Here is a 288,358-nt window from a genome sequence, read left to right on the forward strand (position 1 = left end):
TAAGAGCCTGTAAGGGGGGGACTCTTCAAAGAAACACCACTGCAAAACATTAAAAACAGAAAAGGAACGCACCTAAACATATCACAATCATTATTTCAAACACTGTGGTGAACGTCAGTGGAAATAAATTTTGACACACAGGGGCACATTCATCAATGAGTCCGAATAAAAAAAAAATGTATTTTTTCTAAGTTTTAGAACTGTGCGTATTTTCTACGATATTTTCGTTAATTTGCGCAACTTTTTCGTACTTTGCGAGACAATTTGTGCGACAAAATCGCATTTGTCTCAACGAGTAATAAAGTTTTGGAATTCGTTCAAGCTTCAGTATCATGACTTTCTTTTGGCCAGGTTGGAGCTGCAGAGTGCTATTGAGTCCTTTGAAAAGCTTCCCACATCATGCATTGAAGTGTCAAATTCAGAAAGGGTTTTGCGCCGTTTCTGATCGTTGGGATACAAAAATTTTGTGTCTATCGGATCGCCATTCACAAAAGATCATTTCAATACGAAAAATTCAGAACTTTTGGATTGTAAGTACAAAATTTTCGTATTCGACATATGCGATCATAATAAATGATCGGATTTCGTGATTCGGATTCGTACATTAGTGAATTGGCCCCTAAATATAATACACAAGGGCCACAAGTATCCTGTAAATTCTATATGTGTTCTATGATTCGTATAAAAGCACTCATTCATCCTTGTGCCTTCATATGGTCATGGAACACCTTGCTAACTTATAATAGCCTTATATTTTACAATAGGGGTACATTGTCCTCTAGATAAGATACAAAAGAGCCATCAATATCCTGTTTATTATATCCTTATAAATGGTGCTAAGTGATGTGTCATATGACTCATTTTAACTTGTGTATTTTAAAAGGTAAGTCGCAAACGACTTGTGATCCTTATATTTTACAAAACAGGGAACATTATTCAATAAATAAAAAAAAATGATTATATAGCAGGCAGATTATTGAGGTAACCATATATTACTTGAATGGAATACGGCAGGAGGGGCAAATGTTTGTATAATGCTTAGATTGTTATAGTTTGTACATATTTGGATGGAACATACAGTACAGTACATGCACCTAGCAGGGCTACACTGGCTATGATTTAGCCTTACTGTACATGGTTTCCAGGTATTTTGTAAACTAAATCGCTTGGTACATGCTGAAATCTTCCAGATACTGTCAGCCAGGGACACAACACAGGACTCTACAACACGCACCAACCCCCCTCTGAGCAGCAGATGGATGCACAAAAAGGGCGCATACAATAGGGTCCATGAAGCTCCCAATACTACAGAACTAGCAAAGCCCGAAACTCCCAACCGGACGCCCTCCACCTGTTCAACTACAATTTACTGCCCCCCCCCAGAAGAAAGCTGAGAACTGTAGTCCGGAAACTGTTGAAGGTTACACAACATCGCTCTTTTCCCATTATATCCAATGGTGACCAATTGGGCGCGACCGGGAAAGACAGTTTTTTATTTCCCACGTTCAAAACATTGAATAGCGAGTATGGAACAGTGTGGAATCGTTGCGCTTCGGGTGTGAGGGGCTACTTAGCCGTGTGGGAAACAGTGTCTGTATTTGCAGCAGGTCCCTATTATAGACACGTACTGTACTAAGGGTACCGTCCAGCAATAAGCCTGTCCCACCTGCGCCTCTCATTGTGTCAGCTCTGAACTAGCGCAACATTTTTACTTCATCCTTAGACATTTCCGTGCTGCTCGGTCCCTTACTCTGTATTAGTGCCCGGGCTCAGGGTGCTACCTGCGTGCCCTGCCCTCACCCCAGGGCACAAGAATTAGCTCTGCCCTCACCCCAGGGCACAAGAATTAGCTCTGCCCTCACCCCAGGGCACAAGAATTAGCTCTGCCCTCACCCCAGGGCGTTAGACTTAGGGTAACAATTGGGGAAGGGAGAATATCCAATATATGACTACGGGTCAGGCACAGAAGTAGCGTCAAGTCGCACGCAAAGCAGCTTAAGTTAGAACATGTAATTGTCGGACTTTTGGGGAGGTTATTGTAGGTGACGGACAGCGAAGGGTTGAGCTGATATCTGAGGGAGCAGGTGGAGGTAGGGGAGAGAATAGCGAACGCTAAGAGAGTGCAGAGGAGAAATGGAATAAGTGACAGTAGGAACGGCGCAGGGAGTAAAAGCGAGTGAGGGAGTGGAAGAGCTGAGCGGGAACGGGCACAAGGAACAGACAGTAATAAAGGGGAGACGGAGCTGGAAGATGCAGAGAGCCTCGCTACGCGTTTGATCGGCCGTTTGGGGGTGGGAACAAGAGAACGTGTCGGCCCCACGAAGGTCTGACTGGGGGATGGCGCTAGGCGCTATGTTCTATGGCCCTTCCCCTACCTCCTCCCTCTCTCCCAGGCCTGGCACTCAGGCACCGTAAGGGCCTCTGTCACTGGAAGCCCCTTGGCCCCGCCTCTTCCTCCTCTCAGGTTAGGTTGCCTCCCCTCTTTTGTGAGTTATAGCAACTGTTGCCTTGTGAATCCAGCGCCATAGCCACCGTAGTCCTGGCGACTGTTACCCATCAACAACAACTACTCCTCTCCTCCTCATCCTCCTCCTCCACCGCCACCACCACCACCATCACCTTCTCTCCACCCTCATCATCATCATCATCCCCATCACCCCAACAACAACAACCAACAACAACATCACCACCACAATAAGCCACAGCCAAGGTGAATATTATTATTATTATTATTGCTACTACTATGGTGTGGATGTGTGCGTCTGTGTGTGTGCAGTGTCTCTCCCCCCTCACCACCGGTGCCCCTACCCCTTGCTGCTTCCTCTTCTGCTGCTGGGATCCTTTCTCCTCTGTGTCATTTCATTTTTCTTTTGTATCTCAGATCGATCATGTGCTCTGTGCTGCCTGTGTGTGTCCATGCTAGCTGGCAGCTAGAACGGCGTACACCTGTCTATTAATACTGCCTTACTTTGCTCTGTGTCTTTAATTCCCCCCCTTTATGTCTGTCAGCCTCCCTGGTCTGTGTGTGTCATCCTGTCTGGGATCTCCAACCTGCAGCACTGCTATAGTCTTATTGAACTACCAGCTCCCAGCATCCTTCCTTGTGGTGGGATCCTGTGAGCTAAAGCTAGAGGGCTGCCGGTCAGACTGCCTGTGTGTGTGTCTCTGATGGGAAGGAGTTGACAGAAGCTGTGGATGCAGTCAGCACTGGGGCACTTCTAGGGTTAAACCCCCTGTGTGCATTTGCACATCTTGTGTATGGCATGGATCTGGCTGGGAGGGGGGATGATGGCTTTGCATGAATGATGTTTTTTTTCCTATTGCCATGAATTTTGGAAATGCATTTCCTTTTACAGTGCTCTGGATGGAAATCCTAGCAAATGGGATGCGGGTGTTAGAACTGTGTGCAACATTACCTTCTTTTATCTTCTATTTCTTTGCTAATTACTGACTTGCTGCAGAAGTGTTGTTTAATTTTTGGGTTTTGTGTGTGTTTTTTTTTTATACAAGGGAAGAGGGGGTATTTTCTCCTTTGTGGCACCTGCAGTGCTGGGAGAGCCTGGAAGTCTTTATTAGGCTTCTTAGCAATGAATGAGTGAACTACATCTTTCTTTTGTGCTGCACAACTCCATTCAGCATTTGCACTCCTAGGACATTATTAGCAGACTGGGATTCAGTGGTGGGTGGGGGGAGGGCTAGAGGTTTCTTGCAAGTTGTACAGGTGCACATTCATTTTTCTGGATCTCTCTCAAACCCTTTGTACTTAGTGATGGGGGTAAGGCATTGGTTTTTGTTTGTGATGCTCTCTGCTTCTTCATGCAATATTGGTTTACCGAAGTGGTGATTTAGCATGTTTTATGCACAAAAAAGAAACTAGTATACATGCAGGAAATTAGCATGCTTGCCAGGATATTGATTGAGGGGTAAAACACTTGGCAGTTTTTAGGAGTCTACAAAGATCAGCCTTATGTGCCAGTTGGGCATCAGTTTTTTGCATGCTGCTGGAATAATGTCATCCCTAAGCTGTTTAATCCCTGTGACTCTGAATGGTGTTTATTTCCCTTGACTGAAATTGAAGACCGACTGATCATAAAGAATGTATGAACCATGTGAACTGGTTGTATTTTTATTATCTCCAAGTGTCTTTCAATCTAACAGATGCTGTTTTAGCTCATATTATTTGTATATTTTTTGAGGTTTGTGGCATCGGTGTTGTCTTTCCAAACTTTACACTGTTATTTCAGAAATGTTTTTTTCCTTTTTCTTCCATCGTTTTCAAGCATCAAATAATTTTGTTCCCCCTTTTTTTAATTTGGAAAATTAAAATGTCATCAGTGTATTTAGTTGCACCAGTGTAATTTATATAATGGTAAAAGTGCTTAGAATAATTATTCTTCAGTCATTTTCACACAGTGTATATGTAATTTATACAAAAATGTGGTATTGTTTGGAAAAAATGTTGTTTTTTATTTTTGAAGCACAGTAATCAAATTTTGCAATCACACACTCATGCTAAATATCACCTACTTTTTTTCTTAACTGTGCCAACAGTGGAGTGTATTGATTTATTGGACAGTGTATCCTCTGAAGAAAGTATGTGTAATAATTGGTAATAGCTGTCAAGTGCAGTAACCTCTATATTTCTGCTAGCCCTGGGCTCATATTATTTTAGTGTATTATATTTTCTTTAAACTAAATAAGAATTTTTAGTTTTACTCTACATTAAAATTCACCTTGTTTGCTACATATAGCTGTTTGCTCAAAAATGTACAAACACACATCATATATTATTAAGTATCTGTATTCTGACACTGTCAGACGTCACTGTGTGATGTGCCTCTATACAAGGTAGGTTGGGAATTGCCTTCGGCTAGTTATTTCTGAAATAGATTTCCTAGAAACCTTAAGTGGACAGTGGCTGTTGGTTGTGGGAGGTGTCATTCAGCAAAAAGCTGGCGGACTCTAGTTGGGCCCTTTATGTTTAGAAATAAAGGGAAGGAGCCTAAAGGAGAACTAAAGCTTAAAAATGAACATGACTAGAAATGCTGAACTTTACATACTAAACTTGATGTGCCAAACGAGAGGTTTAACAGCCCTATAAAGGTATTCATCTTGGATGTTATTAAGCCATCTTTTGAGTGTCAGTGAACACTGAGCAGTTGAGAAGCTAAGCTTATAGGTAGTTGGCAATTATCAAGTAGAAAATGATCAAGTTTGTTTGTCCTGATGCAGAATGGTTTATGAGCTGCCATGTAATGTGAATTAGAATTAATTACTAATAAGCCTAGTGGATGGGGATATCAACAGAAGAAAAGATCTTAACTGATAAAAGGCTGTGTCTGCCTAGTAAAAGATGTCGAAGAACAGGAACAGCACCTCTTATCTTTTTAGATTAAAATGCCTTTATTGCAACATCTTCTTGGGCAAATATATGGATATACCGATGGAAAGTGGCCATTGGGGAACCTGCACTGCCGTTAATTAACCACAAAGTTTGGTGCTGACTACTACTCTCCAAAATGCCTAGTAAAGATGCCCACAACATAAAAGGGCACTTGTACAATGCCCCCAAAGTGGCAAAAAAAGACCACAATTGGTCTCAGTCTACAGAAACTGTAGACTGTGCTTTAAAATGAGTGCTGTCTGTGTTAGGCGGTGCTTGATTCAAGAGGGTCAGGGGAGGCACGTAGGTGTCCCACCTCCTATCTGCCTCAAGGTAGGGGGCACCACATTTTTTATCCAGTGCTGGGTGCAGTGGGGGGTGTAAATGCTTGCCGAATGAGCACTAAGTTCTCTTAAACTTGCACTCTCCAGGGTCAAGAATGACCCCTAATGTGTAGAATTTCCAACCAATTTCTTTGGGGCGGCCAACTTGGCGGGAGAGGGACAACACAGGTGGGCTTCAGAGGGGCTCTCTTTTTGGCCACAAAAAGTGGGCGAGTCTAAAAATTTTGCACCCAGCAAATCCACCCCCTCCTGGCCCCCTTAACCAAAAACAACGTCTGCTGACCCTTAGAATTAGTGAAAAGTTATCAACTTGGTGAATACATTACATTTCATTTGCCAGGTTTTTCTGATGGAGAAGCATATGCTTGTAAGGAATGTTTCAAAGACAAGCTTGTTTCTTGTTTATTTTTCTTGCACTTCTTGATTGTTGCTTGGCTAGTTTCTGTTTTCAGAAGTTATGTTGCTTTTATAAAATTACATTTCAGAAGTGAAACTGGAGTTGTTTAATTTGTCTTGCTAAGCTCTACTAATTAACTCACCAAGAGGTCATAAAATCCTACACAATCTGGTACCACAAAAGTGACTATAAGGGCTCTGCCACACAGGGCGGATTTTCAGCTTATTGATAAATGTAGGCCAAAAAAAACGCCCTGTGCTCTAAAAAAGTCTTGATTTTGGTGCAAAACTGTTTAGAGTATTTATACAGGTATAGGACCCGTTATCCAGAATGCTCGGGACCAAGGGTATTCCGGATAAGGGGTCTTTCCGTAATTTGGATCTCCATACCTTAAGTCTACTAAAGAATCAATAAAACAGCAATTAAATCCAATAGGATTGTTTTGCATCCAATAAGGATTATTTGTATCTTAGTTGGGATCAATTACAGGTACTGTTTTATTATTACAGAGAAAAGGGAAAACAGTTTTAAAATTCTGAATTATTTGATTAAAATGGAGTCTATGGGAGACAGGCATTCCGTAATTCGGAGCTTTCTGGATAACGGGTTACCGGATAAGGGATCCCATACCTGTAATAGTAAGATTGTTAGAGCATAGGGGTGGCTACTCGGCCTACATCTATCCGCAGTTTGAGAATCTACCCCATGTGGTGGTAATAGCCCACAGGGAGATTTGTTACCCATGGGTAGGAAAGCATTTTGGGGAGATTTGTAGCCAGAGGTAGTGCAGATTTAACCACAAGCAAAAAATTCCCTGTGTGCCAGTAGCTTAACTGATAGTATGATATATATATCACAAGGTCCTACAAAGGAGTCAAGGAAAAACTTGAGCAGGCTGAGTGCCATGAAAATGCTTTGCAGGGCCTAGCCCAGGTTACAGGCCTCAAATTAAACAGCACTTATGCATTTTTATTAGGTTGTAGGGCAGATGTATCACTTCCAAAGCCAGTAGTTCTGTGCCCCTTGTGTAATTTTTTTCACCAGTCCTCCTTCAGTGTAGTCCTCTTTCCTTTACCTCAGAGTGCAAGTACCATGCACACCAGTGAGGCACATAGTACATACAATATATCCAGAGGTTGAAGGAGGAGGGGCACATCAGAGGAACCCAAAAGATTATTTTGCTAGAGTGTATTTCAGCAACCATAATGCTACCCTGCCTGTGGGACAGCCCGATGTCCTGACTTGTAAGTGCCCTTTAACACATGGATGTTCATTCTGGACCCTTGCAGTACTTGTTAGGTACTGAGAGGTGCAGCTAAATACGAGGGCTGCAGTTATGGATACTCCTTACTGAAGCTGAGGTACTGTCACTAACTTATGATTTCAGTAACAGTTGAGGACGTTTTGTGGCACAGACAAAGACCCCTTTATTTCTTGTACTCTCTGCGTTATTTTTGCTATGTATGTTGTTTATATATTTGTTGGGTCATTTCACAGAATAATATCCTTGCAGGTTATTTAGTAAAATATATCTGCTGCAGGATAGTTGAAAATGATCTCTGATCTGAATGCATTCTTTATTAATTAAACAGAAGCATATTACTGTTACACTTCATTGGGCCCATGAAAAAGCTGATCACCAAAGCATCACTTTATTGCAAAGTTAAGCAGCATGGTATGACATTCTATTCAGCTTAATCTTTTGTAATCATCTGTAGTTTCACACAGTAAGATTCTGAATGATTGAATGTAAATAACGTTATATTCTCCCTGATGCATATTCCTTCTTTTAGTACATCATTAATTAGGATTATTACAAAACATATGAATATGAAAGAATATCAAATTAAAAAATACACACTGCCATTTATTCCTACAGCCAATCAGGGAACTGTGTATCATATGCAGTAACACCAATTTACCTGTGTTTTCCTTGATTTTGTGACCCTGTTTTTGACCTCTGTTTTACAATAGTACCCAAACTTTTCTGTAGGATTTGTTATTCACAAAATTACAGAATTGGTCAAAAGACTTAACACTTTTTCAGGCACTGTATATATTAATGAAATGTATGTTAAATATAAAATATTGTGGCTTCTGCTGTGGGTTTTCAACAGTCATCAAGGTTAAAGCCATAGTATGCAAAAAGACCAGGATCTAAATTAATTCTCTAATGTCTCTATATCATAATCTCTACACTGCTGGTATAAAACTTTGTGTGCCAGTGCTGTACATTGTACTGGTGTTCACTTTGATCTGTGTAATGGGGCATGTTTGCATGCAACATAGGGAGTGACATTGCTCCAGTACATAAAGGGTTAAATGGCAGGTTATGGCATTTTCCTGATGTATAATTTTTTAATGTATTAGAAAATATACTTAATAAATAATAATAATAATAATAATACAAATTGTTTCTCATTTGAACAGTTTTAGAGCTATTTAACAGCAGTGGTGTAGCTATAGAAGAATTGGTTACTCTAAATATTTTGTATTTAGTGCATGCTGAGAGTGCATGGATGAGGCATCAGTAGATCTGAAAGTGAAAGGGAACTGAATTGGGTTTTGGTTTATTTTGGTCCACATTTTTTTTGAGAATTATCCCAAGTGTTAAAAATTTACATAAGGATGAATATTTTATGATCTTAAAGTAAAAGTATAGACCTGTGTACAATTTTATTTCATATAGGCACAGTAAATATGTAAACATTTAAAACAAATTTCATTATAAAACTCAAACAGATTATTGTATAGGTTTATCCTTACTATCTTTTCTCCACTCGTCTATAATCATGAGAGTTTCAACAGAGATAATAAGCTCTACATAAAAACTACTTCCCCCTGCTGCAGACTGCATCTAAAGGTTACAACGGCGGGCATATGCGCCGTTGGGCCATGGACCGCATCAATGAGCCGACGTGGTCACTGATCTGATGGAAATTCAAACCTGCCAGTTGAGATCTGGCCAATTTTAGGCCAGATCTCAGTCGGGTAGGCCCGTCAGGGGTACCCATACACAGGCAGATAAGCTGCCAAATTGGTGTAAAGAATCTGAATCGGCAACGGAAATCTTCCCATGTATGCCACGAGAGCCTGCTAGCTGATGCAGTGCAGTATTAGTTTGACAATCTCACTAGCAAGGGGAATGAGCAAACAAATCCAAATAGGGTAGCCATTTTTGTTTTTACATTAAAACATTTGCCAAAGGACAGGTACTTTGTAACAAAGAAAGCAGTATTGATTTTAAAGAAAAAGTAAAGCTGGCCATTCACAAGCCGATTTTTTTACTTTAAACAACCGATTCCAGAACGATCCGATAATATCGTTAACTTATTGTATAGTTAATGGTGTACAATCGTGTAACCACTAATCTGGCCGACATTATCGGCCAAAAAATTGATCGGCTGGGTTTAAATATTTTTGTTGTTCAGCGATAAAATCTGCCAGACATTTGTTGTTGAACGATTGTTTCCTGTGCATGTCATGATTGCCAGCAGAAGTCAACGAACATATACTGAAGTACACGACCATTCTTTGTGGAACCTTAATTTGGTTATTGCAGGGTTTGCTCGTATATCATAACCTTTAATAAAACATGTTTTTTGGATAGTGCAGCAAGTTGCAACCATTTTCAAAATGCTGGCAAAACTACCCAGAACTACTGGGTATGGCACACAGGGGCATGGGGCAGGCAGGTGTATAATTGGAAAATTTTTTTTTACACCAGCACACCCTTACCTCCTCCAGAGAATTACTACTTGGTGCACAGCCTAGAGAGTCGGCACTCTCCACACAGTCCAGTCAAAATATTTCAGCCAGCACAACAAGTAAAGTGCAAGCAGGGCTTAGCCCCTGCGTGTTTATTCAAAAAGCAAGGCAGGAGTATGGCACACACAGAGCTTAGGGTAGACGGGTAAATACTGCTTTTCGCCACGACATTGGATCGTAAGTAGATGTATGATTTTTATGTATTTGAAGTCAACAATACAATGACATCTTTTCAAATAATCGTTGTCCGTGGATGGCATATCGGATGGCAAACCGATCGTCAAACACTTGCGTACCGATTAGATTAGAACGAGTGAAATTGGCTCATGTATGGCCAGCTTTAGATGCTGCAAGAGAGATCAAATTTACCAGCATTCAAACAAGTCGCTAATTGAGATTAGGAGTCCTTCCTTTAGGGCTCTGGTACACGGGGAGATTAGTCGCCCGCGGCAAAACTCCCTGCTCGGGGGCAGGATGGGCAGGATGGCAGACGCGGCGGCGCGATTTCGTGCAAATTGCCGAAAAAGACTCGCGAGGCTTTTTCGGCGATTTCCCAAAATCGCCCTGTGTACCAGAGCCCTTACCTGAGTGGCCCAAGCTTAGAGAAACAAAGATACTGGGTCTGGGATACATATACTCAGAAATTAAACTGCACTTTGGCTTTTTATATAGTATTAAAGTGAATCTAAGAGCAATTTATCAGTTGTTTCATTTTCAGAATTGCTTTTGTGAGTTTACTGTTCTGCACTGTTCTTAAGGTGGCCATACAAGTTCAGTGACAAGTTCAATGACAAGTTCAGTGACAATGCAGTTCCTTCAGTCTGCTCTTATCTGCCTGTGTATGGGGCACTGTAAAAGTCCTACCCAAACAATATCTGCCTGATGATCACCCAGCTATTGGTGAGAAAGGTTTGAAAATCTTGTCAAAGTGATGCAGTGCTGGCTAAACGTGTGAATCTTTCAGTGTATGGCCACCTGTACTCTAGTGCAGTTTATTACTTTTTTTTTTTATCAGGGGAGGCACTATTTCAATACCCCAAAAAACTGGTTTAGAACCAGTTAAGCACCTTATTTGAATTACTGTTTTATATTGTAGAAGGAAATTTCACTGTACTCAGGGAAATCATGGGGTGTCCCTCCCTAAATAGCAAGGGACCCATTTTTTAAAATTTTAAAAATTCTTGCTTTATTGGATAACCCTGTTTTTAAAAATGTTGATAAACTATTTGCAATTAAATCCATCTTCCATTTTTGCCCTAAAAATAAGCTCATACTTTGTGTTGTATACTTCAGAGAATTACCTTGTGGCTGAGAAGTACTGTATATACTCGAGTATAAGCCGAGTTTTTCAGCACAAAAAATGTGCTCAAAAAGTAACCCTCGGCTTATACTCGAGTATGTGATCAGAAGAGAGTACATATTCCTCTAGCAACGCTGCCGACGTTCGATGCGCGCGCACCCTCCCCGCTCCCCCGGCTCCTTTGTCTGCCAGGGCCCCCGCTTCGCAGCCTAGCCTCCTACAGGGATCACCCGGACTGGCCTGCCCTCCTTCCCCAGCCGTCCAGCTGCGTCCTACTCCGGCCGGTGAGCCCCGGGCTTTCTTGAGGCTCTCCCAGTGAGGGCTTGTCGGGCCGCGGGTGACACGCGCTGGATCTCATGCGCATAACGTCGCATCTGCCTGGCATCCTCCTCAAGCTTCGACTGAGGAGAGGGGGCCGAGGCCGCCGTAGATAAGAGAACCGAGGAGGAGGAGGAGGTACCGCTACAAGATGGTGGCGGGGGAGTGGGGCAGCCTGGAAATAATATTCTATAGTGAGGGGTGGGGGAGTGTGTGCTCTCTGGCCTGTTATATACATAGGGGAAGCGCTGCAGCATTAATCCTGCCCTAAAGCCTGGCTTACATAGGGCTACTGTATCAGGCGCTATTGTACACACATAGGGAACGGCTTGCCTACCTCACAGTAATGCTGGGCTGTAGTAATGCTGGGCTATAGTAATGCTGGGCTATAGTAATGCTGGGCTATAGTAATGCTGGGCTATAGTAATGCTGGGCTATAGTAAAGATGGGCTATAGTAAAGATGGGCTATAGTAAAGATGGGCTATAGTAATACAGGGCATAGTAAAGCTGGGCTATGGTAATGCTGGGTTATGGTAAAGCTGGGCTATGGTAATGCTGGGCTATGGTAAAGCTGGGCTATGGTAAAGCTGGGCTGTAGTAATGCTGGGCTGGAGTAATGCTGGGCTGGAGTAATGCTGGGCTATGGTAAAGCTGGGCTATGGTAAAGCTGGGCTATGGTAAAGCTGGGCTATTGTAAAGCTGGGCTATTGTAAAGCTGGGCTATTGTAAAGCTGGGCTGTAGTAATGCAGGGCTGTAGTAAAGCTGGGCTGTAGTAATTTGGCCTCCCCTCTATGAGGCAGTGCAGTGTAGTAAGACATTTATTTGCAAATGACATAATGAAAAAAGACATACCTTTCCCACCCTAGGCTTATACTCGAGTCAATAAGATTTTCCAGTTTTCTTAGGTAAAATTAGGTACCTCGGCTTATATTCGGATCGGCTTATACTCGAGTATATACGGTACTTGGCAACCTGCTGTTGCAACCCCAACCCTTGTGATAATAGAAATTAGTATTAATGGTAAATGCCTCAGCATAGGCATTGACTTTCACCTATCATATGCTATTGGAAAATAAAGAAAGGGAAAATGAATATTTTACCTACACATTTTGAGATGAATATACTTCACACCTACAGCACAGATACCTTTAAGCCAAACGTGACAGACGACAGCATACTGTCTTGCAGTTAGTAGTTGATTTACTTGAAAGAAACCTGCAGATAAATATATGCTGTGTATTGTCTTCACAGCATGCATATAAAATGTATAAATACTCTCACTATTTTTAATGCTAAATAGTGCCTTCTGCTTTACTTCTCAAATTTAGGCTAGGTACTGTGTGTACAAGAGTCCGTATTGCACTGACAAATTAACAACATTTCAAGCTGGAATAGAATGAGACAATGAATAATATATGGCTGCTCCAGATGGGCAGATGAATAATAAAAGTATGTGCAAGGTGAATGAATGGAATTCTGCGCTGCCTGACTGACAAACAAATATCCTTTAGACTGGATGAGAGGTCAAGAAATGTGACCTTATTTTAAGTAATGTAGCCTGCTTTATCATCTTATTAAAGAAGCTGTCTTGGCAGCTAATTATTACAATGCTTATTAAAGACACCAGCTCCATGGGGATATAGATGAAGCTCAAAAAATCTCTTAATGATTTTTTATTTCTGTGGACCCTTTCCCCCCTAAATATCTGAAACCTTTTGAGATTAAAAACATGAACTAGGAATGTTAGATCCTTCTCTGAATGGAGAAACTCTTCAGAGCACATTATGCCTAGCACTGTGCTGTACTGTATTCATCATTAATCCACTGACAACCCCCCATCAGGCTTATTCAGCAGCGAGGGTGAGCAGGAGGGGACTTCCCAGCTGTGTTTGAACTACACATTGCAGCATTGCCATCCAGCAAATGCCTATTCTGTTTTTTGTAACTATGCGCTTTCTTATACAGGTATGGGACCCGTTATCCAGAATGCTCGGGATCAAGGGTATTCCGGATAAGTCTACTAAAGAATCAATAAAATATTAATTAAACCCTATGGGATTGTTTTGCATCCAATAAGGATTATTTACCGTATATCTTAGTTGGGATCAATTACAAGGTACTGTTTTATTATTACAGACAAAAAGGAAATCAGTCTATGGGAGCTTGGAGCTTTCTGGATAACGGGTTTCCGGATAAGGGATCCCATACCTCTATTTAAAAACATTGTACAGAGCATGAAGATTTTAGAAAAATAAAAATGTATTTGTCATAGCTGAAGCAAAGGTGCTCCAATGTCAAGAAATTGGCACTGTTATTGCTTTGGTGGCACTAAGCAAGCAGTACAACCCTTTATATGAAAATAAACAGAGGCCCCATTTTGCAAACCAATAATGTTGTGTGGCAGTTGGGCATTCCATTTTGCTGATTCATGCTGATATTACTTTGTTAGCAGGATAACTTACAATATTCCCTCTACAAAATAAAAAAAATGTTTTGGAAAGCATATTTATTAAGCAAAAAGGGCTAGGCTTAAAAAAAAAAAAAAAAATATATATATATATATATATATATGCATATATAGTGGCTTATAATCTAGTTGGGTGTTTGGGATACTCTGGGAGGAACCGAAAGCATCAGTTTTGAACAGTCAGTGATTGTTTTGTTTAAATATAGGGTCTCTGGGCCAACCCATATCCAGCAGCCCTAAATACTGAATTTGGGGCCTCCGGTTCTCCAGCTCCACAAACTTACTTCTGGGTTCCTCTGGCAAGACCCTTCTTACCCTAGTAAGCTATACAGCCATGTTTCAGGGAGCCAGTATGCATGCATATCATGTACAAGCAAATACAAGCTGGAATACACAGTGGTACATTGCAAAATATGCGCATTATGCACTAGCACGTTGAGGGTTTTAGGTTTGATTTGCAGTTCTGAAGTATAAATCTACCAAAAGGAATTTAACAAAGTGGTATAAAGAGCAAACTAATTTGTTGCTATGAAACGTTTCTTGTTCAGCTGTCATGAGATTTTGATAAGCATTCTTTTGTGACGAGAATCACAAATTTCTACTCTTTTTAACAATAACTCCTTATTTTTAAAGTAATTCTGTTTACCTTTAAACATAATCCCTAAATGTTGCAGCATAGTGGTTAATTTGCTAGATCATCCCAGTGCTGTGATTTTGTCTATTTCTCTTTTCTATTTCATTAATGCTAGTTTTTCCTTTAACAGATTAAGGGCTCAATTACATAATTAAATAGTTAAAGGAGAAGGAAAGGTAAAAACAAGTAAGCTTTATCAGAAAGGTCTATGTAAGTACAGCGATAAGCACTCACAGAAATGCTGCACTGAGTCCTCTATCAAAAGAAACGGGATTTCTTGTTTTTCTTGAACCCCAGTTCACATTATACACCTACTTATACTGACCTATCTGTACTCTTACACATGTAAACTATATATACCAATATCTATACTAATTGTAGATTTTAGTGTCACAATAGCCTTGGATATTATGCTTGTCCAAGTTTGTGTAAGCAGAAAGCAGAGCACTCGATTTTACATAAATTTTTTGGGCTCTGGGCTATGTATTTTTTCCCAGTATGGCAAAAACTTTACCCAGTATGCCTGCATGCAGTGGTGTACTGCCCTACATGGCTCAAACTGGATGAGTAAGGCTATACCTAAAGTAGTGACAGGGTAGTAAAAAAGGTGAAAATGCCTGAAGGTGATATGGTCACCAATGCAATTTTCTTCTGTATCTTTTTGCTTTTCTATGGATTTAGATTGGAGACCACTCTTGGTAATTTGTTGCTGTGACATATAGTGGCAACAAATCACTGTGTGGCTTAAAGTGGTTGTTCGCCTTCAAATTAAGTTTTAGTATAATGTAACAAGTGCTATTCTGAGACAGTTTGCAATTGGATTTCATTTTTTATTATTTCTGATTTTTGAAATATTTAGCTTTATTTTCAGCAGCTCTCAGCCGTTATCAGGTTTCTAGGGTCAATTGGACCTAGCAACCAGGCAGTGGTTTAAAATAGAGACAAGAACAAACGTGGAGCGCCTAAAAAGAAAACTAAGTACAGGTATGGGATCCCTTATCCAGAAACCCGTTATCCAGAAAGGTCCGAATTACGGAAAGGCCATCTGCTATAGATGCAAATAATTAAAATTTTTAAAAATGATTTCCTTTTTCTCTGTAATAATATAACAGAACCTTGTACTTGATCCCAACTAAGATATAATTAATCCTTATTGGAGGCAAAACAAGCCCATTTGGCTTATTTAATATTTAAATGATTTTTAGCAGACTTAAGTTATGAGATCCAAATTACGGAAAGATCCCTTATCCGGAAAACCCCAGGTCCCGAGCATTCTGGAAAACAGGTCCCATACCTGTATTAAAAGTAACAATAACTATAAAACTTTAGTCTGAGAAAGCAGTAATTTTTTGGCTGCTGGGCTCAGGCCATTCTAACATTCTAAAAGTTAACCTGAAGGTGAACCACCCCTTTAATATATGGGAGAATCTTTCACATAGTTAATTGGATTTTTTTACATTATTGCTCTCCTAAGGGAAATGTAATATAGAACATTTCAGATAACTAGACTAACTTTTGGTACCTAACAATTCATGAGGTTTTTACTGTGTGCATACTGTATCCTGCTACCAGGATATTGTTTAGCCTTGCATTTGTTAAAGTGGCACCCCTTAGCTAATTTCATACTAATGAGGCTCACAGTCTTGTCATTGTAACCTAATTATATATAAACAGCCCTTAAAATAGCCGCATCTGCTCTAAGTGAGAGCAAAATTAGAAACTTGTCAGTGCAAAATATCTGCAAGTGGAATATACTAGGTTATGTTAATAAAACCTGATTACAATAGCTTTATTTAATTAAGTTCCATCTATTTTATGATTTAATTACAGGCCATTTATCACTTTCATATTTTGCTAAGCTGCAACTTTGCTTTATAAAAGTTGTTTTTGATTCGCTCTAAGTAATGTATTGTAGTTAGCCTTAAACTAGAATTAATCTTCTATTTGCTTCCCTTTAATTATAATTTAAGCCAATAGAGGTGACCTGTGTACACAAAATATTCCCTACATAGTTAAAAGAAGAATGGGACTTTTCCCTTGCAACCCCAGACCCCCTTTATTGGCCCTGTTCCCTTCTCATGCCACCCGTTACACCCAAAAGTGTCCCTACTGTATCTTTTTACCTACAACAGAAGTTAGAACAGAATTACAGTGGTAATGGTTGCATGTGTTGTTATCAGAACGTATATTTGCTTCCAGCATATAATCCAGCGTGAGCATGGTTATGACTAGAATAGTCAACATGCTGAGGTTGAGGTTAATGAACTTGCTGAGTAATTAACGGTAAGAGAGATAACAGGCGTTGAGATGACAAGGAAAGCTAGGGAAGATAATGAGTTTGGCTTTAGACATACTGAGCATCTGGTAGCACTAAGACATCCTGGATGGCCAGTTGCCAGAAAAGGTGTAAGAGGCATGGAGACTAATTGGAACTAGTAAGGTGCTACTTGCATTATTCACAGCTACCAGTCTCTGCCCCCTCGTGAGAGTTGCACCTAGCCCTGGACATTTCTGCAAAGAGACCAAGTGGTCCAGGGTGTTCGTATTTTGTTTTCTGTGTGTAGCTATTATTTAATTTTTGGGTTGTTACATTTACCTTTTTTATATAGGCAAGGGTGGGGCTATATAGCTACTGCCTCCCTACACTGTTAAGCAACCATTAATATGTGCTATGCTTTTCTCCATAGATTTTAGTCACTCCTGTACAACTTTATCTCTTACATTACCCATTCCTCCCTAACACTAGTTTTAGAATAAATAACTGTTTTAATTTGATAACATAACTGTAATTTTTTAAATCACTTGCTGAATAGCATTGTCACAATGGCACTATTTAGGTCTTTCTTCTTTAAAGCCTGTGTCTGATTTTATAGTCAATAGTTTATTCAGGTTTCTCTCTTTTTCTGTTTTATTATATTATACAGGGAATTACAACATATGCTCTTATTTCTTATGCTTTTAGTGTGTGTGTTTATCGTCTTATATAAAATGCATTCATTATGTGTAGGGTAAGAAGTCTTCTGTGAACTGCCATCTGCCATCAAGATTTTGTAACTGTGATTTGCTTCTTCCAACGACTGCTTGAAAAACATATTTTGAATGTATAGAATAGATCAATTTGAGGAAAAGAAATACATTAAGTTAAATACTTAAAATGTGATTGAACCAAACCTTTTGTTCCCATTGAGCAAAAATCCTCAGGTGGCTGTAAGAAGCTCATTGAATACTTGTAAGTTGAATTTCATGCAACTGAACTTATGTGTGGGATGTAGTGTAGTAAACAAGTTATTGCATTGGTTGTTACTATTGCTTATTTAGCATTAAATAGGGATGTGACTAGTAGTACCCCTTTTGTCAACAGATGATTGAATCTTGCACTCTTGGGGCAATGACACAAACACAGGTGACAAACAGCACCGTGTGTCATTGTCCATTACAGTTTGAAAAACAAATCTGTAATCGCCCAATACACTATATTGGCATAGAAACCACTGTAGCTAGAATGATCATATAGAACACAATGATGCATATATGAATTGTATTGTATTTTTGTATACTACCCCTGTGGTATATATTGCTAAATATTTGTACAAATGACAAGTACTTTTAACAAGTACATGAATAGTAAGTATTTTTAAAAGGCAAATGGCAAGCAATTTCCCTTTCTTATACTAGTTTGTCCAAAAGGTAAGTATGCTGTGATATATGTCTGCTTTGCGCTTCTATAGAGATTGTATAAGGTTTACTCAAAAGGTAACTATGATGGCTTTGCCTGTAATTACAAATTGTGGGTTATTTATTGCCACTGGGCATATTTGCATCTGGGCAATGCTTGGCAACCCTTTGGTTTCATTGCTGTACTGTACATTCATTTGGCTAAAAAAAAGTTGCTATGGGCTATTGCCCAGTGTTGCTAAATGAGCCCTATGTTATTTAAAGTGCAACGTACCACTGTTATGCCTGTTTATTTTTCTTTGCAGGATGTATGCCATTTCCATGGGAGGTTTTTTTTGTTCTTTATTTTATCAATTTTAGCTCTCCATTCTTGTAATATTTAAAGTGACCCTTCCACTTTAGCCTTTGACCTTTATTCACTACACTCTTCCAGCATTCTGTGATGCTACTGGCAGGTTTGAGTGATAAAAATATCATCATACTGTGTACTAGTTGTAAATTGTCCACCAGGATCAGATTCAGGTTCTGGTTTTTGACCTGCTCCATAATAAATCCAGTTATCATGCCTAATCTAATAAGATACCTATTGGTTCTCCAAGAGGATGATCAAAATAGAAGCAGTTGCTGAAAGTTACTGAAAATGATTCTCATAATTTTCTCTTTTTTTCATTTATTTTAACATTAACTAAATTATAATGAAAATTGCACACAATCCCCGGATTAGGCCACATACCAAGATTTTAACCAAGCTGGCCAATCCTAAACATTGTTTTCCTGGTGTTGCACAGAGGGGAAACATGTTTTTTTTTCACAGAAGGTCAGATAATAGAGCACATATGTAGCCAAGTCCCTTTTTATGTTTCTAAAGACTGTATATACCTGGTTGGAACAGGAGGGTAGATACCCAAAAAAGTAACAAAAGATTGTTCTGTGTGATAATTATTTATGTACATAAAATTATTATAAGTTATGACAATCAGATCTTTTGTGGTTTATATACACCTTAATCTTAAACTTTTGTATTTTGTACATCCCTAAAACAGAAGACATATATTTTCAATGATCCCCTTTTTCATCATGAGTTCAATAGGCCTTATGCTGATCATACTTTTCCAGGGCAAACAAGAATATTGAAGCAGCTCAGTGTTTGGCCCTTGTGAGGCAGATAATTAGGTTACCTGTTCTCAGATAATTCCCCCTGCACAATGGATTACTTCTAACAAATCAGTCACAACAGAGCAGGAAGGTAGGCAGTTGTATACTGCTAATCAAAGCAACTACCTCGTAAGAACTCAACATGGAGTAGCATTGTGGAGAAAGTGCACTGGGGAAGAGCGGGTCTCTGTATTTTGAAATTACCTCCTATATGTGTGCTTTAAATAATTTATACACTAACTTTGTGGTGTAACTGTTACAGTGGCCATACACATACCAATTACGATCTTTGCAGGAAAGATCTTCATTCCCTCTATTGACGTCTAGGGCTGAATTGTTAGATATGGAGGTAGAAACAATAGGGATTCTACCTCTACCTGCCAATTCAGCCCATAATGCAGATTTTGCTAGGCTGCCTTCAACGGCGCCTGATCAAAATCTTTTGTCACGCCCGATCGACAAGATGACCAGTGCGTGTATGGCTAACTTAAATATCAGTCATCTCAGTGGCAGATTCAACATTATGGATTGCATTACATTGATTATAATAGGAAGTTCTGTATGTAAAAGTGACTTACAACCATTTTCTTGGCAATATGTATCCAGGGATTTTTACCATGCTTCCTGCTGTTTGGCTGTGTGTTTTAATTGCCACCCAAAGTCCTTATGCACCATAGCTTGAAGACTTTCTTAAGTTTCTTACTAAAGACATTTTGAAATTTGGATATTTATAAAATTTTATATAAAGACTGTGGATAAGGCAGCTGAAAGTACATACTTAGAGGGTTGGGAAAAGCATACTTTACAGAGAACTAAAACACTAGGCAGCATTTCAGTTAGTGTACTTAGACATATGATTCCTGAAACTGCATGTACATTAAATTAGAGGTAAGATAAGAGAGGCGGATATGACAGAAATTTCCCAATTCATTAAGAGCTCCTTGCTGTGAAACAGATTGATGACTGGCTGGGGAGAAATGTATAGAATGATTGCAGCTCTGAATTATACTGTAGTACTGTAGATTTATGGAATGATCTTCAAACAGACTTTAAGCAAAATAAAGCTAACTGCACACAGAAAGATCCACTTGTTTGGGAATGTCATCTAAGGGCATATTGGAATGAGTTCACAGATCCTTCCTTGTCATTGTATTCAACTGCATACCAGTAACTGTAATATAGCTGCCACGGCCTACAGTTAAGTAATACCACATATATGCTGAAATGAACATGCTATTTATATAATGGCAACTATGTGTATTTACCGAGCACCTTAGAAAGTTGTTCATTCACATCAATTCCTATCCTACCATCTAAGACCCCTATCACCCTAACATGCACTATGGTCAATATCATTGGAAGCTAAATAACCTGCTTGCATGTTTTTGGTGTTCGGAATGAAACCAGAGCCCTGGCTGAAGTCAGAAGCCCAGTGCTACGCACTGAGCCAAAATCATCATACTTTACTGTTACTTTAAAATTTAGAAACAGACAATATTTCCTAAATAACTCTAATGCTGCTAAGGAACATGACATCAGCATGATTGGGGAGATACAGTTAATTGCAGTGGTTGCCAGTTAAATACCAGGCAGCTCCTGTTGACTTGTGGGTGACTGGCCATAGTTTTGAAAGCACAATTCAATTTCAGAAGGTTGCATTTTGAAATAATTTTCGTACTGTTAAGGTCCCCATACACGGGCCGATTCTAGCTGCCAATATCGGTCCCTTGGACCAATTCGGAATCTAATCGGCCCGTGTATGGGGACTAACGATGGGCCTGCCCGACCGATATCTGGCCTGAATTTGGCCAGATCTCAATCGGACAGGTTAGAAAATCTAGTCAGATTGGGGACCGCATCGGCTCATTGATGTGGTCCCCGGACCGACTTTGCCTCGTTTGCCCAGGGCCAAACGATCGAATTAGCCTGGATTCTCCCGATATCGCCCACCCGTAGGTGGGGATATTGGGAGAAGATCTGCTCGCTTGACGACAATGCCAAGCGAGCGGATCTTAAGGTGTATGGACACCTTAAGTCTCTGAAATTATGATGCCCTTATTATTTAAGTGGATGTGCTTTGTTATTTCTATTATTATATTAGTATATAAATATGCAGTTTAAAGATTCCTTTAAAACATATAAATCAGGAATGTCCACGTTGCAGCTCTTAAGATTCACTGATATTACTCCAAGGGGCAGATTTATCAAAACACGAGTTCGAATCCCGAATGGGAAAAATTCGGATTGGAAAAGAAAATTTCTGAAGATCGCAAATATCATGAAAAAGCTTACGAAAAAATCGTATTAGTCACGATAATATCGTATTGGTGATCCGAAAGTCACGAAATGTTCATACCGAACGATTGTAAACAGCGGCAGAGCCTTTCCGAATTTTTCACGCAAGCGTCCGAAAAAGTCGCGCGGGCTGTCAAAGTTGTGTGGGCGCAAAAAAATCGACGTAAACGCGCTCGGAGCGTTCGGATGAACACTCCCAGCGTTCGTGTCTTCATAAATCTCCCCCTAAGCATCCATGACACCCAGAAGAAAAGTTTGGGAGCATGTATGCATCACTATTGTATAACATTTTGTGTAACATTACATACAACATTACATAAACAGTAAGGGCTCGTACTGACGAATGTGTTCCACAGCAGGGGGGCACAGATAAAAATGCATTCCTGCATTCTGCACTTACATGCGCCTGTGTACAGCCACATATGGAAGTGTGGAAGTCATTTTCATCTGTGCTCCTCTGCGGCAGAATGCAGGAGAGCACCACTGCAGGGAAGTGCAGGAAGAAATGAGCCCTAAGGTTTGTAAAGTCAGGGGGTGTAGTACACACAGCATGTTTTTACACTCTGCAGAGAAGGTTTTGTGCTGTGTTCCCAGGTACACCGCAGCCCTTGATGGGAGCCGTCCAATCGAGTGGCTAGGCAAGGATTTTACGAAATCATTCTTGTTAGGGACAGATGGCTGCGTTGAACAGGTGTCAGTTTCATTTCTAATGCATTGTGCTGGGACTTGTAGAGGCTCACAAAGGGGTTGTGCAAAGCAGGTGGCTTACTCTTCTATTGTCATTATCCAAGTCTCCGCGCACAGCTAATTATTTTCCCAGGGACCACATTCACAAAAAAAAACTTGCATGTTCTTATCTTCACCCTGCTATTCAAATTGAGATTGCCTTTCAATTGTTATCGCCTGCCTTTCACCACAAAAAACATGTGAGCCTCAATGGTTGTATGCCTGTGTAATGAGCTTCTAAAAAGACACAAATCAAGAAATACTCCCATTTTTTGTATTTGTTGTCTTCTATGTTTATGTTTTTATGCACTTGGGTGCAAGCTCTTGTGACAGCCTGGACTATAAAAGCAGGTTAGTAAAACTCCTATTAACATGCATTGGATAACCTCTTAGGAAAAACAACAGGAAAAACTTTAGAGAATTGCACTGTGGTCATAATTATGTTCTGTCAACCTCAAAGCGAGGGACAGTGCCACCCAACCTTTATAAAGCAAGGGTGGACTATTTCATTCAGAGCCTAAGTGTTTTTTTTTTTGGAATCACCATCATGTAAATAATGCAAACACATTTTAACTAACTGTCCCTTAAAAAAACGCCTTTATCACTAATTATCAGACACAGGAGGAAACGAAGTCTGGAGTGAGAAATATTACTGGGCTTGGTGGTTCACCTTTCAGTTAACTTTTATTATGTTATAAATTATTCTAGCTACTTTGCAATTTGTCTTTGTAATTTTTGAATTATTCGTCTTCCTCTGCTTTATCCTTCCAGCTCTCAAATGGGGGTCGCTGACTCCAACAGCAAAAAAAAAAACCTATTGCTCTGTGTGGTAACAATTTTATTGTTACTTTTATGTTTATTGCTTATGTTTCTATTCAGTCTCTCTCCTAGTCATCATCCAGTCTCTCATTCAAATTACTGCCTGGTTGCTAAAGTAAAAAAGACCTAGGGATAGCTCCTGAATGCTAAATAACGCTAAATAACACGAAACCACAAACATTAAAGACCAAATCCAAGTTGTCTCAGGATATCAGTGTCTGTCATACTAAAAGTTAATTTAAAGGTGAACAACCTCTTTAAATGTAAAGATACATTTACAAAAGCCTTTGTAATTACAGCAGATTTGTACACTTAAACAGAGTTAAAATGTTGTTCCAGAATGCACTTTAATAAATGGAATACCAAATGAATACTGTGGGTGATTTAACTACAGCTAGAATGTTGTTGATTATTTACCTTGACACCCAAGGTCAAAACATGATTTAGTAGAAATAATACAGTATAGCTGGGACAGGGCCTGAAACAGGGATTCTGGGATTTGTAGTTTGAGAACTTCTACACGGTGAAAGAGGGGCACATTTTTTTTTTATAAGGGTATTGGGCACAGAAAAAGATCCTTTTAACTAAGAAGTAAACCTCTTCAGTTTTATTAACAGGTGTATTTGAGATTTTTACAAAACAATATAAAAAAATTATAAACTGTTTGCTACCTGCCAATTAATTGCAATTTTATTATGGTTTCATAATCAACATGATATTGTTTTTGTCAGTTTGAGCCTCATCCATTTTCCATGCTGAGCGAGCTTTACAAACAACTGAGATTTCAGCATAAATTAATGATTAACTATTAGCAGCAGGTGTAGCACTTTCTCTCTGCAGAGTAAACAACACATTTACTTCTGATTATTTCCTCTGCACATACATTTCATACAGCACTAAAAGGAATTTTTTTTTATCATGTGCTATGTGGTTTGTATCTCAGATATGGCAGTGTCCTGTTTGCTAGTTAAGTGCTGTTATAAAGGGGATTTATTTTTAAAGGTTTTAGTGGTAGGGAAGTAGTGAACAAGCTATATAGTTTTTTCCTTTATTGAAAATACCCCTCAATTGACAATTATGGAAGCCATTTCAAAGCATTGCAGCAGATAAATCTTCAAAACTTTGACCTGCATTGTTCATCACAAATGATAAGGTAGTAGGATCAAGTTGCCAGACCAAATCTTTGCATGTGTGGTTGGCTACCTTTTGACATCTTCTATAACTGGATCTGTGATCTTGCATTTGATAGTATTTATAACCGCTAAGCTGGCCATACACGTACCAAAAATGTTGTTTTATACAGGGTTTGGTACCTGTATGGTGGGCCACTGGTGCCAACCGATATGTATGCTCTCTGCCTGTTGGACTCATCGGCTGATGATCAAAGATTGTACTTGATTAGCCTGCAATGACGTAACAACTCTACACGGGCCCCCCAGCAAATAAATCTTTGGAAGGGCCCAGATAAGAGTAGCACACCAACCAAGCCCCCTTTCCACCACCCCCTCTACATTCACGCTGACGTGTCCCCCAGAATGATTTGAATATAAATCTCCGCTCCTGCAGGGTCTGCTTCCGCTATTGTTATGCCACTGTTAGCCTGTGTATTGCTGCCTTGAAGATGGTCAAATATTATTAGCTCTGGTTATCTACCTTGATCAATTCTGTGGATATTTTGGCCTCATACTTGCATTTAAAAACTAACTGATGAAAGGAAAAGTCTGCATGTTCAATATAACAACACAATAACTACAGCTAGCTGAATGTGAGTGAAACTGCCAGCCAATTCACACCTTTACTGCCAGAGTAAGGAAAAGGCATTTTAAATTAATGAAATGGAGAATACGGTACTATTTACTGCTTTACTCTAGTTTTGTCTTAAGGTTTGAGCTCATTAATTGTTTTCTCAAAGGACTTTATCTTTGTAAATGCAGCTACCTGGTTGAATGCGTGCTATAGTCCAACAACCATTATGGCTGTGTGCTGTAAATGGTAGGAAAATCAGCGGCGACATATAGAGCTGCAGAACATTTTCGTGAGGAAAAGGGTCAGGAAACTGAAAGTTAAGGAGTTTATGGAGGTATTGGAAGAACAGACACAAAGCAAAAAATTAAAAGTGGCAATACTTTCCAACTTCCTGATTCTTCTAAATAAACCTAGGTAAAGTAAAGGTGGTCAATCAAATTTCCAGCTCTATATTTTTGTTACCAGCACAACTTTTGTGGTGGGTAGCACACCAGCGACTTCGTCTTTCCCTCTCTGGTTGTATGCTGGCTTTTATTTATTTACTTGTGCCTGCCCTACTTCACCCTGTCTGCTAATGTCGGGAATGGGCAGGTTGGGCGTGGGTATATTCGTAATGATGGCAGTCCATTCTGCTTGCAGCCCAGAGTTCATATGACCACGCACTAGTACATATCCCTTTTGCCATTGCAACTATAACATCAAACCAGGAGTTGGGGGCTAACTGAGCTCACTTTTTAATTGGATAGTATTTCAATAATCCCCCTCATGAGCACAATTCCCCTTGCACCTGGAGAAAGCAACCAGTGAGGGTAACCATGTTGGGGCATACGTTTTTACATAATGATCTAGTGCCCCAGTTTGTTTGTTTGAATGCTTGTGATGTAGGATAAGTACTCTGGTAGCATGAACTGTCAATGCTTCCGTTGGGAGAAACTGTTTTGATGTGATAGATGCCCTTTAAGGCATATGCTGTTGTCTCTTCCTTACAGCAGCAGTGACATGGAGTTGTTTTTTTGACTATCCTCACTTGCTTCTCTTGGCAATAATACAGTTGGCATGGTCAGACAGGAAGCATAGTTCCATAATTTACCAGACATGACATATGTTTTTTTTGGTAAATTCGAATTCTCAGGAGGCAGCAGTAGTAGGGCCTGTATCTAAGAATAACCTGCTTTGGGCACTCCGTCCAGATGCAGAGATGAGGACTGCAAAGGTCATATTCCTTAGAATAAAAAAAAAGCAGCTATCTAATATATGTACTCTTTTGTTCTCTGTTTTGATTTCTAACTGACTAAAACATTTGTTCACCTCTTTTCATACATATTATTAAATTGCATTCCTATTTTTAGAGAGAAAATCATTTATATTAGGCATTGGTTTTTGCTTCTTTGTAATCTGTATGGTTTTCATTAATTTGCATAGGTGCAATTAAAACAGTAGCTCACCTTAAGATTAATATTTAGTATGATGTAGACAGCAATGATCAACAACAATATGCAACTGGTCTTTATATGTTATTGTTTTTTTAAATATTTAATTTTTTTGTTATGCAACTCTAAAAAAGATTTATCAAAATGTGAGATTAGAGCTCATCACAGAAAATTCAAAGCATATTTTTAATGTGTGAAAGTGAGTGTTCACCATTTCATACATACGCTTCTAAAAATCTCATAGGAGTGCCCCTTAAACCTAAAATTATAGCTGCTATCTGGTTTTTAGGGCTTAATTACCCTAGCAACCAGTTAGTATTTTAGAAATCAGAATGGATGATTAGTAGTAGCAGGCCTGAAAAGAAATAGAAGAATACAAATAAAATTAATTATTTAATTAAAGCTAATTTAATTTTAAGATAATATGAAGGTGAACTTCTACTTAACTGCAGATAAAGTTTCCATATTCTAACTGTGGTTTCACAAAGATACTGTGATTGGTTGATTAAGGTTACATCATCATGATGGCTAGTGGGGCTCATAATAACACTGCGGAAGTAAAGCGATGGCAGCCAGTAAAATTCTGCTTTTGTTTTTCCTGCAGCTGTTTGAACAAATCAATCCACTTTAATGGTTGCTCTGGGTTAGTGCCCCTGACACAGATTTGTCAAGTGTTAATAAATAAGCCCAAGTGTATTTCTCTATATTTTTGCAATGCAGATCACAATGTCTTAATGAACCCATGATACTAACAAAATCTGTTTTGAAGGACATCCAAAGACTTTTCCAAAGAAAGCACCAGACAGTGACACCTGTAAAGTAGTGATTTGCAGGCCAGCCCCAGATCTGTGGGCCCCAGGCATTGCCAGTGAGTCAGATGGGTTCTGGCTGGCAAAGCCACTCTTTAGTTGTCTGTGTGTGGAAGGCAGGCCTGGACTTTGCCCATGGCTCACCTTGCTCATGATGTAAGCATACCCCTAATTACTCTGGCAGCAACTGCACTCCGCTTATTAACATACTTGTACTTGCCTGTACCCCCTCTCTGGTGACATCAGAGATGGACAGGTCAGATGTGAGTATATAAATAATGATGGCATGCTAGGTCAGGTTGGAAAAGGGCGGGGTTGGGTGTGGGACAGCTATCTGCAGATCTGACTGACACGTTAGGGAATGGGTAGCAGGTGGCAAAAGGTACTCTTACTTTCCCCCCCTCTGCCTTGCCCCTTATGAATTCAGAGCTTTTGAAAGCAGTCAACTAATGTGCTGACCCTAACCAGCCCTCAGGCTACTGAAGACCAACTTGGTCCGATTCTGAGATTTATATACCTGCCCCTCTCTGACACTAAAGGGGGTGAGGTTGGTGACATATATAAATCAAAGGGGTGCACAGTTTCTGTCGTCCCACAAGCTGGGTTGAAAAGGTCTAAGCTGCTGGGTTTTGTACCAACCTATGATTCACTGCAGGCAACATTGTATTTATAAAGGCAATAAGTGCATATATGTAGCATATTGATCTTCTAAAAGACAAGATCATTTGTACCAGCCTATATCTAACCAAACATTGCTTCCTCATCAGATCTCAGATGGTCAAGAAAATGAGACTAATACCATAACAATGTACAAATTACCTTTTATTTTCTCAATTATGTGCAGACATTATTGGGTTGTTAAAAGGGTATGCTTAAAATTTATCTCCTTGCAACAAGGAAATAAGCATGAGGATTTGCTGTTTTTATAAAAGCACAGTTGGTGATGTTGCTCAGGAAGTTGATTAAGCTAATTAGCCCTTTTTAACAAACCTGCAAAAGATAGTGTTGCTATTAACTGCTAGTACCCATTCCAGTCTGAAAGGAATGTATTGAAAGAATTTAATAATATTTCTAATTGAAGAGTAAACCACCTTTGCTGGCGACAACTCCTTTAATACTCTCATAATGAGAAGTGCCTGAATTTGCTGCCTTCTTACGGTCTAGGGGACTTGCATGAGATTTGATCCTTTTCCCTTTTGGTAAAAATTTTTTACCAGCAGTTCCTGAAGATTTTCCATATTTGTCAACTGCAACTATAAAAAAAAAAAGTTCAGTAGTTTCATATTATATTATATTATATATATAATATTTCATATTATTATCAGAATCTAATGTTTACTTTGTTCATGTTAATATTGAAATGAAACCACTCACCTGCTTTTTCCTTCTCATCATCCAGTACTGCACCTTGATTTACGCTCTCAACTAATTGCACATGTTATGAGTTTATTTGACAGTAACTCAAAATATTATGTATTTAAATGCATCTCTGACAGCTAGTCCAGTTGTGACATCATTCATGTATTACATTAAATACTTTCAGCTTCAGTTTGGAAAGGATTTCTATCTAATAGTGCTATAGCTTTTGCTGAAGTACAAATACACAGTAGTGTCCCCTAACTGCTTAAGGTGCTTATTAGCTTATCCTTCCAGAAATCACATATATTTATAAGGAATGTTGTACCCACTACTGAAAATAATATCAGTTGTAAGTCAAAGCAGAGTTCTGTGACCTGTTGAAAGACATTTAGCCAATAACAAATCTCTTTATAAATGTCTAATTATAAAAGCATGGATCAGGTTGGAAGTGGCATGGAGATTTCACTTTTTGTTTTTCCAGGCAGTATAAGTGAAACTGATCAAACTGGCATCCCAATGGATATCGAGGATCACTGTTAAGTGGTAAATTATCATTATTCATGAACAGATATGGGTGGGCAATTTGACTTATGGCTTATATGTTTGGGCATAACACTAAGCTCAGATTCTGCCATCTACCTTTTGTGGAATAGGCCAGTTGTAGGTTATCTACAGATCTTTTTGAAATAATGATATATATAAAAATCTTTACAATGTTCTTAGATAAGCTTTAGCTATACATATCCTTTGGAAAGCTATGACTTGTAGGAAGGTATAGCCAAAACCTGGAATTGTGAACTCTAGGGCATAGAATCTCCAGTCAGGTTTTGTTATGTTTTACCATTCCTCTTCAAACACATTAGGAGATGTATGTATTCTGCCATTTTGATCTGTATTATTCTAAGGAAATGGCTTTAGCTTCCTTGACTTATTTTGCCTGGATTGTGTTTTTAGGGTCATTACAGTCCAGTATACCTAGCACATCTTTCTTTCCGATTTTAATAGGCTAAATTATTTTGTAATTTTGTAATTAACCTTTCTATTTGGCATAGAAAATAATAAATACCGTATACAGATACTGTATATACTCGAGTATAAGCCTAGTTTTTCAGCACCCAAAATGTGCTGAAAAAGTCACCCTCGGCTTATACTCGAGTCAGGTGCCAAGGGTCCCTCCAGACTAGCACTTTCTGTCCTTTGTGTGCAAATTAGGCCACCCACAACCAGACCCTCCAGTGCCTGTTGTTTTTGTTGACCTTCTTCTCCACTTACAGAGCTAGTTTACTGTTTTTCTTTGAAATAAATATTTAAAAACATATACCCCACTGATGCCTCAATTAATGTAATTTTATTGGTATTTATTTTGATTATTGAAACTTAGCAGTAGCGGCTGCATTTCCCACCCTAGGCTTATACTCGAGTCAATACGTTTTTCCAGTTTTCTTAGGTAAAATTAGGTACCTCGGCTTATATTCGGATCGGCTTAGTTGAGATGCTGAAAGTTTTCTAGCCTTTTAATATTGGTTTTGTTTTGACATAGGACTTAGGATGGTAATTAGATACAACGTCACAGTTTCTGTACCACTGTAGCTCCTCATGAGGAATATATTTGAAGGTTTATGACATCTGCTGTCTACTGGTGCAAATGGTCTGCACCCTCGCATAAATTTGATTGTCAAATAATATGAGGATTCAGGATATATGTTATGAGAAGAGGCTTTGCATAAACTTATTTTCATTTCTGCATGGCATGAAGCCAATATTTTTTTTTTGTTTTTCCTATATGTGTTTCCTGATAATATTGTAGTCCTAGGTCAATGAATAACATGGCTGTCCTCAGATGGGTGAGGATTGATTATACATTTTATGTACAAATATTTGTTTTTAGACAGCATAGGGATAGGGATTAACCCCTTTCATGCAAGCAGTATCCTCCGCAACTAGATCTGAATTGCCATCCAGCTGTGGCACATTTTAAAAGAGTACTTTTTGTGTCCTAGCCCTTTATGTTCATATTGAGGGAAAAAAAACAGATACCGCTATCTGTTCAGCCACCTACCAGCAGAAAAATTTTATGTCAAATAAGTCTAAGTAGGAATTATACTTTTTTGAAAATACTTACTCTTATAAAAAGCCAGATAGATTAATTTTATCTAGTTAATTTAGTTTTTAGATCCTACTGAAATAGACCAATAAAAATGTTTTGTATAAATGAGGCGTAATAGAACCAACAGCTACACTCACTTACCAGTAACTTTTATTTTATTAGCATAGTTGAATTCTCAGGGTCGGTCACAAACAAAAAATGATTAAAGTTATGTTTAAGGCCATCCATAGATCTGGTGATTGAGCACTACCTGCTGTTCATGTCACTGTGCATCAGATAGTATTGGGAACAAGGAAGGACACATCTCATTCTTACTTTTTAGATGCACAGATTCTGTTGCTTTGTGTAAATTTTAGGGTGGAATTTATCATGTCCTGATTTTTGTTTGAGTATAGTTGCTGAGTAGTAAGGGTAATACCTGCTCAGAAAAAAGCAGGCATTTAGTATTTGAGAGTTTACGTTTCCACACATGAACAATTCCTTCCTGAATTCCTGAATCCTTTCTCTCAATCCATTGTAAGGATTTGGATGTGTAGTTTTGCTTAGTCCTGTTGCTACCCATTAAACAGAATGATGTCCAACTGTTTGAACTGACACAGGTATTTTCTTTGATAAATATGTCAATTTATTAAAAACGTTTTTGGCTGTTAAGAAATATGTTACTTATAGTCAGGAAGGTTTGATAAACAGGCAAAGTATCAAACTGCTGGGAATCCTTCATGATTTCCAAGTTTGATTTTTAATAAATCTGCCTCTTAATTTAATTTTAACAACAACAACAAAAAAAAAAACATTTTAATGATGTTTCACCTTGCCACCTTTTCCTTGCAACATCTTTTTAAATAGACAGGGTGTTTTTTGGTACAAGGAAGAGGCTCAGAAGTCTTCGTTTTAAATGAAAGTATCTTGTGTGTCGTGAGGCAGTAATGGTTGAACTAAAAATAGCTGGGACACAAGGACAGTAAAGATGCATTTCTTTCTTTCTGTTCACTTTGAGATAAACACTATTGTTGAGCTCCTTACTTTCAAGATTAATACCAAAAGGAGCATTTTACCAGTGCCAGCTGGTTCCCCAGAACTCTCAGACAGTGCTTTGGGAGGGCCTTTAAAAAAATAAATAAATAAATAAAAAGGGTTTTAAATGCTATTTCAGATGTTGGATTTAACTCTGTTTACATCCTCTCTTGGCTTTGCATTCCATTTTCCACCAATTAAAAAGTCAGCTGGGGGAATAAATAGCTCATACATAATTATTGTTGAACTACAATGCTCATTATCCCAAACCAGGTGCTAAAGAATCATCTAGTTTAGTTTAATCAATCTAATTTTTTCTCAGTGATTTACACATTACAGATCTCTGTGATTTTTACATTTCTCTTACCCACAATTCATGATATTTTACTCAGGGACTTCATTATGTATCAAATGTGTCAGATAAGTAGGATGGGTGCTTAGGACTCTTTTTTTTTTTTTAAGTTTCATGAACCTTTAGGGCTCTGGTACACTGGAAGATTAGTCGCCCGCGACAATACTCCCTTGTTGCGGGTGACTAAACTCCCCGATATGACATCCCACCGGCGAAAGTGTAAATCTTGTGTAAGCCCTTATTGGTTTTTGTGGGTGAGTTAGTGAACTAAGTATGGAGTGGCTGCTGGTACAGGTGTAGGATCTGTTATCCAAAAACCTATTATCCAGAAAGCTTTGAATTACGGGAAGGCCATCTCCCAAAATTACCAATACCAATATCTCCAAATTACAGAAAGATCCCTTATCCAAAAAACAACCTGTAAGGATGTCTTGAGATTGTGCCACCGGCTACTCTGTCTGTCAAACCCTGTGTAATGGGGTATGGGGGATGCAGTTTTGAAGCATTAGGCATATACTACGCCCATGTAAAAAATGGCACAGTATAGGGAATAATGGTTAATATATTGTAAATAGCAAATATACTAAATATAGTAAATATATTGCAGATAGTGACTATAGTAAATATACTGTAAATTGTAAAAATAGTAAATATATATCACTTTGTTTTGTATCTATGTCTGTAATTACAAATACTTTATCCATAAATAGTGACTATATCATTATGGAGTATCATTATATCTTTATTATTATTATTATTAACATTTATAAAGCGCCAACATATTCTGCAGCGCTGTACAATAAGTGGGTTTCATACATTGGACATACAGAGTAACATATAAAGCAATCAATAACCGATACAAGAGGTGAAGAGAGCCCTGCCCAAAAGAGCTTACAATCTACAAGATTGTAATAAATGCAACCATAAAACCCATTACAAAAGATTGATCAGGTCTTGTACCATGGATAATGGATGCTGTGGACCCAGTAAGTAGGGGAGCTTTCACTAACTTGAGCTGAGCATGGCTGAACACTTAGAGGGAGATTTACAAAGACCCAAACGCTCGGAGCGGTCATGCATTACTAGAACAAAGTATATATTTTTTTTATATATGTTAAAAAATAGTTAAAAAGACAGTAGTTCTAGTTTTATGTTTGACCAGATGGTAGCTGTTATATGTCAATTATATGTTTTGTATATATATATATATATAAATATATAAACACTCCCTGTTTATGAATGTTACTTTTTCTGCATTTGCTGTTTTTATTTAAAGTTTACACCATATTTACAGAAAATCATACATTTTCTGTACCCTTATTTTACAGTTTCCCATATTTCATGTTTTTTTTTCCTCTTTCCCCTGGACTGTAAGTGTCCCCTTGACTGTAAATGGTATATTTGTTGTCTTTGTTATAAAAACTAATGGGTTTTTATAGCAGAAGTTTAGAGTGTTGTTTGGTGCAGAGGTTATGCTTTTTCTTTACATAGCATATCTGAGAGAAATAATGGTCTTTGTATAGTTACAAAACAATTATTTCTGTAGGTATCTAAATGGCAGCGTTAATGAAGAGGCTTCCATTTTTCTTTGCTGAAGGCTGCAATAAACAAAAACAGATTCTCTGGAAAAAGGATGAGAATAAATTGATTCAACTTTTATTTCTCCTGACCCCAACTCAGAATAACAAATCTTTTGAGTGTCAGTTTGACTCCTAAGTGTCTTAATTATTTGCTGCAGTCCTTTAATGAGAGAATGTGACAAACCCAGTGACCTGTAGTTCACAAGTCACTTTGCAGTCAGGGACAGAGAGTATATACCTTTCCCACATATTAATAAGAACACTTTCAGAAATGTTTACTCTTATAATTCAGCCTTAACTCCTGTGACACTGAGGCGTTTCTAGCGCGCTGGAGGATTGCTGCGCTGAGTGCTACTTCATTACTAAAGGGTGTTGCCAGTGCTATTCCCTGGTTGTCCGTTCTTTTTTTGTATCTTGTGCCTCTGTGGATTTTTCTCTGCCATAGCTAAGAAAATGTTCAGAAGTAAACACCAGCATGATGAAACATTAGACATCTGTTACCAGCTTTCTTTTTATAATGTTCTTTCCTGATATATTTTTGAATTAATATGTTAAACTATTATGCTATGAGCACTGCCATGTTTATTTAAGTAGGCTAATTGATGGAAGTCTGGGTGTGCTATTCATTGAAATAGATGTTTATTGGGCAAGTCCAGCCTACAAATCTTCAGCTCTTTTCAGGGTTTGCTGACAATTGTTGACCTAGCAAATAGATACATTTTGGGATTCCAAGCCAGAAAAACATAGACAGGAAGGAAATAATTGCATATTGTCTGTAAAGCCTACATTTGCCTACAATGTATATCAGTTGGGCAGGTCTCCCCACGAAAATGGCATAATTTGTACTGCATATATCCACTTCACTTGCCAGCACCATCACATTTTGCATTGTGGTGCCATTATAAAAGTTCACACTTACAGCAATTTTTGGTCAGCAACTTTTAGATAATAAAATTGATGTTGGGTGCAAGTCACACAATGGCCACATCTATCCAATCATCCAGTATCCTTGAAATTTCAACCTTCATTTTTAGTATTCACCTTTTAATTTGCACATGAAAATGGGTACTTTTTGGTTGCTTATTCTGGCTTGGTAGCATCTGGTCAGCAAACCAGAATGGCACATTATACAGTAGATGGGAAGTTTTATTTGCTTGCTTGCGTCCTTGCTGGCTTCTATATAGTTTTCAGCTGAATCCTGTCCCATTTAGTAGGGATGAAGGAACGGCTGTGAGAATGAACACCTCTCTGACCTTGAAACACCACTCACGGTGATTTCTGTCTTTCAGAACACTGCCCCTTTATGCTTTTCTATATAATAAAAGCAGCCAGTAATACAGATTCAGGGGTCAATTTCTAGCCTTGACAGCAACTCTTGTATGGTCAGGGGTATTACAGAGTTGTAAATACACCCCAGCCAAAGTACTGGGTACCATTTGGTTTCAAATAAGTATGCCAACAAAGTAAACAGTATCCTTTACATTTGTTTATTTGTTATCCAGACTGTATGCTACACAGAAAGTAAAGCACTTTTTCAATTAACTTTTTTTGTCAATTAACAGAAATTCATATTTTGCAATGTAGTAGTTTTATTGTGAAGAATTACATTGGGAATTTTAATCCACATTTTTGGAGCACAGAAGTTTTTCTTTTTACATACACTACACTCTATAGTATCCAGAATTTAGGGTCTCTGTACTTGCATTTTCTTACTATTCTGTCAATTGATCTTGTTGATTCTATTTTACTTTTGGCATCATATCAATTATATAAACGTGTTGACAGCACTGGCATAGTTTCCAGTCTTCCTTATTAAGATGATGCGTCTAAAAGTGTTAAATAAGTTATAGAAAGAATACGGAAAAGACATGTTAAATTGTAACATCAACTTTATACATTGCTTTGATTTAATTGATATAAATATCTGACTTTAACAACACAGCTGGTACTGCTTCACTTGGCATATTCTGCATACTTATTTTAGAAGTGTTTGTAACTTGCTCTGTTTGAGAGGTTAAATATGACTGCCTGTTTGTGTTCTGTAATGAAAGACATAAAACCCTTCACTGTTCAGATTATATTCGTTTTTTTTTCCCAGACGGAAGCCCCTCTGCACGAGATAGCACAATTTCTAGGTGTGAAACTAGGATGTTACAACACAGTATTAGAATCACTTGAATCCAGTGATTGTTTGCGTGGGCAGCTAAGTAATTCCATGCAGACAATGCATCTGGCAATAAGTGGTCCCTTGGCGTCATAGTGTGTTGCATATGTACCTGGAAAACAGAATACCTGTAACCAGTCCTCTGCTCCCCTGGGTTCTTTTAGCACGCAGCCATCTGTCCCTCTTATAAGACTAATCAGAGCAACTATTCCCAGAGGCATGCAAAAATCACATTTATGTACTATATGATTGTAAGACACCCTTTTTTAGATTCACACATTCATTTGTGAGGGCACAGTCAAAGTTCTAATTAAACAAAATTTTTTCATGATTGTATTCTAAGTGGAATTAATAAATTAGTAAGTTAAAATAGTTAAAATAACAAATTAGGCTTGCTTTTAGTTGTATTTTGTCTCATGGCTAACAGGTTACATTTTGTTTGATTGATTTATAAATATTAAAAACACAATATAAAATAACATAATATACTTGGGAGAGGCTATATAGCGACAGGTTGGTCTAGACCAAGGTTGTTTTAAAAGGAGATGTCTACCACCAGATTTTTGGGGGGTTTTTTGTGCATAATAGAAAAAAATGCAATCCTGAGCTATTAATGAATACTTTTGGTTTTGTAAAGTTTTTTTTTTTGTAATTGCTAATAAAAGCAATATTTGTCTGTCGTTATCCAAGACTTCAGTTGCCATTATACTTAGCATGCTTCTGTTATTTTCATTCTTGGGTCTGGGTAAACACATACAAAGAATTATGGGTGTGAAACTATGGGAATCAGAATCTTGGCTGGAGGAGATGAATGCCAATACAATGTTTTAGTGATAAGAGAATTCATGGAAAGGAGAGGAAAGAATTGGAGACACAGAAACTGCTTTGATCTATGATTTACAAATAACTTTAAAATCATTGAAACGTTTTAATCAACATATAGTGGAAGTTGCTTAGAAATACCGTTTCTTTCCTTATAATGGGATTGCATTACAGTAGAAACTAACAATCTAAACAATGGTAAGCTGAGTAAATTGTTATCCTTAGAGTAACACTAATATATATATACTGTATATATGTGTATATACATTTATATATCCAAAAAAGACCAGCAACACCGAGTTTTATTTTGAGAAAGGTACCGATGGGGACCGAAACGTAACGTTGGCTGTTCATGCGTTTTGAATACACGGTTGATCTTTTTTTAAATAAAACTCGGTTGCTGGTCTTTTTTGGATATTTAAATCATTTAACATGCACATGAGGTAAGAGCTGAAGCAGAGTTTCACCCTGGGTTCGATATATATATATATATATATATATATTAGCTTTATTCTGAGGATAAATATTTACTCTGCTTACCATTGTAAGCCATTTATATGAAGCTTGTGGTTGTGGAATTCCCTCCCCGAATCAGTTGTACTGGCTGATACATTATATAGCTTTAAGAGGGGGCTGGATGGATTCTTAGCAAGTGAGGGAATACAGGGTTATGGGAGATAGCTCTCAGTACAAGTGAGGGAATACAGGGTTATGGGAGATAGCTCTTAGTACAAGTTGATCCAGGGACTGGTCCGATTGCCATCTTGGAGTCAGGAAGGAATTTTTTCCCCTCTGCGGCAAATTAGAGAGGCTTCAGATGGTTTTTTTTGCCTTCCTCTGGATCAACTAGTAGTTAGGCAGGTTATATATAGGCATTATGGTTGAACGTGATGGACGTATGTCTTTTTTCAACCCAACTTACTATGTTCCTATGTAAGCTATTTGGCTGGCCTAAATTGCTCTGTGTGCTATTAAACTTTTTTGAAGGCAGCAGAGCACAATTTGAGTTTTTGATGCATTAATTCTGCAAGTCATTTGAACACATTGTCATCCCTATTTATATGTTTAGTTTCCCTTTCCTAGAAGTCATATTAGCGTGTACTCTCTCACATAGTAATACAATTAACCTTGCACTATAGTTTTATCCCTGGGTGCACTTGTATGCATATACTTAATATAATTTACGCAAGACACAGACACACATACTGTATGATCAAGGTTTACTCTCTCACATAGTCTGCACATTGCTCTTGTATTCTTATTGTACTTTATTATTGTGCAGCATAAATGTTTCTAAATGAATAGGAGTTGTAAAGTAATTGTTATATAACAATTAACAAACATTAAACTGACATTTGTGCTGTAAAGTATGTTCCTGTAATTGGAACTATAAAAATTCTCTAAAACTGCAAATTTTAGTCCTTTCCTTAGTGACCTTTCCTTTTTTACTTTATGTTACATACTTGTTCAAAATGTTCTTAATGAGTAGGCATTTATTCATTCACTGGATCCAGAAGGCTGTGACGGTGCATACTGCAGCAATGTAATGCCACCTTTGATACATACAGACATTTGTGTTTGTGTGTTTGTATATGTGGTCCCAATCTAATTAATTCTGTAAGGGTCATGGCATTTGGGATATTTTAGGGTGCATTTTTGGGCTCGAATGTACCATGAAAAAACTTAAATGCATCAAATTTGTACATGAAATCACAGACTTTTAGACACCAAAGTTTTACATTTAAGTTTTTCATTTTTGTTTTAATGCTTAATAAATATACAACGTTTTGATGTTAGAACCAAGTATCAAGTCCCTGTGTGTGCGGCACTCTTTCTATTATATATATATATATATACAAAACAATTGGTAGTAAGCAGGCACTCACGTCTTTTAAATCAAGGAATGCCTGGGTGCAGTATTAACAAGTAAACGTAGTCTAATTGAAACAAATGCCGCACTCACAGGACTTAGAAAAAAATAAAAAGGTTTTATAATATAATAAAACCTTTTTATTTTTTTCTAAGTCCTGTGAGTGCGGCATTTGTTTCAATTAGATTATATATATATATATATATATAAATGGCCAGTCAAAAAAAAAAAGTTAACAGGACCACAGAACTAAAGGGCATTTCAAACAATAACACAAAAAGATCCATTAACTAAAAATCTTCCATAACCGTTTATATGTTTATATGTATATTCACTTTTTAATATGGAGCTTTAAATAAAATTGTATTTTTATGGAAGATTTTAAGTTATGGGATACTCCTTTTTTTGTTGTTGTTTAAAGAAGAAGTAAACCTTTTTTTCTATCTTGAAAATTACTCTAAATACCCCCAGAAGAACATACCTTAGTCCTTGCATTCAGTCTGATCTGGTTAGAGATTTATAAGTTGAAATCTCCAGCTCCTTTCCTCCTCTTCCTGGTACAGCGTGAAGCCCCGCCCCCTCTTCCTGTTTAGCTCTCCTTATCTCTCTGACTATAGGGTAGTGGAAGAGGAGAGCCTTCTGTGCATGCCTCACAGGGAAGAAGCTTTCTGGGAATGCAAAGAGAAGCAGGGGGTCAGTGTTCAGCAGCAGCAGATTTTTTTCTGTGCCCATACATAACTGCCTGACTCACTCTTTACTTCTTTAAGGGTGCAGTATCAGGTTCGAAAAGAACAAAGATAACTTGGAAGAAACCTAGAAGAAGACAATTAGACAGTTGTTAATCTACTAGTAAATGCTCGAGTTGAGGTTTATGTCCTTAAATTGGCTTTAGTGTGTTTGAGTACTCAATTACCCCTGCCACATTGGCTGAGAGACTGCTCAGCTTATCACAATTTCCATAAATTAAGTTTTTTTCCTATTTCTAGCTATCTATTGCTTTCACATAACAATTCACTCCTAAAAGCTAGTACATCTGAAGGCATATGATTTCTTGGAGACCTGAAATTCAAACTGAAGAGCTGAGGGGTTGTTGTAGACTCAGCCCTTTTATTCATTATACTGAATCCCTCTCCAGGCCTTACTGTCTCTAAGTAAGAAATATTGCTGGAATGTACCCATTAGCTCTGAAGAAACCTATCTTAACTCATTGAATTTATCTTTTTAAACTGCTCCAGCCAGATTTATTTGCCTCTCTCACAGATCCTCATCTGCTGCTTAACTACAAGAATCTTAACTAGAGAAAGCATGTGTAAAGCTTTGGCTCTAACTCCCCTTTGTATTTGTGCCGTTTCTTACATTCCAGATGATGTATTTTATAATCCAGTTTATAATCTGAAAGGGACGCTATAATCAGAATGGAATAATTTCATCTGAATACAATTTGTAATGTTTAGCTAAAGTAAAGAAGTGCTGGAAAACTGATTTAATTACATTTTAAACACACAATTGTCAAAACATATATTGATTTTTGCTATCTCTATAACAGAGCATTAAGAGTCTGATAAATTCAATGGCAGTCTTAAGGAAAATGGAAACTGAACTACAAATACAAAAATGCAAAATACTGTATATATTAAGCATAGACTTGGAACAATCCCACATATTTATATATAGGACTGTACCTATAGACAGCAAAAATACCTCCATTTTTTTTACATAAATCCATTTAGTTGGGCCTAAACAGTGCACAAATTGTGTATAGTCACACAGTGACCACTTGTATCCCCCGAGGAGTCATTCAGCCCCTCCCTCACCTGGATTCTGGATCTTGGAGCCCCTCTGCTTTCCTGACAATTTGTGCATCACCCACAATGTAAAGTAGAGGGATTTCAAGCTTAAGAATTCATCACTTTAAAATGGAACAAGATGAGTGAGGGGTTGAATACCAGCATAAGGTGGGTCCCGGGTGAGGAAATGGTCCCTGCGAGTCTTAAGGAGACTAAAAAGTTTTTTCCCCTAAATATGAGAAAATGTGTATATATATTAGTTTAGAATTACAGGAAGGCCATCTCCCATAGACTCCATTATAAGCAAATAATTCAGATTTTTAAAAATGATTTCCTTTTTCTCTGTTATAATAAAACAGTACCTTGTACTGTACAGATTACTGAAAGACCCCAGGTCCTGGGCATTCAGGATAACAAAGATGTTTTTTCCTAATTTTAAAATTGAGAGCCATTCTTGGTGTATTGGGCTTTAATATTTACTATGATGTAGAGAGTAATATTCCGAGACAATTTGCAATTTGTCTTCATTTTTTATTATATGTAGTTTTTCAATTATTTCAATAATTGTTCAGCAACTCTCCAGTTTGCAGTTATAACAGCCATTTATTTGTTAGGGTCCAAATTACCTTAGCAACCAGGGAGTGGCTTGAATGAGAAACTGATATATAAATAGGAGAGGGACTGAATAGAAAAAAAAGTTATAAAAAGTAACAATAAAACTGTAGCCTCACAGAGCAATAGTTTTTGACTGCGGGGGTCATTGACCCCCATTTGAAAACTACAAAGTGTTTGAAGAATAAGGCAAATAATTCAAAAACTATACAAAATAAATAATAAAGACCAGTTAAAAAGTTTCTTAGAATTGTTCATTCTATAACACACTAAGGGGCAGATTTATCAAAATGTGAGTTTAGAGCTTAATACATAAAAACTCATCCATTCCTATGGGCTTTTTAGAAGCGTATTTATCAATGGGCTAAAGTTAGAACTCACCATTTGATAAATATGCTTTTAAAAATCCCATAGGAATGAATAGAACATGGGTGCATTTTTATGTATTAAGCTCTAAACTCACATTTTGATAAATCTGCCCCTAAAAGTTAAATTAAAGGTGACCCACCCCATTAAGGTACACATGGCAAAAGTTATATATGAATTTGTACAGGTATGAAATAATGTATCCAGAATGCTTTGGACCTGGACTTGTGTATTTTGGATCACAATAACTGGACTGTGGACTGTGTAATTTGGATCACAATAACTTAAAAGCGAACTAAAGCTTAACAAAACAGGTTTAAAATAATTTTTTGACTAGTCCAAAGCGAGAACATCCCTCTGGTAGGGAAGATCTGTGCCTCTGAAGATGCCCCCTGTAGCTCCCCATCTTATTTTCTGCTGATCCACAATACATGCTCTGTACTGTCAGTTATTGAGCTTACAGAACAACTCACAGTATACTGCAAACATCACAGTACAAGACCGATTAGTAATTAATTTAGATTCTCATACATAGCATCTCAGAAACCAATGTAGCCTCAGCTTCTGTGACATGTGACTCATTTTCTGCTTAAAGATGTTTATGCCTGTAAGCTTAGATCAGGGATCTCCAACCATTGTTACCCAAGAGCCACATTCAAATGTAAAAAAAGACTTGGGGAGCAACACAGGCATAATACATGTCCCTGGGGGTGCCAATTAAGGATTGTTATTGGCTATTTGGTAGCCCCTATATAGACTGGCAGCCTACAGGAGGTTCTGTTTGTCAGTTCACTCATTTTTAAGCACCAAAACTTGCCTCCAAGCCAAGAATTCAAAAATAAGCACCTGCTTTGAGGCCACTGGGAGCAACATTCAAGGGGTTGGAGAGCAGCATGTTGCTTACGAGCCACTGGTTGGGGATCACTGGCTTAGATTAACAGCTGCCCAAGACCATTTGGAACAGATTCACTGAGACTCCTGTGCACAACTGAAGGTCTGAGTCATTATTGTTATAGAGATTCTGAAACTTTAGGATGGTGCAATAAGTTTAGTATATTAAATATGGCATTTCTAGCCATATTTGTTTTTAGGGTTTAGGTCTACTCAAAAAATACAAAAATCCCTTTAACCATTAAAAAAAAATTAACAGGATTGTTTTGCCACCAATATGGATGTGTTAATGTTTTTAGCAAAGTAGCCTTTTACTGCTTTATATAGTGCTTGCGCTCAGTGGTATATTTGTTAAACTTTTTTAAACTACGATTCAAAGCATTAGAAAAGGAATACATATCTAATCTGTCCTTACCAAAAACATAAAAACATATGTTTTGTTTTGACGATAATTCTTTGATTTGTATACACTTATGGTTAATCTAAAAGCTACATGGACATGGATCTTTGTTTAAATGAGACGTAATGGTAAACATTTCTGGGGTGCCTTAGGCACCCCCAAATGATTGTAATCTCTTACCTTTTAACCCCGGGCTGGTGATTCTGTGAGAAGAAAAAGGCAACAACTGTGAGCAAGTGTTTCTTTTCCTTCTTTCTCCTGTCTTCTGAATCCTGGGGCTGGCACATGCGCAGTAGAGTGAAAGTGGCAGCTTTTATGTTAAAGTTCGGCTTTTCACTCTACTGCGCATGTGCAAGTGCACAAAGACAGAAGAAGGAAGAGGAGACACTCTCTGCAGGTACCCCGAGCTGGTGCTGTTTTCTTTACACAGGAGCACCAGCCCGGGGTAAAAGCGATTAAAGTCACTGTTAGGCACCCCCCAGTGACTTAGAATTTCCTTCTCCTTTAACATATGACATAAGTGAGCCAGATCTTGAAGACCCATACTTCTGTTGTAGCAAATTAACTAGCATTGAGGGAGACCATAGTTCTTGAAACTTTTTTAAAATTTTAATTGGGATATTTACACAAATTCAAAAGGTTATGATAGCATCCCATAAGGATATCATACGGATTTGGTATTTAGGAGCTTATGTGGATTACAAAGGGCACTGATTTCAGTACAAGCATTATGTTTTATTGTATAACCTTATTTTCCTCACTGAGGATTTTTGAGCAGTTTAAAGCTATGTTTAATAACTGTTCCATGAAAAATTGCCCTTTGTTTTCTCATTAACTGGACAATTGCTAATGATGAAAGCAGGTTGTATAACTAATATTCTATACATTGAAGCATGATCTGTTTAGGACCCCTGGAAATCTTATTTTATACTTAATCGTGGACTTAATCACAGATTAAAGCTGTACATTTATGAAAGAACACTCTGTAACATTTACAGTTATATGGACATTATTGTAGCTTAAAGCCTTAAGTTATTCCATTTAAAATATGGGAAAGTTTGTGAGAGAAGCCGTTTTCTTGCCCCACTATATGCCTTAGTTCAGCAAAAAAGTTGCTCAATGCTTGGTCAAGGATTGCACAGCTGCTTAACACATTGCAAGAAATTTTGCATATATTAGGGCGCATTTACTTACCCTAGATGTGTAGTGTTCAATGTGCAGTTCTGAGTACAATTGGCATGTTTTCCCCCCAGAATTCTGGTGTCATTGTAGATGCAAACGAGCAACTGATGCAATTGCACTGCATATACTGTGGTTGCATTCGATATGCCAATATGGATGCAACTGTGCATGCGTTTTCGCACAAATAGGCCACAGTTGTGTTGAATATTTTCTAAGTCTGTCTGTTGTCATTTCGGGTATTCAGCTTGTGAATGACATCCGCTCCATTCTCTTAGTGCAAGTGTGCTGAGGGAATCGTGTAGCTACTGTCTAGACAGGAGGTGGTAGCTCGAGGGTTTCAAGGTGATAAACCTGATTGTGGATTTAAGTTCTCCAGATATTATGTGTGTGTTTTTAGCATGGTTTGCTCTAGTGTGGAGGCTTATAGCACCCAAAACACAAGCAATTAGATAGTGGAAGGGGTTGACTTCTCTTAAAACTGACTACTGTATGTAAACTGATGATCAAAATGCCTGGGTGGTTTTTTACCTGATAATTCTGTGAAGCGGGGGTCAAGTCTTGAGGGTACTAAAAATATGTAAATATTACATGACATTTTTGCAATGAGTATAGATAGCTATTATCATAGCTTAGTTACCATCAAGAATCTAGTTAGTCTCCTAGAGGACTCTGCACGTGAGAGTTGGCAATATAACATAACATAACATTAAACCAAGGTACCAACTTATTATTTGCAGAGCAAAAACAAACCAACCCAAAATGAAAAATTATTAATTTAAATATAATTGAATGGTAAATAGCAGCCCCATGTTTGAGAGCTTGTTGGATACTGGATTTGCTGACAAATCACCTACTTGTACCTGCATCTCTTTCTAAAGAATTACTAAAAGTAGATGGTCGGGTGTTTTTCTGTATATATTTTTGTCTTGCAACTGCACTCTAGTTCTCTTCATTTATTGTAAATAGAGATTTATTTCCATGTGGCTGTTAGAGCCATTTTGTTGCAATGACTAAGCAGACAGAGCTCTCTTATATTCTTCCTGTACATGAAGAACACGCCATCTGACAATTTTTTGTTCGGTAGATGGCAGCCATGAAACTTTAGCCTTGTTTGCAGCATTTTGCCTCAGTGGAGTTGTACCTACAGTATGTAATTCCATTTCTGCATAATTAAAAACAATGTAATTGTAAGCAACTTGTCAATACAGAAAAATTAAACATTTCAATAATTGTAGGTATTTGTTGATTTTGAAGTTGTTTATTTTCTGCCCTTTGCTATTTCTTTCACAACTTGGCTTACTACTAAAAGAAGTGTAGCAGAAATCAGATCTGCTTAATGCCCATAGTGCCTTGCACACTTCTACTATTCTTCTTCTTAGGTCTGGAAATCACAGAACATGCATTGTTGGAACTGGAGTCTTCAAAAGCAGTGACAATAACAGATCACTTTAAAATCACTGAATATGTTTAATGAATAATAGAATGCTTAGAATCAAATGTTTTGTTCTGCAAAAAACTTTTTTATGTGTTTGCTTAATTAAAGTTATACAACGGTTGTAGACATATGAGTAACCTAGAAAGTGCAAAGTACTTGTAGGCTGTATAGCTGTAATGTGGACTTTATAGGACCCTAGTGAAATGAATACAATTGCTTAGTTTACTTGAACAGCAAACTGATAGCTATATTAAGCCAACACATTTTGCAATAATTAGATTTTATACAAGCAGTGGCGCTTCACTTTAACTCCTTTCTTTATCATTTTAGATGCATTTTAAATACAAATATTTTCTTGGCTGAAGTGGTTGTAGACTACTTATTTTGCTGCTTTCTTTTAGCAGATGCTCATACATATTCATCCAACAATTCTGCATCGAATATGTTATAAGAACTCAAAGGAATTTTTTTTTAGTTAAATTGGTAGTCTCTTTAAAAGGAAAGAGCAAGCAGTGCTACTTGTCCAGAAACGAGGCCTATATAGGTTTTCATAAACACTTATTGTCCTGAAACCACCGCATACCGTTTACTGTTGCATAGCAACCAACTTCTTGGAACCATAATAGGTTTAGTGACCATGCTGGATGCAATGATAACACAAGAGATCTTGTGGGCTGCTGTCTCCAACACAAGACTATGTTTTGATGATTATGAAGTAAAATTGTCTCTTGTGCTGTTGTAGTCCTTTAGCCATGTCAGTATTGACAATTACTGTTAAAATGTGAGCAGATATGTCAAGATAGCAAATTTATTGTTATTGGCTGTTACTGACAAAGGGACGTACAGAGAGTTTCCATTGGTCTGTTGATTGTTACTGTTTTTAAATTATTTGCCTTCATCTTGTGCCTTGAGCTTTCACATGAGGTCACCGACCCAGAAATAGTATTGCTCTGTAAATCTACAGTTATTGTTACTTTTTATTAAATATGTTTTTATCCAGCCCTTTTTCTAAAAGCCACAAAAAATAGAAAATTGTTGAAATTCCTCATCCATGTACTTAAAGTTTATGTGAAGGTGAACTACCCCCATGCAAATTATGTACACATATTGATCACTACAGGAGGCAAAAAGAGGTTTTTACATAATAGAGGTTTCATTAACTCTTTGTTTCTTTTCCTGTGACTGTACTGAGCTATGGAAGTGAGCAGATGGGAACAGGGTCTGCTCATTCAGCTGGTTCAGTCTCAGTTGCAGGAGCTATAGGAGATTCTGCTCCTGTGTTACCAGAGACGGAGATGAGTGACCATGTACTGTCACTGAACCTAAAAACCTACTCTTTTTCTGCTACAGAACCATAATAACCAAGGCCTTGCAAAAGCTGTTATGTCTTGCTATAACAGAGAGCTTCTTATATGTTAATAGAATTAACCAGAATCAGCCATTGTGTATAAAAAAAGAAAAGCTTTTCAGAAATGAACAGACTGCCTTATTTCATAGCAAAATAATGTGACCTAAATGGAATGTTACCAATGCTGCATCTGACCATAAAATCAGCAAGAAATAGAAGAAGACCTAATAATGGTTTTTATAAGCTTCTAACCAAAATGGCTTGCACTCTACACCTTATAATCTTTGTGTTTGTTTATTATGCTGTTTCCTGCATTGTTGGTAAGTGTTTTCTTTAAGCTTTGCACTACATTTTTTTTGTCAAGTACACAGAAAATTCTTTACATTCTCTACATCAGTGCTGTCCAACTTCTGTGGTACCAAGGGCCGGAATTTTTCCGACCTACGTGGTGGAGGGCCGATAATGGAAGCCAGTTTTAAATACTCCCCTTTTTGAAACTGCACCCACTTGAAACCACACCCATGTTATCACATGACCATACCCATATTAATGGTTGTAGGACAGCAAAAACCTGCCATACTCTGCCTGCCCTACCCTGCCTGTGTGTGCCATACTCTGCCTTCCCTACCCTGCCTGTGTGTGCCATACTCTGCCTTCCCTACCCTGCCTGTGTGCCATACTTGGCTGGTTTGTGCCATACTTGGCCTGTGTGTGCCATATTCTTCCTGCCCTACCCTGCCTGTGTGTGCCATTCTCTGCCTGCCCTACCCTGCCTGCATGTGCCATACTTTCACTGTGTTTGCCATTCTTGGCTGGTTTGTGCCATACTTGGCCTGTGTGTGCCATACTCTGCCTTCCCTACCCTGCCTGTGTGTGCCATACTCTGCCTTCCCTACCCTGCCTGTGTGTGCCATACTCTGCTTGCCCTATGATGCCTGTGTGTATGGCACACACAGGCAGCCTACAGTGACACAATGCTCCTACAGTCTGCACAATAACTATATATTAAAAAACTTTTTAATTGCAGTACTACCTCAGTATATGTTCTTTTTGTAGTGTGCAGGGATTATTTGTGGGTTTCTACTGCTCCTGAGGTGTGAACAGGGGAACAATATGGGTGATTACAGCCTGAGCCTGAGGTGTGAACACTGCAGGGGGTGAACAATGCAGAGATTAAAAGGTGTGAACAACACAGGGGATTACATATTTAAACAATACAGAGGGATTACAGCCTGAATCTGAGGTGAGAACCATGCAGGGGGCCAGTTAATCACAGTACTGATAGCATTTAAAGCTTACAGAAGAGTAAGCCATCAAAGCAGCCAGACAAGTGGGGGGGCCACACAGAGGGGGGTCGCGGGCCGCCAGTTGGACAGCACTGCTCTACATTATGTCATTCTGATTTAGATTCACAAACTTATCAGAAAACACAATAAGGTTCATTTAAAACCTAGTGTGCAGTGTGCAAATGCTTTTTTACCCAGAATTCCTGCCTAGGTAGTTGTGTCCATCGCAATTAAAAAATTAATGTACCGTATTTTTCCGCCGTATAAGACGCACTTTTTCTTCCCCAAAACTTGGGGGGAAAAGTTTGTGCGTCTTATACGGCGAATGCTCCTTCTCTATGTGCCGCGGCTCTCTGCCGCATACTCGCTTTTATAAGGTTGCGCCCGTGCGTACTGACGTCACACGTACAGGGCGCAACCTTATAAAAGCACGGAAGCCGCAGGGAGCCGCGGCACAGAGAGGAAGACATCGCAGGAGCCGGAGGCCGCTGGGGGGAAGCTGATGTATGCTGTTTGTGCCGTGGGGGAGCTGGAGGATGCTTGGAGGCCCTGGGGGAAGCTGAAGGATACTTGGGGGGGGCCCTGAAGGATACTTGGGGGGGGCCCTGGGGGAAGCTGAAGGATACTTGGGGGGGCCCTGGGGGACGCTGAAGGATACTTGGGGGGGGGCCCTGGGGGAAGCTGAAGGATACTTGGGGGGGCCCTGGGGGACGCTGAAGGATACTTGGGGGGGGCCCTGGGGGAAGCTGAAGGATACTTGGGGGGGCCCTGGGGGAAGCTGAAGGATACTTGGGGGGGGCCTGGGGGAAGCTGAAGGATACTTGGGGGGGGCTGGGGGAAGCTGAAGGATACTTGGGGGGGCCTGGGGGAAGCTGAAGGATACTTGGGGGGGGCCCTGGGGGAAGCTGAAGGATACTTGGGGGGGCCCTGGGGGAAGCTGAAGGATGCTTGGGGGGGGCCCAGAGACAATTAACTTTATACAGTTGATATAAAATATTTTACTACAGTATTTGCTTCAGAATCTTTTTTTTTCTAGATTTTCCTCCTTTAAAATTGGGTGCGTCTTATATTCCGGAGCGTCTTATAGGGCGAAAAATACGGTAATTTCCAAATCAAGTGCAAGTTGCTAACATTATTAAAGTGGGAATTGCATCACTTCTCTCTTCAGCTTTAAACAAGCCTTGGTGCACAATACTTTTGGTGCAGGTCTGCTGCATTTATTGATGCAACCCATCAGTAGGTTTACTTGCATGCTATTCAGCAGAAGTGGCAAGATATTTTTTGCACACTTGGTCATAGGTAAAAGAGAGAGAACATTGCTCTGTTGGCACTGACTACATATACTAGAGTCAGCTCTCCTCTGGGCAAGGCTCCATTTAAACTGGTTAAATCAAAAGGTCTGGTTTCTGGTTGATGCTTCCTTAAAAAGCCATGGTAGTTAAAAGTTACTTACAAATAGCTTAAAGGAGAAGGAAAGGCTAAGTCACTTGGGGGTGCCAAAATGTTAGGCACCCCCAAGTGACTTAGATCGCCTACCTTGTACCCTGGGCTGGTGCCCCTGTTAGGAGAAAAAAAGCACCAGCCCAGGGTACTTGTAGTGAGCACTTCCTTCTTCATTTTTCTTCTGCCGGCGAAATCCGTGGGCTGGCGCATGCGCAGTAGAGTAAAAGGCGGGCTTTATTGTTTAAGTTCGGCTTTTCACTCTACTGCGCATGCGCGCAAGTAAATAGGAAGTAGGAAGCGCTCGCTGCTACCCCGGGTTGGTGCTGTTCTCTTCGTACAGGGGCACCAGCCCGGGATAAAAGGTAAGCGATCTAAGTCACTTGGGGGTGCCTAACATTTTGGCACCCCCAAGTGACTTAGCCTTTCCTTCTCCTTTAAGAAAATTTTTGTAGCACTACAGGTATGGAACCTATTATCCAGAATGCTTGGGACTTGGGGTTTTTCAGATAAGGGGTCTTTCCGTAATTTGAATCTCCATGCCTTAAGTCTACTAAAAACCAAAACATTTATTAAATCAAATAGGATTGTTTTGTACCCAATATGAATCCAAAGCATGGCGATGTGTGCCCAATTTTCTTGCCGTTCTTTACACAGCATAATAAATATGCCCCTAATTTTTACCAAACTTAGGGTTGGGTTTTAGGAGAGTGTTAGGGGTGAGGAGGGAAGAGGACTCAGAACACATAAAGTGCTGAGAGCAGATGCATGAATGAGTATACGGGATTTCTGAGCCCAGGCAGTGTTTTTGTTTGTAAACAGCTTCTCTGCTGTGTCTGGAGAATTCTATGTCTTTTTGATTATGCCCATAACAAAAAAAGTAGGCTATTCAGTTTTGCTGAAATAGGTCCTGGTATCCCCATTTCTCTATTATTATTTGGAAAAAAACAGCAAGATTTGTTCTGATTTAAAACAAAATCAGTTTATATATTTGCTATAGTTGCACATGCTGTTTGGATCATGATCAGTATCATCATAGGAATATTTGTAAGACATTTATGAATTCTTTTAAGGTGTATTAATATAGCTGCATAGTTCTCTGTTATGAATTTGGAATCCTTCATAAGAATAATGCTTTATGATGGAAGTTCACAATGTTCGGAGTGAGGTTATTTTCATAAATGTTTTTAAGCAGAATAGAATTTATGTCAGCTATTTTATTTCAAATTGTTTCCTTATGGTATGAATTCATTGTTAGGAACTGTTAAATGTTTTAATATATCATCAAGTGTACTGAACTGCAAGGCTGGCATTACTAACATGTGAGAAATTGTTCGATTATATTCTGTGTTGGGTTTTATGGGAAGAGAATAAATAGTTCTGCATTTATTTTGGGAAACGCCAGAGTCCTGAAGAAAAAAATAAGCTATTTTTCATATAAATAATTAAATGGAAAGGATCTAAATTTATTGTTAATGATCTCTGTTCACACTTCAAGTTTCATCTGCAGGCAAGTCACAAGAAAACAATACATTTGGTTGACTGACTCCTCCAAGATTTGGTCAATCTGATCTTTGCTTGTAATCACTGACATTCAGCCGAATCCCTGAATTGAATCATTATTCTTTGTGTTTCTCTGTTATAATGATGTTCTACAAATCTCTCAAATGGAATAATGTGGTTTTAATTAAACCCAAATAGGGATCAATATTGTGCAGTGTTTATGTGTCCCAGGGCTCTCTCGATATATGCTCCCTCTTCTTGATGATGTTTGCTTCTTAACCAGCTGCCTTTTTAACTTGAGGTGTTCTGTCCCATTTGGGCTGCCGTAGGATGGCAGCTGTGTATGTGCCAGTATTGATCAGAATACACTGCATAAGTAGCAGGTGTGACACAGGTGCAAAAAGTATTTTGGAGGGGAGTAATCTTGTGTCCCTTAGATCTACTAAACCTGCAGGATACATTTATTACCTTTAATTTTTGTCACTATTTATATGAACTGTGAGAGGTAGCAGTTCAATGAAGCTAGTATTTAAGGTTTAACCAACTGTGTAAAACACAATTTCTAAACTGCTAATGCTTAAACAACATTTTATTGACAGCCAACATGTAGATGTGTTTCTTAATAATAAGGCATATTAATTTATTATGCATTCAGCTTTACTGAGTGTATTATAAACTGATAGGGATATTTGTATTTTTACATTGGCATTCCATCTGTTGCTTTCTATTTAAGTTAGATGCCAGTCCAGAGTATGTGAACTAAGGGAGGAACTTTTTTTAGCTGGACATGAAAACCAGACTTGGTTAAAATTGTAGCTTGAGCAGCAGCTGATGGTCCATAGGCTGGCTGAAATAGAAATTGTTCTTATGGATACAATAAGAGAGAATAGTGACATGGTTAGAGAGGAACAAGTATGTACTGATGGGTTAAGCTGGCCATACACATACAGCTAAAATCATACAAAATCCGGTTTTGTACGATTTTCAAACCATGGGTGGGATCCAAATTATCGTCCTGCTAATTTTCGTACCATGGCGATTGGTCATTTAGTCGATTGGGCAGGTTAAAAAATTTTAGTTTGGCTGACGGTAAAATCTGCGCATGTACAATATTGGGACAATATTCTTGGGGGCCTACAATGGAAGTCACTTTCATATCGTTAGTGTCTGCCAACTATTTCATGTTCAAAATATCCTCCGATTTGTATTTTAAGGACTTTATCCTACAATTTAAATCTGAATGTTAGTTTCAGATTGTTGCATTTAAACGTACAACAAACGTTTTTCAGAAGAAAACTAAAATCTGAGTGTCTATGGCCAGCTCTACTGAAGCATCTGACACTGTTATGCTTCATCTGCCTCTTCCAGTCATGTAAAGGGATTTTTTTAAAGCATATGATATTTCTACATTCATGGTGCTACACCACCCAGATCACAAGTTAATGAATTATCATTTATATAACATGCACATTTTGGACTTGCAGTCTGGGCATAATCAACCCTCAACTAAAATGTCTTCCAATGTGATTATTTTTTTGTAGCCACAAAGGTTTTTATTTGATTCTGTAAAGTTCTTATTTTTTTTCCCTCTAAAATATACCCTTTGCTTTTTAGCAGCAGGATGTCCTTTACAATATGTTATTAGCAAGGATATAATCTGTAAGCATATCATTCTGTGTGATTTTTTTTCTTATAATTTGCCATGACTGGAAAATGATCTTACAGTTTATTGCTCTAAAATACACTTTTCTTTTTAAATTTGTTCTTGGGGACCATTCATAGTTGCCAGTGGAATCGCTCCAAAAGATATATTACTCACGCTAAAGAAAAAAGACATACAATCAACAGTGACATAAGCATGCTCACTTTTTTAGATCTTCTAAAACAGCTGGGCATACATACTTTGACTGATATGTAAATAACAAAGTGCTGGTTACACGATTCACAGTGAATCATTGTTGTCTGATAGACAGAATTTATAATTTATTATTGAGAAAGTCTTAAATGATCAAAAAAGGAACGTGGGAGCAATAAAAGAAAAAGCAGAGCAAAAAATTCCATGGTATCTTTAAAAGGTACAATTTTCTATAGACTGGTCTCTTTTTTTCAGTTGGTAAATTCATGAGAACTTTTTAATCCTGTGTATCACAAAAACAAGGTGTACTGTATGTTTAACAAATGCAACAATAAGAATTGTCATGTATCGCACCCCACACAATACAGCTAGGAGTAGCGGATTTGCAATACCATGACTGCGATTCAGTTTAAAAGTGTGAATCCATTTTTATTTTTAAAATGAAAGTAGTTCACAATATGTAAAAATTACATGCAAAATCACATTACATCTTTTCAAGTGGTTACAGGAGGTATACAGCATACATTTTGTTAGCCAACAAGTACAAATATGGAACCTGTTATCCAGAATGCTTGGGACATGGGGTTTTCCAGATAAGGGGTCTTTCTGTAATTTGGATCTCCATACATTTTCTACTAAACAATTGTTTAAACATTAATTAAACCCAATAGGATGCTTTGCCTCCAATAAGGATTAATTATATCTTAGTTGGGATCAAGTACAAGGTACAGAGAAAAAGGAAATAATTTTTGAAGACTAAAATAGTTTGATTAAAATGAATTCTATTAGAGATGGCCTTCCCATAATTCGGATGAGGGGTTTCTGGATAATGAATCTCATACCTGAACTATTTAACTAGTATATATAACTAGTTTGAGGGACAGACACAATGATGTCATCTACAAGAAATTGATTGAGTAATAAAACCTGGACATTTTCCATTTCTGTGGTAACATGACATGGTTAAATAACATAAATTAAGAAGCCCAGTACCTAATACCTGCCTTAATCAAGTACAGGGCTTCCTTTGCATGTAGTGCATATAGGCAGATGTTGAATAAAATGCAATTGAAGCATGTGTAATTGTACTCCCGTGTCCTTATGGGAGGTGGCAGCCGGAAGATTAGTCGCCCTCGATAAATCTTCACTACCATGGTCAACTAATCTCCACACAATGCCATCGCACCGACAAGAATGGAAATTGCTGGTGAGATGCCATACGCGTTGCTTCGGGTTTCCAAAGTCAAGTTTCCTTGGGCAACTTCGGAAAACGGAAGTGACGTTTATGCCATCCCACCGGCTATTTACATTCTTCATTTTGGGGAGATTAGTCGCCCACGGTAGCAAAGATTTATCGCAGGCATCTAAACTTCCCATGTGCCGCCTCCCTTAACCTTACAAAAAAAGCTATTTTGTGTGCAGTTGACCAATCGATGCAGATCTACACATGTTTGTGCCTGATATTCTGATAAGAATGTTGCACTGTGGGTAAAAGATATGGCAAATTGTGCCAAATGTTTGTACTCCTCAAATATTACATTTCTCACAATGCTTAGAGACCTTAAAGATTGTTCCTGTAAAATGATAAAAAATATAATTTATGTGTTTGAAACATTTTTAGCAGCTGGGCATGATTAATTATAAATTGTTGGGATATTTAGAATAGTTATTATGTCATTACTTAGATTATTATATATATTACCTTCAGGTGATATATGGCTAACCCTTTGCACTGAGAGAGGTAGTACTAGGCTAATTAAAACTTGTAGTTTTAGATACAGGCTAATTAGCACATTTCCTGTCATTGGTAGCATAGGATAATTAGCACCTTTTCTGCTATTGGTAGTATTAGGTCAATTATATCTAGCACTGGTACAGGTGGTATTGGCTAATTACAATTTTCTTCTGTGATACCTTAGTAGTAGTCTAAAGAATTTATTTTGATTGATGAAATGTAAGGACATAATTATCTTTTCACTTGCACAAGCCTCAGCTTGCGTGCACGGTTGCATTACACTTTCAGCAGTGCTTATTGCATAGTAAGCCATAGTAAGCCCAAAGAAAGGTGTGTTAACTATGGATTTGTGATAAAAATATAAATTCAATTTGTTGAGTGTCACAGGCATACCACCATCTTGGAGACTGGATTATTCTTAAAGGTGTTGCTTAGTGAAGCCCCACAACCATTTAACCACTTGATCATTTAGCCACTGGGCAAATTTCTGCCTATGGGGGGTATACCCATAGACATGAGTGCTGCTTAATTGCACAGTAACCACCGTATTTAATACAATGATACAAAGTTTGCTCAGGAACAGTAACCCAAAGCAACAAAAATGCTGCCAGGGATTTAAAAAGTGATGCTGATATGTTTCTATAATTTATTAGAATGTCAATATTCCTTCTTACACTACTTAACACTCCAGCCAGGCTTAAGTTACCTAAGCACTTGGGTTGCGTGTAAAATGCCAACCAAGCCTAGGGCTGGTAACAGAAATATACTTGTCTGTAAATTCTCTGCGTCAGAAAATTTTGTGATATCCCTGACCTGTTGCATCATAGCCCCATCACGCTTTTTAATATCACTGATCCATCCCCTGCTAAAAGGAAGCCAATCCTACTAAACTTAGAGGACTGGGTTATTCAGTCTCACTGACTTAATGAAATAGTTCAGTGTAATGAAACTGGGCAAAATAGATAGACTGTGCAAAATAAATATGTTTTCAATATTGTTGGAGTGGGCAGATGTCTAACATAATGCTAGAACACTACTTCTGCTTTCAGCTCTCTAAGCTGTTAGCAGTCAGTAACCAATCAGTGACTTGAGGGGGGGGGGGCATATGGGACATAACTATTCAGTTAGTTTGTTTTTGAATCAGACCTGCATAATCACAAACTAACTGGACAGTTATGTGCCCCCCCTAAAGTCACTGACTTACTAAGAGGAAGCAGACTTCTGGCTATTATGTTAGACATCCACTCCCAATCCACTCCCATCCTTTGTAGATTGAATTTTTGCCTAACTATATTGGAAATATGTTTTATTTTGTGCAGTCTATTTTACTCAGTTTCATTTTTACACTGAACTGTTCCTTTACGGTAGCATGAGCCTTCAATAGGTTGCAGTACTGTATACATTTGTACTATAGCCTATGGAAATATTGCACTACATGTGCAGTACAAAAAGCCAAATTTCGAAGTAAAATTTTGGATATTTACTCTACTGTGCATACATGCTATTTAAGACAATGCAGAAGATCTCTCGGACACTGACAAAGGACTGTACCTTTTCAGGAAATAGAAGCCCAGCCCGGGGTCTAAGTTAAGTGATTATTTGCATTTGTGAGTGCCTAACACATTGGCACCCCAGTGAAATTGAATTGACTTGCCCTTTAAGGATTTCCAGAGTACAACTTTACAGTTTTGTGTGTGTGTACATATATATAGAATAACAGGATTTTCTAATGGAAGCTTTGTGTTTCCATTACAACATTAAAGGTTGTGTACTGACAGTTGGAATCATAAACCCAATTATGTTTTACTTCCTTAACCCAAATACATTTAGGTTGACCGGAAAAATATCTAATCTTTTTTATTAAAAGAAGCAATAGAAAGGATGTGGTTTGGCATTTGAAAAGGTTTACATGTATGCAGGGTTGCTAGCTGTCAGTAAATTTACTGACAGCCAGTTAGAAATGAGGAAAAAAAATGAATATGAATTATGATTAGTATTCACCTTTTGCACCAGAACCATTAAAAATAATGTGCTGGTAAAGGAATTTCTTGTCACTGTATATTTACAACAAAGTGAGTAGAAAGGAAGAGAGAGAGTCCATGCATTGACAACCTTGCATGCTTGAGCTAATCATTCTACCGGATACATGAATTTGCCATTTGTCTTTGACGATAAAAAGGCAGTATGCAAATATGTTAGACATGAAACCAATATTATATAACATATAAAATATATTGTATTGTTGTATGTATTGTATATGTATTGTTACCTTTCAGTGTAGGCTCTCCTTTGCCAGTAATTCCTAATTTAATAAATACATTTTTTAAGGAGTTTCTACAGTTAGGAAAATGCACATTTTTTTTTCTCTTGTCAAGTATGTTGCTGAGATTATGCAGTTGATTAAAAATAAATTTCTGCCCTTTCTGGGAGATGTTTTTTTTTAATGATATTTACAAAAAACAAAACAAAAAAAACAAATCTAACTTTTATGTATGACTTGCTGTGCCACTTTGCCTTATTGCCAGGAGAAAACCCTTATGTATAGGTTGCTATAGTACAAAAGCACCACATATGATTTTGGCTTTAGAAGGGAAACTTATCTAAAAGAGCCCCATATCACATCTTGTCCTATATAAATGGCTACATTTTAAAATATAAATATAAAATCCTTAAAAATAAGTATTATGTTTTTTTTCTTTGAGTTCATATGTATGGATGCAGTTTTCCAGTTGTACAAATGTGAAATAAAATTAATATATCAACAGGGCTTCTAAATTTCTCAACCTCTATCAAATTAAAATCTACTGTCAGACACAAAACTGCATGCAAGAATGTTATTTTGAAGGGAAAATGTACATTATGGTTTATATATTTTTTCTCTTGTGATTGCATGATCCCATTGGTGACTCATCCCTCTCCCGTACAACTCTGGCACTTTTAGATGCGGCTGAAAAGCAATCTAGATGAAGTTACAGCAACAGGAACATGCCAAGACCATGCAATCGAGACTCACAGAAACTGGATGCAGCATGGAGGTGACATGTTCTTTTTGAGAAAAGGGTTGGAAAGATTTGAAGTGGGGAGTAAGTGGTTTGCTAGTTATATAATACAGTTGACAGTACTGATGAGTACCCTTTAAATGAAACCCTGCATGGTCCTGTAAATAATGCTTTTTCCAAGCAGCCCCCCATTTTTTTTAATGCCAACCATATTGTCAGTATTAGTGTGAGAATAAGCGTTCTGCTCATGTTGAAATCCCCATTTAGTCTAATGCTTTTTAGACATTATTGCCTAGATATTTAGTCAAAGGTATTGTAAGTAGCTGTAATGTATATAAGATCGTATACTGTGCTATAATTTCAGACCTTGAGAACCTCATAACAGGTTTAGTATTTTTTATTATTGTTACTGAGAATTCATGTTCTGTATAGCATGAATACGATACCTCATAAAATAATTATTACACCTATATTGAACCTAAAGATGCTGCTACTTAATTGTTAATTTTACCTTTTTTAAACATTCTACCTTAGTAGGGGGTTTCATAATCATTCCATGCTAAAATCTCAGAAATGTATAGACGCTGGGAATAGTTTGGGAAAAAATTCCAGGGTACTTGCTTTGTAATACATAATCTGGTGCTTCTTTGAAGTCATAATAGAGTTTTGTCTTCAGTGTTGCATAGGTATTTGCCAATCTTGAGTAGATTGTGTATTTGCCAATTCATTTCATTTGATTATTTTTTCTGTATTCTCAATTCATATGATATCTTTTATCAGGATAACAGTTTATGTTCAAGTTAACTTAATTGAAGTTGAGAACCTAGATATTATTGCAACCTTATTACCAGTTACTGTAAGTATAACTATATATGGGTTGCCTTTGTTGTTTTTTGACAAGTTAGCTCATAGGCAAAAAATGTCATACTGTCTGATTTAACTATCCATACACTAATCTGTTGGTTTGCACAGTAATTGAGCAAGTGGATCTTTAGAGGTTCTAGAGGAAAGTCCATGCCCTATCACCTCCTTATCTGCTATAGCATAATGCACATGCTAAATAGGGACACTGTCAAATAAGATTTCCTTTCTGGAGAAGTTAACTGCTATATGGTGTTAGTTGCTGTAATTCAGTTTTATATTGATGTCAAAGGGAAGCCCAGGGTGCTTTAATAAGGTCAAAAATGTCCATATCTTCTGATCTTACCTACTTTAACAAAAAAAGCAAACAAAAAATGTTCTATTTATACATCTAAGGATAAATTGTCTTAAGGTTCTGCGAGTTAAATCTGCTTTAGATAAATCTGTTGTTTTTTACTTGTCATACACGCTCTGCAGTTTCTTTTGCTAAGCTGAAAACTTATTGGCCCATTTATATGGCCAAAATGTAGAGTGTGGTCAAAAACCACATTGGGCTGTTGCTGTTACAGTCTTCATCCTGATGGGTCTGCTCAGGCTGTGTGATTTGTGGCTTTTGGCCCAAACTGATAAGCCTCTTTAGCTAACCACTTACAAAACCAGATGATCTTCAAGCTTTAGAAGAAGTTATTCAGCAATTAGCTTTGATCAGTCTACTGCAGGAAAAATAATAACAGCTAATTGACTGCTGCTATAGATTACTGTACAGGTACATATTTGACTAGTGTTAGTAAATGAACCTTGTTTTTTGCTAACTAAATGGCTGTTGTCATGTGTGGTCACAAAGGCAACAAAGGATCCAAAAATACTACCTTAAAAAAGCCTGTGGAAAGCTAGTCTTCCAAATCCAGAAAATCAAAAGTGATAAAATCTGTAAGTGATAGATAATACTATAGATAGATACCGTTTTAAGATGCAAAGGTATCTTTGGAAACAATTATGCGTATTTCTGTAGACAAGTGCGGTTATCCAATATCCACATGTGCCTATGCCTAATAACACTGTGTACTGCAAAAGCTAAAAGCATCAAATGTATAATTGCTAAAAGGAAACTGCTATCATAAATGCAAGCTTATAGATCAAATAAATCATACCTTGTAAAGGTAAAAGGAAAACCACTGTTAGAACATTTATGAGCTAAACTCTCTTACGGCACTAATCTGAATTAAATAAATGAATAAAACATATGTAGCTTGGTAAATATATCTAATCCAGTTTCATTCTTATCTATACTTCTATTAATTTATATATTTACAATTGGTTGAATGCTAGGTAACTTTTAAACTTTTTACTAAAGCAAAATCTAATAGTAGATGCAATTGTTTTCCTCTCATAAATTATAAGGCTGAGGGATCATGTGTTAAGATGGCCATACATGGTAAGATCTGCTCATTTAGGCCAGATATCAGTCGAGTAGGCCATCGGGGATGCCCATACACAGGCAGATAAGCTGCCGAAACGTTCTTAAATCTGCCCTTGTATAGCCACTTTAAGGGGTTTCCTGTAGTACTTTAAATTATATGCTGAGGTAGGACACCTGTGTAAATATGCCTGGTAATGATTATGTCCTCTATTTACTATGTTTAGGTGTAAAGTACATTACAGAACTGTACACAGGGGTCACAGGAGCTGACAAGAAGTGGTTAGTAGTAATGTGCAGGTCGACTATTTGTTGACCCGCATCCGACCCTAACCTTCTCCACCCGCACCCAATCTGGCCCGGGGCTTTGCATCTATTTATAGACCCAAACCCGCCTATGACATCACTGAGGGGGCAGACAGGTGTGCACCTATAAATAGATGCTGCCAGACCCGGAAGTGGGGCTCAGTTATGTCACGGGTGGGGAGTGAGGCAGGCAAAAGGGCTCAACCTGTACCCACATGTGACCCGCATTTGATGTTGCGTTGCTGTCCCACAACCTGTGGGACCCGCACATCATTAGTAGGTTTTTTGTTTAGTTTGTTTGGTTTCTTTTTTAAGTTCACTTAAAATTGATTCATCCCTTTACTAAACACCCAGCAAAGTTATTATCAGGGTCCTAGTTCTTGTATTACTTATTGATTTTAAGGGTGAGAACACACGGTGTGTATATCAAACGGATTTGCTTGCCTACACTCCTCTGTGTGCCTGCATTAAAAACTATGACAACCACCCGAGTGCAGACACACAGAACGGAGTGGATCGGAGGTCAGCCTGAAAAATGTCCGCTTTAGAGGTTTGGGTGTAAATTACTGACAGATAGTAACTGGAACATTACTATGGATGAATTTGGGAGGAGGGAGTTAAATCTGTGTGACTCCTCACAAATGTAGTTGATAATGTTTTTTAATGTGGATTCATGTTGAGGTTAGTTGTGTACAATGTACCAAAAAAATGAAGAAGTGAATAAATAATTATCAAGTATCTTTCCTCTATCTCCAGTAATGTATTTTATTTATTTCCGAAAGTTTTTTTTCTGTGAATTGGTAGAAGTGTGTTTCCATGGTAATCATTTAAATGACGCATATAGAATCACAGAATTAAGAAATACATATTTTATCCTTCTATACAGTAGTAATAAAGGAATATTAAGGGGAGGGAACAGGTATAAAGATAAAAAAAAGAATTGGTGTGATTTTATTTTTTTTATTTTTGAAGCTTGTTAGACGACTGTGACAATAGCTTTTGGTACAGATTTTGCTTGCTGGTAGAAAATAGAATAATTTGTATATATAGAATGAGAAAATGGATTATTGGACTCACCTGCAAACATGGGAGTAGAGATGTGGCATATCTAGTATCATTTACTGATTACACTCAGGGATTTGTGGGAATTTTTTCGTGATATTTAGGCATCTAATAATTATTATTTAGAATTTATCTCTGTGCATTCAAAGCTGATATAAGGCAGCAATTTTCTTGCAGCATCAAACGAGAAGTAAATCGCCACAATGCATTTTTAGCCATATGCCCTCCTGCACAGTCCCTGTGCTCCCGCCTGAGTCACATTGAACGGGTTGGTTGGCCACCATGTTTGCTCACATCACTTCTGTTCTCTGCATCCTTGGCACTGATTACCCAGGGACCTTGTCCCTCTGGATTAAAATCTGTTTAGAGGGATTTATTTCTCATTTAACCCATGGCCTGCAACTTTAAAAAGCAGTGGGTCTTCTTTATTAACAATGGGGAAAATTGCCCAGTAGTAGACTAGAGCAGCCAATCAGGAATTAGCTCTGATCAGTGCAGGTAGTATGCCGAAAGCAAATATGGTTGGTTTTTGGTTACTGTATTAAGTCAGTGTTGTCTAGTATTAGTAAGTCAGATAAAATATGAAATTTGGCATGATGAGTATTTGCATTGGGGCCATGGACCAGTGCTTATTCCTATATGAGCAATGAGCAGCATGTATGATTGCATTACTTAAATACGATGGACACTCCTTGTTACACTGACTTTCAAACCGCTTTGATGTAGCTAGGTTCTGACTGGAGTAAGCAGCATCTGATTATACTATACAGTTAGCATGAAGCTAAAGTCTAAATTATTCGCCAAAGGGGAGCATGACCACCGATAGAGGTGAAAACATACATACACTGGCTCATAGCCCTGTGCAAAGAGTAATATATAAAACCAAATGTAGTATATATTTTTTCTCTGTTAGGCACAAACAGCATGAATATTATACATGCATGACATGTTAATCCTGGTTAATAATGTTTTGTTAAGATCTAGCAGTTGATTAAAATTAAAGGTCAGAAGGTGGAAGTGTTATTCCGAACTTTATTGTGGTAGAAAAATAATCACTGTCACTTTTTTGCTCCTTGCAAATTTTCTTCAGATGGCAAAAGAACAGCTTTACCACCTATGGATGAAGATGATAAAAAATCATCCATCTTTGAAGGTCAGTTATAAGCTTTACAAGCAGCGTCTCCTCAAGGGTCCTAGCCACCTGAGGTGGGCAAGTTGATGCCTCATCGCTAGTGTAGTAGCAATCTCTGTAGCAGAAAAGCCAAATTTATGATTTAAAAATCGTAATATCGGCTCTTTAAGTTACCAGGAGTGGCTGTCACCCTTGTAACTTGCTGGCCGCTGCCGCCTGAGGCAGACGCTTTCCTAATGGTGGTTCCCCAAGTAAGAGGGGCACAGATGAGCAAAAGGATCAATAAAGTACTCAAAACCAATGGAAATAGGCTTATGGGAGGGACACTAAATTGGAAATATGGCATTCGAGTGCTTACTTGAAAAACAAAGTCCTTTGAATCTTCACAAATCTCTTGAAAAGCTGACTTAACAAGTGCTTCCCAGATAAGTATAATCAGTGCCTTCTACTATTGTTTGCTGAGATAGACATTGATTTTGCACCACTGAACAAGCTGATACTGCAGGTTGCCCTGCCCCCTGGGAGTAGTACATAGATTTGTAGTTTTGCAAAGAACTAAAATCGCTAACATGAATGGGAAAGGGATGGGAGAACACACATGGAATAAATAAATCATTTTATTATGTTTTGGGCAATATTATTTAATGTTTGTGAAGGAACTGGAAACATATGCAATTCTCGAATGTAAGATACGCACTTGAATGATATTTGAAAATAGCCGTATGACGCACATGCCTCAGAAATCTATGCAGAAATTCCTTTTATGAAGACCTGCAAGTAATCACACTCATTCCCCCATGAGATGGCCTTGTAACTGATTCACGTTATCTCCAAATGAGCCAATAGACGTCTCAGGATTGATAAGAGGCCAGCCTTAGGTTTTCATTGTAATTACCATAACTGTTAGAATGACATTTTAAATCATAGATTAATACAAAACATAGATCTGAACAGGTAAATCTCCTTACAAATTGTAAGTCCCGCTTCAGTTTGAAACATGGATGCTTTAGCTCATATATAAATGAAATAATACAAAAATTCAATGTAAGCACACAGTCAGCTATAGTGACAAACTACTGTTTACTTAGAGACATAGAAAATAAACATACTTTTATTCAGATTATAGGTTTGCTTTGTGTTTATGTCTCATGTTTATCATGATTGCAATAAATGAATCACTAATAAATGATCACACATTTACTAATAGTCTACATTGGCACAGAATTTTCACATTGGTCAATTTCAGGCAAAAAGTACAACTGTCTATGTGTGTCAAAGTTGCTTTTCTGCAAACCAGAATGCTTTGGGTCATTCTGCAAAAGTGATGATCACCACATCAGGTGATATGTCCCTTGTCATAGTTCTTATAGTTAAGCATTTTAAATCTGTGCAGTTTCGGAACTAAGGGACTAATTATTTCACCAAATGCATTACTCTGGATTAGATATCAAAAGGATAAGTTCTTTAAGATTGAAAAAGGATAAGAAGTTCAATAGTGCTGGCATCATCGATATTCTCATAAATTTGGAAACTGCAGAGTGTGCACTTGGAAACATTTCAAATTGTCTCTAAGTGCTTCAGGCACCAGCCAGCATAAGGTGTCAACTTTGGTATTTTTTAGTGTACTGTTAAATAAAATCAGAAAGAGAGCCATGTTAGTATCTCCGAAATCTCAATTTCAGGGTTGGCTAGATTTAGAACACCTGTATTGTGCAGGCGATCTGAAGGATCTTCACAGCAAAACAAAAATCATGTGTGCAAAAGGCTATTTGTTGCCTAATGACTCATGCGAAGTTGCATAATTATGTCTTTGTTAAAGGCAAATTCTGTAATATGCAGTAGGATACTGAAAACAAGATATGAGTAATTATTTAAATGTATTATGTGCATAAATGACAGATTGTCTGTTTGTTTGTGTTTGCGGAAATGAGTGGGTGTATTAGATTTGATTAATTTAAAAAGAAAATAATTTGAGACTGAATATTTATATCTCTACACAGTAGCAGTCACCTCACTGCTTGAATTGCCAATATAGCCCATATTATTTTAAAGATCATTAGGGAGCACTAACACCAATTCTTTAGGTACAGGATAGTTTGGATGTGGTTGTCCTCTGGTCTCCAAAGCTATTCTAAGCAATTCTTGTCAAGTTGTTTATTTAAATTTCCTACTGAGCTTGCTTTTTTTGTCCAGTTTAAAGAACTAAAGCTGTTGTACATTATATTTTGGGAGTCTGTACAAGCCCTAGGCAACCATAGCCATTTAGCAGGGAAGATATGTGCTTCCAAAAATGCCCCAGTAGCTCCCCATCTTCTTTTCTACTGATTCAATGCACATGCTCTGTACTGCTGTCAGTTACCGACATACATATGTATTCTATATATATTTTACATATGTAACAGTATAAGGATGATTAGTAATCTATTTGGATTCACATAATGTGGCAGCTCTGTAGCATCAGTTTATATGACAGGCCAGCCTAATTTTTTGCTTAATAATTTGACCCCTAAGCTCAGCTGCTCAGAGCACACTGACCATGTGCACTGTCCTGGACAGTTCTAACAGAATTCAAGATGGGTAGCTCCTGTGACAACTGTAAAGGCTTATATCATTACTACTATATAGATTCTGAAATTTTTGGCTAGTGCAGTCAGTTTAGTATATAAAATATGGCATTTCTCACCATATTCCTTTTTTTGGGGTTTAGTTCTCCTTTAAGATCATAGAATAATCTCAAACTGGCTTCAACCTATTGTTCACTGAACTGTATTATAATTGGTCCCATTGTGGGCCACCCTAATGAACAATTAGGCTTATGTGTAATTGCACTAGACTTGTTCTTTCAAAAGGGAAAACTAAGCCAACTGATGACTCTTAAATGCATACATACTGATTTGTTTGATGGTCCAAGTATGTATGTGTCTGCAGTTCCAGGTGGGAAAGTATTATATACAGACATAATAGCTAACATCTGAATGTTGACAAGCTGACCCCACTATAGGGGCATAATGATCCAAAAGTGTAGAAAAGATTATTTTTTGAATTCTCCAATTAATGCAGCTTGAATTTACAAAGTGCTAATTTGTTGTGCACTACACTGAGCAGCTGCACTATCATATCTGTCTGCTGTGCTGTATAAGGAGCTGGCTAAACTTTCGTCAGGAGTTGCTTTATATCAATCCAGGGGTTCTTTACTGCTCCCAGATAGGCAACATGAATTTAACTTTAATATGACTTCTTCTTCAGCTCCAATGACATTTTATTAAAGAAAATTTGCCATAAGATTTTGGCTGATTTTGATTGGTTGACTTGCCTCATTTTTGTTGTTGTGTTTTTTTACAATGAGTGGTAGAAAAAAATTAATTGTGCATACCTAAGAGCACTGCTTTACAACATTCAATGGCTTACCTCTCCTTCCCAGGACCAGATATATTGAACCCTGCTAGATTTCACTCAGTTCTCAAAAAATGAATGTGTAGAACAGCTAATCACAGTTTTTCTGTGTAAATCCGTGAAATTTTGCTTGTCTTTGGATTCATGATGTACATGGATTTTTGGAAAAACCTAATAAGTTTTATTATGGTTCCTCCAAGCCCATGAGGCCTGGAGCTGGAGAGACTTATGAACCGATCATTGCTTTCATTTTCTAAATGGGGGAAGCCTGTTAAAGACTAATTGCTGATTAGTGATATTCTATTTTTGAACTTGCATAGTGAATTCCAGGGCTATGACTTCTCTTTACAGGAGGCTTAATCTGCCCTTCCAGTTCTTTTGCTGACATATTGTTTATAGTACTGTGTAACCACACATTTACCTGTGTACCATAGAGGAGTGTAGTTTTGCTGCAATATTTGATTTCTTCCCAGTACTTTGTTCAGTCTTGTGTTTAGAAAATCCTTTGTAATTCTTTGCTTATAAAGCGCTTCTTCGTGTACCTTATATTTAGGGGTTGATTCATCAAAGTACGAGTTGGAATCCCGAAATGGGTAAAATTCGGATTTCTGATGATCAGAAATGTCATGAAAATGCTTACGAAAAAATCATAATAGTCACGATAATATTGTATTGGCGATCCAAAAGTCACAACATTTTCGTATCCGAACGATCGTGAATGGCGGGAAAACCTTTCTGACTTTGATCCTTCTGTGCATGTTTTTGGAAGACTCCCATAAGTGGCACTCTGCAGCTCCAACCTGGCCCAAGGAAGGTCACGATAACTAAGCTTTAATGAATTTGAAACTTTCGTACATGTTCTGACAAATACGATTTGCAAAGTACGAAAAAGTTGCGCAAATTAACGATAAAATCTCAGAAAATACACACAGTTCTATAAATTAGTATTCGGAATCAATCGTACTTTGATAAATGTGCCCCCAAGTGTAGGATGAAACTTTCTTCCCCAATTCCACAAAAAATCCTTTTTACTAATATTTTCTGCTCTTTCAGGAAAGAGAGGAAATGCTATATACATCAAAATATACAGTAGTATTTTGCAAACCAAAGAATTACAAACTAGATTTACCTGCATTGGCCTTGGATTATGCTATGAAAACTACATCAAAATGATATGAAGATGGGTTTAAATGCTCTTAATCACCCTGGTCCCTCTGGCATTTGCCAGACCTTCCTTATTAATAATTGTCAAGCACTAGGCCAACATCCAGAATAATAGACTTGCTAATATATGGAATCACTCTGACAGATATTCATAGAGTGACATTTTCATCTCTGCTAGATATGTTCTTGCAATATCCTGCCACACAAATTAACCCTTTTGTCACTAGAATATTATAAATTGCTAGGGCTAATACAGGTCCTTTTCAAAAAATTAGCATATTGTGATAAAGTTCATTATTTTCTGTAATGTATTGATAAACATTAGACTTTCATATATTTTAGATTCATTACACACAACTGAAGTAGTCCAAGCCTTTTCTTGTTTTAATATTGATGATTGTGGCATACAGCTCATGAAAACCCAAAATTCCTATCTCAAAAAATTAGCATATCATGAAAAGGTTCTCTAAACGAGCTATTAACCTAATCATCTGAATCAACTAATTAACTCTAAAAACCTTAAAAAGATTCCTGAGGCTTTTAGAAACTCCCAGCCTGGTTCATTACTCAAAACCGCAATCATGGGTAAGACTGCCAACCTGACTGCTGTCCAGAAGGCCATCATTGACACCCTCAAGCAAGAGGGTAAGACACAGAAAGAAATTTCTGAACGAATAGGCTGTTCCCAGAGTGCTGTATCAAGGCACCTCAGTGGGAAGTCTGTGGGAAGGAAAAAGTGTGGCAGAAAACACTGCACAACGAGAAGAGGTGACTGGGCCCTGAGGAAGATTGTGGAGAAGGACCGATTCCTGACCTTGGGGGACCTGCGGAAGCAGTGGACTGAGTCTGGAGTAGAAACATCCAGAGCCACCGTGTACAGGCGCGTGCAGGAAATGGGCTACAGGTGCTGCATTCCCCAGGTCAAGCCACTTTTGAACCAGAAACAGCGGCAGAAGTGCCTGACCTGGGCTACAGAGAAGCAGCACTGGACTGTTGCTCAGTGGTCCAAAGTATGTCATTCGGAAATCAAGGTGCCAGAGTCTGGAGGAAGACTGGGGAGAGGGAAATACCAAAATGCCTGAAGTCCAGTGTCAAGTACCCACAGTCAGTGATGGTCTGGGGTGCCATGTCAGCTGCTGGTGTTGGTCCACTGTGTTTTATCAAGGGCAGGGTCAATGCAGCTAGCTATCAGGAGATTTTGGAGCACTTCATGCTTCCATCTGCTGAAAAGCTTTATGGAGATGAAGATTTCATTTTTCAGCACAACCTGGCACCTGCTCACAGTGCCAAAACCACTGGTAAATGGTTTACTGACCATGGTATTACTGTGCTCAATTGGCCTGCCAACTCCTGACCTGAACCCCATAGAGAATCTGTGGGATATTGTGAAGAGAAAGTTGAGAGACACAAGACCCAACACTCTGGATGAGCTTAAGGCCGCTATTGAAGCATCCTGGGCCTCCATAACACCTGAGCAGTGCCACAGGCTGATTGCCTCCATGCCACGCCACATTGAAGCAGTCATTTCTGCAAAAGGATTCCCGACCAAGTATTGAGTGCATAACTGAACATAATTATTTGAAGGTTGACTTTTTTTGTATTAAAAACACTTTTCTTTTATTGGTCGGATGAAATATGCTAATTTTTTGAGATATGAATTTTGGGTTTTCATGAGCTGTATGCCACAATCATCAATATTAAAACAAGAAAAGGCTTGAACTACTTCAGTTGTGTGTAATGAATCTAAAATATATGAAAGTCTAATGTTTATCAGTACATTACAGAAAATAATGAACTTTATCACAATATGCTAATTTTTTGAAAAGGACCTGTATGTCTCTGGTTTTTTTTGTTGCTTTTTGTGACCTATAGAAAGTACTCTTGTTTTTAGTGAAATACATCCCTTGCTAAGTTCCATAATGCATTGCAGGTATAGCTGCTCCAACAGAAAAAAATGTTTAGTATATATTTATGTATGTTTGACAAGAAAAAGTAAAGGCAGAAAGTGGTTATACCACCAGCTAATAATTGAAATGAGCTCACTTAGTTCACTTAATAGAATTAAGCAGACTTATGTTGTTATACAGGCATGTAATTGACAATTGGTTGCCTTGTTTACATTCTAAAAATCAAAATCTTCAAAAACTTGTAAGGTAGTAATTAGGCCTTGATGTAAATCATTGCATTTCTCAAATCTCACATCTCACCAGTAATGAGTGTGCCTTTAAACATAGTTTGCCCCTGCCCATTCCCAGCCCTTTGGTACCACTTCTATTTATTTGCCAAGTGTCAGTGTTGACAATGAAGGGTTTTATTTGAACTGGCAGCACATTTGCCACTTGATCTAAATGTAGCTGCTGATGTAGTTTATTGATTGTGACCGTGTGGTAAAGCTGCTGTATTTTCGCAGTAATGAAAATCCAATAACTGAAGTGATAAAATGTGAGAGCTTTTAGCTGTAGCTTTTTCCCTTTTATTCAGCCACTATACCACAGTAGTGTTAAGTAGGTGCCTATTCATTACTTTGTGCACCTCTCTTTGAGAAAATAATACTTATACCTAACCCCCTGCCTTAAATACATGTAGCTTGCCGTTTTTTCTTATTCAGAAATCCATAACTTTAGACAATCATTCTTTCCTAAAAGTTTGAAATACATTTTTTTTCCATTTCCACAAACAAAATTTAAGATCTCAGTTATATCCTGTGGTGATTTGACATTTGCTATATTTGCTGCAAACTATGTTTCCACGGGAGGACATTGTCAGGCACATTTATATCTTACAGGGAAAAGAGTCCTAAGGCAAAGCTTAGCAGTCAGGTACTGAACAGCCAGGCTTGCTTTCTGGCTTGTATGTTGTATGAATGCTTTCAACTGAAGGGTGTCTACTCAGTGCCTGTGCAAGGGTTTCTTTGGTAAACTTTTTATGCTTACAACCAAACCACTGTATGGGGTTAATATGCAAATTCTAAATAGATGCAGTGCAGATATAGTCCTGTAACCAGATACACATGTAAGTGTTACCTTTTTATTCTCCCTATCTTCTTTCTCTAAAAGTAACCATATTGTAAAATATAGACTGGGTTAGGATGATATGTCGCCCCTTTCTTATCAGTGCACACATGATTCAGCATTTATCTGTCGTGTATAGGTCATCATGTCATTCTGTTGTATTGACAAATTGAACCAGCTAAACTGTCTTAACAACAATATTTTCCTGCCTGTCCAATATAACATGTATTGCAGCCCATGATACAGATTACAGTAAAATATTAAAGATCAAGGAATTGTTTTTTGCAGGAACATTACAGCATCCTATCTAATATGCAGTGTTTGCTGCACTGAACAAATTTGCAACTGTTAATATGGTATTAATGGGTCATCCAGCCTTATAACATCTGAATATTGGTTGCACAGTCCAAGACTTTCCGCTCTTATTTAATCACCACAGAGGTTGCCTGGATTCAGAGCCCTATAAAGTTACAATGACAATGCAACTTACATACCATAGATATTTAAAGGGGTTGTTCATATGAATAGTAGAAGGGATTAAGACCAATAATGAAGACCAATTGAAAAGATGCTTAGAAATGCCCTTTCTATGAGATATTAAAAGTTAACTTAAAGGAGAATGCAAGTCAAAATTTATAAAGCATACTGCCCAATAGTCCTCCTATTGTTTAGTAAAAACACCACACTTTTGGCTCACCTAATCAAATATTTACTCAGTCACACTTACTTCACATTTTCTAGAACAGGCAGCCATCTCTAAAAAGGTATTCTCCCTTCCTTTCCTTCCTTGCTTCATACTGCACATGTGTTTCATTCCCTCCCCCCTCCCCTCTGCCAGATCCACTTCTGATTGGTTGGTGGGCATGTGTAGCTCAGAACAGCAGACAGGATCAAGTTACACACATGCTCAGAGAATAGGAAGGCTGCCGCTGGCAGCCTACAGGAAGGGAAGAGAGATTTCAGTGATGTCACTGTAGTCTTCACACTGCTGTAGGCTGCCAGCACCATATGTCAGAGAAGCGAGCAGGGATCTGGGAATTTAGATATGCAGTAAGTACTTAAAAAGAATGCCTTTAGACTCATTTTTAATTTATATTAACCTTTCATTGTCCTTTAAAGGTGAACTACACGTTTAAGAAGAAAACCAGCAAAGTATTTTAACATATTAACAGATTTATCAAGGAAGTTACCTTTGTCTATTTGTGGTAATGTGTTTGATAGGTGTGAGTAATCAAAAACATTCATACTGAGTCACAGGAATGCCGTTTTTATCAACCAATAGAACTGTGATGTGCACAAGGTCTTGCTATGCTGACCCAAGTAATAGGCACATAGCAAATTATATATTGATGACTACTCTCTTTTTTCTGGAAGTCACTTTTAAAAGATTGGATCATAATTTTAAAATAATCAATGCAAAGTGTGCATAACCTTTGTTAATTAGATTATTCAAATCTAATACAACTCCTAGTAATGTACCCAGCCTGTAATGTTTGAGACCCTAGACTGGCTGTTATATGCTAAATGTGGACAAAAATCTTTTATTTTGGAGAATACTGTTTTTATTTAGAATATTTAATTTCTAGTCCAGGAGGTGAATGTTTAAATGTGCCAAAGTACTAAGAACAATTATTTGCCATCCTTTTTAGTATCCTCCACTTTCAACTGAAATAAAAAGGACACTTCGAAATGTAGATTATCTAAAATTGATGTAAAAAAAACCCATATCCTTCATTTAGGTTATACCCTGCCCCCTATATATTTGTACACACGTACTGCTTTGATTTAATGAACTTTCCCTAATCACTATTGGAGAAAGTATTGATGAACTGGGGAGAGATTGTGGGCCTGTAGCATATGCACAGTAGATAGTTCACACTCATCTATCTCCTATATTCACTGTATTAGTAAGGTATCAACATAACTAAACCATTAGTACTGAAGCATTTTAGCTCTCTCTGACAGAATGCATAATGTTCACGGGCTGCCTGTTTGGTGTTTCACAGTCAATTCCTGTGCATTTAATTCTGCCTATAATATACCTGTCTGCATGTCTATCTATCGTCTGTCCACCTGTCTTAAAAGAGAAGGAAAGGGTAAGCTTTATCTGAAAGGTCTATGTACAGCCGTAAACACTTAGAGAACTGCTGCTTTGAGTCCTCAGTTAAAAAAACACTACATGTCTTTCTTTCTGTTCTGTATACATGGTCTTCTGTGTCAGACTTCCTTCTCTCAGAAGAATACTTCAGACGGGGTCGGACTGGTGCCCCCACCAGCCACGTCACCCACACCCCCGCAGGAGCACCCGCCCGACATCCTCCCCTGGCCGCGCGTAAGTGAAATGCGTCAGGGGACACATCACCGGGAAAGTGGGAAAGTGGCAACAGGGATCGGGTATGGGCTGCTGGGGCCCAGGCCCCAGTCCAACCCTGAATTCTGGGCATGGCACAAGCCAGTTCAGTTTGCTCCTCTCACCCCTCCCCTAATATATATTTTTTTTTAACATGGATGAACTACTGTATGTTCAGGGTATTTTACAGTGACTTAGATATATTGCCCTTATATTTGTAGGCTATTGTCAAAAGGTTTTAATTCCTTGTGTTTTGAATTGAACTTCATAAGTGTCCCACATTTTTTTTTTTTTTTTAAACATATTTTTATTGTTTTTTTTTTGCTGAAAAGTTAGAAAGATAGAAAAGGGAGGGGAGGGGAAAGGGAGGGGAGCTGGACATTTTTTATTTCATTCGGTGGTAGTTGCAGAGGATTCGAGCCATGGGGACCAAATTCCTTCAAATTTGTTTGCACATCCTCTGGCCAGGTAGGTAAGTTTGTATAGTTGTAGTTGAGAGTTGATCAGAGAGATCCATTTGCCAAGTGTCGGTGGAGTTGGGCCCATCCAGTGCATGGCGATTGTCTTTTTCGCGTAGAAGAAAAGTAGTCTCATTAAACATCTGGTATATGCTCTGGGCACCAGGGAGTCAAGTAGGCCTAGTAGGCACGTAGCTGGGTTATAGACTTGGGGGAGTAACAGTTCGGTGGCCATGAATTGTACGATTTGCCTCCAGAATTTTTGTATGTCTGGGCAATCCCATATGAGATGAAAGAAATTAGCGGAGAAGGCCCTGCATCTCAAGCAGTTAGGAGAGGCAAGTCTTCCGATGGTGTATAGTTTTTGGGGTGTGAGGTAGGTTTGGTGAATAGTTTTAAATTGTATAAGTCTATCTCTCACACTCACTAGAGGTTGGTATAGGTTTTCAATAATTTCATCCCAATCATCAGATTCTATGTGGATCCCGGTTGCTTCCCATTTGTATTTTACTCTGGGCCGTGGGTCATAGCGCTTAGAGATCAGGTGTTTGTATGTGCTGGAGAGAAGTTTCTGTCTAGTTGTTTGAGTTATTAATTTTTCCAGATCAGTACTCTGGATTTGTGGTGCTGATATTGGAAATTGGGCGGAAGTGTCCCACATTTTAATGCTCTTTTTCAATTTTCCATCAGAGGAATCTAAAGACTAGCCTTATTTGCCAATAATCTAAAGACTAGTCTTACCAACATGTATTACCTACTTCTGTTCAGATCCTCACTATTCATCCTTCAGCCTTCCATTCAAGCCATAGTTTGGGTGCTACCTGACATTCAAGAATTTGCCAAGTTGTCACAGGACAATTCTGAACCCGTAGCCTGGTCTGCTGTCCCCATGGTAAAACCCATGTATCTTACTGGCCATGAATTGACTGACATTACACACAGCATTTAAACATTTCAAATGCTTTTCATGGATAGTGACTTTTCTGAATAAATTCTCTGTGTTTATTATTAGCTTTGTTTCAAATTATTTTAATTTAACATACACATACTCACTGGCATGAGATTTTTAGATTCTGCCTTCCAGACAGGATATAATTCATTATGTGGGTAGACACACTACCCAGAGGCTGTGAACTTTTGAATGAATCTGTAATAGCTATTCGAAACACAGGCTAGTGTTCTGTTTATTTTGCTATTATACAATTACTCTGCAGTCCTGCAATGGCCTTATTGATTATATAATATAAGTACCTGGGCTGAAAAACACAGACCTGTTAAGCTTTTTATCTAAGAGATTAAAAAATGTGATGCTGCCCAAAACGCACACCAAATATCATCTTTATAAAAATGCAGGTTAGCTGTTTACAAGCCACAGGGTAAGTGGGTCAGTGTAATCACTTTTCTCCGGAATGCCCAGAGCTTAAGGAAAAATGTTTATTGATTCAAAAGTAATTATAGTACTTTTTTCTCAGGAACTTGCCAAGTGTTGGTGTGCACCATTGTTTTGAAATCAAATTTGTATTTTTCATTGCAAGCTTGCTTTCATTCAGTGACATATTTAATAATCAGCTGCTTTGTAAGTATATGTTTGGAGCCAGCATGATGTTGCCTTTGTCAGCGGCACGTCCATTTGATACTTATTACTTGTTGTGAATGTATTTAATTACTTTAAGTCTGTGTGAGATTTTTGAAGGCACAAGTAGAACACTTACTATGTTCCCAGGCTTTTTTGCTCTGTGGATATCAAGACACAACCGTATCGCTACCTGATCTTCACATACATAATCAAAAGCATTTCTAGTGGCCTTAGGAGATTTCATGGCATCATTTAATAAAGGCAGCACATACTAATAGAATGCTAGAATCCTAGGCACCAGCCTGTTTGATTTTACCTCATGACTAGGGCTCTCTGTAGGCAAAATATATATTGTATATTGTAATATAAAAATTCAGATTTGACAATGTGCACCACTTTACCCAATAGCTTCAATAATATGTTTCAAATGAATTGAGAGAATTTGCACTTTCTTGCCTAATTGTAGATAATTGATTAAATGTGTTAAATTTCACTGTCAAATTTGACGTGTCTTCCCACACACTCGACAAATGTGATAAATGGGTTGAGACAAAAACCTAAAAAGAGTGCTTTGAAGTTTTAAGGTTGTAAAAGTTTCTTTTGTTTGCACACCAATTCTTATTATATATAAATGTATTTTATGGTTGTAACTTTTATTGCAACAAAATTATTTTATCGTTTACAACAGTGTTATTACTATATTTTAAACTGTAAATATTATTGGAAGTATTGTGCCCTGTATTGTAAAATATATAGATCTTAAAAGTCACCGAGAAGTTCGGTAACCAGATAAATGAATGAGTCTAAAGGCCTTTAAGACTGGCTCGGATTAGAAAAGAATTATGTACAGGGTCACTGTGACCTTAAAATCTACAGGTAGTCTCAGTATATTTACCTTTTATATGTAAGTATATAGGTCTGTATAGGTATGAGTTCATATATATATATGTATATGCACTGGGGTTTGTTTGGAGGGGATTGAACTTTCTGTCTTCTTTCAGTCCAATCAATATACCATATATAACAATATGTATACACATACCTATATTACCTAACTATAGATCTTGTCTCATCATCAAATGGCAGGTTATTATACAGCTTAACACAACTCCCCTCACAGGAGCCATTTTCACTGCTTCAGCTGGAATTTCAGTTTCTCGTGTCTCGTGTTCTTTTGTGAAATATGAAAAAATATGATCCACTATGTGTCTATAATGCCCTCTAATGCACTTGTAAAGAGTAATCATGTCAAAAGCACCTTTTCTCCAGATAAAACAACCGCTTCCTTGACAGTCTAACCTCATAGTTTAATTCCTCCATCCCTTTTACCAGTTTAGTTGCATTTCTCTGCTCACTCTCCAGCTCATTAATATCCTTCTTAAGGACTGGAGCACAAAACTACACTTAATACTGTAGGTGAGACCTTACCAAGGATATCCAAGGAGCAAAGTGATGTTATCCTCAAGATAATGCCCTTTTTATGCCATGCAATACTTAACTTGCCTTACTAGTGTTGTCTAGATTTACACAGTTTGTTATCCACAAAAATCCCCAAATACTTCTCTATTATGGAAACCCCAACACACTACCATTTAAAGGGGACCTTACACCCTAAGAAATAATTCAAAATTATTTTCTATTGTGTTTGTTAAGCAAAATAAACTTTACTTACACTATATAAGTAATATAAATCTTGTTTCCTTCAGTCCTGGAATTACACACAGCAAATAGGCAGGTGCCATTTTGTGGACACTATCATTAAGTCAAACTTTGTATAATCCCAAAATCTTTTGTATGTGCCAAAATGGGGAGGGGCAGATGCCCATGCCCATGCACTTGCTACACAATTAGATGGTTAGGAGGGAAGGGGGAAAGTGTGAAATGAATTAAAAGTTAAAGTACTTGTCTGCCCCGCCTCTATGCCTAAGGCATAGATGCAGGGCTGTCAATATATGATTGACAGCTGGGATTTTAAATGGTTTTATAATGGGTTTGGATGTGTTAATATAAAAATGAATTTGGGTTTCTTGTTTAATTCGAAAAGGACTTTTATTATACAGCTTTTTATGTCTGGGTGACAGGTCCACTTTTAAAACTATTTAACAATTTTCAAATGTATAAATTTTAGAGTTTACCGAACTCAAATAAAAAATATGAATAAAAAAACTTGAAATCATCAAACTGAATTAGACAAAAATTATAATTTAAGTGTTGGTAAGTTTATGTTTATGTTATTCCTACCTAAGCGCATAACCTCACATTTATGAACATTGATCCTCATTTGTCAATTTGCTCCCGAGTTCTCCAGTTTAGTCAAATCTCTCTGCAAAGTGGCAGCATCCTGTATATAACTTTGCACAATAGTTTGCACAATTTAGAACTATCTAAAAAATAGAGACAATACTTACAATGCCCTCCTCCAGACCATTAACAAACTAATTAAAAAGGGCCATGGACAGACCCCTGTGGTACTCTATTGGTGTTTCCATGTCGGACATTGTAGCTGCACACAGTGTATTGATGCTCCTTGATCAGTCTCAGGCCTCTAACAAAGGTCTTCGTTAAAGACTAATTAAACATTTTTTTATTCCATTTTTGAAATTACTCTGTACAGCCCCCAGAATAACATACCTTTCTGTATGGCTAACTTTTTTCTGAGTGAACGAGTTTAATGTATGAGTGAATGAGTTTAAGAAGAAAAGTTACCAGTTTGAGTGATTTAGAACTGAACAGATCTCTCAGCTTGTTGCTATGTGTTATTATAACTTGGAGGGCAATACTTCAAACACCCATAGCAATTTATCCTGCCTTTTTCTAGTTCTGGTATCCCCTCAAATGTTTTATGAATGCCAGCATATGGTCCTTGAAAACTCTGTAGAGAAAAAGTTGTTTGTGCAAATTTGAGATTCCATTTAAAGTCAAGCTATTATGAAGGGCGGTATTCACAGCATGAAAAAGTTCTGTGTCCTTGGTGTAGGCAAAGTGAAGCATTTTAAAAGCATGTTTATACAATGTCCTTATGAAACAGAGAAGAAAGGAGTACATTACCAGCAGACAAAGCACAGCATGAAATTTAGAAATTTTTATGTAACTCTTTTGCCACATTTTTTTTTGGGGTGGGATGGATTTTTTTTTATTTCCCAGGCTAAAGTGAGATGATCTTTTCAGTATCATGCTGTAGTTTGAGTTTACTGGAGATGAACAGAAGCACAAAACACAATATTTAAAAATATTACATATTTAAATAAATAAAGCTTTAAAGTTTTAAATGCTGTAAATCCTCTTATCTGGAAGTCCCAAGCAATGTGGATAATAGATCCCTTTATTGTTAAGTATAGACTATTTATCTATCTATCATTTATCAACAAAATTCTATCATAAAGAATTGAAAGAATAGCAAAACACCAAGTAACCACAAAGTTCTTACTGTTTTTCCTCTCTGTTGCCCCTCAGGTGTTATTGTAGTAAATGTTGCCTCTTCACGGTATGACACTAGCATTCAACAAATTGTGGGATTTGCAGAAAATTGTGATGCGCATGCATATAATTTAGTGCATACATACAGGTTTTAAAAATTAATCACAAACAATATTTTATATATTATGTTTATGGGGGGTGTTTGATTAAACTAATACTGTAGAAATTTAAATACCTACCCCATAGCACATTGGTGTTTCCTCAGGGGCTCAGATTCGTGCAAAATGTCAAGAAAGATTTTCTATATCTCTTGATAATATTGAGTAGGTCTGGGGGTCCAGGGTCTGACTGGGGGGTGAAGGGCTCCCGTCCCAGGGGCCCTGCAGGTGACCCGCCGGCCGTGTCCCCTAACCCCCTGCAGGGTCCCCCACCCGATGTCCTCCCCTGAGCGTGTGTAAATTTAACACGCCAGGGGGGAGCGGTCGGGTTGGGGGAGCGCCGGCAAAGGTGGGGTCCACCGGGATTTTTCCCGGTGTTCTGGCAGCCCAGGCCGACCCTGCCCCAGTCTGCTCAAAGGCTCCATAGACTTCACTATATGACATCATAATTTTAGTTTAAACTGGCCCTTGCATATGCTATTTAAGAAGTAATTGGCCCACTACATATAGTAAGAAGGACATCACTGGTTTAGAGTATTATTTTGTTGGATAGGCTTTAAAACTTTGGTAGCAGTATACAGAAAGTGCTTCAAAAAATAGAGCATTGTGTGTAAAACATAATAAAAGCATGTTTAAATGATTGAATATTTTAGCTATAACATGGCAAAGTCAATAACGAAATGATTTGATGGCAATTTGTTGGAAAGGCAGTACTTTTAAAACAAATAAGATATACATTATCTGAATCTAAAATGAATCTCTGTCAACAAAATAAAATCATTAAAAGCCCTGCCTCAAAGAGTTTATATCCTTATTTATAGATACAAGTTTGGATACTGTGTATTGTTTGGATTTACTTTCTATTTTTAACTAGCTAGCAGTAGAAAATGGTTAAATTCAAAAGCAAGCTTTTATGCAAAGTCTGTTCTATGTCTTGTTGCACAGGGCACAAATATCAGCCTACTGTTAAATTTATCTGGAGCACCTTCTAGTTGCTCATGCAGTAATTGCTATCTTTAAGCCTGTTCAGCACTGTAGCTGTCATTTTATACTCCCCTCTAAGTGAATGCACCCCTGCAGTGAGGCCCTTAATGGAAAATTGCCTTTCAGATTTTTATACCCCCCTTCTTTTTCTCAAAGGATTTAAAAACAAATAAAAGTGATGATAGAGGTTTTAAATCTTTTGCTCAGAGATCCAAAAAGTGTCCTGATTCCTTGGCATGCAGATTCTTGTATGTGAAATTCAAATACCAATATATTGATGCAAGTCTGCTGGTTTTGCACATGTTAACATACAATACCACAGTTAGAGTTAGGAATGCAGCAAGTGCTGAACACACAGCCAAATCCTAAACTGCATGTAATAAGGTTAACCTTATTGCCTTACTGGAGGCCTACCTAAAATTGTCTGCACATGGCTGCCATGAGGAGAGTTGAGATGAGCAAAAAGCTGCGCCTGGTAACTTCAAGAGCCAAAATGCTGATTTTTAAAATCTGCATTTCTGCTCTGCTAGTGCACAAAGCACCATTGCGCTCTCTGCACTTGCAGTGTGCCCTTTCCCCATTGGCCCCCTTCAACACAAAAACTGACATCCCATAGGCCACCCCCCATAGGCAGCATAAGGGACCGGAACACCCCATGACACCCCATGACTCACTTGAGTAACACATGGCTTTGGGATATTACTGCATCTGTCTGTACAGTAGAACCCCCATTTTACAGTGGCCTGGGAAATGCATTATATATTGGTGGGACTACATAAACTTGAAATAAGGGTATGTAAAACTGAGGTCTCACTGTAATTTATTAAAGAGATTTGCCAGCATGTAAGATCATTATCTACTGGTATACCAAAGTAGACTCCAAAGGGACCGCCACATAGGTTTGAGCTCACATATGGGGCAATATCAGGCCACTTTGGCTGCAAATATCCAGATTGTCTGAAAATATCAGAATGTTGGCTCTAGACTGTAAGCCCTGGTGGCTTGTTAGTACTATCTCTGAATAAATATGTGTGCAGGGCTGTGTATTATTAATTCTGCAGAATAAATATGGTTAAAACATCTGTTCTCATAGACTGTTTTAATTATGTTTACTTTTTTTATGGAATGGAAAATCTTTTTCTCAGATGAAACTAAAGATATTAAAACCAGCATGAAATGAAAGGTATTAGAAACAAGCAAGCGTGTATGATTCCGATATGAGTTAAAGTATAGCAAACTGATCATTATATTAGTCTCTAGAATTAATCTTGGGCTAAAATGTTTCATGAGCAATACAGAGTACATATGGATAGTGTGGGTTTTGCTAGCCACATTCCACCACAGATTATCCTCCACACAGGCAGTCTTTTAGTGTATGGTGATGGCCGCTCTCTGTTACTTGAACAATAAAGCTCCCGCTGTTCTGTAATTAAATCAGCTTCACACTAGCTAAGAAAGTCAAAACTCTGAAATGCTATGAAAATTCTGTGTTTGAAAAGGGGAGAAAGATATTATCCAAGACTAATGTGATTTTAACCCTGTTTCTTTTTTTTTCAATTTTAATCACATCTCTTGACAGCACTTTGTTGATATTTATTGGTGTAGATTTCTTGCAGAGCAATGCATTTGTCTTATATAATATTTTCTTTTTGTTAAGTACAGCTACAAATGTAGGTGGGACATCACTTTTAATACACTATAGAGTGATGCACTATACATTGATTTATTTAGTCTGAGAAATATAGAATATTATTTCAGTCCAACCTTCCCAATTATTTCATCATTGCTTCATTTTTCACATAAGTTGGTATTGAATCTAACTCAAAAGACCTAAAAGGTAAAACAACAGGTATCCCTTATGCCGAAACCCGTTCTTCAGAAAGCTACAAATTACGAGACAGCCATCTCTTATTGAGTCTATCTTAAGCAAATAAACTTATTATTACAGTTAAAATGGAAATCAAGCAGTAATGTGTACTTCAAGCTGCATGCATCTATTTAGGTGGAAAAACAATCATTTATGTAAATTTAAACTTTTTTAATTTAAATAGAATCTTTAAATGAGGCTAGATACAAGTGGCATCTTAAAAGCTATTTGTATATAAAATGAGAATAAATCATTCAGAAGCAGAAGACTGACTTGTCTTCTGAGTTTAATTACAACAGTATTTCTTCTGCTGTCCTAATTTTTATGTGTTGAATAATAACATGGTAGTAAAATTAAATTTTTTATGTTTTTGCCATAAATATGCAGTAGGCACATGAACTGAAAATGATGGAATTCATCCAAAATATTATAATTTGGATAATGCCAAGGCTGATAAAATAGTAAAATTTGCCCACTAGATTAGAAAACTCTTGTGATGTGGGAGAAAAGGGATTATAATATGTTGTAGAAAAGGAGTTCACTTTGAAGATTTAAAGATTTCCTGCAAAAGCAGACATTGCAAATCTCTCTTAATTTTAAGAACCCTGGAACTAAAAATTATAATAATCATTTCTATAAACATACAGGTCCTGGAAACTCGCCCCCCACCCCCCAGTTAACATAAGTACCAACTGAAGCACCTTTTGCATCTGCCACAGGTGGCCCTTGCTAAAACTCTAAAGTACAACCTCCTCTTAAAGTGAGAGGTGAAAAAAGGAAATCACTTTTAGCAACCTAAAAACATGTACCAAACAGTACCATATAATTTACATTTAGTTGAGTTATGAAAAAGTCTAGCTAAAGCATTAGTGCCAACATTTTTTCATATAATGACATGCTTTTCTTCAGTGTTCTTTTAAGAACTGCAAATCTGTATTTTACCATTCTTAACAACTTAATGTTTATTTAGTTAGTAAAAAGCACATTTGCAGAATTGTTTTTGCAAAGGACATATGGAGAATCATTTATGACCACAAGTGTAGTGCACTTAAACAGGTGCATATTAGTTCAAATATTGACTGCATTCAGTAAAGTTACCTAAACACATTCCATGTGCTTCCACATAGTTGCACTTAGCACTGATGCACCTGCTCAGGCTGCTGTGATGAACAGGCACCATGTGCTGCCCTGAGGAGAAAATTTTGCTGTAAAAGTAGTGGGTTTTGCCACCCCTAGTAATTAAAAGTCTATTAATGAATTCTCATGGTGGTTCTCCAGATGTTCATGAATTGCAACTCTAGCATTCCACTGAGCCAAAGGCAACATGACAGAATCTTGAAAACTGACTGCTGTCATCCTTCTGATTCAGCCTACAGTTTCGATGGATATGCTTAGAACCACATATATTGGGGTAACCTGAATCCAACAAAAATGTATCCAATCCAATATATATTGTGTATGAACAAAACAGTTGTTTACTCCGGCACAGTGATTGGTTAATATATCTGGACAATTTACCTTTAAAGGGGTTTTGAGCAGAAGAGGCTTTTAAAGCCGTTTCCACTAATAGAGCATTCTTAGTATCATGATGTATGAGGACATTGTAGCACTTTCATTAATGCAGGGGCACAGCCAGTAATCAGAGACACTACTAACCCAGGAGCTAGTGGCTGTTTTCCCCAACACAGCTAGCAGATATGCAGGTGCTAACAGAGGCCTATGCAGTGAGAATTATGACTGGAAAGTGGAAATTTACGGCTACTGTCCCTGCAGCGATTATTGATTACTGCAATAACTGTCAGAAGAAAAGGTTATTTTAAGCTGCTTTATCACAAAAAATCCTGTTTTAGAATTTTTTTTAGAGGGCACACATTCCCTTTAAAGGAAGAAAATACCTAAAACATCTATCCTGAAGCATATATTTAAAACATGTGTGTGTAATAGTGCTAAGAATAGGTCCCAAGGCTTAGTAGGTTATAGAATTCACAATTGTTTTCCCATCCAAATACAGTTTAAAACACCCTTTCCCAGGGACACACAAATAACAAATATATATATATATATATATATATATATACAGTGGTGTGAAAAACTATTTGCCCCCTTCCTGATTTCTTATTCTTTTGCATGTTTGTCACACTTAAATGTTTCTGCTCATCAAAAACCGTTAACTATTAGTCAAAGATAACATAATTGAACACAAAATGCAGTTTTTAAATGAAGGTTTACGTTATTAAGGGAGAAAAAAAACTCCAAATCTACATGGCCCTGTGTGAAAAAGTGATTGCCCCCCTTGTTAAAAAATAACTTAACTGTGGTTTATCACACCTGAGTTCAATTTCTGAAGTCACCGCCAGGCCTGATTACTGCCACACCTGTTTCAATCAAGAAATCACTTAAATAGGAGCTACCTGACACAGAAGTAGACCAAAAGCACCTCAAAAGCTAGACATCATGCCAAGATCCAAAGAAATTTAGGAACAAATGAGAACAAAAGTAATTGAGATCTATCAGTCTGGTAAAGGCTATAAAGCCATTTCTAAAGCTTTGGGACTCCAGCGAACCACAGTGAGAGCCATTATCCACAAATGGCAAAAACATGGAACAGTGGTGAACCTTCCCAGGAGTGGCCGGCCGACCAAAATTACCCCAAGAGCGCAGAGACAACTCATCCGAGAGGCCACAAAAGACCCCAGGACAACATCTAAAGAACTGCAGGCCTCACTTGCCTCAATTAAGGTCAGTGTTCACGACTCCACCATAAGAAAGAGACTGGGCAAAAACGGCCTGCATGGCAGATTTCCAAGGCGCAAACCACTTTTAAGCAAAAAGAACATTAAGGCTTGTCTCAATTTTGCTAAAAAACATCTCAATGATTGCCAAGACTTTTGGGAAAATACCTTGTGGACCGACAAGACAAAAGTTGAACTTTTTGGAAGGTGCGTGTCCCGTTACATCTGGCGTAAAAGTAACACAGCATTTCAGAAAAAGAACATCATACCAACAGTAAAATATGGTGGTGGTAGTGTGATGGTCTGGGGTTGTTTTGCTGCTTCAGGACCTGGAAGGCTTGCTGTGATAGATGGAACCATGAATACTACTGTCTACCAAAAAATCCTGAAGGAGAATGTCCGGCCATCTGTTCGTCAACTCAAGCTGAAACGATCTTGGGTGCTGCAGCAGGACAGTGACCCAAAACACACCAGCAAATCCACCTCTGAATGGCTGAAGAAAAACAAAATGAAGACTTTGGAGTGGCCTAGTCAAAGTCCTGACCTGAATCCTATTGAGATGTTGTGGCATGACCTTAAAAAGGCGGTTCATGCTAGAAAACCCTCAAATAAAGCTGAATTACAACAATTCTGCAAAGATGAGTGGGCCAAAATTCCTCCAGAGCGCTGTAAAAGACTCGTTGCAAGTTATCGCAAACGCTTGATTGCAGTTATTGCTGCTAAGGGTGGCCCAACCAGTTATTAGGTTCAGGGGGCAATTACTTTTTCACACAGGGCCATGTAGGTTTGGATTTTTTTTTATCCCTAAATAATAAAAACCCTCATTTAAAAACTGCATTTTGTGTTTACTTGTGTTTTCTTTGACTAATAGTTAAATGTGTTTGATGATCAGAAACATTTTGTGTGACAAACATGCAAAAGAATAAGAAATCAGGAAGGGGGCAAATAGTTTTTCACACCACTGTATATATATAGCAAAAATGTAAGAATGCCGCACTCACAGGGCTTAGTGTAGAAAAATAGAGTAGTTTATTCAAACAAAAACCTAACGTTTCGGCTGGAACCTCAGCCTTTCTCAAAGTGTCACTTTGAGAAACGCTGAGGTTCCAGCCGAAACGTTAGGTTTTTGTTTGAATAAACTACTCTATTTTTCTACACTAAGCCCTGTGAGTGCGGCATTCTTCCATTTTTGCTCTCTAAACTACAGCTCCAATACTGCACCCAGGTGATCTGTGACTCCATCAGACGTGAGTGCCTGTTGCTTGGACTTCTATATATATATATATATATATATATATATGCAGACCAACTGCAAATTCTATATTAACTGCAGATGATTCCATACACAGACATGTTCCCGTGGATCAGTAATCTTGCACGTGCAAACATAGTTTTCTTGTCGCAGTTACACCTTAATTGTCAAAAAGAGATGACTGCTGTTTATATTTCAAACTCCAGCTCTTAAGGCAGAGTCACTTCCGCTGCTTAGGATTTTCCCATGTATGAGTTCAACTTGACAAATGAAAAGAATAAGAGCGTTTCAGGTAAAGTATGAGTGAAAAAAGCAGAGTGTTTTGGTTCGATATATTTCTGTAATAGTTTAAGAAATAAAAATATTCCAAATAAAGAAGCCAGATATAATAATCTATAATGCACTAAATTATACCCAACAAGATAGATAATTGCTGCAGAGTTTTAACACAAATTAGACATAAAATGTAAAGTTACCGCAAGCTTGTAAACCTGTCATCGAAAGCATTTTACAGTCTCTGGCATCTCAAGCTGTTTGACAGTGAAAAGTGCAACTGAAAAAAAGGCTTTTATTGAAGCCATTACGTTTAAAAGGTTTCCACCATATACTAAAATTATCATTATTTACTTCAAGTAAATTCCTACAATTTTGTTTTTCAATTTATTTGGAAAGCAGCCATTAAATTCATTTCTGTGCATTAATTTATTTATCTATTTATTTTGCCCTCTCTATGGCAAAGGTTGTGTTAAATTTCTTATCATATGGTATAGGGGATTGTAAAAAAGAATGCCACATATTTAATAAAGACGTATTATAGAAAATATTAAGAATGTATACCTTATTGGTAGTTTGATTTTTTTTCTTCCTAATTTCTGTATCTGTTCCCAAAGCCCTTCTGCAACTTTGAGCTCTGTGTGGGAGCATGGGCTGCCACCATCAGGTTTCTGATACAAGTATGGGATCCATTATCCGGAAACCTATTATCCACAATTCTCCAGGAAGGTCATCTCCCACAGACTAAATTATAAGCAAATAAATCAGAATTTTTAAACATATTTCCCTTTTTCTCAGAAATTATAAAACAGGACCTTCTTCTTGATCTCAACTAAGATATAATTAATTCTTATTGGAGGCAAAATAATCCTATTGGGTTTATTTAATGTTTAAATAAGTTTTAGTAGACTTAAGGTATGGAGATCCAAATTATGGAAAGACCCCTTATCTGGAAAACACCAGGTCCCAAGCATTCTGGATATCAGGTCCCATACCTGTAGCTGTAGTTAAAGATACCAGTGTTCATTGGTTTGTACCACTTATATTATATTGACTATATTCATGAAATTCTCCTTGCACTTCCTTGCAGTAGCACTAACCAATATTGGATCTTCTTACTTCTTCTGTTCATCATATGCAAGTGCACCTATTGGCACTGGAGACCACTACCCTGTGTGGCAATAGTGTCAGGGTTCCCACAAAGGATTGCATTATTTGACACATCAAAAAAAAAATCACATGCATATTGTAATATTATGCAGTTCCCACTCTGAAAATATTAGCCTCAACTTGCACCTGATTTGTGAACACATGTATGCATGCTCAGTTGTCATTAAGTTGTTACATCAGGTGCAACTCCCCACTCACATGTGAATACACTGGAAACGCTGCATTAGGAGTAGAAAAAAAAACTTGGAGATTCATGTCAGAAAATTGCACTTTTCAAACTTTACAGCTGTCACGAATGACCCATAAAATCTTGTACCAGGCACTAGCTTTTAACTCAATAGCTTTTAAAGTAATAACTGTTCTTTGTAAGAGAAAGGACACAGAAATGCAGAGTGAATGTTTTGATGGGGACATATGCCTTCTATACTAGTGTTACAGCACTACTAGTATACATTGACATATTATAAAAGAGGAACTATTGTACAGAAAAATTCTGTACCATTTCCGAAATAATCAAGTTACTCTTCATTGTCACTCTAAGCATCTGTCTCTTGTCATTCTCTCTTCGTTTAGGAGTCAAAGTCAGTTTTTAAATGACAAATCATATATATGTTTTATGGGGTGGTGCCTTTTCTACCAAATGTATTAGAGGTCACTCAAATAATAGATTTCAGCAAAATCTAACAAAATATCTGACTTCTGCCCAAATCCTGCATGTAGAGACACAGGATCAGAGTTAGTTATTTTGAAAGAGTGAGCTCTATGATTATTTTAGAAACAGTACAGAATCTTTAATTGATTTTATTAAGAAAATGTATTTTTTTAATTTCTTAGTATGTTTAGTTTGAATTTCAGTATGATAAAACTTATTATTCATTTTCAAGCAGAGAGTGGACTTTTAAAGCAACAACTACAGGGAAAAAAACTTTTTTCAAGGCACAATTGATGTAAGAAGATCTTCCAATGAGATTCTTTGCTCTCTTTCTACACTTGGCTCTCTCTTCTTGGTGTCCTGTGATTGTTGCCAAAGGCATACCAAATTTTTTCTTTTGAGTCATTCTATACACATTTGCTTTTTAGGGCAAGGGCTGCTTTGTGAATTTTAAGCGATATGTCTTGTTACCTAAAAACCAGAGTTAACCAAGATGGTGCGTTCCCTAAGAATTATGATACTATGGCTGTTGGAGGATTGCAGTTTGGACTTTTAGTTGTTTTGAATGAGGGTATTTCGGTAAAAGCAGTATTATGCATTATTCTTATTGCTAATTCATATTCCTTCCCAAACAGCAGGCCAGTCTTTTCTGCACAGTTTATTATTTATTAACTTGCAGCTAAACTGTGATGTGCTGTGAATGACTGTGCTCTGCATGGTTTTCTCTGCACAACAAGAGCCCCCTGGAGTGCATCCTTTTGTCTCTTATCCTTTCTAGCTGCCTCTGTAATTATTTCTATAAATAAAGTGAAAGATATTTGGCTTTTTCCCCCATATCATATATATATATATTTATGTTGTTTTTTTTTTTTAAATTCCAGTGAAAGAATCTACAGAGGCAATGATTTGGAAACTGTTGTTTTCTACTAACTGCAGACATTTTTCTCCTGCCAGCACCTAGCGACCTGGGTGCTCTGATAAAACCCCCTGCAGCTTCTTGCTGCATAGCCAGACACATGGCATGTTTAGTCTCTTGTGCTCACAGGACACACAAAGCAAACACTGTAAAGAACTGCCTCGGTATAATACTATTAACATCCGCATTCTAATCTCTATTGAGAGAGGCAATCTAGTGAGACCGCTATTCTGCAAACTTCCAGCAAATGTCTAAAGCCATTAATGTTTTGTGATGAAATCATTAGTTAATCCTTATGTAAATTTTATTGCTTAAATACACAAAGTATTGTAAAGTACTTCAGTCGGGGGGGGAAAAATGTTCTTTACAGTTCTTTTTAGCACTCATATAATTAGGAGCTTAATCATGCACACATTTATTCCCCTTGCAAGGGAGGGAAGCATCAACGTCTTCTATTCTGCCAGAAACAAATTTTAATAGGAGCTAAAAATCTGTGCTTAGTGAAAGTAAGAAAAAAAAGAAAATGTAAAAAAGATGAAAGTAAAACTCTTTCATTGCCATTAAGACATACACTGTATCACTCCGCATTCACCATTCCACTACAAAGTTTACTAGGGCCAGTGCGGCATTTCCAACTTCTAAGGCTGTGTTGTGAAAATGTTAATCAAACTGAATGCATGAACTTCCCATTGATTTTTACTGCCAAACAATTACCCCTTTTAAAAAGCACTATAGATTTTTGTTGTTGTTCCCTTTGATGGGACATTAAGCTTTCTTTTGCTAGCACTTGTTTGGTGCATAGTCTGATTATAAAGTGTTTTTTGTCTTCTGTTTCCATCGGAACTGTGTAAGCTTTACATAGACTTGTATATTATTTATTCTAAGCAATCCATGTTCAAATTTCCTTTGTTTACCTACCTACCTTTTATCCTATAACATTATTCTTTGCCTTAGAATTTAGAAGATTAATAACAGTCACTTATTTTAAACACCCTTCTACATAAAATCTTGCTAACTTACACACCATTACTCCTTGAATGTGTCAATGATCATCCTTAAGTAGCTGGAAAAACTATTTAAAGGGTACTCCAGCCAGAAATGTTTGCGTAATGAAAGCAAAAGTGATTCTTAGCAACTTTCCAATTTACATCATTACAAAATGTTAATGGTTATAAAATTAGTTGGAAATATTACTGCAACTAAAAGGAACATGTCTTTAACTCTTTCCCCCATATGTAATAAAAGCTACTAATTTTGCCCAGGATCAACCCATAGCAACCAATAAGATTTTTTCTTTTAAATAGGTGACCAGCAAATATTTCCTGCTGATTGGTAGCCATGGGTTACTGCTCCTGGGCTCCTGTCATTTATTACATAACCCCATTTGTCTTTACTAGTTCTGACTTTTGAAACCATGTAGCAAAAGTCAGTGTAATCAAGGTCTGTTAAGTAGATGCTTCTTCTGCATTGTTTCAGGGGTCGGAGAGATTCTGCTTATGATAGCAATTAAAATTGCAAAAAATTATACTGTGAAATTGTACTGTGAACAACCTATTTAAGCACACTGCTCTTTAAGAGTCAAGTTGATATTTGAGCTAAATGAAAAGAAAAGCGGAATCATGAAGGAATCAACACGATTTACTGGACGATTTACTGGACTTTTTTTTAAGCATTCTGAAGTTTATTTGCCCACAGATAATTTCTTAACCTCCTGTTAGTCATTGCTAGCAACCAGGTGGAAACTGCATATATCAATGAATGTCACAATTCAGTAAGGATATGATTCTAAATGAATTTCATTCCATTGTAATCCTTACTGAGTCTCTACAATCCAAACAATTTAAATGGCACATTAGATGGCTAAGTGCTTGATTATCCAGTCAAGGTGACTTTGGTTTTATTATGCTACATTTATTACCTTTGTGTGCTTCTATAGATACAGAAACAAACAAACAGATAAATTGTTAGATAGATGGATGGTGCTGGGTGAATAAAAGGCTAGATAGATTCATACATAGATGACAGATCAAAAAGATCAAAAAGACAGACAGAAGATTGAGAGGTAGGCAGATATTTAGAAAGAAAGAAGAGGGGAATTAAGAGGTTTTAAGCACTTTTTAGGAAGTCGATAACATCTAATGATTCTTTGCATATAGTTATATAAATATGTTCATTTAATCCAAAAATCAATGCATAACCTGTAAAATATATCATTATAATTACTGCTCAATGATGTCACTTAAGATGGCCATACATGCACCAATATTCAGTGCGTGTATGGTGGATCAGCGAGATGGGCGATATCGCAAAAGCTTGAGATATCAGTCATCTTGTTGATTGGCCAGGACAAAAGATTGAAGACGCCCAAGCAAAATCTGTGTTTAGGGCTGAATCGTTAGATAGGGTATCAGACAATTCAGCCCTGAACATCAGTGGATGGTGGAAACAATCTTTCCTGCAACCACTGGTCCAGGAAAGATCGTAATTGTAAAGTGTATGGCCACCTTTATAGTCAGATATCACAGGCAGCCTGTATAAGTTAGCCGTTATTTATTGCAAAGATTGCTTTTCTCATGATGAAAATTTCTCTGTAACTTTTTTCTTTGTAAATTCTAAAGAAAATAAGAACACATCGATTTATATGTCTAAAATTTGCTGTTTATTTCTCCGAGATAGTGATTTTTGCTATGGAAGAAAGCAGATTGGGAACTGAAGCATTTAAGGAAGTGTGCGCTAGAATGTGTTGCTTAGTTCTGGAGCATTTGCAGGCTCAGAAAAAATGGACAGAAGTGATATCCTTCAGTAATCTGGAAAAACCAAATGCTTCAGTTCTATTAGGTTCCAGTAGGCAAATCTTCATGACAGAGTAGGCTTGCTATTTACAGACCTTTGTATCAGTTAGTGCTACTATAGTCCTCCCAGAATGTAGATTTTTTGGCATGCAATGCATTTTAAATCAAATACAAAGTAATTGTGCATAGCTCCACTGACATTATCTGAGACAGCGACTGGCAATCGATTGCCAGCTCTGCATCATACATATGTGCGTCGCCCCATACAAAATGTGATTTGTAATCCAAAGCCTCACCTCCTGTCAGTTTAATGTCAGCTCACAGGCGTGCAGCAATTCTCAGTATGAGAAATGATGACCAGGGCTGACCCCTGATTCATCCTGAATATTATGAGCTCATAGACAGATATAACCCTTGCATTATGAGACAGATAAGACAGGCAGCCAGTGCTCTGATCGATTACCCAAAGGTCGCCATCCTGGCTGCTCAGCTAGCAGGGATTTAAGTCCATGTAGTAATTTCCTTTTGTTTTAATTTTAAATTATTTTTGGTTAGAAAACTGCATTTTTTTGGAGTAACAGGATGTGGGACTAATGCACTATTAATACAGTCCCTTAATAGTACATTTAATATATATATATATCCTCACCCAGTATAAAATCTCATATTTGTATGATAATGTTTTAACTTTTGCCTCAGGTGGTTGTGCTCCGCTTTGTCAGAAAAAAACATAAAGTAACAATGGCAATATAAAAAAGCTGAAAGCAGCACATTTACCATCAAATATCTTTGTTCTATGGCAATTGTGCCAATTTAGCCCTCATACTTTATCTACTGCCCTTTAACCCTTCTACACACATACATATATACCTTTTGTGTGCCAATGAAGATTTCTTGATTAGGACAGCAGAGATTTATTATAGACTTTATATAGAGAAGATCTATGAAACTGTAAGTTGTTTTTAGGGAACATACTCAACAGTATAGTACAGGGCAAGAATAGGCAAACTTTGGTACCCTTGCTGTCAGCATTAAATCCCAGCAAATGACAAGAGTGGAAAAACTAGTGGGGTCATCTGCCTAGTTCGACCTTACAGGACTTGCAGCTCCTCTCATTCCTTATCTGTGGCTGTTTTGGCCAACACGGTACATGAAATTTTAGACTGCGATCCAACAGGATCACTGCATGGTCTGTGAAGACTGAACTGCAGCTGAAATACAGTATAATCCCCACAGTCAGGGCAGTATGTTCTGACTGTCAGAGCATATGTAGCCATTAGAGATTTGTGGGTCAGGAAATCTCATCCCACACTCTAACCTGCAAAACGTTAACCTGCACCCAACCCTAAATCTCAAAATGTTGCCATTGTTTCCTGTGTTTTTCGTCACTGTACGCTATCTTATGTTCCAATACAGGAAAACTTTCGAAGCAGAGGAAGAATGCACTCTTCCCCAAACTGATCCACACCCATCCCAAACGCACAGTGGTGGCCAAAATTTCAACCCCAGTCTGACTTCCACCCATCCAAACCCGTAGTGGTTGCCCAAATTTAACCCTAACCCACTTGAGCTAAGGTTAAACCCGCAAATTACTAATAGCCATCTTTACCCAGAATCAGGTCCATTTGAAAGTCTCCAGAAATATTTTATTCTACAATTTGATTGTTGTGATGCATGAATCATTATTTTTCTCTGGTTTTTGCTGAACCAAAATGTTTCACATTTGATCATTTTGAAGATTTAATTTAGCAGGTAAAAGAAATGGCAAGCAAAGATCTTGTTTTATGCTTCCAGTGGAATATGTCATTATACTGATTAATCTGAATCTTACCGAAGTGTGTGCTAAGCTTTTCATTTAGGAGCCCTAGCAGGATGCAGTTACAGCAAGCCCCTGTAGTTGTGCAGCATACTTTCCTTCCTTTTCATCTGCCCATCACCCAGCGCACATCATCTCCAAGTCAAATCCCATCCCGATATCTCCTTTCAGGCTGTCAATCAAGCCCCTGTGCAGCTGTCATGTTCTGCCCTTAGGAATCTTTGTAATCCTTCCTCTCCTACATCCCTTTGGAATACATGGTTCTTCTCTCCTCATTTATTGGCAAATATCTCATTTAACTAGTCTAATAATGCTGTCTCCATACCCCCACCCAAAGAACCTATATAAGAAAATACTGCAGTGATCTGTTATTTGTAACATATGTTTTGGAGGTTCAGAAGAGAAGTGTTTGTGTCAGAGCGTCAGGTTCTGACTGAATCCTGGCAGTGTCAGTGCTGCCTTGCATGCCAAATGCTTTGTTTGGGAGCACCTGTCCCTCAATGGAAATCTCTTCCACCTCATCCAAGATCCTCATTAGGCACATTATTTTTATTCACCCACTCAAATCCTGAATATTTGTTTGAGGAAGAAATACTTGTGTGTGTCTCAACGGTGTGTTTTTCTATGGTTTAAAAAAAAAAAAAATCAATATCTGGCAATAAACACTAGGGTGTATGTGTGTTTTTATTGATTTTCTGCAATTTTCTATTTATTAGAAAATTGCAGCGTATTGTTCATGTTTACAATGATGCAGTGGTAAGCATTGTTTATTGCAGCATTAGGGTCACTATCTACAAGGAGTCTGCATTGTCCCATCTGCTGTGATTTGGGGTTTCCTTTGGGTTTTCTTGTTTCCTACCGAATACAGGGAAGGTTATTTGGCTCCTCATTAAATTTACCTCATTGTGTATGGGTATATATATGTGTGTGTGTAATGTGAATGATGAATAAACTCTGTAAAGAGTGTAGGCTATAAGGCGTTTGTCTGAGGGGGAGCTTTTAAAGTGAAGTCTTTGGGAGATGGCCTTCCCATAATTCTGAATTTCCAGGATAACAGGTTTCCATTCCATATCGGATTCCATACCTTTTTAAATAAATGAAATCTGCATATTTGAGATGAAAAGTGTTATGATTTTTTTTAAGTTTATATTTAAAAAATGGTATTACAAAAAAAGGGGGTAATTATGTGATGACTGTATGCTTCTGAATTTAATTTGAAATATTAAATATATTGTATTCCCCCCAAGCTTAATCCATTACATATTAGTTACTCAGTCAATTCAGTTTGCCTCTGAAGCTTTCACTTTTACGCTGAACTTAACTAGACTATTTGATTTAACCAAAATCATTAATAATCATTATCTGTAGGATTTGCTACCCGGACCCCCCTAAACAATGAATTTTGTTTTTTTTTTTCCTGTTTATTACTGATAACACCTGCAGATGTGTTGCAGGTGATTGATCTAAAGTAGACTGATTCAGAGCAGTTGATTATTCCATATAATAAATCCCCATTTTTTTTTACAGATCATTACATGATCATTACAGATCATTCATAATCAATCAATCCATAAAGATCTTTAGTGATGCTTTTTTTTTAGTTTCACATTAAGCTTAGTACAGTTTTGATATAGACATATTTTTGCCTTCAATGAAAAAAGCTCCTTGATAAGATGCATGTCAAGTTGCATTTATCATATTCATATAATTGAATAATCACCTAATCTGTTTCTTATTGCATTGTACAAGAATAATAATACCATGTGACATATGGAGAGCAAAATGAAAGCACTGATAATCTGGGTTTACAAGATGCAATGTTCAAACAAATTAAAGGGATGAGAATATTTCATCTCTTCAGTAGCTGGATGGTAGGATTCATAGTTCACAGATGGGGATTTGACATTAAGGACCACACCACACCCTATGAGCCATTTTTTACTCATTTTAATTAACTGGTCCTGCTGGCCTCCTTTACTGTTAGATTAAACAGAGATAATTTAAATGCAGTAGTTTTCCTATCTCGGATTAAATTACCAGAAACCAGTATAAAGTACCTTGCCAGGCAAACGTAATACAATGGGCATAAGCCAATTATTTACAAATAAAAGCTTATTAGATTTGTTCTCAGCTCCGATCCAATATGGTTATGAGAATTATGATTTTATTTTTAACCCATCAATAATTGTTGAATTATAAAATTTGAAGTGGCTTTTTATTTTTTCTTTAAACTGAGTGGATTCGCACTGTGAGTTGTCAATTAAAAGACCAAGAATTGCATTTATAAAACACACAATTCATTAAATACTCCGCAGGGAGAGAGCTGCAATGATTTTATTGCCTGCTGAGTAAAAGTGGCTTCCTATTTGTTCTTTTTCTTGGTGATGTCAACAACTCAGTTTAATGACCTTAACATGAGGCAGGCTTCAAGTTCAAGATCTTCTTGATGCATGCTCTAATTTAAAGGGAAAATATACCCTATTTATTGATAGGATGGTGGTAGCATCCTTTTATTTATATACATGGGAGATACCATTTGCTTCGCTTAGGTAAATCTTATTATACTACCTAGGCAGCAGAGACAGCAATACTGGACACAATAATGCTCATAACTACAAAACGACCTGTTTTTTAAAGGCCAAGTAATAGAAAAAAGGAACATTTGCATTAAAATGTTAATTTACACAGTGCATATACTTTACAGACATTGTTCATTATTCAAATCAGTCCCTTCCCCCCTGTTAGCATGCAGCCTTTGTTGCCTACTATATTTACTAGGGTCAGTTTAATCAGCCTTCCTGTTTTTGAAGGATAGTACCATGGTCAGAATTAAACCAGGGATGCAGTGCTAACCACTGTGCCACCTTGCTGTTTGGCTGTAGCTTTTTAATGTCCACAAAACAGTATTTGAAATTTTATAAATATCATTCAAGGTTGCCCTACAAATGCTGTTTTATTGATAAAGGTTGGTGTTTGACCCATAGTTTTGTCCCTCAGCCTTTCATTAAAGAAATGATTGCTGCTGTTCCACAGTCATAGGGGCACATTCATAAAAACGCGAGTTCGAATCCCGAACTATTAAAAAATTTCATTTTTTTTTTCTTTTTGATAAAAATGATACATTTAGAATATGGTTTAAAAAACTTGAAAGCTTGCAAGGTCATGTAGAAGTCAACGGGAGCTGTCCCAAGCATGATTGAAACTATTTATTCCTTTTGAATTTTTGTAGACCCGTTAAAACTGGAGAGTAAAATATGAATTTGAAGTATGCAAGGTTTTTTTGATGGTTTTATTTTATCACATTTTTCAAATTCTGATTTTTTAATAAGTAAGCTAACATTTGCGTTTTTCAAATTTTGCATTAAGTAGAAAAAAAATCCAAATTTTGATAAATAGGCCTTCCCCAGAATATGCATCATGGTGCAATTATGTGCACATATCCTCTGCACTTCCTGCAGTAACCAGATGTTTGCTTTCATTCACATTAAACCACACAAAGATAACTTTTGATTGGATGCTATGGTTTACTGCATTTGTGTACATTTTCTCTGGGATTTCCTTACTGACCCCTGTTTATTCAGTGGAAAACAGTAAAAATGAATTTTTTTACCAAACCAAAACCAACTAGCCAAATCAAAGACTGGAAGTAGCGAGACTTTAGGTTGTTTATTCCGCACTCATGTTGAAAACCATAGCAACCGATCAGACATACTATATTTAATATTCTATTTTGCTTCAATCAAAGGTGATTGGATGCAATGGCTTACTACTCTGGAGCAAATTTACACCATGTTGCTACATAAGCCTAGTGGTGTTTTTACATGATCAAAATCCACCTTTCCAAAAATCACATTCCAGTCTTTTCTCAGTAATGGTGGTGGAAGTCAAGACTTCTCCAGCAGAGTTAAGTAGAATGTAGAAGCAGTCAGACGTGATGTAGTGGCTGTTCGGCAGTATGTTTCTGATTGCATAGTTTATGCACAGATTAAAGTAAATCTCTTGAGTTCAACTCTTTATGTTTCCTGATTCTTTTTTTTGTTTCAGCAGGATTAGCCTGCTTACAAGTCATGCACCTTAGACTTATTTTACACTGAGTAAAAGATGACTCTCTTCTTAATGAAATATTGCTACAGCTAGTTTTAACTTAAGTGAGCTGCTAGTGCCCACGAGCTAACGCTATGGCATCATTTTTAATTACGGAAAGGCAGCGTAAGATTTACTTGTTTCGAAAATTATCACAAGTTATTGGTTAAGTATAAGTGATTGTGTTCATGAAAATTAACAGTCATCTCGCCAACCTATTTTTAATTTTATTTACATTTTGTTTGTGTTTCCCTATTGCACAATTTATTTGCACTTTCTAAAAAAAATTTTAACTTAAAATCGTTGTGGTTGTTCGGGAGAAGGAATCCCCTGCTTATGCAGGAATGAGTTCCTTTTCAATACAAGACATCCAGCGACATCTTATTTGAAGTGACATTTCAACCCCACTCAGCAGTAAATCCTTCTGTTCATCTTTTGAAAGAGAAAAGTGAGAAAAGAGATTTCTCACATTACATTTGAAATATCTAAAAATTGTGTAACCTAAAAATGATTTAGGTTCACATGGCTTCTTTAAGGAAACTTTGTTTTCATGCAGTTCATCCATATTAGTACAGTGACCCCCTCCTACTGATTTTATTTTCTTTACTTGCTTTAGATATCCATTTTACATATCTATTTCAGTGCCTTTTACTTATCTATTCCCAACTGCCCCCCCAGATGGCTAAGTTCAAGGCAGATTTTTAGTGGAAATTTATTTCTCCATCACTCTGCGACTCATTGTGAACAAACTGGCCCTCCCATTCTCTGCTGAATAGAGTTGGTCTCAAACTCAAATTTAATTACAGAAGGAATGTTTGCTAATCTCCAACAAAGCTTTAGAGTCAAATGATAAAATCTTGTGCCAAATTTCACTTTCTTGCTGTAGTTAACACATTTTAGTCAAGATTCTCTTTACTTGTGCTTGTTGAAAGAAAATGCAGTACAAAAGAATTTATTTTTTGGAGAAATGGTAGTTCTTGTCCTTTTAGGTGTTTTGGAATTGGAAATTTGCCCAAGATAAAAAATTGTTATCATTGATATGACATGGATATTTTTTTATTACATTGGTTAAAGTAACATTACATTTACAAAGTAATTTTTCTTTCTAGATTTGACAGGCAATGACTAAACAAGATTTTCAATAGAATTATGAATTATCTTTAGTTACATAAAATCTGCTTTTTCTTAAATGACTTGTTAGCCTTAGCATAAAGCCATCTTAAATCAAACTCCTGTTTTCTTTTGACTGCACATGACATTGGATCTAACCTTTTATTAGTATAGGTTATATCATTAAAGCAAATGTCTAACTGGTTGCCCAGGGTTACTTGCTAATTAGCACTAATTTTAAAAAATGAAGACCCAGATATTAAAACATCAGTTACAGAGCTGAAATATTTTCTGTAACAAATACATTTGACCTGAGTATGCCAGTTGACCAAAAGTCTAATAAACAAATTAAATCTGTATCGTGACAAGTTATTTGGAGAGATTCTAAAAATACATTTTGTGTACCAATGCCAAGCACAAGTGCTATGCACCCTAATGGTTTCAGAACTGCACCTAGAGCTTAGCAGCCACCCTTCTTCCCATTGCACTGTTATGGGCACAAGGGGACCCTTAATACCAGCCCAGAGCAGGCTTGAGTATAGTGTTTTGGGGTTCATGTGCCATCCCTTCTGTATGCCGGCATATATATATATATATATACAGTATATACAATATACTGTGAGTTTGCACTGTATACAATAATGTTAAAGGATAAGGAAAGGTAAAAAAAAAGTTTTTATCAGAAAGGTCTATGTAAATACAGCCATAAGCACTTACAGTAATGCTGCACTGAGTCCTCTATCAAAAGAAACACAGGATTTATTGTGTCTTTTTTTGTAAACATGATGTTCCAGTGTCTGACTTTCTCTCTCAGAAACAGCCTTAATTCCCTGGGCTAGAGTCTGCGCAGTTCTCTCCTCTCTCCCCTCTCCTGCTCCTCCCTCCCCTCTCCTGCTCCCCCCTCCCGCCAGAATGCTAAGAACTCCCTCCCCCCTGTGTGATCTCAGCTATAACAGCTAGAGACTGCAGGCAGGAAGCAACTTAAAATGGCAGCTGCTATCTTAAGCAAAGGGAATAAATATATTGCTCTTTAAGAATCAGTGCCCATTGAAATTGTATTGGGTAAAATAATTTTTAGTTTTAGAGTTTCATGGTATTTATACTGATTCTGTGGTTGAAAAACACTTAGAAATAATGCATTCCTTTGTGGGGTTTGTCTAGCCCAAATACTAAATAATCACAAAATATACTCCTGGCTTCTGTAGCCTGCAAACTGCTCTCCTCTCTGCATAGTTATCTGAAATGTAATTAGACATCCACCATTGGACTAATTGCTAATTATCCAAGTGAAGTATATGAGAGCAGCCACTGACTGCTTAGACACAGCAAACAGAAAATGGGACAATAAAAAAACCCGTTCATGTATTCCCATCATTCCTTAAAAAGCATGGATTATTTAAATTGATGCTTCTGAGTTATGGAAGCAAACATATCTCCTTTGTCAATTCCCAATCTCTACTTTTTCTTTCCACAACATACAGAATTTTCTCAACAAAAGCTCAACAAAATTTGCTGAGAATAAAAAAAAAATGCATCTTAGTCAAATAGGTTTGGGCAAATTTACTATTGGGGACCATTCTGCTATTTGCAAGGTGTGTCTATATACAGTATAAGTTTGAACCTGTTTATCTAAGTCAGTGATCCCCAACCAGTGGTTTGTAAGCAACGTGTTACTCACCACCCCCTTTGATGTTTCTACCAGGGCCTCAATGTAGGCACCCAATTTTAAATTTCTAGCTTGGAGGCAAGTTTTTGAAGCTTAAAGACACTGTTTTACTTCAAGCAGAACCTCCTGCAGGCTAGCAGCCCACATGGGGCTACCAAATAGCCAATCACAGCTCTTATTAGGCATCCCCAAAGAACTTAATTCATGGTTGTGTGGCTCACCAACACTTTTTACATCTGAATATGACTCACGAAAAAAAAAAGGCTGGGGATCCCTGATCTAGGTAGCACACACAGGGACTGCTGGCATTGCATAATATGTGGGTGCACATTGGCATACCCTTGCATGCCCCCTACCCATCCATACAGGTAATGAGGTAATGTAAAAGTGCCAGAGAATGCTAGGAAGTATACAATTAATGATCAGCTGCAAGTTGTTTACATTGCAGACATGTTAACCCTTGCATATTTGGGTCTATTTATGACAAAATAAACAGCAGAATATAGTAGCTTAAGGGAAACAGAATTACTGTAGCATAGTCAAACTTGTCAAATATGTTTTATTGACGCTAAGGGAAAACTTCTGATTTTCTTCTCTCTTTGCATATTAGTACATACATAAAGTGGATGGAAGGCTGTGATCACTGTTTTTGTCTGCAAATAATTTTTTGCATGAATTTGTAATAATAAAAAAGGTTTCATCCTAAAGTACAAAAGTCTAGAGTGGTAATGGCCATCAGGTCACAGAGCAGGGGAATTAACTAAATGAACATTTATATATCTATTTATCTAGTGGTAAATTTGATTTTCTTCATCTGCTTAAAATGAGAGGTGTGCCTTTTCTGCAAGATGCATTTTATTTTAAATTATTTCTGATAAAGTAGAAGCTTTTATCTCTGAGGGTGCCCCCCAGAGGAGGCAGTGATTGTATCACTTACTTGATACCCTGGGCCAGTGCCCCTGTTAGCAAAAAACTGCTCTGACCTGGGGTATCTCTTCTTCTTTTTTTTTTGAAACTCTGGGACCGGCGCATACATAGTAGAGTGAAAAAGCTGGCTTTTTTTTTTGTTAAAGTTCTGCTTTTCACTCTACTGTGCATATATGTACACACACAAAGTTTTTTGCTAACAGGAGCATCAGCTTGGAGTATCGGGCAAGTGATTACAGTCACTGGGGGTGCCTAACATTTGGCACCCCTCAATAATTGAAGCTTTGCTTCTCTTTTAAAGGGTATGAGGCATTTGTTTTGTTATTTGCAGTACTGCTGCCTTTTAGTTTTGGCCAAGGGACAACTTTTTTCTCAAAGGCACCTAAAGCCATCACGGTATGATATGTGGTGCAGAAAAATTGATATCTAAAATAGAATGAATGTTTTTGATAAGGTGTAAGAGCTCTGCAACATACCTTTTTTCCATTAAAATTGTGATAGCATTACAAGAAGAGATTATTATACTTAATATTACAGAATAAGTGCTGTTATGTTCTGTATTTTATTTAGCGATAAGTAAAGATGTAACAAAATAATTGATTTGTAAAAAAAATTTCAGATAGATATATTAAGAGACTTATCTATTGAGAGACCTGGTGTACATCTGTTACTTGCAAAAAGGCTCTTCAATCCATAGGGGGGAGGCTGATACAACAGAGGTCCAACAGTGTACAAATACAACTGTGGGGATGGCAGCTTAAGAGCGTATCAGAGCAAGTTAATCATTTTAGAACAAGGACTAGTTTTTATTTAGTTTCCATTAGAAAGTGCAGTTTTCCAATAGTAGTTATTTCAAAATAGTTTAGTTAACTATTGTGCGTTGTCCTCTGAAAATGAAATACAGTTATTCTTTATACTGTATATGTTTGCTTACATATAAATAGGTTTTTGGTATATATAACTGCTCCAAATGCAAATGGTGTTCCTGCTTTTTCATGACAGTCCACATTTGTATGTGGTGTTTGGTTGTGAGAAATATAATATTCATTATGTGTTTTTACCATAGTTCATTTGACATAATATAGTAAAACAATATAATGTGATAATGTGTTATAATGACTTTCTCCTAAGAGTACAACTTCCCATAGTATAAAGCAGTTTTTGTGGTTTTTTTAGTTTTAATTGATATAAGTATAAGTACTTTTAGCATACGGTGGCAATTTTGAAAGAACTTTACTTGCAGTAAGTAAAGAAAAGTTGACTGATGACTTCCCATCCTGATTTCTAATAATATTGGCCTTACTTATGCGCCAGTACAATTTGCTGTCTAAGTATTTCCTCAGTGTAAGCCCAAATGTCTTGCACTTTGAATGATGTGATTAGGCTGTAGGCCTAGTTCATCTGAAGTATGGCTTATTTGATTGTCTGAGGCATAAAAAGGAATTCCCAAGAGTACTCGAAAGAAAATTACAGCCTTTTATTTGGCGTATTGAATTTAAAGCCATTGCTTTCCCTGTGTTGTAAGATGGCAATCAAACATACATATTGGGAATCTTTTTTTATCTTGCACATCAAGGCTAAATTATTTAAAGGCCAATAAAACTAAATAGAAACACAAATCTGTTTTGTTCTTAGCCCAACCATGTGTAAAGTTTGTTTGATAAAGTAATTGATTAGGTCACACAATTAAACCGATTTGTCTGGCATCCAAATTGAGCATATCAGAGGAATCCCTGCTGCGAGTTAAAGTATATTAAATAATCTTCAGAAGGTTAACAAAGACTGTTAGAAATCCTACAGGAACGTGTGTGTTTGTTCTAAACATGGTAAGTTTTTTTCTAAAGATTTTGCCAGCCAGTTGGGAAAAAGAGAAAAAAACACACTGCTAATCTTGTCTCACTGAGCAGCTGGGTTTGTGCAATACCCTTTTCCTTCTTCTAGGGGTTAATTAGCCTTCTTTTAAACTGTGGCCTATTTAGCTGTAGATCTTGCATGATTCAGCCAGGGCTGGCTGTACAAAAGAGGAACCATTAACAGGCGGGTGTGTCCAACTGCTTAATTAGCCAGAATAAAAAGGTCCTTTGTCATACAAGCATCTGTTGTTCACAACACACCTGACAGCCGAATTAGGCAAGGATGACTAGATAGAAATTTTATACATATTTCCATATGCAGTATTGGCTAACATCAACCTAGCATCTTGGTCTGGAAAAGTAGGTGCCTGATTCCCCGTGATAAATGTAAGCTGCACAGAAACAACATGTAACTCTAATAAACCATAAACAAAATAAGCCAGGCGAGAAATGAAAATACAAGTGGTTGGTCCTGGGCCCGCCGCTCCCTTATTTTCTTTGACTTTGTTGAGACAAAAACTTCAGATTTCTAAGAATAGTTTCGTTTTTGGCCTTGAATGCTGGCAGTCTGAGAATCTGGGAGTTGGCCCAGAATTATGTTTGGATAGGTTAAAACTCACCCATTAGGTCTACATAAAAAAAATATGCTGGCTAAGAGGGTTACTCTCCCTAAGCATGCCGTAGCATTTTAATTGATCCTCTGTGAAATCCCTCTGCTAAATTGATCACTTATAAAGATTCTCTAGGAGAATATTTAGCTTAAATGCTTGACAGCTTTTCACAGAGGGGCATGGGAGAGCCAACTATTTAGTCACTTTTCAGATTGTTTGCTAAATGGAGATGATTTGTGAATGCTAATGATAAGTGTGTGAAACACAGCTCCCTTTTTTATTCTTATGCAACCTGTGAAATATTTGCATGTTACACATGCCCCATCTGCTGCTTTATTACAGTAGAAAACGGTTTTCATCCAATTCTCTTAAAATTTTCATACTTTTTTCCCCACTTTTCATTTGAGATCCATACTCAAGTCAGTGTCTTGGGGCACCATGTCCCAGCAAGGAACACTTTAAGTTATATAACTTAAGAAAAGTAAAATGTTTTTATTCAGCAGTTATCTCATGCCAAATTGAAAGGGACATTATATGTCCCAGTCATGGTTATTGCTTACATTTGACAAGATAACTCATATATATGAAGCATGTACTAAAGCAATGCAAACATATTGCTATTTACTGTTGCAAACAGTGATGTTTGCTCTTCATGGCAGTCATAGTAGCTCCTGAAAACACTAATATAGAGATAATATATATTACTATAACTTAGCTGTTAATCTCATTCACACAACTACTGTTACATATTTTTCTATATGATATTTTCTGGGAGGCAAACATCTAACAACTTACCATTGCCATTCACAAGTCACCTTTAGCCTAAATGTGCTTAAAAAACGTAGGAGATCAATAAAACTCAGCAATCAAATTATTTTTACTCAGCTGGCACTTTTGTTATTATTTATATATAATATTCAACAGCCATAAATATCCTGTAAATTATATCCTTATAAACGGTGCTTAGTGATGTTATCAGTTATAATCAGTACTTAGTGATGTCATTTCTGCAACATGACTGACTGAAACTTGTGTATTATAATAAATAAAGTGCCCTCAGAGCTTCTTGACCTATATTAAAGCACTCAGGCTTCGGCCTTGTGCTTTTATACAATCATAGAATTCCTCAGTGGCTTTTAATATACTTATATTTTACAGTAAGGGGCACTTTAGTCACTATTTAATGCACCTAGCATATCTGCAATTGGACTTACTGTCTCGCTGTAACTAATATTTATAATGTTACGTCATGCCAGCGGTAACTTGCATTTGTAATGCGAGCATAAGAATTAAGAAAATCCATTGTACTGTTAAACAAAATAGCTTATTAAACATTAAACATCTAAAATATAATAATCCTTGTCACCAAGTGCCTAATGAGCATTTTTGGTCATGGAGGTTCCCAAGGGCAGTGCGCTACTGGAAAGTACACTGGATTGGTTGCACTGTGGACTGTTCTGTGCTAAAAAGTACTCTGTATGGGTTAGTTCTAAAACCGGTCTCTGCCTCAATCTGTGAATCCACTTTATACCATCCTTTTGTGCCACCATTAGGTACATATACTCTATATATATATATATATATATATTATATATCACCTCAACGTATATTATGACCTAAGGAGAAATCTTTTAATTAACGTCTACAGAAGGACACAAGAGATGGACAGCTTAAACAAATGTAGGATTATCATTTTCTGCCACTGGGTCTAGCTCATGAGGTGTGCTATAACATTATGTTTAGACCTGCACTGCAGTTATTATAATTTGGTTTATTAAGGAGTGAAGTCGTTCTATGACAAAATCCCCCTCATTATAACTGAAGGTGAGACTGTCACCCCACTTCCATTTGTATGAAGTGAGAGGGAGAAGAAAACTTTCTGTATAACTGGCTGTAAATCCTTTCACATGCTCAGATTCTAGGGCACATATGCACTATACACGGTCCCTGATTCAGAAGACAAGTGGTAAGCTTAATTATCTAATGATGTAGGAGGCCAAAGAAGCAGGGTACAAACCTGTAGATATTCACACACCCTAGGCCTCATTATCAAGCTTCTACTTATTGATGGCCTTATTAGAGGCTTCTGCTTCTTGATGTTTATGACAGGCAACTTTATATAGGAATTCCATGAATTCTCACTTTTCACATTTTTAATAAGGCAATAAATGTTTAAAAATACAAAAAAGCATGGCAATGGTAAACTATAGACAGTTGTAATCCAAGGTAGTTAAGTTACTCTTGCTTAAACTGTGCTTCTAGTGTTGGTTTCTACATATGGATATTTGAATAGCTTGAAATAGAAGTTATAGCAGTATAATAGTAGTATACATAGAAATATATATAATAATACTATATATATATTAAGTTACCAACAGTTCATTATTGGCTTATTGGCCAATATTAAATGGGCAGTATTGTACACTCTATTGTAAAATTTAAGGACATTAAAGGTCACAGAGGAGTTCCATGACCATGTAAAGGCACAAGGTGCAGGCTTAAATGCTTTTATACAAGTTGTGGAACTTCAAGGTGACTTCTAATATCGTCATAGTTTACAACAAGAGGAACATTATTTTTATAGAAAGAAAAGTATAGCTGGCCGAACATAAGTTGGTTTTTGGGCAATATATTTTTACCATTGGTCAGTGTGCAGTAACAAATTATGAAAAATGTGCCATGTAAGCTTCTTGGTAGGCCAGTGACTTCCTTTAAATGGCTTTTGGGATTATATCTCCAGTACTGTTGCAGTTTGAGGCACTCGTGTGAGAGTCAGTCAGCTAATTGGCTAATACAAAATCTGTCCATACTTGCAGCCTGGAGTTTTCGGTATATTGGATCTTTGGGGAACCATTCATTAATAGGATCTGTTATCCTGAATGTTAAGTTATAGCTTTTTGCAGGAAAAGGTTTTTTTCAGTAATTTGAATCACCATTAGTTTGCTAAAAAAACATTTAATAAATAATTTGTTGAAAATGGACCATCACATAATTGGCCTTCACCTAATTGAGAGCTTTCTGGATATCAGGTTTCTGGATATGAGATCCCATACCTGTCCTACCAAACATTTATATATTAAAACAATCTGACAGGATTGCTTCGCCAGCTGCATGGAATGATACCCACTTAGTCTCTTTAGGTGCACTTATTGCTTTAAGTATTACAGAAAAAAAGCAAATAAATAGTAGTTTGCTTAAATTAAATAGGATTTTACGTGAAATGGTATTCACATATTTTAAAGCTTTCTGGGTAATGAGTTTCTGGATAGTAGATCCCAAACCTGTATCCTGTTAGAGAATAATTTTAATTACCATGTTTCGCAAACCACATAAGAACTTATAAATGTGTTTTAAACTATACCCTAAATATATGCACACACACACGCATATATATTCTATTGTTTGTAAGCTTTAGTTTGATGCAAAATACAAACTGAGGCACAATTCTCTTCCCAATTGCAGAGACTACAATGCAGACGTCCGAAACGGTGTCGGACACGGGTTCGACAGTGACTTTGCAGACATCTGTGGCAGGTCAAGCAGCGGTTCCTACACAGGTGGTACAGCAGGTTCCAGTACAGCAACAGGTAAGAGTTTGTAGTTGCATGCAGCTATGTGGAAGAAAATACCATTTAAATTCTGCATTCCAGGACCTTTTTTTTTTTTTTTTTTGCAAATGACTTGCAAACATAACTATTCCTTTTATTTCAGTCTCTGTGGGTCAATAGTAGCTTGTCTACAAGCATTGCATGGAATACAACTATTTTATTTATTATGCTTTATTTTGGAAAGCATGCTGTTATTCCAATCCCCATATGTAATCAAAGGCATGAAATGTGCCCAGCCACATGTAAAAAAAGGCATAAAGTGTGTCAGGCACATGTAAAAAAAGGCATGAAATGTGCCTAAAGCAACCTATATGGAGTTTTCTTTTAAACAGGTATCCAGTAAATGCTTCCTGCTGGTTGATTGTGACTGCACCTGTAATAAACTTTGTCCTTATTGCATATCATGATGCATTAGAAAGGAGTTCTTTTTATCCTTCTTGTTCTATTTTATTTCTAATTTATTTCTACTATGTTTGTAGTTTGGACACAGTATGGTAAATAATAGTAAAGTGTTGTTTCTGAACATAGTGCTACAGACAGAGTTCATGTGTTCTGTACTAAATATTATTTAACTTTGTAGCCCTTGTTGTTTATTCTAAGACACTTGATTGTTAGACAGCTATAGTAAAGCACTGTGTTCATTTTTGTTTCTATATAAATAAATAAATGATAATTAAGATTAACAATTTAATGCAAGCCACCAGTTTGCACCCTTTTGGGTTTCTTATAATCCTACAAATGTATGCATTGCCATAGTCCTGAGCATGGATATTTATGCAGCTATTGAAATGAGCAGTGTAGAAAACCTGTGTTACAAGGCGACATTGCTAAGATGTATGAGCAGGTACTGGCACATGAATTATTCTCCATGCTGTCTGTGTGGACAAAGAACACTGCTTATCATTGTTCAGAAATCCAATAGTGTGACATTTCCATATGCCTGAGAGGTGCCTGATAAATGTGTATGAACTATCACAGTCTTTTGATTGGTTTAATCAATTTTAATCCAAGCTAAGGAGAACCTTGCATATTATTTTGCCTTTTTTGTTTTTACAATTGGTTCCGTTTTAAATTTTATTTGTATGTTTTTTTTATAGCAACTGTCTATAGATATTGTTCACTTTCATCTACTGATAAATAGAAACAAATAGTCATTGGATTTGGAAGGAGCAATAAAAAAAATCCACGTATTTATGAACTTCAGAAGGGGTTATGATTTTAAGAAATGCCTATGACGGAAAAATGATCTTTCATAATGAACAGTCTCCACCAGGGAAATAGTACTTAGTGATTTCCAGCATGCTACATTTACTCTGGGGTTACTGTCTAAAGATATTCTATTCTATTTGGTACTACTTGTATTGCTGTTACTCTAATTGTCAAACTTTTGAAGGTTTAGGGAGACCTTTTCCTTCATATTCTAGCCTATTCATACCAAGCAAGGGGAGGCACCTCACTCCAGGAAGTGTTTATATGTATTCATTGATGGACTCCTTCTATTGCTTGTCCACATGTGGGCAAGTCATCCTGTTTGACCTGGCAGACAGACACTGTATTAACACTGTGTCTCGCAGTGTGGCCAGTACAGATCTCTCAGCAGTTGCTTTAACAACTGTATTAGGATTAAACGGAGAATCTTACTAACAGGCTGGTGGCTGACTGAATCAACTGCTTTTTCAATTCAACAAAAAAAAGGGATAAGTATTTTTTATTAACTTTATTCAGAATCACTGTGTTTTCTAACTGTTGGGTTTAAATTTTTTCAAAAGTATTTGCTCTTTTTGGTGCCAATTTACAAAGTTTGGTTAACTATAAGGCTTACAGCAGGTTTGCCAGAGTTACATTCCTTTGTAATTACCCTCAGTTTGAGGGGGTGGGGTTTGATTAGTTGACCTTAACAGACTGTTGAAATAGAACCACTGGCACTCCAGTGGAGCTTGCTCTGGTGGTAGGTGTTCTATAAGTGATTGCTCTTTAAGTGGGGGCTCTATAAGTGGAGTTATAATCACAGGAGTTACAAACTAAGGGAGTTAAAACAAGGTAAAAAAAAAAAAAAAAAAAAAATTTTTTTGTTTATTTAATAGCCTTTTTTCACCAATTTTTGTTTAACTGTTTCTGTAACTGGGAGAATGAGTGGCAGCAACATTGAAGGTATGACACAGTGCACAGCCTGCCGCATGTATGCAGTTGTGGAACAACAGTTCCAAAGTGCATACCTCTGTTGTGGATGTGAGCGAGTTGCCACTTTAGAGGCTCGCGTTAGAGCACTAGAGGAACAAGTTGCAACACTGCGTTCTATTGACAATCTTGAAAGAAGTCTCTTGCTAACTGAACAAGAACTAGCGGGGTCAGATAGTATGGGGGGAGGGGAGCAAGGAAAGGATGATAGGGCAGTAAGCTGGGTGACAGTTAGAAAATCGAGTGTGGGGAAAAGAAAAAGGGAGGCTGCTCCAGGGTTTGCGCATCCCAACAGATTTGCCAGATTGTGTGAAGAAGATGGGAGTGTGAACTCTGGACTGGCGGTTCTTGATGAGGCTGATCTCTCTAACAGCCGGGAGACCAGTTTCTCTAGTAGTGGTGGGGAGGAGAGCAGAGCTAGGCCTAAACAGATGGTGGTTATAGGGGATTCAATCATTAGGAAAGTGGACAGGGTAATCTGTCGAGCGGATCGCTTCAACCGGACAGTTTGCTGTCTTCCTGGTGCCAGGGTTCGGCATGTGGTTGATCGGGTCGACACATTATTGGGAGGGGCTGGGCATGACCCGGCTGTCTTGGTACATATCGGTACTAACGACAAAATGAACGGTAGGTGGGGGACCTTAAAGAGTGAGTTCAGGGATCTGGGCTCTAAAATTAAGCAAAGGTCCTCCAATGTAATTTTTTCGGAAATTTTGCCGGTGCCGCGTGCTAGTTTAGGGAGACAGCGGGAGCTTAGGGAGCTAAATGCGTGGCTAAAGTCTTGGTGTAGGAAGGAAGGGTTTGGGTTCCTAGAGCACTGGGCTGACTTTTCTTTGGGGTACAATCTATACAGCCCTGACGGATTGCACCTCAATGGAAGGGGGTCTACTGTGCTAGGGGAGAGAATGGTTAAGAGGCTGGAGGAGTGTTTAAACTAGACAAGGGGGGGGTTGGTAAGCTAGATTCTTATGGGAGAGCTAGTGTAGATGGGGCAGTGGGACCAGTAAAGGGTTGTGGGGGAGGAGTGAGGGGGGCATATAGTTTATCAGATAAGGAGCTTCCATTGTTACAAGGGAAACAGACTAATTTTCACCTTAGCTCTAACTGTCCTTTAGCTAATGTAAGCTGTAGAGGAAGAAGTAGTAATCTCCGCTGCATGCTGGCTAATGCGCGTAGCTTGTCGGGAAAAATAGGGGAGCTGCAGGCTATTGCATGTATTGAAAATTATGACTTAATTGGTATCACTGAGACCTGGTGGGATGAAAAATGCGACTGGGCAGTGAATTTAAATGGGTATACGCTTTTTAGGAGGGACAGAGGGATTAAAAAGGGTGGAGGGGTTTGTCTTTATGTAAAGTCAGATTTAAAGCCATGTAATAAAGACATTACCAATGAAAACGTTGAATCTCTTTGGGTAGAAATTTCAGTAGGGCTGAAGGTCACAAAGAAAATGATCATTGGTGTATGCTATAAACCACCCCGTATAGATGAGGGGGATGAGGCCCAGCTACTTTTGCAAATGGAGGAGGCTTCAAAATTGGGTCAAGTTGTTATTATGGGGGACTTTAATTATCCGGACATTGACTGGAGTAATGGGGTGGCTAAGTCAGAAAAAGCTAGTAGGTTTGTAAATATGCTAAATGACAACTTTTTATTTCAGGTGGTTCAAGAACCTACTCGGAATGAGTCTATTTTGGACCTGGTAATATCTAATAATACTGAACTTATCTCTAACATTTGTGTGGGTGAGCATTTGGGGAACAGTGATCACAACATGGTCTCCTTTGAGATAATGCTACAGAGACAGCTCTATAAGGGAGTAACTAAAACGCTCAATTTTAGACGTGCAGACTTTGCCAGTTTAAGGGCATCTCTGCAATGTGTCAACTGGGAAAGGCTTTTCATGGGGTTAGACACAGAAGGAAAATGGAACATCTTTAAAACATTGCTTTGCAGGTATACACAACAGTATATTCCCCTTGTAAGCAAGGAGAGGCATCGCAAAGCAAAACCCTTATGGCTGAATAAAAGAGTTAAGGTCGAGGTTGGTAATAAAAAACGTGCTTTTAAAGCATTCAAGTTAGCTGGGACAGCGGAAACTTTCATCAGGTACAAGGAAGCAAATAAAGCATGCAAAAAAGCTATCAGGCAAGCTAAAATAGAGATGGAAAGGGATATTGCAGCTAGGAGTAAAAAGAATCCAAAATTATTTTTTAATTATGTGAATAGTAAAAAAATGAAGCAAGAAGGGGTGGGAACTTTATTATCACGGGGAGGTACGTTGGTTGATGAGAACGGGGAAAAAGCTGAAATTTTGAACTCTTATTTTTCATCTGTCTATACATCTGAGGAGCCAGATAATGAAGGCTTCCCTTTTAATATACCCAGTGCTAGTAATTTAGCTACTGGCGCATGGGTCACTCAGGAGGAAATTCAAAAGAGACTTGAACATGTAAAGGTAAACAAAGGTCCAGGACCGGATGGGATTCATCCCAGGGTATTAAATGAGCTGAGCGCTGTGATTGCCAAGCCTCTTCACATAATTTTTCAGGATTCGTTGAGGTTTGGCATGGTGCTGAGAGACTGGCGGATTGCTAATGTGGTGCCGTTATTTAAAAAGGGATCTCGTTCTCAGCCTGAAAACTATAGGCCTGTTAGTCTGACATCAGTAGTAGGAAAGCTTCTGGAAGGGGTAATAAGGGATAGGATAGTTGAATACATTGCAGTTCACAATACTATTAGTTTGTGCCAGCATGGTTTTATGCGTAACAGATCTTGCCAGACTAATTTAGTTGCCTTTTATGAGGAGGTGAGCAGGAACCTTGATGCTGGAATGGCAGTTGATGTCATCTACTTAGATTTTGCTAAAGCGTTTGATACAGTACCGCACAGAAGGTTAATGATCAAATTGAGGAATATTGGCCTAGAACATAATATTTGTAATTGGATAGAAAACTGGCTGAAGGATAGAGTACAAAGAGTGGTGGTAAATGGAACATTTTCTAATTGGGCCAGTGTGGTTAGTGGAGTACCGCAGGGGTCAGTCCTTGGTCCTTTGCTTTTTAACTTGTTTATTAATGACCTGGAGGTGGGCATAGAGAGTACTGTTTCTATTTTTGCTGATGACACTAAATTGTGCAAAACTATAAGTTCCATGCAGGATGCTGCCGCTTTGCAGAGCGATTTGACAAAATTGGAAAACTGGGCAGCAAACTGGAAAATGAGGTTCAATGTTGACAAGTGCAAAGTTATGCACTTTGGTAGGAATAATATAAACGCAAACTATCTACTGAATGGTAGTGTGTTGGGGGCATCCTTAATGGAGAAGGATCTAGGGGTTTTTGTAGATCACAAGTTGTCTAATTCCAGGCAGTGTCATTCTGTGGCTACTACAGCAAATAAAGTGCTGTCTTGTATAAAAAAGGGCATTGACTCAAGGGATGAGAACATATTTTTGCCGCTTTATAGGTCCCTGGTAAGGCCTCACCTTGAGTATGCAGTGCAGTTTTGGGCTCCAGTCCTTAAGAAGGATATTAATGAGCTGGAGAGAGTGCAGAGACGTGCAACTAAACTGGTAAAGGGGATGGAAGATTTAAGCTATGAGGTTAGACTGTCGAGGTTGGGGTTGTTTTCTCTGGAAAAGAGGCGCTTGCGAGGGGACATGATTACTCTGTACAAGTACATTAGAGGGGATTATAGGCAGTTGGGGGATGTTCTTTTTTCCCATAAAAACAATCAGCGCACCAGAAGTCACCCCTATAGATTAGAGGAACAGAGCTTCCATTTGAAGCAGCGTAGGTGGTTTTTCACGGTGAGGGCAGTGAGGCTGTGGAATGCCCTTCCTAGTGATGTGGTAATGGCAGACTCTGTTAATGCCTTTAAGAGGGGCCTGGATGAGTTTTTGAACAAGCAGAATATCCAAGGCTATTGTGATACTAATATCTACAGTTAGTATTACTGGTTGTATATATATAGTTTATGTATGTGAGTGTATAGATTGGTTAGTATAGGTTGTGTGCTGGGTTTACTCGGATGGGTTGAACTTGATGGACAATGGTCTTTTTTCAACCCTATGTAACTATGTAACTATGTAACTATGTAACTAATCTATGTATTTCATAAATTTCTGCGCTGGATTTTATGAGAGTATAGACCTTTTTAGTTAGCTTCACAATTGCACATATTGGCTGACTGTGTTCCTGTGAGTCAACAGCTCTGAGTATTACATAAGGCAGGGGGTACCAGAATGGACATTATCCTTCTGCATAAACACTTGAACCACACTACTTACACTAAAATTGTAGTTATCAAATAATATATATAATATATATATATAATATATACTAAAAAGCGAAGATATTTTAGCATTTTCTAGGCAGACGAGATAAAGGGACCCTACTGTACTTTGTAAACGGCTTTTTACCCTAATGGCGAGGCCACAGTAAACGGACTGACTGCATCCCTCCACAGGCATTTTTTATAGACAGGGAGGGAAGGAGATCCACTCTTATGCACACACCCCCATAGCTCCATTTCACAGGACACATTTCATGTTTCCAATGCTCTTATTGTATGAAATGGAGCTATAGTTTCTGGATGGGAAACAGTAAAAATATTTTGTTCCAAAACATAAATAAACCATTCTGGCTGGTGAGTTAGCCATTTCAATATGCTAACACTTTATGAAGCACAAGCCTAATGTATATTCAGAAATTAACTCTTAGGGGCATACTTCTTATGCTGTGTAAAAAACAGCGAGAAAATTCGGAACACATCGCCAGGCTTTGCCGTGTAAAAAAGGCGTAAAATCTGCGTAATTTTTTATGTGTTTTTTCTTCCACTGGAACTTATAGAAAATAATGGCGTAATATCCGGCGTTCAGACGGTGATCTTTTCCATTTATTTTACACAGCTTTTTACTCCGTTTTTTTCGGCGAATTAGTTTTACACAGCATAATAAATACACCCCTTAATGTATTCTAACATAATTTATGCAGAAAAGACAGTGCCACCTGTGGGAGATCTGCACAACAAGGCTCCAGATATACTGTAGCTTTGCCTCTGTTGTCTACCCCTAGTTCTGGCTCTTTTTGTTGTTTATGGAGCTAAGCTGGGCACACTGAGAAATTAAAGCCACTTCTTGATTTTAATTTCCTGGTTCTGGTGAGGTTTACCAGTGCACAGATAACACCCAGCATAAAGGTCTTTTGCTTATCTCTAAGGCAGGGATCCCCAACCTTTTTTACCCGTGAGTAACACTTAAACCTAAAAAGAGTTGGGGAGCAACACAAGCATGAAAAATGTTCATGAGGGTCCCAAATAAGGGCTGTGATTGGCTATTTGGTAGCTCCTATGTGGACTGGCTGCCTACAGAAGGCTCTGTTTGGCAATACAACTGTATTTTATGCAACCAAAACTTGCCTCCAAGCCAAGAATTCATAAATAAGTACCTGCTTTGAAGCCACTGGGAGCAACATCCAAGGGGTTGGAGAGCATCATGTTGCTCACAAACCACTGGTTGGGGATCACTGCTCTAAGGCAAAACAGTCACAACAAAGGGTTTAAGACAGGGGTTTATATAGAGCTCATTATTTGTCAGGGGACTTAGTAAGCATGACAGCAAAACTGTTTCTGCTTTATAATTTTAAAAAAATGTTTTTTTTATTTAAAAGAATAGGAAAAATGAATAATAAACATAAGTTCTATATATTCTACTCTTGATGAAAAAGGTGTATATAGATATATACTAAACTATAACTCATGTGGCCTTTGGACTACATGCAAGATGCTTGTGCAAAGTTTACTAACTCTTATTCCTCAAAATCATTTGTTCTCTAAACAGTTTATCATTTACATCAGATCATTTAATTTATGGGAAACCCTTTCATCATTAGTGCATGGCTATCACTCATGCAAGTATTTAGTATCAATTATTCAGGCTACACAGCACACCAATGCAAGCATAATACCATTATTTTTGTTTTTACTTAATTCTTCTTAATGTTTGGAAAGTGCTGGGGCTAGTCTTTCTTGGATTACCTATCTTATAAGAAAAAGATACATTAAAAAGCAAGCTGAACAATATAATTAGCTTGCTTGAATGTAAAAAATCTTGTACAGTTCGATATTAATGGAGTCCAGAAAATTGAATATATAAACGCTCAGCCTTACTGCTCACACGGCACGATGCGTCAATCCCCAATAGCCCACCGCTTGGCTTTTTTGGAATATCACAAGAAAAGAGGAGAGCACCTTCATGCAGATGAACTGCTTCAGCCTTTATTCAAACCACAGCACACAACATGTTTCGGGCTGTATCAAGCCTTGAGGGCTTGATACAGCCCGAAACATGTTGTGTGCTGTGGTTTGAATAAAGGCTGAAGCAGTTCATCTGCATGAAGGTGCTCTCCTCTTTTCTTGTGATAGTTCGATATTAATAGTCTTGTGCAAAAATCCAACATGACATGTTTTCTTGAACTCATCTACAAGTATAGATGACTAGCATGTAGGATATTTTTAGTGTTCTATTTCAGGCACGCTGAATTATGAATTGACCTTCTACATAAAATAATATGACACATGAAACATTGGGTTAATGCAACACATTCTTTCACAACTTAGTAGACCTTTTTCCTGCTAACCTATCCATGAGGACATATCAACTTTTATTGACAAAAATATCAGCACATAACCGTTTCTTTGATTTCATTTTAGACCCTAAAGCTATAACATGTGCAAATGCTATTCTAAAGTTTATAGTCATACCATGTAGAGTCATTATTAATAACGTATTTCTAAGGCCCCAACATATTCCACAGAGCTGTACAATAAATGGGTGAGAATACAATGAATACCTTATGGGCCATATCTGACGATTCAGCCTTGAACGTCAATGGAGGGTGGGAATCATTATTGCTATGTGTATGGCCACCTTAAGAGTTGCTGGCTGCAACTCTTCAGTAGCATTTGACTTTCCACAGCTCACATAAATTAAAAAAAGTATAATTATTTATTTTATCATCAATCTTGTCTGATCTAAGAGGTTTCATTCAAGAAGTATTAAAATGTTACACGTTTAATCAAGTTGTGTTTCACCTGCTCTCATTGCTTGCCTGCCCCTTAGTAAGTACAAGCTAACTGCATAGCACCTGTGGTGAAACACATGAAAGATCCCCTGCAGGGTATGCAATCTTTCCTGTTTATCCTTTGGGAATTCTTCTGACAAACTTCAGTAATCATAACTGCATCTAGCGTATATTTGTGTTTCATTCTTTACATCTGCACCGCTTATTTCATGCTTATATATTGTATCCCCATACAAGACATTTTTCATGATCTGCCATGGGATGTTAACAAGAGACAAACATGAAGTAAGCATTGTATCTGACAGCCTGTGTTATCTCATTGTCTTATCTTTTATGGTTCAGAAATCAGAGCTCACACATGGTTGCTTGGAACATGAAGCTAATTACTCAAAGAAAACCAGTCTCAGGGAAATATGTTTTCTTCCTCAGGTGAAACATGAAAGGAGCTGACCTCAAAATTAGTCTTATTCATTCTTACTTTATAAAATATAGCTCATAGGTTGTAATGAGGCAAAAGTAAAAAAAAGAAAAAAAAAAGTCCACCTTCTGCCTTGTGAATGGTGGGATGGAATAGACTTTCATGTGCCATACAACTTTTATGGAAGAGATGTATTGAGTGTTAAATGGGTCCATAAAAGATTTATCAGACTAAAAAAGAAAATTCTAAATTATATATCTACCTTCTCCAATTACAAACATATAGAAATAGCTGTTAAATATACATCACTGGCATTATCTAGGAAGCTTATTAGACTCCTAAACAGAATTCCAATATCAACACTTGATCAAAGTTAAAGCATTCTAAGTATATACTTCATTAAGGAGCATATTTTTTGTACAGGGCTTTTACTTTATTGTTATAGGCATTGATCAATAATTGGTCTTGAGGGCTTATTTTGACGTTTTAGTAATCGGAATGATTTTGACCTTTGGGCTGTTTCCTATTTGAAAGAATGGTAAGATGCAATAATCAATTTCTAGAAAAGTTATTGATTGAATGTATTCCTTGTTAAAGCAAAAGCTTCTCATTAAGAGCCTTAAAGGTCAATAAAGGAACAGTAACACCAGCAAATGAACATATTCATTTTAGTTGACATATTTATTTCTATTGTGACTTCTTTCAAATAGAAACTTTTTTTTCTGTGTGTTCATCAGCCATATCTGTTGTATGAACAAAGTCATACCCCAGTATATTTAAGTATAGCCTTAAATAGTACATATCTAATGGTGTTCAAAAACAAAATGGAATAAAAATGTTTTTTAGAAATAGTACCAGAGTTTTGGAAAAAAAATACTTTTTTCAGACTTTTTCAGAACATATAGTGTGTGAGAAATGTCAGACAAATGACAGAGCATATCATAGTTTTTATTTTGGGATATTTATTATTTGACGCTTAAATATACAGTGTGAAAATGCCCTAGAAAATGTTCCTGGCATTGCTTGTGGTTTCTCATAGAGGATTCTCTAGAATTCTCAAGTGAGTGAAGTGCTAAAAAGATTTCCATTCAAACACACAATGATGTGCCTCTTGGTTTGAATGGACCCTGGCAGGTTAGAGACTCCGAACTCTTTCAGCAAGAAAGCACCACAGAGAGATGCAAATAAAAATGATAAACATCTAAGAATTTCAGTCTGTGGGTGGAAATTGATTTTAAAAACAATGATCAAGACCTTTGATAAACTGATAAGTGTGATTACATGTAAATGCTTTTAGGACACTTTAATTTTCTCCTTTTAAGGACTTTTTAATGTGTAGATGATGTAGGGCAGCCCTTGGTATTTATAATGACAATTTTCTAATAAGGATTACCCAATGGCTCATACTACTAGAAAAGTATGGTAAATTTAGATGAACCAATGTTTTTTGCTTGGACTTTTTTTATGCAATATATTTTTATAGAGACCTAAAATGTTCAGGGGTATAGTTTCCCTTTAATATGTTAAAGGGGATGATCTTTATTATTTAAAATGTTTAGTTTTGAAGCTACAGACCAGGATCAGTGCTGCTGACAGGCTCTCTACTCTGTCCTCTGAAGGGTTCGGCAACTCCAGGTTGTATTCTGCCTAAAACAGGTAGTTAACACTTAACTTGCCTTCTCTCTCTTGCTTGATTTGCATTGTGTTGATCCGAACTGGCTCTTGCTGAATCTTGCCAGCCAATGCTACTAAAGATATAAAAATGAAACAGGGGAGGGTAGGTATGCACAGTAACCAGTTCAGTGTGAAATTTTTTTTGGCTGCCTGTCTGCCAAGTCTTTATCTGGGAAATCTAGTGAAAGAGCAGAAAGAGATCGGTGAGAGTTTTAGCAGCACTGATCCTGGTCTGTATATGCAAAACTAAATTTATATTTTAAATAATAAAAATACTTTACAAAAATGTTTTTTTGTCTTAAGGCCTGTTCAGATTCAGACTATTGTCTGAAGGTGAACATCCCCTTTAATGTTATTGATGTTATATATAATATAACATGACATGACATTTACCTTGACATAATAGGCTGATTCCAACAATTTTTATTGCCCAACTTTATTTATTTTTTTTTTGCAATAGGAATAGTAACTTTATGGAAATAGAAAATATATGAAATGCATTGTGGCATGGATGCATGATTATATCTGTGACTATTTCTCCAGACAAGAGGTCAGCCATATCTGGAAGTAGTTTTATTGAACATTTAATGTTATAGCATTGCTCCAGACCTTATGAAAGGATAACATTTTATTGAGAATATTGTATGTTTAGGAAAGAGTGAAACATGGAAGCAATTTTAGAATCCAAATTATACCTTATTCTGCACAGGAATAGGAAACCTGAGCAATGTATTCTTGTAAAATGCACTCCATTAAACAAAAACATCTTGGCAGGTGCACAAAAAGTATTTTCCACTTAAATGAAGTTTCTTTTTTTTTATTCTCTAATTATTTTAATTGTTTTTACAGATTCTTGTTCGGCTAGATAAAAAAAATCATTGAAGTAGCACCTTATATGTTAAATTCCCTGATATTTTATTAAATGTTAAAATTGAATTTATGCAATGTTATAAGAAATCATTGTAAGCACATTATCAGTATTGTGTGTTCTCATATAGGTGTCTAAATCTGCAATAAATTATGCAAGGAGCTCTGAATGTCTAATGATCACATTTGGTTCTATTGCAGCAAGTAATCATTGACATCTGACCTAGAGCAGGCGAGATGGGTTATCACTGATGATTTCCTGGCAGGTTACCCTAACTATTAATCTTGGCACTGAAAATAACAATGGTTAATCCCTGAAATGGTTGTCTCCTACTTTGTCTTTGGGGCAGATTTAGAGAGGAAACCTATTTGTGATATTTCACACAGTTTCTTTGAGTGGCTGCTGAAGCTTAAATGTCCTTGTTTAAACAGAGCCATTGGCCTCCAGAGTTTAGTTGCACTAAATGATTAGTGATATTTATTTTAAGGCAATGAAACATACAAAATGTGAATGATTTTCATTTTTTAAATTAAGCAAAACATAGCCATCAAGACCCACAACTGAAAGCACCAATGGAGAATTTAATCAAGTAATTGTAATTCAAAGCTCAAATAAAGAATTTGACTGAGCATAGACTTTCTTTTTTGGGACCTGAACTCTGCTTTTCTTTGTAGTGTTATGTGCTGAAATATAAGTATGTTTAATTGTGTTACTGTGAAATGAATTGTAAGTGTGGTATCCGAGGGACCTTTAGATGGCTGTCTTGTATTTCTTATTTTGCTTTAACAAGAAAGAGAGTTGGGAATCCTGCCCCTAGTGTGTTAAGCAATCATTGAACTGAATTAAAACCAGTATATTGCTGTTATCTTATTGCTGAAATGATAACTTTCCATTTTTGTTTTGTTATCTCTGTTTAAACAGGATGACAATTATTAAATTAGGTTATTTAACCATTTCAATATTGACAACACAATCTCTTTTAAAATGGAAATGGTGGTCAGCTGAACTGAGAAGCCAAATCCTTGTTTCATTATTTGTTACAGTGATATCTTTTTTTTCATTTTAGGTTCAGCAGGTACAGACTGTTCAGCAGGTGCAGCATGTTTACCCAGCACAAGTACAATATGTTGAAGGAAGTGACACAGTCTACACAAATGGAGCAATGTAAGTTTGCATTCTGTTTTTCTAAAAGTGCTGTTCAACCTTTCAAATATAACAGCCTTGGCTTTGCCCCTCTTGCAAGATAGTGTATTAAACCTTGGAACAATAAGAACCATATTTAATACAGTAAAAGAATGCTTTAACTTTTTAACATGTTGGCAAGCATCAGTGATAAATATATATTTACCTTATCAGCCTTAGCTTACCTTAAAATCCATTTTACAGAGATATTGCTCATTTAGTTAAAGATTAATGCTGTTTGGTCACATGAAACTATTGGGTCTTTCACAAAAGTTCTTCAAAGTGCTTGCCATTGAAGAACAGAGTGGTGACTGTCCTTAAAACACTCCTTTGCTTGCATGACTTTCCATTGCGGAAAAGCCAGAAGAGAATTTATTTTATGTGAATGTTATATAATATAGTGTATCGTTAAGTAATACATTTTGTAAATCTTTAGAACTGATGGCCTTTAGCCTTGAGAGTTTTCCTGGACAGTCATACCTCTGAGTTGACTTCTTCTGGTTACTGACACTTTAATGTTCAGGATGTTCTGATTAGTGTTATTTTAAATTAAATGGGCTTGACATTGCAGAGATGACCAACCTAGAACTGCACAGGAAGGAGTATTTAATTGGTATTTAATTTAATCTTTAGGGGCCTACAGTGTGCAATGGAGTCTTACCCAAGGCTGCAAGCTAAGCAAGCAACAAAAAAGTGTTATGATAGCCCTTTAATCAAAATGGGGATTGGGACAAATAGAATTGAGAACATGATTAAGAGCATGGCGGAGGGTTATAATTAAAGCCTTGAAGGATGCAGGGCAAATTCTCGTGAAATCCCTTAATAATTACTCCTGAGACCCCTATGACCTGATCTGACTTGTAGTAGGCAGTATTAAAGTCATGAAAAGAAACTTATTGGATAAACTGTACACATACATTATATAAGGTTGTGAAATGCAACAATGAATTGTGCTTTAAAAAATATACATTTTACTTCACAATGCTAAATGCCTGCTATAGAATATAAGAAGATTATTAGCAGTGTCCCAGGTTCCTGTCTCCATTTCTATCGTATCTCAAAGAACATCTTCTAATTGTAGCTAAGGTCATAGAAATTAACAGAGGTTGCCATATCTAATGTAGTAATAATAATAGAAAAGAACTGAGTTGCGGGCCTTGTTTACAATTCACAAGAAATGTTAATTAAAGTTCAGGGACTTCCACTTTTGAATGTCTTTCTGCAACAATAAAGCTTTCTTTTCATTTTGAATTCCATCAGAAAATGTTAAAAAGAAATCTATTAAGAATGCAGAATGGTATTTGAACATCTGTAAATGTTTAGAAGTATAGGAGGATAGATACCTGACCTAAACCTTGAGCACTGTAACATTGTATGTTGCCACTTGTATTTAAACCCAGGCTTTACTGCTTTATGTTTTCTTTTTTAAATCGCACTTGCTTGAAAATCGTCAAAAAAAAGATACAATAAAACTCACAGCAGAAAAGGGGGAACACTCAAATCTTAATCTGCTAACGCCCCATCCTAATATAAAGTATTGTCAGATTATGTTTTTAGTTTGGACAGACCTAAATATATACCAGGGTAATCCCCCAGTCCGGTTTCATACCTGCTCACCAGGCTGGAACTTAGGGTAGGCGGCAGAGGCATCGGCCTAGAATGCAGCCATTTTGGAAAAGGAGGTGGTGTAAAATTCCAGATAATATGTTTATTGTTGTTCCAGTATCCAAATCCAATTGACGTCTTTTATTTGCTTATTAAAAATCCCTGGCAAGAACTGGACAAAGGTCATGGCCAGGAAGTTGAATGTAGTCTAACATCATTGGAATTGTGACCATCTGGATTTGTATAAGTTCCTTAAATATCATGCTTAAGGGCATTTTTTTACTTGTTTAGTTGGAGCTTTAATTACATAGAATCTGTAGGTTCATCAGAACTATATAGACTTTGTGACATAGTAGCATACGACATAGAACACAAATGAGCATGGGTGTTACAAGTTTACCAGTGTACGCGCATAGAGATATTTGGTCACTGAACAGAAAACAAGCTGCTGCTCTTTGCCAAACAGGTGATTTTGTGTTCATAGACTGCAAAGGTGTCCTGGAAGAGTTACTCTACAAGTGATTTAGACTTAGCTTTATTTTTGCCACCAATTATCTGACAATTTGGTTTTAATGATACTAGTGTTTGTTGCCGATGCTTTGTACAAATGAAATACATTGTAGAAACACAAAACCTGGCACATTTAAGTCTTAAAGGAGAAGGAAAGGTAAAAACAAAGTAAGCTTTATCAGAAAAGGTCTATGTAAATACAGCCATAAGCACTCACAGAAACGCTGCACTGAGTTCTCTGTCAAAAGAAACAGGATTTGTTGTGTTTGGTTTCCTGTGCCAGAGATACGCAGCTCTCATCTCATCAGAAAAGGTCTATGTAAATACAGCCATAAGCACTCACAGAAACGCTGCACTGAGTTCTCTGTCAAAAGAAACAGGATTTGTTGTGTTTGGTTTCCTGTGCCAGAGATACGCAGCTCTCATCTCTCTCCCCTCTCCTGCTCCCCCCTCCCTTAAGAATGCTAAGAACCCCCCCCTTAGGAATGTGTGATCTGAGCCAATTAGCAGGAGGCTTCCTGAGAGAACTGAAGGTATGCCTGCAGTTTGAGATTAACACTTTATTAGCCTTTCCTTCTCCTTTAATGTAATAAATAATACTGTAAAAGTTTTATTTCCTTTTCCCCTTTTCTGCTTGGGGTTGGAGTGAAGTCAAGTGAATGGAATATAAATGGCTTGTTGTAAAGTTATAAAACTTTTGTGATAATCAACATATTAACATGTTTGCCAGGTTAGAAATTGAGACCAAAACTTAGTGCTGTGCACATTTGACACAACAAGTCAGCACCTGCTTTTCCTTTAACCAAAGTATAACCTTCCATTTTATGTTTTTCTCTCAATCCTTCTTTAAGCCGGACAACAACATATCCTTACACAGAAACCCAGATGTACAGCCAAAATACTGGTGGGAATTACTTTGATACCCAGGGTGGATCAGCACAAGTGACAACAGTGGTCTCAACGCACAGCATGGTGGGAACTGGAGGAATTCAAATGGGTGTCACTGGAGGACAAATCATTAGTAGCACTGGTGGAACTTACCTGATTGGCAATGCAATGGAAAACTCAGGCCATTCTGTGAGTCATACAACTCGAGCCTCTCCAGCAACAGTAAGTACATTTTGTAACCGCTAACCATATATGTATGAACCATGCATTGGCCTTCTAGATGAATTATTTGATTTTTCTCTTAAAGCATGTAATATGCTATATATATATATGTATATATAAGATGATATTCATTCATTATTTTTATTTTGTGCTCAGGTCAATGAATTCAAGTGTTTGTGTTTTTTTCAGAGGTATATCCATTTGATACACAAAAGCCATGAACATCCTATAAAATATTTTCTAAGAAATGGTGTTAAAGGAAAAATAATGCTTAATTAAGTAATAGGCTAGAACTGCTGCACATTATGTTTTGAGATTCTGTACCAGCCCAAGGCAAACAGAACCCTTTAGCAGGAAAGATCTGTGCCTCCAAAGATGCCTCAGTAGCTCCCCATCTTTTTTCACCTCTCTTGCTTTGTGCTGCGGTCAGTTACTGAGCTTAGGGACCAACTCACAAAATACTGTATATATAGAATATTGATTTAATATATGGCACCTCCCATGTACCACCAATGCACTTCAGTGATCCTAACAGTTACTTTATTGCAAATGATTAACCTTACTGTGAGCACGACTGGTCACATGTTTTTGCTGGCAAATACACAAATATGTTGCTGGCTTCTATGGCTGAATGAGAGTTAAGTGCATTCTATCATAAAAATGTCTGGTTGTTGTTTTTTTTAAGTCTAAGTTCTAGCTGAAATGTAATTGTATAAATTGCACGATAAAATTATTCATCCAGCTATGAATTGAAACAACACCACAATTCTGTCTAGCCTGTGCCGCCTTGATCATTTTCTTTATACTACTTATTATTCATATGCAGAATTAAGTGTTCACCATTGCGTTTGAGACTTATTTAATTGGTATATTTTTTACATAGTTGAAATTCTGTGCAATTCCCAAAGTGATCTTGGCTACTTGCAACTTATCATGCTGTGATTCTACATTTTCATTTTGTGTGTGTGTGTGTCAGTTCAGAAAAAAAGGTTAAATAAAAGATTATTAGACAGAAAAGGTCACATTCCCAATTGATAGTGAAAAGAAATGAATCATGTTGTTGGTATAATGAAAAATAATTTTTATAGATGACTGCATCACTGAATAAATATTCTGACTTATTACATTGGAACCTAATTATTCTCACATTTTCAGGTGTAGCTTTAGTGTATTTTTTTACAGGCTTAGTTTATCTCAAATACATCTGGTGATTCTTGAGTTTCAAATGGGTAGATAACTGGAAGGGAAGCAAAGAGTTTGTTCTTAAATACTTCTAGGGGGCAATTGGTAGTCCATGACTGAATCAGAGCATTGTCTTGGGTTGTTGCCTTACTGTATTAAGGAAAAAATGTTAATGCAAAATTATATTACCCCTGGCTATGTCTTTTTATCTCTAGCACTATCACATTGGCTGGTACTTATGTCAGCCTCTTTATAACCGTCACAGTGGCAGCAGTTACTGGAAATAATTAAAAGCGACCATGTCAGAAATATCAGTTACTGTGTGCTAATAATGAATTATACTAATGTCACACAATGGAATTCTTCATAGGGTGATAATGGGGGTTAACAGAACTGTTACTGTATTACAATGGTGCACAAACTCATGTGCATTTCCTGTTAAGTGTAAAAGTGTAAAAAGGCTTTGCCTGGGGTATAGGTCACACACAGGCATTTGTTCTCTGTGACATAACATGAGAAGGAATTAACTACTTTCTAAGTTTGCAAAATTGCTAGTGACATCTACCTTCATTTGTCATCCTTAACGATGTTTTGAGAAACATAAGCTCTCTACTTGTGACTATACTTTTTTGCTACTGTAAAGAAAGTACGCATAGAGGAATAGAAGGTGATTTATATAGTCTGCCTCCATAATAACACACAAACTGTTTTAGTGTGAGCTGCAACAAAATTGAAGGTATGTTTTAGAATCTTTGCTTGATGCCTCAACCATTGAAGGTGCCATTTTCTGAAGTTCAGGAGGTGGAAAGATGCCTTCAGTGAGACAAATATAATCACCGCATACAGTCCCCCTATGACTATTGTTCTTAAAAATGTTTTGGCCAGATGTCTGTAAGATATACATATATACGAATGCAATATATTGGTATCTAAATGAAGTAGACAAATATTCAGATTGAACTTCACCTCACATTAGCAGCAGTGTATGTATCATTTACCCATATTCCCTCTTTAGTTCCTTCTTTCGACCTTCTCCCAATAAGTTATATCAGTCGTTGCTTTATTTTTTAATTCTTATAAGGAAAAGTAAAAAGCAGTTCAATAACACTGGTCTATATTAATTGAAGAAACACTTACATTAATGTCATATTTAACTCCAGCAGAGTCCCTTGAGCTTCTAGACTGCACGCCAATTAAAAATAACTTGGCATTATTTACAATTTTAAAAGAACACACGAGGTTAGACAGACTGATACATGATATATAAAAATATACTGTGTTTATACTTTAAAAGGGGGTTTGACAGGCCCCTTCTAATTTGTCCATGTTTCATGATCACTGTTTAATGAGCAAGTGATTAATTTTGCCAAGCTAAAAATAGTAACAGTGTTTTACAGGCAGCCTTTCGGTGTCAGCAGCTAAGCACTGCAAGGCCTTGTCAAGCCTGCTAAAATGCACCAGCACCATCCAGTTTCCTCTTCCCTTCACTCTCAATGAGTTACCTGTCTCCAAACCTATTACTTCAGCCCACTCTGCTCTTCTCCGCTGCTCCTCTGCTGTCAAAACAGAACCAGGGTTTGCTGGGAAAGGTGACTTTCGGCAGCATATTAGATTGTCTCAGACACTCCTCAGCCCTTTCAGCCGATCCACTTGAATAAATTCATCAGTACATCTCACGCACCTCACTTGTCACATGTTGATTAAATTCACATAAATATACATGCTAGGCACAAAAAGGAGATGAGAGCGCTGAAACTCAGAAAATTGTTCTTTTGTCAATGAACATTGGTATAGTGTATATAATAAATTCCCCTTCTCCTTTGTAGTTTAGTTTATCGCTTGATATGTCAAGAGGAGTTATGAAAAAAAAATGATGCCATTCATTTTCAGCTTGTGTTATAATAGTAATTATATGAAGTATTTTATAAAGGTGTGATAACCAAAAGGATATCCTTAATCTACACGTTGGTTAGGTTTTCCAGTACAAGGAACCAGGAGCATGTATAATCCTATCTCTAATCCTCGATCCAATCAGTGTGGCAGTTCCAACTCCATTTTATAAATGCAACTATACATAGCCAAGGACTGGGATTCAAAATGGGCCCTGGCATTTCTAGTACACACAGATCCAAACAACCCCCCACAGCCAAGTAAATAGTCTATTGCATCTTACAGCATCCACAGATTGTCTACAACAGTAGAAATAACACAGTTAGTTTATATTAATATTAAAAACAATATATCATTATATAAATCTAACCTCAAAGCAATGCAGATTTATTATTGATGATTTTTGGAACATAAAGGGTCTTGATATCACTCAGAAGGGCAGAGGTAGTTATCATAAGGGTGACCAATGCTTGATACATAACCTTTGGCTTCATTTTTTTTAATGGTATAGTCTTATTCTTCAACACTGCAAACTCAAACACTGGCTCATTGGAGGCTTGGAGTGTGCCTGCATGGTACCTAGTTGTCATTAAACTCTAGTTCCAAGCATTTCTTAGAGGCAGTTGAAAGTTGCTTCAATGTGTAGTGTAGCCCAACTTCATCTAGAGTTTCCCATGTTTCCAATATAAGTAATATACTTTCACTCTTCCTTACATTTCCTGCCTCTGCTTTTTGTTTTATTCAGGAGTTTTTGAGGGCTTTTCCTTTCTTTAATTTGGTGGTGGGAACTGATGTTAATGAATTGCATGTCTCCTTTCTTTAGTTGTCTTTGGACGTGGCATTACATGTAAACCTCAAGCATTCTGTTAATGTTGATTTCCTTTTAATGTGAGCTTGTCTTGAGCCTTTTTTTCCAATGACATCTATTATCAGATTGAAATGGCGATCGAGACACTGCAAAAGTCTGACGGTCTGTCGAGTCACAGGAGCTCTCTTCTCAACAGCCATGTAAGTCCTTCTCTAAGTATTATCTCCTAATTGATCTGCATGTTCAGTGGACCACTAATGCTATATCACTGCAGTAAGGGAGTAAATTTATAGAGAAAAGGGAAATGTTTAAAGCTATTTCTAAAATGCAGGTTGCAGAGTATTTTTCTGACATGTAAATTGCATTTTCAAGATATGCAACATAATACATATTATACATAATAACAATTTTCCTTGTACTTTACACAGAGCTGTCTTCTGATATAGATGGTATTGCTATCAACTACTGTAAAGCTAAATATGCATTGCACTTTTATTGATGAATTTTCCTTTAATGGAAACATGCTTATTTTTTGCACTTAACTATGATAAAGTGGCCAACTCGACTAGCTAAAGTGCAGTTTTGCTACACGTTCAGTGTCAGTTGGCACCCATGCAGTTGGTCAGCTCACAGGCAAACCCTTTGGCATGTATGGAACCCATGTGAGAAATGTCAACTTTGTCAGGATCCGGGAAGCAAGTGAACTTTTGCATTGGCCCGTAGGATCCATCAGCATCTGCCAAGACTGACCATTGTGGATTGTATATTGCTCAGTGGCAACTGTCTGTTGTTGCCAATGCCAAACAATCTTGTATACATGACATACATTTGTGCAGTGTTATAGTATAAGTGTTCCCTAAAATCTTTATTCCTTTCTGCTTGCAATCTGTTTTTAAATTCTTTTGTTATTGCTTTTTTATATTTTTGTTTTCATGAACTAAAGCCACACGTTTCTTGCTGCCCTAATCCTGACAGACAATAGTGTTTAACCTTAACTGGATGAATATTATAGGCATGTGCTTTTAATACAATTTAACATAAATACTTCACACCTGTAATCTAGAAAGTACAACTGAATACTTCTTTTATACTGTATTTTAATATATTTTATTCTGTATTTTTGCATTTTTTTTTTAGTATTAAGGCTCAAGTCAGACAAAATTTGTCTCCACTTTTTTCTGAGACAATGCAATGCAAAAAAAATGCCTTGAATCGTCCACAAAAAAATTATGATAAGCTCATGAAAATGAGCTTATTTTTGCTCAATCTCCCCTGGATGCATTTATGTGCATTTTAGGGAGTTAGTCAGAGATATGGCATGCTACTGAGAATGTTCTTGGGAATAACACCAATGGGCTTATTTATCAGTTTTCAAGTCTGTGAATTCTAGTTTGTTTTTCTAAATCGAATAAACTCGCATATCGAATGCTCGCTTATTTATTTATAAGGAAAATTCATTCAAATAAGAAAAGTCAAATATCTTGAATCTTTGAGTTTACAAACTTGAAAAAAACTCAAAAGATTCAAAAAACTCTAATTAAAAATATAGCTTGACTTTGCCTAGGATTGTATCATAAAAATCATGCAGTATTTGGGTAAACAAAAATACATATGCTTCATGTTTTGCCTAATATTATTATAATGTTTTGCACGCTCCTATAACAGGGTACCACTTACAGTATTTGCAACCCTGTTTCCAAAAAACATTGTGACACTGTTAAATGTAGATAAAACGAAAATGGGATGCCTTGCAAATCAGTTAAACCCAATTGCAAACAGTAAGACAATAATTGAAGACAATTATTGTTTTCTGAAATATATCTGCTCATTTTGAAATTGATGCCAGCAACACATTTCAAAAAAAGTTGGCCGGGGGGCATGTTTCCCCACTGTGTTGCATCCCTTCTTCTTTTAAAAATACTCTGCAATCGTTTGGGAACTGAGAAGACCAATTGCTGTATTCTCGGAAGTGTTATCCCATTCTTACCTAAGATAGGATTTCAGATTTTTTTTTTCGAATTGCACAGTTACAATCTTCCCATCTTTTTTTTTAACAAAACAATACAACTTCTTAGTTTCAATTAAAATTAATTTCCAAATCATTGCATTCTCTTTTTTCATATATTTTACACAGTGTCGTAACATTTTTTTGGAAACAGGATTGTAAGAGCTAATTGCATAGCAGATCAGTGAGGGCTGTAAATACATGCAATTGTGGGCAGGCTAACCTGGGACCAGGGTTAATACGACATCATATAATTTTTACAACTTGCTCTACTATACAGGATGAGACCATGTTTTAGGACTGGAACCCTTAATTTGAGAAAAAAAACTCCTTAAAGGACAATGAAAGGTTCATATAAATTAAAAGTAAATCTAAAGGCATTCTTTTTAAGTACTTACTGCATATCTAAATTCCCAGATCCCTGCTTGCTTCTCTGAGATATGGTGCTGGCAGCCTACAGCAGTGTGAAGACTACAGTGACATCACTGAAATCTCTCTGTCCTTCCTGTAGGCTGCCAGTGGCAGCCTTCCTATTCTCTGAGCATGTGTGTAACTTGATCCTGTCTCCTGTTCTGAGCTACACATGCCCACCAGCCAATCAGAAGCGGATCTGGCAGGGGGGGGGGGAATGAAACACATGTGCAGTATGAAGCAAGGAGGGAAATGAAGGGAGAATACCTTTTTAGAGATGGCTGCCTGTTCTAGAAAATGTGAAGTAAATGTGACTGAGTAAATATTTGATTAGGTGAGCCAAAAGTGTGGCGTTTTTACTAAACAATAGGAGGACTATTGGGCAGTATGCTTTTTAAATTTTGACTTGCATTCTCCTTTAAATGATGTCTTGCCTGTAGGTGGGTACCTGCAGGCTTAAGCATTCCTCATGTAAATTAAAAACTATTTAAGAATATTTTCTGGCTAGGGGCCATGGGCCATCTGGCTTTAACAGTTAGGGACACCCAGTAATGTTAAAACAGCCATATAGTAAGTTGGTTTAAAACATTTTATTTGATTTTATGATTTACTGGTTTTGTGTTTGCTCTAAGCATTTTGTAGTACATCTGGGAAGGGCACAATTGTTCAGCCCTGCTGTGAAAGGATGAGGGATGATCTACTTACCCTGTTATTAGTCTAAAGGCCTCTTACTTTTCTCTAGTACTGTACATCCAGTGAAAGGCAATCCCCAGGGATCCTTCAGACCAGTATGGTGACATGCAAATAACTGTAGCACCAGGAGAGCTTGAGGAAAATTGTACATAGCAAAGTGGCTTTTCAGAATATCTGAATGTGTGAATTTTGTAGGTCATTTAGCAAAATCCTCACTGTTCATAAACATTTTACTGACAAAAGCCTGTTTATTTAACAGGAATCCCAGACTATTCCTGTTGCTAAATGTTATTTTAAATACAGTTGAGAAGAGCTTTAAGAACAACAGCACTGGGTTATTTAGTGGTGTTTACAAGTGATTTATCTACAAAAGGTATATAAAGGCACCTATACATATAACAACACATGCCAAAATGGTTTTTTGATTAATGGATTATCAAGTTTAAAGTGGACCTGTCACCTTAAGAAATAATTCCAATTTCTTTTCTATTGTGTTTGTTAAACAAAATTAACTTAAGATACTATATAAATGATATAAATCTTGTTTCCTTGAGTCTTGGGAATATACAATCAGAGCCAGCAGGCAGCTGACATTTTGTGGGCACTGTTATTAAGGCAAGCTTTGTATTACCCCAAAATCTTGTGTATGTGCCAGAATGAGGGACCTGATGCCCTTGCCCATGCACTGGCTACAGAATTAGATGGTGAGATGGTAGGGAGAATGGTAAGGAGTGCTGAATGGAAAGTTTAAGTAATTGTCTGCCCCGCCTCTATACCTAAGGCATAGAGGCGGGGCAGGCAGTATATGATTGACAGCTGGGATTTTTAAATGCATTTATAATGGGTTTGGATGTGTTATATAAAAATGAGTTTTGGTTTCATGTTTAATTTAAAAAGGACTTTTATTATACAGCTTTTCATGTCTGGGTGACAGGTCCACTTTAAATAAATTTTCATTTTGTATTTTTGAGGCTATTAAGATTCCAGTAACCTTAATATTTGGCTTGTTTTTTGTATTGATTTTGTACCAATTTTACAGTTGCACAAATTTAGTTTAGTTTTAGTTTATTATAGTTTATAAGGTACCAAGACTTGAAGTGCCATTTATGACCACAACTGCTTTTGCAAAGTGCAATTTTGGATGCAGATTGCTGTGTTTCTTATCCATAATGCAGCATCTGATGCGCTTTGGCAATCAATGCAGTTACAACATTTTTGGAGTTGGGTCTGCGTCATTTCAATATCCACCAGTCTCTCTTCCCTGAAATGGAAGGCAACTCGATGGCAATTCTGCAATAGCAGAAGGCAACATGCAAAGTGTTGCACATTGTGCCCCTTTTTTATTTTGCACACATCCTAGAAGGTTGTAAATGACCATATAATTGATATATGTCTTTGCTGATTTATTCTTGCTTTTAGTAAAGGTATTGAGACCCTCCAGGGAATGCTGGTTGGCAGACATGTTTCTCAAGCTCAGATTAAATGTTGCCACATTATTTAAAAATTTCTGTGCATTAAACCTAGTTATTATTTATTATTATTATTATTATTATTATTATTTGCATAGCACCATCAACTTACGCAGCGCTTTACAGAATAGAGGGGTACAAAAGACAGAACAGTTAACATGTATATATAAACAATTCACAAAAATGGTTTGCAGTTTCATTTGGATGAGGATCGGAGACACTAGGGGGAGGGCCCTGCTTGCAAGAGCTTACATTCTAAAAGGGAGGGATGAGACATAAGGTATGGGTAACTAGCATGTAGGTGTGTAAAGTGACAGTAAGTGCAGGAATGTGATGTGTTGGAAAAATAGTTTTAATCTTAGATAGCCACAACAGCATCACAATCTCCATTTGTGCCAGACTATGCTAATTTATACATAGCGTATGGGAAAATGAAGTATTGTATAAAAATAGATATATTGGAAATGCCTCATTTAATATTTTTGATAGATAGTAGCTACACAAAATTGGGGACTTTAATAATAAAACCAAGATATTAATGAGAAGTTGGTAATTATAGAACATCATATAAATGAATTGAAGACTGCATATAATATGCAGGTGGGCTGGATAGCAAACTCTTTTTAGCATATAGAGAAAGTAGAAATGGGATATGAGGCTGGTGTTAAATTTATAACAGGATACATTCAAGAGGCAGATTATAAGGTGAAATAGAAAGAAAGAAAAATCACCAAATAAATAACATTTGGAAAGATTTCTAGTATTGAGGGGATTATTGCTCCTAGTGAAATTAGTAAAGGTAAAGAAGTAAGTATTGGATTTAGCATTGATATCTCAAACGCTCATTTTTGGTTGCCTAAATGTGCAAAGAAGAGCAGGTATATGAAATAACTAAAAGCTAGAGTCTGTAATATGAAGGAATTTCTAAACTTTTATAATACAACATAGTTTTCTTAATGGAGTGTGGTTACTGATTACAGTCTAGACAGAACTTTCTGAAAATTAATAACTAGAATATCATATAATATTAACATCATTGCTGTTAGTTTCTCTAGACTTTATGGTAAAAACGTAACAGAAATCCAGACTGGATGGGCAATTGTTATAGAATGCAGCAATTATAGAAAAGACAGACATTTTGGATCCACCAAGTGGAAATTGTGGCTAGAAAATATAGGCCAAGATTGGACAGTCAGTTAATGTATAGTGGGATAAAAATATACTTTTATAGTGATCATGGTAATAGTCTGTAATAATAATTAAAAGGGAGGCGAGGGCTATATTTTTTATGTTAAAGGAAGTTTAGTGAGGAATGATAGTTTGAATAGGAATAGTGAATTATACAAAGATTGTGATGCTAGTGCTGAACTGAAGGAATGTGGGGATAAGAAGACATTTACTTCAGTGCATGATAGCAGGAAATCCTCATACATAACATAAGACATCAAGCTCATTAACAATAATGGTGTAGGTGTTGATCAGTCACTATAATGAGTCATATATTATGTGTTAGGTAAATTGTCTGAACTGTTCTTCTTTGGTGTATTGTATACAGTGTGGGCCAGATAATTCCAACAGTAATTCAAAAACATAATTTTCAAGTCTTGGTGTATAGCTAGATAGATAAATATATAGATAGATGTACATTTGTACTGTGTTGTGATGAATCTGTGTGGTTTATGTTTCCAAAACTATGTAATAAGGGATAGGGTACTTGAATACATTGCAGTTCACAATACTATTAGTTTGTGCCAGCATGGTTTTATGCGTAACAGATCTTGCCAGACTAATTAAGTCGCCTTTTATGAGGAGGTGAGCAGGAACCTTGATGCTGGAATGGCAGTTGATGTCATCTACTTGGACTTTGCTAAAGCGTTTGATACAGTACCTCACAGAAGGTTAATGATCAAATTAAGGAATATTGGCCTAGAACATAATATTTGTAATTGGATAGAGAACTGGCTGAAGGATAGATTACAAAGAGTGGTGGTAAATGGAACATTTTCTAATTGGACCAGTGTGGTTAGTGGAGTACCGCAGGGGTCAGTCCTTGGTCCTTTGCTTTTTAACTTGTCTATTAATGACCTGGAGGAGGGCATAGAGAGTACTGTTTCTATCTTTGCTGATGACACTAAATTGTGCAAAACTATAAGTTCCATGCAGGATGCTGCCGCTTTGCAGAGCGATTTGACAAAATTGGAAAACTGGCCAGCAAACTGGAAAATGAGGTTCAATGTTGATAAGTGCAAAGTTATTCATTTTGGTAGAAATAATATAAACGCGAACTATCTACTGAATGGTAGTGTGTTGGGGGTTTCCTTAATGGAGAAGGATCTAGGGGTTTTTGTAGATAACAAGTTGTCTAATTCCAGGCAGTGTCATTCTGTGGCTACTAAAGCAAATAAAGTGCTGTCTTGTATAAAAAAGGGCATTGACTCAAGGGATGAAAACATAATTTACTTTATAGGTCCTTGGTAAGGCCTCACCTTGAGTATGCAGTGCAGTTTTGGGCTCCAGTCCTTAAGAAGGATATTAATGAGCTGGAGAGAGTGCAGAGACGTGCAACTAAACTGGTTAAGGGGATGGAAGATTTAAACTATGAGGTTAGACTGTCGAGGTTGGGGTTGTTTTCTCTGGAAAAAAGGCGCTTGCGAGGGGACATGATTACTCTGTACAAGTACATTAGAGGGGATTATAGGCAGATAGGGGATATTCTTTTTTCCCATAAAAATAATCAACGCACCAGAGGTCACCCCTTTAGATTAGAGGAACGGAGCTTCCATTTGAAGCAGCGTAGGTGGTTTTTCACGGTGAGGGCAGTGAGGTTGGGGAATGCCCTTCCTAGTGATGTGGTAATGGCAGATTCTTTTAATGCCTTTAAGAGAGGGGCCTGGATGAGTTCTTGAACAATCAGAATATCCAAGGCTATTGTCATACTAATATCTACAGTTAGTATTAGTGGTTGTATATATAGTTTATGTATGTGAGTGTATAGATTGGTAAGTATAGGTTGTGTGTGCTGGGTTTACTTGGATGGGTTGAACTTGATGGACTCTGGTTTCTTTTCAACCTTATGTAACTACGTAACTATGTAACTATGTTGTAAATTCTTTATATTAGCACAGATATGATACTGGTGGCCAAAATGATCAAATAAGGTTGCTAAACCATGAACAATATAAAACAAGTCAAGCTGGAATATAATTTGTTGCCTAATAAAAGAAAACATAAACACATTATTTATGAAATGACCTATCAAAAGCAAGTTAAAATAATTTTTGTGGTTGTTCCACAGCTGCTTCACAACATGTATATATAGGAAGTGCACCAAGGCACACCATGAATAATACAAGGCAAGGTACTCCTTGTAGTGCATGAGTGTGAAACTATATTTTAAAGAGTGTGATTTGTCCAGAAGTAAAAATTATATAATTAATTGGATGTTGCCCTTTGCCTGGACTTGGGGAGCCTTACTGACAGGTTATAAGATAGCCATATAATCAAAATATGATTATTTTAAACTGTGCACAAATAGAGTAAAGCAAATTTGGTTATGACATCACATTGCACATAAGGCACAACACAACATGTCATAGCAGTTATTGCCATGGAATAAGGTGTGATAATCTCTTGAAATGCAGTGATAAAGTGGAACATGGTGAGCCATCTGTGCGCATACAAGTTTGCTTTTCAGTAGTTAAATATATGACCAGTACATTTAGCAAATAGTTCTAACATGGCTTTTGTTTGCAAATAATCCCGTCCAGTTCTTACTTCAGTAGATAGTTATGGTCCAATCAGGAAAAAAACAGCTATTATAAATCCTGTGTTTTGCACCACAAGTTACTTTAAAATTACTTCAGACTATTTTATGTGTTATTTATTTAAATGTTTGAACTATGTGATCACAATTTTTCAGCTCCAGTGATCACATCTGCTTAGAGAAGAAGGAGGACATACATTGATTAATGGGCAGAAGCACTTCAGCTTAGCAATACAGAAAAACAGATTAACCTGTATTAAAAATTAACCTGCTTTGAGAGCAGCCAGGATTGGTTTTTGATTCCCAAGTAGTGTTTGTAATAATCAAAGGCTATATGAATTAGAATGGTATATAGCTTGAGTACATTGTTAAACAACTTTGATAGTCAATCATTTTGAGTGACCAAAAAATATGATAAGTTAGCAAGCTGGATAAAAGAAGCATAGCCCATCTATACTAACCAGAAATATATTTTGTAAACACTTGCTGGAGTGTGTGTCAGAATAACCTAACATTTGTGCAGTCCGAAGGGAAAATATAGGGAAAAGGCTTCCTGAGTTGTAGAATGTTCCTACACTGTAATAAGGACTACAGTTTTAGAGAAATGTCATAAATTTTTTTGTGAAACGCTACATTTTATCAGGAAAAATATTATTTGAAAACTCTTCTCAGTTGTAACTAGTGAATTGATGTAAAGCAGATATATAGGTCAGAGATGGCCACAGAACTACATTAAAATCCCTTTATCATTCCTTAAAAATTGGATCTTGCCATCTTAATCTGATGTTATTTAGATACTGATTTTTAATAAAGCCAATGTACAACACATGATCTGGTTCAAAAGCAAAAAATGTATCTTCTCCTTTTTGTTCAGCACTTGGAACATTGTGTGGGGATCTGTTTTCTATCCTGTGTGGCAGCTTTGCAGCCAAGGAATATAAGATCAAGTGTCCACGTGTACCCTGATTTGTTCTAAGACCATAAGCTTCATTAACTCTGCATCTACCAGATCACTGTTTATTAGCGGTACAGATCACTGTAGTGAATGTTGCAGTGTCCCATGTTAATGTCAACATTATATTGAGGTGTGACATCAATCGTAGGTATTAATCACCACATTGGGGGTCAGAATACAAGAATGTTAAGGCAGCTTATGTGGAAAAGCAGAGAGTAGCCTTTAGCTTTCAAGAGGTTCAGATATACAGCAGAACAAAGTTCTCTATTAGATTAAACAAGTCTAGACCCCTGTGTGATCAGTCTGAAATGCTTATATTATTAATTGAATTAATAACATTCATACAAACCATTCTTCTGGATTGTGTGGATTTCTTACTCTGTGTGTGGCAGGATTATGTTGCCCATCCTCGTAGATAATAGATTTATTACATTTTGTGAAGATGACATGTGTGAAACATGATGGCATATTACTATCCTTTACAGTATGTATCCTGTGTTTGTCACTGGACATTTATGTTATTAAACTATTTTATCTGTCAAGAAATACAGCTATCTAAACCTTAGAATAAGTGATATAAATATTGTAGTGTAATTCACAAGGTGTCATATTTTTTCATATGAATAAAAAAGAATTTGTCTTGGATCCCTCTTAAGGGAACTGAATGTATAATTACATATGCTTCAGGGATATTTAAAATAACTTAAATAATAGTGGTTTAAACTAACATGGGATCCCAAGTCTCTTTCTCATATTACCAAGATACACAAGGGGGAAGCAATGTTTCCACAACTTATAAGGAAAGCCAATTAAAAATATAAGTGGGAGAAACTACTGTTTACTATCATTTCCTATGCATTTTATACTCTAAACTTTTAGCTACAATACCAGAACTTGTAGCTATAGAATAGGTCTGACAATGTATGGTGCAAATGATAAAATGATGACCACACAGTGGGCAGATCTCCTTCAGTAAAGAGCCATTAACATAAAAATTAAAAATATTATTTTGACTAGGTTTTGTATATGATTATTAAAAAGAAAGGCCCTGATTTATTTTGCAGTGAGTTTACTATCATCATTGCTGGTCATCTTTTATCTCTTGTCTAAACAGTGTCTTAAATGTCTCATAATCCAAATCTGCTTTTCTAATTATAGAACAGGTATTTTCAAGTGAAAATATAATGCTTTCTAGAAATGGTTGAATCATTCTAATAGTGTAGACTATGTGAACATTATGTGTAAATTATTTCATGAAAATGTTCCTTAAATCTCTTGGTCTTTGAAAATTGGCTTCAAAATACTATATATATATATAGCTGCTTAGGAATTAAACATCCATATATCAAGCCAATGTGTATGTGCAAATACCTTTTCATCATCTTTAACAAATAGTGCAAGATTTGACTATTATTCCAGTTAGACTGCCTATAGGCTTTTAAAAACCTTTAAACTATGTAGGAAAACCTAGTTGATTGATCAAGATTTGCTTAAGCAGGTCAGTTTCAATTCCAGGAATTAGTATGTGGGCATGCTGTAGGATTAATTCTTTAAAAATACACAGAACACAAGAGTACTAGAAAAATCATTCGGCTTTGTGTTGTACACAAAGTGTTTCTACTTCACATTAATGCCCTGTGCAAGACTATATGTACTCCAAGGTCCTTTGATCTCCATGATTATTTTTCTTTCTTTTTCCTTTTAAGAATTCTTATTCTGTACACCTGGGACTAACATTTATTTTCTGCATTTTACAAGAATTTCTGTATTCTCTACTTGAAATTTAATTTTATGCAATTAAATCTTGGCCTGGCATATTCTGTATGACCAAGGTCCTTAACTTTCCTCACAAGTTGTTCATGTGTATGTTCTTGAACCAAAGCTCAGCACTCACTGACAATACATATTGTTGGATATAATTTTAGCAGCATAAGTGGATCAGTATGCTGTAGGGGTCTACAGACATATTTTTTTACAAACTTAATTTTAATCTATTTTTAGTATGCAGTTATGGAACCTGTTATTCAGAATGCTCAGGCCTGTTATTTTCCGGATAAGGTATCTCTCCGTAATTTGGATCTCCAGTTTACTAAAAATAATTGGAACATTACTTAAACCCAATAGGAGTTATTTGCATGTAATGGAGTCTATGGGGGATGAATATACTGTAACTCTGTGAACTTTCTGTATAAAGGGGTTCTGCATCAAAGGTAGGCTGGTCATCTAGACACATTATAAATGTATGGTATGGAGGGGGAAGTTCAGGTAATGTTTCTTGTAGGAAAGCAGAAGATGGTATAACTCAGTCATATTTTTTTGTAAATGAACTCTAATTAAGGTAACTAATAAAGTTGCTTAATCTTTCTAATAGCACTTGGTCTACAGCCTTGTACTTTAATGTGGTCATGGAACTCCTTAGTGAATTCTAAAAGCCTTATACATTTCAGTAGTAGGTGCATTCTCCCCTGTAATGCAATTGATCACAATTAATACCAGTATGTAATAGCACATTGCTATTGGCACAAGCGTTGTACTGATAATTCAGCATTTTCTGTAATGCACCTCCACTGTTTTCTCCCCCATACTATAGAAGCTGGAATAAGGAATTTGTGTTTCTCCATACCAGCTTGTTTAAAATCACTTATGCTAAAGTCACTGCTCATGGATCCTAGAAAATCAAATCTTTGAATTGCTTGTTTCTTTTAATCACTTACAACTATCCACCCACAGCCTTTCACACGTCGCTTTCGTGGTGGAACATTGGGTCACTGTAACACAAGCTTGTTGCTGTTGCTTACTCAGTAGGCTCAAACTTCTTGCTACTGCAAAGAAAAGAAAACATCTTACTTTTTAGGTCATAAGCCGTAAAGTTTTTACGTAAACAGATTTATGCAGAGTATTCTTTTAAACTTTTGATTTTCTGATTTCTTGTTGTAAACACGAATATGAAGCAGTATCTAGTTCTGAGAATTTTTCTGCAAAATAAACAACAATATGTTATTTATACACGTGTTTTCTTGGCATTTGTGATCCTTTTATAAGAATAATAAAAAAACAGTAACTAAAAGAAAAATTACAAGATGGAAAAACAACCAATTTTACAGTGAATAGAATTATATGACTAATGTCCACTAGGGAAGAAAGGGAAGTGGGGGCACTTCCTGGTAACTGGAGCAAAAAAAGATTAAATTGCAGATCTCCTGCTGGTTTTAAATGAACAGAATTGCACTTTCTGATATCATGTGTATTTGAATTCTGGATTATTATCATAGAAATATAAGAATAAATGTTTTCTTATTAGTTCTTTAATTACTCCTTTATTAGTTGGCATGCTTAAACAGACTATGTCTGTTTTAGCTGGAATTGACCATTTTTATGTTTTTTTTGTCAATGTACTTTTTAATAGAAGCAAATAATTTATTAAATATATTTAAATGCCACTAATAGATGTTGTGGCAGTGGTATGTATAGTTTGTTCATTCTGTAAGGCTTTCCTTTAGAGCAATAGTCCGGTAAATAGCATTGAATCCAAGTTGAATGTACCTAACATTTCTCATAGCTCCAATGGCTGTTGGATAACTATGAGACGGCAGAAGGAGTGAGTCTCCCTAGAAGCACTCTCTACAATCATTACCTAAGACATTGTCAAGAGCACAAACTGGATCCAGTCAATGCTGCATCTTTTGGAAAACTCATACGCTCAATATTCATGGGATTACGTACTCGAAGACTAGGGACCAGGTTGGTACTTTTCAAAGAGTCCTGTTTTATGATTTACATTTACCATTCTGCTGTAAAAATATAACAAAATAAAAACATAACCTGGATCATTAGGTTATTAAAGTGGAGTACACATATTAGACCTTGACTAAACATAAAACAGATATTTTGTAGTTGTTTTAGACTTTTCTAAGCAGCTTAAAATCAATAATTTTTGGTTTTGTCTAAATACTTCATGCTTTTGCCAGAATTGTAATGTGCATTTGAAGTATGATAAAACCCCTTTTGTACATTTAATCATATGGAAAAATTGGTCACAAAAGTAATAAGTAACAGTCTGTTGCCTTGCTTTGTGACCACACTTTGGAGGCCTGGGCTTCTCTATTTCTTTCTGAAAACAGCAATTGCTGTCTTTGAGATGTAGTTCTAAGTTAGTCTTGCTTAATATTAGTGATATTAGTGATGTGTTATTTGCTCAGTACATTTTCATTGGTGCATAAAATGCATTATCAGTGATTGGTGTAGCTTCCCCAAAGTTATCAGTCAACAGAAATGAAAATTAATTTGAGCATTTGTACCGTGATGCCTACCTCTGTTTTATATAACAGCACAAGATATCTTACTCTTTGTAATACATACAAATATACATTATGTCCTAAGTCAACTAAATATAATTAATTTGCTTACTAGAGAAGCTTTCACAATGCCTGTCAGTACTTATTAGGAAATTAGAAGAATTGTTGCTAATTATGATTCATATAACTGGATTTATAAAGAATATGTTAGCTTGTGATTAATGTATTGCTATGACATTTGCTATGGCATTTAATTTACATTATATTCACCATGTTTTTTTCATTTTCTTGAATCTAAAAATATATGCATTTCATATTATAAAAACAGTTGGTATAAAACACCGCTGTGGCAATTTGTTTAGCATATAATATGTACAATTTTCATGTAAGTTTCCATATGCAATGTATTTGTTTTGGTTTCTACTTGTTCATCTAACCCAATGGTTCTCAAATTTTTTTGTACCCCACTGTTAAATCTCCCAATGGGGGAATATATACTGAAAATTTATTTTTTTCATATTTATATATTTTTGTTATTAATAAAACCTAACAAGAGTACAGCACTATACCATATTTATAGCCAAGTGATAAACCATCCATTAGTCATAATTTCTCTCCAACAACAAAAGTTGTTGCTTAATACAATCACCCAGGCATGTTGGCCAAACCAGAAATGTTTTTTACTCCATGCCACTGTAAGTTGAAGATCAGTATTTCCACTAAAAATCTTCCTGTTTTTCACAGGGGTAACTCCAAATACCATTACTATGGGATTCGTGTCAAGCCAGACTCCCCTCTTAATAGGCTACAAGAGGACATGCAATACATGGCTATGAGACAGCAACCCATGCAGCAGAAACAAAGGTTGGTATATACAGAATATTTTATGTGTTTTTAGGTAGTGACAGATTGTACGTACTCTGCCTCATGAAGACCCATTGATAATGAGCATTTTTATTGTTTAACTATTATTGATTTTACAAATCACGATGATTCTATTACTTTCACATCAGAGCATCTTTTCAGACAGGGTTTTGCCTTGTCCTAGGGTGCTACTAATTTGATTTGTCATAAACTCCCAAGATATTTACTAAAATATAGGGAATTGTGGTAACTGAGGTTTTCCTGTATGCTGTATTCCATTTACAAAATAATAGGCTATTCCCTTTGTTAAAACTTCAGGCAGAAAAACTCACACTGCTAATTATTTCGATAACTACTCGTAGAAATATGATATCAGCCAGTTGCATACTGCAGCCCTAATCATAACATAGAGGACTGTCCATATAAATTAGGTCTTCTGATACTTTGCTTGGGATTCTAACTACAGTGCATATAAAACAGAGGCAGGCATACAAACCTTGGGTCTACTAAATGCTTAAATGGGTTTGCCATAGCTTTTACTGAATTGATTTACACTAACCAGCACCCATAAATTTTAAGCATCATATTTGCAATGGTTTTTTGAAAGTGTAGTGGAATTAGGTATTCTATATGCTGAGTAAGATCCCAATGTGAATCCCAATGCCAGGTTTAATGAGATGCTTTTAGTAAAGGTTAAAAAATGCCTGCCATGTCCAAACTTTTTTGAATACGTATTTATTATAAAGGGATTGTTAATGACGACATAAGAATGATATAGGCTTATTGGACGTTAAGGAACATCTGCACTTCTGCAGCTCATTTCTTGGCTATAGCTGCTCACTGAATTCTGTATGATTGACATCATGATGTTGGTTGAGTGACACTGATGATTTGTGTTCTACGTGCAATATTCAATCCTTGCTAAGTTGTCACAATGATCAAAATGAATGAAACATCACACTGGTTGTATTAAACAAATTACTATTTCAATACATAGCTTCCTTCCTTCAGTCAAAGTGTTTTTTGCCTTTGCTTTTTTCACATTTTATTTTATGCTAATTACGATACAGTAAGATTTAGGGAGGAATGTAAGTCAGGAGACAGGCTAATTTTATATGTGTATTACCACCACTGTAAAAGGTTTCCTTCCCTTAACAGTAACAAATAGTGTACATTTTTTTTTGGGGGGGGGGGGAGAGCTTTAATATTTGACAAATAAAGAACAACAGAGTTTCTCAATTTTTGGAACAAGAGCCACATCCAATCTTTGTATCGATTCTATAATAATTCAATGCAGTGACTGGTTAAACATGGTTTTTAATTCCAATGTCATAATTCCATGTTGTTAATGAAACAATTATTTGTTTTTACTTACTGATTGGATTAAACATTATATAAAGTAAAAGTTTGCTAAAACCAATCAGGATAAATCAATTTGGGTGGAGCAAATTATAACTGCTGTTACATTCTAATAACCATTAATTAATAATTGCTTCTTTTCAGAAATGGTTCATAAGTATCCCTATAACCAATGGCATGGCAAAAAGCAGAATTTACTCTCATTTTCATATATTTTTTTTTGTTTGTAGGTACAAGCCTATGCAGAAAGTGGATGGAGTGGGAGATGGATTTGCAGGCAGTGGGCAGTCTGGTGCCTCTGTTGAGCAAACTGTGATTGCCCAAAGCCAGCACCATCAACAGTTTTTAGGTAAGGATATTAAAAAAGAACTAATATCCACTTTGATTTTATTCCCTATGCTATCTGTCCTGATTATTATTACTCCTTCTTTTAGTAGATGCTATGTGGTAATTGCACTAAAGCCTCCCTTTTAAGTTTTCATTTGCAGTAATAAAGCAATAAATTACAATCTACAATACATTAAAAAGAATAATGCAAGACTCTAAAGGTTGTGCTATTCCTTGATACTAGTGTAATGAATAAATCCCTTTATATAATTTGATACAAGTTAGAACCGTTGCAGTGACCTCATTTATTTCCATAAAGAAGTGTTACTCAGTCCGCACTACACTACTCCGTCATGATCTCTTTAACTGAAGATGTCAATTAAATATCAGAAATGCGATGTCTCACTGAAAAAAATTGCTAGCAAGTCTTGTATTTCAGTTTGGCCCAGGCCTCTTGAACGTAGTTAAAATCCCCAGCACAGAATTGCTATTCTGCAGTTAATGGTTTATTCACTTAGGTAAAGCTTAGACCCTGACCTTTGTACTTGTGTTTTCCATCAGGGATACAGACCCATTATCCCTTGAGAGCATTTTTTTCATATGCAGCTTTATTGAACACATTTTTTCTTAGTTGTCAGTGAATAGGAGACTAAGAAGATATCCAAAATGATAAATATATGCCTAGATTTTATTGAGAGATCTGAGCCAATAATCTATTACAGTTTCTCAATTTTTCTAGACTAAAAAGAGCTCAGAAGTCTTTCATTTTGTGTTTCAGTGCTCAAAACCTATGCACATCTGAAACCTGATGTATCTTTGCTTCTCATTGATCTAAATACTTCAGATAGAACATTTGAACCAAAATAGTCCCTTGAGATTTTTGGCGTTGAGGTCTGCATGCCTCTGTTCCGTATGTGTCAGTCCGGGCTCTTTCCATTCTGCAGAATCTAGTGTCATGACGAGTGGAGAGAGATGTTTTATTTTGCCACTGTTCTCTATCTGACAGCACCAGTGGACAAAATGTCTATGTGCCACAGGCCTAAAGAGTAAATTGCAAAAGTGCACCCAAGAGCCTGAGCAAAGTTACATTCATCTATTTGTGATGTTTAGTTCCCCTTTAAAAGGTGCATTTTAGAAATAGAGAGAAACTAAATAAGTCTTTATATATGGTGTAATATTTGATAAAAATAAATTTTATGAAGGCGAACGAAGCCTATTTTGGAATTGTAAGTGTTTGAACTCTGTAGTTAAACAAAAAGTGTCTGTGTATGAGATTTACATTCTGCCCATCCTCTCATGCATCTCTAGCTTAAACTCACCTTTTATTTATTTATCTCAAGGATAAAAAGAAAAGGTCCTAACAAGGACCGAAACGTTGGTTTTAACAATATATTTAAAATAAAAATTTTTTGATGAAACATTGAAGGGTGTGCTGGCCACAGATGATTATTTTCTATATAGATATAATTTTGGCTATGCACCCCGCAGAACATTGAGCCTTGGAGTGCGGACACCATTTGGATTGATATATATATATATATATATCTCAATGCTATAACATAACATGAGAAACTGTCATTACCTCAAGAACTGCATGGGTTTTTCAACCTGCGTTGTGCACATTTGTTTTCTTTTGGCCTTTTACTTGAAGCCTTTTTTTATGTCCAACTTCCTTAGTCCCCCATTGAGCCATTCTGTAGCTTCTTTTCACCCATCTCGCCAGTGTCCTTTTTTCCCGTAGTTGTGCCACTCACTATCCTTGCTGAGTTCATAGCCTTTATAGTTCTATAGTTTTGTTGGCATGCAGGGCCCCAGTACAATGCATTAAAAAGATAGAGGCTTGCCTAGAACTTGCATTCTTTCTGATAACAGCAGCAGCTTACACACTGTAGGCATCTTCTATTTATAGTTCTGCACTTACAATTTCCAACAGATATGATATTACATGAGCATCTAAAAAAAACTAAATAAAAAAAAAATATATATGTGTGTGTATATATCATTGAACCCACATACATAGAGTTTCTTGAGAGATCTAATATCTGACCGAGTAACATGGAATACTAACCAAGGCCCTTACTATGCTGTGAATTGCATGCAAGGCTGGTGCACAAGTAATTCAATTCTTCAAAAGAGAAACATAATTATTTTTAATTTAGTATTAGCATAGAAATCTGTATATTGTGGGGTACTGCTGCGCCAGCAGTATAATGCTGTGTATACCTCACATGCAGTCTTTTGGATTTCAGATCAGTGTGAAAATCTATAGTGAATATTACAGAAGACTATAGTGAATATTACAGATTTCACTTTATCTGCACTTTGTCAATAGTATTCCATGGCCCTTATTAACCTGACAACAAATATATCAGCTGGTCCCTTTAGACTAAATGATGTGATTTTAATGTGGCCATGCCAAGTTAGCACTTATAGTATATTGATTCTGTTGGACTAGATATGGTGGACTGAATTCTATTTAGCACACACCAAACACTTTTCTAACCTTCCAAGTTATTAACAAAGATGTCACTATCCCCAAATAATTCTGACCATTTTTTAAAATGGGAATGCAGTGTGCAACCATAGAAAATTTTTTACAATTTCTGGCAAAATATATACAGTCATTATTTGTTAAGTGTGTGAACATATTTTTAAACTGAATATTCTATGAATGTTCTATATCATGTTTGAAAAATATTATCTTATTCTTTCCACCAACATTAATAAAAATAAAAATAAAATCTGGCCAGCCTCTGCTCATTAAGTAATGTGACCTTTTTGAATGTCTGTCTTGCTATGCTTCTTAAATATTTTCCTAATGAAGCTGTAATTGGCACCATCCACAATATCTTTCTTCCATTATGTTGTTATGGTAACAGATGCGTCTCGAGCTCTTCCAGAGTTTGCAGAAGTTGAAATATCTTCTCTGCCAGATGGTACAACCTTTGAAGATATCAAGTCGTTGCAGAGTCTTTATCGAGAGCACTGTGAGGTAAGGCAGCATTCTGTGGATTCCAGCTACCGAGTGGTACGTCCTGGGGCCACTAATTCCACTTTCTCTTGTTGTTTTAATCAGAGCTCTTTCAGCGAAACACTAGTCTGTCCAACAATTTAAGGGCAAAAGATAGAATGATTTCAAAAATAATTGTCACAGATGTCAGCAAAACATTACCAAACTTCAGTTAGTTTTTTTAAGTGTGAGTTTTTCCATTCACTTTTTTACAATTTAGGAGAGTGAACTATTGTAAAACCTAACATGTAAATCTTTTATTTATCCCATCACGTAGTTACAACTCCTCAACAATTCTAGAACATTATTGCTTCTTTATTATTTATTAATAGAGATCCAAATATTTTATATTAGGGATACATGGCTGGAGGTTTAAGCTCAGGGCATCTTTACAGGGAAGGCTGTGCTGTACATGTACCCCAGCAAGGATGGACTATTTTGGTGTGCTATTAAGGTAGTACTGTAATCTTTGCATAAAAAAAGAATATGGTGTAGGGCTGTCTTCACACACCCATTATCAGTATATACAGGACATTAAGATATTCTGTGCATTAAACTATCAATATATGCCATCCCTTTAAGCAAAACAGGGATTATTTGTCCATATATAGCAATATACTTAATTACTTACACTAAGCTGGCTAACTACAGTAGTTATCCCCGGTCTGGCCAGTCCCACACTCACTTTCATTTTATTCATTAAGTATTCAACGATTTTATTATACGTTTTACAAAGGGACCAAGTTGTACCTGCAGCTTGCTTGCTTTCAGGGTTAAAACCCCCAAATGGTTGGCCTTTATTGGCTCCACTGGAATCACCTGACTTTAGCTGGGAAAGGCTACAACATGAAGCTGGCCACTGCACCTGTATAAACTGTAGCAAAAAAAGAGAAATTTGTGCCCATTGGCAGGTGTTGTCTTCATTTCTCACACGGGTAAAGCTCCCCTAAATTATATCACGTAAAATTCTTTATTTTTTTAAATATTTTGTGGATTACATGCTTTCTTGTTACAGGACTTTTTGTGGTTTTTAGTGCAGTATCTTGCCACAGCCATTAGGTGGTTATCAATACACAATCCTTTTCCATCACTGGTGCTGTACCTTTTTGATTACTCTAATTAACCACTAGGGGAAGCAGTGGCAATATTTATTTGGTTATATGGTTTGCCTATGTTTAGTTATGATGTTGGTTGCACAGTGCCATCTAGTGGTTCTATTCTATGAAATATACATATTGTATTGCAGTTAATGGTGGTCTGCAAATCTTTACGGGACCATGGCATCATCATCCAGAGATAGTATTTGAAACTGCTACCTCTTGGCTTTTGTCTGTTTAGTGATAGATTTCGGCTTTAGTTGAGATGTCATTTCTTTAGCTTTGTCACACCACCAGTCAGTCAGGCACCAGTCAGAATGTTTGGTTGTGAACCTCCTTCGTAAAGAGTGGCATAACGTAGATTCATAGGAACCATATGAAACATCTCTTAACCCTTGATTTCACAGAGGGACATGGGCAACACATTCTCTTATCTTATCTAAATACATTCCTGGCGCATTTGTTGTGTGGTTTAGTCTGTTTACCAAAGCTTTAACCTGTTTTCCTAACTTGCCATTAAAAAAAAAAAAAAAAAAAATCGGGATCAAGCATTGGATTAGGTAACTTAATCCTTTGCTTACATGGGATGAAGATCTATTTCCCTTATCAAATAACATTCCTACTTTGGCTAATCATGTATTTTTTTCGGCAGATGCTAAGCAATAAGAGAGCACAGAATGTTAAATAAATAGAAGTATAGGACCAGTTATTCAGAAACCCTTTATCCAGAAAGTTCTGAATTACGGGAAGGCCATTTCCCATAGACTTCATTATAAGCAAATAATTCTAATTTTTAGAAATGATTTCCTTTTTGTCTGTAATAATAAAACAGTACCTTGTACAGGTATGGGATCCCTTATCCGGAAACCCGTTATCCAGAAAGCTCCGAATTACGGAAAGCCCGTCTCCCATAGACTCTATTTTAATCAAATAATTCAGAATTTTAAAACTGATTTCCTTTTTCTTTGTAGTAATAAAGCAGTACCTTGTAATCGATCCCAACTAAGATATAAATAATCCTTATTGGATGCAAAACAACACTATTGGGTTTAATTAATGTTTTATTAATTTTTTAGTAGACTTAAGGTATGGAGATCCAAATTACGGAAAGACCCCTTATCCGGAATACCCTTGGTCCCGTGCATTCTGGATAATGGATCCTATACCTGTACTTGATGCCAACTAAGATATAATTAATTATTTTTTAGTAGACCTAAAGTATGGAGATCCAAACTATGGAAAGACCCCTTATCTGGAAGACTTCAGGTCTCAAGCATTCTGGATAACAGATTCTATACCTGTAGTCTATCTAATGAAAGTCAGAGAGATTCACAGTATAAGGGAGTAAGGAAGAATCATCACATAAATGTTCTGCTTACACCCGCAATCACTTTGAAATAAAAGGAATTAGCACTGATGAAACACTGGAGGGAGCACTGATGATAACATTTTATAATTCTGTATAATGAAATTCTATTGTAAGCCATCTGCTGTAAGTACAAGTATCAGCCAGCTTGGGATCAAATATAACATATAGGACCTTTTTCCTTCCACAGATAACAAAATCTAGGGCACCTGTATTTACATACCACAAGGCGCTGTATATTTTGTATTTCCATACTGTATGTTGTTAAGCAGTGCACAGTTCATATAGTGACCAGTGAAGCAGGTGGACCACAAATTAAAACAGCTTTTCAGCCTTTTCCTGATTTTGACTAAAATGTAGATTGACTTTTATATATTACGCAATTAGGGATGCACCGAATCCACTTGTTTTTGGATTTGGGCAAATCCTTTGTGAGAGATTTGGCTGGAATACTGAACCGAATCCATACCCTTTTTTGCAAATGTAAATTAGTGCACAGTGCGTGTGCCGCAAAAAATGTTCATGTTCCGTGTTTACATGACAAAATGTCTTGTGATTTTAAGGATTCAAATTCGGTTTGGCCAGGAGCATGGATTTGGCCAAATCTGAATACTGCTGAAAAAGGACGAATCTTGGGCAAATCCCTAACCAAATCCTGGATTCAGTGCATCCCTATATGCAATATATTATGCAGATGTTCCACAAACTGATGCACAGAACCCGCAAATTGTTTGAATTTGGTTTATAATTCGATGACTTTTTGCACATAATTTGGTATTTAGACAAATTCAAAAATCATGCTTACAAACTTTCTTTTGCTTATCTACCTTTAGGCGATATTGGACGTTGTTGTTAATCTACAGTTTAGCCTGATCGAGAAGTTGTGGCAGACTTTCTGGCGTTACTCTCCTTCATCTCCAGCCGATGGTTCCACCATTACAGAATCAGGGTAATGCTTTCCTTTTACTAGGTTTTTTACTCTGAGTAGCTTCTCATTTTAATGTCAAACACAGCAGGAAATAACAACAACAACAATGTACAGACTATTTAAGCCCCCCATCCTCCCAAAATTTACTTACATTTTCATTCAATACCAGAGTGTTTATGTGTACTGTACACTACAAGTTCTGACCCAACTTTAATCCCAGCACAAAAACTTTTTTGCATAGTGAAACAAAATGCAAACTTCCAATATAAGTTGATTGCTTTTTTTCATTGACTTTAAAGTTTTGTAAATTTGTAAATATAAATAGCTGACTGTTTGACACATGGCTCTGACTCCAGACCATTGAAATTGTTTAATGTACATTGGAAAGTTTCTTAGAATAGCATTTTCACTATGCAAAACAAAACAAAAACACAATAGTTTTTGGGTGTTCCCCTTTAATGGAATTATTTTAGTTTTTGGGGGGGTTTTTGCTGCATGCTCCTACTTTGTATGTATTAGAGCGGTCCCTTTCTGCTGCATGCTTTGTATGACTGTTAGAGCGCTTGCTTTTGCTGCATGCTCCTACTTTGTATGACTGTTAGAGTGCTTGCTTTTGCTGCATGCTCCTACTTTGTATGAATGTTAGAGTGCTTGCTTTTGCTGCATGCTCCTACTTTGTATGAATGTTAGAGTGCTTGCTTTTGCTGGATGCTCCTACTTTGTATGAATGTTAGAGTGCTTGCTTTTGCTGCATGCTCCTACTAAGTGTTTGCCTATTTTCTTAATATTTCTGCAGAAACCTGAGTGAAATAGAAAGCAGGCTGCCCAAGTCAAAGCTGATTTTGTTCTGCAAAAACGAGTCTATTGTAAAGTGGATGTGCAACTGTGACCATATGATGTACCAATCCTTGGTGGAGATTCTCATTCCTGATGTCCTAAGACCAATTCCTAGTAGGTTATGAACTAAACCGAATGAATGGTTCTGGCAGGAATAGAATAGAATATATAGCTCCAAGAGTGCTGTGTGTGATATGATGTTACATTCTATCCTCTGTAATCACAATGTAAGAGAAAAGTACTGCATTAGCAGCTCTATTGCACTTCTTAATGGCACCATGTTTTCATAGGGCCTTAGAGCACTTAAAATATCTCACTTTTAGGGCACTTGTTGTTATATGCACGCTGCATTATTTTTGAGTTCCAAGTTGCCAAAGTAAAAGGTGTCATGACCCAGAAATAATCCAGCTGTCGTTGAACAGTATAGGTACAATAAATCCTGGCCCTGAGAATTTTACAACCTGTTTTTCTGCTCGCTGAGGCACAGGAACAGAGTGACTTGTTCAAGGTCTCACTGAGCTGGCAGTGTATCTGGTAGCGATTCACTAGCCAATCCGCCTACGTAATGCTTGGTCACAGTGGTCTAATTACAGACTTCAGCTTTATTCCTTTTTTTTTCTCTTTTGCCTTATTCTGAAAATTGTACATCATCCGTATCAAAGGCAGGTAATCTCACTAATGGGGATTACAGTTAATCTTTTTCTTCGTGCCTTTTATATCTGAATGTACTATTTGTGAATAAAGCTTTATAGGTTACGGTATTATGTCCTTCTGCCTTTTATTATAAAGCAGCCTGGGTGACTATGTTCTGCCTAGGAGACAAGCAGCAGGAATTTGAAAGTCAATGTGATTTTTTTTTCTTTTTTTATTATTCTGAAGAGCAGTAATCCTAAAGAACCTTGTGGTAAACAAAGCTACTTTCAACTGATGTGTATATCTGTATTGGAAGGGCTAGTTACATGCTGCATAGTGCAGAACAATTTAATGCCTACAGCATTGTGCAACATGAACAGGCTTATGACCTTCACTGTGCAACCAAAAAACGAAGAAATAAATGCCTCTTCTTCAGCCCCTTAATTCTGAGTATCTTTCAGTAACATCGGCATTAGCAATTTCCAGGCTGGTTGGTTGTGTTTTTATTTTTTTCCTTTCCTTTCTATTTTTGTTTTGCAGATGCTTAATGTTGAATGTGAGAGCATTTTCAATGCATTTAACCCACTAATAACAAGTAGCTCAGGGAATCAATGGATTTTTTTTGACAAGATTACAGGCAGCTACAGTTAGTAGTTTGGTACTTTTACAACAAAAATTAAGTAAGCAGTTATTGTTAAATGAAAGAGATATTAGCAACAAACACAAATGTGCTCCATTGTTAGAGGTACGTTGGGGTGATATTTAAAAACATGCTTAAAGAAGAAGGAAAGGCTAATAAAGGGTTAATCTCAAGCTGCAGGCATACCTTCAGGTGTCTCAATAGTGCGCTTAAGTCTCCCCATATTTCGCCTGTTCAGATGATCAGAAGCCTCATAGGAAAAAAAAACTCTGAGCTCTGTAAAGAGAGTTCCCATAATGCCTCGCTCCTGCACCGAGACCAAAGCCGGTGTACATGCTCAGTTTGTAAGACTATGAGGAAGCTTCCTGCTGATTGGTTCAGATCACACATTCCTAAGGGGGGGAGGGAGTTCTTAGCATTCTTGAGGGAGGGGGGAGCAGGAGAGAGCTGAGTGTCTTTGGCAGAGGAAAACAAACAGACAAGAAATCCTGTATCTTTTGACTGAGGACTCTGTGAGTGCTTATGGCTGTATTTACATAGATCTTTCCAATAAAGCTTACTTAGTTTTTACCTTTCCTGCTCCTTTAAGATAAGAATACAGGTATGGAACCTGTTATCCGAATGCTCGGGATATGGTTTTTTTCATGATTTGGATTTCCATACCTTAAGTCTACTAAAAATTATATAAACAGTTAATAAACCCAATAGGATTTTTTTGCCTTCTATAAGGATTAAATATATCTTAGTTGGGATCAAATACAAGGTACTGTTTTATTATTAAAGAGAAAAAGGAAATCATTTTTAGTCATGTAAATTATTTGATTAAAATTGAGTCTATGGGAGGCGGGCTTCCTGTAATTCAGAGCCTTTACTGGATAACAGGTTTCCGGATAATGGATCCCATACCTTGGGCTTGGGCAAAGCTCAGAATATTCCTGTACTAGAGTCATCTAGTTTGGGATGGCACTAATACTCTAGACTTTTTTTTTGTTTTTAAAGGCATATTTCAGTGCTGGTCTGTTTTTTCTCAATGCAAACTATTTTTGGCCTTCCACTGCCACAGAGAAATGGGTATCTCTAAAAGTATTTCATGGGGTGATTACCTGGGGTGTTCTGTAGCATACGTACAGAGTATCGCAACAAAAAAACATTTCTGTTTTGTAGATTTGTTGTATAAGAGAGAGAGATACATGATTAGGAAATGTATGGTTATGAGTCTGCGAGGCCTCACTTTCAGCTTTAAAATAAGCAGACTTAATTGGCCAAATAATCCATTTCTACCATCAATGTTATAGGGCAGTGTACAAGCTTGTGGTAATGTGAATCATTTGACACAGTAAAGTCTCCTATAAAATGCACTTTTTAACCTCTTTCTCAGCTTGCTTCTGCTTTTTGTAACATACTTGCACTAATCTTAAGCGTAATTCTAAGCATCTTTATTTTTCAATAGTGTTAGAGTTTAAATGCAAATGCTATTGAAAGAAGTATTTGTTTATTCCCTTTTCTTTTCTGTGTCTGACTCTGAAAAAAGTAACAGGAGTCAGATCTCTTCCAGGACTTTTTATCAGATTTCATCAGCTGGCTTGCAAAATTGTTTCAGGAGTCAGAAACAGATACTGCTTTCAGTTGCACTTATATTTACACATACCTTAACCTTTTTTTATCAATTAATGTTTATTGGAAAGTTGCTTAGAATTGTATTTTCTTTCTTTATGCAAAGTCTAGTTTCCGTGGATGATTCTGTGCATGTTTGTACTTACCAGTGGGAGGAGTTAAGGGTGCTCTGACAAGACAACCTTATGTACAGAAAGTAATAAAATGAAGCAAGATTATGATAGAAGAAAGCTAGCATGCTTGCTTAGATTTATCAAGGACAAAGCAACTCTCAGACATGCACAGTATGGCTTCTTAAGAATAGTCATACAGAATGTATTCTTTTATAATTCAATAGTTGGTGACTGCAGTCAGTGCCCTTTTAAATGGGAGATGTTTGGTGTTTGTACTTCTGTTTGTGCTAAGGTTCCTTTGCACCCATAACATCATGACAGCTGCTTTCAGCAGATACAGTAGAATACTCTATAGATAAATTGTGATTAAGGTAAAAGAAATATCCGGTCCAGACCTCTCACTGTGCTTGATGTTCAGGTTTTTAAAAAGAAACATACTGTAATACTTTTTCCTCTATCATTTCATGACAATGCCCTGGGGACTAAGCTTTAGTTAAGCAATATAATGAGATAGTCCTGCGTTGCTTACTCTTTGTCCTTTCTTCCTGTTTAGGTGCCTTGACCCAAGCCGTTCGCAATTTTGCAAAGAGCCTTGAAGGTTGGCTCTCTAGTGCCATGAGTAATATTCCACAAAGAATGATACAAACCAAGGTGAGCTACATCCTGCTGTGGATACCTTTCTTCTGAAGAATGCTAACAGTTAGTAAGCAAGTGGTTTGGTGGATTTGAATTTGGCTCATATACATTAATTCAGCAGAAGTAATGTTTATGATTGGGAGGACTCCATTGTACTTACTTTAACAGGAAAATCACAATGAAAAAATAATGGGATATAAAACGGGGGACAAGACTAAAGTTATCCTCAAAATAACTGCACAGGTCTCAGTTATGATACACGGATTCCATAGCTGGGCTGCGTTTTGTTGGTCAGGAGCATTAAACTGAACAAGAAGATGGAGTAATAAATAGAGTTGTAGAGGGTGCAGCTATCATTCTGGTGGCCCCGAAAAAACAATACTTAATAATAATAGTACTGGAGTCAGAGACCATTTTCTTGTACTGAATTTAAAATTTAGATAGTAACCATGCATGGACTTGGCATATTCTAAAGAAGTAAAGATTGCTAAAAAATATTAGAAATTGTAAGTAAGACGTGACATACAACTAAATCTTTTGAATAAAGGTTTAATCAAAATATGAAGAATGGAGCATGTGGAAAGCTAGATGTGAATATTTCAGTGTTGCATTCCCTGTATTAAACCTAAATTAGTTGCTTGCCTGTCAGGGCCGAGCAGTGACCAAAGCTCAGCTTACTATTTGGTTGCAGACTGGGAAGAAAAGAGACAGTTTCAGGTCAAAAGAATTTAATCTGTGATAAGATATTAAACGTGTGATTTTTTGTGTGTGTGTGTGTGATGAACACATAGCTGCCATTGTATTAGGGCTCTGGCACACAGGGAGATTAGTCGCCCGCGAAATCGCCAGCGCAGCGTGTGCCATCCCACCGGCGACTTACATTTTCGCCGGTGGCATGGTAGTTTGGGAGATTAGTCGCCCGTGACAAGGGAGATTTGTCGCGGGCGACTAATCTCCCCGTGTGCCAGAGCCCTTAGAGTTCCCTTCTTGCCTTCTATAACTTTTCTTCTTGTAGAATTTACTCTCTTCTTTGAAAAAATGTTTTTAAGCTTGATACTGAAAATAAAATGTGTACAGACATGTATGTATTAGCATTTCTGTGTTAACAGGTTGCTGCTGTAAGTGCCTTTGCCCAAACTCTGCGTAGATACACATCCCTTAATCACTTGGCTCAAGCAGCTCGCGCTGTGCTGCAGAACACGTCTCAGATCAACCAGATGCTAAATGACCTCAACCGTGTGGACTTCGCCAACGTCCAGGTAAATCACATAAGGATTATAATATTATATGTATATATATATATATATATATATATATACAGTATATATATGGGTTTTAAATAATAATATGCATGAATCTGAATATGTTGATATATGATTAAGTATATGGTTATGTGATCTCGTTGTCCAATGATAGGAGCAGGCTTCCTGGGTGTGTCAGTGTGATGACAGCATGGTGCAGAGACTAGAAACAGACTTTAAGATGACTCTCCAGCAGCAGAGCACTCTGGAGCAGTGGGCTGCCTGGTTAGACAATGTGGTGACACAAGCCTTGAAACCGTATGAAGGACGGCCCAGCTTTCCTAAAGCAGCCCGGCAATTTCTGCTCAAGTGGTCATTTTACAGGTACCTTCACTCTATTTCAGCTTCATGTCAAAAAGCACTCATAGAAAAATAACAAGAAATAACAAAACATACAGTATATGCCCTTTACATTTTAAGTGATAATGTTTCAAATACAAGTACATATTTTTCTTTCTTTTAAAATATTGCTATTTAAAAACATTTTTAATTCAGGTCCTTCAGACCGATTTTGCAGCTTATTTGCCCGTGTATGGGCACCACCATTAGGCCTACCTGACCAATATGTAGGTTTAAACTTTCCAGATTTCGATCAGGCTGGTTTGATTTTCCCTTTGGATCTGGGACCACATCAGTGTGCATTGATGCGATCCTCAACTCATCTATCCATGTACCCACCATTTTAATCTGATCATTCGGCCCTAGGCCCAAACAATCCAATTAGCCCGATACTGCCCACTATAGGTGGGCATATTGGGAGATGATTTGCTCATTTTGTGACCTTGCCAAACAAGCAAATCACAGCATGTATGACAGAGGCAGGTCAAGGTCAGCCGACCTAGCCAACACGGTCAGCCACCTTGTCCCTGCACCCTCCACGGGGGCCCATGTGTGCACGTGTGCATGGGGATCATTGCCCCCACCATGCAGTGACAAGAATTGGGGCCAATGGCAAGGGAGCACGGACTAGGGTTAGGCAGGAGAGGTAACTATATGGGGCCCCCCATCTTTGCACCCTTGGTGCCTACCCCAAGTTCCAGCCCTGGTGTATGGCCACCTTTAGAGCAGAAAATGTGTGCTCCTCCAAAGTCTACATGTACTTGATGTTGATGAATAAGCAGCATTTAGCAACTACCAAAAGTGTAAAAAATGGAAAGAAATGAAGCCTAGATATGGCAAAGTAATTAGATACGATTCTATGAAGAAAAAAAAGTAGGAACTTTGACTGGGGGATTTCTTGGACAATATATGTCCATTTTCCCCAGGTCCTTTGAGAGCATCACTGCATAAATAAAACAAGTACAGGTCCTTTAAAAATCAAATGGTCTAGGAATAAAAGGAAAGAATAGAGTGAAAGCAAATTTGCTGTGGTCTTAGACTTTCTTGGAATAAAGTTGCAACCACTATCCAATATACTGCCCGAAGCAGGATGTAGATTTGTTATGTTCTTTTGCATGGTATGTTTTCAAACTGAGAACTGAAAGTGAGAATACAAGAATGAACCTCAAATGAAGGCTTAATACTCCTTGTCATGGGCCTGACCTTATAGCACAATGAGCTTATTTTAACTTATTTCAATACACTGAGGATAGGTACAGCTAACTTTTTCCTCATAAATCAAAGCAAATGCCATTTTAAAAAATAATACTGATACTGTAAACATAGTAGGGCTTTGCACTAAAATGTTGGTCATAACTATATATATGTTTGTAGACATCATATAGGGTAATAGAGGACACCGGGCTTTGCCCGAAACATGTAATGTAACACACTATTAAACACTAATTTGCAGCAAAGCCCTGCAGTGTCAGGTGTCCTCCATTACCCTATATGATGTCTACATGCAATTAGTGCTACAACAGGAGCACAGGAGTGATATTCCTGCTTGAATGAGGTAGCTGAACTGGAATACTGGACTTGGAAAGATTTTGGTTTATATATATGTTTGGTATACCTATACTGTATATATGTTTGTTCAACATAAACTCGGTAAATAGAATTTGTTTTAAAACATCAATATAAAATTTTGTTTTTACCTTTACTACTCCCTCCTCCTCTTGTTTAAGAAGAAATAATTACTGCTCACATGCCCCTTGTTTTCCCCTAGCCCATTTTATTAACTACGTTCCACAGTTGCTTAGAACCATCGCTATTACGTTATTAAAATAATGGCATTCACCTGCCAGTTACAAATGGCACACAATTTCACAATTATACTCTCTATGATTGTTAATAAAATCAGGGGACATCACCCCTCTCCACTTTTAGCCTTGCTTATCTTACTATCTTAATCCCCATATGTAATAAAAAAAACACAAAGTTTGCCCATTAACAACCAATAAAATATTTGCTTCAAACAGATGACCATTAAATTCTACTCACTGATGGTTGCTATAGCTGACTGGACCTGTAGCAAACTTTGCACCTTTTATTGAATAACCCCTTTAAAGTTTTATTATGGTAATCACTGAACTGGACATCTTTTACTTATGCCAACAGTTGTCTATACTGGATAAATAGCCAGGAACTTGAATATATGTATCTGACATGTATTTGGGTTTACAAACAGAATGGAGATCTAACTCAAAATCCAGTTTCTCCACTGGAGTCTATTACTACTTACTGCTTCATTTTACTTTTACCTTCATTTGCAACATTTATATACACAAACTGTGCAAGCCAGTGTTTTTATTATCATTTCTGAAGTGGTTTTATTAAGAAATGGATTTGCTTTGTGCTTGCTTTGCTTGTTTAAAGAGAGTTAATACAGTTTTTATTTAGAGTTACGACATTTATTGCTCTCCAAAAAGGCATAAGACTGTCAATTTGCACCGGAGCCTAGGGTTAATATACTACTTTTATCTTATTAATGGGTATTTAAAGCAGCTAGCAAAGGCTAGTGAATTAAAGAAATATCTTTAAAATCTGAATTATGCACTGAGAATGGTGATATTTCAACCTGTACTACTTTTCTTTTTGTTTTTCTTTTCCTTTCATTCCTTTTTTTCAAACAGTTCTATGGTTATTCGAGACTTAACCTTGCGCAGTGCTGCCAGCTTTGGTTCTTTCCACCTGATCCGCCTTCTCTACGATGAATACATGTTTTATTTAGTTGAGCACAGAGTTGCCCAGGCAACTGGAGAATCACCAATTGCAGTCATGGGAGAGGTGAGTCTGTCAACAAACATTTAATTTACTAGCTTTTTTTTTTTTTTTTTTAATGAATACCCCTTTACTATGAGTGTGTTTTCCATCCTGTTTCTTAAATAAAGAACATTTGGTGTCTACACAAAATCTTCTCATTTCAAGACTATTTTTTTTCATACTGATGAATGATCATTACAGCAGGGTTTTATCGGTTACAGGTGACCCTCTGGAGTTTTATTTTAACAGACATAATTACCTACTTCAGATCCTGATCAGAAGGACAAGTGGCTGACATTTCAGTTGTCGCACAGTAATTAAAGTGAACATTTTCCTAAAAATATACTTTGGGAATGAGCTTTTTTTCTCTAATTTCTTTTGTCATTTTCTTCCCCTCCTTCTAACACTAACATTCAAATTCTCATCCTGTCGCTTTTGGGGTTTTTTTTTCAACCCATCTCTGGCTAACTGCAAGAAATGTATAGTAATATAATATAATGCACTTCAGTATTATAAGTCCACCTTGCTTTTTTTTATTTAAAGAAATACAGAGTTTTCTGTGTTTTTGCTACCTGTCATCATTCTTCTATCAGTGTCACCATGAGACTAATTGATCTGTCTCTCATTTAGTGAAATAGCTTGCGGGCCCCAGTAACTCTGTACATGTCACCACTTTTCAAAACCTGTGCAAAATATTATCTGTTTTTTATTTCTACATTTATTAGAATGTGCAAGCTAGGTCTCCTATCAGGCACTTTATAGCTCTGGGCCCTTCTGGATCTGCTGGTTGAATTTGACAAATTGTAAAAAACAGCTCAATGAGTCAAAGATTACTATGTTAAGCAGTTTTTATGGGTTATGGTATAACATTAAATGATCTGCTCTAACAAGTTTTAAAGAGCACACATGATCACATCATTGCATAGACATTTATTTTAAAAATTCCAAAATTGTTTATATCATAAATCTTCAACACATTTATAGCTTATATAAATATAAATTTAATCCCAGCTAAAATATAGTTAATCCTTATAGGAGGCTAAACAATTCTGTTGGGTTTAAGAAATGTGTTAATTATTTTTAGCAGACTTAAGGTATGGAGATCCAAAGTACGGAAAGACCCCCTTATCTGTCTGTAAACCCACCTTGAGCATTCTGGATTACTGGTCCTATACATGTGTGTGCGTATGTGTGTATCTATATATATATATATATATATATATATATAGATAGATAGATAGATAGATACACACACACCTTTGTAGATATGCCTATATTTAAAAAAATGTCTAATATATATGTGTGTGTGTGTGTGTGTATATATATATATATCTATAAACAGGACCAGCACACCATTTCACAGCAATTCTTCTATTTATTTATTCATTCACCATGCGTTCCGACGTTTCGGTCCCTACTGGGACCTTTATCAAGGACCTTGATAGGAGGGACCAAAATGTTGGAACGCACGGCGAATGAATAAATAGAAGAATTGCTGAGAAATAGTTTGCTGGTCCTGTTTTTTTCCATATTTTGACTTCAGCACCCATCTGTTAAACTGGTTTAGAGTGCGGACACACAGCTTGACTTATATGTGTGTGTGTGTGTATAGAATGCTTGGGGCCTCAGGTTTTCTCCATAATTTGCATCATCATACCATAAGTCTGCCAAAAAATTTGGCACACATTCATGCAGCTTAGTTGCGATCAAGTAAATATAATTTTTTATTATTACAGAGAATAAGGAAATAATTTTTAAAGATTAAAGTAATTTGCTTAAAATGAACTTTATGGGAGATGGCCTTGCCATAACTGGATAATGGGTTTCCAGAGATAACATACCAGTATTTCAGGTGTAGGTTCCATTTCTAGCAATGAGGACTAAATTTCACTTTCTGTCTGTACAGACACTGATAAATTCTGCATAAACAGGCAATTTTATTTCCTTCAAAGTGTGTTAGAACTTCTCTCACATCAGTACATAGGCTCAGTAATACCGTCTTTATGTATTGGTATGGTATTCAGACAGCAAAAACTTATTTTGCCATAATCATATCAATGCATTCATTGTCGTACATTAACTCCTAATACCTTTTTTATTTTTGTCTCTAGTTTGGAGATTTAAATGATGCATCACCAGGAAATATGGAAAAAGGTAAGTAACTTGATATGCTATGAGTGGTATCTGACAACAGTGTGTTGGCATCTATATCTGTTTTTGAAGCCTGCTGCATGCATGTGTGGCTGTAGCATTCTTTATTTATGTCTTGTGAAATCTATTGCTTCATTTTGTTGCTCTAATATTGTAGTTGATAATGCAATGACTGTTTTTGAAACCTCTGGCCAAAGGCCATAAAGCAGTGTATGTACTAAAAAAGCCAATTGCCTTTGTAGATTTCACAGTTGTTCTCTGTTTACAAAATTATTATATGTTATATGTGATGACAGTGGCAAATAGGGGGGAAATTACTCTGCTATCTGCATTGGAGCTATGAGGGTCTAACAAGTGCCAAACCCCTCACCTTGTTACATAATATAGTGATTAAGGTACCCCTATTGTAAAATATTAAGATATTATAATTCCCCAAGGACTTACATGACCATATAAAGGCATGCAGCGCGGGTGCTACATTGTTTGCATTGTTGGCAGCTTGTGTTTTTCATTTTTAATTCATCTTGTTTGGCATGTAATGTGTAGTTTGGGAGCCATTTTTATGCATTTGTTTTAGGGGTCTTTTCTGCAGCAGGAATTGGTCAGATTTCATTGAACTGTCATTATTATTAAGTTATTAATCAAGTATTTTCAGTAGAACCAAAACAACTGGTATAGATTGTGAATAAAGGTACAAATAGAGGCCTCTGTAGCTTTCCCAAACTACCAAAGGGCCCGCTATACTGCTTTGTACAGAATTATTTAGTAAATTCCTTGGTCACAGTTTATTAAATAACACAATATGTGGCTTGGGTAACTTTTGGAATGAAATCTGTTAGATACCTGAACTGTATATTTGTGTATGTAAAGGGGTTATTATTATACAAGCTACAAAAGAAGTGCCATAATGACTGTGACCTCCTTTGCCCTATGTGAATGATTGCTTTTACTGTACCAAACTTTATTTTTGCATACCTAATAATACATTCGCTGGCATAAATATATACTAAAATGTTCTCTGTTAATGTGTCTGTTAATATTCTCTGTCAAACTGTACAACTTTGCCAATGTAAATGTGTGTAAAGTGTGCCATAAAAATGACAAGCTTCTGCTTTGCAAAAAGTGCACTTGATGATATTTGCTAACTATTGATAAAGAACCTATTACCTTAACAGGCTTAATGCCTTGCATAATGTACAGTATAAAGCCCAGTAACATTTCAGCTTGGGGGTTAGGCTTTAGGGTTTAACCTAGGGACTGGTGGAATTGCTCTAAAACTCTATAGATGCTTTGTTACAGCATTTTCCCTATGACATTAAAGAAAAACAAGACCCTAGTGGCCTGTGCCAAATATTATGCTATAAGTTTGGAGCATGCAGTATGTCTAAATATTTACCAAACAAAATACTGCCAATTGAAACGCTTGATACTATGGCTTTTGAAATATAGACAGTGTACATTATAAATAGTTTTTTAGTTTCAGTAAGGGGTGATAGCATGGACCAGTTCTTCTGTATAAGGTCTTTATTTATCTCTTTCTCTGCACTTGTTCCTGCTGAGAAAGCAGATATTGTGTATCAGTCAGGCTATTAATGTCTAATCTGAAGCTCATGTTGATGGACTGCACTGAAATACTGCTAGGGTGCTTACGATTTGGTCCTAACTGTATAAAATAGGTATAGAAAATAAAGCCTTTCTCTCCCCTTAGTCAGCCTTGTAATTAGTGATTGTTTTCATCCTATGTGCTCACGGTTTGTTTTGCTGTAACAGAATTTTATTATAGCATTGGTGTAAGCAAAAATGTCACAGATTTTTATATTGTTTGTAGGCTGCACTTCACTTTTGGGGTTGCTGGCTATATTTGGCACTACATTTGTGTTGGAGGCAGATTAGTGATTTATTCATGCAATACATTACAATCCTTTTGAAACCATGTACTTATATTATGTTTAGTTGACTCTATATTGGTGACATCTGGGATATTGTCTACCTTTATAAAGGAGTGTAGTAACTAGTGTTATTAGTTTGCTTCTAGTTTCTATGGCAGCAAGGTGACTGCCTTGCAGTGCTGGGGTCCTGAATTCAAGCTTGGGCACAATCTGCACTTGGCACTGTTTAATAGCAACAAGTTTTTTTCTGCCTATACCTGGGTAGGTTTCCTCTGGCTTCCCTCCCACACTCCAAAAACATACAGGCAGCTTAACTGGCTCCTGAGAAAATAGATGCTACTGTGTGTAACTGTGATAGGGACCTTAGACTGTAAGACTGTAAGCTCCACTGGTGCAGCTACTGATGTAAATGATATATAATCTCTGTAAGGTGCTGCAGAAATATGTTGCCACTATATTAATAAATTACTAAAATAATAAATATTGCTACAATTCTCTCTGTTGGCCCATTCTTTACATGTAAAGTGATTTAAGTTGAACATCCCCTACAACTTAATGATTAGGGTAAAATCTACACCTTCTTTTTGAATAGAGGGGGGGGGGGGCACTGTAACTATATAATAAGCATGTCAATTTTTCTTCCACAAATTTGTTACTCCTAGGTCATGTAGCGGTGAAACTGAACAGAAATAGAAACATTACATGGCTTCTTGGTGTGATTAGTTGATTAGTACTTATTAGTTGAGTGGTTGCAAATCTCTTACCCTACGAAATAATTCCAAATCCTTTTCTATCATATTAGTTGAGCAAAATAAATATTGCTTATACTAAATTTAACATTTCAATTGCATAACCTTCCTTCTTGGAATTTACAATCCCAACAAGCAGACAGACTCCATTTTGTGTACACTGTTATTAAGACAAGTTTTGTATCACCCCAGAATGAGGGACCTGATGCCCATGCCCAGGCTACACAGTTATAGGCAGTAAGGAGAGAGAAGGAATGTGAGGAGTGCAGTGATGTCTAGGAAATGCTGAATGGAAAGTGAAAGGAATTGACTGCCCCACATCTATGCCTGAGGCATAAAGGCGGGGCAGGCAATATATGATTAACAGATCAGGTTTTTAAATATATACAAGAACGGATGTTTTAATTTGCAAAGGACTTTTATTATACAGCTTTTTATGTGTGGGCAACAGGTCCCCTTTAAAATGAATTTCATATAGTGGTTGCATTGATATTCTGAGACAATACATAGTTGTCTTTTTAGGGTTTTTGTATTGTAATCCTTTATTAGTCCAATTATAACCTGATAGAAATTTAAAAACTAGGTTGGTAATCACCAAATGGATGCAGTTTTATTCTAAGGCTAGATCTTATTGTTATTATTCATTGTTATTACTATTTAGGCCCTCTTCTGTTTATCTCTTGGTCACCCATTAAAACCACGGCTGGTGGCTTGGGTGGCAGCAACCAGGTTCCCTCAATGGAGAGTAACAAAAATGGATACAAGATATAAACATAATAAAAAAAATAAAGGCACAATCTGCTTATAGTTTCAGATTATCAAGCAAAACATTATACTAGAAGTTTATTTTAAGGTGAACTTGCCTTTTAATATTGTTGCATTTCTATCTGTTTATGAAAAAGTATATTTTTTGCGATTTTCCTCAGTCTCTCTCTCACACTCTCCTCCTTTCTCTTTGTGCTAGTTTCATGGTTGTTTGTTTGTGCAGATGAAGGCAGCGATGTGGAGAGTGAGATAGAGGAAGAGCTTGATGATTCTGTAGAGCCCCCAGCCAAGAGGGAAAAGACGGAGCTGAGCCAAGCGTTCCAGGTGGGCTGCATGCAGCCATCGCTGGAGGGGAGCGTTCAGCAAAGCCTGGTCTTAAATCAGCTGCACAGCGAGCACATTGTTACAAGCACTCAGACCATCAGGCAGTGCAGTGCCACCGGGAATACCTACACTGCCGTCTAGCGCAAACAAAAGCTTGCAGAAATGAGATGTAGAAATATATCTATGTCGGGCTTAAATGAGTGGCGGCAGAACAGAATATGACTGAAATGTGACTGTTTCTGGCCTTTCAGACCCACCTTTTTTATCTTTACCCCCCCCCCCAAGCATTTGCCCCTCCAACTCTTGCATTGTAAAGTAGATTTTCCAGGCAGTTCATGGATTTTATTATGTTTTAATATATATAAATATATTGTTTCTCTCTCTGTTTCTCAGCTACCCAAACCTTTCTTTCATTTTAGAACTTGAGTTTGCCTTTATGTTTTATTGTTAGCTCAGTAGTAGGTAAATTAGTTGCACTTCTGTAAAAGTAAAATCATCTTCATTTACACTGGAAATATAATGTGACAGCTGAGGCATGAAACAAGGGGGGGGGGGGGACCCAAAAAATGTGCAAGAAAATACTGGTGTAAGTTGTTTATATGTGAGAGGGTATATGTTTTTGGTGGTTGTAATATAATACAAAGGAGTATATATGCATTTTCTCCTATGTTCGATAAGTCAATATCATGAACTACGTACCTAATGCAGCAAGCTAAATTAGTGCGTTGTAATGCAAGTGAAAAAAAGTATAATTTTTTTGTCTAATGGTCAGCAACGCAAGCAATTTCCGTTAATTGTGTTCATTAATTTTTGGCTTGATGTGTGTAAACTCTTTGGGGGTTCGCTACGAGACTGTATAAATGGGTCAGAAAAAGTTGACAGCGCAATGTACATAGGCCCCAGACCGTGTTAAATCTCTCTAAGTGTTCCCCTGCTTCTCCGTTGCAAAACTACTGATTCAGTAAATGGGCACACTTGCACAGATGTTATATGCTGTTTAGAAAAGCCCATATGAATGGGTATAAACGGGCCCTCAAATATTCAGTAATTTAGGTAAGTACATTATGACCTTTGATATAAACTGAATCTTATATCCCTTCCTCCCTGATGGCTAACTTTGTGGCATAGATTGTTTATAACAGGATGGCTAGATTGCATGCATGAAATGTGGGAATCACTATATGTGGCATGCATATGTCCGTGATACGGCTTTTGAAGAAGAAAAAAAGTCAGGGAGATTAGGTTAAAGAAGCATAGGCTGGATTCATAGGGACTGAACGTAGAAAATGGCTTCCCTCTGTTCCTTGCTATTCTGATCTTAATTTTGTAACAGTAGTTAATGCTGTTGCTATTGAGATATATATATGTATATATATGTATTCACACACACACACTTATGTATATATGCCTACATTTAAAAAAATGTCTGTAGGTTTTAATATCTCTTTGTGTGTGTGTGTATATATATATATACTGTATATATTTATATTAATAGATATATACAGGTATAGGATCAGTTATCCAGAATGCTTGGTACCTGGGGTTTTCCAGATAAGGGATCATTCTGTAATTTGGATCACCCTACTTTAAGTCTGGTAAAAATAATTTAAACATCAAATAATCCCAATAGAATTGTTTTGGCACCAATATTGTTCAAGTATATCTTAGTTAGGATCAAGTGCAAGTTACTGCTTTATTTTTACAGAGAAAAAGAAAATCATTTCTAAATTTTAAATTATCTGCTAAAATTGGAAACATTTCCAATGGGTAATGGATCCCATACCTGTGTGTACGTATATATAAAATACTTTTGAGCTGAGAACACTATTCAATATATCTTCTAATTTAAGGGGTATCAGTTACCTAACCAACCCTGCTTTAATTCATTGAATTAGAGAGTATCAGTTCCTCCAATATATGGTTTTTACTTTTGTATTTTTTTTGTTAATGACTAGAAATGATACTTGAGTATTAATGGGTAATGAACACAACTGTAAGTCATCCCACTAACTGCCTAGTATTTGGTACATGGTAAGTAACATTTTTTCAAGATTTAATATTTATGTTATCAACCATGTACCAAGGACTAGGCAGTTAGTGGGATGACTTACAAATAATGTTCTCTAGATCACCTATTAATAATATTAAATACAGATTTGTAGGACACCTACAACAACAACAACAGAACTGATATGAGGAAGGTTCTAAATCTACAAGCAAATGCGATAATGTTAACATCCTTCTGATCACCCATTATTACGTTAGTATATGATCATCATTTATTTCCAGAATAATGAAGACACTCTGAAATGCTGTACCAAAAGATGAAATTGTGATCTGACTGTAGAAAAAATACAGAAACCCTTTGTGGTTTTGAGGGGAAAATAAAAGGATTATTTTTTAAATTGAAAAATATTTTTACCTCTAAAAATATTTAAATTGCTCTTTGCTAAAATGTTTGATCCTGGAATCAACTGGATACATTTCTAAACTGATCGATGAATGACTTTCAAGTTCCAGGCCTATAATAGGGTGCATTTAACCACCCAAGACCACTGGTGAACATCACCACTGACTGGCTGTTGTTGTCTCAGAAGAGTGTAGAACAGACTACAGCTTTACTTTTTAGTGGGAAAAATTGACTAAGTTTGTGGTCTGAGATGACCGGTACCTCAGGGCCAGACTTTTGCTAAAGAGACCAGAGCTGTCCAGAGTGTGTCCTTCAGCCTTTGGTCACCTACAATGGAGTTGTTGTTGAGGGATAGGTTGGACATTACATATACGGGAGGTTAATAAATAGCCCTAAAGGAAGCTTTATTGGATGAAGCTCTTATGTCTCTCAGCCACAGCTTCATAGATTTGTGTGTGATAGTGAGTGGATGAAACTTTGTGAAAAGACTAAAACATAATACATTTTAGGCAGTGTACCTGGTCCACCTCATTGGAACTTATTCCCACTCATGTAGGATTAGAACGGGTGGCTAGACAGACCATTGCCAATTAAGAATGTACTTCAGGGATCACTGTACCTCGCCTATTTCACAGTGCCTTAAACAGAACTGAAGCTAAGATGTAGTTGTGTTTGGTTACATTTTTCCTTTTTAACATTACTCAGCAATGTGCTTGTGTTTGTTTTTATGGTCCCAAGAAGTGTGGACACAGTCTTAGCTTTTGTTTTTTATATTAGTGGGACATGTTGCTATGATGGATTGAGAAAAGACTGCTCTTCTCCTCATTTCTTTTGTTTACCATATTTGTTATTGTAATCACAGTACGTTCATGGGAGTTGCAGACACTTAAGCTTAGAGGTTGATTAATGAACATAGGTGTTCAATTACAGTTGCCAGTACCAGCCAATCAGCAATTAGTTTTGAACAGTCAACAAGTTAAAAAATGAGAGCAAAAACCTGAATGGTTATTATTGGCAACTCCGATTGTGCAGGTCAGCGCCTTTGTAAGTAAATAAACCCTTTAGGCTCTGATGGCACATAAGTCATATGTCTCACCTCAAGGTGTACAGAGTAGAGTAAAACAAAGGCATGGAAGTCAAGAGTTTTAGGGGAGGGCGGATATGGCATTTGATATAGACTTGCAAGTTTCTGAGTACCCCAAATTTCACATCCATGGTGGTCCATTTTCTGCATGGTATTTCCATAATAATAATGATGATGCATCAATGTCTGTGAGTTTCTGAGAAACAGTTCTATGCTGGTATGATAGAAGCAGTTGCCTTTCTACCACCCTAACTGCTACTCCTGCTTCAGTCCCATAGTGATTTGATATTAATTGTGCAGGTGAATACATACACACACATTCAAAAGTCTTACGTTTATAACAGCCTTGAATTTACAAATGGGTATTTTGACATTTTAAATTGCTAATCTAATGTCAAATAATTAAATATTTTAACGATTACTGTCCTTAAATTGAACTTATCAGAGTCCCTTCATTAGTTTATTTTTTATGCAGAAGAAATGAGTAGCTATGGAGATGTATAAAACATATGACTGTTGCTGGAATGAGAATGCAGTGTTCATGGCTGGTGGTATGTGGCTAGCCCCAGCAATATGGCAAGCTTAGTAGCCTCTAAAGTCACTCATAAACCATTACAACTGGTAGCATAGAATTATGAAAGTCTTGTAGGTGCCATGATGCCCAAATGCCTTATGGGTATTATAGTTATGGAAAAAAATATACCTATTTGAGAAGTTAATTTACAGGCCTTAGTAATTAATGGTGGCAACTTTTTGGCCATGTACGTAAAAAATGATTTTATCTCCCCTTTAGACAGAGTGATGGGTGGCTTTATATATGGGCTAATTGTGTGTTTCACCTTACACACCAGCATATTGTCTGCACTGGCTTTAATAGTTGTATGCACCTGCATGAGCACACTGCTTAGAGTGAACCCAATTTCAGTTGTGATAAATAAGTAGATGAGAGATAATTGTGAAAGGTTTAATAACAGCTACACTGTGGCATTGGAAGTGCAGTATGGTACTTATAATAATTAGTCTCTAAATGTACCTATATGCTAACACTTCTGCTTATGTAGGACAAAATAAATTCCATATTAAAATGATATAGCTGTAAAAATGCACAGAAACTGTAGCGGATATTTAATCCATCTGGCTTTTAAATATGTTTTATTGTATTGTTATTTGTAATTTGTGAGACACTAAATCATTTATTGATAATAATGTTTTTTTTACTGCTGTATTCATATTATTCCTGATGTTTGGCAGCTTGTACTTTGACTCATCAAATGTTAGACTTTTCCTTGAGCTTAAATGTTTTGTCATGGTTCAGGCATAATACAGGCAATGGCTCTGGGACTAGTAACAAGAGTGAGTTGTGAGCAGTAGAAAAAAAATTAGCTTGGTGATTATTATTAAATTACTAAAAACAGATCTCTAGTGAAATTGATTTTGTTGTATTAAACATTCACTACAGTTTGGGTGCAATTTACAGTTTTACAGTTCCCATTTAGATTCAATATAAATAGGCATCATTGGCTTATTCTGAAGTGTGTTTCAGAATCTCAGCTTTGCATAGCAAGACTTCTACCCCAAGTATGGCTTAACACCAACTAAAGGCCAATGTACCATGCTTCTTTCCCCAGGATACATATTTTTAGCCAGCTGCAACAAATGCTGTGATAAACCAAATGTATTTTACGTTGCTTTCAACTGCTTTTGACAAAAAACATACATGACACATCTCATCTCATCTCCGCTCTACTTGTGAGTATGTAATTGGTCATTATTCTTGTGAGTGATAAGCATTTTTTGGTTTATCTAGCCAGTCTTCATATGCATTTACTTTCCTATCCCTCCATAATGATGCAATATTCAATGCCTAAATCCATAGACCCATTTTGTATTTTGTTCCAGAGGCTGTAGTGAAGGCCATGCTAGAGGTTTTATTATCTTTCTGTTACATTAGAACATCTATATTACAAAACAACATGTGGGTGGATTCATAAGCCTTCTACATTGATTCCTATGTTTAGCTGTAAACCACATAAAGCAACTCACCACAACAGAATATTAATTTAAGTTATAAGAATGTGATAGGCTGTCTATGTCAAATGTCTAGCCAAAGGTAAAAATAAAATTTGTTCCATCTGTTCCTTTTAGGCCCAAACCCTGAATCTGGGGTAAAATAGTGTCTAATCTGGTTATGCACGTGATGGGGGGGGATAGGTAATCCTATGTCCTTTGAAAATACCTAAGGGGCTGTTGGACTGGGGAATTGCAAAAGGATCCCCTTGCCATAATGCTTACAATATAGGCCATTTAGTTGCCCTTCTAGGACCTTTCAGTCCAAAAAACATGTAGAGATGTTGGTACTTCTGTTGTCACCTGGTCATTTATATTTCTTCTCTCTTCATGAACACCCCTATTGTGCCAGATTTTGCTTGATCAAATTCATTCCTTCACTGTTATCAGTCCAAAGTTTTTGATCACAGTGTTAATTTGAATTTGTATGTATTTTCATTAGAAAAATGATCCTTCCCCACTCTAATCAATTCCATTTTCTAAGGTATTAATCCTCCTAAACCAGCTCAGTGAGGTTTTTCCCCCTATATATTATTTGTATTGTTAGTACAGCAGACCCCCTCCTTGTTTTCTCATTTTAGTGTGTATATATTTACATATTAGATGCCATTTTCCTTCTCTTCTTTTAAAAACAGCATCTCTGGCCCTTTAACGAAAATTGATTTGAGTACCCTGCGCTGCCATTAATTGCTAGCATAAAACCACATTCCTTCCATACCTTCTTTAATCCCTAAAAATCAATAAAGCGAAGAGTGGCCCTTAGTTTGGACACATTAAAATGCAGTTGATGTTAATGCTGTTTGTGCAGGATTGACAGAATACCATTTTTTGGGACACAGGATTTAAGGATAAAGGCATAAGTCCTACCAGGACCAACTGACAAGATTACTTTGGTGCTTTCACTTCTGCCTTTCTATGCTAATCAGAGGCTATAAAAACCCACAACCAGCTTTGGTCTTTGTATTTTTAGTACGTGTTGTGCTTATGATATAAATATATATTTTTTAAGGACTGGCAAAGTCAATTTGTGACCAAATATTCATGTTTAGGAGTTTTCTTCAACGTTTTAGAAAATATTAATGACATAAAGAAATGTCTTGGAAATGTAGAGTACACGGCACAGATGTTTTGTAATTCTGATACTGTAAACTCTTTGGGGAAAAAGGGGTATTTTCCACATGATGCAACACTGATGTGATAATATACAAATTACTACTACTCTTCTCATTCAGTCCTGAGTAGGCGGTGCTTAGTAGCCCCTGCTTGCTCCCAGGGTTTCAATAATTGTTGACATACAGCTCTCCAAAAATTCATTTACATTTCACTGTTACTCTTAGAGGTATGTTTTTTAATTTGTGCGTCCTGTTGTGTAGCCTTATACCACTTCGAGTGCAAGGAAGTCGGGCCGTGCATTTGTTCGATGCACAATGCCAGTTCTGTTTCAATGGAAAAAACTTTTATTTAATCCCTAAATTCAGTCAACTTCTCTACAAATCTTTGGTGAGTAATTATATGGAATCCTAAGATCTGCACTACTTATTTTTAATTCTAACTAAAAAAAAAAAAAATAGACAAAAAAAAACTGGAATAGAAACATAATCGTAGTTTCTAGTATTAGGAAGTTTATTTATTGTTAAACTGTACATAACCCTTTGAGCATTGTAAAATGAATAAGAATAAATAAGCACTACTTCTTACCTGGACACGAGGGCCGAGGTGAGTTTGGTAAATATCTCTACACAAGCTGTGTATTATCTTAACAGTAGGCACTGTATTACTATTACTGGTTTATTATAGTATGAAGGAGGTCGTAAGTTCTATGTTGTTTAAGAGAGAAAGCCAACAGCTGCAGCTGGCCATGCAGTTCTTCTATAGATGTATAATGTGTTCCTCAGATCACTAAGGGGCAGATTTGTCAAAGATTAAAATGAGAAATTGACAAGTTTTCCCATCTATTTTTTTAAAGGGGAACTCACTTCACCCAAACACAACTTGAGCTTTTTGAAAAGTAAAATTTCAAACAACTTTGCAATATACATCAGTTAAAAATTCTGCAGCCTTGTCATGATTTTGAATGTAATAATATGGTTTGGAACTAAGCCTGGCCCCCTGTTCCCCTGCTGATCTGCCTGAGTATGTTGAGACTCAAATAAAATGTAACAGTAGTCAACTGTCCTCAGCCTGCATCCCCCAAATCCCACAATTCCCTGCACATGTGATGTCTATAAGGAAAGGAATGTCCCAGTGCAATGCATTGTGGGTTATGTAGTTCCTGCATGCTGTCTGTAAGCTGCCAGGATTTAATATGATGCAGAAGGAGAATAACTTTTTGCAGCTAGATTTCAGCATTTACAAATTGTATTTATTCATATTTTTTGATGGAACAGATTACAGTGATATGTATATTAAAGGTTTCATTGTTGTGTGGGGCTCTTTTACAAATTTTGGTTCAGAAGTTGGAGTTCCCCTTTAAGGAAAGCTTTAGCAAATCAACACTTTTCAACACAAATCTAAAAGCTGATAAATGTGTTGAACACAGTTGGGTAAATTCATTTTAATGGAACATAAATGATTAAATATGAAAACATAATTATCTTTTTAACAAGGGGTGCACACTGGTGAATTTGTGTATGTTGATTCTGACCTGGCTTATAGTTATCCACTTCCTACTGATCACATACCTGTGTTTGCGTAAATGAGCTATGTAGTGCCTACTGGGTAGAGTATAATTGAGGGCTTGTACCTATTCTGCTCCTCTTTTCACTTTGCAAGGGCAAACAAAGAGATATATGGGTTTTCCTTAGGATTTTATATCCACTAATGACATTCACTACATCCCCATGTATGTTTAACCTTATCCTGCATGTAAGGATCCTCGGTTTATCTGTGCTGACAAGGAAAGGTTTGCATAGTAGTGCATTAAAAGGAGCCACTTGGGTACTGTGGTTACAAGCTTCATTTTATTGTAGAATTTACCATATGCTACTGTTTCATTCCCTCTGTATTATGCCAGTTAGGAAACTGGATCACTACTGTATTTTAGCAAGAATCCTTTGAATATAGATGGTGTCATAAAGGACTATGTAGCACTGACTGACATTATTGTGGCACCAGTGGGGATGGAAATGCACGATACAGTTACATTTCAGATAAAATGAGAGGCGTGCCAGGGATGCGGGGCAAGTACTTTTGGTATGTAATGTATTAGACTAGACAGACAAACTGGAACCAAAAAACAGAAACCAATCTCATCAACCAAGCCTACAGGTTGAAGTGAAAATGTACTGTAAATATGGGGTTCTGGCTTTGGGACGCACTTTTACAATGCACTGTTTATGATAAATAGTTTACTTTCCCTTTAAAAAAAGACAGTGGTATCCTTTGAATACAAAAAAATAAAATCATTTTTTCTGACTGATATAAAATGCCTTTTTGAAATGCTGGATTGGAGGCCTTTAATGAAAACCACGTGGTGGCCCTCCTATTTCTCTGCTGTTCATTTAGCTGTACAATACTCAAAGGGTTGGACACTTATTCTGTTGATCTTTACAATGATTTACTGTAAATGCTTCTCAGTTTGCATGCCTTGATCATTGCTGCTAGTGATTTGTACGTGCCAGTAGAACTTAGTATTGTTTATCTGATTATATTAAGTAAAAGCCACTTACAAAGTGACTGCCTGCTTTAGTTCGGTTCTCTTTGATTTGACTCATTTACATTTATTCTTTTTTTCTTCTTTTCTTTGAATAATGTACAACATGCCTTAGCGACACTCCTGGGATTGAAAGCTCTGAGTTATGATACTAAACTGTTTGAGCTCCAGAATAGTGGAAATAAACACTGAAATAAACACGCGGCCCATTGAGGTATCTCTTTTACTAGGAGCCGTTACCTTTTTAAATTAGTTGCTGCGAGTATGAGGCAAGTACAAGCTGAAGGGGGCTGTCGTTGGACAGTAGTTTGAGGGCTTATGTCAGACATCTAATATCTTTCCGCGTACTTAGCCTTCTCAGAGGCTTTTTAAAGCATTCCAGTCTTTTCTGGCTCTAAAACAGTTGCGTGAAGCTAATCAATGCAACAGGGCTGGCAAATGAAACAGTGCCTTTAAAAGGAACATATTGTAGCCCACTGTTGCAGGCTAAGCTATTATTGGCTGTAGGCCTTACCACTTATATTCCAAATCTTCTCAGGGCTTTCCTATCCCACAAGTCCACTTTGTTTTGGTTTTATGTTGTGTCTTGTTTCATTTAAGTGCCATTTTTTTTTGGGGGGGGGGGGGTGATTCACTGACTCACTTGGTAAGTGGCCTAGAACGTTAATTCAGTCTACAAGCACAGAGGCACAGTAACAGTAGGGTTTTCCTTTGCTTTCTAAGCTCTTCATATAGGCTAAATATATTCTGTAGTAAAGGTAGGCAGCTTTCTTTTGTAGCGCTTGTATCCGTGTGATAACGTAATGTTCTTTTCCAGTTTTTGCATTACAGTTGAATATACTTTTTATTTAAACCTCATTGGACAATACCACGTGCTAATTTTTTTTTTCTTTATTTTTGTTTTCTTCCTTTTTTTGTAAAATGTATTGGATTTTGTAAATATGTATTTCCTGATGTGATTTTTGTGAGAAATGCTAAATCTTTTAGTATATGATGTCCTCTCCAAACTGGCAGGAGCTAAATGATAGTTTGTGGGCAATTTGTATTGTGTACTGTACAATAACTGGGGAACTTTTATAATTATAAAAAAAATATATATATTAACTTTTAGTGTGTTGTTTAAACAAAATGACTGGAACATACTAAAGATATTAGTAGGATTTTTCTGAATATTTCAGACTTGAACTCAGGCTAGCTTTCTTGTGTTGTTTTTCAAAAGAAAATTGTGTCTTGTCTTTTCAAAATTAATAAATTTGTTTTCTTGTTAAATCTCCGACGTTTCATTCCTGTGTCATTTTCACTTTGTTGCTTCAAACTACACGTGAATAGTTTTACAAAAATATTCAAAGAATAAATACATTATTACACACAGTAGAACAATCTCCCTCTAAAGCTTTGTGACAAAAAAAGGATCTTCAAGAAAAGAAAAGGGACCTCTGCAATTGACTTCTACACAAACTCGGCAAGTATAACCTGGCAATTTGTTGCATTTTTTCAATGTGACTTTTTGCGCTAAAAATCCAAATCGAGAAAAAAAATTCAGTGGTTAGTAAATGTGTGATCACCAGAATATTCTATGGATATTCTTACTAGGAAATGCTTAGAGCTTTTCCTTTTGAAATTCCAGTTCAGGTTGTTAAAGCCATACAAGGTCGGACTGGGGTGTGAAGGGCCCACCGCGTCTCCCGTCCCAGGGGCCCTGCAGGTGCACTTAGCCGGACGTGTCCTCTAACCACCCCCCCCAGGGGCCCCCTAACCCCCCTCGAAGGGTCCCCACCCGATGTCCTTCCCCGAGCGCGTAAATTTGACACGTCAGGGGAGGAGCGTTCGAGAGGGGGAGCGCCGGCAAGGGTCGGGACTGGCCCGCTGGGGCCCACTAGAGCCGGGGCCAGGTTGGAGCTGCAGAGTGCCATTGAGCCCTATGGGAGACTTTCCTTGGGCCGGGTTGGAGCTGCAGAGTGCCATTGAGCCCTATGGGAGACTTTCCTTGGGCCAGGTTGGAGCTGCAGAGTGCCATTGAGCCCTATGGGAGACTTTCCTTGGGCCGGGTTGGAGCTGCAGAGTGCCATTGAGCCCTATGGGAGACTTTCCTTGGGCCGGGTTGGAGCTGCAGAGTGCCATTGAGCCCTATGGGAGACTTTCCTTGGGCCAGGTTGGAGCTGCAGAGTGCCATTGAGCCCTATGGGAGACTTTCCTTGGGCCAGGTTGGAGCTGCAGAGTGCCATTGAGCCCTATGGGAGACTTTCCTTGGGCCAGGTTGGAGCTGCAGAGTGCCATTGAGCCCTATGGGAGACTTTCCTTGGGCCAGGTTGGAGCTGCAGAGTGCCATTGAGCCCTATGGGAGGCTTCCAAAAACATGCACAGAGGGATCAAAGTCAGAAAGGTTTTCTCACCGTTTATGATCGTTTGGATACGAAAATTTTGTGACTATCACAAACGATCATTTCAATGTGAAAATTTAGAAGTACGAAATTTTCGTATTCAAACGTAAACATTTTTGTAACATTTGCGATAATCAGAAATGATCGGATTTCATGATTTGGATTCGTACCTTGGTATCTCAACCCCCTGAGTACAAGATACTGTTTTATTATTACAGAGAAAAAGGAAATCATTTTGAATTATTTGATTAAAATGGGAGATGTTTTTCCTGTAATTCGGATCCCATACCTGTACATTTTGTGAGTGCTATTAACAAACAGAGCAGGCTTAACTGGCACAGTGGCATTATGCACAAGTTATAAAAAGTGTGTATATGTGCACAGCCTTGTCTCTGGCTACACCATATTGTGCTTTGCCAAGCCTCCCTCTGGTACCCCAGTATATAATGGTAAAGGCTATTTAGTAAGTAATGCTCACTGTGTATCTGATATTATTGGTCAATGGCACATGAAAGGTAATATGCATCTGTATGCAGTTAGTTGATGGGAATAATTTACTTGGGAGACCTGATTTTTAGTCTTTTATTTTAAAATAGAGGCAGCATCAAAAAGGCCTGCATTGTTTTGTTTTTTTTTTTAAATATTCTGTCATGCTTTCAGGATTGTGATGAATAGAGCCATTTTCATGCAAATCCACTGGTGTGTGCTGTACAGCAGCTGGAAATCCATTAGGGGCTAGCGTTCATTATCCTTGCACATGCGCTTATTGATTTCAGCAATCTCTGTCTCTCATCTGCTTGCTCCTGTGACCGCTCGCCTTTTGTCCTGGGCCCAATGACAGACACGGGGGAGAGTGATCTCGGCTGCTTGTCACCTCCTGCAGGGGCATTCTTGTAGCCCCCCGATACTGCTGCAGCTTCTGTACTGACTCTGCATTTCAGTGCCATGACATCTTTATCTTTCTTATTCCCCTTTCTAATAGACTGCAGTCATGCAGATGAGTGCCCCCATACAGAGGATTTCCATTAACCTTTATATTTGTTCATGGAACATTATCTTTCATAATATGGGTGACAGTTCATGGCAAAATAAAAAAAAATGTATTATTAATGGGGGCACTATAAAGTGATCTGTATAAAGGGCCTTTGTTTCAATTAATACAGTTCAGCACATAATGAAATGAAAAATACTTTTACATTATGTGATACACAAGTACCGACAATATTGTGCTAAAAAAACAGAGAACTATATCTTTGCAATGAATTTTAGCTTTAAATAGTAAAATACTAACCTTGTAATTGGTTATACTATCTGATAACAAACAGCATGCAACAAATATAAAGGCAATTGTGAGACATAAATCCAAATCTATATTCTGAATCCCAGTTATTGCCAGAACACCACTGTGTGCACCGGCAGCCCTGCAGCTTCACACACCACATTCATATACCAGAACATTATGGGGCTGATTCATTAAGGGGCAGATTTATCAAAATGTGAGTTTAGAGATTAATATATCAAATTTCACCCATATTCTATTCATTCCTATGAGATTTTTAGAAGCGTAGTTACCAAAGGGTGAATTCTAACTTACACCCATTGATAAATACGCTTCTAAAAAATCCCATAAGAATGCATAGAATGTGGGTCAGTTTTTATGTATTAATTCAGTTCTAAACTCACATTTTGATAAATCTGCCCCTCCTGGTGTTCTTCTGGGTGGTAAATCAGCTTTTATCAGCTGGCTTACAACATTGTTTCAGGAGTAAGAACCAGGAGTGCAGAAAAAGTAAACACTCAGACACTGCTTTCAATACCAATTACATTTGCAATTAATTTGAAAACAACTAAAAATTTGTAATGAATTTAGGTTTCTCAACTTAGGCTGAAAAAAGACAGTGCTTTTATACATGCAACAGTGTCATTTGCAACCGCAACCGCAGTGTGCAAAGTGCAAGTTCAGGTAAAAGTAGCCATGTTTCTACCCATAATGCCATGGATAATTGAGGCTGTGGGTTGGTTCCTAACACATATTGTGTGCTATGCATTAACACATGCAGTTGTGAGTGCACTTTAATGCAAAACAGACACAATCTAACTGAAAATCTTTGAATGTCATAATTTCTGGCACTTGGCTAAAAAACAATGTCAGTGTTGGTGCAAAATCACTGCATCCATTGACACAGGCGCTAGGGAACCCTGCAGCTACAGCCGCCATTGAGGGTGTTGGTAGCTCTATGTCTCCCATAGCAGCTAGTGGCCTGCCAAGGTGCAAAGATTGGCAATAGACACAAGTACCTTTAATAAATGGTTGACGTTTGCACAGTGACTTTGCCAAACAGTAAGGACAACAACACACGGTTTATACGTTATTATAACCATTTATTTTACACAAATGTATATATATGCCCCTAAAAGTGGAAGCTTTAAACTTTGGGAGAACAAATAAAGCCACTGACCAATGTATCCTTTTATCTTATTATTGCAGAATACCGATGCCAGTCCTAGTTTTAGACTTTATTTTTCTTCATTATCCTCTTTGGTTACATTGACGATAAATATCTCTTGCGGAATCCTAAAGGGTAAAAAATCAATCTTTTTTGCAGTGCAATGGCTTCTAACAGGCCAACTAATAGAAAATAGCAGGGGTAGCAAAGGTCTTGATATGCAGCGGTACCTGGGCTTTTGAAATATTGGGTAGGGACGGGTCCTTGTGTCTTAGGTCTAACAGGGGATGAGTTACCCAGTTTGCTCTGGAGAGGCCACAGCACATATGACATAGAACTGCAATGCGGCTCAAAGTTAACATGCGTTCACCTTTCACGCTCAGGATTGCATTATATGTTAGAAAAGGCTCCCTTTACTCCCTAAAATGAAGAAAGCAGCAGAGCTATTCTGTAGAATGCATACATAAAAACTGTAATGCTGATTAAAGAAAATAATCTCCTGTTTGTCTCCCCCTTTTTTAATAATGGCTGTTAAAGCCCACCCACCTTTCTCTTATGTTTTTTTCTAAATGCATCTCCTATAAATGACAAAAGCATCTCAGGTTTACACAAATATTTTCCTTAATGATATATAAAGCAAAAAAGCAATTATATGCTGCGACCTTTTCAAATTGCAATTATCGTTTAATCAACTCCCTCTCTGCCTCACAGAACAGAGCCCGCCGTTTGGACGCAATGCCAATGGCATTTATTAAAGTGGCAAGGTTTATCTCCCTGATAATTAGCTGTTGCAAATTGTTAGCCGTTGTTGCTAAGGTGGCATCAAAGCTTGGTTTGGTCAAAGCGAATTATCTCCGAGCACCTCTTCTATTCCTCCCCTTTACCCCCACAGATCCACTCACTCACTCTCAGCTCCTGACCTTGACTCCCTCCTGCTTCATGCTAAATAATCAGAGATTGTAAAGAGCAGAATTCAATTTTTGTGATTGTGGCAGTTCCTCTAATAAAGAAGAAATAGACAAATGCATGTATACTCAGATTTCATGTTTTTTGTTATTTTGTCCTGGGGGGATGATACAGGATAACAATTAGCAACATTATACAATGTAGAATGTATGCAATGTAGCACTACTTGTATACACTAAGGTAATACATTAAGATTAATAGAAGAGACAGGGAACAATAAAATATAATATATAAATACATATACTTTGTACAAGTGCTACTATCTGGTTACATGGATTCTAGGCAAGCTATAAACATTTGCCCGTAAGAACCTGCCATTGTAATCTCCATATTATATTCACATTTGTGGATATGAGGGATTGATTATTGTGCTCAGCATTCTTTCATAAAGTTAGTGGGTAAGTGTACCACTCTGCTAGTACAACATTGATGAAGCTGCTGCAAAACACTGAAGTGGTTTCCCAGGGAACAATAGCTACTAGATCTGAGTGCATAAATCCACCGGCAAACATATATACCATATAGCTCGTATGCTGGATTTGTTTTTGGGTCCTTTCCTGCTTTATTTAAAAAAAAAAGTTTGTTTTAACCAGATGGCTTCTATTAAATTGTTTTAAATGTAGATTGTAAGCTCTTTTGGGCAGGGCTCTCTTCACCTCTTGTATCGGTTATTGATTGCTTTATATGTTACTCTGTATGTCCAATGTATGAAACCCACCTATTGTACAGCACTGCGGAGTATGTTGGCGCTTTATAAATAAATGTTAATAATAATAGTCAGAATCAGCAGTGCAATAGAGTAGTGAGTAGTGCAGGTCTATAGAAAAACACAGCTATATTGCTATAATGAGCTTGCGTCCTGCCCAGATCTATACTGCCAGAGATGGAGACAACACACTCCCCATCCAAGCTTCCTGGGTCAGTGCATTGTTTATAGAATAGGTGCACCGGCATGGGGTGCAAGTTGACATTTAGCTCACTTGGAGTGCCTAACAAAGTGGGGTAACCCTTTGTTGTCCTTTAAAAGGTCCCTTAATGGTGCAATAAATGTGATTTATTAAAAAAAAATCTAGGTATTTCTTGGTTAGAAAATGAAACCAGATTAGGAAAATATTGAGTTATTTTTTTTTTTTAATTGAAAGAAAGGGCAAAATACATTTCCAACACAAGTCCTATTTACTTAGCTCAAGGAGTTTTTTGTAAACCTAGGCATTAATAGATTGATATAACTAATGTGGCCTTCTAACAAAATACATGTACAAAAAGAATAAAACAGGGTTGTCCTTCCTGGTGGTAAACTTGGTGGGACAAACAGACTTTGCATCAATGTCCGCCTATCACACTTATAACTGGTAATAGTGCCCTTTTGGTAGATGCTAAGTGGAACTGTGGGGGCAGTGTATTGTATCACACTTTGCATCAAACAGCGGTACAATAACTGCACCCTCTCCACTTTCATTGCATTCCCCCCATGTTTTGCATTACATTACCCTGCACAGTGCCAGTTTTATCCATCAAACCAGCAGTTACTATTATCACACAAATAGTTTTCTTAGTATTAATGTGCTTAAAAAAATTATTTGACATAAAAAAATGGATCCACTGTGTCACCAGCATATTGCATTTATATAACACACAGCAATTACACAAACCAATAGGGTGCACACTGTTAATTACACATATAATTTCCTCAGTTACTCTCACATCGGCCCCATTAAACCATTCATCCTGCTAATAATTGTACAAATGCATATCATATTATACAGCTGAACATGCTTATTATCCCTGCATAGGTACTTAGCTGTAAATGATCATTAGCTATACATCTTCTTTTCCTTGTACTTATCTTCATTATGCTCTTCAAAGTGTTCTTCAACCATTTAGTAATAACCAACATATTTATGCAGCACAGCATGTACATTATTGGTGATTATTAACATCAGTACAGGTTTCTTTTCAAAAGGGAGAATGAAGGTTAAATATTTATTGGCACGTTCTGAGGTTTAAGTATTGAGGACTTAGGTGCAGCTTTCTCTGATGGGCAGAGCACTGAGAAGGAGGTATGTACAAACTGGACAGGAGTTGATAAATAGCCTTCAGCCAACTGGCACCCAAAATACTGACTCAACAATTCATATTCCTGGAGGAAGAAATGGTATGATGTAGGCTATCCTCCACAGAAGAGCCACCTATTATTTTTATAGGCAGATTTTTCTGATGGCAAGTATTCATATAAGTCATCCTGCAGAAATGCAAAACTTAGGCATGTTGGCCAATTAATATCAGGATAGTTTTTAAGCAGCAAAGTGAAAATAAGCATCATGCCCAAACATACAGAACATAAAACAATACCAGAAATGTTACATTTACTGAATTTTATTACAGAAAAGAAAATATTAGGGTTGTAGGCTTACAGGGCTGGATCAGAATAAGGATCTGTCAGCCACTTCCATAGTCAGATCTGGATTGAGAGTGGCACAAGAAACCAGCAGCGCCAAGGTAACATTATTTCCTACACCTGAATCGCCTAAAGCATTGCTCTTATTTCAGGGTTTCCCATGCTTTAATAGGAATTTGAGAGAAAGATATTTAGGAGATACCTGGAAGCAAAATGTCTCATCTCTCAATAGTAGAGATAAAGATTATTGAGCTTCCTTTATTTTTCCATGTATGAAGTAATAGTGGCTGTAATGAACCCTCAATGTATAGGCTCCTTGGAGAGACAAACAATCTCTTGTTTAAATGCAGAGCTGGAGAGCTGCATGTTTACTTTAATCTTGCCTGGAAAGAAAGGTTGTATTTCTTGAGGAGATTAGGCTGGCGAATTACTGGCTTACACATCTTTAATTTTGTCAGTAGGCCCATGTCTGAAAAGATAAGAGGCCTCATTCTAAGGGGCACATTTACTAATCCACGAACGGTCCGAAGGCGTCCGAATGCGGTTTTTTCGTAATGATCGGTATTTTGCGTTTTTTTCGGAAATTGTCGCGACTTTTTCGTAGCCATTACGAATGTTTCGCAAAATGTTGCGACTTTTTCGTAGCGCTACGACTTGCACGAAAAGTCGCAACTTTTTCGTAGCACTACGACTTGCGTGAAAAGTTGCGACTTTTTTGCAGCTTTCGCGCCGAGTACGAAAGTTTCGGATTCATTCAAGCTTCAGTATGGTGACTTTCCTTGGGCCAGGTTGGAGCTGCAGAGTGCCATTGAGTCCTATGGGAGGCTTTCCTTGGGCCAGGTTGGAGCTGCAGAGTGCCATTGAGTCCTATGGGAGGCTTCCAAAATCATGCTAAGTCTGAAAGTTTCGCCCGCCGCTTACGAGTGCTCAATACGAAAAAGTCGCGACAAGACTGGCATATGACCCTGGGAAAGACACTGTAATGTGGATTCTTAAGTGACCCATCAAAATAGAAAGCAATGGGCTAGGGTGTTGAGTTTAGTACATTTCTAGATAAAAGAGTGAGAAGTAGTTCCTTTTTGGGAACTATTTGATTACAGAAGTACAACAATTTATATTTGTTGATTATACCCCTCCAAAGGCCTCCCTCCTGAACCACACCAAATGGAAGTTTCACAACTGCACCTATTTCTGGAAAACTTCAGAGTTGCACAGTGGGGTTGGCAGGGTTGTACTGCTTTAGGTCTTCGTTTGAGCAGTTGTTATCAACTTTGCATTCTCCTGCGGCAAACTCACACAGAAAAGGTCAGAGAAGGAGAGAATGATATGTGAGCCGGAAAAGGAGTGGCTTCTGATCTGGAGCCCAATGCTGTGGGATAGTAATTAGTAGCACCATGTGGAGTCCAAAGTGATTTTAGAGATGAACTCATAACACAATACTGATATAAACCCACGATAACTCCAGAAACCGAAACAGGATAGTCAGAAGGAAAGAAAATAGATGCTTATACTTCCCAACTGTCTGATTTTCGTGGGACAGTCCCTCTTTTAACAGCTCAGCCCGCAGTCCCAGATTCTTGAAATGGAAATGAAAAGTCTGTTATTTCCCTTAGATCTCCTGCACTGATTGCTAAAAAAGATGCAAAATTAATTTAAAAGTAGCTTTTGCCAGAGAGCACTTAGATACATTATTTCTCAGACTTAATTAAATAAGTAGGCTTTTGGCAGAGAGCCCAGAAAGTTAACAAGCCCCACCTGCACTGAGATACAATTGTAACTAATAAGCTAAACAGGTCTCTTGGGGGAACTGAGACTTGTAGCTTAAAGGGCAATTTCACCTTTTTCAGCAAAACTGTAATAACACATAAAACAGGACCCCAAAACCCCCAGAAATGTTTTTAAACTTGAAATAACCTGCCAAAATGGGTGTGGTTAAACAAATTTCCGCTGAGGTGCGCACAGCATTTTTTCAAATGTTGGGAGGTATGGATGCTTAATAACTCAGTTCTATAGAATGTGATACATGGTACCTGCAAAATTGGGTTGCTCAGGGAACATGAGAGCCCATTCAAAACCTCCCATAACTCTCTACTTGCACTGTAATAGAGAATCAACACTGGGGCTGCTGGCTGAAATGCTACTCTATTTTGTTCCTGTATGTGGTGCATGTAGTTTATTTTGGGCTATACAGCCTGTGGGACTGCAGAGGCCACGTGAGGGGTTATAGAGAGTTAGCCAAAGAGAATGACTTGATGCTACATCATATGCACATAATGCATGTAGCATAGAAAGTAACCTTAGAAATGCCATAAACATATTCCTTATTCCCGTGTCCCTATTTGTACCAATTGAATGTTTGTAAAATGTACATTTACAGATCACAGACAAGTTCTTTTGTTGTTTACATTCAAGTAAATGGACCATCATTATGCAAACTGAAAGAGATCATTTTGCTGAACAATTAGATTTTATAGCTTTGACTTTTATATATCATCAAACAATATGTAAAATGGATGATTTTGAGTTTAATATATTGTATTGCTTCTATTCCACACTTGTGGGGCCGATAAAAATCTGGAACAGTGGTCCCAAGCAAAAGGCTGACCATTATGGTCTCTATGGTTATGATTAATGGTGGGTTTTTCTCAATTAAAGGGGTCATTTTCTATGCCCCCTTCAACAAGTGCTAAAGCTTTAAGGGGCACAAATGCATGCCCTTTAGTGCTCATTCAAGAAGCACTTGTGTCACAATTACGCCACTACCAGACGCATGTGACCTTAAGGTGCGCCCATAGGGGTCTCTTTTCTCAAAGACCAACCAACACCCACAAAACTCATACAAAACTTGCTGCCAACACTCACATACTTCTTACCAGTCGAAATAAAACACACAACAACACCAAATGTGACTTGTTGGATGTGGAACAGGCCACAGCTTTATTAAATGTTCACAGTTAAAATTCTTCGAACAATTTCATATCAACCTGAAAAAAATGTTTTTCATAATATTACATAAATTAATTAGCTCTCCTAGCCTAAATTAGTCGGCCCTTGGCAATCAGACACTCCCTTCCAAACCTTGACGTATTAAAGTACCAACATCACCACTGTGAGCCCGTAGCTGCCATATACCACAATCATCCTGGCCCCTATGGGTGCGCAGGGGCTCCAGCTACCCAGCAACCATAGGATCTTTTTATGATTCAGTTCATTCCTCACAACAACTGAACCCTCCAAAACAAAGCAAGCCTTTAACCGTTATGGCTGGCTGCATTTACCACCACTTGCCCGCATTTCCAAGGACCCAACTGCCCCTCCAAAAGCTGAGACATCAAATCGATTACTAAACTGACTACCACTGACCAAAGCCAACTAGGGCGGGCGGGTGGGGACACTTCTCTTGCTTAGCTGAAAACTGATCCCCTTGGTTACCACCCAGCTATTCTATAGAATTCCCACTTACCCATCTAGCCAATCACATATTGAACAATGGTCCTCCAGCCAGTGGCCTTCTCCCCAGCTGCGTTCCTGGGTGATAAAAATCTTACCCATTTACTTCTTTGTCTGTTGCTATGGGGAACTAACTGACAAACCTACGGCCCTAGGTGGGCTTTAACCCCCCCCCCCCCCATGGCATGGCTCTTATCAGTCAGTTATCAGTCAGGACTTGGAAGAGGGCATCACAGGTTGTAAAACCTTTACACTTGGGTGATTCTAGACCTTAGTGAATTTAGGTCTATTAAATAATCCATTTCTGATATTTGCAGTATGATTTTTTTGGATACCTTGGCCTACTTTATTAACTTATACAACTTCTGGGTCTAGCTGCTGTCTGCACCTGCAAAGTCACAGTGCTTTCCTAATGGGGCACATGCAAGTCTATATGCTTCATTTTGGGGTGCAGATATGTGGCAATTCAGAAAAATCAATCAAAGTATAAATCAAAAACAGCAATATCATTTCTTTTATGACTGAAACTATGTAAACACAAATACTGATTATGTTTAATAAAAAGAAGTTACAAAAAAAGAAAAATCAATCAAACACAATTTTTGGTACTTTGCACCCTGCTCTTCACTTGATCTACTGAGAACTGTGATTGCTTATTGGAATAATTAAAAAAATGTTTTCCAGAATACTCAGGACCTGGGGTTTTCCGGATAAGGGATCTTTCCATAATTTGGATCTCCATAACTTAAGTCTGCTAAAAATCACTTAAGTATTGAATAAACCCAATAGGACTGTTTTGCTTCCAATAAGGATTAATTATATCTTAGTTGGGATCAAGTACAAGGTACTGTTTTATTATTAATAATTCGGAACTTTCTGGATAATGGGTTTCCGGATAAGGGAAACCTTATATATATCTTTACTGCTAGCATCTAACTTGGCATATATTTGATTTTTTGCCTCCATTTGGATCATTATTATTAGGATCTAGAAGGTTGGATTCTGTATGCATATTAATAACGTAATTAAAATGGTCACTATTTAAACTTACATTCAAGTAATTTGTAATTACCTGCACACTCTAACAGCCTGGAGGCAAAGTATCCATAATTCATTTTTTATTCTTTCAATTATGGCAAATTCACAAATTCAGAACTAAAATTTGTGCAGGCCAATGGCACATACATACTTGCTAGTTCTTGAATACTTGGCTTGAAACATCTCCTTTTCCCTTTAAAGGAAGACTATACCCTCAGAATGAATACTGAGCAGATAGTTTATTTCAAAGTAAGTGGCCTTTTAAAGAATCTCACCAAACTGCAACATACCCCTGTATATAAGTAAAGCATTTTTACATCTTTTCCATTGAGCCACCATTTAGTAATGGGCTGTATGCTCCCTCAGAGATCACATGACCAGAAATAATGCAGCTCTAACGGTAAAAGGAAGAAGTATGGAAGGAAAAGAACTTTGTCTATTAATTGGCTGATGTGGCCTAGCATGTATGTGTGCCTTGGCTTGTTTGTGTGCACTGTGAATCCTATGATGCCAGGGGGCGGCCCTTAGTAATAAAAATGGCAATTTTCTATTTAGGAGTACCAACTAGCACCCAATTAATGCTGAGATGTTTTATGTGATATATTTTTATAGAAACCTACATTTTTCAGGGGTATAGTTTTCTTTTAACTATTCTCATCCTTAGAATCTTGTCATATCTAGCTAGTGACATCCTGGCACCGCACTGTCCCCAATTTTACTTAAGAACTGAGTGGCAATATACATTTCCCTCACAGCTACTTCATTAAGATAAAGTATCTCTGAGGACTATGACAGCACTCAATATATGGCCAGATCAGTCTTTACAAAATGATACATTTGGATTCAGTTGCAATAAAACAGAGCACTAAGCTGAAAGGTGTACTGCGGGGCACCTAGCAAGTATCATACAAGGTCTTATGCAACACAGATAGAGTTTGCAGTGGGAGGAGGTTATTGTACCATTGCAGTGTCCTAAGGGAAAGAATAAGATGTATTGTTGTTGACAAAGAAAATTCTGTATTGTACATACAATAATAACAATGTTGCCTGAGATCTAATTAAGCAAAGATTCTGGAAGGCAGCAAATGTACATGCATAATAAACACTGTTTGTGTATGTGAGATGTCTGACATATGGAAAATGAACCGCATTAGGATACATATAATCTCAGCTCTCTTTAAGCAATTCTTCTGGTGTGTCTTCAAATATATCCACAAGAGAAGATGGCATATTGAGGACACATTCATTTTGAGTACTCTAAGTGACAGTTTCAAGTATGTCATTGTCATCTAACTGCTCTTTTAGTCTCCTTCCTGCTATGTGCATCACACTGACTAAAGCTGCGAACAGAATGGATTGGATGTAGCACATAGTTATACGTATGTTTATACATATTGGATGGATGGCTGCAAGAAAGATATTATCAAGCGATTCCTTTTGGTACAGTGGTTATTAGCAGAATAATCAAGGTAACCAATTAAAAAACATAATTATATATATGTGTGTCAGATGGAGGTAAAAGGTGCATTTTATCTCTATTCCCATTAAAAGGAGGGTTGCACATGAATGACTACAAAGCCTATCATTTCACAAATTGAAGCTGCCGATCCGTGCTGAAATGATTGGCTCAGATCTTTACCGGGGACTTAAATATACAGCATTGCCTAAACTGAAAGTCTATTTGAGTTAAGAGGATCAGCTTGTCTGTTTTTGACAGTTTGGGATTTAGTGAAATGTGAGTTGTGCTGGTTCTAGAACTGAAGTATGTTGTCTGATTATGCTGGAATCCTAATATAAATATACACTCTCTTCTCTGGGGGAGGAAGAAGGAAGTTCTTGGGCTTCAACATCCTCACTTAGCGGGCAGGTTTTCTGGAGTGAACTTGTAAAGTTTAATAAGATATATGGAAGGGTCCAAGGTTTTTCTTTTTATTAAAGGAACAGTAACATCAACAAATTGTTTTAAAGTAATTAAAATATAATGTACTGTTGCTCTACAAAAAACTGGTGTTTTTGCTACAGAAAAGCTACTATATAAATAAGCTGCTGTGTAGCCATGGGGGCAGCCATTCAAGCTGGAAAAAAGGAGAAAAGGCACAGGTTACATAGCAGATAACTTGTAGATAAGCCCCATATAATGAGGGGGTTTATCTGTTATCTGCTAAGTAACCTGTGCCTTTTCTCCTTTGAATGGCTGCCCCCATGGCTACACAGCAGCTTACTTATATAAACTATAGTAGTCTTTCTGAGGCAAACACACGAGTTGTAGCAATCCAGGGCAACAGTACATTATATTGTAATTACTTTTATACACTTTCATTTTTTGGTGTTACTGTTCCTTTAACATGATTTTACGCTTCACAATACTTTTTAAAAGTGTCCCTATACTATCCCACACAGTGTCGGACTGGAATGCCAGGGGCCCACCAGAAAACCTCAAACCATGGGCCCACTCTCCAAACTATTCTTTTTCCTCTTCACATTTAACCTCTTTGTTTTACTAGTCTATATTCTTTACATGCTATAATCTATTCTATTCAATCTCTTTGTTTCCAAGCAAAAAAAAGGAAATGGCCATAAAATAGGCCAAATGGTTACAGGCAGAAGGGCCCACTGACACCTGAGCCCACCGGGAGTTTTCCTGGTATTCCAGTGGGCCAGTCCAAAACTGATCCCACACTACTTTGCTTCTTTCCCTGTCTCTTACACAACTGAACCGTCTTCCTACTTACTCTACATTTTTCCTCTCTACTACCCTCAACAAACTTTAATAACACATAACATTTGTATTATTAATAACATGAGCAGTAATCCCCCAGCAGGTCCTCTTACAAACTTCCAGTGTATATGATGCTGACCCCCAGATAAAGGATTGGGTTTTTTAAAAGCACACACAGCCTATGAAAAAGGCTGAATTTACCCTATCCTGATCATAGGGTAAAAATGTCACATGACTCTAAGGTTACTTGTAGTAGCCACATATGGTGGAGAAATTAGGGGTGATTCACTAAGGTGCGTTAAAACGAGCACTATTTATAGCATGCCTTAAAAATGTTATTGTGTCTTAACGCACGATTCACTAAAAGGATACTTCCGTTAATTTAGACGCGATACTGTTTGCGTTATTTAAGTTGCAAAGACTATTTTCGTGCAGTATTTGACGCAACACACGCTAAATAATGCAACGTGCACAAACTGTCGCCGCGTGCAAAAAAAAGCATGCCATGTTAGCCATATACACCATTACTTTCGGAAAATTACTGTTCTGAAAATGACCATTTCCCTGCAAACTGGGGGCTGCATCACGCTAGGGCCAACACAGACTTGAATAAATCCCACTGCAAAGTGTTTGTGAATCATGCGTTAGTATTATTTCTGCGCGCTAATTAACGCAATGCGTTAAAATTAACGCATTCAGTTGCGCACTATTTAACGCATGCGATATGCGGCTTAACATATGTGATAATACTTTAGCGAATCGCACGTTTTTTTTCACGTCAATTTTAACGCAAAAAAGCATGCGATAATGCTTATTGACCTTTATTATCTCTTATAAGGTGTTCTGGTGTAGAAATGTGCCCAAGAATGTGTAGAATTGGGTAGTGTGCATGAAAGACTAGGATCGGGAGAGTTGCCTGTGGTCAGTTAATGGCGTGCGTGTTATTCACTACATCACACAAGATGTTGTTACTGGGATTAAAATTATAAAACATAATTACATAATAATTAAAATTTATATGTCTTTTAGTCTTTTTTTTTTAGTCTTTTTTGTTTTTATGACGTAGATCGTGAGACAATGTGCCCAGAGCCTCATAGAAATACCATACAATCTTTAAAACATACTATATTGTATATGTTGCGTCAAGGACCAAAGGAATTATGACACATTTTTATACAGCAAGTCATGTGACAAAGGTGAACACGGGTAAGCGCTAAATGCAAAGTTCTTCAATGCTATTATTTGTAGGATCAAAAACATTTATTTCAGTTGCTGCACTCCTGAGCAGGCCATTGGCAAGAGTAGTGTGCGCAGAGCGCTACAGATCCCAAGGTTACACGCAGTATTTATTCAGGGCCCAGGTGTTCATGACATCATGTGAATAACTACCATTCGCATGACATCATTAATTTTTAATGTCATCGAAACAGGTTTACACATACTAACAAAAGTAAATTTGAAATAATTGTTCAATAATGTCTGGCAATATGGATTCTAGACGCCCATCTCTTAGAGCAAGCCCCACAATGTATCTGATGTACTGCATTTGATGATCTGGAGACTTCCTCCGCTAAAATAATATTCAGCATGAAAGAACCATGAAAAACATATTTCTGTCTTCATCCTATGAAAAACAGCACTTTTATTTTAAGGTTAGGTACATGGATTCTTTAATATTTTATCATTCAAATGCTATCTCTTCCATTTAAGGCATATAAAACTGAAATCCCTTCCATGCTGCTTCTAACCTTTACCTCTCTTTTTCTCTGTATCTTGTTCCATTCCTGACAGCAAAACTCTTGAGCTTCTCCATGTTTCTGGAATTCCCTGCCATGACCTACCAGACTCTGCCCTTCCTTTCCAACCTTTAATACTATAAGCAAATAATGACATTCTGTGTTTTTTGTTAGAGAGCATAGGATAGCTATTAATTTGCAGAAATAATGGATGCCCTGGAAATGCTTTGTAGCTCTTTCAGTAAAGCTATGCAACATACATTAGATGACAGTTTGCAAAGAAAAACAACTGTCACAGCACATCAAACACAATGCAAACTAAATCCCTTTACATTCTCTTTTCTACACATATTCCACACTCAGCAACAATACAGATATATATAAACACTGCCCAGTCTCATCCTCAACTGTACTGAAACTTCCATCCATTCAAAATGGCAAAGGTAAGCCAGAATAATGAAATCTCAAAATATTTTTTAATAATAATCACTAAGTTTGTACCTTCAAGAGCTCTCATTTAATCCTTAGATTGCCACGGGATATTGTCACACTCATATACACATACCCACACAGTTACCTTTTGAAACTATAAAATAGGATTTGTTATAGAACATACAAAAGGTACAGTATGTTTCTTGGTGGTTACACATTGAATAAGCAGTAAAATGTTAGCTTTACTGTATAGTATAGTATATCATATTGTGTTTTAGAACTTTGGTTCTTGCATAATGTAGAGAACATCCTCTTTCTACATAATAACCATTACAGAGCATGTGGCCATGGGGCTGCTGTATTACTTTACTTCAACAGAAATATCTTCCATCCAGTTTATTATAAAGAAGCCACAAACTGACCCAAACAAGTCTTCTTGTATGAAGTTAGTTTCCTAACAAAACAGTCTGCTTAGCTTTACATCAGGAGTGTGGACAAAGTAACTTCAGCATTTCTGCTACAACTTCACAACTTCATCTGTCACAAAGTCTCTAATTTAAACTATCTCTCGGCAGATCATTTTCTACGAGGACAGGAACTTCCAAGGCCGCTGCTATGAGTGCAGCTCAGACTGTTCTGACCTGTCCTCTTACTTCAATAGCTGCAACTCCATCAGGGTGGATAGTGGGAACTGGATCCTCTATGAGCACCCCAGTTACAAGGGACACCAGTATTACCTCTGGAAAGGAGAATACCCCGACTTCCAGAGATGGCTGGGTTTCAACGACTCCATCAGGTCCTGTCGCATGAGTCCCTATGTAAGTGTTAAGTGATGTCTAAGCTATTTTAATCATCCTTGGGTGCTATAGTTACCTTGTTCAAATTTTATTTGTGGTTTCGGTGTTATTCCCATGGATTACACACAATTTTATCATGTAAAACCAACCTAATTTCAATGCATAGTGTAACAGACAGGTTAGTAAACTGACAAGTAACTAAAAAGTTCCTAACTGATTGTAGAGTAATGTAGGGCATTAATTCATCTTTTGTTACTTACACTGCTTGATTAATTAAAGTATATTATATCTTGGCCCTGGCCAGCTCACAGGATACACCAGTCTAAATAACACTGTTCTCAATGAGTACTACCCAGCTGGAAACATGTATTACATAGTAATTATGTATAGAACTTAATGATACAACTATTTCTATATGTTATTTATATATATCCAATATTTTTCTGTCTCATTTAAAGCACCAAGGACAATACAAAATGAGAATCTATGAAAGAGGAGACTTCCAGGGGCAGATGATGGAGTTCTTTGATGACTGCCCCAATACTTATGATCGATTCCGTTTCCATGACATTCACTCCTGCAATGTGTCTGACGGCTACTGGATGTTCTACGAGGAACCCAACTACAGGGGGCGTCAGTACTACCTGAGACCCGGAGAATACAGGAGATACAGTGACTGGGGAGCCTCCAGTGCCAGGATTGGATCTTTCAGAAGAGTTCATCACATGTTTTAAATCATTTCTGATACATAACATTTGAAATATGTTTACATTTGAATAAACATCACAATTCAAAGGTTTCTTTACTGATGTATATTTTCTTACAAATGTTTATATCAGTTTCCAACCTGATTTATGTATGTGAACATATATCTTAAGTCTCCTAGATGACTTGTTATATATGTTAGGAAGCCAACACACAGTATATAAAGCATTTTCATTATATATTATTATTATAGATATTATGCATATAAGTAATGCTTTATGACTTTTCAGCTGGGAGCCATAATGGTATTTGTTCGAGACTTAGCCCATACGATAAAATAGTTTTTGACTGCACAAAGCTGGAGAAACGTTTTTGAAGACAAAATTGGGGAAATCCTTTGACAAAAGAGCCAGATTGGTAAAAAAAAATGTAATTCTTGAGATAAGCTGTGAAAACTATTAGATAATCTTCAGAAAAAGAAAAGAAATAATATAAAGGCATGAAACGTACAACATTTTATAAGGACAAACAACCTTTGCTAAATTTTCTGAAATAAAGAAAACTTAAGAATAACGGCAGGATTTCTTAATGCTCTAAAATGTATCCCCCTACTGTTACATATAAACACATTAGGAGCCATGTTAGAGTTAAGTGAGCACATAAAGGAATGAGGCTGGAGCCGTGCAGGCTTTGTATGATTAAGGAACTTCAAGATGATCTAAAATGCTTTCATCAATATTGTTATAACCCAACAAGATGACTAAGCTTTTTCTTACCAGAAACAATGCATGTCCTTGTAAGCAAGAGGGAGCAGGCTGTTACCATAAGGCATGGTCTTGTCTGCTATTATTTACTAATGGTGGAAAGTAAACAAGAAGATAAAAGAGGAAAGACCAACTCTGTAGACACTTTCTCCGGTTGGAGGCCTACTGGGGGCAGTGGATGATCTAGTCTAAATTTGGAAATGGGAATTGTGTAATATATATAATTTAGTAAAAGTATGCAGAAGTAAGTAATACTGTATGCTTTTGGAACTACGGATATTTACATAGTTACATAGTTACATAGGGTTGAAAAAAGACCAGTGTCCATTAAGTTCAACCCTTCCCAAGGAAACCCAGCACACCTAACCCACACCTACCAATCTATACACTCACATACATAAACTATAAATACAACCACTAGTACTAACTGTAGATATTAGTATCACAATAGCCTTGGATATTCTGATTGTTCAAGAACTCATCTAGGCCCCTCTCAAAGGCATTAACAGAATCTGCCATTACTACATCACTAGGAAGGGCATTCCACAGCCTCACTGCCCTCACCATGAAAAACCACCTACGCTGCTTCAAATGGAAGCTCTGTTCCTCTAATCTAAAGGAGTGACCTCTGGTGCGTTGATTGTTTTTATGGGAAAAAAGAAAATCCCCCAACTGCCTATAATCCCCTCTAATGTACTTGTACAGAGTAATCATGTCCCCTCGCAAGCGCCTCTTTTCCAGAGAAAACAACCTCAACCTCGACAGTCTAACCTCATAGTTTAAATCTTCCATCCCCTTTACCAGTTTAGTTGCACGTCTCTGCACTCTCTCCAGCTCATTAATATCCTTCTTAAGGACTGGAGCCCAAAACTGCATCGCATACTCAAGGTGAGGCCTTACCAAGGACCTATAAAGTAAATTATGTTTTCATCCCTTGAGTCAACGCCCTTTTTTATACAAGACAGCACTTTGTTTGCTTTAGTAGCCACAGAATGACACTGCCTGAAATTAGACAATTTGTTATCAACAAAAACCCCTAGATCCTTCTCCATTAAGGAAACCCCCAACACACTACCATTCAGTAGATAGTTAGCGTTTATATTATTCCTACCAAAATGCATAACTTTGCACTTATCAACATTGAACCTCATTTTCCAGTTTGCTGCCCAGTTATCTAATTTTGTCAAATCGCTCTGCAAAGCGGCAGCATCCTGCATGGAACTTATAGTTTTGCACAATTTAGTGTCATCAGCAAAAATAGAAACAGTACTCTCTATGCCCACCTCCAGGTCATTAATAAACAAGTTAAAAAGCAAAGGACCAAGGACTGACCCCTGCGGTACTCCACTAACCACACTGGTCCAATTAGAAAATGTTCCATTTATCACCACTCTTTGTAATCTATCCTTCAGCCAGTTCTCTATCCAATTACAAATATTATGTTCTAGGCCAATATTCCTTAATTTGATCATTAACCTTCTGTGAGGTAATGTATCAAACGCTTTAGCAAAGTCCAAGTAGATGACATCAACTGCCATTCCAGCATCGAGGTTCCTGCTCACCTCCTCATAAAAGGCGACTAAATTAGTCTGGCAAGATCTGTTACGCATAAAACCATGCTGGCACAAACTTATAGTATTGTGAACTGCAATGTATTCAAGTACCCTATCCCTTATTACCCCTTCCAAAATTTTTCCTACTACTGATGTCAGACTAACAAGGCCTATAGTTTTCAGGCTGAGAACAGGATCCCTTTTTAAATAACGGCACCACATTAGCAATTCGCCAGTCTCTCGGCACCATGCCAGACCCCAATGAATCCTGAAAAATTAAGTGAAGAGGTTTGGCAATCACAGCGCTCAGCTCATTTAATACCCTGGGATGAATCCCATCCGGCCCTGGACCTTTGTTTACCTTTACATGTTCAAGTCTCTTTTGAATTTCCTCCTGAGTGACCCATGCGTCAGTAGCTAAATTACTAGAACTGGGTATATTAAAAGGGAAGCCTTCATTATCTGGCTCCTCAGATGTATAGACAGATGAAAAATAAGAGTTCAAAATTTCAGCTTTTTCCCCGTTCTCATCAACCAACTTAACCCCCCGTGATAATAATGTTCCCACCCCTTCTTGCTTCATTTTTTTACTATTCACATAATTAAAAAATAATTTTGGATTCTTTTTACTCCTAGCTGCAATATCCCTTTCCATTTCTATTTTAGCTTGCTTGATATTTATTTGCTTCCTTGTACCTGATGAAAGTTTCTGCTGTCCCAGCTAACTTGAATGCCCTAAAAGCACGTCTTTTCTTACCAACCTCGACACTAACACTTTTATTCAGCCATAAAGGTTTTGCTTTGCGATGCCTCTCCTTGCTTACAAGGGGGATATACTGTTGCGTATACCTGCAAAGCAATGTTTTAAAGATGTTCCATTTTCCTTCTGTGTCTAACCCCATGAAAGGCCTTTCCCAGTTGACACATTGCAAAGATGCCCTTATACTGGCAAAGTCTGCATGTCTAAAATTGAGCGTTTTAGTTACTCCCTTATAGCGCTGTCTCTGCAGCATTATCTCAAAGGAGACCATGTTGTGATCACTGTTCCCCAAATGCTCACCCACACAAATGTTAGAGATGAGTTCATTATTATTAGATATTACCAGGTCCAAAATAGAGTCATTCCTAGTAGGTTCTTGAACCGCTTGAAATAAAAAGTTGTCATTTAGCATATTTACAAACCTACTAGCTTTTTCTGGCCACCCCATTACTCCAGTCAATGTCCGGATAATTAAAGTCCCCCATAATAACAACTTGACCCAGTTTTGAAGCCTCCTCCATTTGCAACAATAGCTGGGCCTCATCCCCCTCATCTATACGGGGTGGTTTATAGCATACACCAATGACCATTTTCTTTGTGACCTTCAGCCCTACTGAAATTTCTACCCAAAGAGATTCGACGTTTTCATTGGTAATGTCTTTATTACATGGCTTTAAATCTGACTTTACGTAAAGACAAACCCCTCCACCCTTTTTAATCACTCTGTCCCTCCTAAAAAGTGTATAACCATTTAAATTCGCAGCCCAGTTGCATTTATCATCCCACCAGGTCTCAGTGATACCTATTAAATCATAATTTTCAATACATGCAATAGCTTGCAGCTCCCCTAATTTACCCGACAAGCTTTGCACATTAGCCAGCATGCAGCGGAGATTACTACTTCTCCCTCTGATGTTTACATTAGCTAACGGAGAGTTAGAGCTAAGGCAATTATGAGACTGCTTTCCTTGTAACGGAAGCTCCTTATCTTATCACTCCTCCCCCACAACCCTTTGCTAGTCCCCCTGCCCCGTCTACACTAATTTTCCCATAGAACTCTAGCTCACCCACCCCCCCCTTGTCTAGTTTAAACACTCCTCCAACCTCTTAACCATTCTCTCCCCTAGCACAGCAGATCCCCTTCCATTGAGGTGCAATCCGTCACGGCTGTATAGATTGTACCCCAAGGAAAAGTCAGCCCAGTGCTCTAGGAACCCAAACCCTTCCTACACCAAGACTTTAGCCACGCATTTAGCTCCACTTGGCACCGGCAAAATTTCTGAAAAAATGACATTGGAGGACCTTTGCTTAATCTTAGAGCCTAGATCCCTGAACTCACTCTTTAAGGTCCCCCACCTACCGTTCATTTTGTCGTTAGTACCGATATGTACCAAGACAGCCGGGTCATGCCCAGCCCCTCCCAATAATGTGGCAACCCGATCAACCACATGCCGAACCCTGGCACCAGGAAGACAGCAAACTGTCCGGTTGAAGCGATCCGCTTGACAGATTACCCTGTCCACCCTGTCCTAATGATTGAATCCCCTATAATCACAATCTGTTTAGGCCTAGCTCTGCTCTCCTCCCCACCACTACTAGAGAAACTGGTCTCCTGGCTGTTAGAAAGATCAGCCTCATCTAGAACCGCCAGTCCAGAGTTCACACTCCCATCTTCTTCACACAATCTGGCAAATCTGTTGGGATGCGCAAACCCTGGAGCAGCCTCCCTTTTCCTTTTACCCACACTAGATTTTCTAACTGTCACCCAGCTTACTGCCCTATCATCCTTTTGCTGCTCCCCTCCCCCCATACTATCTGACCCCGCTAGCACTTGTTCAGTTAGCAAGAGACTTCTTTCAAGATTGTCAATAGAACGCAGTGTTGCAACTTGTTCCTCTAGTGCTCTAACGCGAGCCTCTAAAGTGGCAATTCGCTCACAACCACAACAGACGTATGCACTTTGGAACTGTTGTTCCACAAGTGCATACATGTGGCAGGCTGTGCACTGTGTCAGACCTTCAATGTTGCTGCCACTCATTCTCCCAGTTACAAGAACAGTTAAACAAAAATAGGTGAAAGGGCTTGTAGTAAATACCTTGTTTTACCTTGTTTTTAACTCCCTTAGTGTTTAACTCCTGAGTTTATAACTCCACTTACAGAGCCCCCACTAACTCCTGAGTTTATAACTCCACTTACAGAGCCCCCACTAACTCCTGAGTTTATAACTCCACTTACAGAGCCCCCACTAACTCCTGAGTTTATAACTCCACTTACAGAGCCCCCACTAACTCCTGAGTTTATAACTCCACTTACAGAGCCCCCACTAACTCCTGAGTTTATAACTCCACTTACAGAGCCCCCACTAACTCCTGAGTTTATAACTCCACTTACAGAGCCCCCACTAACTCCTGAGTTTATAACTCCACTTACAGAGCCCCCACTAACTCCTGAGTTTATAACTCCACTTACAGAGCACCTACCACCAGAGCAAGCTCCACTGGAGTGCCAGTGGTTCTATTTAAACAGTCTGTAAAGGTCAACTAATGAAACCCCACCCCCTCAAACTGAGGGTAATTACAAAGGAATGTAACCTGCTGTATGCCTATGGATCCCACAAACTTTGTAAATTAGCACCAAAAACAACAATTACTTTTGAAAAAAAAATAAAACCCAATAGTTTGCTGCCAGGCAGGTGGCCAAAATGAAGAGGGGGGGCATAAAAGGCGTTCATGCAGATAAGTACCAAGCCCTCCTGAATATTTTTGCAGGGAGACCCGTTCACTGGTAGTAAAACCTCTGCTTAACTGTGCAGTTAGCAAAGTAAACTCATTATAGCTATAGCTTATACAGAAGCAGTGGTCGGCTCCATGTTGTAGCTCCCACCCTTTCCAGCTACAGTCTGGTGACCCCAATGGGCCAATAAAAGGCAACCATTAAGGGGTTTTAACCTTGAAAGCGAGCAAGTTGCAGGTAAAACTCAGCCCCTTTGTTAAATGTATAATGAAGTAGCAGAATTCTTAATGAATCAGATAAAAGTGAATGTAGGACTGGCCAGACTGGGGATGACTTTGACGTAGTTGGCTAGATTGAAGTATATTGCAATATATGGACAAACAATCCCTGTTTTGTTTAAAGGGGAGGGCATTTCTTGGTAGCTTAATGCACAGAATGTCTTAATGTCCTATAGATAGATGATAGATTGGCCACACAGGCCAATGAACAGCATAACTTAACTTGGTAGAACAAACCAAATGCCTGTGAAGAGTGGAAGAAAATATTGTGGTCTCATGAGCACCTTTTGCTCCTATTCCTGCATCTGGTTGGATTTATGTATTTAGAAAGTTAGGAGAAGATTTAATCCCACATTGCCAATGCTGGCATTTGTTGTACTGTATCATGTTCTAGGTTTCAAGGGCACAAAGCTTAGCCAATGGTCTACCAATAAGATGAGTCCCGTTACTTTTTTCTTTTAGTATCCAAGACACATATTAAATTAATCTTTTTAGTTATTTAGTCTTGTTAGGAACAAGATGAAGCTGGAACCCATTGAAACCTCTTTTTGAGATTGAGCAGGACCCTCTTTAGCCCTTGTATCAGTTATTGGTCATAAATTTCTATGTTCAATGTATACACCCATTTATTATACATATTTATAAATATGTAGTAATAAAAATAATAACTACAACAATAATAATAATAAAGAGATGAGTAAAACAAAGCCAGCTTGTCTGTGGGTATCTGGAGATACACAATAGGTGAGTTTAAGAATGAAGTGTTTCATATTCAAAATCTTTCCAGACTTTCAGAAGGGCACATAGTACTGTAACTAATGTTTCCCACAAACTTGCAAAATATTTTACTTTGAAAGAACTAATATGTAATAATGAATCTAAGGAAGGTGCTCTGTTATCCATACTACATAGGACAAAATAACTAAAATATAAAGAACAAACAAACATTGTCCAGAGAAAGAGCAAAATATATTTAATGCCCCTTTTCTGCTTTAGCGCACTCAGTACAGTACTTATATAAATATGCTTGAGCTGCTGATCACGGGGGTGATTGTGGGGATACTGTTCATCAACCAAGGAAAAAAAATAACATTTCTAACTTAAATGTATACATCTGGCTATCCACTGTGTCCAAAACCAGACCTTGGTTCCCTCTTAGTTAACAAGCAGGGCCCAATGTACCTCTAGTAAGAATGTTTCTCTGCTGGAAGGGCATTAGGTGTTGCATAGTTTTTGTGCAATTGCGCAAAGTTGCCTGCAGTAGGAAAATTTGCATGACTTCGGAAAAACAAAGCAAAGCAATATCTTTCCACCTGTGATTCACTTTATTGCCAGTGGAAAGGCATTTTCCGGGAGATTAGTTGAATGGGGTAGCAGAGGTTTATCACAAGCGACAAATCTCTCTGCGTAATGTTTAATGCTTAAAATCATTTAAACATTATTATTATGCATTTTATTATTGTAAATACTTGTACCTTATTGCACACTTTTATTATATTTAATATTTGTATTTTTTTTGTTTTGTTTGTCTATGTAAAGTTGGAAGGAACACGGGTCAAAAAAATTTCATTACAGTAATGATGCTTCATTGTTATTTGTATATGACAATAAACTTGAAACATTAAATAAGCCCAATAGGATTGCTTTGCCGCCAATATGGATCCATGTAGCTTAGTTAGGATGAAATACAAGGTACTGTTTTATTATTACAGAGAATGTATTTTTAGCACAAGCCTTATTCACAGAACTCATGTTGACCAAGGAGTGTACTGCCCCTTTATGATATGAGTGAATGAATTGGGAATGTTGGGTAGTTATTAGGTAAAAGTGATAGAACACTGATGTCAGTAATCCAGGAGAAAAAACTGTCACAGCACAGCAAAAAAAGACAATGCATAACAGAAGCACTTTACATTTTCCTTACTAAACAGAAATGTACTGTATGTTCCAGGCTTAGTGTACACAGTCAGCAGCAATCCCCAACATACAGTATATAAAGGCTGCCTCTTGGCACCCTATAACTGTGCTGAAACTTACAACCAACAAGATGGGAAAGGTAAGTAAAGGGTGTAAGGTGAAAGCTTTTCTTGTTGTTTAAAGGGTGAAACTTTATAACAAGAAAAAAATGCAAAAGCAATGCAACAAATCTTATACCAGTGTTAAATAGAAACTCAAATGCTTGCATTTTCCATAGATTTCAAAGGGAATAACAGCAAGTGCCACCAGCCATGTAAAGAGTCTGCTGTGTTTGGAAAAAAATCATACATTTACATATTCCTATAGATTAGATGGGGATTTAATGCAGATCTGTGTCATTTGCAATTGGTTTCCATTATTTGTGGCTTTTTTTGCCTCCTGAACCTGTTTTTTTGCCAAAGGCTCAGCCAGAAAGCAATTTCAGTGTCCTTTCCCTTCTCCACTCTGCAGTTTATCTCATTAGAAATAATTTATAATGTATTATTGATTTAATTTATTATAACTTATTGTTTAAAATTATTTTAAAATGAATAATTTGTTATAATGAGCACCCAAAATATTTCTAAAAATAAGGACAATTTGCAAAGTGACTTAGGTCACTTAAATGTATATACAGACTGATTATTAAGACGGGTGTTGGGATATACTTTGCAGTGAGAGTAGAGAAGTACATCCCAATGCTTCATATTAAGTTGCAAGATTACAGGACTCCGAGGTTCCTTTTTTGAGATTTAGAGGCAGATTTATCAAACTTGGAGGCCCTAAGGGCAAAGGCACATGGTGTGTATATCCACTTCTCTCAGCTACACAGAAAAACAAAGGACAGAGAGAAGCGGATATACACTCCATGTTCCCTTGCATAAACACTGTTGACAATTAAAGAGGTATTTACCAAACACATTTATCAAAGTCAGTCAGAATACTTTCCACAGCTCTGAGGAGAAAATGCTTAATCTTATAAACCTTTTAAAATTAACTTTTGGCAGAACAAAGAATCTTTGTATATTTTTTCTTAAAAGTAAGATTTTTACATCTATTTCTGTCATTTACTTACATTTACCCAGTCCCTGACGGAAAAAAACACACTTTTTTGTTTTGTTATTTTACATTAAAACTTTTACCATTTACTAGTTATAGTTATTAACTTGCGCTTATTGCATGCTGCTGTGTTATCACATTGCACTGTAGTATTGTGGCTCTAAAAAAAGTATATATATATATAGTGATATCTTAGAAATACTTTATATTTCCTAATTCCCAACAATATAATATACTCAATATACATGGTTTTATACCAGGGATACCTGCCAGCATATGCATCTTCACCAGCACTGGATTTCAACTTCAGGTGCCCCAAGGCCACCCCCATCCCATGCTCAAACTTTCATACTCCCATACGGAGCAGTTTCGTATGGGAGCAAAGTTTAAATTTTTCGCTGCGGCATGCCGCCCGTAAGTTTATGCCGCCCTAGGCCTGGGCCTTTGTGGCCTCGCCACAAATTTGGGCCTGATCTTCATTGCAGTTTTATTTGCAAATTATCTTTAAATTTACCTTCCTTCAGATCTTCTTCTACGAGGAGAAAAACTTCCAAGGCCGCTGCTATGAGTGCAGCTCAGACTGTTCTGACTTGTCCTCTTACTTCAATCGCTGCAACTCCATCAGGGTGGATAGTGGGAACTGGATCCTGTATGAGCACCCCAGTTACAGGGGACACCAGTATTACCTCTGGAAAGGAGAATACCCCGACTTCCAAAGATGGTTGGGTTTCAACGACTCCATCAGGTCCTGTCGCATAAGTCCCTATGTAAGTCTTTTCAAAGCTTTCTTGTAATACTAGGAATGAATATTGTTTTTGTGGCACTGGTTATTTCTAGTGGGATCCACGTTCCACGTGATTTAAATATCACAGCAGAATTAAAGAAATAGTTACACATTCAAATTTTAACAAGAACATGTCACTGTACTCTATAAACACAAATATCATCAAGCTTTCCTAATGTACCGTAGGTGCCCCTCTGTCTGCCTTCAGCCCCCTGCATACAAAAATGTGTTGATCACCAACACAATGCAGCTTCCTAAAAGACATTGAGCTTGGGGGCTGGGAGAGGACACTGTGTTGATGTTGGTCATGTTGGAGCGTGCCTTGGGCAGCCTGAATCTTAGGCCTGGCACTACAGACCATGCAAAATCACTGCTAAAGAAAAAAATTCCAAAATGGCAGAAATATAGGATATAGTGTAACTATATATGGGAACTTCTTGTGCAACAAGTATATATGTATTCAAACCAATTTTCATTTGTTTACAGCACCAAGGACAATACAAAATGAGAATCTATGAAAGAGGAGACTTCCAGGGGCAGATGATGGAGTTCTTTGATGACTGCCCCAATACTTATGATCGATTCCGTTTCCATGACATTCACTCCTGCAATGTGTCTGACGGCTACTGGATGTTCTACGAGGAACCCAACTACAGGGGGCGTCAGTACTACCTGAGACCCGGAGAATACAAGAGATACAGTGACTGGGGAGCCTCCAGCGCCAGAATTGGATCTTTCAGAAGAGTTCATCACATGTTTTAAATAATCTAGAAAATACTGCACTGCAACTACAAAAAAAAATGAATTTTTAATAAAAATACATTTTGAATAATTATATAATATAGTAACTTTATTCCTTAAACTCATTTTCTTGTCATATTTTAAGAAGAGGTACAGCAAATTAGTACCTAAATTCCAGAGCTAATGACTATATCAGTTGTCAAACCATTAGAATTTCCCTAGTTCAGAGATATTCTCATATTGTCAAATAAAAGTGCTTTCTTATTATGAGGGGCACAAGGTACACACTGTACTTCTGTACAAACATTTGCATTTGTCTGTGTATGTAGCACTGCTATGGGGTCCTTTTTAGCATGTGACACTCTCTTTATAATAAATAAATATTATAATATAATAAATAACTGAATAACACAGACATAGCAAAAAGATTAGTGCAGCAAATTAAAAAATTGCATTAACCCCGTACACGCCAGTAATATCGGTACATATATGGCCAGCTTAACAATGTGCCTCCCTCCTGTGCTAGACTAGAATATTTGCTTATCTCCCTTTTTTGTTTGCCTTCTTTATGGCAAGACAATAGAGATCTGCTTCAAAATACCAGGAGTTACAGTTCCCATGCACCTTCAGATCCACTCGCTTGGGACCGATATTGGCAGCTAGAATAGGCCGTGTATGGGGACCTTTAGCTTACAAGCACTGGAACTTGTTAACAAGCACATTTAAAAGGAACAGTTAAGTGTAAAAATAAAAAGTGTTTTCAATATAGTTAGTTAGGCAAAAATGTAATCTATAAAGGCTGAAGCGGGCAGATGTCTAACATAATGGCCAGAACTCTACTTCCTTCTTTACAGCTCTCTGTTAGCAGTCAGTAACCAATCATGGACTTTAGTTTACTTTTCAATCTGACCTGCGTGCTTACAAATTACCGTATATACTAGAGTATAGGCCGATCCGAATATAAGCCGAGGTACCTAATTTTACCTAAGAAAACTGGAAAAACTTATTGACTCGAGTATAAGCCTAGGGTGGGAAATACAGCCGCTACTGCTAAGTTTCAATAATCAAATAAATAACAGATAAATAAATAGATAACTTTAGGGAAAGAAAAATGCTACAGCAGCAGACAAAAGCAAGTTTAGGAACGCTAAGGAAGCTGCCATACTAATTATCAAGTACTTGGACCCCAGTGTACAAGTCCCACCACAGTACTACAATAGTAGTTACAAGGGCAAAATAATTCTTGATGCTGGACTTATTTTTGCTATTTTCTCACCCCCAGGTACAAGGTGCAAGGCTGAGTGGCTTAAAGGAAAACTATACCCCTGAACATTGCAGGTCTTATATCATATATCACATAAAACAGCCCATATATAAAATGTTGTTACATACAAATAAATCATTTTCATGAAGAATATACTATAGGTTTTCCTATAATTTGGAGCATTGCGGTTAATGGGTTTCTGGAATAGGGATCTCAGTAGTATACACCATTGGATAATCCCATATAGAAATGCTGTTATAAGGTACTAAAGTTTACCCTTTTATTCACATAAGGCACTGTGCTCAAATTAATGTCTAGGCATCCCTAGGCTATAGCCTAGGGGCTCAGTGTGATCATGGGCCCATTGTACTCTCTCCAAATCTTTATTTACATTTATTAATGCACCTGCGTGGGAGAAGGCAAATTAGGCAAGGAAGGAGCGCTTGTACCACTGCGCACAGAAACATAGTAATAATATTTATTTACATTACTTGTGTAACGCGCTCGGCGCACCCATCTCCCCCTGTGAACGGACGCGCGTCCTTAGCTGAATGTAAGCACAGTCTGCGATATACGGTCGTAAGGGCCTGTGTGTCCTTAAGCACGTGCGCATGCTTGTACGTCCGTGCGCGGTGTCTGTGAATGGAAGCCCAGTCTGCGGTGTAGGATCGTAAGGGCCGGTGTGTGCCTGTGTTCATGCGTGTGCGTCCATACGTGCGTGCGTAAGCTCCTGGACGCACGGACGCACGTCCGCCCCAGGGGGGGGTGCGAGCGAGTTGCATCTTCGGAGGTAGGTAGTGGGGAGGTATACTCGAGTATAAGTCGAGGGTTACTTTTTGTGCACATTTTTTGTGCTAAAAAACTCCGCTTATACTTGAGTATATACGGTAAGTGAACAATTATGTCCCATATGGCTCTTCCCTTAAGTCACTGACTAACTAAGAGGTTAGAGAGCTGAAAGCAGGAAGTAGTGTTCTGGCTATTATGTTAGACATCTGCCATGCCTTTATAAATTCCATTTTTGCCTAACTAACTATATTACAAATATTATTTAATTTGTGCAGTCTATCTATTTTACCCAGTTTCATATTTACACTGAACTCTACCTTTAAACTCCTTCTCCTTGTTCAGACCCGGTGTGTCTTATCTGATAGCCTCTATTCTGAAGCAGCTCTTTGCATAATCTTGTGATGCCCTCTCTTGCACATGAGCACAAGAGCAAGGGAGGCAAGTTCTTACACAGCATAGGAAATAAAACTACAGCAGGCACAAATAGGGCAGCCCACTCTCTACTGACTGTACTTTCCAATTATTCTGGACCCAGGACACCTGTCATCTGGTTAAACACTACGTAATACTGCTGGGGCCCATCAGGACCAGGACCCACCAGGAATTTTTCCCCAAAGGATGCTGAAGGATGGTTTTAGGTGCGGATGTTTTTCTTCGTTACAAAAGTCCATTAGGGGAAAATTACAGAAATTGCTAAGCTTTTTCAACCTGAAAACCCAGCATGAGTTAGCAAATGCATGCAGGTTTCCTTTATGATTGGTAGAGCCTGAAGACTCAAGCAATCATATATCAGGCCCTAAGTGTACATAGCAGTTGGCCAAGGCATTTGTTATTAAGACCTACATTCATGTTTTAATTGAAGGATTCACTGGTATATTACTGAGCTCCCTCTGTCCCTCTGTATAAATTCACTCACTTTCTCACACTAGTATGAAGTATGAAGTAGCCAGTCATTTAGCATTCTTTTTACAAAGATGAAAACTTCAATTGTTTGAACTTCACCCAAAACACCATTTTCAGCCCCCTCCAAAACTGACCATTCCTGAGCCACTTTCCTCAGATAAGCAGAATTCAGCATTCAGTTTTGCAGTTTGCACTTCCTTGCATCCTGATTGGTCAGGTTATTTCATTAATCAGTTACGTGGCAAATGAATTTGATGAACGGAAGACAAACTGTTTGTATATATTGTATTATAAATTTTTTGTTTAGAATTCATTTCTATGTTAAGGCTCCAGTCCACCTGGTGCACTAAGTTGCACCTAAAGGTTGGTTTATATACTGCTCTTTCACACTTTGACACAGGACTAGTTTTGGTTTTGTGGTGTATCCCAGTGCTTGTATCAGTGTCTACCTCTGATAGCTCAGCGAGGATATGTCTCTACACAATTTGGTGTAAAACTTATGCTGGAATTTATCCATATATATATATTCATTGAGTACTGAGCCAATATTACGGTAACATCAAGTGTCAAAATAAAAACCGCATTATATCCAGATTGTGACCAGTGGTCAGAACGCCAACTAAGGGGTATATTTATCATGCTGTTTTTTACACAGTGTGATAAATATACCCCTAAAAACAACTAGGATGTAAGGAAGCTTTCAGTGTGAGTCTGAATATGGACACTGTACATGAGCCAGGAAGTATCATCCAAATGAATATTAAATTATGTCCTTTAGTCTTTAAAATTTGCTAGAAAATGTGCAGAAAATGTGCCCAAATTTACCAAATCAGCAAACACTCAAAAAAATCACTTTTTAAACTTTTATTGTAACATATTTATATTGTTATGTTTTTTAAATTGTTTTAAAACATGTGATGAACTCTTTTGAAGGATCCAATCCTGGCGCTGGAGGCTCCCCAGTCACTGTATCTCCTGTATTCTCTGGGTCTCAGGTAGTACTGACGCCCCCTGTAGTTGGGTTCCTCGTAGAACATCCAGTAGCCGTCAGACACATTGCAGGAGTGAATGTCATGGAAACGGAATCGATCGTGAGTATTGGGGCAGTCATCAAAGAACTCCATCATCTGCCCTTGGAAGTCTCCTCTTTCATAGATTCTCATTTTGTATTGTCCTTGGTGCTTCACCCAAAATAAAATACAAACAGAGCCATGGTTATTGCAAGCAGCATATCATATAAAAAAATGTAAGAAATTACCTTCTTGTAGTGTCTGATTTGATTACTGTTTCAGTGTTTAAACAATTAATAAACATATTTTGGCTAATTGGTGTTGCTTAGAATTTGTTTATTACAAAAAAGTTGCAGTTGTTCCATCTCTAGTTAGGCAATACAGGGCTGCAAGGTGGAACCTATGGAAATATAAAATGTATAGCAAATAGATACTAATGTTCCTCATATGTGACATATGTAATGCCATTCAATTAAGGCCTCTTCATATAAAGAAGAAGTAAAGCTCAACAATAAATTAGCCTTTACAATATAATTTAGTCTATCTAATATAATTTTAGGTTTTTGTCTACTACAGCCCTTGTAAATATATTCACAATATAAAATTTAAGATACAATAATGAATTCACATAATATGGCAGCATAAAAACCAACACAGTTCAGTATTTAATAATGAGCCTATATTAGAGCAGGTGATCTAGCAAACTGTTCATAATTTCTCATAGTCTGGTTTGTACAGTGTAGACTGTAGAAGCATTTAAAAGACTATTTTAGCTTTGGCTACTATTGCACTTCAAGTTACTATACTTTAAACTTTGAAAAGACTTACATAAGGACTCATGCGACAGGACCTGATAGAGTCATTGAAACCCAACCATCTCTGGAAGTTGGGGTATTCTCCTTTCCAGAGGGTGTCCCCTGTAGCTGGGGTGCTCATACAGGATCCAGTTCCCACTCTCTACCCTGATAGAGTTGCAGCTATTGAAGTAAGTGGACAGGTCAGAACAGTCTGAGCTGCACTCATAGTAACGGCCTTGGAAGTTTCTCTCCTCGTAGAAGAAGATCTGGAGGAATACATTAGGGACTTAATTTTTGACATTAGGGGGCTGATTTACTAACCCACGAATCCGACCCGAATTGGAAAAGTTCCGACTTGAAAACGAACATTTTGCGACTTTTTCGTATGTTTTGCGATTTTTTCGGATTCTGTACGAATTTTTCGTTACCAATACGATTTTTGCGTAAAAACGCGAGTTTTTCGTATCCATTACGAAAGTTGTGTAAAAAGTTGCGCATTTTGCGTAGCGTTAAAACTTACGCGAAAAGTTGCGCATTTTTCGTAGCGTTAAGTTTTAACGCTACGAAAAATGCGCAACTTTTCGCGTAAGTTTTAACGCTACGCAAAATGCGCAACTTTTTACGCAACTTTCGTAATGGATAGGAAAACTCGCGTTTTTACGCAAAAATCGTATTGGATCCGAAAAATTCGTAAAGAATCCGAAAAAATCGCAAAACATACGAAAAAATCGCAAAGTACCGATCATTACGAAAAAAACGCAATCAGACTCCATTCGACCCGTTCGTGGGTAAGTAAATCAGCCCCTAGGTATTGTGCTGATTATTCCAATCAGATTTTTGCAGTAATTTTCTAACTGCTAGTAGACTCATTAAAACTAATTAGTTATTGGTTGCTATGGTCAACTGTAACACTGCTTTTTAGAACCCTTGTTCCTAAAGGAGCCCTTACTCTGCTACACAGAAAATAACTGTAAATATATATAACATATAGAGATATTGAATCTATTATCACACAGTTGTCTAAGCAAATAGGAGATTGTATCTGTGATAATGTATATCCCATATCAACTATATACAGTATATCTATCTATCTATATATATCTATATACATATATATATATATCTATATATATCTATATACTGTATATCTATATGGCCAGCTAACAACTGAGACTGAGCAACACAATTGTAATACTATTGTTACAGGGTTTAAATAGAAAATATACCCCAATTTGAAGCAGCTTTAACAAATTACTTTCTGTTCCTATAAATAGTTTGTTTAGTAAAAGATATTGGCATCAGTTATTCTGCAAAAGAATGGCTGTTTATCAAGATGTTGATAATTATTCATATCAATGGGGGCAGCCTTGATTTCATCATCAGGTATCCTCAGCCAAATTATATTGAAAATTCTTGTTTATGTTTGCCAATAAATATGTTTTCAGCATGAATAAAAGCCATGCAAAGCTTAGTTGTTTAGTATAATGTCCAGGGTTGGACTGGGGGGGGGGTGGAGGGCCCACAGGGGCTACTGTTTCAGGGGTCCCACACCCCCCAAGGTGCCCCAACTGTGCCCCCCTAACCCCCGTAGGGGGAGCAGTGAAAGGATCAGGTCTGGGCTGCTAAGGCCCACTGGGTGTTTGTCCCGGTGCCCCAGCAGCCCAGTCCGACCCTGATAACGTCACTGAATAAGCTTCCAAGAAAACATGCCGAGTGAGTGTGAAACTATAGGATCTTAAATCCTTTAGTTCTGCGAACATTTGTGCCCCCTTAATAATTTCATGGTTCTGACTTACTTTTCCCATTGTAGAATGGATGGTTCAGAAGTTTCAGTACAAATAAATGGTGAGAAGAGGCGCCTTTATATATGTGATGGATTGCTGCTGTCTGCAACTGTTTCTGCTCAGTAAGGAAAAACATTAAAACCTTTTGTTTAGTGTTTATTTTTCATTTCTTTTTTTTTGCTTGCTGTGCTGGGACAATTGTTTTGCGATTGCTGGCACCTATGTCCCATAGTTTTTCTTTTCCTAAAGAGCTATAGATTTGAATCAGATGATGTTTGCTGATGTCAAAAAAGATTTTGGCCTCATACTTATAATTCATGTCACTGTGCCAGTGATTCCTTTAGTGCAGTGATCCCCAACCAGTAGCTCGTAAGCAACATGTTGCTCATCAACCCCTTGGATGTTGCTCTCAGTGCCCCCAAACCAGGTACTTATTTTTGAATTCCTGACTTGGTTGAATAAAACAAGATTTCCTACCAAATAAAGCCACCTGTAAGCTGATAGTGTGCATAGAAGCTGCCTAATAGCCAATCTTAGCCCTTATTTGGCTCCATGAACTTTTATGATGCTTGTGTTGTTCCCAAAGTCTTTTTACATTTGACGGTGGCTCACGAGTAAGAAAGGTTGCATATTCCATATTAGATGGAAAGGAATCATTGTATACAAATGTTGGGAGCACTCACCGGTTTAGTTCGGTAATAGCAGTAACCCGTGCATACACATCAAGGAAACGCCCCAGATCCAGGCGTAATCAGTCGCAGAAAGGTTGTAGATGTTAGATGGAGCACGCAGCCCTGCGTGCTCCATCTAACATCTACAACCTTTCTGTAGATGGAAAGGAATGTCTGGATAGTGAACTTGGACAGAAGCTACAGTGTTTTGAAACTCAGTTTGTAACACTGAGTGAGAGCAAGATCTTCTCTCATTCTGAATACAACATACTATAATTAACCCCCCAAGACTAACCAGACAGAGTAACTGACTAGGAACAGCTGACAGACTTGAACCAAACTGCTGATGTAGACAAAGATTTAAGTCACTTAAATGATGTAAGGGAAGAGTCTTTCATAATGAATCCTCATCCACATTATATAGCAAAGGCCATATAACAATTGCCCAAACAGATCACTTTCAAAACATTATCCAACCAAATAATAACCAGTAAATACTAAATTGCATACAACTTAACTTTTATTAGTCAACACATTACAAATTGCAGAAAGTTTGAATTAAAACCAAGAAGAGGGTCCATGATATATATTATAGCATAATTAATGAATTTAATAGTGAGTGCAATGAGATCTAGTAAGATAAAATTCAAACCTTATCTTAGGGTACGTTTTAAAGATCTGAGTAATTATCTTCCACTGTGTGCCCCACATGTACCAACAAGTAGGCCTTACACAAAAGTAGTAGTAACTTAAGACTGTAGAATGTCAAAAAAGGTGCCACATATTAGAGTCAGATTGGGGCTACTGCCACTGATTCCAAATGGGAGAGCCAATTATCAGAGCCAGCACCTACTAACAATAACTGTACCTTGATGCACGATTTTCATACGTGAGGACTTGTAGCCACCTAACACAAATAAGAAACCAGTGCCCTAAGATCTGTCTTAATGGAGGATGAGGATTAAATATCATTATCCCTCTTCTTGGTTTTAATTCAAACCTTGACTTTTTTTTTTTTTTACATATTCACCAATAAACGTTATGATGTCAATGTTACTACAGGTAAAGGATCTACTATCTAGAATGCTTGGGACCTGGATCTTTCCATAATTTGGATTTCCATAACTTAAGTCTACCAAAAAAAGTAAACATTTAATTAAACTCAATAGGATTGTTTAGCTACCAATATGGATTCATGCAGCTTAGTTTGCTAGACTATTTGGATCCTCCCTCATTAACTTCAGTCTAGTTATGATTTTATTTCTTTCTTGTTAGGTAACAGTGACATATCTGTAATATTCTGCAGACAAAAGAAACCATAAGTGTAATTATAGAAATTCTAGTTTAAATGGGTGAGGCCTGGGTGCTGACTATGGCAAACACGTGAGACCTCGGTGAAAAGTAGTTGAAATTTATTTCTGTCCTGAAAGTGCCTTGACATATTCTGTATCGTTTTCAGGTTACCTAATAAGATTTTATGACGAATGCCTCCTTGGATTATTAACTCAGTTATAAATGTCAGAATGTTCCTGCACTATGAGCTGGAATATATTTTGTGCTCCCAATTAAATGTATGTCGATTCAGGATGTGCAAATAACAGATTCCAGTGACTTCCCTATACATTCTGCATAGCATGACAAGAACTAGTTTATATACTGGAATAAAAGTTTAGTTATTATAGGAGATTGGCCTTATATTAAAAGTAGAGGCAGTTAACTGAACAAATTGCATGTAAACTGAACCAGGCTCATGTTCTTCTGTAAGACATTGCATGGAAAATATATATCATGCGGCAGCATGAAGTCCAGACTTCATGCTTTCTGTAGTTCATTATCCCAATTTTGCTTCCATTTTGCAGAGCAAGATAGTTTACAGCAAACATAACACCCTGACAGACTATAGCACCAAGCATACTTGCAGGTCCAGTCTGTATGAGTCAGGTTGGAAAGAATGAAACAAGTGCAATTCAATTCCATTTTTCATCCATACCTACAAAACATTTTATGGATGCCAAGTGTAGAGCAATGTCACAGGGTGGGCACAGTGATGGGTGCAGTGACATAAGGGAAGGGCATGGTGACGTAAGGGGTTGTGCCAATGATGTTAAGGGGCAGGATATGATGTATCGGCCTGTAATTGGCCGTAATCTGCATCAAACAGGGGGACAGACATGCCCAGTTTTCAGATGTCGAAAAACAAGGCAGGCAGTTTTGAACCAGGAAGTCTATCTAAACACAGGGCTGTCCTGTCTACTAGGATGATAACCCCAGTAGAGGCTAATGGTTTTGTTCACCTTTACTTCAGGCAGTTCCCTATAGGGGTAACCCATCCAAGGGCTGGGCCTGTTTCACAGTTGGGAAGGGGGAAGCTGTTTCCCTTTCCACGTTAAAGTATTCCTTAGCAGTTCTGTAGTTGGACAGGGGTATCAGGTTTCCCTAATCTTTACAAAGAAATGTTACCATGTGCTTGGGCTCTCTTCATTCACTTTCTGGAAGCAGATGTAGGCCTCACAAGGAGAAGTGTGAAGAAAGATCTTTAACAACTTACTCTAGGAGAAAGAGATAGAACTAGGGCTGCTAGAAGAAGAACCAGAGGCTCCACTGATAAGGCCAGGATGGGATAGTACCTTGTGGTGTCACTTGCCAGTATAGGGACTCAAGCCGCAGTTCTTCGGAATAGGAGATGCATGGAGTAAAGCTCCACAGTGAGCATTCTTTAAGCACTGGGGACTAAAGCTAGCCATACATGTTCAGATTTTAGTCTTCTTCTGACGAACGTTCAGATATCGATCGTACATTTAAATGCAACAATCTGAAACTAACATTCAAACTTAAATTGTAGACTAATGCCCTTAAGATACAAATCGGAGGATGTTCTGAACATGAAATAGTTGGCAGACACTAATCCTACGAAAGTGACTTCCCTTGTAGGTCCCCAAGGGCATCATTCGATACACAATACACACGCAGATTTTATCTTTATCAAACCTAAATTTTCTAACCTGTCTGATCATATGAACGACCGATCGCCATGGTACGAAAATCATGGGGACAATAATTCTGAGCCCACGCATGGTCCAGAAATTGTACGATTTTATTGCTACGTGTATAGCCATCTTCATTTCCTTAATACATTTTACATAACTGACATTAGGGCAGATTTATTACTAATTGTTGGGTTATGACATATTGATCTCAGAAAAAGTAATAATGATCTTTCTTTTGCCTTATTGTTTCTTTTTCTCCATCAATCATTCTTTTTTAAAATCCATGATTAGACTTTTTTTTAAAATAAAAAGTTTGCCAGGTTTTAGAAAGCAACCTTTGATAAAAATACAATCATGTAATAAAAAAAACACTGATATGCAGGAACCTGACCTTTGAATAATAATAAACTGGCCCCTAAGTCTTTAGTGGGATGCCTGTGAGAGACAGTGAAGATTGGAGTGCAGCCCTGCTTTAGAAAGTTTCATGGTAAAGGGATGAAATTATGATTTACTTCTCTGGGAAGTGTCTAACATTTTGGCAAACCCAAGAAAAGTAGTATTTCCTTGACCTTAAATATGTCTCATTTTTTTTGTAAGAATTTAGCAAGTGATACACCTGGAGGCAAAAATATAAAGCATGTGAAAAGGACCCAAAAACATTTACAATTAACAACAGCAGTTAAATATAATATTAACACGAAATAATCTTTTACTATTTGATATAAATAAAACCAAGAAGAAGAATATTGCTTAACTAAAGAGGAAAACTACAGATATATGATGCTCGTCTTACACTGAATATTTTCTTGTAGCATTACTCTGAGCATTTGAATGTATAGAAAACACAACTTAAAAAAGAAAAACTTTAACATTATTATATTATGACAAGTCTGCCTAATGTATTTTTTGTATTCCAGAGTATAACCCCTGTAACTGCCCAAATACACCAGGAGATGGCAATAAAGTTCCTCTTATCGCCTCTCCAGTTGTTGGACACAATTCATCACATGATGCTTTCCATTATTAGCTTTATTCAGAAATCTCTGTAACATGTAACGTGCAATCTGCTGTATGAGGAGCACAGCACAGCTTTCCCCAAGGCACAAGGCATCTTAATTGAACACCAAGGGGCACATTTTCTATGCACCCTGGGTAATAGAAAGTTACCTTCCCCTACAGTGTAATTAGCATGATTGTAATTGTATATTTCATGCCATAAATGGAGTACACTGAGATATCAGTCCTGGCAAAACCCATCGAAGTCAACAGAACAAATCTAGTGGGCAACAACTTGTTGGCATGGAAAGGTGTGTATAAAAAGCATTGCTTTTCAATGTTGGTTTTTACATGGCATTTTCTTAGAGCTAAGAGCTTAGAGTTTTATACCAGAATTTTACACTCAGCTACACATTCACCTAAAATCATTGCAGATGTGATGTTTAACAGCATATTACTGTATTGGAAATGTGCATTGTATTACAAAGCCACTTTTGTACCTGGGCCTCTAAGCCTTCAGTTTACGACTGTAAAAAAAAAAAAAAATCGAAACCTTCTGTTGCAGATACTCAAACAAGCCAGAAGGTGTCTCTAAGACACAAGGAGTGATGTATTTTTTTTTTTTCTCAGTATGAAACCATCAGATACAACTCAACCAACCCCTCCTTTTCAGAACTTGGCTCTGCTGGTTGTATGCCCAGTTCTTTAAGCTTCTCTAAGACAGCGGAGCTCAGCAGTGGATGGGCTGCGGTCTTTGAGTTCTCCCCCCTCACCCTGAATCTCATGGCTTCTCCTCCACCCCACCAACTGCAGTGCAGTGTCAAACTGGTCTTCCTCAGTGAGGAGCAGAGGAAGGGAGGCGAAGACAGTAGTGGATGTGGATTACTGCAGCTGTCCAGCAGCTCAAACACCAAACTCTTACAACTTAATGTCCATCCTGGAGAAGATGATGCGGACATAACCATTACAGATGGTGAGGAATCTTCTTTAACACTGCCTATCTCACTTGCAGTATGTTACCTTACGTAGGATTCTACAGCAATGATGAACAGGCTTGATTTAACCCTTTTTAGTGCTACAAAACCAATATAATGGAGACAAATACATACCAACATATAACTATAACTATGACTATTGGGAGTTTTGATTTGATCACATACAGCTTTGTAACTTAAATGAATGTATGTAAATTTAGGAGGATTTTTAAGCAAACACTAATAATAAAGCCTTTATATAGGTCTTTATTTATATTAGACCTCACTCACTGTAACCACGGGTAAATATTTCTGTACAGTGACTAAAATTTTACTGCATGATTTTCCATAAACAGTTTTATCAGTGAGCTGCAGCATTCCTCATGTGAGCATTCCTTACTTTCTCATCAGGGACCTATACTCTTTCTAAGTATGGCAGGAAGTGAACTCCCTAAAATGTTACACCTTCTACTGAATTATGGCAGCTATTGCATAAATACATATGTATATGTTAAGACAATCATGATTTAAAAGTAGTTTTATTTTTTTTTTTAAATGTTGTCCATTTAGTTAGTATTACTGGGGAATAGTAGAGTATGAAAAGTTATCTGACTTTGCTATGTAACATGTTGGCATTATATAAAGGATAACAAATCAGATCTCCACAGTCACTAATCGCTGAAGAAACTCAGTCACAGTATTTGTGGATAATACCAACACACAAATAGTATAAAAAGGAGAGGAATTTAGTGGACCACCTTTCACTCCAAGACTAAACACCTTCATCTGATGCGCTAATCTCAGACATTTGGTACTATGGGGTTGCTATGCATCTGCATGTTTGTGTTACAGCTAGCATTCTCCTTTAAAACCTTCTATATACTACAAAGGTTATACCCTGTGTATCTGTGAGAAGAAGAGGTAGTGTTTAGTATGGTTTTCCATACAGGTGCAGTCATGAGACACAGACACAAAGTTTGACATTTGGGTATTTGTTCAGGCAGCCATCAGCATTAAGTTCTGCGTGCTTGTGGTTGGGATTTTTTTTTTATGTGCAGTTGCCCTTGAAATGTGAACAGAAAGCTTGGGTTAAATGCTTTTTAAGTAGTTATTTGTTTCAGAGAAAAGGGAGCCTATAGTACAAGGTGATTTCAGTCGGTTAAATTGTCTGGGAATAAATATCTGTTTCCAAAACAGACTAAGTTTTATTCTGTATAGTAAAGTGTTTTCTAGAGCCTGTAACTGTCAGTGTTTATAACGTGGATCTCTATCAGGCCAAACAGTGCCTTGTGGCTTAGTATTAATGAAAATGTCATGTCCCTGCGGTGGCCAATAGAATGCAGCAGTGAGGGATATCCCAGCTACCCATACCCAACAAGAATTCTCACATAGCTGTGCCAAACTCTGAGCTCATTGCAACAGCTGTGGCTCATCTCAGGTTAAGGCAAGGTAAACAGTATACACATTGTACAAACATGGATCATAAATCAGGTCTTACATTCTTAGCTACCTTTTATAACTGCATTTTTAGATTTTCAAATCATTTTGTTTTTTACATGCTGACTTCTAGGTATTCCCACTTGCGCACTCTTGTTTATGTTGTGTGGTGTTCATGCAGTATTAATCTTGCGTTTTGTTGCTATAACAATGTAGCTTCCAAGAAGTATAACAGTTTGAAACACACTTGCTACAATGTACATTTGAGTGGTAGGCGAGTGCTGATAAATATATAGGGCTTGCTTTGATGCCACGGCTATCTATATGTTCAGTTGCTTGCGAAAATGCTAAAAGGGATTGTTCACCTTTGAGTTAAGTTTTAGTATGATGTAGAGAGTAATATTTTGAGAAAATTTGCAATTGGTCTTCATTTTTTATTATTAATAGTTTTGTTTTTTTCAATTATTTCAGATTTTGTTCAGCAGCTCTCCTGTTTGGAGTTTTGGCAGCTATGGTTACTAAGATCCAAATCACCTTAGCAACCAGAGTGTGGTTTAAATGAAAGACTGATATATGAATAGGAGAGGACTTGAATAGAAAAATTAGTACCAAAAAAAGTACAAATAACAATAATAAAGAATAATACTAATCACAAAACAATAGGCTGATGGGATCAGTGACCTGATTTGAAAGCTGGAATTAGAAAAAGGCAGCAAATAATTCAAACTATAAGAAGTAAATAATGAAGACCAATTAGAAAGTTGCTTAAAAGTGGTCATTCTATAACATACTAAAACCTAGCTTAAAGAGGAACCACCCCTTTAAAGAACAATACAACCCCCTAATTCATTTCTGACTATTGTAATTACTCTGATAGAACAGGGCTGCTTTTCAACTTTCAATAGCTGACAGCCCTACCACACATAAGGCTTAGGCTAATGCCACATGTAGCGTATTCTCGGCAAGCCGGAAAAAGCCCCAGAGCTTGAAAATCCTCCTGCCTGTGCCTGCACCTGAAAGCAGTGAATGTGCTTGAGTGCAGGCACATGTAGGTGATATCAGCTACATGTGCCTGCACTTGAGCATATTCACTGCTTCCTGGTGCAGGCACAGATAGAAGTTTTTCAAGTGAAGGGGAGTATTCTTGTGTTTTCGGCTTGCCGAGAATACGCTACGTGTGACATTTTCCTAAGAGACACAATAGTGTACAGCTTATTAGGTGCCTTCAGTGCACCCTCTTTTCCTGCAGTTCGTGTGGGTGAAAGTGCATCAGGTACCTTGTGGCTAAACTTGTGCTAACTCCTGAAACTTAGGGGCAGATTTATCAAAGTGTAAAAATAGACCTCACTACAGAAAAACCCGCCACTTTCTTACCCACTTTCTCTTCATTCCTAGTAGTTTTAGAAGTGTAAAAATAGACCTCACTACAGAAAAACTCGCCACTTTCTTACCCACTTTCTCTTCATTCTTAGTAAATTTAGAAGTGTAAAAATAGACCTCACTACAGAAAAACTCGCCACTTTCTTACCCACTTTCTCTTCATTCTTAGTAGATTTAGAAGTGTAAAAATAGACCTCACTACAGAAAAACTCGCCACTTTCTTACCCACTTTCTCTTCATTCTTAGTAGATTTAGAAGTGTAAAAATAGACCTCACTACAGAAAAACTCGCCACTTTCTCACCCACTTTCTCTTTATTTCTAGTAGATTTAGAAGTGTTAGAAGTGCATTACTAAAGGGTGAACTCTATCTTTCAGCCATTAATAAATTTGCTTTTAAAAATCCCATAAGAATAAATAGAGCGTGAGTAAATTTTTTCTGTTGCAAGCTCTACATTTGGATAAATCTGCCCCTAATGTATATCCATGAATCATTTGAAACCACTTCACAGTCAGGGAACTATCACTGCATACTGCTCTCATCTAACATTCAAAGTTTATCGTTCCATTTCGTTTATGGGTCTATCAGCAGAGATCGGAGCTTACAATATTGTAAATAATAAGTAAGGCTGGATTAACACAAATCAGATGCACACTTCACAGACCCTTCGGTAGCAGTAAAATCACAGCAGCTTAAATTCACATTTAAAATCCTGACACAGTTAGTATTCCATGAGGCTCAAGTTTATATACTCTCACAATTACATGAAAATAAAAACATTTATAGCAGCTATAAGCTTTTAAATTTTAATTTACATTTCCTATGCAGGTGCCTTAGTGCATAGATTGTGCTTAGTCTCCATTTAGTCCCTAACTATGCTGGGCTGTGATGGGGTAGCCTCTGCAGACATGCAATGAGTATTGAATAGTCAGAAAATTCAGCATTAACCCAATGCCCATAACAAGAAAGATAACAAATATATATCTATATAATGTATTTAACTGCCAATATGGCCTGTGAATAGTAGGTCGGGGGATCTCCCATTAGCCCTAAAACAGATCTGGGCGACAGCAGCTCCTTCCTTTTATTGCCCAGCATGAGTATGGACTGACCAGGGATGGAACGCAGCCTATGCAGGGAACCTTCTCAATGGAAAAGCTTCCCTTGCTGGTAATTTAACACTTGGCCCTGAATGGATCCTTGATTTCTGTAGTGCCTGTAACTGAGCAATTGCCATTAGACTATGGATGTAAAAGTAGAGTATAGATGCAAAATCATGTCAAAGCTCTTGTACCCTGCAAATATATATCTAAGATGGAAGTTAAACAATAAAAACAATGAATATTTCTATATGTATAACTACTGTAATATGAAAGGCCTGTAGCCTTGTGCCGCTGTATGATGATGGAACTGCAAGGTCACTTCTAATACGTTAATATATTTTACATAAGGGGCTACATTATTCCCTTTATATATATAGTTAGTTTTGAACTATGTTGAACTCTTTTGTTTGGCAAGACGTTAAAGCTTTAGCTTCCTGTAAGGTGCAATAAATGATAATGAGCAGGTTTGTCACATGGAAATCCTATTTGAAACAGCAATATTTTCATAATACATTTTTCATTTTCTCAGTTGAACTGTTACAGGGTTGCATGATTGCCGAATGAATGCCAGATGTGGGCTCAGGTTTGCCTGCTGTGAACAAATATTTTTTGTGCTCTAAAGACATCAGTCTCTCGTTCTGGACAGCTCCAGAGTTAGCTTGGGAAATTAATTTTATTACTTTCTAGTAGATTTTTGTTTAAAGAAGAGGGAAGAATGAGGCCAGCATGTGAATGTAACTGCTACTGTCATTTTCTTGGGGCTGATGGTGGCTGAATTAGGGTTTTTCATTTTTTTTATTAACAAAAAAACTCATTCAATGCATGATTACTTGTTATTATGTTATGGCAGAGATATCTTAGCTTTTATCAGGCCCAGATTCCCAAATTTAAATTTGGCCGATGCACCTTGTGGGCTTCCAGGAATGGAAATATTTTATAGAGGAAGAAGAAGCTGGACTGGAAGTACATACTTTCATTGTTTGTTGTTGTGCATGTAGTGTTACACCAACTAAGATGCACAGATTACTTTCCAGTGGGAATCACCATACTTACACAGTGTAATTTTTCCCGCACTGGAAAGTAATCTGTGCAACTTAGTTGGTGCAACAGTTCCACAAAAAAAAAAAATCAAGGGAATTAACAAGAATTTGACAGATTGTAGGGACCTTTGGGGGCAATAATTATGACACCTTGCGAAGCATAAGAATTAAATTAGAAGTTCTCAAAGTTTTTGGTTCAAGCTCTTCTTAGCCCATTATGAGCATAGATATAAAATAAATACATTCTGTTGGTCCAAGAACATCTTAAAACTGCAGTGTTCCCAGTAACTGGGCTGGGCTTCCATGTTTATTTAGGAGATCTACTACAGGAGTACAAAGTCTGATAGTAACACATGTGATATTTAAGTCCATTTAAATGTATTTTGAACTGCAGAGATCAGTTATTTTAATGTTGTAATGTGATATTGTAATGCTAAACCCTTCTGAGGTTTGCTAGACGGTCAAGTGGATGTCTGTGCCCATTTTACTTAGATACCAATATGTAACTGGAGTTTGTAGTGGGAGGCATTAAAATGTATTTTTATTTCTAATTGAAAGACTAGAAACATTCTGCACACAGCTCAATCCTCATGATGTATGCTTAGTGACTGCTCCTCTGCTGTGTAACCAGGTGGGCTGTGAGTATACATCATTAAGCAGTATTCCTTGGCCTGGTAAATCATACTACTATACAATTTATTACACATTTACTTAATCAGGCCTAATGTGCATTCCATGTACAGGTACGGGATCCGTTATCCGAAACCCGTTATCCAGAAAGTTCTGAATTACGGAAAGGTCATCTCCCATAGACTCCATTATAAGCAAATAATTCTAATTTTTGAAAATGATTTCCTTTTCTCTGTAATAATAAAACAGTACCTTGTACTTGATCCCAGTTAAGATGTAATGAATCCTTATTGGAGGCAAAACAACCCTATTGGGTTTATTCAATATATAAATGTATTTTTAACAGAATTAAGATATGGGGATCCAAATCACAGAAAGATCCCTTATCAAGAAAACCCCAGGTCCCAAGCATTCTGGATAATAGGTCCCATACCTGTACCTCTAATAATAGATGTGTGATCTCCCTAATGGTTGGAAAGGGGCTAACAGTTGCAGAACCTTTTTAAATGGAAAATGAATTGGAAAATGTTTCTTAAGGGCAAACAGAAATATAATAAATGTTATTAGGGATGTATCTCTAATACAGGTATATGATTTGTTATCTGGAATGTTTGGGACAATGGATTTTCCAGACCCAGGGGTCTTTGGGTCTTTAGGGTCTTCATATATAAGCCTACTAATAATCCTTTAAACATCATGATTCTGTCATGTTTTATGGTATAGTTTTTATTACTGCATTACACTGTTCACATTGCAAATAACTGATTCTGCCATTTAAAATTATATTCTTGAACCAATAAATGTATTTTTTTTTAGTAATAATATTGGTGTGTAGGCACCATATCAGTGCATTGTGCCTGAGTCTGAGCTTTCAAAAGGAGCCAGCGCTACACATTAGAACTTTCAGATAACCTATGGTTTCTCCTACTCCCATGTGACTGGAGGAGTCCCAAGCCGAACTTGGATTTTTTACTATTGAGTGCTATTCTGATATCTACTGGGAGCTGCTATCTTGCTCCCTTCCCATTGTTCTGCTGATCGGCTGCAGCTCAGCAGTAAAGTATGACTGAAGTTTATCTGAGCTCAAGTTACATGACTGAGGGCACCTGAGAAACTAAGAATATGTCTAGAACCATGTCATATGTGTTTTTTAAAAAACATGTTTTTATTCCATGACTGAATCCCTTTACATAAACGCAATAGGATTGTTTTTCCACCAATATGGATTCATGCAGCGTAGTTACTATCAAGTACAAGGTGCTGTAAAAAAGATTACAAATATTATTTGCTTGAAAACTGACGATGGGAAATGGCCTACTGTAATTTGGAGCTGTAGCATATATAAGTTTCTCAACTAAAATTCTAACCAACTGCAATCTATTGCACATCTTTCATAATTATATCCAGAATATTTGGGCTTAAATGAGGTAAATGCTTGTGTCTGTAGCTATGGCTATTACAAAAGTAATAATTTAAGTCCTAGGGTAAAATTAACAAGTAAAGTGTGAAATGCAGATGTCAGGAAAGAATAAAAAAGGGGTAAGAGAGAAAGAACTACATTATGGGATGGTTTGAACAACAATAATTTTAATGTGTACGGAACACAACATTAACATAAAATAATTTTTTACTGAAAAAAATGTACAACGTTTTATGAAAAATATAATTCACTTTCATTTTGACTAAATCACAGACATTATCATATTTTCTGCTACACATGGGCACCCGTTTTTTGCAGTCATGCTACTCTATCCCAGGATCACATAAAAAAGCCTCGGCCCACATATTATAGATCAAAATGGATTTATGGATGCTATTAAGTTACTTTAGGTGTATGTGGCTTTTTATTATGGGTTTAAACAAGGAATATTCGTTAATAAGAATGAAAATTTGGTTTTGTTACAAGCAGGGTATACAGGCACGGGTGGCTCTAAGTGTCTTCATTAATTGTCTGGTTTATAGAACAGTAATTAGTCCCCTGGAAGGTTTCATAGTGGGTGAGTGTATAAGCCTCTCCATTAGCAGTTTCATATGGAGTAGTGTGCATCAGTCAGCTACATAATTTTTCCATCACCTGAACATGCTTTGATAATGGGACCCTGCAGAGCAATCATTTCAGAGGGCAACTGAGTTAATAATTATATTTCGTTTTTTCTAGTAACCTTTTATTTACAACATAAAATGCATCTTTGCTTCAAAATGAAACATAATAGGTGAAAATCTCTCCCATTGTATCTCACAGCACTGCGTTACAAAGGGGCTACACGTCACTATGTTCAATAAGTGCAACCATAGTCACTGACTGACGATAACAATTTGTCACTCTAAATTAGCAATTACACTGGAGGATGGTAAATGTCAGGCTAAGTTCTATGAATATATCATTGAAAACATTAACTCACTGCTTTATCTGAAACCTGCTTAGATTTACAGTAGAGATCAGATGCTTCATTCACCTAATGTTATAGTGACCCTAACTTTGCTCACTAATCTCACACAAAGATTTACATTAACTCGATGGGATCTTCCCATGACTACAAAGACATAAGTTAGTTTAAAGACCATACTGAAAAATCCAACTGTTTTTATCCTGTAATTATTGGTTAAGCCTAGTGATTCCTAGCATTTATTGTACATACGCCATCATCCACAACAATCGTCAGTTTCTGGTGGATTCTGGAAGTTGCAGGTCAGCAGCATATGGAGTGCTATAGGTTTGATATTCTTACTTAAGACAAATTGTGGTATTCCAGAAACTGTGGTAAGCCATCAAAATGAAATAAACACCTACTGAAAGATGTTTTATGCACTTGGATTTCTAGCAAATGTAACTGTATGCACTGCTAACATGGTGTCTATGAAGATTCTCATTCATCCAGGTCATGTATCTAGTAGAATTAATTCTAAAAACAACTGGACTTTTCTGAGTTTTTCTTGAAAACGTTTCACCGCTCATCCGAGTGGCTTCTTCAGTTCAAATGACTGGTAGGGAATTCCCTGGTATTTAAACCCTTGATGGTAGTTCAGACACAGATATCCAATCACAATGGTTCCATTGAACTTATTCAGTTAGGTGTTAGTTGAAACTGACAGGTGTAAGAAGGTGTAACATTGTGACTGGATCATACCTTCTTACACCTGTCAGTTGTTTTTAGAATTAATTCTACTAGATACTGTACTAACATGGTCATAAATAAATTAACTATAGGATATCTTCTCATTGAGTACAGGCCTGAGACATTTCTAAAGATCCTCCTATTTTCATCTGAGACAATAATTGTTTAGGACAAGCGATATTCAACCTAGTGCTCTCAAGGCTTTAACCAAGGGCCTTTCAACTCCTAGCACCAACCTAGGCTGGTCTAGGGAATGCCACCCCCCCACACCAAGGGCATGCTGAGTCACTACTGTAGATTTTGCCTGTATGCTTATAGATGACTGTATAATATAAAGGTTTTGCCTTTTAGTATCACAAATTGGATTAATATGGTATTGCTAGCTTCTGTTAATCTGTCCATTTGCCCACACTGGGGAAAACAAATCTTTCAGATATACTGCTATCTGGACTATTCAATGCCTTGCAAAAGTGTTCAGAATAAGATAGAGACAGCAGAGCACTCAGATTTCCCTTCAAAAATTATTTACATAAGAAAAAATGTAAGAATAAAATGTTTTTGGAAATGTATTTAAGTGCCCTGCGGTTTCCATATTATTCTGTAATATTTGGGGATCTTCCAGGTTCCCCTACAGTGAGCACCAAAGAACAAAGAATAAATATATTGATACTAATACATTAAATATGGAAGTGCATCACCAAATATTAATTCTTTGCAAAAGTATTCCGACCATTTACCATTTGGCTCATAAACATTTTTTTGAAACCACATTATTTGTTACAAAAAATATGCTGTCTCCACTACACACATATTATTTTGTAGAGCTAGGATTTGTAGCAATACCAGCTTTAATTATGCTGCAGTAATTATGCACCAGCTTTGCACAATGCTCAAGAGTGATTTCAGCCCATTATTCTAGGCAGATTACCTCCAGGTTATTCAATTCAGTTGGATAGCACTTGTTTTGGGAAACTGCCATCGCTTCTTGGTTGGTTTAAAGATTAGGGCTTTGACTGTTCCACTGCAGACCTTTTTGTTCTAGAGCCACTCCAGTGTTACTTGTATTTTTAGATCATTGTGCTGCTAAGAGATAAACGTTCTCCCAACCTTCAGTTTATAGCAGGCTAAAACTGATGTTTTTTTTAACAAGCCCAGTCCCTGCTGATAATAAGTCCCAAACACAAATTTGTTTTTCAAAAAAATAAAAACACAGGACGTATATATGTGTTATTTCCTAACATACAAGAATTGGAATACCTGATATTATTGCTCAATAACCAGTTCACCACAATGTTTAGTAGATTATACATGAATCAAGCTATTTGTGGCAATGGTGAGTGAAGTATTATATTAGTTGATTAAAACATTCTCTTGGTTATTTATTTATCCATTACTAAATGAAAATATTATACGAGAAAAAAAAGACACTGTTCTGTTCTAAAAATTACAAAAACAGTAAAAAAACAAAAAAATAATAGGTAGTTTGTACTTAAGCACTAACCAAGGCCCTGAGTGCGAGGAATTCAAAGACTGAGATTTGCTTGAGAAGGGTGAATGCAGGTTATGTTATGATAAAATAAATCAAGTCTATTTACAGTAAATGCTGCAGCAATCAAAAACAAGCAGAGCAGTATTTTATTACATTGAGGTATAGAGACAACTCATACAAAGGGTTATTTTATTTACTGCCCCAAAGGTGTAAAGCAATGAATAGCCCTTTCAGCTCCTTCTCTCCGGAGTACATTACTTCCTCAAAATGTGATGTCATGGTGACATTAAAAAATGGGAAAAATGGAGGGAGTCAGTGCACTCTTTGGAATTACGGGTTGCCAGCAGCAGTGAAATAATGAACTACAACTTCCAGTATCTGTAGCTGGCCTAGAGCTGGTAAATGTGGCTTGAAACACAATATAACTGTGTGTGATACAAACTGCTCTTAATAACACACAGGGCAAGTGATTCTAACAGTAACTTATAATATAGGTCATTTACTTACTGCAAGCTGAGTGTGCAAAGTACAATTTTGGATGCAATTGCCTTGGGTTTTCCAGCATCATTAAGGCCTTAAGTGGGGTATGCACCTCACGAAATTGCAACTAATGCATTAAAACAAGGCAAGTTGTGTGTGCACTTTAATGCAAATCGTGCCGTGTCCGGTTGGTGTCACTTCTGGCATTGAAATTACATCTGCACTCAATTCTTTAGGTGCAAGGACTCTGAGGCAATTGATGCAGGGTGCTGTGGGAACTAAAGATGAGCAAATCTGTCCTGTTTTGCTTTGGTGAAAATTTGCAAATCTTTGAAAAGTCGCTCATCAAAAAAAAATTGCAGTGCGCATCAAAAAAATGATGTGCACTGCAATTTTTTTGACGCTGAGACAATTTTTTGTCATGCAGTGAATTTTATCACCTGTTTCACAAAATAATCAATAATAATAATAATAATGGCGAAATGTGGAAATTCGTCCTGAATCCATGCCTGGCGAATTATTTCGCCCATCACTAGTAGGAACCCTATTTGTGTACAATTTTTTGCTCACAATAGTTAAGCGCAACTATGAGGAAGTGCAAAAAACAGATTTAGCTGCAAGTACGTTTAATTAATTGCAATTTTACGTGACTGCAACTGCACATGCAGTTTTTCACACACATTTGGGGTGCTGCTAAAGCATCTGCCAGAATAGATTCCTGTACTATATCTGATTTACAAACACTGGGCAAACCACCTCTAACTTTGAAGGCATGGCTTATTACTGTTATAGGGCTGCGGATCCTCTCAGATGGTACAGTAAGTTTAGTATATAAAACAAAGCATTTCTATATTCATTTTTAGTTTCTATTTTAATCCTAATCACACAAACATAGCTAAACCAACACTCTCTTCTCTAGGGCATGTTGGTAAATAGGCTAGACTTGATGTATTGCCTAATTTAGAGAGCAATCCAGTAAGTGGGTGTTGTTATAATCACCCATGTTCCTTCCTCAGGGGAGTTAGGGCTTAATCCAGCTCATGGGACACAGCATAAATCCCTTTGGAGAAGCATGAAGGGCACAGCACTATGTGATGTCCTAGTGCCAGCTGTCTCTCTGCTGTTCCAGTGGCTCCAAGATAAATGAGCTTTGAAGTGTCAGTGAGACTTGCCTGCAGGGTAAGGAATATATCTATGTAAATGAGCAAATGCAAGGACGCTAGTTATATTTATAGATCCACAGATTAGAATCTGCTAGGGAAACTAATTCCAAATGCCACTGCATGCTCACCATATTTAGGGCTGGAAATCAGAACATGAGCCATAAAGTCTTTTCAGCAGTATATATATATATATATACAATATATATATATATAGAAAAAGACTGAGGCACACACCTATAGGAGTTACAACCTGGGTGCAAATCAGAGAGACTATATAAATATGTAAAAAAATGCTGATGTTCAGCAGGAAAATTTTATAAAAAAAAAAAAAGATACTCATTTTATTTGGATCGACGTTTTGGTCCTCACTCATGAGGGCTGATTCATTAGAGATCGATAAGTTTTATCGCACGCTTCTTTGCGTTAAAATAGACGCAAAAATTAACGTGCAATTTGCTACAGTATTACCGCATGCGTTAAGTCGCATATCGCATGCGTTAATTTGCGCGCCGAAATAACACGCATGATTCACAAACACTTAGGGGCAGATTTACCAAAGCACGAATTTGAATCCCGAATAGCAAAAATTTGGATTGGAAACGAAAATTTTGACACTTTTTCGTCGCTGTCATGACTTTATCGTATTTTGCGAGACTATTTTGTCACCGTCGCAACTTTATCATATTGAACGCTCGTAAACGGCGGAAAAACCTTTCCGACTTGAATGAATCCGAAACTTTCGTACTCGGAACAACAATACGATTTTTTGCGCGACAGCGACGGAAAAGTCGCAAAAAATATATGAATAAGTTGTAACGGCGACGAAATAGTCGCAAAAATACCGATCATTATAAAAAAACGCATTTGGACACATTCAAAGCGCATAAGGGGGAGATTTACTAAGGCACGAACGCTTCGAATGTATTTTTTTCGTAATGATCGGTATTTTGGCGACTATTTCGTCGCAGTTATGATTTTTTCGTATATTTTTCGTGACTTTTTCGTCGTCGTCGCGAAAAAATCGCATTGTTGTGCTGAGTATGAATGTTTCGGATTCATTCAAGCTTCAGTATCGTGACTTTCCTTGGGCCAGGTTGGAGCTGCAGAGTGCCATTGAGCCCTATGGGAGACTTTCCTTGGGCCAGGTTGGAGCTGCAGAGTGCCATTGAGCCCTATGGGAGACTTTCCTTGGGCCAGGTTGGAGCTGCAGAGTGCCATTGAGCCCTATGGGAGACTTTCCTTGGGCCAGGTTGGAGCTGCAGAGTGCCATTGAGCCCTATGGGAGACTTTCCTTGGGCCAGGTTGGAGCTGCAGAGTGCCATTGGGTCCTATGGGAGGCTTTCCTTGGGCCAGGTTGGAGCTGCAGAGTGCCATTTATTCCTCTGTGAGGCTTCCAAAATCATGGAAAGTCGGAAAGGTTTTTCCGCCGTTTACGAGCGTTCAATACGATAAAGTTGCAACAGCGATGAAATAGTTGCGCAAAATACGATAAAGTCGCGATGGTGATGAAAAATTTGTGAAATGTTCGTTTCCATTCCGAATTTTTGCTATTCGGGATTCGAATTCGTGCTTTGGTAAATCTGCCCCTTAGACGCGCTAAATATCGCATTAGTCTATGCGAAAATTAACACCTACTTGAGGCAGGCGGTAATTATAGAAAAATACAGTTAATGAGCTTTTGGCAACACAATATGGACTTTGCAGTGGGATTTATTCAAGTATGTGTTGGCCCTAGAGTGATGCAGCCTCCAGTTTGCATGGAAATGGTCATTTTCAGTACAGTAATTTTCTGAAAGTAATGGCGTGTATGGCTAACATGGCGTGGGTTTTTTCACATGCAGCAAATATTTGTACGTGGTGCGTTGATTAGCGCTCGTTCCATCAAAATAGTCTTCGTGTCTAAAATAACGCAAGCAGCATCGCGCGTAAATTAACGCAAGTATGCTTTTAGTGAATTGTGCGTTAAGACGCGATAAATTAGACGTGATAAAATTTTTAATGCATGCTATAAATAACGCATGTTTTAACGCACTTTAGTGAATCAGCCCTATGACCTTTATCAAGATAAAGGTCCCTTCAATACCTCAGCCACAGAGCAGCAGAAAATACAGAGATTTTCACTTTAGCTAACTGAAATCTTTGTCAAGGTTTAAGTAGCTGTCACAGTTTTGATACTTTAATGCAGAATATATAAATGAAAGGCAGGGTGCTATGCCCTGTTGCTGAGGAAGTATTAAACATTATTCTGCTAGCTTACAATCAAGAGAGTCGAGATTAATGGCTGGCTGAAGTAACAGAGCTATTTTTAATAACTTGGAGAGCTTCCATCCACCTGCATCAATTTATGATCATAACAGACTGACTTGATCACTTAGAAATCTGTTCAGATCACGCACTTAGAAAGATGTCATTCTGACAGCTATATTACATGCTAAATCAAACTTAAGAGGGAATGCAAATGTGTACTTAAGGATTGCCTGTTTCTGCTAATGCTAAATTAACAGTTAATATTATGGAAGCAGCATGTTGGAATGCTATCTGAGATTAATGGGGGCATTTATTAACACTTGTATTTCTTTTTTTTCCCACAAACTTGAATTCTATACACTGGCCATATTCTGAAAATATTAAAGTGAATACTTAAACAAAGGCTATCAGATTTTCAACTCACGCCAAGGAGACCCCCACATGCACTGCCTTCTCAGCTTTAGCTTGGGATTACGACAATGGCCACTTGAAACTCTTATTTCATTTTATAAACTAAAATTCTAAATGATAAAATATATAGAACCAATTTGTGCACCAATGAAAGTCCAGCCCAGAAGGCCACATGAACAAACAAGACAAAGGGGCACATTTACTAATCCAGTCCCTGTCCCCTGAAATCAGTCATTTCTGTAAACACATACCTCTCAGCCTACAGATTCCACCTATTTGATACACATGTCTATATCTGCTACCACTAATCATGGTGTTTAGTTAAAACCGTGATAAAATTAGATTCAAACTATGGAATATATCAAACTTATTTATTTATTTTTTTGTCCTAATGAGCTGCATCATAATTAGCTGCCACAGACTATGAACATTTTCTTTCATCCAGGTCATGGATGACCTAGTAGAAGTAAATCTAAGGGCTCTGGCACACGGGGAGATTAGTCGCCCGCGACAAAACTCCCTGTTCGCGGGCGACTAATCTCCCCGAGTTGCCTTCGCGGCGGCACGATTTCGGGAAATCGCCGAAAAAGACTTGCAAGGCTTTTTCGTCGATTTGCGCGAAATCGCACCGCCGCGTGTGCCATCCCACCGGCAACTTACATGTTCGCCGGTGGGATGGCAGGGTAAGGCAACTCGGGGAGATTAGTCGCCCGCGAACAGGGAGTTTTGTCGCGGGCGACTAATCTCCCCGTGTGCCAGAGCCCTAAAGCATTTGTATTTGGTAATCATATCAAAGTAACTCCACAGCACTCACACCTCTGTGAGTTTCAGATGTCTCCTCTCTGAAGAGTTACAAAGTGCCATTGTGATTGGATTAGTGCATATATGTCAAACACAAGGCCCGTTGGCCAAATCCGGCCCACCTGGCTGTTTTATGTGTCCCTTGGTGAGTGTGTCTAACCATCCAGCCTGATCAATTTCCATTTCCTCACATAGTAACTAAGACTAAGGGGTATATTTATCATTCTGTGTAAAAAGTGGAGTGAAGCATTACCAGTAATGTTGCCCAAGGCATCCAATCCGTAATCAGATTTCAACAGTAACAAAGCATCTATTGGCTGCTATGAGCAACCTCACCGGTAATGTCTTACTCCACTTTTTACACATTGTGATAAATATACCCCTTAGTATCTTATTAAGTAAATTAATAAAAAATTTGGCCCACGACTTAGCCTGTGTTTTAGATTTCGGCCCCCTTATGTGATTGAGTTTGACACCCCTGGATTAGTGGAAGAGTTCATATTGCTGAGGACTTCCCATACCAGTCAGTTGAACTGAAGAAGCTGCTCGGATGATTAGTGAAACGCCTTCAATGATTACTCAGCAAGTCCAGTTGCTTTAGATTTACTTACAGTGGTGTGAAAAACTATTTGCCCCCTTCCTGATTTCTTATTCTTTTGCATGTTTGTCACACTTTAATGTTTCTGCTCATCAAAAACCGTTAACTATTAGTCAAAGATAACATAATTGAACACAAAATGCAGTTTTTAAATGAAGGTTTACGTTATTAAGGGAGAAAAAAAACTCCAAATCTACATGGCCCTGTGTGAAAAAGTGATTGCCCCCCTTGTTAAAAAATAACTTAACTGCGGTTTATCAATTTCAATTTTCAATTTTAATATCAATTTCTGTAGTCACCCCCAGGCCTGATTACTGCCACACCTGTTTCAATCAAGAAATCACTTAAATAGGAGCTACCTGACACAGAGAAGTAGACCAAAAGCACCTCAAAAGCTAGACATCATGCCAAGATCCAAAGAAATTCAGGAACAAATGAGAACAAAAGTAATTGAGATCTATCAGTCTGGTAAAGGTTATAAAGCCATTTCTAAAGCTTTGGGACTCCAGCGAACCACAGTGAGAGCCATTATCCACAAATGGCAAAAACATGGAACAGTGGTGAACCTTCCCAGGAGTGGCCGGCCGACCAAAATTACCCCAAGAGCGCAGAGACAACTCATCCGAGAGACCACAAAAGACCCCAGGACAACATCTAAAGAACTGCAGGCCTCACTTGCCTCAATTAAGGTCAGTGTTCACGACTCCACCATAAGAAAGAGACTGGGCAAAAACGGCCTGCATGGCAGATTTCCAAGGCACAAACCACTTTTAAGCAAAAAGAACATTATGGCTCGTCTCAATTTTGCTAAAAAACATCTCAATGATTGCCAAGACTTTTGGGAAAATATCTTGTGAACCGACGAGACAAAAGTTGAACTTTTTGGAAGGTGCGTGTCCCGTTACATCTGGCGTAAAAGTAACACAGCATTTCAGAAAAAGAACATCATACCAACAGTAAAATATGGTGGCGGTAGTGTGATGGTCTGGGGTTGTTTTGCTGCTTCAGGACCTGGAAGGCTTGCTGTGATAGATGGAACCATAAATTCTACGGTCTACCAAAAAATCCTGAAGGAGAATGTCCGGCCATCTGTTCGTCAACTCAAGCTGAAGCGATCTTGGGTGCTGCAGCAGGACAATGACCCAAAACACACCAGCAAATCCACCTCTGAATGGCTGAAGAAAAACAAAATGAAGACTTTGGAGTGGCCTAGTCAAAGTCCTGACCTGAATCCTATTGAGATGTTGTGGCATGACCTTAAAAAGGCGGTTGATGCTAGAAAACCCTCAAATAAAGCTGAATTACAACAATTCTGCAAAGATGAGTGGGCCAAAATTCCTCCAGAGCGCTGTAAAAGACTCGTTGCAAGTTATCGCAAACGCTTGATTGCAGTTATTGCTGCTAAGGGTGGCCCAACCAGTTATTAGGTTCAGGGGGCAATTACTTTTTCACACAGGGCCATGTAGGTTTGGATTTGTTTTCTCCCTAAATAATAAAAACCCTCATTTAAAAACTGCATTTTGTGTTTACTTGTGTTATCTTTGACTAATAGTTAAATGTGTTTGATGATCAGAAACATTTTGTGTGACAAACATGCAAAAGAATAAGAAATCAGGAAGGGGGCAAATAGTTTTTCACACCACTGTATACTTGATATAGCTGCCACAGATTTTCTCAGTATTCATGACTTTTACAAATGAATGTTATCTTGGATGGCAAAATTTAGGTTTTGTGCAAATAAATGTAGATAACATTATAGAATAAGCTGTTTATTCAATTGGGGCTTGTATGTCTTGATACATTAGGGGGCATATTTATCAAAATGTAAGTTTAGAGCTTAATACAGAAAAAACTCACCCATGTTCTATTCCTTCCAATGGGAATTTTAGAAGTGTATTTATCATATGGTTAACTGTAACTTTAACCCATTGATAAATACGTGTAAATGTGTGTAAAAATGGCATACGAATAAATATCGTGGGCAAAAAAAAAACTCGAACTATCACACAAAAAAGCAGTGTCAAAAATCCAAAACCTCTAAAGTTTCAAAGCAAAAGAAGGATCCGCCAGGCAAGAGACATCTGCCACTGACTTCTACATGAGCTTGACTAGTTTTAGCCCGTGAATTGTTGGATTTGGAATTGTAGCCATTTTGTCACATAGTAAATCTTGGAAAAGTTGCAACTTTTTTTTCTGTGACTTTTAGCGCTAAAAATTCAAAAAAACATTTGGACAGTTATTAAATGGCCTCCTTGGTCTTATTCAACCATTTGGCAAAGTTCCAAGTAGTTTTAAGAAAATAGCTGCAAGAATAATGACCAAAAAGCATTATACAGTATAATTTCATTATACAACATACAATTTGGTACTATCTCCAACAATAAGATTTCTATAAATATAAAATTAACAGCTGCAATTGGTTTATTTCATTTTGCAATCTGAGTGGCTCCATCCGCACTGAATGTCAATACAGAGAGGAAAGAGTCACCCTGTTCTGAAGCTGCTTCTGTAGGTGACAGTTATGCCTCCCACCTGATTCCCTTTAAATCCTTTTTAGGTGATTTGCCAGAATCATTATCACTGTAGGAGTTCAAAGAAGCAGACACTGTCTTGTTTTAGAAAGAAAGCGCACCACTGAATCATGTTCTGAGTTCTTTAATGCAGCTGTAAAGGTTTTCTTTCTTTCTTTTGCAATATTTTTAGCTTTGCCAAATAGAAGAAAATACCATTGTTTTCAGAAAAAAATACATATCTGAAAAGTGCCCTTTGTATAACAATGTCACATCCTATTTAAATGAGCTAGAAAATAAGACTTGTCTACAGCAGAATTCATTTTATTTCATAGCTGCACAGTGCACACTTTCAGGTGGCCACAATAAATGCATTCTGTGCTTTTTCATGCTAAATTACAGCAAAGAAAACCATCATCAGACTAGAAATTCTAAGGCTTTACTGTATTATAAACTATGCAGAGAATAACTGGTCCTTTCTGATAATTTTATGGTAAAACAAACACAATGCCAGATGTAAGTCAATATTTCCCCAAGAACCAGTTGTTGATGATAAGAGTTTCAGTTCATTGACGGGAAACAGACTGGAAATCATGGCTGTTTTTAAAGGACAAAAATGTCCAATACCTCCCACCAACCTATGGAACAGTTTTACAGCTTAGATTTTGAGTGTCAGTTTATGAACTATTATAGGGCTCATTTACAAACTGCAACTGAAGTTGCGGTTGTGCAAAAATGTTCACAGTCATTGTGCAAATTGACTCCAGCGTCCAATGTCAGCTCCTTGTGCCAGTGCAATAGTGCAATTGCACTAAGTAACTCTCTGCCAGTAGATGAAATGGTGCTGAAATCATTATATGAAAAGGCTCTGTGGTTAAAAAACATGGCAATTTCAGCCCCAAAATTGCACGCTGCACTTTCACTTATAAATAAGGCCTTATATGTTTACTTCTAAATCAGATGCAATTCCCAATATCCTACAAGAGTGCACCCTTTAGAGCCCCCTTGGTGCCAGGTGAAAAAAAGGGTCTTTTCATCTGATGCAATTGAGCTGTGCCTGATTTGCCACAATTAATACAATGCAAATTGGACACAATTGCACAGAAGTCCATCTGGTGTATTTGCTGGTATTTGGCATTTGAGTGTAGCACAAGTGTACTTGCACCTATTGATGCTGGCATGAAGCTAGTGCCTGGTTAGGAAGTGGTGGTAGCTCCAGGGTTCCCCTGCATTAGTAGTGCAGCAGCACTTGATCTGGAATGGAAGGCAGGAAGGACTAAGTTGCACTGAGTGCAACTATACAGAAGGGCAAGCAACTCATTTTGCTGTTAATACCTTCTCAATAAAAGGGGTACTTTGCGGGAACTGCACTTCACTTGGAGTCATAAGTGACCACTAATAATAATATCAGAATTTGCAATCTTATTTAGGCTGGCAAACAGGAGGCCTGTGGGCTGGATGTAACCCTTTGTATGGCCTCCTGCCTGGGCTCTACAGCAATACCTTTATGTTATCCAGCCCCCAAACATGTAGTATGTCTAACTACAAATAATAATTGATCGCTAACAAATTGATGGGGCATGCCGGAAAAGCTGAACCATTAACACACCCTGCTGAACAGGCTCTACACATTTAAACAAAGGTTTTTTAGTAATGTTTTGTGACATTACATTTTTATTACATTACATTAACATTTATTTATAAAGCGCCAACATATTCCGCAGCACTGTACAATATGTGGGTTACATAAATTGGACATACAGAGTAACATATAAAGCAATCAGTAACCGATACAAGAGGTGAAGAGGGCCCTGCCTAAAAGAGCTTACAATCTACAAGGAGAAAGGGTTGAGACACAAGGTGTGGGAATGGGCATGACCAGAGTTGTGAGAGGTGTGGCTCAGGGTATTGCTAAGCTAGATTAGGGTAAGCCTCTCTAAATAAATGTGTTTTTAGAGATCTCTTGAAGGCAGAGAGATTGGGAGAAAGTCTGACAGTTTGTGGGAGCGAATTCCAGAGAAGGGGGGCAGCCCTTGCAAAGTCTTGAATGCGAATTGTGAGGAGGGAGTGAGAGAGGAGTTGAGGAGCAGGTCAGTAGAGGAGCGTAACAAGCGGGTTGGATGGTACCTAGAGATGAGTTCAGAGATGTAGGGTGGGGCAGAGTTATGGACTGCTTTAAATGTGAGGGTCAATAGTTTGAATTTTATCCTGGATGGTAGCAGAAGCCAGTGCAGGGATTGGCAGAGTGGCATGTCAGAGGAGGAGCGGTTGGAGAGGTGTATGAGCCTGGCAGCAGTATTCATTAAGGACTGGAGTGGGGACAGTCTTTGGAGGGGAAGGCCAATTAATAGGGAGTTACAGTAGTCCAGGCGAGATATTATAAGAGAGTGAATAAGAATTTTGGCAGCATCTTGGGTGATAAATGATCGGATTTTGGAGATATTTCTTAGGTGAAAGTGACATGATTTGATAAGTGATTGGATATGAGGGGTGAAGGACAGGGCAGAATCAAGGATAACCCCAAGGCACTTTTATAAAGGTTTATAAAGTTACTATTATAGGTAACACTATAATAGTAATTGTAGGTAACAGCCATGTCTGCTTCTTTTTTTTTTCATTTTTATTTTGAATAGATGCAAATATCCAAGTTGTGTTACACTACATCTGTTGTCTGTGAAATAATGTCACTTTGCATGGTGTGCACGGCAAAGGAACTAGCATAGAAGGAGGAGAAAAGAGGTGGAAAATAGAATAGAGAATAAGAAAAAGGAGAAATGAATAGACATTCTCCTGAAAGGCCATCTACTAGAAAAGAATTAGTTAAAAACAAGTGAACAGTTGTAATGATTAGAACAATCAGATCAGACAGCAAGACAAATTCCTTTCACCTATGTTTTCAGCTTGGAAGCTTTGGTCAGCTGCTGTGTGTGCAGCCAGATTATAAATACAGTCCCATGAAATCACTGTAACAGTTTAAAAGGTTTTATGTTAGCAAGGAGTATGTATGCTAAGGAATTGTTTTCAGCCAATATTCAGCCAATATGGATTCATGCAGCTTAGTTGGGATCAAGTACAAGGTACTGTTTATTTATTACAGAAAAGGCCGGCGGGACTTGTGTTATAGACGTGCCATTACCATATATCATGTATCTATAACTTGATCTAATGTAGGTTATGCAGTGGCAATGCTTTACAGAATATACAGGGTTAAATCATTTTGTAATTTAGATAGTAATTTTGTTATAGCCCTTAGGCTAATGCCCCACAGAGAGATTAGTTGTCTGTTATAAATCTCTGCTACCGTGGGCGAATAATCTCTCCAAATTGCTTTTCTACCAGCAGCAAAGTGAATCACATACGCGAATGGCAAACGCATTGCTGTCTTTTCCAAAGTCACGTAAAGTTGCCTGCAAGAAAAAACTTTGCGCAGCTTCTGAAAAACAAAGTGACACATATGCCTTTCCACCGGCTATTCACTTTGTTGACAATGGAAAGGCATTTAGGAGAGGATGGCACCAGTGCCTGTAAGGCTAATGCCCCATGTAGAGATTAGTCGCTCCGATTAATCTCTGCTACTATGGCCGACTAATCTCTCCAAGGGACATAAGCCTTAGAGGTACTGGTGCCATTCTGTCTATCAATGTGGAAGCTCCACCCCCTACTGTGTTTCCCATCCATATTTTGTCGGCTTCTTCACACCAACAGTACAGAAAGGTTATCAGGCAAAGGGATGAAATAGCATCCTCTTTCTGAGTGGAGAGATGAAGAAAGTCAATAGATAATGTAATATGTTCTAAGGGGGTTACAAGTGACTGAGTAGTTTTTTGGAGATTTAGGAAGGGGAAGCAACTGGCAGAATTGAGTCATGAAGCCCATACAGATTTCAAACCCCCTTAAAGGAGAGGAACTATCTTTTCCAAATGAAGGGAGGCCCAAAGACCAACATCCCCCCCTACTAGGGCCCTTTAGGCTTCCGGTGGAGTAGCAGCATCTCCAAAGCTCCTGCACAATAAGGTGCACAAGGCACGGATTTGCCTGACCCACACTCTGTCCCATCGCTGACTCTCTCAGCCTTTAAAGAAATGCTAGCAGGACTATGACTTAGACCTAGCAGGTGTAGTTAACATACTTAAATCTGAACTTTGGTCTATTCGAGAGCACACAGACCACCACGAGGCAAGATGTCAGAGCTTGTAACAGCACACAATGCAATAGTTGATCTGAGCCATGCACTGGAAGACAAGTTATAAAGCTTAAAGCAAAGCTAGTGGATTTGGAAGACTGCAATAGACGCTAGAACTTGCGATTTCAGGGCATATCAAAAGAGATCAAACAGAGTGGGCTGGAAGAGTTGCTGAAGGTATTTTTCTAGGAACTCCTATCTCAACTGGACTGTTCCCTCTTAAAGATAGGGTGCACCGAATCTAATAATGCTCCAAGAGCAGCCCAAGGGATATTATTGCCTGCATTAATTTCTTCTTGACTAAAGAACAACTCTAGAGGGCACAACAAAATGCCTCTTAACTCAACATTTTTGTGGATCTCTCTGCTCACACAATCCAATGCAGGAAAGATTTTCGGCGGATCACTTCAAAACTAAGTAGCCATGGAATCCTCTATAGATGGGGATTCCCCACCACGCGTATCATTCTAATTTCACACACCCCCAGCAGCTGCAGCCATGTTGGATGCATGGAGCCTCATCACACACGCATCAACTCATGCCTCACTCACAGTCACCCAGAGTTGCCAAAGATCCCCATCACCAAAATCCTAAAATCGCCTGGATCATTGGTGCCTGATATCCCAACCTACAACATTGGCTTAGGATCATACCGCAGTACATTCAGGTGCTGACTTTTGATAGTAAACACGGACTAAGTTACACGGTTAGAAACTATTTTTTTTAAAAGACTCCCACTCAAAGGGTATGTTATCAATGTCATAAAGATTGGTAACATCAGGGTATTTTGAAAACAAAAGCAAACACATGGATATCATGGAATAAGAACTCCAACTTCAGTTAGAGCTCACTGGTTGGGAGCGTTAGAAATGTCACAAGGTGTGGAGCTGTGGAGCCTGACCCCACACAAACTAGTGTGTATGTATTCGGGCAAGGACAGTGTGGGCAAGTGGGAACTCTAGTGCACATCTTTTGGAACTGCCCCAAGATATAACCACTTTGGAGTGAGGTTTCCACCTTAGTAGCTGCTAAACTAAACCTTGCTGTAGCACTATCCCCAGCTATAACTCTTCTACACATATTCCCTCCAGGCTTAGAAAGTGGAGAAGCATTTATACTAAATCAAATGTTGTTTGCAGTTAAAACTCTCCTTGCCAGAATGTGGAAGTCTATAGAAGCCCCTACTTAGAGTAGACAACATGCTGTCAGAGGAACATCCAGGTATCAACATAGTGTGAACAACTAAGAATAAAGAGCTTTGGAAAGCATGGAGAAGAATAACATATAACAAAACTGAATATATGCCACAGCTGGAATCCTCATTGAGTCATTACTGAAGTGCCTTCACCCCACATCGTCCCATTATTAACCACCCCCTCCTCCCTGTGCCTCCTCACCCGCAACACTTGGCAGATTTACAAGCTATATTTTGTGTAAAAGACAAAACTATGTTCCAATTTATTTTTTTCTTTGCTTTTGCAAACTCAATAAAGATATATTTATTTGTCAATTATTTCACAAAATGTGACTCTGTGGGAAATGGCCGTAATTCATCCTTTTCCAGATAATGGATCCCATCCCATAATAGCATGTCTCTCTAAAAGGGTCACTGTGCCCTCACATTTACTAGAGAAATGTTTTGAGAATACCTATGCATGCATCGATTTATAGTAACTCTCTATACAAGCTTTGAGAAAACCTATGGAGTTGCTATAGAGAGTGCAAATTTCAGCTCTGTTTAGCTGTCTACACCTCAGTGACATTTATATACCTTACAGGACACTCCAAATTAAAAAAAAATATTTATTTAAGTCAAAAACATAACCCAAAGCTATGGCGTGATCAGGAGCACAGTTTTAAAAAAAAAACAAAAGAGGTCCATAGGATATTTTCGGGTAATATCCTAGCAGTGAGCACCTAACCTCAAACATATATTTGGGAGTGCTACTTCTCATTACTATGTATATTATTTATGCACCTTGACCATCAGGCATTTCTCTAGGATGGAATTGTAAAACCAGTCTGCACTACGTTTACACAATTCTGGATTTGGTGTTTTTGGTGTATAAACTAATACACATTTTTTAGAATCAATAAAGACAAAATGACATCAATTATTTAAACAAACTATTTCTATTAATTCATGTTGTTTCTCCTCCAGGTGATGGAGTTTGTGTGTTCAAGAGTTTAATTAACAAGGATACAGAATACTGCCGCGTGGGGAAGCAATCAGTCCTAATTACAATTGGTTTTAATAGTGCATTGTTACATTTCAAGACACATAGTGGTAAGTATTAAATGTACTGTTATTTGTCTATGTGCATGCTGAGCTACAGAGTGTAGAGTCTCATTGCTGCAATTTTTTAAATCAGCTTTAATAACTCATTATTGTAACCAAATCATTTAACAAGTTACTAGGCACATCAGTTAGTTTATGCCTACAGTAAATTCTAATTAGGTTCTAATTTGTAAAATTATTTGTATCCCTTTATGCTAGTGCCGAGTATATAGCAAATGGTACACTATATATACAGGAGAAAACAGAGATGCTGTTGATACTGTAATGAAATGTCTTTATACATGAAACAAAAGAGCCGCCATCAATCTTTGTCATAGCTAACTTGAACCTGTAAGTTTCTTTTGCCATACAACAGAAGAAGGATTGGATAGTTGATAAAAGTACTATACAGAACAGGGGCAGGACAACAGTTTGTTAGGACAGTGTAAAAAATGCAGAGGATGCACCCTAATAAAGTTAGAGCACCTTGAAAAAAAACTAGAGCTCCTACAAAATGGCTACCCCCTGTGAATTTCTATGTGCTTTAACAAAATTTTCTAAAAGAAAACTTTTCAGAATAGATTGTGACTTTGTTTATTTAATGATTTTTGGCCTAAATAAACTTTTCTACTGCAATTAAACTTCCATTTTAAGTTTTAGTCAAAGATTTATCCCCAGTCAGTTATAGCTTTCCCTTAGATTTCAATGCCAACATAATTCTAGCTTGTGAATCAACAGCAAGCTACAAAGCCTTTGCAATTGCCAAACATGCCAATCAGCCCCCTCTAAGGTGGGCATATACTAATGTTCAATTTTTTACGAATTGTATTTTTTGCAACAAAATACAATCATGTTGCTAAAAAGCAATGCGATTATGTGACAAAACCAGGACAAATTTGAAAGCAAAAATACACCATGTAAAACCTGTTGAGATCATGTAGAAATTAATGCAACCGTTACTTGTACAACTAAAAGATCTTTTGCTTTGTGGTTTTAGCTGTTTTCAGGGTTTTTTAATGCTTGCATTCGGGGTTGGACTGGGCCGCCGGTACTCCAGGAAAAAACCCAGTGGGCCCCGGCAGCCCAGACCCGATGCCTGTTGCCGCTCCCCTGGCCGCCGGTGTCCTCCCATGATACATTTCACTTATGCATGCTCAGGGGAGGACATTGGGGGGGGTGTCGGGGGACAGAGCACGGCGGGGGAACTTTGGGGGGTGCGGGACCCCGGTGGCGGTAGTCCCGGTGGGCCCTGCACCTCCCAGTCCGACCCTGCTTGCATTTGTACGACAATGCGATTTTCATGTTTTGCCATGTATTTTTTCATTGTCCTTTTCAATTCAGATATTTTAATAAATGGCTGACATTCATGGAAATAAGTTTAGGCGTGGTTTCAAAAACCTTTAAAACCATGAAAAATGAAAATGTTGATAAATGGACATCTAAGAGTCATTCTCGGTTCCCTTTAATCTGCAAATGATCATGCTTTTCCAAAGGTGACTAACTTAACAGTCCCATAATTTGACAGTGAGGTTTTTCAGCTTTTAACAAAATTGCTGAGGAAATTACATGATAAAAGGTAGATCAGATCTGATGCTAACAGGAGGAAGCACTGTGAACACAAACTCACCTAAAATGAATAGTCCAAAAACACAGATGTTTATTTGTATGCCATATCAAAATCCCAGGTTAAAACTGTAAAACAGCTCAAAATTCAGCTCAAGGAGTAGAATATTCTGCCAACTTTACAACAGACTCTCACCAAAAGAATTATACACTTATATTTCTATTTGCTGCTTATGAACTTGGAATATTTCTAAAATGAAACAGTTAGCTTTCTATAATGAAAGACAAGTATATTACTAAATTATAAAGAAGAGTCCAATGCATTATGTGCTATACTATTAACTGAGTGTTACAATCTTTTCAGAGTACAGTTCTTTTCACAATGCTTTGAAGAGGTATAGGAATCACAGGAAGGAACATAATGTGTTCTCTCAGCGCACAGAGGAATCGTCGGCTTCACAGTACTTCCAGGTATATTTATTGTACTTTATTATGAGCTGGAATAGGTTTTAAAAAATTCAGGCTAAAGTTTAGAGAATGCCTATTTCTATTCAGATATGAATCTAAAATATCTTTTTGAATGCACACAACTGCCCAACTTTAGGCACACCATTTAATCATTTGAATGACAGCAAATTTTACATAAAAGTGCAAGCAATTAGCCAAGCAGTTACCTATTGGTTTAATAAAGTTTTTTTTTGTAGAAAAGCCCTGGAAAAATCAGGGAAATTATATATAGTTTTTCCACAAACAAGTTAACAAAGTAATTATATTTTGTCATTTTTCTTCAGTTATAACCACATTTTTTGTTTATAGCCCAAGAAAAAATCTTGACAACAATATGATAATCCCCCACCTGATCAAGGTTTTTTACTGCAATTAAATTTTTCCTGCAACTGAGCTTAAGCCATTAGAGATTTGTCTTCACTATGACTACTATAGAAAAATTAACGTGATCAGGGAAAAATAAACTTGATAGCATATGGTGACTAATAATTGAGTTTTTAAAATGAATAAAGATAAATAAATTTGCCCAATATATACAATACATATCCCTTCCATACACTCTAGTCACACAAAGAATTAAATGGGGTAAACCCACTGCTACGTAATAGTAGAATGAAGTTCTATAGAGTGTGTATCAGCATAGTGGGGCTTAAATTTCCATTCAGTTGCATCAGCTAAGGCATAATGTTTTTTTTGGGCACAAAGTTATGTCATTTTGACCAAATTTTCTCATATAATGAGACTGCCCCTTTTGTCAGTGTCACAAAATATGAGAAAGTGTGCCTTCCCAGCCACATTTCCTCCAGCATCGATGAACATCTAGGTACAGCTTACCAAGTTTCACTAGGGTATAGTTCCAGTACCAAGACTGTATTATCCTTAATGGGTTTAGGATGCCAGGGAATTCCCTATCCCTCAGTTGAACTCAGTAAAATGTCTTGAATCAAGCCCAGTTGATTTACACTTACAGAATCTATATACTACCCGTAATCTCAGGCTTCCAGAATCTCCTCTCTCCGTATTCAGCTCCTTTGATCTCGTAACAGAGTCTGAAGTTTCCCAGCTTCTCCATTCCTCTCCGCCTACTACCTGCTCACTGGATCCTATGCCCTCATCCCTACTAAAACAGTGTGCCCCTGCCCTTACTCCAGCTCTTATCCACATATTCAATTCCTCTCTGGCTTCTGGTACTTTTCCCTCTCTATTTAAACAAGCATGTGTCAAACCCATTCTTAAAAATAAATTTGCTCCTGCCTATCTAACTACCGTTCTGTCTCACTCCTGCCCCTAGCCGCTAACTTCCTCTGCACCCATAATCTGCTGGACCCTATGCAGTCTGGTTTTCAGCCTGTGCACTCCACTAAGACGGCCTTATGTAGAGTGGCAAATGATCTCCAGACTGCCAAGGCCAAAGGATGCTACTCAGTCCTCATTCTCCTTGACCTTTCCTCTGCTTTTGATACTGTCGACCATTCTATCCTTATGCAAATTCTTTATTCTCTGGGTATCCGGGATCAGGCTGCATCCTGGTTCTCTTCCTACCTTCTAACTGCTCCTTCTCTGTCGCTCTTGCTAACAAATCCTCTACCCTGGTTCTGTTTTGTGTGGGAGTGCCTCAGGGCTCTGTGCTTGGTCCTTTGCTGTTCTCCCTGTACACTCTCTCTTTAGGAGACCTCCGCTCCTCTCAGAGCCTCTGTCTTTTTACACCATCCACTCCCACTGCGCTCTCTCATCTTAAACCTTTCTATCTCGCTGCTCCTTACCTCTGGAACTCTATCCCTGAATCCCTTCGTAGGGAACACTCACCCACTCTCTTTAAGAAAAAGCTCAGCTGTTACCTTCTGGAGCACTAGTTTGCCTAGTCCTGCGCTTAAGGGCAAATGCCCATACCTGGTGCACTCTTACCTTCCAATTTGTGCCTTTACGTTACCCAATCACTTAGATTGTTACTCCCTGTGTATTTATATATATATTTATTGTATTTATTTATTATAACACTTGTCCTCCCTGTGTGTAATTTTGTATTTTGTAAGATTGTACAGCGCTTTAGAAATAAAGTTATACATACATACATACATAAAAAGGTTGCAAACTACAGTATATTCCCAGACCCACTGTTGCTCTCAAACAAACAGTCCAGAAACCTTAAGCAGCTTATTGTTCAGTGTTCCCTTGAAGCCCCAGCAGATAGCAGTATGTCGAGCTGTGGACACAAGTGATGCTATATATATATATATATATATATATATATATATATATATATATATATATATACACACACGCATCATAATGCTATTTATTGTACCATATTTCTCTTATTTTAACAGTTTTATGGCTGTTTATCTCAACAACAGAATATGCTGCAGGACTATGTAAGGACCACAACATATCACAAAGCTATTTTACAAAACCATGTTGATTTCAACAACAAGGTAAGACATTATTTGTTATAGGTGCAGCAAGGATATTCGATTCTCTACCTGTGGACAAATCTACAGCATTAACAGTTTGGCTTTTTGTATTTACTGAACATGAAATAAACTTGTATTTATTGATCATGAAATCTCTGTGTAGTGTGGAACAAAGGGCTAGATATAATTCAGTGAGAGAAAGGTTTATCACATGAAAACTAATGGACGAAATTCAATTTAAGATGCAGTTCAATGAGAAAAACATATCTCACTGTTTATCACATGAAAAATTTGACCTGAATTAGGAGAATTGAATTAAATCTCATCAAGTTTTTATGTGATAAACCATGAGATAACTTTTTCAATTCCCCTGGGCTTATGTCATACTCTGTCCCCACAGATAAACTACTGTAGATCACATAATCTTGTAGAGTATGGACCATAAAAATATTTTTAGCAATTTTTACTACAGCTCTGTGTTATCTGTAATATGGAAACAAATGAAGTGCTTACACTACTAAGGAAAGTTTATTGAATCACAGTGATCGTTCATGTCCATTTTCAATTATTTCAAAATATTCTTGAATTTATTATAACTTATGACATTCAAATCTAAAGATTTATGTCTTTTTTGCCTTTATCTTGTTTTATGGATTTTCAGTTTGGGCTTCCTATCTATTTCCTTACCCAAGGTTGTCCTGGATGTTGGCTGTGGTTCGGGAATCCTCTCATTCTTTGCCGTGCAAGCTGGTGCAAGGAAGGTTTATGCAGTGGAAGGGAGCTCGGTTGCAAAATATGCTGAGGTAGGAGAGGTCTTTTCAATCAATTCTTGTAGAATAATATACTGACATGAAGCTTTTAACATAGTTTTGTAATTCAGCCTTGCTAACTTGTTAGTGGAAATGATAAAAGCAAAATAAACAGGAGAGGTATCCGACATGAAGCATCTTATCTAAAAGATCTTGAAATGAATGGTTTTCAAAGGATGGCTGCATAATACAGTAAATTAGTCACATGTCTGCAAAAATGAGTCCTGCTGTAGCACATCTGAAGCAATTTCCAAAAGAATCATTCAGGGTTTCTTTCCTCTTTCAACAACATAAGTAAGCTATCTTTTATGTTATGCAGTGCAATCATCTACATCATTATATTTAATCTGCCAGGCATTCTGTATTCTAAAATAAATTGCTGTTATGTGCCCACTAGCATTAAATAAATTCAGCCATATCTGCAAATAGTTTCACAATTCATTTTTTGTTTTTTTAGTGTTCAATTTTAGAAATTCTCATGTGTTTGTATAACAATCAAAATGTTAGAAATAAATATTTTTTTAAAGTAAATAATTTCAGCTCAGTGTTCCTTCTTAGTGATGTAGCGAACTGTTCGCCGGCGAACTAATTCGCGCGAACATCGGGTGTTCGAGAACGCGGAAATTCGAGAACTTTTGGCGATGTTCGCCATTTTGGGTTCGCCGCGTTTTTTTTTTTGCGCTGTGTTTTTTCGCCTCGGTTTTTTCCGCCGCGTTTTTTCGCTTCGGTTTTTCGCCTTTGCGTATACACAGAAATAGCTTGCGTTTTTTTTTTGGCGTTATTTTTTGGCGTTATTTTTTTGCGTTTTTTTTACAAAGTATTTTTCAGAGAAATTTTTGCTTGATCCCCCTCCTGCATGCCACTGTCCAGGTCGTGGCACCTTTTAAACAACTTTAAAATCAGTTTTCTGGCCAGAAATGGCTTTTCTAGGTTTTAAAGTTCGCCTTCCCATTGAAGTCTATGGGGTTCGCAAAGTTCGCGAATATTCGCGAGTTTTGCCGAAAGTCCGCGAACGGGTCCGAGAACATTTTTGGCGATGTTCGCTACATCCCTATTCCTTCTCTCTCAATTAGTTTTGTATTTTGTTTATGCCTATTTGTGTGCTTTAAACCTATAAAATCCACCTCTATCTTTGGACTAAGCGTTCTGAAATCATAGAGCCAGTAGGTGGGAGATTTATCAATCCACAAATGTACTGTGCTTAAAAAGAAACCGCCTCACAATCGTATTGTCGCAACGAGTACGAAAGTTTCAGATTCATTCAAGCTTCGGAATCATGACTTTCCTTGGGCCAGGTTGGAGCTGCAGAGTGCCATTGATTCCTATGGGAGGCTTCCAAAATCATGCACAGAAGAATCAAAGTCAGAAAGGTTTTCCTGCATTTTACGATCGTTCGGATACGAAAATTTCGTGACTTTCGGATCACCAATACGATATTATTGTGACTAATAAGATTTTTTCGTAAGCATATTCGTGATATTTGCGATCATCAGAAATTATTGTATCCAATCCGAATTTTTACCATTCGGGATTCGAATTTGTGTCTTAATAAATCTGCCCCTAGGTGTTAAGCACTGTTGAGAAGCATTACTACCATATATTATTGAAATTATTACCGTATTCTCGAGCGTACAAGACGGCTGGGCGTATCAGACGACCCCCAACTTTTCTAGTTAAAATATCCTCAATCTCCCCCCCGCAGCGTCCTAAAGCTCGTCCTCCCCCAACATCATCCAGCTACCACTAGCGTCCTCCCCAACATCATCCAGCTCCCCTTAGCATCCTCCCCAACATGCTCCAGCTCCCCCCAACATCCTCCCCCACATACTTCAGCTCCCCCCAGCATCCTCCACCACCCCTCCCGCTCACCTGCTGCGTCCGGCTGCTTCATCCAGCTTTAAAGGTAACGGCTTTATCCACCACCCTTCCCGCTCGCCTGCTGCTTCCTCTGGCTGCTTAGGTTACGCCCCGTGCGTACGCGTGACGTCAGGTGGTGAAGGTCGTCTTATACGCCGGAAAATACGGTAAATGTATTTTAATGCTCCCTATTTAGTTTTGTCCAAATGTGCTGAGCAGTATGCAAAGTGGCTCTACACAGCCACTACTAGCAAGCTCTATACCTAACCCCAGTCAAAAGGTGATTTTCAGGGCCCCTACATTACCTGGCTCAGGATAGTTTTTCCCATTGCAGCTAAAATATAAATAAATATGCAAAAACAGCACTCTGGCAAAAATATAGTACACTAGTAAAGGAAGATAACATAATATTCTTCTCAACATAGGATCAGGGGTCTGAGATAATAATTATGTCTCCCCTAGCTCCCCACAGCAAAAAAAGACATTTGATTGCTTAAACCAATCAGAATCATTCCACTATACTGGCACATTGATTAAAGCAGGAAATGTTTTGATAAATTTGCCAATTCATGATAGTCCTGTATGCTATAACTGTGCTGAAATTCAAAATTCTATGCATCCATGTAAATTCATTAGACTGAAATGTAATAAAGCTGAACCCTAGGGTACCAGGCCAAGTCATAACAGATACAGTAGCACTAATGATACATCTCTGAATGGACTTTTTTTCTGTAATGAAACTGCACGTGCACAAAAGAGTGGGCAGCTTCTAATGGGGTTCAGTGCAAAACATTTTTCCCCAGAATGCAACTTTGTTTCCCAGAATTCAAGCTTCATTGACATCACTTGTCCGAAGTCTCTGTAAATGACCCCTGTTAAAAAACAAGTCCAGGGTCTTCTGGTCTTCTGTACTGACCCTTTTCTTTTTCCACTCTTGTTCTCTAGATGCTTGTTATTAGTAACAACCTTTCCGAAAAAATCTCTATTATACGTGGAAAAATTGAAGAAATAACTCTCCCTGAGTATGTAGATGTAATTATATCTGAGCCAATGGGATACATGCTATTTAATGAACGAATGTTGGAGAGTTACCTGCACTCTAAAAAGTGGCTGAAACCAAAAGGTAAGCTGCTACACATTAAGCAATAAACAATGATTGAATACAGTGAGTTTTTTGCAGCCTGAAACATTAAAATGAGGATGTTAATCACGATGGCAATTGCAGGGCACAGGTAATCTAGCCATTTTTGGCACTTTCCCGAAGAAAGCCAAGATTTGAAAACCCAGGAAAAGTTTGTGACACAGCTTTGAGATGTAGTATTGAGCATTCAGTGTAGATTGTGAACTTGTTTATTTCAGAAATATTACAGAATTTTCAATTTATGATATTTAGAAAGTTTATTTCCATGAGATAACCTTATATACATTTTAATTTATGTCATAGTTCTCTGAAAAGCATTCAGATTTTAGTGGTTTTAGAGCTTTTTGAAACACAAAACATCTAAAACCACAAATTAGATAAAGATTGTTACAATTAGCCTAGCCTCCCATTGACTTCTACATGTCCTTGACAGCTTTTAGATGGCATATTTTCACATTTTGTTTTTTTGTGGTTCTGATGCTTAATAGACGCAAAAAACGTTTTTTTTTACAAGTTTAGAGCAAATAACCATGAATTAACAAATTTGAATGTTGGTAAATGGCCCCATTATTGCATATCGTTTTTCCGTTCATGATTTGTTGATCTTTAAAAGCTACATGACCGAGGAGATTGGTGCTTCTAATATATTTTTATTATTCTTATTGTGGAAAAAAATCTGCTGAGGCCTAAACTTTTGGTTAAATTAGTCAATTTCTTTGTCTTTCAGGCATGATGTTTCCTGCATTCAGTGATATCCACCTGGCTCCTTTTTCAGATGAACAGTTATACACAGAACATTATTCCAGGGCAAACTTCTGGTAATAGCTTTCTTAGTTTACTATTTCTTCATTCAATGAATGCCAAATATTTAAAGTAGATACAGCAACTTTAGGTTTATACATGAGGACTGTAGTAATGTTTTTCTTTGCTGAACAAAATTACTAAGGTTATTGATAAGACTGCCATGGTGGTATGAAAATTTAAATTTTACCCATTCTTGTCTACATTTGCTAATGTCTGACTGGGTTTGCCTTTCTCTCAATTACCATAAATATTGTATTGTCTTTGAAAAGTTGTCTATTTTGCAACCCCAGCTGCTATGTTAGTATCTTTGTGTATTAGGGTTACCACTCTCTCATGTGTAATGAGGCAGCAGCAGCATGAGCAGGGTGGGACTGGCCTGCCAGAGTACCAAAGGATCCCATGGTTATTCTCTTAACCCATTTCCATCATAAATCGATATAATACCTATAACAATATGCAATAGTGAAATGGATGTCCTGTTCTCTGGTGGGCACTGGGAAGCCCAGTTTGGTCATGATGTTACAGGTGTAGGATCTAATATCCAAAATGCATGGGATCTAGGGGTTTTCCGCATCACGTTTTTTTTTTGTAATTAAAAAATGTAAAAGTTAAATAAATTCAATAGAATTGTTTGAAATCTTGTTGATGGCAAAATGCAATATAAATCCATGCTAGCATATTACCTTTACCTAATATATGCAGCTTGACATTAAAACATTCTGTTGCCACGTTTTGTCTAGGTACCAGCAGTGCTTTTATGGGGTCAATTTGGCAGGCTTGCGAAGTGCAGCAGTTGATGAATACTTCCGACAGCCAATTATAGTAAGTTTTGCCCTTTTTGTGAAATGTTGGATTAAGTACTGAGTCACAAAAGAATTTCATGTTTAAAAATGATTTTCAGGCAATATGCCATTTTACAGTTACAAAAATATTACTAATGTACTTTAAATTATATCCTTATAATACACAAGAGCCATGAATATCCTGAAAATTATATCTTTATAAATGGTGGTATAAATTGATGTCATCAGTTATAATCAGTGCTTAGTGATGTAATCTGTGTCACATGATTTACTGAAACTTGTGTATTATGTGTTCCATATTGTACAATATGAAGATATTATAAATCACCTAGGAGTTCCATGATCTGTATTAAAACTTTTATATGGTCATGGAACTCATCTGTGACTTATAATGTCCTTATATTTTACAATAGGGGGTACAGTATTCACTATATAAATAGCTTAGTAATATCATAAGTTATTAGTGTTTGGTGATGTATGTTGTGTCACATGACTGACTGAAATTTCTGTATTAAAAATAAAAAAATGTGCCCCCTTGTAATCGCCCTTTGGTCTTGTGCCCATATGTAATCACAAGATTTCTTGGTGTTACATTTTACAATAGTGGATACATTATTTATATTTATAATCTTTATTTTTATCATTATTTCTACTTTGAGACTGATTAGATCTTACTGGTACCTCTAGAGAACAGAGCACAACACTTATTGTGTGGGAAAGTAGGTTAGTTGTAGAGCAAAAGGAGAAGAACTTAAATACATGTGTTGGGAATGGGTCAAGCTTTACTTTATAAATACCCACATATAATCACTATAAAGATCCTGAATGGGGCAAATATTACTGAGTTTGGCTACAAACCAAGGGGCAGATGTATCAATGGTTGTATTTTTTTTTGTGCACGATTCATATTTTCTGCACTAATAATCCTGAAGATTGTTCCTGAATTTCTGGCTATTTATTAAGTATCAAAACATGAATATAAAAATATGCTATGTAAAAGCAGGTGAGGTCATATAGATGTCAATGGGAGCTGTCCTAGACATTGCTTTTTGTACTTTACGTTAAGGTATTTGATTTTTTGGGGAGGAGCTTTTTAAAAATGTGAGTTAAGTTGAGGTTGAAAAAACCTCTACAATTACACAAATACAAATTGTAATAAATCTGCCCCTAAGTCTCAGACACTTGCTGGGCTCATTTATAGAATATAAACAAAGCAATACATTAGAAACCTGTAACACAAAAAGAGACACATTTTTGCAGGACACCTAGGGGCACATTTACTAATCCACGAACGTCCGAAAAGCGTCCGAATGCGTTTTTTTCATAATGATCGGTATTTCGCGTTTTTTTTCATTAATTGTCGCGACTTTTTAGTAGCCGTTACGACTTTTTCGTAAATTGTCGCGACTTTTTCGTAGCGGTACGACTTGCGCGAATTGTCGCGACTTTTTCGTAGCGGTACGACTTGCGCGAATTGTCGCAACTTTTTCGTAGCCGTTGCGCTGAGTACAAAAGTTTCAGATTCATTCAAGCTTCAGTATCGTGACTTTCCTTGGGCCAGGTTGGAGCTGCAGAGTGGCATTGAGTCCTATGGGAGGCTTCCAAAATCATGCAAAGTCTGAAAGGTTTGCCCGCCGTTTATGAGCGCTCAATACGAAAAAGTCGCGACAATATACAAGCAATTTACGAAAAGTCGTAACGGCAACGAAAAAATCGCAAAAAATACGAACAAGTCGCAAAATGTTTGTTTCCAATCCGAATTTTTCCCATTCGGATACGTGGATTAGTAAATGTGCCCCCTAATATAGTAGTTTGAAATACAATTCAATATCCATATAGTATAAGTGACCAGCTGAACATTTGTAACCTTTTTGCCTAGGACACTTTTGATATAAGAATCTTGATGGCCCGAACAGTAAAATATACTGTTAATTTTATTGATGGTAAAGAAGAAGATCTACACAGGTTAGTTTTGCCTGTGTATTATGTATGCCGGTACTATATTATTTATAAACCTAGATATGATCCAGGCTGAAGTTAGTGCCTCTTCTTTTAACCATAGAACTACAATTATGATATTTTTTAAGAAAAGATCTCCATATAAATGTGATGGGTCTCTTATGTTGTTACTGAGCATGGTAGCATTTGGAATAAGAATGTATACTAAGGGGGCCATTTACTAACGGCTGGATTGTTCTCCCCTGATTTGGATTTTTTTCTATGTGCCAAAACTGCGATAATTCGCCATCTAATAACTTGTCAAGATCACTTGGAAGTCAATGGCAAGTGTCTCTTTTCTTTCCTGGAAGATCTTTCTTTGCTTTAAAATTTTAGAGGTTTTCAGATTTTTGTGCGACAATTGGTTGAAGTTATCATGAATAATTCAATGTTTTGGCAACTTTTCTGCAAATTTTTCACGCACATGCATTTTCAGTTCAGATATTTTGATAAATGTCAGGCATTCTAGAAATTAGTTTATTTGAATTTTTAAAAGGAAAAGAAAATTGAATTTTTTTTTAGTAAATCTTCTTCCTATTTATGATCAGCTCAGCTTTGATTTAGTTATCATGTAAAAGTTATTTTCATTGAACACCCTACAGAAAAGAATAGGAAATATTATGAATCAGATAACAGTAGAGTGAATACATTTTGTTTATTTAACAGACAGGCTTTAGACATAACAAAAAATTCAGTGGTGCACTGAGGTGTGAAAAGAAAGAAAGAAACACATTTTTGGAGAAGGTGCAGACACTTTGAAGAGACTGTCTGCACTTAGAATGTAACTGAAGAATTTTAGAATTATATAAACTGCAAGGGCCAAAGGAAGTGCATGGGTCACTTAACCTGAAACTGAATTTGCGTTGCCCTGTATCAACAGACTTGAGGTACATAAGAGAACGACAGTCATTGAAGAGATTTAAACATATATTCTGAAATTAAGGGAAGGTTAATGGCAGTGCGAATGGGAATTTTTACATATGAGTAACATGATATATTGAGGCAACTTTGGTGAAACCAGACTATTTTATTAAAGGAAAACTATACCCCCAGAATAAATACTTAACCAACAGATAGTGTATATCATATTAAGTGGCCTATTAAAGAATCTTACCAAACTGGAATATGTATATTAGTAAATATTGCCCTTTTGCATCTTTTACATTGAACCCCCATTTTGTGATGTTCTGTGTGCTCCCTCAATGATCACCGGCCAGGAAATAATGCAGCTCTAACTGTAACAGGAAGCAGTGTGAAAGTAAAAGACTTTGTCCATTAATTAGCTCATGTGACCTAACATGTAGGTGTGCCCTTGGTTTGTTTGTTGTGGGAATAGTATGATCCCAGGGAGCGGCTCTTAGTACTTAAAATGGCAATTTTCTATTTAGAATGACCCACTGGCACATACTGCTGAAAAAAGTATATTTTTTCTAAAAATGGTTTATTCAGACAAAGCAGGGTTTTACATATGAGCTGGTTTACGCAAAATATTTTTAAAGAGACCTACATTGTTTGTAGCTCCATAGCTACTCTTACAGCCTGTATTTTTTTCTTACAAAAAATTAATAAACTCAAGAAAATCTGCCTGGAGCATCCATGTCTGTAAGAAAAAATTAGAAATAATATATATTATTTACTATTTAATAGGTATTTTTTGATGTATACCATCCGGACATTAATACACACCACATCATGAAATGAGCTATGGTAGTTCATGATGTTCTGGCAGATTTAACAGAAAGGTTCAGCATGGCTCAAGTTAAAAAAAAAAAATCAGAATGTGAGAAAATGTTAGTCTATAAAAGTATAAATGATTTATTGGGCAGTAAGAAGGATAGTACTGAATGGAGATATTGGCAGTTAGCCTGGGTACTCTGTGAACCTTGTATTTGTACTGCAAAGTAATGGTTCCACTATGCAAAAAAAATATTGCATGCCATAGAAAAATGGATTAGTGAATCTGGTTATTAGTTTCAAATTTAATTACACAGTGGGAACAAATGTAAAAAACAGAAAGCAATTATGCCTTACCAGATGAAAATCTATTTCTGCTATTTCTTTACCTACACAATGACGCATATAAAGAACTGAATAGCTCCAGAATTGTTTTCTGCTCTGATGATCTGCAGTGAATAAATCTTAATTATGTTGCTACTATCAGGGGCATAAAAAATGCAAATGTTACATATAGAAAACGGTAACCGACCGTATACAAGAATATATGTAGAAAAAGAAACCCAACTTATTGCAAGCTGCAGATCTTATTGCCCCAACTTATTGCAAGGTGCATGAGCAAGACGTATATATTGTCGTCAAGGGCAAACCTTCTTCCTATCTGCTCTCTTTATATTTGTTGGTAGAACTCATTTAAAAAAAATGGTTTTATTGTTTCTTGTTGTAATTTATGAGACCATAAACACCAGACAAACTATTCTCAGGCCAACCTTATTGCCTATTCATAACCCTTTCAGTGGTGATTTATTGCTAATTTACATCGTAGCCCAAAATAAGGTATATTGGCAATCATATTAAGCTGTATTAGGATAAAATGTTCAGATTCTTAATGATAAAGTAAACTGAAGTGTGGCCTTATCTTGCAGCTGTAGTTAAGATACAGATGGTTGCAATATTATTTCAGTACTGGCTTTTCTCTGTTAAGAAGACGATCAATTGCTCATTTATAATTTAGTGCTACAAAGTTAAGTGGTATCTACTTTAAGGCAATCTGTAAAAAGCTATATATCTAAATCAATTTAGTTAAATGTACTCTTTTTAATGTTACTTTTATTTTCTGTATTTTTTTTTTTCAGAATGGAGATCCCCTTTGTTTTCCACATGGTACAGTCTGGATTAGTCCATGGACTTGCAATATGGTTCGACGTTGCATTTGTTGGATCACTGTACATAATTTACATAATTTATCTTTTCATTCAAGAAAATACAAAGTTTTATTAATAAACTGTAGGTGGAGACAATATTATTGCATTTGGCACCATTTCACTTACATTGAGCAAGATAGTTTACTCCACAACAATATCATGAACAACAAAAATCAGCATATTAATTCATGGTTCTTGCTGGGCTAATCTATTTAACTCTACAGAACTTCTCCTAATAACTAGGAGCAAGGAGCAATTACCATATAGCCATCTGCATGTCTAGTGAACATGTGTACTTTATTCAAGATAAAACCAAATGTCTTTCTATCTATCTTTCTGTCTGGCTATATATTGTCTGCTCACTTGTCTGGCAGGGTCACAGTCTGGCTTTCCACCGCTCCGACAGAACCTCTAACTCACTGGTACCAGGTACGCTGCCTTCTCCAGACTCCTCTCTTTGCAAAAGAGGGTGAAACTCTCTCAGGGAAAGTGCTGCTTCAGGCTAATAAACGGTAAGATTGGAATACAATTATCATGCAAATACTTATAATTATCAATACAACTGTTTGGCTCATATATTTACAATCCCTAGTACTTGTTGTCAGATCTTTGACAACACGCAGGTAAGCTCTTCTGTCATATGCTTCTGTGTCTGCCCCCCCATGATTAATTACTAATAATTACAAATTACGAAATTACGAACAATTACTAGTGGGGCAACTTTTTCTCTACACTAGAAGAGCTGGCATTCCAATATTTTCAAAAAATTACCTCTGCCCTGGAAAAGCACTGATGTCATCTAATAAAACATAATGGCCAAAATGGAATGACAATATTTGAAGTTTTCTACTAATAAAGGGGGAATCCTGTCAAAATAAAAATTGGCATTTATTGCAATTTGCTTTAATTCAAAATTGTGCACTGTGTTTAGGCAAAGCAACTATAGGCAAATATAGACAGAATGAATCGTTATGTGTGGCAGAGATATAGGGTCTGCAAATCCCAACATCACAAAATTCCATCTTTCTGTACTTGAGATTGATGGAATTTTATAAAAATAATGTTACACTGAAAGTTAGTTATATACAGAAATGACAAATACTTTTCACAGGAAAAAGCCTCAAAATGGGAGCTCACTGCGCATATGTAACTTCTCTCATAGTAGTATCTCTTGATGTTGGGTAAGGAAAGGTAATATTAGTTGAGTAATAATCTCAAGAGACCATGATATGGTTGGAGGAATATGCACTTTAAGAACATTAATTTTAAGGGAACATGAACCGGGAAGCTGTAAGACACTGCATCCCACAGTCTCCACCAAACGGGAAATAAATCAGGAGGTCAAAAGTGACTCTTCTTGTTATAAAGGAATAAATCTACTGGACAGCTCGCAAAATGTGTTTCAGTAAAATTCTATCTTTAATTCTGCAAATCTCATTATATATGGCACATTCTGAAAAAGCATTGTGTGAGCTTGCCAGTGATTTATTTCTTTGTGCAGGGGACTAGTGAGGTGCAATGGCCTTTTACCAGTGTTTGATGAGCCCAGCACTGTTGTCTTACTACTAACAGGTATTTTTTTGTTCAAATTGTGACACCTCTTAGTAAATCTGCTTTATAGATGATACAAAGATAGATAGACTATAGACAGAAAAACTATAGATAGATAGATGATAGACTATAGATAGATAGATACATTTCATGAACTTTAGGTAACACAGAGTGCTCCATATAACAATGCCTTTGGGCTATCAGTACAATGTACTACTAATACTTTAAGTAAAATTTCACAATGTAAAATTTTAGGATATTGGAAGATATTACAATGATTTAGTGAGTTTGTGAGTTTATACACTAGAAGCTCCTGATTGCCAGGGGCTTAGTATGAGAATGTTGTAGAATGTGGTCACATGTGGACCTATAAGCATCACTTGTACAAGATCCAGTAATAACTTCCATCTTAGTGAAACTAATTGTAGGCCCTATAGAGGAAGGAGACTATCAAAATTCTAGATAGTAGTAAGTCAACCCAGTGAAGCAAAGATGTTAATTGTACCCAATTACATTTATGACCAGATTTCCTTTGAAAGGTTATATATATATATTTTTTTTTTTTTTTAGCCAAGAGGAGCACTTAAATGTAAAGTAAATTAACAGCCTGTGTGATGATAAATATCCATAAATACAAAGAAAAAGTTTTGCACTCGCAGGACAAAAATCGAAGAGACTTTATTTTGACATAAATCGTGCGAGTGCGAGTATATATATATATATTAATTTGTCACAGTGTTTTTGTGGCCTTATGAAATGCAAATAGTGAACTCATGGGGGCTGATTTACTAATCCACGAATCCGAATCCGAATGAGAAAAATTTGGATTGGAAAACGAACATTTTGCGACTTTTTCGTATTTTTTGCGATTTTTTCGTTGCCGTTACGACTTTCCCGTAAATTGTCGCGACTTTTTCGTAACCGGTACGACTTGCGCGAATTGTCGCAACTTTTTCATAGCCATAACAAATTTTGTGAATTGTCGCGACTTTTCCATTGCCATTATGCCTTTGGAGAATTGTAACGACTTTTTCATTGCCATTATGCCTTTGGAGAATTGTCGCGACTTTTTCATTGCCATTATGCCTTTGGAGAATTGTCGCGACTTTTTCATAGCCATTATAACTTTCGCGAATTATCGCAACTTTCGTATTGAGAGCTCGAAAAAGTCGCGACAATTCGCGAAAAAGTCGCAAAGTACCGATCATTACGAAAAAAAACGCATTCGGACGCTTTTCGGACCTTCGTGGATTAGTAAATGTGCCCCATGGTGTTTCAGGAAAACAATTCCTATAAAGAGTGTGAGTGTATAACATGATAACAGATTTGTCTTATATCATCTATCTTCTAGTGTTTTGTTCCCCATTTTGTCAGCTGCTGGTGCTGGCAATATCTAAGTGCTACTATTATGGAAGAGGGGGGAGGGAAACATATATTATTTAGGTTACTTGGAAAAGTCAGCAAGAAATAAGTTAATAATCAATACATCAATAGTCACCCTTAGAAAATGAATAGTGTACATTTATTTGGATAATATTTAACTATATAAAATATCTTAGTTTAGGTTTCTAATTTTCCTCTTCTTGTCTTATTTAGCCAAGTAAGTAAAGCAACAAAAGTATAGGTATGGCAGTGTAAAATCTGGCATTCAGGCGGCAAAATTCGGCATTTATTTTACACAACTTTTGACACCATTTTTTTAGGTGAATTTTGTTTTACACAGCATAATATATAGGCCCCTTAAGGTATGGTGATCCAAATTACGGAAGGATCCCTTATCTGGAAAACCCCAGGCCTCAAGAATCCTGGACAATAGACCCCAAAGTTGTAATGCCAAAAAAAATATTTTTAAACTTCTCTAAAACAACATCAATTACTGCTGCATACTTCTAAGTGCAAAGATCAAGAATTGTGTTGCAATATGTATTTGTACAAGGATCTAATTGTGGAACTTTACTTGTATGCACCAAAGCACCCAAATTAACAAAAAGTATGTTCAGAATTGTGATGGTATAGGTTTGTTATGAGAACATATAATGCAGATGTAATGTGCATACTTCTAATACCATTTTTAACCGCAAATCAATGAAAACGCTTATAAGTGGAGGTAATTAGGGGGTAATGGAGCATAACTAATAACTAACGGTATGCTATGCTTTTTGTTTGATCCAGACAAAGTTATGACATACAAATTGTGGCAGCGGTAGACCAAACTGGCTTTAAGTCTGGTAACATTCTCGATCTAAAGAATCCCTTTTTTAGGTAAGAACTATTTGTATATTGCAGATAATATTGATTTGATAAAGCAGCAAATTGTATTTAAGACAACAACACCATTCTGATCAAATGTATGGGATCCTTTATCTAGCAATCTGTTATTCAGAGCTATTAAAGCTCTGTTCAAATATTTTTATTTTTTTAGTAGATTTAAAGTATGGAGATACAAATTGCATAAAGACCTCTAATCCAGAAAACCCAAGTTCCCCTGAATTCTGGAAAACAGGCCCCATACCTGAATCTGGCAGAAGATTCACTTCATAGCTGTTTATGGGTCATCTACACCCGGTCATTCTATATTGATTAGCAGTATCACTTTTGTTAGCTACACACATTGTTTGTTGGCTTAGATATATGTGACCAAATGGTCACACCAAATCACTTTGGAAGTCTTGCATACTAATTATTATATATATGTTTTTGCTGGACACACAAAGAAAATCTCTTTAGTCATTCATAGCTGTGGCCTGGTATAAATGGTCGGAATATATAGTGATCAAATAACATGCAGGGCTTCCCCCTGTGATCCAGTTGTTTTGGCAATAGTTTGAGATCAAAAGGCTTTGTCAGCAATGTTTCTTTAACTAATAAAATTAGTCATTACATTTACCTGGCCTTTGTGGAGTGTCCGTCACCTTTTTTGTTTTCTTTAAAAAGTTTCAGGGTGCAAACTGCATTTAATGGGCAACCTGTCCATCCAAGTTTGAAGCCAAATTAAACACAGATCAGTCTAAAAACTTCCTTGAATGCCCAAATCTGTTGTTATGTAGCCAGTTTAGCCCATTAAATTGCTTTTTTGTGATAGATGCTCACTTTACAAAGACCGTTCCAGTTTTCATTTGAAGGACTTTCTACTATATACTTAGAGGTCTGTCATACATAGTAGGGGATGTTAATATAACATCGGTATTTATAATACTATTGCATGGATATACTGCAGTTGTTCTTCCACATTATTAATTAGAATGTGTAATTATGCTGTTGATCTCAATATGAAAACAAGGAATGTTACGAGGCATACTTTGTTTTCTTTGCTGGAAGCAAAGTGAATGAATGTATATTATTTTTAACATACTGAAATTAAAGACATTTTGCTGGTAATAATTATTGGCTTAGCAGCAAACAGCTTTTCCAGTTCCAGACTTTGGATGAAAAGGCTTATTTCTAAGTATAGGTCTTTCTTGGGCACATTCTACTATAAACCAGACAGCAAATACTGAATTACCTGCACAGCTGTTTTAAATAGGTCATTATTTTGTCAGAATAAATGTTCAGTGCCAGTACATAACTGTAATGTATTATTGCATTGTAAAACATAGCCAAGCAAGAATTTCATGTATCCTATGCAGCCTTTTACTACACTCTGTGATCTATGTATTTACAGATATGCATGAGCTGTGTGAGTGAAAATCTATGGAAGGATTTTGGAATGAAGAAAGCTGTTTATCCAAACCTGAAACAATGGAGAAAAAAAAACAAAAAAAAAATATCTGTCTGTATTCAGTGGATTTTTAAATTCAAATGTTTTATTTCCATTATGCATTTTTAATAAAGTAATAAAGATTTTATAAGATGGCTTATTTATTATGAAGAGAACAGCATGATACTCTTTAAAGATAGGCCATGCAGATACAAATAAAATAAGAGTACACAATCAATCATAGTTTGTTGTGCAGATGATAACTGATACAACTGTAATATAAATATTACATTTTTGGATGTTTAATATGTAATAGCAAATGAGTATTTAATGAGATGATAATGTGTTTATGGGTCAACTGACCTCAAACTGGGTAGTTCACATTTAAGAACTTTTATAATGTTATAGAATGTCCTATTCTAAGCAACTTATCAATTGGTCTTCATTTTGTACTTTTTTTTAAAGTTTTTGTTAATACTTGCCTTCTTTATTTGCCACTTTCTAAAATTCAAAGGGGGTCGCTAACCCCAGCAACCAAAAAACTTCCTCTGTGAGGCTACAATTTTATTGTTACTTTTTATTGCCTATCTTTCTACTTAGTGCCATAACTCATAGCAAGCAATTATCAATATATATATATATATTTTTTTTTTTATTCTTCCAGTAGACTGGCTGGGTTACAAAACCGGCCAAACTGTCCTTCCTTAGTAAATTAACCTATACATATGATCCTAAATCAAAATAATGCTGAAGGTTTGTGTTTCTTGAGCTGTTGGAATATGAACATGTACATAATGTACATTAGATTCAGAAAGACACATATTTTGTTAAAAATGTTAAAATACTTAATTAAAAAACAAAAACAAAACAAAACAACAATGGGAACTCATTTTCATTATAAGTTATAGGAATAAACAAAACAATTTTACAGTTGGAATCTATGAAACTAGTATTATTGCAGTGGGTAAAAAAAGAGGACATAGTTATGGAGTCTCTGTAGAACTTTGTGTTTTATGAGCTGTAGTTATACAGATGATAAATCAACTAAACATCTACTAGAAATCCATTAATGGCTCCATTGGTATATGACATGACATGCATTTAGGATAGCACTGCTAACCCTGTAGGTTTAATCTCAATGTCTACGTTTTGGTTGGAAAGTGATAAAACACATTGCCAAACATTATTATTTCCTTGTACTGTGCATTTTACTCATTTCTGCCCTAAAGAATGCCATTAAGTTGCAAACATCAATCACTGTAATCTTTCATGTTGAGATTTCTGGCCTATAAATAAGCCTCATAAAAAATACAGAAATGTCTGGTTTTATAAAAGATCCATGAGGTTCCATTCTTAAAATGCTTAAGAAAAATATATCCATTTCTTAGAATGTTAATGTGTGCACCGTTTCAGTTACAACTTTAATAACATGCTGTATAATATATTATGTGGATAAAACTTACTGGGCCTCTGGGGCCAGGATCTGGAATTCTATTTTATATTATAGGTATATACAAGGAATATGATTACAAATAACCAAGGTTGTTTCCTAGGTTACTGAATGAAAATATAAAAATAGCATGTAGAAAAAGTCTCAAAAATGCATTCACTTGAACTTAAAATACAAAGAATGTAACACACCATATTATTTATTTACTATTATCACAAGGTGCAAAAAATTCACAGTTAATATGTTCAAGGAAATATACCTCCAGAATGAATACTTAACCAACAGATAGTTGGGCATTATGACAGTATATCTATGCAACCCACAGTGGTGCAAGATTTTGTGAGCACAATGTGTAGGTTTTCTTCCACCACTGTGAGGTGCCCTTCAATCACATTAGTAAAGACAACACATTGTTGTTAGGCACAAGAGAATTTAGGCGCAACTCGTTGGGTGAATGGTATTTTAACAAGCACAAAAAATGTGGATTTCTGCTCACAGTCTGACAAGCTGACCTTACTTAGCAGATACACTATTAATAACATAAGTAAAGGCTAAACACAAAAAAGGGTCAGTATTGGCTAGAGACAGAGTTCTGGTCATCTCCTATAATTGCCTAAGACTCGCGAGTCTTTTTCGGCGATTTCCTGAAATCGCCCCGCCACGTCTGCCATCCCGCCGGCGACTTACATGTTCGCTGGTGGGATGGCAGGGGTAGGCAACTCGGGGAGATTAGTCGCCCGCAAACAGGGAGTTTTGCCGCGGGCGACTAATCTCCCCGTGTGCCAGAGCCCTAAGAGGCAGAAGTGTTGGTTAAAACAGATCCTACACAAAGTTAACAGCTTACTCCACAATAAACAGGACTAATGAATCCTACACCGGGATGTTACAGGTGTTCAGACTGCATGACTTTCTGTTCATCTGCTCAGCTTGAAATGGCACAGGAGCACTGAAGCAGGTGGAGCCAGTACAATATGTACAAACGTTCCCAAGCTTGGTTATTAAAGATGAGATATGGTCTTGGGTAGAAGCTTATAGTTATTGGTCGTTTTATTGATCTAAATATACCTGGTTTGTGGCTTATCTCCACTGTGGCTAGCTTACTTTGGATGGCTGGTGATAGTTTTCTGTTCATAGTAGGTTCTATGAAGAGAAATTTCAAGGTAAGGCCTCACCTTGAGTATGCAGTGCAGTTTTGGGTTCCAGTCCTCAAAAAGGATATTAATGAGCTGGAGAGAGTGCAGAGACATGCAACTAAACTGGTAAAGGGGATGGAAGATTTAAACTATGAGGTTAGACTGTCAAGGTTGGGGTTGCTTTCTCTGGAAAAAAAGGCCCTTGCGAGGGGACATGAATACTCTGTAAAAGTACATTAGAAGGGATTATAGGCAGATAAGGGGTGTAATTTTTTAACATAAAAACAATCAATGCACCAGAGGCCACCCCTTTAGAGGAACGGAGCTTTCGTTTGAAGCAGTAGGTGGTTTTTCACGGTGAGGGCAGTGAGGTTGTGGGACTCACTTCCTAGTGATGTTGTAATAGCAGATTCTGTTAATGCCTTTAAGAGGGGCCTGGATGAGTTCTTGAACAAGCATAGTATCCAAGGCTATTGTGATGCTAAAATCTGCAGTTAGTATTGATGCTGGTATATATAGTTTATGTATGCAAGTGTATAGATAGGTATATAGGTTTATAGATAGGATAAGTATAGGTTTGTGTGTGCTGGGTTTACTTGGAAGGATTGAACTTGATGCACTCTGGTCTTTTTTCAACCCTATGTAACTATTACATTACATTACATTAACATTTATTTATAAAGCGCCAACATATTCCACAGCGCTGTACAATATGTGGGTTACATACATTGGTATGTATTGCTAAGGTGGCACAGGCCTATAGAATACAAACAGGCAGTTAATGATATGGCCTCAGGTGATGATTTTAGAACAGGTATGATGCTTGCCTCAAGTACATCTACTATATATACAAGACACACTGCTATGTAAAACTATACTTTTTTGCTATAAGCAAATGCAGCAGTCCCTCAAATAAGCATCTCAAACAACAGTAAACCCTAATTTAGTCAGCCATGCTTTTTGACATTTGGGGTGGATGTGGCTTGTTGAGATACTTTTTTATAGTGATGTGCCCCAGCTGAGTGCTGTTTAAAATCAAATCATTAGCAGTTGGCTGAAAACTGACCTGCCAAGTTAAGCATACCGCCACCAGATAATTGAAAACAAGTTTACACTGCATTGTGTATTGCACCCAGGCATATGTGCATTCTAAACACAAGTCCTGGCTCTTTGCACTCTTGATTTCTGTATAAATATCTCTGCAACTATATTTACATCAAGGTTTTAATTAGGGTAATACTCTTTGAAGCAATCATTTAATTTATATTTCTGCTAAATAAAAGAGCTGCTTTAATGATGTTAGATATGAGTTTTTCCACTTGAGGAAGCCCTAGCCCCATACCACATTCCCAGTGGATCCACTTGAAAAAGAGGTGAAATGAGCAATTTTTTAATTGGCTAATGGCAGATGGGGTGCTTTTTTCCAGCTGCCATAATTAAGCCGTGAAGAAGTGCCCTCAACCGTGTCTGTTGACTCCCATTGGCTCCAGTGGGAATGACATGTACATTACTTTTTCAAGTTCAAAACCATGCAAACTAGTCTTGTCAGAAGGTTACATTTAAAGTTAACGGAAGATGGCATTTAAAGTTTCGTGTTTTTGAGTTACATGCCAGACATTAACTTTAACCTGAGCCAAGATCTATTTTATACAGTATAATAATCACTCATGTGAAAGCCATTTCAGATTTTTTTCTTTTTCATTAAAATGAAAATTGTATGATTTTTTCAGCAACAGAACTATTTCTGACATAGTGATATGAGTTTTGAATTCAAATATTATGTTAGTTGATATGATCATCATAATGATGATGAATTTTTGTTCATGTTAAACGTACTGCATTGTCAACTGCCTTTCCCGTTTATGGCTCGAGGCTGTTTTTAAAAGAATTGAATCTCCAAAAATGCTTTATGGGCAACATACAATTAAATTGTCAGCATGCTAATAAAATATATTTTCCCTCAGTATTTCACATAATCTCTTAATTATCTGAATTGTGATGAGGTACAAGGGACCAGCAGCTGTGACATTTTTGTTTTCTGATAAGATAGCTATGTGTTTGCCCTGGGATTTGAAGCCTTTTTAACCAATACAACAGCAACACAAGCTGTTATTTTAATAAATGAAATGCAGATAGAAATAATGGCCTGTTTTATGTGACTAGTGCACACTAGTCACATAAAGTGTTAGTAAGATGAAAACTGAATTGGGAATTCAATGTTTTTAATCATACTCTTTAAACGTGCAGATTACCAGTGCTTTTGCAGGAATATCAACATTTCAAAACATTGCATTATTTACTATGAATGCTCAGAATTATTTGTAGCAAACCAATAAATTCAGCTTGTGTCTAGACTAATTCAAAGTAAAATAACCCTTTCTTGATTAACAAGAGGAATAACCTTTACCCAATTTTATTGAACCGATTTTATTGTGATATAATTCAACACTTTGGGGGGACAACACCCCCACCTCCAAATCCTGCACAGGTGTGATGTGTATTTTCTTCGGCTAGCGCAAATTCGAATGTTCAATATTCAGCCACTTAGGAATTATTGTACAACTGCCCCAGTAAGGCTGTGAGGGAGTTAAACGGTTCAAGGCATCATTTCACACACTGTCATGAAGTTGAATGAATAAGAAGCAACTGTAGGTATAAATAACCTGGGTACTTAAAAACCTAACTTAAAATAGTAAAGGAAATTCTCCATGAAGCCTCATTAATCTAGGTTTCAGAAGCCAGTAGTTTCAGCTGTACTTTAATTGTGTGTAACCCAAACAAAAACATACCCTGGAAAATTATCAAAGCGGTAGAACTAAGAGCATTTAAAGAAGGCTGCAGCATGACCAAGAAAATTATTCCATTCTCACAGGTGGCCGGCCTGCCAATACCAATGCAAGAACTGGAATGCTAGATGTGTCTTCTTTATATGGAGTTATGATCTACTTTGGCTTGTTCAATGCATGTAAAGTGTAACACACTGGTATAATGGTACCTGACTAGAGGCCACCTCCTTTGTTGACTGATGTAAACAAAAAATGGAGGGAAAAAAACAGTGCTTACCAATGCACTTTGGAGGAACCCAGCAGTGATCAAGGGGCCAGGGCAGGTAGTTAGTTTCTTATTCTGTGGACAAAGACCAAGGCAAAAAGTCTTAGTAGGTTTGGGTACTATAGAGATGCCAGTTTGGTGCTTGCAGAAAGAGGTTTGCAACTAGGCCTGACAGGGCACTGTGTCACACATCAGAATAAACGCTTAACACAGAATAGCATGGGTTTCTGGAGTACAGTACAGATTGTAATAAAAGTTGCAATGTTTGGGAGGAAGCAACAGAGAACTGTTACAACTTTTTTAATATCCACCAAAGATAGACTCATCCAGTATAAAATGCTACACCAGATCTATATTACCCCCATTAGACTCCTCAAAATGGGGAAAAGGATGGATGATTCCTGTCCTAGGTGCGGACAAAAAACTTCTGGCGGAATATTATTAACATCATGGCGAATGACTTTGAGTTCCCTTATATAATGTCATCCAAAATTTGCCTCCTGGGCATCTTGGATGATATTATTCCAACCAACTATGCTCAAACAGATAGTGGTCATTGCTATGCTATGAAAGATATTGCTATGCACTGGATGGGAGCTACTTTACCCAGTGTCCCCTCATGGCAACATTTAGTCAACAAGGCGATAGGGGGGTTAGGAGTTCCCAGAACAAATTTGAACGTATCTGGTCACCATGGGGTACTAACTATACAGTAAAATGGTATTCTTCTCTGTACCACGTCGTACCACTTATAAAATGTGCTTAAACAAATTATACTTTTCCCATGTACATTCTATAGACCTAATGTACATTCTATAGACCTGTAATCTATGCCTATTTAAATGTTTTGTTTTGTTTTTGTGTAAAAAGTTGCAACAAACAACCAGAATTCAACACATTGCTAAGGGTTACCAGCCATGGTGCTATATTTCTGTATTAATACTTTTAAGTATTAGGGCAATAGATATAACTTGTATTATGTATAGTCTTTCTTCAGGCTGTGATTTCCAGCTCAGGAGCTTCTAGACCCTTATTCATATCTATGCTTATGGCCATCATCCTGACCAGCTCCTCCAGCTGTAACTTAAGTCCTGGCAGCTGGAGACTCCTTTGAAACAGCAGACACACATATTTAGTAATCACACAGATACAAATAAATAACTTGTGACACATAGTAAAGATACTCATATTCACAATAATTCAACAATTTATGCAGTAAATTGCTGTCACCTAAGAAATGATTCCGAATTGTTTTCTTTTGTGATTGTCAAGCAAAATAAACTTCACTTACACTATATAAATTATTTTAATCTTATTTTCTTTAGTCTTGGAATTTACAATTGCAGCAAGAAGGCAGAAGCCATTTTGTTAGTAAGGGAAGCTTTGCATCCTGCCAAAAGCTTGTTTCTGTGCCAGTATGGGGGGACCTGATACCAATGTCCATGCACTGGTTACAAACTTAGATGGCAAAGAGGGAGGGGGAATGTGAGGAGTGCAGTGACAACTTAGAAGTTCTGTATTGTAAGTGAAAGTAACTGTCTGCCCCACATCAATGCCTGAGCACAGAGGTAGAGCATGCAATATATGATTGACTGCTGAGATTTTTAAATGCTTTTATTATACATGTTTAATGTGATTTGAAAATGGCTTTTATTATACAGCTTTTTATGCCTGGATGACAGATCCACTTTGATACAGCTTGTCTTGTATGCCTTATAGATTGTATAGGGAATTAGAGATCCTTGTTCGATATTGATTATCTATGTTAATCTATGTTGATTATCTGTGCTCTCATAGATCCTTGTCATATTATCATCCAGTCTTTAAGTAGGCCAAAATGTTTTTCTACATTAGTGATTACCATCAGGGAAGTACAGGCATTGCAACTTTAGGGAGCCCATTAATTAGTGGTGCCCCAAAATCAAATATTCAGCACTATGGTATAGCACAGGGGGACAAAATGTTGCACAACTACAGAGGTATAGTGAAAGAACTAGGTTTCTGAATACATCCCTGGTGACATACATACATACATACAAATATATTGTGCAGCATCTATATATATAATGCACAAAAAGCAGGAAACATAAAAGGTGGGCAAAGAAGGAAAAGAAGAAGCAAGGGAGGAACTAGGTGTTGCCAAGTGATTCATTGAGCAGAAGTGGCAGAAGACTGGAGCCAGGAAGAGCAGATTACTTAATAGCAGGCTTTATGTGTGCTGGCGAGTATAATTTGCCCTTCTTATGGTGTTTATGTAGCGCTCTGAAAGAATTTTTTGTGTAATGACACCTTGTGGCTATTTAGGACATTACATCTCTGTATTTAGGAAAAGCTTTGACAAAGACATTAGGCTTATTTAAAAACAGGGATATAGTTACATAGTTACATAGGGTTGAAAAAAGACCAGTGTCCATCAAGTTCAACCCATCCAAGTAAACCCAGCACACCTAACCCACACCTACCAATCTATACACTCACATACATAAACTATAAATACAACCACTAGTACTAACTGTAGATATTAGTATCACAATAGCCTTGGATATTCTGCTTGTTCAAGAACTCATCCAGGCCCCTCTTAAAGGCATTAACAGAATCTGCCATTACCACATCTCTAGGAAGGGCATTCCACAACCTCACCGCCCTCACTGTGCTTAGCACAAAAAAACAGGTGCAAAGTGCAATGTTTTTTGGTCACCGTACATCTTGACCTGGCTCTTCTGCACTGCTAGTCGAAACTGGCATGGAAAGCAAATAATACTGGCTGAACGCTTATGGAGTGCAGGAATAATTCACTCCTGCCATGTAAGTCACAACAGGTGGGCAGGGTGTGTTTACCAGAACACCATCCAGTAGGCATGATCAGGGCACCCTACTGTGCTTTACAGCTTGCACTAGATGTATAAATAGGTGGATTCAGAACAAGAAAACTGTTCAAATAGTAGGCCCAGTTATACAGTGTATGGCTTCTAATGGTTAGTGCTTGCATCTTCTTGTTACCCCTTGTGTTTCATATCTTTTAAAACAAACAACTGAATACATATGAAGCAAACAACTTTTTATAAGATTTATTCTGACTGTTTTACACATTCCCCTGTGTCTGACAAAAAAATCTATCTATTTTTGTAGTTAAGCATATTAATATTTTATCTTTATGTACACCTTAGAAGGGATACAATGCTGCCAAAAAAATGAAAAGTAAAGTGACAAAGCAACTGAAAGAATGTGCAGTTGTTTCTTCAGGGCAATAACTGTTGCTACTTTGTGAAATCCAATGTTGTATTACTTTAACAGGCTGTAAAAAAAGACCACATCACATGTTTTAGTCAACAAACTAACAAACTGAGTACATAGATGTAAAAGGGTTATGTCGCAAAAGTAGTGATTAAAATGTAATCTGATCTAACCTTATGCCACTTGTTCAGTGTTAGAACTTGCCACCTGATATCTAACTGGTTGTTATGGGCAACTAGAGTTGGTGCAAAAATTTGAACAAAACAATTTTGAGTACCAAAATCAAGCTTAAACTAAGTCTGCTCATTTTTACTATTATTGTTTAATTTCATATGCAGTATACAGTAAATAGTATAACTACATAGTTATATGATAAACCTGTCACATACATCACATCTAAAAAAAATGATGAATCAATTTAGGCAAAACCAATATCTGTCCCTACCCAATTACAACCAGTCAAACCTGTTGGCCCACTTTCCACTAACCCACACCACCACTGGGTAACTACCATACAGCATGGATTGTGCATCCGTGGTCCCCTCCTAGGTTTTGGGGGGTGTGCTTGGCCCTTTTAAGTTACTTACTGTGGGGCCTCATGTGGGTGCTGGGCCCCATTGGTTTAAATACATTAAGTTGCCAAAGGTTGGCCCGCGAATTACAGAACTTGCTAAATGTATAAGTCTCTGAACTGACAATGCCCAATATGCAAATTGAAAAGTGGAAAATGAATCTTTAACCTTTTACAGGCAAAATGTAATAAAAGTTGAAAGTCTGCTTGTTTAACCACCTTTTTATCACAGTATCTAGATTACTTTTACTGGTTTGAGTTATAATGCAGGTTAAATAAGGCTGAACTGCATTATGATCAATAACATAGTCACTATAAAGTGATTACATCATGAATTAGCCAAAGAGCAAAAACAAACTATTGCTAGATACGGTTCTTAAAATTTCATAGGAATGAATAGAACGTGGGTGAGCTTTTATGTATTAAGCTCTAAACTCACATTTTGTTAAATCTGCCCCTAAGAGTCACATATTTACTCTACGCTCTACCAGGCAGTTGTTTGAATGAGAGTCTGGAATATGAATAGGAGGCCTGAAAAGAAGGATAAGTAATAAAAAGTAACAATAATAAATTAAAATAATAATAAAACTGTAAGCCCACAGAGCTAGCGGGGTCAGTGACCCCCATTAAAAACTGGAAAGATGTAGAAGAGGAAGGCAAATAATTCAAAATCTATAAAAGATAAATAATGAAGACCATTTGCTAAATTGCTAGGCTAGGAATAGGCCATTCTACAAGATACAAATAGTTAACTTAAAGGTGAACCACCCCTTTAAGCCACTTTAACTACTGGTTTATGTCCTGAAGTATAGTCTCATGGGGCTTAAGACTTAAAAGACCTAAAACTTTTCTCTTGGAATCCCCCCAAAAAGTTAAATTTCTCTTCCACTTGGTCTCACTGGCTTTATTCTTATTTGTAACAATTTGTAATTTCTATTTATTTTGGTTGGCTCATCCAATATTTAAAGCAGAACTAATACCATAGGTAGTAATGTTGTATTTTACAGCACCAGCCAAATATTTCAGCAGCTCTGTAACAGTAACTCAGGACTTCAAAGTTGAGCAAAAGCTACTGGGGCATCTTTAGGCTTACAAAACTTCTCTCCTAAAGGGCTATGGTTGCCTTGGGCTGGTATAGAATCCCTAAACTTAGGGGCCCATTCATTAAAGCACGATTGACCACGAATCAGAAAAATTTGTATTTTTTCTAGTTAGAACTTTTCGTATTGACCACGATAATATTGTTAAAATAGCACGACTTTTTCATGGTTTTCCTTAAATTTCACAAAAAAGTTGTATTTTTCATAAGGACTACGACCATTTTGGAATTCATTCAAGCTTCAGTATCGTGACTTTCTTTTGGCCAGGTTGGAGCTGTAGCGTGCCATTGAGTCCTATTGAAGGCAAATTTTGTGACTTTCGGATCACAACCACAATATTTTCGTACGACCAAGAAAAGATTTTTCGCACATCAGAAATTATCATGGTTACTCTGAATTTTTTCCAATCGTGCTTTTAATTGGAAAAAATTTGTGCTTTAATGAATGGTCCCCTCCTCCTTCTTTAAGTTTTTTTTCTACAGCTGCAGAACTAGAAGAAAATTGGCTCCATATAGCTTTATAGGTCTCTCCCATCTGACAAATGTTGGCAAAGATTACCTGTTCTAGAAACATAATTAGACTTTTCATTAATCAAGAGCCCCACTAAGCAAGTCATCTGTTTTTATTCTTTTTTGGTTCTTCAATGATTTCAGTTTGTTGTGCAGCTGACCATGTTAAGAATTAAATTAAAATAGGATCAGTATAGAAAGATAAATATTAATATGAATGTATTTAACTTCAGGCTCGAGAAGGGCAGAAAGGAAAACAGTATTAGAATATAAGTAAATTTGTAGAACTGTGAGAACGCCTTTCATTGCTTTTGACCAATATTTTGCCCTAGGCCTTACGCAGCACAATGTTTATACATATACTAAGTAACATGTCATTACTTTTCCAGCAGTGATTTTAGCTATTCGTTTTCAACATTGTTTCAAAACCAACAGCAGGCTAGTAATGCCATTTCCCTAGATAATATTAAACCGCAGTCTTTACACTTTATAATCTCCCCACCACCAACCTAATCTATGGCGCACTGTAATGAGGTCACGGTTTTGGTGACGCTTAGCTGCTTGCCACTATCAAAAATGTCTGCAAAATGCTTTCCCTTTTAAACCAACTTTATTTACAATTCTAAATGCTGTAAATACAGTCTCTACTAGCGGCTTTTTCAGTTTTGCCGTAGAGCGGCGTGTACTGCGCAGGCGTGACAGACACCCAGCCCTCCCATGTCACCACCCCACGTGTAGCTGGCTTCTTGTTTTTACCTGCTGGAACGCGGCTTTCGGGTAAGTGATCTCCGGGGCAGCTATGTGTGTACCGATTACTGCGTCACTACATACACGTACAACACCTGATTGTTCATTATACGCGTTTGTTTACAAACACGTGGTTTTCTGTCCGCTAGATCAGTGATATATGAATTCCGGCTATCATCTGTATAGTGAGCAGTCTTTGCTTATAGGGGTGTATTTGAACAGAACGCCCTATACACAAGGCACTGCTTAAAATAAAGACGAGAAATTATAAATTTAATAATAAACCCCCTACCTAGATGTTAATTCCACATATTAAAACAGTACTAATTCTTGCAAGAAGTGACTGAGTAAGCATAACAAAGTCCTTATATATTTTTGTAAAGATAAGCCGGAAATGTCTGTGAACTTATTTGGCATTTCTACACAACATTTGAATAACTTTATTTTTTACCAACTATTTTGTGTATTCCTCCTGTTGTACCACAGGCCAAGTGCAGATCATGGAGCTCTGGTTTCTGAATATACAAATAAGGGCTCAGATTCAGTTCAGTATTTAGCTAAATATTTGCTTCTTTTGAGGATTCTGAATTCAGCCAAATCCAAATATATTGTGTTGATATATGTGTTGTGTTAACATATATAAATATATGTTTTAACATATTAATATTTTCATATTAAGGAAGTTTAAGGGGCACATTCATCAAAGTACAACAGGTCCAAATACAAAAAATTCATATTTTTTTAAAGGTTACAACTTTTGCGTATTGTCTGCGACTTTTTCGTACACGTGCGCGACTTTTTCGTACTTTGCGACAAAAAGCGCTACAAAATCGTATTGTCACGCCGAGTACAAAAGTTTCTGATTCATTCAAGCTTCAGTATCATGACTTTCCTTGGGCCAGTTTGGAGCTGCAGAGTGCCATTGAGTTCTATGGGAGGCTTCCAAAATCATGCACTTAAGGTTCAGAAAGGTTTTCGTGCATTTTACAATCTTTCAGATACGAAAAAATACTACTTTTCGACTATTATACGATAAGATACGATTTTTTCATATTTTGTAAAACGAAATTTTTGTACTTTAAAAAGCACAATTCAAAAAAATCGTATTTAATATGATTTTTTTGTATCGTACTTTTTAAAGGTACGAAAATCGTACTTTGATAAGTCTGCCCCTAAGTGTTTCAGAACGCAAATGACATCACTAAGCCCCATTGATATGGGTACATTTTACAGATTATTCAAGACTCTTGTGTATTATAGTGAAAAAAGTCAGGATCTATACATACTATAATAACACATTGCAGACATTCCAAAAATGTTGAATTTCACAGTATTAATATTCCACTATTATAAACACACACATATTATGCTTTAGGGATGTGTTTATTAACATTGGAGATAAATATAACCAGTGATGTAGCCCATAGCAACCAATAAGGTCTTATCTTTTGTTTTCTAACTTGTAAGTAACTGTTCAAATCTTATTGCTGATTGGTTACTATGGTCCATATCACCTGCAATATTTTTTTCTCCAGTGTTAGTAAACGCATCTTAGATTATTTGTTAATAAAATTTGGTTTAGCCGAACCTTACGAGGAGACCTTGTTTTCAAATTATTAATAGACAGAGATTTTCACCAGCTGTAAATCCAATGGTAGGTGGGACTGCCATGCAGAGTACTTTGCATTCTCCAGCAACACAACTAGTGCATTCACAGTGGGTCTAGCTTTGCCTTTATATCTGATATGCAGCACTGACAGTACAAGGCTCAGAAAGCATAAGCTTTGACCCTTTCCGTGCATGCCTGTTTACATAAAACAAATAGTACCAATATATTAGCACCTTGCACATAAAAATTGTTCTCTAATTTTATATGTTACTTTTTTAGATTTTCAAACATGGACTCAAGAGGTACAAAACAGTTCAAGAAAAAGGAGAAATCTTTTCAGAAGAAAACCACAGACAGCCCCAAATTTAAGAAAATTAAAGGTATGCACATCTTGCTCAGATACTTGAGGATTGGTACTTTATTAACGTTTCAATGCTGGAGGTCTGGGGAATCAAAAATGTTTAGCACACAAGGCACTTGAAAAACAAATGACAAATTTAGGGTAAAAAGGTAAGCCATTATAAGTCTTGACTTTAAATTTGAAATATCTCTTTATTGGTTTTCCAAATGAGGGAACAGAAGAGAAAAGGGGAAAAGGCATAACCGTTAGGAAAACATACTTAAGTCTTGACTTTAGTTAAGGTATGTGCTAATGTAATATATGTTCTTGGTGAAGGTCATTGTTTTATGACCAAAACTGTTGGCTTATTTTTTACATGAAATTGGTATTATGTTTTTCAAGTTTTTCTGAGTGCTGTACTTTTTATTTGCTTTTTTTTGTTACTTACTTGCACCCAGTCACAATTATTATTATAAATAATACTGACAGAAACACAAACAAAACACATTCTACCATAATATCACTGTTTGTAAACATAACACCATCACTGCAGCTCATTTCATTACCTTAATGTAGAGAATTATTTCAGTTGTTTACTATTCTTCTAAATAACATATGTTTGTGACTCATATTTACTGTTTTTAATCAATAGGTTCTGCAAAACAGCACAATAAAAGCACAGGACAGAGTCCCAAGGGAAATGCTAAATCTAACAAGTTTGAAAAGGGTGCAAAGAAAGACAGACCAGGAGGCAAAGCAGGGGTGAAACAATTTGCTGCCAAGAATGCTAAGCAGGGAGGTGGCTTCACAAAAAAGAGAAAGCATCAAGCAGAGGACCAGGAAGGTGGTAAGTCACTGCTTATATTTAGCCAAAGCCACTTTATTATTTTACCTGATAACACAAAGAGTAGCTGTTTAGAAAACTAGTTTTTAGGAGTTTCTGGGCAGGGTATTGCAATGGCAGTATTTTCTTTTTTTGTTTGTTTGTTTCAGTACAATATTTTAATTATACTATATTATTTATATTAAAGAATATACCTAGTTTATTTTGTTGCCATGTGTAGTAAATGTTATTGCTGGTGCCTTCTGTGGCCTCTTCTGTTTTAAATGCACATATACTGGGCAGCACCCTATAAAAAATGAAAATGCCCTTATTGACATGTAAAGGGCAAGTACAGCAATATTTTGAGCCTGTCTTTGTGCTTCCTTTTCCATATGAGGCCATGATTATAAAGCTGTCAAATATTTTACAGATAAAAAGGTGTATAATAGTAGGTGTGTTTATAAAGTTCCGTTGCACTGCTTACGTTGAATTAATGGCGGGTATCATGGTTGCAGAAAATTCAATTATGCATATGTAGTAAGATGTGAAATTTATTTTGGATAAGGATAACACATAAAAAGGTTGCCAGTTAGACCACCTCAGACCTGGCAAAACAGTGGTGTAAAATGCTGTATAAAAGTCAGTGCTGGTTTTTAAGTGGCTAACACCTCATTTTACATGAGCATTTTACACATTTGAATTTGAATCATTACACACTTGGTTTTATATAGTGTAGCAAGTTTTAAAACTTTTATAAAATATACTCATATCGGTACCATAGAAGAGTGTGGGGTGCACCGTTAGTAACTGAATTATAAGTTATCATTGGTGTTAGTTAAAAGTGAACACTAAATTGTTTCAAAGTTAAAATATTGGAACTTGGAGTTTCATTTAAATGCATTTTATTTTCCAGGTTTTAACAATTTGGAGGGGCGTAAGAGCTCAGTGAAACAATGAACTTTAGCACTCTATAGAATAGAATGAAGCTTGACAGCTGAAAGCATTTGACCACATTCTGAAACAGTTTGAAGTTTTGTAAATCTGTTTTGATGCATAAAAAGCATGGATGGCAAACTGTCTCCCTGGTTTATCCCATGCTTCATGTCTTGCACCAACCTGCTTAATGAAATCTGTGACTCGGCTTACTTATTTTGGCCAACTCCATTGTAGTTGTTTACATGCCCTCTGTATAGTTATGGGAAACATAACCAGCTGTAATAGTCAGGGCCATTGGATGGCTATGCACATGAAAGACATGTAGGAGATGATGTCAGTAAATCTATAGTGCTAATGTATGAGTGGTTAATTACAATGCTTTTTATTCTATTTTGACATAATACATGCACAGGTAATGCATTAACCAAATTTACAGCTTATGTAAAACTCTCATCCATGCATAAGTAAATACATAAAACAACAAAAGTTTTAAGGGTACCTATGAAAGGCTTACTAAACCTGTAATATGTGTTTGAGGGCCTTGTGCAGTTTATTTGGTAGTAAATTAGAGCAAATAAAAATAGAGAAAAACAAGAAATTGTATTATATTTTTTATATGTTTCGATTTATAGTCAGATCACACTGCATGCATTCTCAGAGTGTACGTTCACTTTAATGATACAGGTGATCATTGTCTTTGCCACAGGCTCAGAAGCTAAGAAGCCAAAGTGGGATGACTTTAAAAAGAAGAAGAAAGAATTAAAGCAGACCAGACAACAAAACGACAAGGACAACTATGATATTATGGCAAAATCCAAGCACATTTGGGAGACTATAAGAAGGTACCTGGCCAGTATTATGTGAATTCTCCATTGTTCCCCATTGTGGTATTAACTTTGCCAAATATAAGTGGTGAATTAGTCAAACCAAATAGTACTTGTTTGATAAATATTATTTCATATGTTCAGGGAATAACTAATATTGAGGAAATTAAGCAGTGCATGGTACATGAGTAGGAGAGGATATTCAACTAAGCATAAGCCATACTACATTCTGCAAGGACAAGCATACCTAAAAGGCAGTCCCAGACAATCGGAATGATGATCTTTTGGTATGACCCAAATCTGAATTTTAACCTTCTGGATATGTGAGCTTGGAATTGTCACTCTGGGCAAGAAGGAAAAAAGTGTTTTGCGTATGTGTATTTAGATCTGGCAGCACCGTGATTGCTACTTCAGAGGGATAGAATTTACCATGCCAAGTAGGGTTTAGGGAGAGAAACATAACCTGTGTGCACTTGGTACCAGTCAGGTAGAACATTATGTGTGTTTGGTGATGTTTATATAAAATCTATGCCTTATATTGTGTATTATAGCTGAATTTATTGTTCATATTCTCTTTTTGTTTTTCTATCTCTTTGTTGTATGCAGAAAAGACTGTGATGGAAAAAAGAGATCTAAACTAATGGATGACCTGGAGAAGGTGCTTCATGGCAATGTGAAAAGTGTGAGTAATGCCCAGTACTTGGGGTGAAAGGTCATTAAATGTGACTCTTACAGAGTCAGGAATTATTTCTTCATTCGCCAAAAATCAATACCTCACAGCCTGCTCATGCATGGAAGAAGTCTCTTTAATTGGAATGCGTAACTAGTCAATGTATATTACAATTAAATATGCTTCTGTGCATCCCACTAGTATATATTATTTAGGCACAGCTTAAAGCTAGATATAGATTTTTTTTTTATTCCTTCCATAAAGAATGCTTCTTTTGATTCATATTGCAGTACACTAAATAAAAATCTTAAAATTCATGCTTTGCCTAAAACACTACAACATCAATAGTTTGATACCGTATCATTAAAATTATTTATATATTTTAAGGTGCATCTGTCCCCTAAAGAAAGATTGGAAATGTGTTTTTTTTTATTTAAAAACCAATTGGTTATAAAATGTGGGTTTATTATAGAATGACAGATAAAAAGAAATAGTAAAATAATATATTTATTAAACTTTGGCCACTGGATACATAAATCTTTTGGATTACCACTAAAACTCTGCTTTAAAGTGTAAATATTTATCACATTTTAAAAAAAAAAAAAAAAAATTCTAGTGTTGGATTACAAAATCACCTTTGATAAACAGAATAACCTTCAAATGTGGCAGACAAGGTGTCCTTAGAAAAACTGTGCTAATATAGAGACCAGCCAGAAGGTTGCATATAATGCCACGTTCATTATTTCTACTGAGTGCTGAAAGCTCAGTTGTATGTTTACCCCCTCACTGTGTTCGCTCCAAGGTGGGCATAGGTGAGTTGCATTTCTATCATACAGCTTATATCATTATACCTCAATAAGTCAGTGTTTTTAAACAAATCTCTTCAGAGATGTGACAATCGTTCCCACATATTGATTCCCCAGACTAGAACAATACATCTCCGTTATTTCCCTTTGATTTTTCTTCTGTCCTGTCCCCACTAATGAATACAACTAAAGGCACAGTGTAGAGGGTGTCTGCTTTTTGCATACTAAAGGTTAAACATGACAGTATGCCTTTGTTTATCAGTAAATCAGCTCATTGATTGGCAGTGTCCCCTTTCCTGTAATAAATAATGCTAGCTGCATTAAGTTCCACTTGAATGTTTATGTTAATGCTTTCAAGCCAGGGTTGCACAGACACCTGCTGTTCAGCTAAGATTTCAGAAAATTAAACGTTTGTACAAAAAGGCAAGTAGAGTTTTAATCGAGGCAGCTGGAGCTCCTATGTACATAACACTTTCTCAATAAAACTCTAGTGCATTCCATCTTAGACTCATTAAAAAAAATCTAGAGCAGATTCTGAAGTTTGAATATTTTGGGGTGCTTTAGTATTGACTTGATGCAGCCATATCTATAAATAAGTGGTATATTTATTTTTCAAATTTAGACCAGTTGAAGGTAAATAAAATGATTATGGCTGCTTTTTGTACCTAAGGATTGCCAGATTCCCATCAAATAGCTCTGTCACTCTTTATTGCATATGTTTAGAGAAATAACTAAAATGGTGGAAAAAGGGGAGAGGAAGCAGTGCATGGAAACGGAGTAGAAGAGAAATATTCAACTAAGCATAACCTATACAACCTTCTGCCAGGATAATCACACCTAAAGGATATTCCCAGCCAGTCAGGTTGATGATTTTTTTTTTGTTAGACCAATGTCTGCTTATTCAGGCATTGCTGCGCTAACTCGGTGGTACATACTGATGTTAAGCCAGAATTAGCAGCCTATAGTTAGATAGTTACATAGGGTTTAAAACAGAGCAGAGTCCATCAAGTTCAACCCTTCCAAGTAAACCCAGCACACACAAACCTATACTGACCTATCTATACACTCGCATACATATACCAACATCAATACTAAGGGGTATATTTATCATGCTGTGTAAAAAGCTGAGTGAAGCACTACCAGTGATGATGCCCAGGGCAACCAATCAGCAATTAGATTTCAACAGTTAGCAGCCAATCGGATGTTTTGCTTTGGTTTTCTATGAGCAATATCACAAGTAATGTTTTACACCACTTTTTACACAGCATGAAAAATATACAACTTTCTGTAGATTTTAGTATCGCAATAGCCTTGGATACTATGCTTGTTCAAGAACTCATCCAAAACCCTCTTAAAGACATTAACAGAATCTGCCATTACAACATCACTATGAAGGGCATTCCCCAACCTCACTGCCCTCACCGTAAAAAAACACCTACACTGCTTCAAATGAAAATTCCATTCTTCTAATCTAAAGGGGTGGCCTCTGGTGCGCTGATCCTTTTTATGGGGAAAAAAACATCTCCTATCTGCCTTTATTCCCTTCTATTATACTTGTACAGAGTAATCATGCCCCCTCATGAGTGCCTTTTTTTCAGAGAAAACAACCCCATGTAACACCCAGTCATGTAAGTGCAAACCCCAAGAAATAACAGGCATATGAGTGCTTCTGACATAATCTGCATTATCAAAACTCTCAAGAGAAGGTGAAATACAAAATAGATTAGATCAAAACGGAAATAAAATAGTGATGTAACTTTCCCATTTACACTCATTGCATAGGAAAGGAGTACCACCACATTATATGAGTAAACGGATTAGTCAGCAAATGCACCATGATATCCTTGTGCATCTCCTCCATGTCCCACAGTGCCTGCTCACCATTCTCAGTGACCCACAAGTCCTTCCTGTCATCCATAATCATAGATGCTATCCTAGGTTGAGGGCTTGAGTTATCTTTTGTTTATGGATGTTTGTTTTTGAATTTTTCCACAGATTGCTTTTGCTCACGACACAACTCGTGTTATCCAATGTTACATAAAACATGGAAACGAGGAACGCAGACAACAAGTGTTTGAAGAACTTAAAGGTTCTTTTTTCCCCTTCTTTTGTAAATACAGTACAGCATATATACTTGTTTATCTATGTTTAAATACTATTTTATTTTGGCTATGTGTACAGAATCTAGTAGTGTTTTATGTGGTCTAATTAAAGGACAAGGAAAGCCTATATCACTAGGGGGTGCCTAATTATTAGGCGCTGCCCAATAAAATAGATTGGCAAGTTTTTCCTCAGGACAGTGCTCTTTTTCAAAGAAAACTGCAGTGACCAGTGGTAAAACTTTTGAAGTGCTGAAGTAACCTGCATTTATTTACCTTGCAGTCATCAGCACGTGGGCTATCATATATGTGCAGTAGAATAAAACTTTGTGGTGCAAATATGAATCTGCACAAGGGAAAATGTAAGGAATGCAGATGCAGTGATTTATAGTTTTTGACAGGTTGTTTTTGACACCTCCCAGTTTGATGTGCTTTTCTTGTACTTTAACTCTCCCTTGACTTAATACAATAGTATTTTCATGTAGATGCTATTCCCTCTACTTGGATTGACTGTTGGTAATCAAATCTGAATGTAAAATTACCCTATAAAATGTATTCATAATTATGTGCATGTAACAGTTAAACATTATCTATGTCATCCATTTCCTTTGGTTTGGAAAACTAATCCTTGCTGTTTTAGTTATTTTTTTTTGTACTTTTCTTTTGTCCTGCAGAACACATAGTAGACTTGAGCAAGTCAAAGTATGCCAGAAATATTGTTAGAAAATTCCTGATGTATGGGTAAGTTTGGCAAGAAAACATAGATATATTATTATAAAGGTGCCAAGATTTACCATTGAATGGTTATTGTTAGGAAAAAAGCTTTACAAATTGCACAATATCCTTAGGCCAGTCGTTCTCAAACTGTGGAGCTTGGCCCCTCTGCGGCTTGTTAGTGTAAGGAATCCCATATCCTCCACAATACTTAACCAAATCCAAACCTTAATTTATATATTAAAGTTTGAAATAAAGCAAAACAGTGCATCATCTGTGAACCAAAAATGTTGCTTTCAGTTTTTATCCTTATCCACATGACTTTGTGTTCCATAAAAAATTAATCCATACCATATATACAGTCTTCCTATACTGGTATTTATGTGTGTGTGTATGTGTCAGTTTTGTATTCCTTTTTAAATATATGTTTTTTTACAGATTAGTTAACACCGATCACTGTTCATTTTTAATTACAATAAACACATTAAACGTCAATATAGGCAACAAAATAAGTGGGAAATTAATTTCTATAGGTATGTTAGATTGGGATATGCCAGATGTTTTGCTCAATCTCTTTTCTAAGTAAACTCAAAGACAACGCGGGGATGGAAAGCTGTTTTGTGTACTATTTACACAATGTGTTCACGTTTCACTTTTAAATGTTCTGATTTTACTCTACTACGCATGCACACTGCCCAGGGCAGCCACAAGGGATGCCTTTGTCCTCATACTAGGCATTTCATTGTTTTTCCCTTAACCACAACATCCACCCTTAGGATATTGGCAGAGAAGGAATGAACAAAAAGAATTCTGTGTAACACTGTTAGTAGTGAATGAAATGTTTAAAAAAGACAATGCATAATACATCAAGCATTTTACTAATGATAACAGTGACATTACATATTATTTTTAACTTAACATTTTCAAATTGCCAGATCAAAAGCCCAAGTGGCAGAAATAATTAAAAGTTTTAAAGGGCAAGTGAAAAAACTACTCCGGCATTCAGAGGCTTCATACATTGTGGAGTATGCATACAATCACAAAGCTATCTTGGAGCAGAGAAACATGCTCTGCGAGGAACTTTATGGGAATACATTCCGCTTCTATAAGGTAAGGAGCCATGGAAATGGACATACTCAGGAATCCTGCACATAACAGTAACCCATTTATGGTGGGTTTTAATCTGTTATTTTTTATTGCAGTCAGCCATTCACCCATCTTTAGATCAGGTATTAGAAGCTCAGCCAGAAAAGAAGGACTCTATCTTGGATGAAATGAAACAGATACTGGTTCCTCTAGGCCAAAAGTAAGTCACTCATTTCTTGAGATACATAAAGGTGGGTACACTGGGAGCTGTAAAGGAAAAATACTGCTATGGGGTCAGGCTGTTCATTTCACTAGCCTAAGTATTTATATTTTATGTGCACATGATGTACATTCATGGTTGGAATCATAGGGTATATGAAGGTGCACAGTTCACTTTGAAAAAATTGGAGCAGAATGTTATTTTCTAGTATTATATTTGACTAGATGTGGTGTTTGCAGATAAGGGTTTTTCAGTTTGTCACAAAGGAAGTTTATAAATTTAACATAATTGTGTAAAAAAAATTCTAAACATTGAAGAGTATTAATAATAATTATATACATACACAATTACTAAGGTGGAATTTATTGAAATATTGATCGCTTTTTTTGTGTTGTGTTTTAGGGAGGCTGTGATTAAACATTCGCTGGTGCATAAAGTATACCTGGACTTTTTTAGTAATGCAAGTCCCAAAATACGATCTGTAAGTACATACTGTAACAGCATTTTATTTGTGCTATTTTTTCTGTAGTTAAAAATGTTGATTGCTATAATGGGGTATTAATTTTGTCACTGCCAACTTTGTGAAATGGCCCTTTAAAAGTTTTACTGTGTTATGGCCTTTTAATTTTATTTTAAAATGTAATCATGTGCTGACACAGTACAATGATTTAATTGAACATTTTTGAAATTAATATAGACAGGGAAAGTATCTTAGAATTACAATTTCTTTCAGTATGCATAGCAAAAAAAATCTTTTTCTCCACTCACTGTGCCGATGAATGCAAAGATTAAAATCAGCCAACCTTTGGATGCATAATAATGTTTGTTTAAAACAATTTGCATAAACTCATATACAATATTACCTTGTAACAAGTGCAACAAATAATCTTAAAATATATCCTTATAATTAGCGCTTAGTAGTTAGTGCTTAGTATTTTGAGTGATATGATGCATTGAAACAGGTGTACCAGTATTTAAAAAACAATGTATAAAATATAAATGAGGATATAAGAAGTCACAGCAAAGACAACCTGTATAAGTGCCTAGTCTGTGGCATCTTCCCTGTATGGTCATGGAACTCTTCTGTCAAATATTATATTCTAATATTTTTACAGCGGGGTCATATTATTCCCTATATAAGAATATAGTTGGGGTATCTCAAAAGTAATATACTGAGCCATGCCATTATATTGCACAGCCATGTTTATCTACTGCTGCAGCATTTGTACATAAAAGAGTTAAAAGTTCACAAAACTTTTTAAACAGGTGTCAGGTTGAACAATTGATAGTGAACCTCTTCTGTTCAGTGTGAATCCATGAAAAGAGCTAATTTACAAAAAAAACAGATGCAAATTTTACCCACAATGCTGCATTTCCCTCAGAATTCCATTACAAATACAAATGCCTGTTAAATAGTGTGTGAGAAACATTGCACATAATTGTCATTAAGTTAGTGCACTTGGTATTAGTAATGGCATTGATGTGCTATAAATGGTATGCAAGCCATTGGCATGGGCAGGTACTACATGCAAAGGGGAACACTGGGAGTAGCACTTTCTCAAAACATGCAATAGTAGCAGTGTTCCCTTACGCTCATTAATCTTGAACTATTTAGCGCCCTAAATGCAGCTGTATGCAGTTCATGAGAGCACTGGCACCTATGGTAAGGTGTGTAAGAGTGCATAGGTGCATGTCCTTTGGTAATAGCTTTTAAAAATATTTACAACCATAGAAATCACACAATTATTTTTTTTTTCTTACGTGCCACATACATTTTTATTCCTCAGTGATACTGGTGTTATTAAACTTTAGATACGGTATGTTTGTTATAAAAGTAACTTTGGAACTGTGAAAGGCCTGTAAGCTCTCCTAGTTGTCTTATAATATAAAGAATAATGTAGTCACTGTCGGAAATTATAAGGATATAAGAAGTCACAAAGTTCCCAAACCATATTATACAACTTATGGACCTCCAATATGACTTCATATGCTCATATTTTACAACACAGGGCACATAATTCTTTATAATACAAACATTTCAATTGTGATGGTATATTTATTGTACATTAGGGGATATGTTATCATGCTATAGAATTGTCCCAATCCTTTATTTACCCCAACTGATCCTTCTCTTCAACTGTCTCTGACCTTTCCCATCAATAGACAGACATTCTTTCTACTGTCTATGCCTGGGGAAACTAGGCTGACAAGTGGCAGCTTTTTTTGGTTGCGTATAATTACTCTATTTTCCTTGTCTTTTCCTCTGGTCTCAGGGAGCACTTGAGAATATTGATGGTTGAAAATTATATGCTTTTCATTTATGATAATAGGACACTTTTATATTTATTGTGACAAAGGAGATTTGTATTTCATTGCCCCAAGCTCTTTGTGACAGTGGTCTCTTTGTGAGGGCAAGCTTTTTCTGGTGGGAATAGTGTTTCCTGTTTTTTAGCTTGTGCCTTTCCTTTAGCATTTTACTACTGCAAGTATAATTGTTTAGCAGTAGACCAGGGGAGTGTTTAAATGTCTATTACATAAAGAAATTCAAGATCTTTTTTTTTTTTATAACAGGAAATGATTGAAGCTATCAGAGAAGCTGTAGTATATATAATACATACTCATGACGGTGCCAGAGTAGGAATGCACAGTGTATGGCATGGCACCCCAAAGGTACAGTACATTTATGGAAAAAATATTTTCCTTTTGAAATACAATTTCTAATACTTATGTAACCTGCTGAAGAATACTATTTTCAAAGTAGAAATGTAATTAAAAAAATATATATATCGTTATGAAATGTACATTTTATTTATTTATTTATTTTTTCTATATATCCTTGTACACATTTGTTACCATATAGTTATTAGTTTGGGTATACATTGTTGTCAGCTGCAAATTATTTTTCCTTTAACAACTTTAATAACCTTTCCCCCAAGGTATCTATAATTATTTTAAACTGAGCATGTATATATTTATATGTGTGGTCTCTGCGGACTTTAGCATAAGGTCCTAAGGTTAATGGTTTAATTTACATATTAAGACTGTCAAGGTTTCATTTCAGGTTTTAGTTTCTTCCCTTCATCATCCTTTTTCAATACCACTGATCATCAGAGATTAATAGATGGGTGTAGATTGATGGGGGAGTAAACTGAAATGCTTCCGTGCAGATGATTAGTGTCAAATACATATCCAGCGTCATTTGTTCCTTAGATTCAAATGGAGCTGTCCCTTTAAACGAATAACAATCAACAGCATTGCACATGTCAGTATGACATTGTTCTTTTTCTTTTATTGTAGGACCGAAAAGTAATTGCAAAAACTATGAAGACATATATTGAAAAAATTGCCACAGTAAGTGATAAATATACTGAAATTGCAGTTTGACCTCCTAGTATTTGGGTTTGTATGTTTGTTTACACGTAAACAAATGGCACGGTTCATTGTCTGATTTGTTTTCAAAGAGTTAAGTGTCATTTTGCTAATTTGTTTTTACCAGTTTCATTTAGCTGTTCTAAATAATCTAAATAAATTATATCCATTACAATCTAAAGGTTTAGGATTTGCTCATCAGTTAAAACACAATCTAGACAATCTAGATATCACCGAAGATTAGTAATATGGTGTTGCAACCAAAGAACTAAAATAAGCTAAGAATATCATTAGGTCCAGGACATTTGTTTACTTATAAACCGGTAATAAATGTATGGTTTCCCCTATTCAGAATCCCCTTATCTAGAAAGCCCTAAATTATGGGAAAGCAATCTCCCATGGACTTGATTTTGAGCAAATAATTCTTAATTTCTAAAAAATAGTTTCCTTTTTCCGTTTTTCAGGACTTCTTCAATAGTGTCATCAGCCAAAGAGATATTTTTCTGTGTACTGTTATTCTCAAGTTTTCTTGGAAAAAAAGAAAAAAAAACATTTTTAAAAAATGTAAATTATTTGATTAAAATATAGCATATGGGAGATGGCGGTCTCGTAATTTGGAACTTACTGGATAATATGGTTCCCATACCTGTACTAATAATCAGCCTTATATTCTCCCTCCCACCGAATCACATTGTTGGAATAATATGTTATGCTTCATTTGCTTGTGTAATCAGTTACATTGACTCTGGCTTATTCTGCACCACTTTGTTACCTATTAACTATTATAATTAAAATAAAAATTGGCCTTATATTGTGAAATGTATATTGTATATATACAGTATATTGTGAGTGGGTCCCTAAGGTCAGTAACTGACAGCAACATATAGCATGTGGAGTGAATCAGCAAAAAAGAAAATGGGGAGCTACTGGGGAGTCTGTGGAGGCACAGATCTTCCCTGCTAAATGGCTATGGTTGCATTGGGCTGGTACAGAACCCAAAACTAATATTGGTTAAGCTTTAGTTCTCCTTTAAGAATTGCAGGAAAAACAAATTTGAGTTAAATGCTAACAAAGCATACAGTCATGCTCATTTACAAAATATTGGTCAAAGTTCAAAAAAGGGGCGCAAAGAACCCTGTGTTTTTGCCCTGCCTCTTGCGTCCTAAGGTGCTGCTATTTGTGCAGAGATACACTTGGCTCTAAATCCAGATGATGCACTTGGTGGGTGCACTTGGGAATCCCTAGGTACAGCATTTTGTAGTCTGACCTGTTTTCTCATGTCTCTCTATATAGTTAACAGCTTGTCAACTCCTTGCTCATCACTAGAACACTGGAAAGGTTTTCCATAAAATAATAATAATGCCGCAATGCTATTTGCCGTTTTAATTTCTGCATTTGTTATCATTACAGGGGGAATTTTCCCATCTTGTCCTGCTGGCAATGTTTGATTGTGTGGATGACACCAAGTTATTAAAACAGTTAATTCTTTCTGTGAGTATCTACATTTTCCTTTAGGTGGTACAGTTTTCCTTTTTTAATAGAAGAATTTCCTTTAGTTTTATCTGTAACATAAATGAGGATTGATTATTTCTTAGGATTGGTAACAGAAGCATTTCCTTCCAATCACCCTGAAAACTGAACCATTCAGCAGTAATGTGCCAATGCCCTTACATGGCAAACCATGGGTCAACAGACATTGAACATTGTTCAGTGTCCTATATTCTATACAGTCACAATGTGGCAGTTTTTTTAACTTTATTTTTTATTAGTTTAAATATATTATGTAAAACAGGGACCACTACTTGAGGCGAGTATCTCACCTCACCTTCTGGCAGCAGTGCCCCTGGTAACAATACTATATTTATCTATATGATTTACATACAAAGCTAGGTCATGTATGTGAATTGAGTCTTCAGGGTCAAATCACCTATAAAATCCATATGTTTTGGGGGCTGTTGTTTCTGTATGCTTTCTAATATGTATTTGTTCTGATAGTTTAACAGTTTCAAGGCATTTCCTTTCCTTGCCTTTCTGCTTAGTATTTGTACTTCAGACAGTATGGGCTATAAGTCCTTATCTCTTAACTTCCCAGTAGAGTTGGTGCTGTTTTAGAAAATTATTTCTTATTGGCTGTGTGTTTGCTTGAAAGGTTAAACTGCTATTTCTAACCCAAATAAAGAGCTACGCTACCATGGCAACTCCTGCCTTTAGAGACAAACATGAAAAATGTTATATATTTTTTGTTTTCAAGTGATTATTCATTCTCCCCACTAGCATCTGCAATTAAAATACTGTTAAAATAATCATAACTGTCAACTCATGCTCTTCAGACATGAAATATTTGCTTTAACTGTTCTTCCTGCACAAAGCTTATAACAAACAAAGCTTATAAGTGATAACTGACTCACAATAAAACTGTGTACTGTAGCACAAGATTATTTCCCCATCTACTTGAAGTTACCTAAAGTATCTTCATAGAGGGTAACTGTTTCCCAACATGCACAGGACCTGGGGTCTTTCCGTAATTTGGGTCACTGTACTTTAGTGTCTGCTAAAATATAGTTTAAACATTAAATAAACCCAGTAGGATTGTTTTGCCTCCAGTAAGGATCAATTATATCTTAGTTGGAACCAGGTACAAGGTGCTAGTTTATTATTAAAGGACAAATAAAGCCAACATTTGCCTACAATGTATATTAGGGGATCAGGGGATGTTGCAGCCTTATTATTAACTTCTGGACAACCAGTGTGGCAGGTATTGAAAGATTTCAAAGTGGCCGTTCACTGATTAATTTTTTTGTGTGCCGGGTTTACATGTCCTTTAAAGAAAAGAAGGAAATCTTTAAAAAAAAAAAAAAATAGACTCTATTTTAATCAAATAATTCTATCTGAGATGTCCTTCCCAGTAATTCTGAGGTTTCTGGTTAATGGGTTTCTGGATAACAGATTCCATACCTGTATTTGGTTTGTATGTTTTTGTTGGTAAACAGCTTTTACAAATCACATCATGCTCTTGATACATTAGCCAAGAATATATTCATTTTATTGTTGTGGATAAGGATGTGTGTGTGAAAAGATTCTGCTTCTCCCATTGTTTTTTATTATTATTATGTTGTTATTATTATCTATTGGAACTTGTGAATAGTAAAATAATATACCCATTGATGTAAAATATAAGCATATTAGCAGTAGCCTTGGAATCCCGTCACCTGTATAACAGCACTGCAGACTTGTGCTTATATATTGTCATGGAACTG

At 37.2% G+C, this 288,358-nt stretch overlaps 5 protein-coding genes and 1 pseudogene across 16 annotated transcripts in view; 5 read left to right on the top strand and 1 right to left on the bottom strand.

Moving 5' to 3' along the window:
- Window positions 1-1,981: 1,981 nt before the first annotated feature.
- Window positions 1,982-164,589, top strand: rfx3 (regulatory factor X3). 9 transcript variants are annotated; one of them, XR_004222617.1, is made up of 19 exons: window positions 3,685-3,775; window positions 57,318-57,459; window positions 105,847-105,971; window positions 119,282-119,379; window positions 122,364-122,622; window positions 126,628-126,702; window positions 139,358-139,539; window positions 140,838-140,957; window positions 142,547-142,665; window positions 145,523-145,635; window positions 148,950-149,065; window positions 149,841-149,995; window positions 153,435-153,532; window positions 154,627-154,776; window positions 154,934-155,142; window positions 157,833-157,986; window positions 160,074-160,116; window positions 163,740-164,198; window positions 164,235-164,589. XR_004222617.1 is itself a non-coding variant. In XM_012964804.3 (18 exons), the coding sequence occupies exons 2-18, from the start codon at window positions 57,318-57,320 to the stop codon at window positions 163,979-163,981; spliced, it is 2,424 nt and encodes an 807-aa protein (XP_012820258.1). In that variant the 5' UTR covers window positions 1,982-2,710; the 3' UTR covers window positions 163,982-164,589.
- A 26,030-nt stretch (window positions 164,590-190,619) lies between these two features.
- On the top strand, window positions 190,620-192,212 carry crygbl.1 (crystallin gamma B like gene 1; the record flags this gene model as incomplete). The annotated part of the gene is given in 3 exon segments (NM_001079313.1): window positions 190,620-190,631; window positions 191,196-191,438; window positions 191,876-192,212. Coding segments are annotated over 3 exon segments (528 nt in total). The 3' UTR covers window positions 192,152-192,212.
- Window positions 192,213-200,236: 8,024 nt separating this feature from the next.
- On the top strand, window positions 200,237-202,844 carry crygbl.2 (crystallin gamma B like gene 2). The gene is made up of 3 exons (XM_002934175.5): window positions 200,237-200,266; window positions 201,750-201,992; window positions 202,496-202,844. Exons 1-3 carry the CDS (start codon window positions 200,258-200,260, stop codon window positions 202,769-202,771), a joined length of 528 nt encoding a protein of 175 aa, XP_002934221.1. The 5' UTR covers window positions 200,237-200,257; the 3' UTR covers window positions 202,772-202,844.
- Window positions 202,845-206,611: 3,767 nt separating this feature from the next.
- Window positions 206,612-209,318, bottom strand: LOC100496840 (annotated as a pseudogene).
- A 4,668-nt stretch (window positions 209,319-213,986) lies between these two features.
- On the top strand, window positions 213,987-261,114 carry carm1p1. Of its 4 annotated transcripts, none has more exons than XM_012952634.3 (14): window positions 213,987-214,262; window positions 214,582-214,924; window positions 239,674-239,799; window positions 241,718-241,824; window positions 244,188-244,292; window positions 244,964-245,074; window positions 247,883-248,060; window positions 248,806-248,896; window positions 249,623-249,704; window positions 251,565-251,650; window positions 254,494-254,583; window positions 254,937-255,074; window positions 258,286-258,375; window positions 259,775-261,114. In XM_012952634.3, the coding sequence occupies exons 2-14, from the start codon at window positions 214,645-214,647 to the stop codon at window positions 259,782-259,784; spliced, it is 1,494 nt and encodes a 497-aa protein (XP_012808088.2). In that variant the 5' UTR covers window positions 213,987-214,262; window positions 214,582-214,644; the 3' UTR covers window positions 259,785-261,114. The 4 variants fall into 4 exon arrangements, with proteins under 4 accessions (XP_012808088.2, XP_031746527.1, XP_031746528.1 ...); XM_031890667.1 differs by having other exon boundaries at window positions 254,494-254,556; window positions 259,775-259,866; XM_031890668.1 differs by lacking the exons at window positions 251,565-251,650; window positions 259,775-261,114 and having other exon boundaries at window positions 258,286-258,374.
- A 10,509-nt stretch (window positions 261,115-271,623) lies between these two features.
- pum3 (pumilio RNA binding family member 3) overlaps window positions 271,624-288,358 on the top strand; it is a 24,169-nt gene continuing 7,434 nt past the window's right edge. The window contains exons 1-13 of the mRNA NM_001122795.1: window positions 271,624-271,635; window positions 273,494-273,594; window positions 274,207-274,401; window positions 276,020-276,155; window positions 276,744-276,819; window positions 279,609-279,702; window positions 280,387-280,453; window positions 281,362-281,536; window positions 281,629-281,732; window positions 282,135-282,213; window positions 284,304-284,402; window positions 285,030-285,083; window positions 286,512-286,592. Of these exons, the coding sequence (NP_001116267.1) occupies window positions 273,504-273,594; window positions 274,207-274,401; window positions 276,020-276,155; window positions 276,744-276,819; window positions 279,609-279,702; window positions 280,387-280,453; window positions 281,362-281,536; window positions 281,629-281,732; window positions 282,135-282,213; window positions 284,304-284,402; window positions 285,030-285,083; window positions 286,512-286,592 (1,251 nt within the window). The 5' untranslated portion in view covers window positions 271,624-271,635; window positions 273,494-273,503. The remainder of the gene's footprint in view (window positions 271,636-273,493; window positions 273,595-274,206; window positions 274,402-276,019; window positions 276,156-276,743; window positions 276,820-279,608; window positions 279,703-280,386; window positions 280,454-281,361; window positions 281,537-281,628; window positions 281,733-282,134; window positions 282,214-284,303; window positions 284,403-285,029; window positions 285,084-286,511; window positions 286,593-288,358) is intronic.

Source organism: Xenopus tropicalis, chromosome 1 (assembly GCF_000004195.4).
Source record: "Xenopus tropicalis strain Nigerian chromosome 1, UCB_Xtro_10.0, whole genome shotgun sequence".
Classification (NCBI taxonomy): domain Eukaryota; kingdom Metazoa; phylum Chordata; class Amphibia; order Anura; family Pipidae; genus Xenopus; species Xenopus tropicalis.

Excerpts from the sequence above, each read along its gene's own strand:
- rfx3 (XM_012964799.3), top strand. Across the intron at positions 122,623-126,627 it reads CTCGAGCCTCTCCAGCAACA|ATTGAAATGGCGATCGAGAC; the intron begins GTAAGTACATTT and ends ATCTATTATCAG. Across the intron at positions 145,636-148,949 it reads TTTATCGAGAGCACTGTGAG|GCGATATTGGACGTTGTTGT; the intron begins GTAAGGCAGCAT and ends ATCTACCTTTAG.
- crygbl.2 (XM_002934175.5), top strand. Across the intron at positions 201,993-202,495 it reads CCTGTCGCATAAGTCCCTAT|CACCAAGGACAATACAAAAT; the intron begins GTAAGTCTTTTC and ends ATTTGTTTACAG.
- carm1p1 (XM_012952634.3), top strand. The coding sequence starts at position 214,645 with ATGCCCAGTTCTTTAAGCTTCTCTAAGACAGCGGAGCTCAGCAGTGGA. Across the intron at positions 245,075-247,882 it reads CGGTTGCAAAATATGCTGAG|ATGCTTGTTATTAGTAACAA; the intron begins GTAGGAGAGGTC and ends CTTGTTCTCTAG. Across the intron at positions 248,897-249,622 it reads TATTCCAGGGCAAACTTCTG|GTACCAGCAGTGCTTTTATG; the intron begins GTAATAGCTTTC and ends CGTTTTGTCTAG.